General features: G+C 43.3%; 3 protein-coding genes and 1 non-coding gene across 4 annotated transcripts; 2 read left to right on the forward strand and 2 right to left on the reverse strand.

Annotated features, from left to right (window-relative positions):
- Window positions 1-11,654: 11,654 nt before the first annotated feature.
- LOC132834794 (dual oxidase maturation factor 2-like) lies at window positions 11,655-25,502 on the reverse strand. Its single transcript, XM_060853831.1, has 9 exons — window positions 25,477-25,502; window positions 23,890-24,066; window positions 23,196-23,253; window positions 20,451-20,585; window positions 19,301-19,514; window positions 16,506-16,720; window positions 14,530-14,702; window positions 12,841-12,914; window positions 11,655-11,790 (listed from the first exon to the last, which is right to left on the reverse strand). The coding sequence occupies exons 2-8, from the start codon at window positions 24,034-24,036 to the stop codon at window positions 12,867-12,869; spliced, it is 990 nt and encodes a 329-aa protein (XP_060709814.1). The 5' UTR covers window positions 24,037-24,066; window positions 25,477-25,502; the 3' UTR covers window positions 11,655-11,790; window positions 12,841-12,866.
- An 11,435-nt stretch (window positions 25,503-36,937) lies between these two features.
- On the forward strand, window positions 36,938-118,939 carry duox (dual oxidase). The gene is made up of 34 exons (XM_060853674.1): window positions 36,938-36,967; window positions 37,752-37,875; window positions 39,294-39,377; window positions 42,214-42,378; window positions 44,005-44,192; window positions 46,208-46,409; window positions 48,869-49,035; window positions 49,468-49,528; window positions 49,645-49,741; window positions 51,686-51,776; window positions 54,623-54,725; window positions 59,561-59,726; window positions 61,076-61,255; window positions 65,892-66,010; window positions 71,506-71,643; window positions 75,874-75,993; window positions 77,875-78,068; window positions 80,577-80,762; window positions 81,681-81,906; window positions 83,518-83,611; window positions 87,257-87,432; window positions 90,322-90,388; window positions 91,597-91,659; window positions 93,848-94,026; window positions 96,919-97,149; window positions 99,590-99,689; window positions 101,339-101,388; window positions 103,011-103,138; window positions 104,768-104,921; window positions 108,677-108,909; window positions 111,670-111,828; window positions 115,253-115,408; window positions 116,611-116,739; window positions 118,817-118,939. The coding sequence occupies exons 1-34, from the start codon at window positions 36,938-36,940 to the stop codon at window positions 118,937-118,939; spliced, it is 4,683 nt and encodes a 1,560-aa protein (XP_060709657.1).
- An 11,253-nt stretch (window positions 118,940-130,192) lies between these two features.
- On the reverse strand, window positions 130,193-171,308 carry LOC132834764 (sorbitol dehydrogenase-like). The gene is made up of 9 exons (XM_060853752.1): window positions 171,245-171,308; window positions 160,853-160,886; window positions 158,125-158,289; window positions 157,278-157,437; window positions 153,812-153,930; window positions 153,575-153,640; window positions 148,433-148,608; window positions 146,582-146,703; window positions 130,193-130,457 (listed from the first exon to the last, which is right to left on the reverse strand). Exons 1-9 carry the CDS (start codon window positions 171,299-171,301, stop codon window positions 130,310-130,312), a joined length of 1,047 nt encoding a protein of 348 aa, XP_060709735.1. The 5' UTR covers window positions 171,302-171,308; the 3' UTR covers window positions 130,193-130,309.
- Window positions 171,309-183,716: 12,408 nt separating this feature from the next.
- Window positions 183,717-183,789, forward strand: trnac-aca (transfer RNA cysteine (anticodon ACA)). The gene has a single exon. It is a non-coding gene; the product is annotated as a tRNA-Cys (tRNA).
- The last annotated feature ends 21,445 nt before the right edge of the window (window positions 183,790-205,234 follow it).

The raw sequence follows: 205,234 nt of genomic DNA on the forward strand, positions 1-205,234 counted from the left end.
GTGAATAACTCAACTTCCAAAGCCTGTCCATCTACAAGGTACAAGTCCAGAGTGTGATGGAATACTCCGCACCTGCCTGGATGGGTGCAGCTCCACAACACTCGTGATGCTTGACACCATCCAAATAACAACTGCTTGATCAACACCCCATCAATTACCTTAAATATTCTCTTCCATCAGTAACCAGCGACAGCAGTTTGTACCATCTATAATATAGAACATAGAACATAGAAAAATACAGCGCAGTACAGGCCCTTCGGCCCTCAATGTTGCGCCGACCGAATCCTACCTAACCTACACTAGCCCAATAACTTCCAAATGCCTATCCAATGCCCGCTTAAATGACCATAAAGAAGGAGAATTCACCACTGCTACTGGCAGGGCATTCCATGAACTCACAACCTGCTGTGTAAAGAATCTACCCCTAACATCTGTCCTATACCTTCCACCCCTTAATTTAAAGCTGTGTCCCCTTGTAACAGCTGACTCCATTAGCAATAAAAGGTTCTCAGTGTCTACCCTATCTAAACCCCTAATCATCTTGTACACCTCTATCAAATCTCCCCTAAACCTTCTTTTCTCCAATGAGAACAGCCCCAAGTGCCTCAGTGTTTCCTCATACGATTTTCCTACCATACCAGGCAACATTCTGGTAAACCTCCTCTGCACTCGTTCCAATGCCTCCACATCCTTCCTATAGTATGGCGACCAAAACTGCACACAATACTCCAGATGAGGCCGCACCAGAGTCTTATACAACTGCAACATGACCTCAGGACTCCGGAACTCAATTCCTCTGCCAATAAAGCCCAGTACACCATATGCCTTCCTCACAGCACTATTTACCTGGGTGGCAACTTTCAGAGATCTGTGTACATGGACACCAAGATCCCTCTGCTCATCCACACTACCAAGTAGCCTACCATTAGCCCAGTAATCCATCTTCTTGTTACTCCTACCAAAGTGAATGACTTCACACTTAGCTACATTGAATTCCATTTGCCACCTTTCTGCCCAGCTTTGCAACTTGTCTATATCCCGCTGTAACCTGCCACATCCTTCCTCACTATCCACAACTCCACTGACTTTTGTGTCATCCGCAAACTTACTCACCCAGCTTTCAAGCCCCTCCTCTAGATCATTTATAAAGATAACAAAAAGCAATGGTCCCAAAACAGATCCTTGAGGTACACCGCTAGTAACTGCACTCCAAGATGAACCTATACCATCAACTACTACCCTCTGTCTCCTTCCAGCCAGCCAATTTCTAATCCAAACCTCTAATGCACCCTCAATGCCATACCTCCGTAGTTTTTGCATTAGCCTACCATGGGGTACCTTATCGAACGCCTTACTAAAATCCATATACACAACATCTACTGCTTTACCCTCATCCACCTCCTTAGTCACCTGCTCAAAGAACTCAATAAGGTTTGTGAGGCACGACCTGCCCTTCACAAAACCATGCTGACTATCCTTGATCACGTTATTCCTATCCAGATGTTCATAAATCTTATCCCTTACAATTCTCTCTAAGACTTTGCCCACCACAGAAGTCAGACTCACTGGCCTATAGTTACTCGGGCTATCCCTGCTCCCCTTCTTGAACAAGGGGACCACATTCGCCATCCTCCAGTCTTCTGGTACTATTCCCGTTGACAATGACAACATAAAAATCCAGGCCAATGGCTCTGCTATCTCCTCCCTAGCTTCCCAGAGGATCCTAGGATAAATGCCATCAGGCCCAGGAGACTTATCTATTTTCATCCTTTCCAGTATTCCCAAAACCTCTTCCCTACATACTTTAATGCCATCCATTCTAATCACTTGTGACTCAATATTCACACCAGCAACAGTGTCCTGTTCCTGAGTGAATACTGACGAAAAGTATTGATTTAGTGTCTCTCCAATCTCCTCCGCCTCCACGCACAACTTCCCACTACTATCCTTGACTGGACCGATACCTACCCTAGTCATCCTTTTATTCCTGACATACCTATAGAAAGCCTTTGGATTTTCCCTAATCCTACCAGCTAAGGACTTTTCATGTCCCCTTCTCGCTGCTCTTAGCTCTCTCTTTAGATCCCTCCTGGCTACCTTATAACTCTCAATCGCCCCAACTGAACCTTCACGCCTCATCTTTACATAGGCCGCCCTCTTCCCTTTACAAGGGATTCCAATTCCTTATTAAACCACGGCTCCCTCACAAGACCCTTTACTCCCTGCCTGACTGGTACATACTTATCAAGGACACCCAGTAGCTGCTCCTTGAACAATCTCCACTTATCATTTGTGTCCTTCCCTTGAAGCCTATTTTTCCAATCCACGCATCCTAAGTCATGCCTCACCGCATCATAATTTCCCTGCCCCCAGCTATAACTCCTGCCCTGCAGTGCATACTTATCCCTCTCCATCACTAGAGTAAAAGTCACCGAGTTGTGGTCACTGTCCCCGAAGTGCTCACCTACCTCCAAGTCTAACACCTGGCCTGGTTCATTACCTAGAACCAAATCCAGTATAGCCTCACCTCTTGTTGGCCTGTCTACATATTGTGTCAGGAAACCCTCCTGCACACATTGGACAAACACCGACCCATCTAACGAACTCGAGCTATAGCTTTCCCAGTCAATATCTGGGAAGTTAAAGTCCCCCATAACAACCACCCTGCTACTTCCACTCTTCTCCTGAATCATCCTTGCAATACTTTCCTCTACTTCTCTCGGACTATTAGGAGGCCTGTAGAAAACTCCTAACAGGGTGACCTCACCTTTCCTATTTCTAACCTCAGCCCAAACTACCTCAGATGGCAAGTCTTCCTCCATCGTCCTTTCCACCGCTGTAATACTATCCTTGACAAGTAATGCCACACCTCCCCCTCTTTTACCCCCATGTCTGACCCTACTAAAACATTTAAACCCTGGAACCTGCAACAGCCATTCTTGCCCCTGTTCTACCCACGTCTCTGTAATGGCTACAGCATCGAAGTCCCAGGTACCAACCCACGCTGCAAGTTCACCTACCTTATTTCTTATACTTCTGGCATTGAAGTATACACACTTCAAGCCACCTTTCTGTTTACAGGCACCGTCCTTCGAGATTGCTGCCTTGTTCATAACCTCCCTACACTCAAGGTCCTGTACCCTAAAGCTACAGTCCAGGTTCCCATGCCCCGGCGGAGTTAGTTTGAACCCTCCCAAAGAGCACGAGCAAACCTCCCCCCAAAGATACTGGTGCCCCTCAGGTTCAGGTGTAGACCATCCTTTTTATAGAGGTCCCACCTTCCCCAGAAAGAACCCCAGCTGTCCAGAAACCGGAATCCCTCCCTCCTGCACCATCCCTGTAGCCACGCGTTTAACTGCTCTCTCTCCCTGTTCCTCGACTCTCTATCACGTGGCACAGGTAACAAACCAGAGACAACAACTCTGTTTGTTCTAACTCTGAGCTTCCAACCTAGCTCCCTGAAAGCCTGCCTAACATCCTCACCCCTCTTCCTACCTATATCGTTGGTGCCAACATGGACCACGATCTGGGGCTGCTCCCCCTCCCCCTTAAGGACCCGGAAAACACGATCAGAGACATCACGTACCCTTGCACCTGGGAGGCAACATACCAATCATGAGTCTCTGTCGCCCCCACAAAACCGCCTATCTGTACCCCTCACTATTGAGTCCCCAAGAACTATCGCTCTACCTTTCTCCACCCTTCCCTTCTGAGCAACGAGGCCAGGCTCCGTGCCAGAGGCCTGAACCTCGTTGCTTGCCCCTGGTAAGTCATCCCCCCCACAAGTATCCAATATGTACTGCAACAACTCACTAATGCTCCTTTGGTAGCACCTTCCAAACCAAGATGTCCACCACCAAGAAGAGTAGGTGATGTAAGGCGACCCCACCACCTCCAAGTTCCCCTCTAAGTTACACAATATTCTGATTTGGAGATATATCACCATTCCTTCACTGGTACTGGTTCAATGTTCTGAATAATAGCAATGTGGATGCCCCTACACAACATGGATTGCAGTGGTTCTAGAAGACTGCACGCTATCACCTTCTCATGGACAACTAGGGATGATCTGCTAGCACTGAAATTTGTGCACATGCCCAAGGAGAGACTTTCGGTATTGCCGCGCGCTCTTTCTCTTCCTGTTTTGAACCATCTCCACTTGGTGCTGGTGGTCTTTAAAACAATCTTTTAAAGGAGATTTGTCACAGGAAATGGAAAATAAACTGTTCACACAAGATTGTGACAGTGCAGCCAAGCCTTTGAGCAATTTGCTTAGATTATCCGCTAACGATGAGGAAATATGAGGTGGAACAGAGGAGGGAGTTCCTCTGTCCTGGAAGTAGATATGGTGTGTCACTCTGGGAGTTGGCACAATACTTGGCAGGAGGTTCCAAGTCGTGTCAGTGTTGACAGCGTCACTTCATGAAACTGGCAACAGGAGCTGAGAGAAGATTCATCATCTCACCAGGGTGTGTCCAGGTTGGAAACATTGCCCAACAGATTACTTAATATTCATGTAACATTCAGACAGGCGTAGCCTCTCACTCAAACACGATAGCCTTTAAGTATTTCAACTACTTTAAGTATGTGCCATGTTAGCAACCGAGAATCAACTTTTGGCCTTGCATCTATTTTGCACTAACACATCCTTTCCTGACATATTGAAATAGGATTTTAATCTAAAACCTGCCTGTCAGAATGCAGCATGGAGGTAAAATGCTGAATTTACATGTCAGCGATTTTAGTGAAGTCTTTGGAGAGAAATATTGCCATAAGAATGGTTAAGGTAGCAGGAATTAGGCCATTCAGCCCCTCACGCCTCCATCACCATTCAGTGCAATTGTGTCTAATCTCATCTGACCTCAACGCCACTTTCCTGCCCATTCTTATGATGAGATAGCAAGTTTCTCCATTATAGTTCAAGAAACTTGCTGTCTCAGTCTTGAATACTTCCAGTAGCTCAGTCTCACTGGGGTAGAGACTTACAAAGATTAATGACCATTCAACAGTAGAAGTTCTTCATTATCCCCATCTTCAGTGTGAGATTCCACATTCTGACACTGTACTCCCCAGTTCTAGATTGCCTCAACGCAAGGAAATGTTATAGAACATAGAACATAGAAAAATATAGCGCAGTACAGGCCCTTTGGCCCTCGATGTTGCGCCAATCCAAGCCCACCTAATCTACACTAGCCCACTATCCTCCATATGCCTATCGAATGCCCATTTAAATGCCCATAAAGAGGGAGAGTCCACCACTGCTACTGGCAGGGCATTCCATGAACTCACGACTCGCTGAGTAAAGAATCTACCCCTAACATCTGTCCTATACCTACCACCCCTTAATTTAAATCTATGTTCTCCCAGAATCTATCAAATCCCCTTTAAATCTTACTTTTCAATAAGATCACCTCCCTTTCATCCAAATTCCAATACATTAAGTACCAATCAGCTAATCTTTCACCAAACGATGAACCTTTTCTGTCAAGAATAAAGATAATGAGTTTTCTCCAACTCCCCTCCATTGCAAGAGCACCCCTCTGTTATAAAGAAAACCAAATCTGGATGCAGTATTTGAGGTACCCAGGAGATTATTGAGTCATAGAGATGTACAGCACGGAAACAGATACTTCGATCCAACTTGTCCATGCCAACCAGATATCCTAACCTAATCTAGTCCTGTTTGTCAGCAACCATATCCCACTAAACCTTTCCTATTCAAATATCCATCCAGATGCCTTTTAAATGCTGCAATTGTAGCAGCCTTCACCACTTCCTTTGGTAACTCATTTCATCCATGCCCCACTCACTGGGTGAAACATTTGCCCCTTAAGTCCCTTTTATATCTTTGCCCTCTCATCATAAACCTCTAGTTCAGACTCCCCCACCCCGTAGAAAATACTTTGCACATTTACCCTATCCATGTCCCTCATGATTTCATAATAGTCTAAAAGGTCACCCCTCAGCCTCTGATGCTCCAGGGAAAACAGCCCCAACCTATTCAGCCTCTCCCTATAGTTCTAAAGCTCCAACCCTGGTAACACCCTTGTAAATCTTTTCTGAACCTGTTAATGTTTCACAGCATCCTTCCCAAAGCAGGGAGATCGGAATTGAACACAGTATTCCAATAGTGGTCTAACTAAAGTCCTGGACAGCTGCAACATGACCTCCCAACTCCTATACTCGATGCACTGACCAATAAAGACAAACACCTTCTTCACAAACCTATCTACCTGCGACTCCACTTCCGAGGAACAATGAACCTGCACTCCAAGGTCTCTTTGTTCAGTAACTCTCCCCAGGAACTTACCTGATTTGCCTTTCCAAAATGCAGCAACTCACATTTATTTAAAGTAACCTCCATCTGTCACTTCTCGGCCCATCGGCCTATCTGTTCACATATTTGCTAATTTGCTTTTTCCTATCTTTTGCTCATTGTCCACCTTTAAGCATTGAAAAGCAATTTAAAACAGGTTGCTATTATCCTGTGATTATTTACCTGCAAACACTCACATTAATTTTGCTTTTGAAAATATACTCAGCACCATTTGCTTAATTAGGTCTGTCAACTGTGTCTCACTGCTTTTCATTATGTATCCTGGTTTCCTCGTAGATTCCTGATCTCAAATTACTGAGTGGAAAAGCCTCATTTTACATAGAGCCTTTTATGTCTTAAAGATCTCTGACCTTCTTCAAACACTGCTGCATTTCTTAACCTTTCCAAGCAGCTAAGTACTAAGCTTCATCAGTCAGGAGTATTGAAATCTTGAGTGTGTTATGGTCTATGAACCAAATGTAAATATTTGTTCAGTGTCATTGTGGCTTGGAATATGCTATTTGTATTAGGGTAATTTGAGCTGAGATGAATTGATTTAAATACCTTTATTTTTAAAGGTTTTTTTAGTGTATACACTTCTTCAACTTCTTTTTAACACTTCCCAATTCAGTATTCTTCAGCCTCATTCAAACCTGTGAGACGTTAATTACTCAGAGAAGCCACTACATTGGTTCACAGTCCCATGAATAGGTAAAGGGAAAGCCTACCAGATGCTGATTTCAGTTCCATTGTTTTGACAGTGTAAAGGAGCTTTGTTCCTGGGCTCACATCAAGAGTACTGCTCAGTTGCAGTGTCTGCGCAGTGAAAAATGATCCATTATTTAAGACAACCGTCTCCAGTTCAACGGCCCCATGTGGTGCAATGTTCTAAAGCTGATAACTTTTGTGTTAAACCATATCCTCTACTTTCTCATTGCATTACTTTTTGAAATAATTGCGTAGAGACCAAGATCTCATTACCAAGTCACCCTTTATTTACTTGGACATGGGCTCTGACCAGCCAACTTATAGCCAGTCCCTAGAACCAGGAGATGCTCTGAATCTACTGTTTTTAATATTTTTTCTTTAACCTATTTTTCTAATCAACCTGTTCAGCGATGTTAGTACACACCTCTGGTGCAGGTGGGACTTGCACGCAACCTCCTGTTCCAGAGGCCGGGGCACTACCACTGTGCCACAGAGCCCCAATCTCCTGTTTATATCTGTCAGCTGGGGCTCCCTGATTGACCCAGGCTAAGAACCCCCAATCAGGGATCTCATAGCCAATGCGATCCACCTGATTCTCATTCCAATCACCACACTCATAATAATTAAATCTGTAATATGTTGAATTAGCCAATACGTGGAAATAAGCTTTCATTATTTATCCCTTTGATCATTTTTTTAATTATAAAAACCATTAAATTTTCCTTAATTCTTTATCCTACAGTAAACAAACCACAATCTTTTTAGCTTTACTTTGTCTCGATGATCTTTAATTCCATATTACAATTCTGATGAATGTTCAAAGTGACCTTCCCAGAGCTCTTAATTCTTCCTGTGTTCAATATTCCAATGCAGCCTAACTAATATATTGTTCATTTTTAAAAAATGTTTACATTCAGTATTCCCACGTATGAAACTCCACAGTCCTATTTGCATTTTTATAACGTTTTGTAAAGGCATTGCCAGACTCATCTGGTTTAACACTTTTGAGAATCTGAGTTTTTTTTAAAGGCCAACTTCCTTTTATAATTTTTCTTACCAGAATGGATTGCTTCACAATGCTCTGGGTTATATTTCTTTATTCTCGATTTAAGATACTTTACTGGCCTGGCTATTTCTTCCTATAATTTTCTTAAATTCGTGTTCAGTTTGCCATGCGCCCATCTGGACTTTAATTCCTCATGACTACGTCCACGTTATTTGGATGCCGCCGGTATTATCACTGGGCTTTTAATCCAGAAACGCAACCAACGTTCTAGGGAGCTGGATTTGAATCCTGTCACAGCAAATGATGGAATTTGAACTCAACAACAAAAGAAAAATCTGGAATTACACATCTAATGATGACCATTTTTGGAAGGACCTGGTTCACTAATGTCCTTCAGGGAAGGAAACTGCCACCCTTACCTGGTGTGGCCTACATGTGACTCCAGACTCACAGCAATGTGGTTGACTCTTAACTGCCCTCTGGCCAATTAGGGATGGACAATAAATGCTGGCCCAGCCAACAATGCCCTCAACCTGTAAATAAATACAGGGAAAAGTAATTTATTGATATAGGTGCAAAACGGGGTCTCAGTGAAAACCTTTTAGTTCACCCTTTAGCACAATTAATGCACTTCAACAGGTCATTATCAAACCAACTTTAACACATAGTCACACAAGGAAATACGAGGCAGGTGACTATAAGCTTAATCAAGGATGTAAGTAATAAAGAGGGGCTTTAAAGTAGCAAAGATGGAAAAGTTTGAAAAGGGAACACTGGAGATTAGAGATTGAATAGTTGAAAACATGCTTGCTATTGGTGGAGTGAGTCGAAAAGAGTGGCTCTGGAAAAGCACAACAGGTCAGGCAGCATCTGACAATTCGGGTCGAGCCCTTCATCAGGAATGTGGAGGGTGAAGGGGAATGACAGGTGGGGATGAGGTTGTATGGGGGGGATGGAAGATAGGTGGGAAGGCGACAGACAGATGTAGATGGGGGTTAATTGTGATAAGTCGGTGGGAAGGATGGGGTGGTTAGTTGAGAAGGAAGATGAACTGGTAGGACAGGTCAAGAGAGTGGAGTGAGGCTAATTGGAGGCAAATTGGTGTAACACACAGAACTGAAGACTGCAAGGAGGCTTGAGAGGTAGTGAATAGGGGGCTTTGTAAAAAAGGATGACAAAATTAACATCGAGGTACTGGAATACAGAGAGAGCCAATCAATGATGGGATCAGTAGCTATCACATCTCCACATAGATTTTGTCTAAGTTTTCAGCATCTAATCCCTGTTACAATATTCTCTTAAAAAATATTTTTAACATATCTTTGCATGGTCTTTTGTTAAATATTTCCTCAAAAATCAAATACACAACGCCTCTTGCCTTCCTTCTAAACACATTGAAACCAATTTGCCTTTCACAAACAATCCTGATAACCTGAACCATTTAAAATCCACCTTGATAACAAAAACTTTGAGCACCTGTCTTACTTTCTGGCTCATGTCAATCTTTATTTGAGTATTGCAAACAATTTTTGTCCCTTTATTTGAGGAAGGATGGAGTTGAATCAGAGAGAATTCAAATGAGGTTCATTGGATTGAATCCAGAACTGATGGATTTGTTTTAGGAACAGAGTTCAAGCAGTTCACGCCCATACTCTCTAGAGTTTAGAAGAATGAGAGGGGGTTTCATTGAAGTCAATAAGATGCTAAGGAAGTTGACAAAATAGGCGTAGAAAGGGTGTTTCCCCTTGTGTAGCAATTTAGAATGAGAGGTCATAGTTTTATGAGAAGATGGGGCAGATTTAAAATAAAGATGAGGAGAAATTAATTCTCTCAAATGGTCATGAACCTGTGGAATTCACCTCCCCAAAGTGCAGTTGGTGCTGAAACATTGAGCAAATTTAGGGAGGAGATGGCTCGACTTTTAATTAGTGATGGGTTGAAGAGTTATGGGGAGCGGGCAAGAAAGTGGACTTGAGTCTGAGATGGATTCAGCCATGATAGTACTAAATAAAAGAGCAATGTTAACGGGCTGAAAAATCTACTCCTGCTCCTAGTTCTTACACTCCTGTGAATTTTAAATTAAAAGGCTTTTTTAAATTGAAGATGCACTATAAACGGAATCTGTTGTCTGCATCGATTTTCTTTATTTAATCACGTACAGACATTGGAAGAAAAAGACGAACCACTCTATTGCATCTCATTCAATTTTATTTAATAAATAAGAAATTAAGAATAATTTAAAACCAAGATAAAAGAAAACTTGTTCGTCAGTAACAAATCATTTGGTACCATATTTGTAATTAGGCAGACACCTCCTTGCTCCCTATCTGCACTGATAAATACATACATTCCCATGTTTAGGATTGTGGTTGGACTATTTGCAAAAGAGGTGTCTGTACCCGTGTGTACAAATCCACAACTCATAATGAGCAGCAGTACACATTTGACTCCTTAAAATGACTGCTTTCACATATTAAACACAGTCTTGTTCTTCCAGTTTTAGCTTTATCACACAGTAATCAGGTTACATTTCATTTGGCCAACAAACGCTTGAGTTGATTTCGCAATGAGATCAGAAAGTGACACCAGATTCTTGAGTTTTTTTGTGCCATAGAGAGAAAAATAAAAAGCTGTGTGCCTTTGATTTCGAGACCACCATTTCCCGTATGTCTACATCCTTGTGAAGCCCAGTAACCAGTATTCATCTCAAAACTATGTTGACAAGGAGGTAAAATCATCTGCCAAATCACTGACAGCATTTGCAGGTTGTTATATAAAAAGGAGCAGACCTTTCTGCCATTCAATTCAATCATGTTTGAACTTAGGCTTTAACATCATTTTCATGCCCAAGTCCTATATCCCTGAGAGATCAAAAAACTTGTGTATCCCAGCCTTAACTGTATTCAATGATAGAATATCCTCAACTCACTTGGATAGAGAATTCAAAGAATCACAAATGCCTCATCTCAGTCCTAAAACATCGATCCTTTGTCCAGAGATGGTGCCCTGCATTTCAGATTCCAGACAAACAGGAATAATCTCTCACAATCTACTTGATCAGTCTTATCAGAAGTTGGCATGTTTCAATGGGATGTTGACAGGGTTGATCATTTAAATACAGAAAACATATCCACATGTGTAATTATCGCTCAATTCCCAAATCAAATCCAAAACAACTTGAACCATATTTGCTCTTGATTTGAAAATTCTCACTACAAAGTAGACAAAGCTACAGGCCAAGTGCCAGAGACTGGGATTAGAATAGGTAGGTGGCTGTTTTCATTGAGTGATTCATTTCTGTGCTGTACATCTCTATGACTGTAAAGTGTTCACTAAGATAGCTAACTCTAATCTATTAAAGTGCAGATTTCTTGTATCCTTCTGCTCATTGTGGCTTTTTGCCAGATTTCACATGTTTAAACATTGGCATTTTTTTTAGCTTCAGAACAAAAAAGGTTAAGTGTGATTATGAATAATTTGTCCCTCTTTGCATTGTTGCAGTTAATCCAAGTCTTGCTTCTCCAAATACTCCAAAAGAAGGTATAGGTACAAAACGGCTGCGCTATCAAATTATCCACACGATTGTGCTCACTTTCAATGGTACAGAGTTGGCTCAAGGCTCTATCTGCCATTTCACAAAATAATCTAATGAAAACAGTCATTTAAAAAAATCATGTACGCAGTGGAATTTTGACGTCCTTCAGGAGTTGCCCAGTGAAGCTGTCACACTGTTGCGTGAGCCAGGTGTTGCATGGTAATCCTGCAAAATGAACAGAGAGGAGCATTCATTCAAAAGCAAAGGAATACTGCTGCCAATTGGACTGTACACACCCATCTGCTAAGCATGACAGAACACTTCACAATATTTAACCATCATAGTTTGGTTTTATTTGCCTTCCCTCGTGAGTCAGCCCAGAACATACTGAGTTATAAAATTAACTTATTGTTGTGGTCTCGTGAATGCATTTATGAGAATTCCCAAAGGAATGTAAGAACTGATGTGCAAAGACTGACGAGAGAAACAGACAAATGCTTAAGAGCTTGTCACCGATGGCAACAAAGGATTTGTTTTTATGAAACCTCACCTATATATAGCAACTGTAGATGTGTGGACCCAGTGCCCCTCTCTCTCCCTCCAGTCCCCTCCCCTTTTCCTTCTAGTCCCCTCTTGCTATCCTTGGCTCACCAGAGAGCCCTGTCACCTCTAATATTAGAAATTAAGGGGCCAAGGACCTGCCCTAGGACTACAGACCACACACAATCCAGCGCTGAGGGAGTGCTGCTCTGTCAGAGGCGCATCTCAAGCAGGACATTCCATGACACCATTTCTAGGAAGAGTGGCCGTGTCCTGGTCATTATTTATCCCTCAAATGACACCACCTATCTCATTATTATTTGTGAGAGATTGCTGAAGACATTCTTCATGCTAAGTGGAGAGGAGAATGATGATCATCAAATGAGCATTGGATTAATTAGCAATAACTTCACTGATGATCGTGGAGGTGCTGTATATTTAAACGGTAAGTTTAAACTATAGCTCACATTTCTATCAATATTCTCTTTCTGTCTTTTAAGTACCACATTTTGGACTTATTGGTTGTATTAGAACAGTAAGCAATTGATTGCTTGTAAAGTACTTTAGCATCTGCTGAAATAGTGAAAGGTGCTATACAAATGCACACCTTTCTTTCATCTCCTCAACCCTGACTGAGATGGCAAACCTTTATTTTCCAATATTAATACAGTAACACAGTGCCATGTTACTTTGGTAATTAATAAAATTGATTTGAGATATTTAAATATAAGTTACCTTTTCAATTCCAGGCATCTTCAGTCTTAGGTATAAACAACAAAGTCCTTGTCTTTGAAGCCATCTTTAATTTTCTAGCATAAAAAGATTTGGAAACAATTAATAAACATCCAAAACAGCTTCACTTTATTATCTGTGACTTAACCTAAAGAGACACCAAAACTGTTTTACAATCCCATGGAGTGATATTTCACAATACTTGCTGAAAGCCAGGAATAATGTAGGCCACTTACATTTTTCAAGTTCCCCTTAAATATAGAGAAACCCCCAGAGTGGCTTACACAGCCATGAGACTGAAGAAGGTTTCATTTCCAAAAGTAGCAAAAGAAAATTGGGCAAAGTCTTGGGTTTTCATGGATGCTTTAGAGCAGCAGTTTCCAAATGTTTTGGGCCTGTGTTACTCCTTATTCATTTTACCAAGTTGATACATACCCCTTAGAGACATGTTCTTTATCAACCACATTTTGTAAATCCTACCCCTGTCCAGAATCACACACTCAGCATCCCCTCCCTTAGTCCTCCTGTCAGTTATTTGCCTCGCCTTCTAACCCCCACCACCCCAGTTGACTCATTCACTCAACAATCCCTCCTCCTAAACCTTTTCTTCCCTATTCACTCTGTTGTGCCTTTGAGAGACAGCTCCAGTAGCAGCCAACTTTGATCAGAGAGCCATCTCTCTCCACTTCCATTCATGGACTATTTCTGTAATGGAGTACCATCTGATGTACAGTCATTCACTCTCCCACTGCTTCTCCACTGTTTCACACTAAGGATGGCGTGTGTATGGAATGAGCTGCCAGAGGAAGTGATGGAGACTAGTACAAGGACAGCATTTAAAAGGCATCTGGATGGGTACATGAATAGGAAGGGTTTAGAGGGATATGTACCAAATGTTGGCAAATAGGATGAGATTAATTTAGGATATCTGATCAGCAGGGACAACTTGGACCTGTTTCTAAGCTGTACAACTCTGACTCAATGCCCTTGTCTGAGCACCCCCAGCCTGTGGAGTAGAGAATTCCAAGGAATCCTAACTCTTTATTCCAAAGATTCATCACTTTGCTCTTTCAGCCTAGCCCACAGTCTATGCATCCAACACAATGCTGGTTGATGTCTTCATATCAATCCTCTTCTCTTTTTGGATTTGGTGATTGGTAAACAGCTGCAGTTAAAATGCGCTTTCTGCCATCAACTCTCTGGATTTACCTGGACTGGGAATTGGTGCCAATATATGGAGTCTTGCCCGCACCAGTAACTAGGTTCTTCTGTAGCCAGCGAGGCCTGGTGAGAGACTTGAACCCAAGTCTTTCAGGATCAGGGGCAGGACAATACCACCAACCCAGCCACTCCAGTACCCACTTGAGGAAATTACAAATTAGTGGGGATTTTTTTTGGCATTTCCAATGCGAGGAGTTTATAAACCTCCTAAGTTGTAGGAAATATCATCCTCTGCTGTTTTTAAATCATACTGAGCAGTGATCTATTCCAGGTACCTTAGAAACTCTGTGGAACAATAATCCCTCTATAGTAACACTTTATCTATTCTGAATATCCTGACTTTAAATAGAACACACGTCACAGCATTACTTAAGGAGTCGTTAAGCAGCAGTGAGTGATTTCCCAAAATGTGGTACTTATAAAGACAGAAAGAGAATATTGATAGGATTGTGAGCTATAGTTTAAACTTACCTTTAAATGTACAGCATCTCCACGATCATCAGTAAAGTTATTGCTAATTAATCCAATGCTCATTTGATGATCATCATCCTCCTCTCCACTTAGCATGAAGAATGTCTTCAGTTTCTCTGGGATGCAGTGATCCATAATGATTACAATTACTCCAAGAATGAAGCACAGCAACGCTAGATTAGAAAGGAAAGGGGTCTGTTATTTGTTGCGTGTTCCAAACCAGCTGTTTGTGGGAATTGGGAATTTTGATGACCCAATTTTATCAACCGCTCTATGGTGCACGCGAGGGATAAAAGTTGAAATTCGAACTCTGAGATCTAATTCATCATGTTCCCATCCAATTAACCCATTTCCAGTATCGGCATGGGCACCCTAAGTGATGTCTCCGCCTGCCTGCCAGCCAATCCATCCAGCTGGCTGATGGTCAGAGTGGAAAGTGGGCCAGGGCTTCACACTCTTAGTCTTGCCTCCTTCTTGTCCTATTACTGGCCTCCTTTTGTCCCTTCTGTCAATATTAAAGTTCATGTTCAAAAGGTCCCAAGGCTCAATGTACAGCAGGTTTAGAGAACCACAGTTGCCCAACTCTTGTCAATGCAATAACCCAAGTTCTCAACCTTTAGCCACTTAGTATAGAAAGTACCAGGGCTCATCCGTTCCCAAAATTGAGCGAAATTGATTGGCATGCCACTTCTTCCTGGGAGTCAGTTTCAGATGCCACATAGAGGCAGTAGATCAGTCTTCCTTCACGGCCAGGGAACACATGTGTAGACAGATCTCAAGGGGCTGTCAGACAAATAAGGGCAACTTGCCTAAGCATTTTCTTTTCCTCTGCACAGTGGGTTGCTGCAATCTGGAAGGCACTGACCAAAATGGATGGTGAAAGCAATATCAGTCATAACGTTCAAAAATGAGTTGGATAAATGCTTGAAAAATGAAACACTGGAAGGACAAAAAGCAGGGAGGGGAAACTTTGTCAAAGAGTTGATTAAGCATGAGGAGCCAGGTGGGCATGTTGTCATTTTTCTGTGATGGGAGGTTGGAATACAAATTACCCAAAAGTATGGAATAAAATTGTCTTGGGGTGATGATACTTCCAACTGTCGTCCATCTGACTCTGCCCTTTTTGTAAATGTTGGTTGGACTTTTCAACCATTTGGAAGAAAATTCAACATTTCAATCAATAGCGTGGCAATGTCCCAATATTTCAGCAAAGTGAAAACCAAACATATGCTGCCAAGATGAAAGAACTGAATGGGTTTTTGCAATCCAAAGCATTGTGCGTTAACCACATTGTGCGAAATTTGAAGCTAGTTTACATCCAAACCATGAAAAGGTGGTTGATTCTGATCTTTGAAGAACATCAATGGACCTCTCAGCTTTTTGCAAGGAAAGAAAATTGGTTACGTTCATCCTTTTTTCTTTCTCGTGGCAGGTTACAAATTAATGAATTTGATAATTTTATGAATCTTCTGAGCAGGGAGCTGAGATGTCAACTTGAGGCTATGCTCAAAATAACTCTGGACACCAGTTTTAGGGAGTCAGAGTGGATGACAGATAGATTTCAACAGTTGTACTACCTGTCCTCAACCTTAAATATTTCCTGCATTTGTTCCATTAAATATAACTATTAAATATAACTTAACTCTTAACTATACTTAGCTTAAATTTAACAATTCCTGTATTTGGTGCACTAAGCATCAAGGCATTGCAAAAATGTTTCTATGTTCATTGATTTCTTGCTGTGCCCTCGTGTCAATCAGAAAATTGTAAGGGAAGAGCCCTAGATTTTCCATCCAATGATTTCAGAAGATATTGGGGACATTACTTATGGTGCTTCCTGGACTCACAACATCAACAGGGCAGCCTTCACACTAGAAAATTGACAGAAGAAAATCTATCCAGATACTAATGCAAATCTCCGTTTCGTTAGATCAGTACGTCTTCTGTATTCTAAAACACAGACTCACTGTGCTTACCAGTTGCTAATGTCAGCCAGAAGGAGACACTGAAATTAGTCTTCAGTGCTGTTGGGCCAAACTGAATGATGCATGGCGATACATTCTGTATAGTGGCGAATGAGATGACTCCAAAGATCATGAATGCAGATGTGACCAATGCCATGTAGCCTCCGTACACAATAGTTGGCATGGAGAAGAGAATGTTAGTGATGATCCAGGCACAAAATGCTACCCTAATCAAAAAGATGAAAGACACAATGCTTGGTCAAAAATGTGGCACTTCTAAACATTCATCCGATAAATATTACTTCTGTTTGTTCAATATGATAGGAATGTAGTCAACTAGCAATCAGCTGCACTACCATCTAGGATCTCCCTTCTGACCTTATCCATATCTCATCTTAAAACTAGTCTTTCCATTGCTCAGCTATTTCTTTTAGGTGCTTCAACTGAGTGAGTTGTCCACTCTGCACAGGTAAATGATTTTCCACAATGACACATTGTCCTGCTTACATAGATTAGATTACTTAAATTACTTACAGTGTGGAAACAGGCCCTTCGGCCCAACAAGTCCACACTGACCCGCCGAAGCGCAACCCAAATTGTGTGCACCAAATTTCAACATCAATGTTGAAATCCCAATACCTTGTCACACAAGTATCACAATTTCGGACAAATTAGACATGCATTTCTTTGAGTGAACTGGAATAATAACAGGCCACTTGGTTCAACACAACTGGAGGGTAGGAGGTTGAGAGACGACTTGATAGCAGTTTATAAAATAACGAGGGCTATAGCTAGAGTTAATGATAATTGTCTTTTCCCTCAGATGAGGGATTTCAAGACTAGAGTGAGGGAGAATGATTTAAAAAAACACACGAGGGCAAATGTTTTACGCAGAGGGTAATTCACATGCAAAATGATTTTCCTGAGGCAGTGGTGGATGTAGACAAAATTACAACATTTAAAAGACATTTCGGTGAGTACAAAAACAGGACAGGTTTAGAGGAATATGGGCTATGAGCAGGCAGCTGGGACTTGTTTAGTTTGAGATTATGTTTGGCACGGGCTGGTTCGACTGAAAGATCTGTTCTGTGCTGTATGACTCTCTAAGTAGTTAAAGGATAAAGCTGTATTTTCTTAAAGTTTAGATCCCCATTTGGTCCATGCTGGCAGTGCTGGTTCCAGCTTCAGAGACTATTTGATCCTTTTTTTTCCCCTTGTACTGATTAGTTATATTCAACAATTTAAACAACTCTCACATAAATGCTGCAATTGATTCAGCTTCATTGTCTCTTTGCATTTGTGCATTCCATAGTCTAATAACCCTTTGTGTGGAGAAGACACCTTTAAACCTGTCCTTTATGTTTAAGTTCATGCCCTCCATTGGCCAGTGGTAATAACCTCTTGCTATTCAGTGTTTTCAAAGGTTCAGTCTTGAGGGCCCTTAACCTTGTTTGCTCCAATATGTTCAGCTCTAGAGTTCTGGTTGAATTACCAATGTACAGCCCTGTTCTCATTTTTGTTCATCTTGAATAACAGCCAAATGCCTTCATACATCCTCTATAATTATGTCCTTTCTTCTTTCTAAAAATGATGTCACAAACTGCTCACACTATTGTTTAGTGCCAATAAACTTTCATTCATAGCTTTGCTTCAGAGTTTAATGTTCATGTTCCCTTCCTCTGGATTTTCTTTTACACTGCCCTGTATCATCTTACAGGGCTGCGGTTGCAGCTAACAGTCTCACTGCCTGTGTAGAAATTGTAACCTCTATTTTAAACTGATGGTTTGACAATGCTTCAGTTTGTGATTTTTTTTATGGTGAGTTTTGAGGTGATTCCTAGGCTGTGGCCATTGCTAGTATCTTGTGCCCATTTTCAAGTTTAATAGGTCCTGAATATTACATCTCCCTCCCCTCAATCTGGCTGTCAGTGCGTGCATGTCACCTTCAAATTTGACTTGCGGCAGGATAGATTTTAGACAGTCGGCTTACTCTTACTGAATTGAACCCTTCAAGTGGCCAATTAAGGGGCTCCCAATGCTGTTGGTCTTTTATAAGGCAAGGTATACCCTGCAAAGTGGCTCCATGTATAAGCTGCTGGACAAAGCAGTCATTGTGTCCCTCTATGCCAAGTCGAGTCCTACTGTATATAATATAGCCTTCCTTTATGTGTCGTGTGGTGCAAAAGTCGTGTTCCTACCTCTGAACCAGAATGTCCAAGTTCAAGTCCCACCTGATCCAGTGTGCGGCAACATGTCTCTACAGGATGATTAAAAATAGTTCCCCTGTGAGCCAGTCTGTGTGCCCTGCTGGGAGGGTGGATTTTGCCTTTTGCTTGGACACTGGCACCCCACAAAGGTCCTCCTTGGAAAATGAAATCCAGTCCTCCACTGCCCCCCAGTAACTGAATGAATTGCCAGAACCATGCATTGCACATTTACTGACTCTCCCTTGCTCAGCTGAGGGCACTTTGCAGCTGAGAACAGGTAGCAATATATTTTGGGATAGACTGGAGAGAGGTGATGGTTTCGCTTGGCATTGGTGAGCGTTCACTGATGCTAATCCACAAATTGCTCAATGTACAGATTCACTTTCACTTTTTGTTCGGGTTGAATTTGAACTCAGACCTTGGTGAGGAATTTAGCCCCATTGTCAATGCAGAACTGTTCCATTTGTTTTGCTTTGCAATTGCCACTGACCCTTGATTTTGAGTCTAAAGTCTGCCTGCTTGATCTTGGATGAAAATAACCCCCTCATCTTCAAATACATCAGAAATGCAATTCAAAATGCATGAATGTGTTTTGCTTACCACATCATGGCTGTTGCATAATGTCCAGAGAACCTGTACTGGTCATGAATAAGACAGGGGCTTTTGCTCTGAAACTTCTCAGCAATGTACAAAATTGGATGTGGAAGCCCTCGATTAAGCCCATTGTTATATTGCTCATCGTAATTCATTGTAAATCTCCATAGAAAGCTCTCGTTGTAGTCTATGGTTTCATTCAGCTGGTTCTCAGGGATTCCTGCAAGGACATAGCATGGAACACCCTCATATGTTAATTCAGTTTACAGTTGGCAAAAACAATAATTCAATATCCAAAATAACACTTTCCAATTGATGAAAATCCAAACGCTTTAAGCTGTGGCCAACCACTTGCAAGCGCATCTGTGCTGAATCACCCATTCCTGATGGTGTCCACTTCAGTGGAGCAGACTGAGTTAACAACATTGTAAATATATTAAAGACAAGCTCCTGTGTATGACAGTGAAATTATACGTACATTATTCTATTTGCCCCTACAGATCCTAGCAAATGAGATGAGGCATTAAGATTGGTAACAAAAAAAATTTTCATAAATGCAGCAGTGTTAGCCCATACCTTTGACAAGGGACGATGAATAATGGAATCCTAAATCAAAGTATTACTTTCTCATCACATTTATTTTTCTTTTGTTTAACAGTGTGACCCCATCATATATTATATCAGACTGTGTATTTATTTATATCTACTGGTTTAGAGCGAGAACGTACAGTTTGTATAATCCACAAGGGCAGATAAGTTAAAATTGCTTTGGCAGAGGTCTGACACAGATTTTTGGGTTGAATGTGCACTTGGTTCGCAAGTAAGTTCCTTGTTCACTGTTCATGCCAAACCATTGGCACATTTAGCTAAGCACTGACCTATTTCCAAAGAGATCTGTTCCTGCTCTTTTCTGATGCAACACCTAACACCAATTACCAATCTCTACCTATTGAACCATTGAGTTGTTGCCAATTTATAATAAAAGTCAATTATTGGTTTGTGTGATTAAAGAGGTAGTGTCCCTACCTTGAGCCAGGAGGCTTGGGCTCAAAGTCCCACCTGCTCCAGAGGTGTATAATTACATGTCTGAAAGAGGTTGGTCAGGGAAATGGATTACATATTTTTTTTTAAAAATGGCCACAAGGAAATGACTTACCTCTCAGAGTCACATTAATTCCTGCCAGTCCAATGTTGAGTCCCACTTCTGCAGTGATTGCCTCATTACTGAAAGCCTTGTAAATTGTGCTCACCCTGGCAAATCCAGCTGCCCAGTCACCAGTAAAGTTCACCACTACAGAATGAATTATAATTCAGTTAATGATTCTGATATTATCATGGCCAAGTGTCTGGTTTCCTCAATTAGTTATCAAAAAATCATTTTGTGCTTTAGACGCCACTCTGAGGTAAAGTCAGACTTTAGTAAATAATATCCACAATTCATCCGTATAATTAAGAAGTTTGTACTTTGCACTAAGAATTAGCACAGCTCTGAAGTTTAATAACTGAGAAACTAATGTGAGTAACATGAGACTTTAAAATGAGAAGTTGCACCTTTCCAATATGGCATGAGCAAATATGATTGGCGAATGCCTTTGTGTGGGGCTGACTTGATTCTTCATCACTGACAAAGTTATACTTTCTATAATAAGAAATGCAAACTGAAAATGTTGGAAATACTCAGAGGGTCAGGAAGCAACTGCAGTGAGTGAAACAAACAAGCTAATGCAATAGGAGGAAGTGAGGACTGCAGATGCTGGAGATCAGAGTCAAAAAGTGTGGTGCTGGAAAAGCACAGCATGTTAGGCAGCATCCGAGAAGCAGGAGACTTGATGTTTCAAGCATTAGCCCTTCATCATTCCTGAAGATCTGACACAGATTGTTGGATTGAGTGTGCATCTGGCGTTCTTATGAAAACATATTGACTCCCTGTGTCTGCAGAAACCTTCCCATTCTCAAAGTGATCTACCCAGATTGCTATGTGATATTGATTATTGAGAGGGACATTTTTACAATCCTGCATATTCCAAACTTTAGCAATGTCGATTGTGGACAGAAATCTTCTCTGGACAAGTAAAAAGATATTAAAACCCAGCTCAAACAGTTACACACTATATTATTTGCATTCCATGTGCTTTGAGCCTGAAAGCCATTGGATCAGAGAACTTCCAAAACCCAGGCTGGCCCAAATATGTTATCTGTGCATTTCACCAATTATAGAATGATTACAGCACCGAAGGAGGCTATTTAGCCCATCAGGATTGTGCCAGCTCCTTTCATGGTAAATAGATGTGGGTACAATTACAACATTTAAAAGACATTGAGAAACGTATATGACTAGGAAGGGTTTGGAGGGATATGGGCCAGGAGTAGGCAGGTGGGAATAGTTTAGTTTGGGATTATGGTCGGCACGGACTGGTTGGACCGAAGGGTACGTTTCTGTGCTGATTAACTCTATAACACCTGAGATGTTTGAAATGAGATGTCCTTTTCTTTTCCCTTCATTCAATGCCTGTAGTTTTTCCCTGGCTCAACGTGACCCTGAACCGAGTGGCTTACTAAACTGAATGTAATTATCCAAATCAACACGTTGGAAAATATTGGGTTTTGTGATGCAGGTGCAATGCTGTAAAACAGCATTTAAAACTATAAACATAAATTTCCCAACTTCTTTCAGTTCCAGGAAAGAATCAGAGTGGACTCCAAACAATGACTCGTTTTCTCTCTTTCCACTGAGCCTGCTCAAATTCTCCAGCACTGTCTCTTTTTATTTCAGTTTTGTCAAACAGAACAAGGGAGAACCAATTAAACTTAGAAAGGGAAGCAGAATGTATAGTCAGTGTCTGCAAGACAATGGGCAAAGCTCAAGAGACCTGAAATGAAGGAGCTTAGTGATCGTGAAAATTTGTTGACTAGATTATAGAGAGTGGTGGCAGGTGGAGTAGAGTGGGAAAGGGAAGGTGTTGGGTCAAAGGGAGAGCTATGTACTGCAGGAGGAGAAAGGGTATTACAAAGTGCTCAAAGATCACTGCAGTCTTTGGGCACTCATCAGGAATTGGGTGCTTCCAGGTTTTTCAGAATACAATCGGTGGATTTTGGAAATCATTGAAACAGAGTTCTGACTAAGGGACACTGATTTCTCTCCACAGATGCTGTCCTTCTTGCTGAGCTTTTCCAGCAACTTGTTGTTTCTGATTTCCAGCATCCACTGTCCTTTCGGGTTTTATTTAAACAGGGTTAAATGTTGGCTTTCAGGTTAGGTCGGGCAGGCGCCAAAGACAGTGCTTGCTGGGTGCCTCAGCCTTACACAGCCAGACTTTTCAAAGTCCGGGAAGTTCATAGCTTCAAGAGAGCCACAGGAAGAAATTGGAGATACTTGAGCCACTCCCGGGCTCATTCCTGGGCTGTGGGGAAGCAGTGGAGCTCTTTCCCCTTAGGGCAGGGTACAGGTTAAATTTACTAAGTCGTTCTGTTTTAACACGCGTTTTGTCACTTTAAGAGCTGTTTCTAAAGCGCGACTCTCCAATAACGCTGGGCTGCACAAGAACTTTATATGGTTTACGATCAACAATGCTCTGTCTGCCTAACCCTTTCATTTCTCTCTCTCCCTCTCTGGGCTCTTTCTCCACCGATCTCTCGTCTCTCCTCCTCCATACCCTACAAATACCACTTTATCCTAACTGGATCAGCTCTGATGAAGACTAACCAAAATCTAAACGTTAACACTGCTTTCTCTGCCCACAGATATTACCAGATCTGCTGAGTTTCACCAGTAATTTCTACGCTTTTTCAGATTAAGTTACATCTTAGCATACTCATTAGAAAACATAACATTGCGTCTCTGTTGTGAAATTTACAACACAATATCATTTAATATACTTTTTTAAAAGTAAATTGCACATACCTACAATAACAGCTCCAACAAAAAGGCTTACAATAATTCTGCAGAAGGAGTAAATTCTCTGAAAATATAAATAAAACATGCAACGTTTTAGACCAACCAAAAAACATATTGTTCACTAAGACCTGGAGATGCCGGTGTTGGACTGGGGTGGACAAAGTTAAAAATCACACAACACCAGGTTTTAGTGCAGCAGGTTTATTGGGAAGCATTAGCTTTCGAAGCGCTGCCCCTTTTAAGTGGTTATACCCCACAACCAGCTGATGAAGGAGCGACACTCCGAAAGGCAACGCTTCCAAATAAACCTGTTGGACCATAACCTGGTGTTGTGTGATTTTTAACTTTATTCATTCGATTCATCTGGCGTGTTTCGTTCGACTCAATGTTAAAAACCGCCTCCAAATTTCGTGAATTTGTCAACGTTGACAGACAGGAACGAATTGACTAGAAATCAACTCCCTGCAGTGAAAATGGGAACCACGACTTTGAAGCGGAAAATTCGGCGTAAACAATTTCAGCGCACAACCCCCAGTTCCCACACCCCTGCACCCTCTTTCCTTTCTGTTCTGGGGGTCGAAAGAAGGGCGTCTGGCGTTTGGAATGTCACTATAAGATCGAAAGCGATAAACTTTGGATAATGAGACCAATTCTGGGTCAGCAGAGACGGCGGGGGAAAAAACCAAGGGGAATGGCTTACCCCTTTCCCTCTGATTCCCGGGAGGATAATGAGCAGCGTTAGGGTAAACACCAGGAATACCAGGATAACCACGAGTAAGGTGATGGCAAAAATGAAGGCTGTTCTGTCGTGGGGATAGAATGGCCGAATTCCATTGAAGAGAGTCATAATTGGCGATTGCACACGATCCTTGGCCAACTGCAGAGAGACGGAGAGACAACATCGTTACGAGGTAATCGGCTAAGAGGAAATTATAAAGCCTTCATGGTCATTTTTCGCACAAAAAAATAAATTGCACATACATCCGAATTCAGATCCCAAACCTTTTCCGTTAAAAAAATAATGGGAATTTCGGATAAGTATAGTTCCACAGCGCATTTGACCCATCGCGCACCGTACTAGCCCAGGTCAATCCGCTCCATTCTGAGTCTACATTAGAGTGATGCTGGAAAAGCACTGCATCCGAAGAGCAGGAGAACCGAGGTTTCGGGCAAAAGCGCTTCATTTACCCACTCCATTCCAGAATCCTTGCCCCTTCCCCACCCCGTCCTTGCAGCCCCCGTGAATGACCCCCCACACAATTGTTGATCCACAACCACCTGTTAAAGGAGCGGCACTCCGAAAGCTAGTGCTTCCAAGTCAATCTGTCCTGGTGTTGTGTGATTTTTAACTTCAGACGCAATGTATTCGCCTGTCCCCGTTCGTCTGAGGAATTTCCCGAGGCTTGGCTTTGCGTTTTTTTCTCCCCAAGGAACGCGCTTCAGAAATTACAACCTCAGCTCCTGAAGTGAACACTATCTTTCTCCTTCGACGCTGCCAGACCTTGCAGCACTTCTGTCTGTGTCTGTCTGTGTGTCTGTGTGTGTGTGTGTCTGTGTGTGTGTGTGTCTGTGTCTGTGTCTGTCTGTGTGTCTGTGTGTGTCTGTGTGTCTGTGTGTGTGTGTTTGTCTATATGTCTGTGTGTGTCTGTGTGTCTATGTGTGTTTGTCTATGTGTCTGTATCTGTCTATGTTTGTGTGTGTCTGTGTGTTTGTCTATGTGTCTGTGTCTATGTGTGTGTGTCTGTGTCTGTGTGTATCTGTGTGTGTCTATGTGTCTGTGTCTGTGTGTGTTTGTCTATGTGTCTGTGTGTATCTGTGTGTGTCTATGTGTGTGTGCCTGTGTGTCTGTGTGTGTTTGTCTATGTGTCTATGTCTGTGTCTGTCTGTGTGTGTTTGTCTATGTGTCTGTGTCTATGTGTGTGTATGTCTATGTGTGGATGTATGTCTGTGTGTGTGTTTGCCTATGTGTCTGTGTTTGTCCGTGAGTGTCTATGTGTGTGTGTGTGTCTGTGTGTGTTTGTCTATGTGTCTGTGTCTGTGTTTGTCTATGTGTCTGTGTCTGTGTGTCTGTGCCTCCTGTTTCTGCTAAGTTCAGCATCTGCAAACACCTTGCTTCTGAATTAGATTCTAAAGTTTAACTGGTATCAGTGGTCCCTTAGAACTAACCAAATTCCTATTTTCAGATTGACACGAGTCAAAATTCTCTACATTGTGTAAAATAAACGTTCTAACGGTTTCAACAGACTTCGGAGAGATTGGAAACGAGCAGAGACGGTCTCTTTCTTACCCAGAGAGAAAAATCTCGAACCAATTGTCCCCTCTCACGGAATATTACGAGTGGTTCTTGTGTCTGTCCTCAGTCCCATCCTATTTATACACACCGTTTTTTAAAAATCTAATTTTGGGCTTTGTTCCAGCTTTGCGTCAGGTGTAACAAAAAGGGATGGGGAATTTTTCATTTCCCCGGCCCCTGAACATCTCTTCCTTCCTGGTATCAATGCAAATTGCTGTCCCTCCCCACCCTCGACGTAACGCTGAGACCTCCCTAACCTGGACTGCAACAGTCCCCAGGGCTGCCTTCTCTCTCTCCACCCCCAAACCCCTCCAAATTTCGGGTGAACGGGCTACGGCAGAGAACTGCGTGAACTAGGAGCGCCGCGGACCGTCCACGCTCTGTAGGTGAGTCTCATTGTTAGCTCCAGTTCCCGGGCAATTGTGGTTAGATTCAGGGAGGCTGGGAGCTGAGATCTCCCTCCCCCCTCCTCCCCCTCCCCATCCCTCTTGGTCAAAACCTTCTTTGTCTCCAAGATTTACTTTGTGAATTAATTGTTTTTTTTTGCGGATGATGAGACTGGGCAGATCTCAGCTCAGCAACGAGGCAAAACCTATAACATTTGAATAGCTCTCCCTCTTTCATTCGGCTTTCTTAGCCAGCCCATTTCTACACTTTAAGTCTCTCTCTCTCTTGCCATTCATTCTTAGTCAACTAATTTCTACACTTCAAACCTCTCTCTCTGGTCTTAGTTCATAGAGACAGAGATGTGCAGCATGGAAATAGACGCTTCGGTCCAACCCGTCCACGCCGACCAGATATCCCAAACTAATCTAGTCCCACCTGCCAGCACCCAGCCCATATCCCTCCAAACCCTTCCTATTCATATACCCATCCAAATGCCTCTTAAATGTTGCAATTGTACCAGCCTCCACCACATCCTCTACACTCCAAACCTCTCTCTTTCTCTCTGGTCTTAGCTCATCTCTACACTTCAACTCTCTCTCTCTCTTGCACACACATAATTGTTAGGATTAGTCAGTTTATTTCAGCGCTCCAGATCTCTGTCTCTTGTTTTTCTGAGTTAGTCAGTTCACTTCTGCTTCTCAAATCTCTCTCCATCCCTCGGAGACAGCGGCACCTTGTCTTTTTGTCACGGGGAGGTAGGTGACCCACCGACGGGCGGGAGGAGGCATCACATTCGGAAAGACTCGCTCATCCAGTTGTGTATCGGCTGTTTGCTCACCTCTCATCGCATCGCTGCTAGCCCCGGCGGGTTGAACGGAATCCCAGAGTCGTTAGGGTGCAGGGAGAGGCCATTCGGCCCTGAGGACATCCGTTCTGTCACTGTGAGAGCAGCCAATGATGTTAATGTTGGTTAGTAAAGTGCATGTTACAGACATAGTGGAGTCAGAGGGACAATGGTCATAAGGTGAAGATGCTCATAGTCCAAACCACGATAAGCCGCTAGGGAGCGCTCTTGTGGCGGTATCCTACCTGCTCGATCCCTGTGTTTTAGTATCTCTCAATTAACTGGGAAAGGCTACAGTCTTCAACAGACCCGAGTTCAATCCCCGCTGCCAGTGTTTATATTTAAATTAAATGGTCATTCTGAAATGCAAAAAGCTAAGAATCACACAACACCAGGTTATGGTCCAACAGGTTTATTTGGAAACACTAGCTTTCGGAGCGTCCCTCATCAGGTGGTTGTGGAGAAATGTCTTATTCGCCACAGTCTGAGAGCATTGGGACAGCGTTAAAAAATCACACAACACCAGGTTATAATCAACGAGGTAAAAACAATGACTGCAGATGCTGGAAACCAGATTCTGGATCAGTGGTGCTGGAAGAGCACAGCAGTTCAGGCAGCATCCAAAGAACAGCGAAATCGACGTTTCGGGCAAAAGCCCTTCATCAGGAATCCTGGCTTTTGCCCGAAACGTCGACTTCACTGCTCGTTGGATGCTGCCTGAACTGCTGTGCTCTTCCAGCACCACTGATCCAGAACACCAGGTTATAGTCCAACAGATTTAATTGGAAGCACACTAGTTTTCGGAGCGACGCTCCTTCATCAGGTGATAGTGGAGGGCTCGATCGTAACACAGAATTTATAGCAAAAATTTGCAGTGTAATGGAACTGAAATTATACATTGGAAAATTGATTGTCTGTTAAGCCTTTCATCTGTTAGAATACAGTGATAGTTTCACTTCTTTCATGTGTAAATCACAAAACCTTTTGTTAAAGTTGCATTCTCAGGTTAGCTGTTAACAATGGTGATAGCTAGACAATATGTTGAAGGTGTTAGCCCCCTGTGTTCTCTGTCTATGCCATGATGTTTAGATTGATTCTAATCTAAAAAGTGAGATAACAGAGTTTTACATAAATTCATGCAGTTTTTGAGCTCAGAGTTCTACATGAATGTATGCAGTTTTTGAGCAAAGTACAATGTAACTCTGCAAGTACAAATTCACCCCACAAAATATATGTGTGCATGTGGGTCTTTTTCTGTGTGTGTGTGTCTGTCTGGGGTGGGGGTTGTGAGTGTGAGAAAGTGTGTGTGTGTGTGTGTGTGTGTAGTGAGTGCAGAGTGTCTAAAGTCTGTGAGGGGGTGCATGTGTGAGTGTGGGAGTGTGTGTGTCTATAAGGGTGTGTGTGGGTGTCTGTGTGCGCATCTGTGTGTACCTGTGTCCATGTGTATGTGAGAGTGTGTATGTGTAGGAATATCTGTGTTTGTGTAGTGCAATGGTGGTCACCTGTAATGTGACATGAACCCAGGGTCCGGTTGAGGCTCTCCCTATGGGCACCGAACTTAGCTATCAGCCTCTGCTCGGCCACATTCCTCTGCTGTCTGTCCCGAAGTCCACCTTGGAGGATGATTACACGAAGGTCCGAGGCTGAATGTCCTGGACCACTGAAGTGTTCCCCAACTGGGAGGGAACCCTCCTGTCTGTTGATTGTTGTGCAGTGCCCATTCATCCGTTGTCGTAGCCTTTGCTCGGTTTTCCCAATGTACCATGCATCTGGGCATCCTTGCCTGCAACATATAAGATAGACAACATTGGCTGAGTCACATGAGTACCTGCCATGTACAAGGTGGGAGGTGTTCCCATGTGTAATGGTGGTATCTATGTCCACAATCTGACACGTCTTGCAGCGTCCACCATGACAGGGTTGTATGGAGTTGTCCCGAGAGCCAGGCAGTTTGCTACGAACAATGATATGCTTGAGGTTTGGCGGTTGTTTAAAGGCAAGTAGTGGAGGTGTGGGGAAGGTCTTGGTGAGGTGCTCATCCTCATTGATAATGTGATGCAGGTCACGAAGAACATGGCATAATTTTTCAGCCCCTGGGAAGTACTGAACAACGAAGGGTACCCTGTCAGTTGTAGCACGTGTCTGTCTCCTGAGGAGGTCATTACAGTTTCTTGCTGTGGCACATCGGAACTGGCAGTCAATGAGTTGATAACTCTGTTATCTCACTTTTTAGATTAGAATCAATCTAAACATCAGGTCATAAACAGAGAACACAGGGGGCTAACACCTTCAACATATTATCTAGCAATCACCATTGTTAACAGCTAACCTGAGAATGCAACTTTTAAAAAAAGGTTTTGTGATTTACACATGAAAGAAATGAAACTATCACTGTATTCTAACAGATGAAAGGCTTAACAGACAATCAATTTTTCAATGTATAATTTCAGTTCCATCACACTGCAAATTTTTGCTATAAATTCTGTGTTACGATCGAGCCCTCCACTATCACCTGATGAAGGAGCGTCGCTCCGAAAGCTAGTGTGCTTCCAATTAAACCTGTTGGACTATAACCTGGTGATGTGTGATTTTTAACTTTGTACACCCCAGTCCAACACTGGCATCCCCAAATCATGTCTCGTGAATGTTATTTAAAAGAAGTTCTGGGATTTACATCTCAAAGGCGGCACGGTGGCACAGTGGTTAGCACTGCTGCCTCACAGCGCCAGAGACCTGGGTTCAATTCCCACCTCAGGCGACTGACTGTGTGGAGTTTGCACATTCTCCCCATGTCTGCGTGGGTTTCCTCCGGGTGCTCCGGTTTCCTCCCACAAAGATGTGCGAGTCAGGTGAATTGGCCATGCTAAATTGCCCGTAGTATGGGTGGGTTGCGCTTCGGCGGGTCGGTGTGGACTTGTTGGGCCGAAGGGCCTGTTTCCACACTGTAAGTAATCTAATCCAAAAAAAAACAGAAACCAGCATATCCCATTGTAAAAGATGAAAGTTTTAATCTAAGATGGTTTACTGTATCACATCTCCATGACATTGGACTCCTCTGGCTATAAATTCTGTGAGCATGATGTTAACCTCCACAATGACCTGATGAAGCGCTCTAAAAGCTAGTGCATCCAAATAAACCTGTTGGACTATAACCTGGTGTTGTGTGATTTTTAACTGTGTCCACCCCAATCCAACACCGGCACTTCCAAGTCACGGGGACTGGTTGAGTTTGAGAAACTTGGAGTCGGTATGCACAAGTTGGCCGAAGGGTCTGTTGTTGCGTTGTATGACTGTATGTTTCTATATAAATGCATGGTGTCGACTAGGTTAGTTGACAGGCCCAGTCAAAGGGTGCTATTCCAGGGCAATGGTTAGGAGGATGGAGGTTTGGGAGGGAGAAGGGAAAATCCTTGTTTTCGCTGCTGAGCACACAGTACTGTCCAAACATTCGTTCGCTCTCAATCACATGGAGAAATCAGACAGTCTACCTTGGAATGGGTGGGGGCTGGATGTACAGAAATAGCTGGTAAAGAATTTCAGCAGCTCTGGTAGCATCCCTGGAGAGAATGCAGAGTTAATATTTTTAGTAGACCCCAGAAAGGGTTTGGGATTCAGAAATTCCTGTTGGGAATCAGTACCAGTTAAACTCAGTGCACCGTAATCCGTATAGTTTTTTCCTCCTTTTTTTTAACACCCAGACCAACCAACCCAACCACCCCGTGGCTCAACACTTCAACTCCCCCTCCCACTCCACCAAGGACATGCAGGTCCTTGGCTTCCTCCATCGCCAGACCATAACAACACGACGGCTGGAGGAAGAGCGCTTCATTTTCCGATAGGAACCCTCCAACCACAAGGGATGAACTCAGATTTCTCCAGTTTCCTCATTTCCCCCCCACCCCCACCTTGTCTCAGTCCCAACCCTCAAACTCAGCACCATCTTCCTAACTTGCAATCTTCATCCTGACCTCTCTGCTCCCACCCCCCTCTCCGGCCTATCACCCTCACCTTGACCTCCTTCCACCTATCGTATTCCCAACGCCCGTCCCCCAAGTCCCTCCTCCCTACCTTTTATCTTGGCACACCCTCCTCATTCCTGAAGAATGGTTTATGCCCGAAATGTTGATTCTCCTGCTCCTTGGATGCCGCCTGACCTGCTGCGCTTTTCCAGCAACACATTTTCAGCACCATAATCCTGACAATCCAATTGATGCAAACACAGTGCAGCCTAGTCAACATGGCAAGGAGAAATATTTAACATTGACTGGAATTCCTGCATTTAAAACATTAAAGAGGTAAATTTTCAAAGATGGGGCATTTGAGAAGATGCAATCAGCAGTTAGTGAACATGTAGAGGGAGAGAAAAATCCCAGGATCCCTGCTGGACTAACTCCGCACCATCTCCAGGGAAATGAACTGAATAAGTTTATCCTTAAGCTGATTAAGATCCTCTCCAAGTGAAGTTTGTCAAATTGAAATCTGCGAAACAAAATAAAAACGTAGCTGGAGAGAGGACTTGCGGAATCTGCGGAGAGAGAAACAGGGTGGGCATTGCAGGTCAAGAACTCAATTTGCAGAAACAAGACGGAAATGGCTGGAAAAGCTCCGAGTTAATTTCTCTTCACAGATGCTGCCAGACCTGTACAGCTTTTCCAACAATTTCTGTATCGTTTCTGATTTCCAGCATCTGCAGTCCTGTTGGTTTTTATTCAGCACTCTGACCCCGCTCCAGCATCCTGGATTAGGACTGATCAAGGCTTCCTTTATTTTGAGGACAGGTACACGAATTTGTTACAATTCTGACAACTCCATGTTAAGAGCTCAACCGATTATGTCGAATCTGTGGAGAGAAATCAGATTTAACATTTCTGGTCCAGTGCCCCCTTCCTCAGAACTCCATTAATATTTGACTCAATTATCATGAAGTTAATTTATTTTCCTCTGCATCTCTCAATTAGGTCTGTTTGGTTTTTTAAAGAAAAGCTCCTTCTCATTTTGTACTGGAGTTACGGCTTGAGAAATCTAAACCATATCCCCGCCCCAAACAGACACCCATGTGTTATGTCCAGGTCGAGACCCCTACCCGTTCCCTGCCTGACCGCCGGGGGCGCTCCGGCTGCTCCTGAGTCGCTCCTTTGTAGGGTTGCACGGTAGATTAGAACTTGAACTATTTTCGGAGCCCCCACCACAGCACAAGAGGGGAGTTAACACAAATAAAACAAGCAAAGATTTTTGTCAGAGAGAGGATAAACCCGATGGGATGAAGAGAGGAATGTTTAACCTGGAATCAAGCAAGCGAAGTTGTTTAATATGCGGACATAAAATATTCATTCTACCTCTTCTTCTATAACCATATATAGTTTAAACAATGGACGAAATTGTTGAATATAAAATCACATAATATACTTACATAATACATAATCCATTGGCTGTTTAAGTTAAATAGTTTATTTGCGCACAACATTTTTCTTAGGACTCTCCTCTCTCCACAAGAGATTTTCCTGCCCCTCAGATGCTGCCTGACCTGCTGTGCTTTTCCAGCACCACACTAACCTAGACTCTGATTTCCAGCACCTGCAGTCCTCACTTTTGCCTAATTAATAAATATTGTCCAGTTGCTGGAAAAGCTCAGCAGGTCTACCAGCATCTGTGAAAAGAATGTGCTCTGAGGAAGGGTCACTTGGTCCGAAAGTTAACTTTGCTTTCTCTCCACAGATGCTGCCAGACCCGTTGAGTTTTTCCAGCAATTTCTGCTTTGTTTCTCAGTTCTAACATCTGCAGTTTTTTTGGTTTTAAATATTGTGTATTAGTAAATATTAACAATACATTATGCAATTCCTGTATAATGTTGAAGCAAATGACAAAATAGTTGATTATATAGAATCCCTACAGTGCAGAAAGAGGCCATTTGGCCCATCAAGTCTGTACTGAAGAGCATCCCAACCTATCCCTGTATTTCCCATGGCTTACCCACCTAGGACACTCTTAAATATGATGAGTAATTTAGCATGCCCAGTCTACCCTAACCCACATGGACTGTAGGAGGAAACTTGAGCACCCAGAGGAAACCCACACAGACACGGGGAGAATGTACAAACTCCACACAGTCACCCAAGGGTGGAATCAAACCCGGGTCCCTGGCGCTGTGAGGCAGCACTGCTAACCACTGAGCCACCGTTCTGCCCAAGTATATGTGTACGTTAGTCATAATATTATCTAATGTATTCTATAACATAATAATGATATAAATGGTGAAAAAATAAAGCAGTGAAAGAGTTAAACATATGGCACGTTAACTGTACTATATAAAATATTTTTTTTTCTCTATACATGAACCAAAGGATCTTGGTTGTCACAGACTAACAATTGTAAAATCTGAGAGTCTAATGTAGTGAATAGGACATTTTCCTGAATCATCCAGGTAATTATCCAACCAGAATTTGTTTCTAAATGCCTTTTAGAAGAGACTGGTTGTTGTTCTGGTTCTGTTCGCCGAGCTGGGAATTTGTGTTGCAGACATTTCGTCCCCTGTCTAGGTAACAACCTCAGTGCTTGGGAGCCTCCTGTGAAGCGCTTCTGTGATGTTTCCTCCGCCCTTTGTAGTGGTTTGTCTCTGCCGCTTCCGGTTGTCTGTTCCAGCTGTCCGCTGCAGTGGCCGGTATATTGGGTCTAGGTCGATGTGTTTATTGGCACTCATCCACAGATTCAATCAATAAACACATTGACCTGGACCCAATATACCGGCCACTGCAGCAGACAGCTGGAACTGACAACCGGAAGTGGCAGATTCAAACGCTACAAATGCCAGAGGAAACATCACAGAAGCGCTTCACAGGAGGCTCCCAAGCACTGAGGATGTCACCTAGTCAGGGGACGAAACGTCTGCAACACAAATTCCCAGCTCGGCGAACAGAACCACAACAACGAGCACCCAAGCTACAAATCTTCTCCCAAACTTTGAAGACTGCTTGTGCAGAGCCAAGCCCTTCACTTTGTGCGAGATATTTTGTTGCTTTGGCATCCGTTGGCTTGTTCCAATCTGTGTGTAATCTTCATTGATGACAGGGACTGATGACATTAGATTTGCTGATGCCATTCACTGGAAATGTTTCCAGAGCCACAGAGGCAGACCACTTGGCCCATTGAGTCTATGCCAGCTCGCTGTATGGCAATCCAGTCTCTGGCCTTTGCTGAATAATCCTCAGAGCTTCCTACTGTCTGGACTCTGTGGTCCCATGAGAATTCTATTCCCCCGATCCATGTAAACACCTTCCATTGGAGCACTCCTGCTGATCACTCCTGCAAAATATCCTGCAAAGAGCAGTTGGACCACAACTCAATTGAAAGCAAAATATAGTGGACACTGGAAATCTGAAACAACCGCAGAATACTGGGAAAACTTAACAGGAAGAGACATACTAACCTCTAAATCTTAACTCTATCTCTCTCTCTCTCTTTCTCTGTCCACAGATGCCGCCAGACCGGCTGAGTTTCTCCAGCATTCTGTGCTAATGTTTCAGTCAGACCTCAGTACTCACCCACAACATGTGAAAACCCAACAGTTGACGGACACAAAGATGATCAAATGATGGTCATGGCCACCTATCGCTAGCCTGATAGTGGAACTTACATTTATATAACGCCTTTCATCCATGGACAGACAGCAAGCTAGTGTTTCGAGTCCAGATAGTAGAACTTACATTTACATAGCGCTTTTCATGATTTCATGGGCATCCCAAGGCAAATTACCCCCACTGACCTAATTAAAGGATAGCCACTGTTGTGATATGGGAAGCTCAAATTGTGTACAGCAGGCTCCCATGCACAACAATGAGACTAGGGGCCATATTATTAAGGTGAGAGGAGAAAGAAATATGGGCAATTTTTTTACAAAGAGGGTCATTCATGTGTGGAATGAACTTCCTGAGGAAGTGGTGGATGTGGGTACACTAACAACATTTAAAAGACATTTGGATAAGTAGATGAATAGGAAAAGTTTGGAGGGATATAGGCCAGGAGTGGGTAGATGGGTCTAGTTTAGTTTGGGATTATATTTAGCATGGACTAGTTGGAATGAAGGGTCTGTTTCCATGCTGTGATTCTATGTCTGTGAATATAGTGTGTTGTTGGAAAAGTACAGCTGGTCAGGCAGCATCCGAGGAGCAAGAGAATCGACATTCCGGGTATAAGCTCTTCATCAGGAATGAGGCTTGTGGGCCAGGGGCTGAGAGATAAATGGGAGGGGGGTGGGGTTGGGGGAAGGTAGCTGAGAAAGCAATAGGTGGATGAAGGTGAGGGAGAAGATGTAAGGTTAGGGAGGCTGGAGGAGATGGATGGGAAATGTGATGGACAGGTCCAAAGGGTGGTGCTGAGTTGGAGGCTTGGGACTCAGATAATGTGGGGGAGGGGAAATGAGGAAGCTGTTGAAATCCACATTTATCCCATGTGGCTGAAGAGTCCCAAGGCAGAATAAGAGGCGTTCTTCCTCCAGATGTTGGGTGGTAACTGTTTGACGATGGAAGAGGCCCAGGAACTGCATGTCCTTTCTGGAGTGGGAGGGGGGAGTTGAAGTGTTCAGCCACAGGGCAGTGGGGTTGGTGGGTGCGGGTGTCCCAGAGGTGTTCTCTGAATCAATCCTCAAGAAGGCGTCTTGTCTCCCTGATGTATGGGAGACCACTCTGGGTGAAACAGATACAGTAGGTGACATTGGTAGAGGTGCAGGTAAATTTCAGATGAACGTGGAAGGATCCTTTGGGCCCAGCAACACACTCTCGATACTGATCTCCAGCATCTGCAGTCCTTACTTTCTCCTATGCGTATAACTATGACCAGATCAGCAGATTTCTTTCTTAAATGATGTTGGTAGGATTCCAATTATCTTCAAAAAAAAGTTGCCATCAGGTCTTTAGCATCAGCTGTTGCCATTTACTAAATTAAGGAATGTCGGGATAGCCCAGGAAAAAAAAGTGACTTTCAAATAGATTAGCCGTGATTTCTTTGAATGGTGGAGTAGGTTCAAGGGACCAAATGGCTTCCTCCTGCTGCTATTTGCAATGTACCGAATGGGAGTATAGTGTGGCTCAGAAAAGGATTGAAAACTCAAGCCATTTCGCACAGTGGCGTTCTCTGTCAGATCCTGGTGACTTTTCATCTTCATTGCAATGCCTTTAATGGGCCAGCACTTCACAACAATCTCATGTTTCCATGTTTTATTATCTAACTGGCGATAAATGGGCAGAACGGTGGCACAGTGGTTAGCACTGCTGCCTCACAGCACCTGGTTCAATTCCCGCCTCGGGCAACTGTCTGTGTGGAGTTTGCACATTCTCTTCAGGTGCTCTGGTTTCCTCCCATAGTCCAAAAAAAATGTGCAGGTTAGGTGACTTGGCCATGCTAAATTGCCCGTAGTGTTAGGTGAAGGGGTAAATGTAGGGGAGTGGGTTTAGGTGGGTTGCTCTTCGGAGGGTCGGTGTGGACTTGTTGGGCCGAAGGGCTTGTTTCCACACTGTAAGTAATCTAATTGAGGAAGAACGTGGTGCAGCAAGGCCTGGGTATCCTCACTCACCAGTCACTAAAAGTAAGCATTGCAGGAGCAGCAGACTGTGAAGAAGGCAAATGGTATGTTGCCTTCATGGTGAGAGGATTCGAGTACAGCAACAGGGATGTCTTGCTGCAGTTATACGGAACCTTGGTGAGACCACAGCTCGAGTTGTGCGCACTGCTATGGTCTCCTTATCTGAGGAAGGATGTTCTGTTGATGGAGGAAACTCAAGAGAAGATTTATCAGACTGTTTCCAGGGATGACAGGACTGACATACGGGGAGACACTGGATCAGTCAGGACTGTATTCATATAGGAGCAAATTATTGCAGATGCTGGAATCTATACTGGACAAATAAATACTGGAAATCACAGTAGGTCAGGCAGCATCCATGGACAGAGAGCAAGCTAAATCTTTCGAGTCCTGATGCAGGGTCACCTCGCCTCAAAATGTTAGCTTGTTTTGTCTCCACGGATGCTGCCTGACCCACTGTGATCTCCAGCATTTTTTGTTCAGGACGATATTCATTAGAAGAATGAGAGTGATGGGGCAGAATGTCATGGAAACCCCTAAATTTCTGACAGGATTAAGCAGGCTAGATGCAGAAAGGATGTTCTTGTGACTGGGAGGCCGGAACCAGGGGTCACAGTCTAAGGATAAGGGGTAAGCCTGCTGGGACCGAGATGAAGAGAAAGTCTGTCATCCTGAAAGTGGTGAGCCTGTAGAATTCTCTGCCACAGGAAACTGTTGAGGCCAGAAATATTGAAGACTTTCAAGACAGATGTCAATATAGTTCTTAGGGCTAAAGGGAGCAAAGGGTATGGGGAGAAAGTGGAAACGGGGTGCTCAGTTGGATGATCAGCCATGCTCATAGTGAATGGTGGAGTAAGCTCAAAGGGCTGAATGGCCTCATACTCCTGTTTTCTGTCTTTCTACACTGATACAGGTACAATGCATTCAATAAGAGTGACTTTCAATCCCAGTTTAAGAGAGTGACTTCATTGTTGCTCCCCATCCCAATCTGTAGCAATTATCAGCATCTATTTTCCAATTTAAAAAAAATGCATTTCCTATCTTTCTTCTGATTTTCATTTAAGAATAGAAAAGTGCAACTTCAGCTTAATTTGTTGATCCTCTCCCATTAAACGTTCAATTTTGTCACAACGAATTATATAATTTGCACTCAGGATGCAGTCTTTTCATTCCTGACGAATCTGTGATAGAGCCATAGAGTCGTAGGTTCACACAGCACAGAAGCAGGTTCTTCGGTCCATCTCATGGGAGAACAATACCGATACTGACGAGAGATGACCCTGGTCCAATTCAAATTGGAAACTGACCTTTAAGCAGCAATCCATACCTGAGAGATTGTTCAGTATCTAATACTGGGTGGAGCTGATTAGATAGGCTGGGGTTCTGGGTATATGGGTGGGTATAGAAATTCCTATATGTTTGTTCATGCATTTGCTAATTAGATGACTTTTTTTCTTGTTGCAGCTGAACGACTTGGAGAAACATCTGGGGTATCAGTGCCCCATCAACATGAAGAAAATGACACCAATGCACCTCTGGATAGTGCTGGTCACTGCCTGGATTCACCTCTCCCACATTCCAATCACATGTAAGTCAACTTGCCCATTTTCAATGTTGAGTATAGAGTGTAAAAGGGGGGGTTGGTGGTGGGAATCTGGAATTCACCACCTGAAAAAATGGTAGAGGCAGAAATTCTCATAATATTTAAGATTTATGTTGCTGGGGTTGAAGGATTTGAACTGTAGGGAGAGGCTATATTGTTCTGGAGCATCGGTAGCTGAGAGTTGACCTTACAGAGGTTAATAAAATCATGAGGGGCATGGATAGGGTGAATAGCCAATTTTTTTTCCCAGGGAAGGGGTGTCCAAAACTAGGAGCCATAGGCTTAAGGTGGAAAGGGAAAGATTTAAAAGACCTAAGGGCCAACTTTGTCGTGCAGAGGGTGGTACGTGTATAGAATGAGCTACCAGAGGAAATGGTACAATTACAACATTTAAAAGGCATCTAGATGGGTTATATGAATAGGAAGGGTTTAGAGGGATATGGGCCAAGTGCTGACAAATGGGAATAGGTTAATTTAGGACAATTGGTCGGCATGGACGAGTTGGACTGAAGGGTCTGTTTCGGTACTGTGCAATTCTATGACTTTATGATTCCAAGTATCCAGGTGAACACAAGAAATGTGAAGCTATGAGCCAAGTGCTGGAAAATGGGATTAAAATAGTTAGGTGGTTGGCTTTGCAGACTCAATGGACTGAAGAACCTTTTTATGTGCTGCAGATCTCTATGACTCTATAAGTACCACTGTTGGCTCTTAAATATTTTTAATCAACCATGCTTTAATCAGACATGTAGCACACCTCTAGAGCAGGTTGAACTTTCTGACTCAGAGGTAGGAACTACACCGCCCTCCCTCCTCTAGCTCTTGTACTTACTCTCTCTTGATTGGAATATGGATGCCCTTGGCCATGCCAGGGATTTATTGTCCATCGTTAATCTTTCCTGGGGTTGTCTCTGTCTTGACATTGCAGACCAACACCCATATTCCAACAACAATTTATTTTATGTTATAAAAGCGATCTGATAACAAATCAGTTGATTGTTTATTGATGAACCTACTTTGGCTTTTAAGGACTCAAGTCACGAGGTGGGACTTAAAGCCAGGACCTTGTGCTTCAAGGGCCAGAGTGTTCTCCACAGCTTAACTCTTACTGCTTAGTCCCCACCTTCCCCATCACTCTCACTGCTCTCTCCTCATATCTCTGCAATTGACTCCATGTACTTATTGAAATGTTCAAAATGTTAAAGTGCAGTCATGCTCTCAATCACATTGAGTTGTTCTTTAATGAATTATAAACCATTTTCTCATGTGCATAGATTTCTTCTGTTATTAATCAGAACTTCCTTCAAAGTAGTTCCTTTCACTTGTCAATATTTATTTAACAAGATGTGAGTGATTAATCTAAGCACTTTCATGTTGGTCACTTAATGTCTTGTCTTTCTAAGCTGCTCAGCAGAATATCAACTGGGAGACACAGAGATATGATGGATGGTATAACAACCTTGCCTTTCATAGCCGAGGAGCAGCTGGTAAGAAGCTATCTCTTTTTCACGCTCTGTCATTTTAAATTCACAAGCAAATATCTAACTCATTTTCAGCTTGAAATAGTTTGAAATATTTAGGTTGGATGTTAATATCAGTGATATACAGTATGGAATCAGTGGAGCTTGAATTAAGAACTTGAATGGGGTTTGTTATCAATGCAAGTCACCTAATATGGGGCAAACGCTGTATCCGCGGTTTCAGTTACCCCAGTTTCAGTTACCCGCGGTTTACTGTGGCCCAAATACATTACAGGGAATGTTCCAGAATCAGGGACCATGGGGCTGCCAGGAAGGTGAATATCCCAATTAAATGATTGGGTTCCTTCCTATCTACAGTTTTGGGTTTCCACGGTAGTTCTTAGAACACATCCCCCACAGGTAGGGGGGTGGGGGAGGGGGGCCTACTGTACTCCCCAGTGTGCGTGGTTTTCCCATGACCTGCAATCTGAAAGTTTACTTCCTGAAGGCAAAGTCACCACCGTCCCTGGATGGAAAAAGAGAGACATATGGCGAGTTTAACCTGAGGGTCATCACGTCTCCGGCATAGTTGAGAAAGCAGAGCCTTCAATGCAACCTTGGCTACTACAGGAATTGAACACACAGTGTTGGCATTACTCTCTATCACAAACCAGCCATCCAACAAACTGAGCCATCAGTTACTATTGAATCACTCATTTGTAGGGAACCTAAACATTGTTAGGAGGAAACAAGAAGTCAAAGATTTTTGTCTTGAATTCATTGGAACCAGGAAGCAAGAAACAAACTAGAGAAAAGGGAGTTTGAAGGTTATTTAAGGGACCCCTTTTGTACAACATGAGAAGAGGGTATAGATGGGTTGGGCCATTATTAGCATGGGGATATGGCAAGAACAGTTAACTGTCACTCTCAGTTCTCAGGCCAGGCAGGTAGATTCTGATTGGTCAGGATAATACAATCTGACCAATCAAGTCTACTTGCCTGGTTTGAGAACTAAGATTGACAGCTGTATATCCATGCTCAAACTCTCCTCATGCTGTCCATTCTTTCTAGTCTTCTTTTGTGTGTGTCCTATTCCCTGTGGAGTGCAAGGCAAAGAGTTTCAACTTCTCTCCCCAATATTACAGAATTTTAAAATCTGCAGCACAGAAGGAGCCTATTGGAGCCATTATATCTGTGCTGGCTGAAAAGGAGTTATCTAGTCAAAAGCCACTTTCTGTCACTTGGACAGTAGTCCTGCAGATACAGCACCAGAGCTGTATTTCCAAGATTTGTTTCTTTGAATGCAATGAGTTTTTCAGTTGCAACTCCTTTTTTTTCAGGCAATGAGTTTCAGGCCTCCACCACCTTCTGGGTGATAAATAAAAGTTTTCTGAATTCCCCTTCTGCCTTTAATTTTATCTATCCTTGTTATTGATCCCAGTGTTAACAAAAATAAGTCCTTCCTTTCACCTATGTTCCTCAAGTTTATACACCTCATTGGAACCCTACCTTAGTGCCAAATCAAATACACTCAACTAGTCCAAATTCTCCCCATAGCTAAATTTCTCCAAAACTGACAGAATTCTTGTAAATCTCAAGACTAGTGCAGTCAGTCCTTCCTGTAATGTTGGAACTGGAACTGTATGCAGTACTGTAGCTGTGATCTAACCAGTGTTATATACAAGGCTGCTTAGTACTACCACAATGTGGGTACAGCTCCTTGTGTAGATATTTTCAATTCAGGCACATCTCTGGAGTAGGTGGAACCTCTTATTCATTGCATCGCTGTTAAGGGCATCCTTTACTGCTCACCCCTAATTGCCCTTGAGAATTAAGAGTTAACCAAGTTGCCTTGGATTGGATGGATACTTCCTTCGCTGAAGGGCTCGAGTGAACCAGATGGATTTGTGCAATCTCTGATGATAATTTCATGCTTATTATGCTTAGCTTGCAAATCCAGATTTACCATTCAAGTTCCACGATGGTCACTATAGGGGTTTGAATGAATCCAGCTACAGCACTAGCTTAGAGCACAGTGTTACTGGCCCAACGATGTGACCACTATACTACCATTTTCCCCTGTTTGTCTGGGTAAGACCTGCTTCCCTTAAAGCAGCTACACATTTACCGTTGAATTAATAGTCTTAACAATGTGAAGTCTGAATTGCTGCTTTGCTATTAGTATCTAGCATTTCCAGCTATGCTTTACAGAAGCAAGAGGTGCAAAGCAATCGCACTTCAGGGATGCAACAGAAGGTCAGCACGGTGGCTCAGTGGTTAGCACTGCTGCCTCACAGCACCAGGGGGCATGGGTTTGATTCCAGCCTTGGGTGACTGTGTGGAGTTTGAACGTTCTCCCTGTGCCTGCACCTGCAGGTGCTTTGGTTTCCTCCCACAGTTCAAAGAAATGTAGGTTAGCTGGATTGGCTATGCTAAATTGCCCGTTGTGTCTGGGGATGTGCAGGCTAAGTGGATTAATTATGGGGAAATGTGGGGTTACAGGGATTGGGTGAGATGCTCCTTGGTGGATCGGTATGGGGCCATTCAGTATCGGGATTCTATGATTTAAGAAGTGTGATCGCAGTGGGATTATTAGCAGGCAATCAGTTGGGATGAAATTATCTGGGATGAAACCCCCCTGATGTTTGTAGCCAATCCACACTCTCTACAGCTGAAGGTCCCTATTGTAATGGGAATTGTTTGTTTTTGGCGAAGGACTGCTTGCTGAACCATGCACTACTGTACCTGATAATTTCTCAGGAAACAGGTTGTGCACAGGTGTAATTATTGCAATGCATGGTTGGTCAGTCAAAGTAATCTCCTGCCTCCCCTGTGATAAGACAATGCGTGTTTCTTTCTGCAGAATCACCGTTTATGCGCCGGTTGCCAGCTCGGTATGCAGATGGGGTGTACCAGGCTTTGAGTGAGCCCAAAGTACCGAACGCACGAATCCTCAGTAACATCATATCAAATGGATCAGCAGGACTTACATCCATCACGAATAGCACGGTGCTGAGTGTTTTCTTTGGTAAGGATTCAGTTTAGGAGGATGCGCACAACTCCAGTGTGACAGGAACATGGGGAGGAGGTTGCCTATGACTGCTCTCTGTGCTACTTGTGCTTACAACCCAACCACCAGGCCTTCATAAGCACCATTACTGCCCACAGTGCCCAGAGAGAAGCTTCCCCTCGTATCATCAATTCACTTTTTGTAAATTTGCTCACGGAATGTGGGTATCTCTGTCCATCCCTAATTGCCCAGAGGGGCAGTCAGGAGTCAATTGCATTGCTGTGGGTCTGGAGTCATGTGTGGGCCAGACAAGGTAAGGATGACAGATTTCCCACTCTAAAGGGCATTATCTAACCAGATGGGATTTTCCCCTTGACAATTCACAGAATCCCTACAGTGTGGGAACAGACCATCCAACCCCAACAAGTCCACACCGACTCACCGAAGAGTAACCCACCCAGACCCATTCCCCTACCCCCCATTACTCTACATTTCTCCTGAATAATGCACCTAACCAACACATGCCTGAACACTACGGGCAATTTAGCATGGCCAATTCACCTGACCTGCACGTCTTTGGACTGTGGGAGGAAACTGGAGCACCCGGAGGAAGCCCACACAGCTATGGGGAGAATATGCAAACTCCCACAGACAGTTGCCCGAGACTGGAATCAATCCTGGTTCCCTGGCGCTGTGAGGTAGCAGTGCTAACCACTGAGCCATCGTGCCACCCCTGACATTGGTTTCCTGGTCATTGTTAAACCCTTAATTCCAGATTTTTTTTCTATTGAATTCAAATTTTAATGCGTCCGCCATGGCAGGATTTGAACCCAGATGTGCCGAACATTAGCTGAGTTTCTGGATTAGCGATAATGCCACTAAGCTATTGCCTCCCCCTTCCATCTTATCGATTTGCCAGAACCTTTAGTTACTCTGTTGCATGGTGTGATAGGAATGTGAAGTAGAATCAAGGTGGTTGTTGGATAGTTTGGAAAGTTTTAGGAATTCCTCTTATCTAAGACCTACTTGAGAAAAGGAATGTCCTGGTTTCTAAATACAGTGACATTGTAAATGTATGTCTCCGTAATGGAACTGCTGGTAAAATGCAAAGTTTATCTTCATAGCTATTTTTTCGATCTGTCTATCCATTCTTGTGATTTTTGTCAGTTTAGTTCATGCAGTTCGATTACAAAGTTTACTAGAATTATTGTAAAGTAGATCTTTCCCCACAACAAAAAGAACTCTTGAGCCGGGAAAATTCATTTTGAAATGGAGCATGTGCACCTTGAATGTAGATCAGGCAATAAATTAACAGAGATGTGCTACAAATGGTCAGAGGTAGGGCCCATGCAGAGAAGAGAAACATTTGGAAAAAGGATGAATGATTTAGATCCAGCATCATGTGCAAACTGACAAGGTGTTTGTTTATTAGTATAATAGAATTGGAAAAGTGATTGTTTTCTGCTAGTGAGCAAGTTATTCATCTGGGATAAATACCAAGGTGAATGTTTCACTGCATCAAGAAATCTTGAGACTTAGTCCCTAGTTTGAGAGGAGTCTCTTTAATAGATTTACTGGTTTTGTTTTGAATGAGAAATTACATGATAAATAACCATTATATTTTGCTGTTCCAAATTTCAACAGGATACCATGTAATGTTTGAGATTTTAGACACAAGGCATCCTGCCTGTCCTCCTGAGTTTCTGGATGTTGTGATTCCGCACGGCGACACGGTATTCGATCCCAATGGGACAGAGAGTGTGAGGCTGCTGTTTCAACGCAGCGGGTGGGATCACCAATCAGGGCATAGCCCCAACAACCCGAGGAACCAGGTAAGAGGGTTATGTGGGGAAGAAAGTTCGGGAACACATCAGAACCTTTAACCAATCAAAGTAATGCCCTCTAGCTCCCCCCACCAAACGTGTGTACAGAAGGGACAGGTGGCACCAGCTGGATGGGCATGCAGAAGGCTGGAACAACACAGCGAGCTCACACACATCAGGAGGTGGAGAAGTCAACATTTCGGGTGTAACCCTCATTCAGGCTATGCCACCTCTTGATGCTACTGGGCCTGCTGTGTTCTTCCAGCCTCCTGCCTGTCTACTTTGGATTCCAGCACCTGCAGACTTTTTGTTCCTAACCAGCTGGATGGGAGAAGGCTTCAGAATCTGCCCCCCATCTTCACCTTTCTGTGTGGACCTTTGAGGTCCATACGCAGCAGCACTTTCTGAAACCACATGACAACACGACGCTTAGAGGGAATGACAGGAAGGAAACAGCACTGCTGAGATCAGCACGTTCCCCGCGCTGTGACATCAGCACCAGTGCATGCACAGAGGACCCGCTGGTACATCGTGTTTAAAAATGACAGACAGTCCCTTGTGCTCCCTCAGCCACTCCCTAACGAGCTCCCTGGTGGCTTCTCTTTCCCAACTCTGAGAGTTGGTGCTTGGAGCGATGTTTGAAAGCACTTTGATACACAAGGTGTTTGGAATTCTCTTCCAAAGGTGAATGCTGGATCTGTTGTTAATTTTATATCTGAGATAGATGGCGTTTTGTGAAGCAAAGGTATGAAAGGATAAGGGTCAACGGCAGATATATGGAGTTCAGCCACACAGAAACATAGAAACATTGAAGATAGGAACAGGAGGAAGCCACTCGGCCCTTCGAACCTGCCCTGCCATTCATCACAATCATGGCTGATTGTCCAACTCAATAATCTAATCCTGCTTTCTCCCCATAACCTTCGATCCCATTTACTCCAAGTGCTATATCTAGCTGACTCTTGAATATACTTAATGTTTTGGCATCAACTACTTCCTGTGGTAATGAATTCCACAGGCTCACCACCCTCTGGGTTAAGAAATGTCTCTTTGTCTCTGTTCTAAATGGTCCACTCCAAATCCTCAGAGTGTGATGCCTGGTTCTGAGGCATCAGGAACATCCTCCCTGCACCTATCCAATGTGGCCCTGTTAGAATTTATAAGTTCCTGTGAGACCACTCCACCCCTCCCCTCACTCTTCTGAACTCCAGCCAAAACAATCCTAACTCAGTCAACCTCTCCTCATACATCAGTCCCATCATCCCTGGAATCAGCCTGGATAAACCTTCACTACACTCCCCTCGGGAGCAGGAGCATCCTTCCTCAAAAAAGAAGAGTGGAAATGCACCCAATATCTGAACCTTGTTGCGATTACATTATTAGTCGAATGCTTATTTTACTTTGCACTACCCATTAAGGTATCGTCCATATTTATTTATGCAGGTGTTGACCTGATTTTGTTTGTGTAGAGGTGGAAAGATTGAGAATATGACACATTCATGTTAGGTTTATAGAATGTTGGTATCTCAGTTAGTGTCCATATCTCAACAATATTGCCAATTGGAGGCCATAAGGGACGAGAAAAGTAAATTATTATGTTCATACCTTGCCTTTAAAAGAGTCCACCAGTAACGAATCTACATGCTGTGTGTAGACGCTGTTGTGACTCTGCCTGACAGTATGTTTGCAAGCTGCGCACACAGAAAGGAATTGATTTGGTGTAAAGTCTGCTTCATAACTTATAATTTGTTTTACCATTTTAATTGAGCTAGCCCACAGGTCAATCAGCCCTTGAAAAGCTATTGATTATTAGACCCTCGTTGTCTTAGCAATGATTGCAAACATGGCTTGTAAGTGGAAGATTAAAGAGGGAAAGCAGCAGGCTACACCAGGAGTAAGCAGATCAGCGAAGCAATGAATCAGTCAGAGAGAGAAAATTAAATAAGAAGGACTTTATAACATTTTCTTTCTCTTTGACTAGTCCTTAATGAATCATTTTAATCCACTCCATTGGTTTCCAACAGGTCAATGAAGTTACCGCATGGATAGATGGAAGCTCCATTTATGGATCATCCCATTCTTGGTGTGACGAGTTACGGAGTTTCTCTGGTGGCCGACTTGCTTCGGGCTCAGACCCACTGCTTCCGAAACCAAGCACTGGAAAGTTGCCTATGTGGAATCACCCTGATCCAGCCACTGGCCAGACTGGTCTCCAAGGATTTTACGGTGAATAGACAATATTTTGAACTTGTGACAAGTGGATAATGGCAATTGGTGATGATAACTTGTTCTAAGTACTGCTGCGCTCAGTATCATGCCAATGTGAAGCAGGTAGACGCAGTAGCATTGAATAGCTGCCAACATTGCATTGTTCAATTTCATTAAGGGCAAAATCTAGGAAACCACCACTCATGGATCAATGTTTGCTTGTGTTAGGCACGTTTTATCTATTAAATGCTTATCAACCTTAAAATGTTTCACATAATTAGAGTTCTGAGTACACATAATCTGTATAAATAATTGAAGTCAACTTTGTGAATTAGTTTTCTGAGGACACAACAAGAAAGATTAATGAGTGCAGGGTTTTAGACATTGTCTACATGGACTTTAGTCAAGCCTTTATAAGGTTCTGCATGGTAGACCGATTAGTGAAGTTAGATCACATGGGATTCAGGGAGAGGTTGCCAATTGGAGTTAAAGTTGGCTTAATGATAGAGGGTTGTTTTTCAGACTGGAGGCCTGTGACCAACAGTGTTCCACAGGGATCAGTGCTGGGTCTACTTATGTTTGTAATTTACATAAACAATTTGCGATGAGAAGCTAGTATGTATGGTTAGTAAGTTTGTGGATGATACCAAACTTGGAGGTATAGTTGACAATGAAGAAGATTATCTGAGACCTTGATTAATTGAGCCAATGGGCTGAGGAGTGGCAGATGGAGTTGGATTTGGACAAATGTGAGACATTGTATTTTGGTAAAACAAATGAGGGCAGGACATATACAGTTAATGGTAGGGCCCTGGGTAGTGTTGTAAAATAGAGACCTTGGGGTTTAGGTACACAGTTCTTTGAAAGTTGCTTCACGGGTAGACAGGGTAGTTAAGAAAGCGTTGAGCATGCTTGCCTTCATTGCTCAGACCACTGAGTGTAGGATTGGGAAGTCGTGCTAAGGCTGTATAGGGATTGGTGAGATCACTTCTGGGCTACTGTGTCCAGTTCTGGTCCCCTGCTATAGGAAGGATATTATAAAACTGGAGAGGGTTCAGAAAAGACTGACCAGAATGTTGCTGGGACTGGAAGAGTTGACTTATAAGGATAGGCTGGGAGTTTTTTCACTGGAGTGTAGGAGGTTGAAAGGTGACCTTACAAAGGTTTATAGAATTACGAGGGGCACAGATAAGGTGACTAGCAAATGTCTTTTCCTGAGGGTGGGTGAGTTCAAAAGTAGGGGGGCATATTTGAAGGTAGAGAAGAAAGATTTAAAGGGACTTGAGGGGCAACTTTGTCACGTGGTGGGTGGTTCATGTGTTGAATCAACTGCCAGAGGAAGTGGTAGATGCAGGTACAGTTACAACATTTAAAAAACATTTGGACATGTACATGAATAAGAAAGGTTTAGAGGGCCAAATGGAGGCAATTGGGACTGGTTTAGTTTGGGAAACTGGTCGGCATGGATGAACTGGACGAAAGGGTCTGTTTCCATGTTGTATGACTCTATGACTAACCTCTCACAAGGTAACTAAACTGGTTAGAGTGTTATTGAGAAACCTAACATCTTAAGCATATGGGAAAATGATTATTAAATGGTAAAACCATCATGGAATAAGACATGGGTGCCATTTTCCTCACTGAGCTTTTGAACTCAGCTCATCATTGTTCGACAAGGCGAAATTTGGAAACCAAGTGTTCTACTGCATGGAAAGGTAAAACTAGCAGGAGAGGCACTTCCATTGTGTCTCTGTCTATTCCCATGAAATAACCTTATAGGAGGCTTGGAGGAAAAAAAAATGCATTCACTTCCTATCTCACCCACAGTTATTTGATATCTGTGGGAGATGAAGACCAGGAGAAGAATATGACTTTCTGCACCCCCAGATCTGATTGCATATTGGTGCCAATGATATCCCTGACACCTGAGGCTTCCTTGGGCTGTCCAACTATCCATGTCACATGACCAAACACAGGCTTTGCCAAGTTCTAATGGTATCAAAATCCAGAGCCAGTAGTGAAGAGATCTAGAAAATCCAACAGTACTGTCCATTTTCTGTAGCATCTTCAGATTTGTGACTTATCAACTTTGCCAATCTACAGTACACAAGGCGGGGGGTGGGTGCGGAATACAACTTCTCAACAGCCCTCTTTGGGCTGTTTGGGGGACAAAGAGGGGAAGGAAGACAAGACATGAACTTTGTTAGCTTTATTTGATCAACTACATAGAAAGAGGTTTCTTAATGAGGATATAATTGTAGATACGTTCTCACCAACCTGTTCAGAGATGTTATTGTACACCTCTGGAGTAGATATGACCTTGATACAGGTTACCTAGTCCAGAGGTAGGGACACAACCACTGCATCACATGTGTATAATTGTAATCTGGTGCAAATTCTCTGCAAGGAAATAGAATAAATAAAAACTCCAGTGAGCCTCTGTCAGTTGTTGAATGAAAGTACCAAATCTGTTCTAGATTTTGGAAATGCAGCAGCCAATGAAAGCCCATTCATCATGGCAGAGAGCGTCATTTGGTTCCGCTATCACAATTACCTGGCTTCTCAGTTTGAAGCTCAGAACTCCTCATGGTCGGATGAAGATATATTCCAGCACGCCAGAAAGTGGGTGATTGCCTCGTTCCAGGTAATTTGGTGAAAACACAAATTTACAATCAATGCTATATATAAACCACACTGTTAACATCAGCCTTCATTTAAAATCTCATCATCACCTTGCTCTGTAGCCGCCACCCACTCAACAATTTCCCCCCATCCACTCTACATCCTCCCACTCTGGCCCCTTATCCACCCCGATTTTAGTTATTCCAGTATTGGCAAACATACCCTCACCCACCAAGATGCCAGGATCCTTTTACAAACCTCTTGTCCCCTTCTGAAAATCAACCACTTCAACTGACGTCATCATTCCCCAATATCTCTACATGTACCAAACGTCGCTGATTCCAGTCTTGAGTTGTTTTAAAGACATTATTTATTCAGATGCCAAGCTGGTGTTCCATGCCAAGTATAAACCCGACCTGTACTTCTCCTCTAACCATTAACTTTATCTTTGCAGAACATTGTACTTTATGAATGGTTACCGAAATACCTGGGAACAAACATACCTGACTATACTGGTAAGATGCCTGGAATGTGATTATCTCAGATGTAAAAAGTTAAAAGGAAAACTTTCTGTGCTGGTTCAGTTCAGTTTCTCTCATCAAGACTGTAAATCCTTTCCTGGGTTTCACAGGGTACAAGACGTTTGTTGATCCTGGCATCTCGCCCGAGTTTCAAGCTGCTGCCATCAGATTTAGTGCCAGTCTGGTACCTCCAGGGATTTACATGAGGTAACAAGGAGTTGATACGCCGTTGTTGTTTATTTTAACATCATTTGTTTCCTTTATTTTCCAATATGGTATTTATTGGCTCTGATTTCTTAAATTTCCACTTGGATTGTTATCCCTTTCGGAAAGATGTCACACCTGAACAAGTGGTTGACTCTCTTGCTTATGAAAGATTGAGGGATTTGAGCTTGTCTTTTACTGACTCGAGTGCAGTGCCAAAGGAGTGTTGTACTGTTAACAGTTCATCTAATGGGTGACTCATTGAACTGTTTATCTAACTCTTGGTTTAGAAAAATGTAAAACATCAGCACATGGAGAATTCCCTAGCACACTGCTGACATTAACCTCTCAACAAAAACAATGAAAATAGATGATTTGATCATTTATCCCATTATTATATTATTTGTGGGATCTTACAATGGGCTCCCATGTTTCTTACCTCATAGCAGTAACAACGCTCCAAAAGTCTTCATTTTGTCTTTAAAGTCCCTGTCTTAAAATAAATGTTTCTTCCATGGGATGTGGGTGTCGCTGGCAAGGCCAACATTATTGCCCACCTCTAATTACCCTGCAGGGGGTGCTGGTGAGCTGCCTCCTTGAACTGCTCGGTCCATGCAGTGTAGAGAGACCCACAATGCTTTTGGGGAGAGAGTTCCAGGATTTCGATCCAGTGTCAGTGAAGGAATGGCGATATAGTTTTGAGCTTGGGCTGACAAGTTGGCAAGTATCATTCGAGTCGCTCAAGTACCAGGCAATGACCAACAAGAGAGAATCTAACCATCACTCCTTGACATTCATTGACATCACCATCACTAAATTCCCCATGACCAATAATCTGAGGGTTATTATTGACCAGAAACTGAACTGGATTAGCTGTAGAAATACCAAAGCTACAGGAGCAGGTCAGAGGCTAGGAATCCTGCAGCGTGTAACTCACCTTCTGACTCCCAAAAGCCTGTATACCATCCACATAACACAAGCAAGTGAGGGGATAGAATATTCCCCATTGAGCTGGATGGGTGCAGCTCAAACAGCATTCAAGAGGCATGACACCATCCAGCCCACCTCATTGGTGTATGACCATTCACTCCTTGCAGCACCGATGCTCAGGAGCAGCAAAGATCCTGAGAAAGCAGCTTCCAAATCTCTGACGATCCGAGTAGAAGGACAAGGGCAGTAGATATGCCTACATGATTCCCTCCATTCATCATCATACTTGGAAATATATCGCTGTTCCTTCATTGTCACTGGGTCAAAATCCTGGAATTCCCTCCCCAAAGGCACTGTGAGTCTACCTACAACATATGGATAGCAGAGGTCCAAGAAGGGGCAGCTCACTACCACCTTCTCAAGGGCAACTAGGGACGGGTAATCTCTGCTGGTACAGCCAGTGATACCCACATTCTGTGAATGAATTTTTAGACAAAGCCACTGTGGTGTGTGATCTGGAGGGAACTCGCAGGGCGTACTGTTCCATCCTCCAGTTGAACAGGGAAGTGCATTTAGGTATGTTCTGCCCTCACTGAGGTTCCTTTTGGCATCTGATTGGGTCATCTTCCCACTCCCAGGGTCTGGTTAACATGATCTGATTTGAATTTGGTTTGCTTTATTGTTGTCACACGCACCCAAGTACAGTGAAAAGCTTTGTTTTGCAAGCAGTACACGCAGATCATAGCAGACAAGGATGTGCAGGTAATAGGGTGCCTAGACAGAGGGAAGCAGACAGGTTTCACTGGACAGGAGGGGTGCAAAACAAAATCAACATTATTTGAAGTTAGAGAGTTCATTCAGCAGTCTGATCAAAGCAAGGAAGAAGCTGTACTTGAACCTGTTAGTGCATGTGTTCAGGTTTTTGTACCTTCTTCTCTACAAGCTTTTAGATCATAGTTTCAGCAAGTCATCTTATTACTGATGTCTGGAAGTTTTTAAAATTTCGGTTCATTACAGAAACAGGACATGTGCATTCCGTAATGTCACCACCATCGACAACAGGGAGTCTCCTGCACTTCGAGTGTGCAACAACTTCTGGAGCAGACAGGTACAGAATTCAAATGGTCAAACTCCTAAGCTCATATGCAGTAATGGACTAGGAATGGTGGAGGCAATTGTAATTCTCCACAGCTTTTCTATGCCTCTACTCTTTGATAGCAAAATATGATGCAAGGACACTATGGCAGACTTTTATAAACCACCAGTTTGAACTCAACTAGAGTATGGTGTCCATTTCTGGGCACTGGATATTCGAGAAAGAGAGAGAGAGAGCAGACGTGGTTTTAGTGTGAGTAATTCCAAGGATCAGGGAGTAAGCTTATGAGGATAATAGAGGCTGCCTCCCTTTTGAGAAGATTGAGAAGATATGTGATACAAAACATGGAAGCATTGTAAACTGTGAGGGGGATGGTGTAGAACTCCAAAAGGATATAGACAAGTTGGTGGAGTAGGCAAGTTAGTGTCATGTTGGTAGGGAGAGCATAGACAGAGAGTCCAAATAGGGGGCAATATGAACAGTATGTTCATTCCTAAGTATTTCTGGAATTTGTTAATCCTCAGCTGGGGAGTTGAGAGGTCATAGCCTAGTTGTATTATCACTTGACTATTCATCCAGAGACCCTGGTAATGTCCTGGGGGAGAAGAATCCTGAAAGAACTGTGGATGACAGAATCCAGATACAAAACAGGAGTTGCTGGAAAAGCCTGAGCAGGTCTGGCAGCATCTGTGGAAACAAAGCAGAGTGAACATTTCAGGTTCAGTGACCCTTCCAATGTTCAAGGATCTCTGACTCAAATCTGCCATGGCAGATGGTGGAATTTGAATTCAATTAAAAAAACATATCTGGGGCTAAGGATCTAATGACGACCATGAAGCCATTGCTGATTGTCAGAAAACCGCATGTGTTCACTAATACCCTTCAGGGAAGGAAATCTGCCATCCTTACTTGGTCTGGCCTCCATGTGACTCCAGCCCAGAGCAATTTGGTTGACTCTCACCTGCCCCTCTGGGAAGTTAGGGTGGGTAATAAATACTGCCCTGGCCAGCAACATCCACTCCCTGCAAATGAATTTGTAAAAATCTAAAGTAATATGCAGTTGTGGGCTCCCCACTCCAGCACTGAAGTGATTGCATTGGAGGGAGTGCAGGATAGATTTTGCAAAATTAGGTCCTGGGATAAGTAACTTCTGTTGTGAAGACAGATTGAAGGATTTGAAACTGTTCTCCTTCAGGAGGAACAGGTTAACAGGAGATTTGAAAGAAGTTTTCAAAATCATGGGGTTTCTGGATAGAATGGATGGGGAGAGATTGTTCCTGCTCATGAATGAGAAGGCAAATCTTTAAAGTGTTTCACAAATGCAGCAAATATGTTGTGACTAAAATCTTTTTTTAACTCAGCGAGTAATTCGGGTCTGGATCCTCTGCCTGAACGTGTGGTGGAGGCAGATTTAGTTGAGGCATTCAAGAGGTCTTCGATTGATTATTTAATTAGAGACCTTGCCCAAGAGTCCAGGGAAAAGGCAGGAGAATGGCAGTTCATCACTCTGCCCATTGGTTTGCTGGTGTAGATGCATTTGGCCAATGGCCTCATTTTGTGCTGTGATTGATAGAGCTCTTCAAATCAAGAGAAGTCTGGGCAGAGTGTACATTGAAAGATTGTTGCTGGTGGCGGAAAGGTCCGGAACTCAAGGGCACTGGTTTTAAAGTGATTGACAACAGAACCAGAGATGACATGAGGAGGAAACTGTTTTACATGGCAAGTGGAGAGAATCTGGAATGTTCTGTCTGAGACTGCGGTAGAGGTTGACTTAGTTTTAAAGGAAATTGAATAATTATCTATAAGGAGAAAATTGGCGAGGCCACGGGGATAAAGATAGGGGAGTGAGATTCACCAAATCATTTTTGCAGAGAGCTGGCATGGATGGGATGGGTTAAATGGCCTTCTTCTGAGTTAGAGGAGAAAGTGAGGTCTGTAGATGCTGGAGATCAGAGCTGAAAATGTGTTGCTGGAAAAGTGCAGCAAGTCAGGCAGCATCCAAAGAGCAGGAGATTCGACGTTTCAGGCATAAGCCCTTCTTTAGGAATGGCTTCCATTCCTGAAGAAGGGCTTATGCCCGAAACGTCGAATCTCCTGCTCCTTGGATGCTGCCTGACCTGCTGCGCTTTTCCAGCAACACATTTTCAGCTTCTTCTGAGTTAGGTCTATTCTGTGGGTGAACAGCGCTCCTGTCACTTACCTTGCTGGTCCTGATGCACTTCACCAAGTGATTGTGTCGCTGGTACATAGGTCATTGTTAAATGTGGCTATCTGCATTTGGCAGGTCTTTATAGCCTTTATAGCCTGTTTTCGTATTTTGGGGAGCAAGATTTTCAAATTGAAACTTAATGAAGACTTACGAGCTGTTGCCAGTGATATGATCTGTGTTGGACACAGCCCAATCCCCAAACAGAAGAAGTGTGTCTTTGGTCTTTTATAAAGAATATCAGAAACATCCTCTCCGACAGTTGAACGAGGACAAGTAGGGGATGGGCAATAAATGCTGGCTTTGCCAGGGACGCCCACATCCTGTGAATAGATACTTTAAAAATTACAAGGTATTGCTCAACCATGAACATTACGTTAGTCAGGCACAAAAACCATTCAATGACATAATTGAGGGACAGGTGCCAATTGTTGACAAATGGGACTAGGTTAGTTTAGGATATCTGGTTGGCATGGACGAGTTGGACTGAAGGGTCTGCTTCGGTGCTGTCCAGCTCTATGACGCTATGACTCTAAATAAATGATATAAATTTTAATCCTTAGAAGATGCTCTCTGCCTTTTCAACAGGTTTTTTTTTTGAAGTTGTAAAGAGTGCAGAAGGTTGGAGGGTTAATTGAGTTTTTTCTTTCAGAGGGCAAATCTTCAGACCGGAGCTGATGTGGAGGAGCTGATTTTTGGGATGGCGTCTCAAATCGCTGAGAAAGCAGACAATATTATTGTGGAAGATCTCAGAGGTGATCTGTTTATTGAGTGTTTTTTGTTTACCAAAACCGGTGATAGTCAGTGAGAGATTCTGGGTCAGCCACTGTAGTGAAAAGGAACTGAAATTGTACCATCAGTATTCAAACTTCTGGACTGCAACATATGTGTAAAAGTGTATGTTGCCATAACGACTTGAATTTCTGATTGGATTACAACACACCTCATCAACATTGCATCAGTGTCATAAATCAAATGGCAATTATTAAGAACTAATTATAAAAAGAATTAGGACATTGTTTTTCTTTCAACAGAACTCATTATATGTGGTTAGAGTTAAAAAATCACACAACACCAGGTTATATTCCAACAGGTTTAATTGGAAGCACACTAGCTTTCGGAGCGACGCTTCGTCATCAGGTGGTAGTGGAGGACTCAATCATAATACGCAGAATTTATAGCAAAAATTTACAGTGTGATGGAACTGAAATTATACATTGAAAAATTGATTGTCTGTTAAGCCTTTCATCTGTTAGAATGCCATGATTGTTTCAGTTCTTTCATGTGTAAATCACAAAACCTTTTTTCTAAAAGGTTGCATTCTCGGGTTAGCTGTTAACAATGGTGATAGCTAGACAATAAGTTGAAGGTGTTGGCCCCCTGTGTTCTCTGTCCATGCCATGATGTTTAGATTGATTCTAATCTAAAAAGTGAGATAACGGAGTTTTCCATAAATTCATGCAGTTTTTGAGCTCAGAGTTTTACATGAATGCATGCAGTGTTTGAGCAAAGTACAATGTAACTCTGCAAGTACAAATTCACCCCACAAAATATATGGGTGCATGTGGGTCTTTGTCTGTCTGTGTGTGTCTGTCTGTCTGTCTGGGTTGGAGGTTGTGAGTGTGAGAAAGTGTATGTGTGTGTGTAGTGAGTGTAGAGTGTCTTAAGTCTGGTGCATGTGTGAGTGTGTGTGACTGTAAGGGGGTGTGTGGGTGTCTGTGTGCGCGTCTGTGTGTACCTGTGTCCGTGTGTATGTGAAAGAGTGTGTGTGTGTGTGTGTGTGTGTAGTGCAATGGTAATCACCTGTAATGTGACATGAATCCAAGGTCCCGGTTGAGGCCCTCCCTATGGTTACTGAACTTAGCTATCAGCCTCTGCTCGGCCACTTTCCTCTGCTGCCTGTCCCGAAGTCCACCTTGGAGGATGGTCACCTGAAGGTCTGAGGCTGAATGTCCTGGACCACTGAAGTGTTCCCCAACTGGGAGGGAACCCTCCTGTCTGTTGATTGTTGTGCGGTGCCCATTCATCCGTTGTCGTAGCCTTTGCTCAGTTTCCCCAATGTACCATGCCTATGGGCATCCTTATCTGCAACGTATAAGATAGACAACGTTGGCTGAGTCACATGAGTACCTGCCATGTACAAGGTGGGAGGTGTCCCCACGCGTAATAGTGGTGTCTATGTCCACAATCTGACACGTCTTGCAGCGCCTACCCTGACAGGGTTGTATGGAGTTGTCCTGAGAGCCAGGCAGTTTGCTATGAACAATGATCTGTTTGAGGTTTGGCGGTTGTTTAAAGGCAAGTAGTGGAGGTATGGGGAAGGTCTTGGTGAGGTGCTCATCCTCATTGATAATGTGTTGCAGGTCACGAAGAACATGGCATAGTTTTTCAGCTCCTGGGAAATACTGAACAACGAAATCATTATATATGTTGATCTTTCCACACTCTATACTATGGAGATCACAGAGGATGGTGTAAGAAAAGAATTAGCCTACTGCCTTTATTGGTTAGGGAACTGAGTTCAAGAGTCAGGATGTCATGTTGCAGCTTTATAAGATTTTGGTTAGATTAGATTCCCTACAGTGCGGAAACAGGCCCTTCAGCCCAACCAGTACAAACCGACCCTCCGAAGAGTAACCCACCCAGACCCATTTCCCTCTGACCAATGCATCTAGCACTATGAGCAATTTAGCATGGCCAATTCACCTGACCTGTACATCTTTTGACTGTGGGAGGAAACTGGAGCAAACTCCACACAGACACTCGCCACATTTGCTGGAATTGAACCTGGGACCCTGATGCTGTGAGGCAGCAGTGCTAACCACTGAGCCACCATGCCACCCCTTAGAGTACACTTACATTACTGGGAGGATGAGGAGGAGGGTACAGAAAAGGTGTACCAGGATGCTGCCTGGATTAGAGCTATAAGGAGAGGCTAGAAAAACTCAGTTTATTTTCTCTGGAGCGACCAAGGGGAGACTTGATAGAAGTCTATAAAATGATGAGATGCATAGATAGTCAGAATCTTTTTCCCATGTTGAAATGTCTAAATCTAAGGGACATGCATTAAGGTGAGAGGGGGAAAATACAAAGGAGATGAGAGGGACAAGTTTTTTACACAGAGAGTGGTAGGAGTCTGCAATATGCTGCCAGGGGTGGTGGAGGAGGCAGGTACGATAGGTTTGTTTAAGGGACATGGAGGGATATGGACCAAGGACAGGAAGGGGGAATAATCTAATTTGGTATCAGTTTAGGCACAACATCGTGGACGGATGGAACCTTTCCTGTGCTGTACTGTTTATAATATTGTTTACTATTATTGCTCCTTTGTTCTAATCCTTTGTTCCTTTTTCATCAATTATATAAAAGATTTGGATGGGAACATAGGAGCTATAGTTAGTAACTTTGCAGATGACACCAAAGTTGGAGGTGTAGTGAACAGTGAAGAGGGTTACCTCAGATTACAATGGGGATCTTGATCAGATGGGCCAATGGGCTGAGGAGTGGCAGATGGAGTTTAATTCAGATAAATGTGAGGTGCTGCATTTTGGAAAAGCAAATCAGGGCAGGACTTATACACTTAATGGTAAGGTCCTGGGGAGTGTTGCTGAACAAAGAGACCTTTGGATGCAAGTTCATAATTCCTTGAAAGTAGAGTTGCAGGTAGACAGGATTGTGAAGAAAGTGTTTGGTATGCTTGCCTTTATTAGTCATTTAATTGAGTATAGGAGTTAGGAGATCATGTTGAGGCTTTGCAGGACATTGGTTAGACCACTTTTGGAATACTACGTGCAGTTCTGGTCTCCTTGCTGTAGAAAGGATGTTGTGAAACTTGAAACGGTTCAAAAAAGATTTACAGGAATGTTGCTAGGTTTGGAGGGTTTGTGCTATAAGGAGAGGCTGAATAGACTGAGGCTATTTTCTCTGGAGCATTGGAGACTGAGGGGTGACCTTGTAGAGGTTTATAAGACCTTGAGGGGTATGGATGGGGTAAATAAACAAGGTCTTTTCCCTGGGGTGGGAGAATCCAAAATTCGAGAGCAGAGAATTAAGGTGAGAGGTGAAAGATTTAAGAGGGACATAAGGGGCAATTTTTTCATGCAGAGGGTAGTGCTGGATGGAATGAGCTGCCAGAGGAAGTGATGGAGGCTGGTACAATTGCAACATTTAAAATGTATCTGGATGGGTATATGAATAGGAAGGGTTTGGAGAGATATGGGCCAAATGCTGGCAAATGGAATTAGATTAATTTAGGATATCTGTTTGACATGGACAAGTCAGATCGAAGGGTCTGTTTCCATGCTGTACAACTGTATGACTCCAATCACTGTATGTCTGTAATCTCGGTGACTTTGGACTTACCTTTTACTCTCTTTGTAAAATTAGTAAAATTTGTAAAATTACCCTTTGTAATATTAGTTAATCATGTGGGAATTCAGAACTTAAGTATTACTGAAAAAGGCCACATTTTGTCACAGCTTCTTGTCTTGCACTCATCAGGATACTTTCTAAGAATACCAGTTCAAGGAGCAACAATATTTTGTCCATAAGAGAGTGCAGCTTTTACTTCACATGCAGCATTGATGTCATTTCCACTCGACACTGGCTTGCTTTTTTGCAAATTGTTCTGGATGCAAGCCGAAAAGCTTTAACAAAACTTACATTCATTGAATAAAATGAGACGAATGAAGATAAAGTGAGATGGAGAGGAGCATTGGGTACCGTACTACACTGTAGAGGGAATGCTGTCAACCTTTGTGAAGAGAATAAGAGTTGTTTTCATTCTAATGCTGCCATATAGCTCAGTGGTCAGTGCTATGGAGACCAAGTCAACAGTTCCTGAGTTCAGTCTGCAATCCAGCAACTTGTGGACAAAGTTAGATTGATAGTAACTGCAGCTAACCATATGATGTAGAAGCAGAAGATGTCCATTCAACCCATCGAGGCTGCTCCACCATTTAATGCGATCATGGCTAACCTGAGAATCCTCAACTTCACTTTCCTACCTTTTTCCCATATTGTTGATTCTCTTACTGATTAAAAAAATCTATCTATCTCAGACTTGAAAGTGAAGCTGGGGTGAAATATTGGGAGATTTAATACATGCTAAATATTCAGGTGGTCAGGAAATCTTGATGCTGATAGGGTGGTGTGATGGCTCAGTGGTTAGCACTGCTCCACACAGCACCAGGGACCTGGATTCAATTCTACCCTCAGGCGACTGTCTGTGTGGGGTTTGTACATTCTCCCTGTGTCTGTGTGGGTTTCCCCCGGGTGCTCTGGTTTCCTCCCACAGTCTGAAGATGTGCAGGTTAGGATGGATTGGCCATGCTTAATTGCCCATGGTGTCTAGGGATGTGTGGGTTAGGTGGCTGGGCCATGGGAAATACAGGGAAATAGCATTTGGAGAGTGGGTCTGGGTGGGGTGCTCTTCGGAGGGTTGGTGTGGACTCAATGGGCCGAATGGCCTGGTTCCATACTATAAGACTCTGAACAGAAAGAGGGTTATCTAAAACTCACAATCAACAATATAATGTTGAGTAATTTTCAGAAACAATGGTTTATTAACAAATTGTGTAACTGTGTTCAGACTACATGTACGGGCCGCTGAAATTCTCTCGGTCTGATCTGATGGCTCTCACCATCCATCGTTCCCGGGATAATGGTCTCCCGACGTTTAACACTGTGAGACGCGCCTTTCAACTTGCTCCGATTAACGACTGGACTGACTTTCAGCCCACAGCCGAGAAACAGGAGGTTAGTTCATTTCACAGTGATGCCCCCACTAAACTCATGGTACCACTTTGACAACGTCGCTTTGTGGGTGCTGAGAAACCTGAAACAGAAGCGAAACAGTCTGGCCGTTCCTATTCAGGTCGGGGAGCCTCTGTTCAGAGACAAATGGGGTTATCTTTGCACGTCTGTACACTCCCGTCAGAAGAAGAGGGCTCTTGCTTCACGTAACCTGTCCTTTAAAGTAAACCTGAAAGAACTGCAGATGCTGTAAATCAGAAACCAAAACAGGAGTTGCAGGAAAAGCTCAGGAGGTTTCGTAGCATCTGTGAAGAGAAATAGTGTGAATGTTTTGGGTCAGCAGAGTTCTGATGAAGGGCTACCACACCTGAAATGTTAACTCTGATTTCTCTTCATAGATGCTGCCAGACCCCTGCTGAGCTTTTCCAACAACTCCTATTTTTTGTTTATAAGACCATAAGACATAGGAGTGGAAGTAAGGCCATTCGGCCCATCGAGTCCACTCCGCCATTCAATCATGGCTGATGGGCATTTCAACTCCAATTACCCGCATTCTCCCCGTAGCCCTTAATTCCTTGTGACATTAAGATGTCCTATAAAGAACCCCTTAAGGGTAAGGGCCAAGTGCTGTTCAGTTGGCTGAGCCATTGGTTTGCAATGCAGTCTTGCACAAGAAGTGTGGGTTCAATTCCTCCATTGGTATGAAGGTCCCACTTTCTCAACCTCTCCCCTCACCTGAGGTGTGGTGACTCCAAGATTAAAGCACCACCAGTCGCCTTCCTCTTTCTCTCCTTAATGCGAGAACACCCCTGTGGTCCGGTAAGACTATGGTGACTTTACCTTTGACTGGTGTAGGCTTAGTGTAAATTTGGTGATACAGACTCAGTGTGGGCCGAAGAGCCTTTTCTGAGCTGTATATTTCTATGCGGCTTGTTGTGAGATTATTTTTGATAACATCTTTGTACTTTGGGATAATTCTACTCTGTTAAAGGTGCTATGTAAATACAAGTTGCTCTGTGCAGAGTCAAAAAGTGTGGTGCTGGAAAAGCACAGCCAGTCAGGCAGCATCCGAGTAGCAGGGCAGTCAACGTTTTGGACATAAATTAGGTCTCGCACATCGACTCTCCTGCTCCTCAGATGCTGCCTGACCGGCTGTGCTTTTCCAACACCACACGGTTTGACTCTGATCTCCAGCATCTGCAGTCCTCATTTTCTCCTGCTCTGTGCAGACTTTCTATTCGCACACTGGTGAGAAATTAGGAAAGAATTGGAATTGATGATGTGCAATTTTTTTTCTCTCTCATTCCAAATTGCTGAAACGCCTGGGTTTGGCTCATTTCATTTTCACTGTGCCACAGCTCTTCAGGAAATTGGCCCAGGAATATGGCGACGTCTCTGAGCTTGAATTGTGGCCAGGTGGACTGCTGGAGAGTGATGGGGCGCCAGGAGAACTCTTTACTCAAATCATCATCGAGCAGTTCCAACGTATACGAGACGGAGACAGATACTGGTTCGAAAATCAGCAGAATGGGTATGAGCTCTCTCCTGCCAACACTTGCACTGTCGTGTATAGCTGCAACAAAAGCACAGAGTCATAGAGATGTACAGCATGGAAACACTTCCTTCGGTCCAACCCATCCATGCTGACCAGATATCCCAACCCAATCTAGTCCCATCTGCCAGCACCCGGCCCAGGAATTCTGTAGCACGGCGTTGTTTAGCGTATATGTAGGGGAAAAGAAAATCCCTGCTGTTTGAAATGACCGAACTCTGTTTGCTTTCGGAGCCAGTCTCTGGAAGTGGAGGGCGAGATCTGCTCCAAAAGTTGCCACAAGGATTAGATTAGATTAGATTAGATTACATACAGTGTGGAAACAGGCCCTTCGGCCCAACAAGTCCACACTGACCCGCCGAAGCGCAACCCACCCATACCCCTACATTTACCCCTTACCTAACACTACGGGCAATTTAGCATGGCCAATTCACCTGACCTGCACATCTTTGGACTGTGGGAGGAAACCGGAGCACCCGGAGGAAACCCACGCAGACACGGGGAGAATGTGCAAACTCCACACAGTCAGTCGCCTGAGGCGGGAATTGAACCCGGGTCTCGGGCTCCCTAACGCAGGCTGTGGAAGGCAAGGCAAACGAAATGAGGAGGCTAGATAGCTATCGCTGCACAGCGACCATTGAAAGTACGTTAGAGACCAGACTGAATACTTTAAAATGTTTTTTGGCAATTTGACAGGCATTGTAAGGATTACTTGATGGAGGCGAGAGGGGAGGATCTGGAGCGGGTCCAGTTAACTGATGAAGGGAGGATTATCGTCAACTCCCTGCAAGAACTCAGTCAACCACAGCTGACTCGAGTGATTGTTTTGTTCTTTTTAACCTGTCCCGGACTGATAGCTTCCTCCATTGCTCCATTTCCAATTCACTCATTCATTGCCTGTCATCAGAAACAGGAGCAGGAGTAGGCCGTCTGGCCCCCCCTCCAGCCTACTCCGCCATTCAATCAGATCGTGGCTGATCTTTTCATGAACTCAGCTCCACTTACCATAACCTTTAGTTCCTTTACTGTTCAAAAATCTATCTTTGTCTGAAAAATTAAACGGGCTAGCCCCAACAGGGCAGCGAATTCCACAGATTCACAACCCTTTGGGTGAAGAAGTTCCTCCTTAACTCAGTCCTAAATCAGCGCTCCCTTATTTTGAGGCTATGCCCCCTAGTTCTAGTTTCACCCGTCAGTGTTTCAACCTCCCTGCCTCTACCTTATCGATTCCTTTCATAATTTTAAGTTTCTATAAATTCGTCCCCACCCCCCCCCCATCCCGCATTCTTCTAAATTCCAATGGGTATAATCCCAGTCTACTCAGTCTCTCCTCATAAGCCAACCCTCTCAATTCCAGAATCAACCTCGTGAACCTCCTCTGCAACCCCAGTGCATCCTTTCCCAAAAAAGCCCACAACTGCACGCAGTACTCCAGGTGTGGCCTCACCAGCTGCAACATAACCTCCTTAAACTCCATCCCTCTAGCAATGAAAGACAATATTCCATTTGCCTTCTTAATTACAGCCTGTGTTCTCATTTAGCCTTTGTCTGTCGCCTTGGAGTGTTTTGGCTGGTGTGTGGGTGAAACTGAAAATGAGCCGAGGCTAATAATGAGCAGAATCACAATGGTCCCCAAATGCACATGATACGCAGTTTCATTAACAACTGTACATGAATGCTGAATGTGACAGTCATTGACAGGGGCGGCACAGTGGTTAGCACTGCTGTCTCACAGTACCAGGGACCTAGGTTCGATTCTGGCCTCTGTCTGTGTAGTGTTTGCACATTCTCCCCATGTTTGCGTGGGTTTCCTCCCACAGTCCAAAGATATGCAGGTCAGGTGAATTGGCCATTCTGAACTGCCCATAGTGTTAGGTACATTAGTCAGAGAGAAATAGGTCTTGGTGGGTTACTCTTCAGACGATCAGTGTGGACTTGTTGGGCCGAAGGGCCTGTTTCCACACTGTAGGGAATCTAATCAAAACATGAATGCCTCTCCTTTGTGTCACTGTCCAATTTCACCCCCACAAACTCTCCCATTGCTCACTGGAATGAGTGATCCACTGGACTGACTGTGAATCTATCCAGTTTGAGACAGGTAATCTTAACACATATAGACCAGTTAACACATTTCACCCAATTAATATATATAGACCAGATAACACATACAGACCAGTTAATAAATATAGATCAGTTAACACATTTCTACCAGTTAATATATAGCTAGACCAGGTAACACATATAGACCAGTTAATATATATAGACTAGGTAACACATATGTATACAGTTAATATATATAGACCAGGTATCACAGCTGGAAAGCTGTGTTTTGTTTAGGGCAAAAGGCACTACATAAATGCAAGTCTTCAATTTTCTTTCCTCCTGCATTATCTTAGATGTTTCTTCTACTGTTTCAGTGTTTTGGACCTTAACAACACAAATGAAATAGCACAGATAATATTGCACATTTCGAAAGCTGGGGGCCAGTATTGTGCTGGGGAGGTGACGGTCATTGTACAAAGCTTCATTAACCTTTCCAGCCAATGCTGAATGCAGTGTCACTATTTTGTTACCAGCAAAGCTATTCTCTTGATCTCACTACATTAGCAGCAGCAAAAGCCAATGAACTTGTCATCCCATGTTCCTTGTCCATGTTCATTCATGGGATATGGGCACCATTGGCTGGGCCAGCATTTGTTGCCTGTTACTAACAGCTCTGGAGAAGGGGAGAGGAACTTGCAGATGGTGGTGTCTCTCATCTGCTGCCCTTCTTCCAGACATAATGTTTATTGAAGGTGCTGTCAAAGGAGCCTTGGTGACTTGCTGCAGTAGGTGGTACACACTGAGGCCAAATTGCGTCAGTGGGAAATGGAGTGGATTTAGTCCAAACAAGGGAGCTGCTTTGTCCCAAATGGTAACAAGCTCCTTCAATATTATTGGAACAACACTCATTCAGGCAAAAGGAGAGTATTCCGTCACATTCCTGACTCATGGACAGACACTGGGAAGGCAGGAAGTGACTGCAGAATTCCTAACCTCTGACCTGTTGTTGTAGCCACAATAGGTATATATCTAAGGGCATAGCCTGAGAGTAAAGGGAAGATCTTTTAGAATGGAGAAACTTCTTCAGCCAGAGAGTGGTGAATCTATGGAATTCACTGCCACAGAAGGCTGTGGAGGCCAGGTCATTGAGTATATTTGAAACAGAGATAGATAGGCTCTTTAGTATTAAAGGGATCAAGGTTTTCAGGGAGAAAATGGGAGAATGGAGTTGAGAAACATATCAGCCATGATTGAATGGAGGAGTAGATATGATGAGCTGAATGGCCTAATTTCTGCTCTTATGTCTTATGGTCTTATATGGCTGACTCAGTTCAGTTTCTGGTCAATTGTAAACTGCAGGATGTTGATAGTGAGGGATACAGTGATGAAAATTACATTGGAACATCATGGGGTAATAGTTAGATTCCCTCTTGTTGGAGATGGTCATTGCCTGGCCATTGCATGGTATGAATGCTACTTGCCATTAGTTAGACCGCACCTGGACCTTGTTTGGACATGGATTGCTTCATTATCAAAGGAGTAGCTGAACATTGTGCAGTCATCAGTGAACATCCTCACTTCTGACCTTATGACTGATGGAAGGCTGTGGCAATTATTTTGCATACAAAGTCAAATTCAAGCTTATTTTAGTCCCACTCCAGACAGTGGTGCAAAATGTCCAGGCTGGCCCTCCAGTGAACAGTAATCCTGGGCAGTCAGTCCAGTCAGATAAGATGCTCAAGCACATCTCTTTTCTTTTCATGTGTGTGGCTTCACTAGATCTACTCAAAACTTTTGCTTAAATAAAACATCATATTTGGAACATAGGTATCACTGGCGGAGCTGAAATGTATTGCCTTTGAGAAAGAGATGTGAGTTATCACTTGGAGGCCTCCAGCTACATCACTGTGGGCTGGAGACACATGTAGGCTAAGTCAGGTAAGGATAGCAGAGTTCCTTCCCTAAAGGACATTAGTGAACTAGATGTTCTATTTTTAAAAACAACAATCTTACAGTTAATAGAATCCCTACAGTGTGGAAACAGGCCATTCAAGTCCATGCCAGCCCCTCTGAAGAGAATCCTAGCCAGACCCACCCCCCTACTCTCAAAGTCTGCATTTCTCATGGCCATTGCACACATCCCTGGACAATTTAGCATGACTAATCCACTTAGCCTGCACATCTTTAGACTGTGGGAGGAAACCATAGCAGCTGGAGAAAACCCACACGGACACAGGGAGAATGAGTAAACTCCACACAGACAGTCACCTGAGGATGGGATTGAACCCAGGTCCCTGGTGCTGTGAGGCAACAGTGCAAACCACTGAGCCACCGTAGTGCCCCAATAGTTAAATAGCTCCCAATACTAGCACCTGCCTTTTTAATTCCAGATTTATTTACTTGAATACACTTGAACACTGGAATTTGACTTCATGCCAAATGGATTATTAGGTCATGTTTACTAATCCTAAAACCTGGCCATTTTGTCAACATGTCTGTGTAATTCGAAAAGATTTTGAGCTGTGATAATGGTAAGTTCACTGCATTTCTTTTTGTGTGTGTTTCAATTTAGATTATTTACAGCTGAGGAAGTCGATAGCATTCGAAATATTACCTTCTTTGATGTCCTGGTGAAAGCCTTAAACACAGCAGAGAATGAAATTCAGAAGGATGTGTTTGTATGGAAAGCTGGTGAGTTAAATTGTCACAATCGAAGTTAGGGCTGTTTGGTGACACATTCTGTGCTTTAGTATGGCTTGGAGTTTAACAATTTTAAACACCAGTCGACAGCAGTTTTTTTCAAAACGTACGCATTTCTTAATCATGTTACACCAATAAAACCAGCAGGTGATATGTACGACAGGATTAAATTACTGCTGATGCTGGAATGTGTACTGAAAACGAAAGATGCTGGAGATCACAGCAGGTCAGACAGCAAGCTAACATTTTGAGTCTAGGTGATGAAGAGTGGGATATATCAGTCCAATTCAATTTGTGTACTTCAAATTGGAGCTTTGATATGACCAGTACATTTATTTCCCAGTATTACTGGTTAATTTTACTGGCTTTTGCCTTTGGGTTATCTCATTATTGTTTGTAGGAACGTACTGGGCACAAATTGGCTGGTACATTCCTGACAATTCAGTGAATGCATTTCAAAAAATACTTGGAGGTAGTGAGGACTGCAGATGCTGGAAATCAGAGGCAATAAAATATAGAGCTGGTCCTGATGAAGGGTACTCACTCGACTCTTCTGATGCTGCCTGACCTGCTGTGTTTTTCCAGCTCCTCGTTTTATCAACTCAAGGAGTACATCAGTGTCCTGCTGCAAAGCATTTTTGATTTTAATTGGCAAAAAAAATGGAATTTAGGAAAGTGAGCAAGGGGTAAGGTACTTCTGTGATTTTTCTGGTCTCTCAGAGCCTGAAACTGATGTTAGGAAAGTGAGCAAGGTGTACGATACTTCAGTGATTTCTGATCTCTGAGTGGCTGTGTGATGCCGATGTGAGAAAAGTCAGCAAGGTGTGATTTTCTGATTTCTTAGTGCCTGTGGGATGCTGACTTTGGCTCAGTTGGCTGGACAGCTGGTTTGCAATGCAGTGTAATACCAACAAGACTCTCCTTCACAATCTCTCTCCTGGCCTGGGGTGTAGTGACTCTCAGGTTAAACCGCCATCAGCTATCTCTCTCGAATGGGAGAACAGCCCTAAGGCTATGTAGGACTGCAGCAAATTTACCTTTTACCTTGCTACTTTTGGCTTGAACTTAATCCCAGGCCCAGTGCACCATCCATAACCTTAGAGTCATAGAGACATAGAGATGTACAGCATGGAAACAGACCCTTCGGTCCAACCCGTCCATGCCGACCAGATATCCCAACCCAATCTAGTCTCACCTGCCAGCACCCGGCCCATATCCCTCCAAACCCTTCCTATTCATATACCCATCCAAATGCCTCTTAAATGTTGCAATTGTACCAGCCTCCACCACATCCTCTGGCAGCTCGTTCCAGACACGTACCACCCTCTGTTTTATATCTTTCCCCTCTCACCCTAAACCTATGCCCTCTAGTTCTGGACTCCTGACCCCAGGGAAAACACTTTGTCTATTTATCCTATCCATGCCCCTCATAATTTTGTAAACCTCTATAAGGTCACCTCTCAGCCTCCGACGCTCCAGGGAAAACAGCACCAGCCTGTTCAGTCTCTCCCTGTAGTTCAAATCCTCCAACCCTGGCAATATCCTTGTAAATCTTTTCTGAACCCTTTCAAGTTTCACAACATCTTTCCAATAGGAAGGAGACCAGAATTGCACACAATATTCCAGCAGTGGCCTAACCAATATCCTGTACATCTGCAACATGACCTCTCAACTCCTGTACTCAATACTCTGACCAATATAGGAAAGCATACCAAACGCCTTCTTCACTACTCTATCGACCTGCGACTCCACTTTCAAGGAGCTATGAACCTGTACTCCAAGGTCTCTTTGTTCAGCAACACTCCTTAGGACCTTACCGTTATGTGTATAAGTCCTGCTAAGATTTGCTTTCCCAAAATGCAGCACCTCGCATTTATCTGAATTAAACTCCATCTGCCACTTCTCAGCCCATTGGCCCATCTGGTCCAGATCCTGTGGTAATCTGAGATAATCCTCTTTGCTGTCCACTATACCTCCAATTTTGGTGTCATCTGCAAACTTACTAATTGCACCTCTTATGCTCGCATCCAAATCATTTATGTAAATGACAAAAAGTAGAGGGCCCAGCACTCTTGTGGCACTCCACTGGTCACAGGCCTCCAGTCTGAAAAACAACCCTCCACCACCACCTTCTGTCTCCTACCTTTGAGCGAGTTCTGTATCCAAATGGCTAGTTCTCCCTGTATTCCATGAGATCTAACCTTGCTAATCAGTCTCCCATGGGGAACCTTGTCGAACGTCTTACTGAAGTCCATATAGATCTCATCTACTACTCTGCCCTCATCAATCTTCTTTGTTACTTCTTCAAAAAACTCAGTCAAGTTTGTGAGACATGATTTCCCACACACAAAGCAATGTTGATTATCCCGAATCAGTCCTTGCCTTTCCAAATACTGTCCCTCAGGATTCCCTCCAACAACTTGCCCACCACCGAGGTCAGGCTCACTGGTCTATAGTTCCCTGGCTTGTCCTTACCATCCTTCTTAAACAGTGGCACCACGTTTGCCAAACTCCAGTCTTCCGCCACCTCACCTGTGACTATTGATGATACAAATATCTCAGCAAGAGGCCTAGCAGTCACATCTCTAGTTTCCCACAGAGTTCTCAGGTACATCTGATCAGGTCCTGGGGATTTATCCACCTTTAACCATTTCAAAACATCCAGCACTTTCTCCTCTGTAAACTGGATATTTTGCAAGATGTCACCATCTATTTTCCTACAGTCTATATCTTGCATATCCTTTTTCACAGTAAATACTGATGCAAAATATTCATTTACTATCTCCCTCATTTTCTGTGACTTCACACAAAGGCCGCCTTGCTGATCTTTGAGGGGCCCTATTCTCTCCCTAGTTACCCTTTTGTCCTTAATATATTTGTAAAACCTCTTTGGATTCTCCTTAATTCTATTTGCCAAAGCTAGCTCATGTCCCCGTTTTGCCCTCCTGATTTCCCTCTTAAGTATACTCCTACTTTATTTATACTCTTCTAAGGATTCACTCGATCTATCCTGTCTATACCTGACATATGCTTCCTTCTTTTTCTTAACCAAACCCTCAATTGTTTTAGTCATCCAGTATTCCCTATATCTACCTGCCTTCCCTTTCACTCTGACAAGAATGTACATTCTCTGGATTCTCGTTATCTCATTTCTGAAGGCTCCCCATTTTCCAGCCGTCCCTTTACCTGCGAACATCTGCCCCCAATCAGCTTTTGAAAGTTCTTGCCTAATAGCGTCAAAGTTGGCCTTTCTCCAATTTAGAACTTCAACTTTTAGATCTGGTCTATCCTTTTCCATCACTATTTTAAAATGAATAGAATTTTGGGCACTGGCCCCAAAGTGCCCCATTGACACCTGCCCTGCCTTATTTCCCAAGAGTAGGTCAAGTTTTGCACCTTCTTTAGTAGGTACATCCACATACTGAATCAGAAAATTGTCTTGTACACACTTAAGAAATTCCTCTCCGTCTAAACCTTTAACTCTATGGCAGTCCCAGTTGATGTTTGGAAAGTTAAAATCCCATACCATAACCACCCTATTATTCTTACAGATAGCTGAGATCTCCTTACAAGTTTGTTTCTCAATTTCCCTCTGACTATTGGGGGGTCTATAATACAATCCCAATAAGGGTTTCTTATTTCTCAGTTCCACCCAAATAACTTCCCTGGATGTATTTCCGGGAATATCCTCCCTTAGCACAGCTATAATGCTATCCCTTTTCAAAAATGCCACTCCCCCTCCTCTTTTGCCTCCCTTTCTATCCTTCCTGTAGCATTTGTATCCTGGAACATTAAGCTGCCAGTCCTGCCCATCCCTGAGCCATGTTTCTGTAATTGCTATAATATCCCAGTCCCATGTTCCTGACCAGGCCCTGAGTTCATCTGCCTTCCCCGTTAGGTCCCTTGCATTGAAATAAATGCAGTTTAATTTATTAGTCCTACCTTGTCCCTACCTGCCCTGACTGTTTGACTCATTTCTGTTCTCAGCTGTACCCACCTCAGATTGATCTCTTTCCTCACTGTCTCCCTGGGTCCCATCCCCCCACCTTACTAGTTTAAATCCTCCCAAGCAGTTCTAGCAAATTTCCCTGCCAGTATATTAGTCTCCTTCCAATTTAGGTGCAATCCGTCCTTCTTGTACAGGTCACTTCTACCCCAAAAGGGATTCCAATGGTCCAAAAATGTGAATCCTTCTCCCATACACCAGCTCCTCAGCCATGCATTCATCTGTTCTATCCTGCTATTCCTGCCCTCGCTAGCTCATAGCACTGGGAGTAATCCAGATATTACTACCCTTGAGGACCTCCTTTTTAAATTTCTACCTAACTCTCTGTAATCTCCCTTCAGAGTCTCAACCTTTTCCCTTCCAATGTCATTGGTTCCAATGTGGATAATGACCTCCTGCTGGCCCCTCTCCCCTGTGAGAACATTCTGCACCCTCTGTGAGACATCCTTGATCCTGGCACCAGGGAAACATCACACCATTCTGGCTTTTCTCTGCTAGCCATAGAAACGTCTGTCTGTACCTTGGACTACAGAATCCCCTAACACAATTGATCTCTTGGAAGCTGACGTACCCCTCGTTGCATTACAGCCAGTCTCAATACCAGAAATTTGGTTGTTCGTGCTACATTTCCCTGAGAATCCATCACCCCCTACATTTTCCAAAACAGCATACCTGTTTGAAATGGATATATCTACAAAAGACTCCTGCTCTAGCTGCCTACCTCTCTTACCCTTCCTGGAGTTAACCCATCTATGTGACTGTATCTGAGACTTTCCCCCCTTCCTATAACTGCCATCCATCACATACTGTTGCTGTTGCAAATTCCTCATTGCTTCTATCTGTCTCTCCAACCAATCCACTCGATCTGATAAGATTCGCGTTCAACAACATTTATGACAGATATAATCCACAGTAACCCTTGAACTCTCTTTAAACTCCCACATCTGACAAGAAGTACATATCACTGCAAAGGCAATTTTTACTCCTTCACAATCTGCAGACCCAGAAAATAACACCATCTTATTCCTCTACAAACACTGACCCAGGTTAAATTAATAGCTATGGCTTATATTTTAAGTTTAATCCAGAGACTTATCTCCAAAAACATATAATCAAGAAAGAACCCACTGTATCCACTACTGCAGCCTTTCTCTTGGACAGACTTAAAACAACAATTAACTTAGCTGATTCTGTGCTGTGAACTTCACCCAACAGTTCCTCCAAGATTAGTTGTGAATTTCACTGTTTGTTAATTTTCCCAGCTGCACTCCAATGTCCAGCAATACACGAATCCAAACAGCAAAGGCGGTAACTGTGCAGGTTTTCTCTCTCTCTCTCTCTCTCTCTCTCTCTCTCCTGCACTGTCCTCACCATGTGCTTCCTTTGTCTGCTCTTCTCCATTTTCAACTGTTGTGATTTAGAACAATCTTACCTCTCTCTGGTGTTAATCCTTTTTGGCTTTTTCTGTATTCTGTCACAGGTGATCCCTGTCCCCAGCCAAAGCAGTTGACCGTCGATGACCTGGAGCCTTGTGTTGGAGCGACGCGTTTAGATTATTTTGAGGGAAGTGGAGCTGGCTTCGGGATTATCATCGTCATACTCTGCTGTCTCCCGCTAAGTAGGTGAAAATCAATCCGTTCCACTGAAAGCAAGTTTTGCAATTCACTGCTAATTCATAGATTGCTGCTCCATAGAACGGCTGCATCCCAGAAGGAGGCTATTTGGTCCTTCAATCTCCTGCCTGCTCTCTGCACGAACAATTTAGCTCCTCCATTCCTTAATACACCTTCCCCACAGCCCTGCAGGTTTTCCCTTCAGAAAGCCGAGACTGAGTCAGTCTCCACCACCATCCCAGGCAATACAATCCAGATTCTAACAAGTCACTGCATGAAACATGTGTTCTTTCCCTTTATGCTGCTTTTTGTTTTGCTTTTCAACAGTGTGCTCATTGTCATACAAGAGGGAAACAGACCAACCAATCCATGCCGAAGATCATTCCAAACTAGTTCCATCTGCCTGTTTCTGACCCATATCCCTCCAACCCTCTCTACTCACGTATTTATCCAAATACCTTTTAAATGTGGTGACTGTGCCTGCACCCATCACTTCCTCTGGAAGTTCATTCCACACGTGCAAAATATTTGCCTCTCACATCCTTTTTAAAATCTCTCTCCTCCCACCTTGAGAGTTTTGGAAACATTTAGGAAATGTTTCTCCATATCTATTCTCCTTGTAGAACATTCAGGACTTTGAAAACCTGGGAATCATTCCTAAAAACTGAATTGTCCAGCAAGTGCTGTTTAAACTGCAGATCTAACAGTAAGTGCGCTAGTTATACTAAATACCAACTAAACAGCATCAGTGGAGCTCTTAACATGGCTCATTTACTCTTGTCAGAATTGTCATACATTCACGTGCCTGTTCTCAAAACAAAGGAAGCCGTTCATCGGTCTTAATCTAGAATGCTAGAGCAGTCTCTAAGAGCCAAATAAAAATCAAAAGAACAATGAATGCTGGAAAGCAGAAACAAAACAGAAATTGCTGGCAAAGCTCAGCAGGTTTGGCAGCATATATGGAGAAAAATCAGAGTTTTACCCCAAACTATTAATTCTGATTTCTCTCCACAGAAACTGCTAGACCTGCAGAGCTTTTCCAGCAATTTGTGTTTTTGTTTTGACGAGCTGAATGTTAAACTCCTGCCATTGTGTTTCTTGGACAATTTGTGAATTGCTCAAGAACTGGGGAACCTCTAGTTTCCCCAATGCTTCCTCCATGGCAATGCGTCGGCCAATCAGATATGACTAGCTGACCAACCAGCATCTTTTTCTCCTGTCATAGAAAGTGTGGTGCTCATTTGAAATTTGGCATTCTTGCATTTGTTCAGGTGAGTGCAAGATGAAAAACATCATTAGCATGTCTCCCTTTTCAGTAAGATTCAAATTCTGCGCTACCAAGCAATCTCAAAGTAAACTAATTTTGTTAATTCTGTACACAAAAAAAAACGCAAAACCATCAAAGGATAATTGGATGGGAATTTCAGGCGTTGAATTCTGTTGGGATGTAAAAAACGAAGAGACTGGATGAGGAGCTCTGAGATTGTGAGTTCAGGGCAGGTTGTGATATTGGAAGCTTTTGCAAACGTGCACCTCTAGGAATCAATCAGATTTTCACAAGGGCACAGCTTCTGTCACGCACACACAGTCCAGCCTACGTGGAACTCCAGTCCCGCATTTTGTGCTTGCCTATTAGAATCAGACAGTCATAGAGGTTGCAGCATGGAAACAGACCCTCTGGCCCAATTTGCCTGTGCTGCCCAGTTTTCACAGTTACACTAGTCCTAATTGCCAGCATTTGGTCCACATCCCTCCGTACCTACCCATCCATATACTTGTCTCTAAATGTTTCTTAAATTAGAAAATTGTACTTGCTTCCACCACAACCTCTGGAAGTCCATTCCAGACACTCACCACCCTCTGTGTGAAAACAATTGCCCCTCTGGACCCTCTTGTATCTGTTGTCTTAAAACTATGCCTTATTGCTTTAGACTCCCCTACCCTGGGGAAAAGCTGTCGGCTATCCACCTTATTTATGCCTATCATGATTTTATAAGGCCACCCCTCAGTAACCTGTGCTCCAGGGAAAAAAGTCCCAGCCTATCCAACCTCTCCTTATAACTCAAATCCTCTAGTCCAGGTAGCATCCTAGTAAACCTTTTCTGCACTTTTTCTAGTTTAATAATATTCCTTTTATAGTAGGGTGACCAGAATTGTCAACTGAAAAATGTGGGTTTATCATCAAGCAGATTTTCTGTACTGATGTAGTAAAATAATAGATGCATTTGTGGAGTACATTTCACCACAGCACTGGTGTTCTCTCAGAATCCAATTTAATTAAAAGCAGAGCTTGGCTTACTTAGTCAGCATATATCAATGATCCCATGTAACAGGTGCCTCTCTCATAGGCACCAAAGCAAGAAGGTGTATCATGTACAACGTTTGTTTTTAATATTGGGTGGGTCAATTCTTAACGCTCATAAGTGACATACTTTCAGAGATTTAAGTAAGTTAATCTTTTGTCTTTTGGTGATCAAAGGGCTTCCTGAACTAGTGCTGGTAATTTTGTTTACTGGTGAACAATGCAGTATTATTAGTGTCTAGTATAGAATGCATCATCATGTCACTTAGAGAGCTCTCTTCATTGTAGCTATAACGCATAGTACTCCTCCCCCATCTCAGCTTGCAAAGTGCCTTTAACATGTTAAACAGAGGGCCCCAAGTGCCTAAGGCATTTGACTTGCCAGAACAAAGTTACCAGGATGGATAAATACAAAACTACCTTAACTTTTTTGTGATGAGGGGTGATAGATTTAAGACAGATGTCAGAGGCAGGTTCTTTACTCAGAGAGTGGTAAGGGCGTGGAATGCCCTGCCTGCCAATGTACTTAACTCAGACACATTAGGGAGATTTAAACAATCCTTGGATAAGCACATGGATGATGATGGGATAGTGTAGGGGGCCGAGCTGAGAATATTCACAAGTCAGCGCAACATAGAGGGCCAAGGGCCTGTTCTGTGCTGTATTGTTCTATGTTCTATGACAACACTGATCAATCATGTGCATTTACTTACATAATGAGGGGAAACAACCAAATTACAACGATGCCTTGAGTGCAAAGATACTTGGTGTGGAGGTGCCAGTGGTGGACTGGGGTGAACGAGGTCAGAAGTCACACAACACCAGGGTTATAGTTCAACAGGTTTATTTGGAATCACAAGCTTTCGGAGTGCTGCACCTTCATCAGGCATGAAAGCTTGTGATTTCAAATAAACCTGTTGAACTATAACCCTGGTGTTGTGTGACTTCTGATCAAGATACGTGTTGCAGAGCATATTGAAAAGCTGCTGTGCAAACTGCTGTCGTGTCTTCAAACGTGTTGTCAAACAGGGAGCTGATTTGTCTGCCCTGAAAAGTTGTTTGGGGAATTCTCCTGGTGTTGGCAAACATTTCTCTGTTACCCAGCACCACCAAGATGAGTAATTTAGCTGGTGGTACTTTGGGGCTGTTGTTGTGTTGGAGCAGTTGTCATGTTAGCCCACATTGCAGTCATGGCTTGACTTCAAATAGATTTCAACTGAGCTGTAAAACACGATACCAGAGGTTACATCAGGCGCCACACCAATGCAGAGATCTCTCTTGTCCTAGCTAATGCCTCGACATAGTTAACAATTGTGAAACGTGTAAGGTTTCAGAAAAGATCTACAAGGATGTTGCCAAGGTTGGAGGATTGAGCTATAGGGAGAGGCTGAACAGGCTGGGGCTGTTCTCCCTGGAGTGTCAGAGGCTGAGGGGTGACCTTACAGAGGTTTACAAAATTATGAGGGGCATGGATAGGATAAATAGACAAAGTCTTTTCCTCAGGGTGGGGGAGTCCAGAACTAGAGGGCATAGGTTTAGGGTGAGAGGGGAAAGATATAAAAGAGACCTAAGGGGCAACCTTTTCACACAGAGGATGGTACGTGTATGGAATGAGCTGCCAGAGGATGTGGTGGAGGCTGATACAATTGCAACATTTAAGAGGCATTTGGATGGGTATATGAATAGGAAGGGTTTGGAGGGATATGGTCTGAGTGCAGGCAGGTGGGACTAGATTAGGTTGGGATATCTGGTCGGCATGGACGGGTTGGACTGGAGCGTCTGTTTCCATGCTGTACACCTCTATGTCTCTATGACTCTATAATTGATCACTGTGGATTCCTGCTAAGTGAAAGGAATTCTGAGTCAGACTATTTAGTTACCAGAGAAGAATTAACTGACCTATGAAGATACAAAAATTCTTTTCTTTCCCCAGTCTCCCTGATCCCTGCGTATGCTGTAGCTTATTACCGTAAGACACAGTTTAAGAAACTTCAACGAAGGAACAGGCACGAGTCCATAACAAAGAAGACTGAACATGGAGCAGGAATAAAAGGTAATTAGATCTCTGGCTTTCACCTAGAAAAGAATAGTCAATCTGCTTCAATTTTTGAGCACCTAAAACATGGAAGCTGCATCTTCTTTTTGTCAAATTAAAGGTCACAAAGTCAGCTGAAGATCAGTTGGTTCTGTGACCTCTGAACTCAGTTGAAAGCAGAAGTTTTCACAAAGTGCAAATCCCGAAGATTTTTAAGTCTCTGACAAACAAATAAACTGCAGGGCACATTGAAATGACTGCAAACCCTCCATTTGGTCGATTGTTTGTTTAACCACATTACTGATTTCATTATGCAAATGCTTGGATACAGGGAGACGCAGGAGCTAATTGAGGGCACAGAAAGTATTGCAAAGTTATGGATCTTTCAATTCAGTTCGAAAGTAAGGCAGTTGGTGACTGTTGAACAATGTGTGTGTTATTCCTTTTCTTGTCTCCTGAGGCAATGGGAAACATCTCTATAATATTTAAAATTACTGAGACAGTTGGTTCCAACAGAAGTCTACACGTGAAAACCTATTTAGTTTAGGGATGTGAAGTGTGAACCGTGTCCAAACTGGGCTACCTTCAAGAGTAGGTATTGGAAGTACAGAGTCAGTGGGATGACCCTATGATTCTTGTACCAATGGATAAGGTGCAGCTTTTGTCTCCGTACATAGAGAAGGCCTAGGGGATATCTAGCAATAGTTCAGCAGACTGGCTTCTAAGAGAGGAGAGATAAAAAAGGCCAAGCCTATATTGGCTGGAGTTCAAAAGAATGGGAGGTGACTTCAGTGAAATATAATATTGTTAAAGAGCTTGACAGGGGAAGTGCTGAAAATGTGTTCCCCGCCCAGACAAGGAATCGAGAACACAGGGTCACTGTCATCAAATAAGGGGTCACAATTTAGGACTGAGATAAGGAGAGACTTCTTCAATCAAGGCATTGCCAGCCCCAGGAATTCTCCATCTCAGAGGGTCACGGATGATCAGTTTTTTGAATATATTCCAGACACAAATCAATAGATCTTCGGGCTTGAATGGATCCAGGTATATTCAGGAAGGCAGAGTACATGTAGATGACCAGCCATCGTTGTCTTGAATGGCAAAAACAAGCTCAGGCAGTCTACTGTTGCTCCAGGTCTCTCACAATCCAATCCAATCTAGTCTGGACAGGTTAGCATGCTTTCCCCTTATTCAGCATAGATTTTGCGGCTTTCATTCTGCTGATACACACGTCAATTGAGTACAAAGTGAACTGATGTTATCATTAAGTTTCCAGTGCTATCTCTTATAATGCACTGGAGTCACTTGGAAGGGTTCAGAAAAGATTTACAAGGATGTTGCCAGGGTTGGAGGATTTGAGCTATAGGGAGAGGCTGAATAGGTTGGGGCTGTTTTCCCTGGAGAGTCAGAGGTTGAGGGGTGACCTTATAGAGGTTTATAAGATCATGAGGGGCATGGTTAGGATAAAAAGAAAAAGTCTTTCCCCTGGGGTGGGGGAGTCCATAACTAGAGGACATAGGTTTAGGGTGAGAGGGGAAAGATGTAAAAGAGACCTAGGGAGCAACATTTTCACGCAGAGGATGGTGTGTGTGTGTAGAATGAGCCACCAGAGAAAGTGGTGGAGGCTGGTACATTTGCAAAATTTAAGAGGCATCTAGATGGGTAGATGAATAGGAAGGGTTTGGAGGGATATGGACAGGTGCTGGCAGGTGGGACTAGATTAGGTTGGGATATCTGGTCGGCATGGACGGGTTGGACCAAAGGGTCTGTATCTAAGCTGTACATCTCTATGACTCTATGAGTCTAGGGGACACATTGTTTCAAGGATAACTTTCTTAGAGTTAAGTTCTACACCCTGCTGCTGGCACTTACCATTTCTTCCATTTCTGACACCAGCCTGTGAGTGGCAGGGACCCAATGAAGTGCTCCGACCTGTGGATATATACTTCGATGTCAAAAGCTGCATCAAGGTCCTGGATAGTAAGCGGTCTCCCATCCGCATCATTCATCTCACCAAGGACATTGAGATTATCAAATCAAACAATGACCAAAGGATCCTGATGATTAAGGTTCCCAAAGAGTATGATTTGGTAAGTAGCCACCACGCGCTGCATCCCAGTGTGTTAGCCAAGGGTTCTTTATGTGGAACCGACAGCACAGAGACAGGCCACTCAGTCCATTTAGTCCCAGGGTTTGCAGTGCACAGGACTCACTTCCCATCTTATTTCATCTGAGCCTACTGCTCCTTGCTCCCTGACACCCTGGTTCTCCCTTAAAGGTGCCAATGCTTTCACTTCAATGTCTCAGCAAGTTAGAGTCTTGGTCAGTTTATCAAAGAGAGACAGGAATATGGAATCATCAGATCAGGCATGGTCCTATTGAATGGGGGAGCAGGTTCAAGGGGCCGAATGGCCTCTTCCTATCCTAATTCAAATGCTCAATTCTCTGGGTAAAGATCTTCTTTCTAAATTTACCTCCTTGCTGATTATTTTATAGTCATAGCCTCTGGTTTTAGATTCCATGCATACGGGAATTTCAGTTTCACCCATGTATGTTTGCTCTTTATCTATACTGTCAAACACCTTCATGATTTCAAAACCTCGATTAGATCAGCCCTCTTCCTTCTCTCTTCCATGCTGCAGATGGTTCATTCACTGTTTCTACAGATGTTTTGAGTTTGTCTCCTGTTCACTTGCATTATAAATTGTCTTCATAGAAAATGCAGTGGGACACCTTTAGTCCCAAAGTGTTCATGCCAGTACTATCTGTTCAGTCAGCATGCTCTGTTTCAATTCCACTTGCCTTCGCTTTCTCTACTTCCTTTTATATTCTTCCTGTTATCCCAACGTTATCCAAAACACTGCTACCCCTTTCCTTACTCACATCACCCCGGTGCTCCCTGACCTGTCTGGCAATATTTTAGTTTTACTATTCTCATCCTTGCTCTCAACCTCCTTCCATGGACTCGCCCCTTGTCTATCTCTGAGATCTTCTGTGGCCCCACATTAATCTAGCTACCGATGTCCCCAATTCTGGCCTCTTTGGCCACCCTGATGTCAGAAACCATCGTCTGGCTTTGGAATCATTCTCCCTACATCTCTCTACCTTCCAAACTCTTTTTTTCTCCTCGAAGACTTTACCTCTTTGACCAGGCTTTTGGTTACCTGCCCTCAATGAGCTGGGACTCCAATCTTACTGCACTTTGGCATGTTTCATTGCTTTAAGGTGCTGTATGATTCAAGTTGGTATCCTGATCTGATTCCTGCCATTAAGCCACAACATTGTATCTGCCTCAACAGATTTCTGTGACAAACACAGTTGTCTTCATTGCTCAGACCTTTGAGAATTAGAGTTGGGACATCATGGCAAGGTTGTACAGGACGTTTGTGAGTTCTCTTCTGGGGTACTCTGTGCAGTTCTGGGAGCCCTGTTAGAGGAAGGATATTATTAAACTGGAGAGAGTTCAGAAAAGGTTTTCCAAGATGTTGCCCGGAATGGAAGCTGTGATAGGTTGGGACATTTTTCACTGAAGCACAGGAAGTTGAGGGGTGACCTTACAGAGGTTTATAAAATCATGAGGGACATAGATAAGGTGATTAGCAAGGGGCTTTTTTCCCTAAGATGGAGGAATTCAAGACTACAGAGCATATTATTAAGGTGAGAGGAGAAAGATTTTAAAAAGACATGAGGGGCAGCCTTTTTACACAGAGAGTGGTTTGTGTGTGGAATGAACTTCCAGAGGAAATGGTGGATGCGGGTGCAGTTGCAACATTTCACAGAATCACAGAATCCCTACAGCGTTGAAACAGGCCCTTTGACCCTGCAACCAGACGTTGATCCTCCGAAGATCATCTCTCCCAGACCTGTTCCCTTATTACTCGACATTTTCCCTTGACTAATGTGAAAGTGAGGACTGCAGATGCTGGAGATTAGAGTCGAGAGTGTGGTGCTGGGAAAGCAAAGCCCTGACAAAGGGCTTTTGCCCGAAACATTGACTCTCCTGCTTTCTGACGCTGCCTGACCTGCTGTGCTTTTCCAGCACCACACTCTCAACCCTGACTAATGCGCCTAACCTACACACCCCTGAACACTATGGACAATTTCACATAGCCAATCCACCTGACCTGCACATCTTTGGATTGTGGGAGGAAACCCATGCAAACACGGGGAGAATGTGCAAACTCCACACAGACAGTGGTCCAAGGATGGTATGAAACCAAGGTCCCTGGCTCTGTGAGGCAGCAATACCAACCACCAAGCCACCATGCCACCCCATAATAGTCAGTCAACACAAGTGGCAGTGGTGCGATTGGAACCCACACCTCCTTTCAGACTGTATCCTAAATCTAGTGCCCTATACCACTTGGCCACATGACCAGACACCTTGGATAAGTAAATGAATAAGAAAGGTTTCAATGGAAGTTTTGGCAGGTGAGACTAGTTTTGTTTGGGATTATGGTTGGCATGGACTAGTGGGACCAAAGGATCTGTTTCCGTGCTGTATGACTCTATGACACAGGCTGTTAACAGAAGGCCATCAATGACCAGCACCATACTGTCAATAATAGCTCTATGATTTATATTTTGCCTTCTATTAGGTTTTGTTCTTTGATGCAGAAGAGGATCGTTATGATTTTATTGAACAGCTGAGAGTTCATCTACAGGCCAATAATACACAGCTGAATCTGAAGGAAATGAGTCAGAAAGCCATCTTGAAGGAAGCAGTTACTAAACAGCAACGAAGCAAGATCTTGGATACATTTTTCCGACGAGTGTTTGCGCAGGTACAAAGGAAATGAAAGAATGTGAAGTGCCCCTTATTATTTAAAATTCCTTCCCATTGTGGAGACACCATTCACACTATAGCAGGTGTCAGCAGAGCCTTCTACTTCCCAAGATCGAAAGTCCACCTTGAGACGAGACCGTTTGGACTAGTAATTGCGGGGCTGTACAGACCATTATATGTTGCTGTAGACAGACATGAGGTTAAAGGTTTCTCTCCTGCACTTGTCAGGACTGTCATGCAAGAAAACCAACTTATTTCCTTTATAAAGTTGGTGTTTCTTGCATTCTAGTGCAAGAGAAAGGAATTTGACCTCATGCCTCCTTTTGGCAATGTTAAAAAGTTGCTGAGCAAGTTGATTATGAAGGCTTTGTGAGTGAGTTTCAGCCGATCCTTACAATATTCCAAGGCATGAACTTCAAAGGATAGTGTCAGTGGATTCTGCCCAGCAGTGAGATTCCGACTGATTTCCTAACCGCCATCAGCCCCACCCACTCTGCACTTTGGAGATCAAAGTGGACCATCTTCTCTTTTTGTAAGAATTCAGTCTGCAGTTCTGGTTAGCACCTCCATTTCAGCGCACAGAGAATGTTACATCGTTGGAGGGCTCTGCTTTCAGGTGAGCTATGAAACCAAGACTCTGCATGCCCTCTGAAACAGCAGATGCAAATAATTCCTTAGCAGCCTTCTGATCTAATATTTATTTCCTTAACCAACATCAGTGAAACAGATTTATCAGGTCATTTTCACAATGCAGTTTGAGGGATCTTGATGTTCACAAATTTCACAGCATTCCAACAGCGTTTACACTTCAGAAAAGCCCTGAGTGGACCACAAAGCATTTTGGGATGTTGCAGAGTCATGAAATGTGCTGTCTAAATGCAAGTCTTTTTTTGTTTGTTGTTAAATCTGCTTCTAGGTTCTGGAAATCGACAGGTCAGATGCTGGGGATTTCACTACAGAAATCTCACGCAAGACAAAAGAGTCCCTGAACTGTGAGCTGACCCGGGTGGAGTTTGCTGATGCATTGGGATTGAAGGACGATTCCATGTTTGTGGAGCAGATGTTTTCACTGGCAGACAAAGATGGGAATGGTTACCTGTCCTTCCGAGAGTTCGTTGATATTCTCATCATATTCATGAAAGGTGAACGGGGCTTCTCACCTTGTGTTTCATTTCTTGTATCTCCTGGAGATTTGTGACAATATGATTGACAAACCATTTTCCTGGTGTCTGTGTATTTTTTGCATATTCTAAAATTAATTTTCATGAATTATTTTACGTGGATCGCTGAGTAATGCTATCACACCATGTGTTGCATCAATTGTAGGAAAGATTGCTAGATTAAGCAATTCACTTAAAGTTGGTTGGCAGCATTAACAAAGTGTTAATTCAATACCTGGTAGTGAAAAGGATTCTAGATTTATTGATAATTTTGATTCAAATGAAGTTTATAAGGGAGCACTAATATCTTGGGTTGGACAGAGTCCATGATTAGGCATTGTGCAAATTTACACATGATTGACTTAACGCTGTGTTCTTGATCTAAGTTTTCAATTACTACAATTAGGTTGGCAGGTAAAATTTCAGACTGTATATGAGTTGGGTAAAATCCTGGCTCAATGTATTTCATTCTGTCAATGGCTTGGTTCCTTTCAGTGGTCAAACAAACACATCATGTTGAAAGCTGGTTAAATATCTCAGGGTTCAAAATCATTAACAGAAATCTTCTAAATGACATCATTCAGCCTTAACCCCTTGCAATAACAATATACAAACCGTTGGGATTCGATGATACAGAGGCACGGTGGCTCAGTAGCTAGCACTGCTGCCTCGCAGTGCCAGGGACCTGGGTTCAATCCTGACCTCAGGCAACTGTCTGTGTTGAGTTTGCTCATTCTCCCCGTGTCTGTGCAGGCTGCCTGTGGGTGCTCTGGTTTCCTCTCACAATCCAAAGATGTGCAGGTCAGGTGAATTGGCCAGGCTAAATTGCCCATAGTGTTCAAGGATGTGTAGGTTAGGTGCATTAGTCAGGGGGAAATATAAGATAGTAGAGGGATGGGTTACTCTTCACAGGGTCAATGTGGACTTGTTGGGCCAAAAGGCCTGTTTCCACACTGTATAGATTCTGAATTCAAAACTGAAGAGGAGATTAAACTATTGTTGTGGTATAAGTTCATACAATAATTCCTTGATGTTAAAATTTACAATTATGCTTCCTAATGCAATATCCTTTGCTTCACTGAACTAAGGATTAATTTGTGAGCACCTATGTGTGTGGAATAAAGAGTTCAAGACCAGGGGCATACCTTTAAGATGAGAGGAGAAAAGCTTTGATAAGGCCATGAGGGACACAGAGAGTGGTTTATGTGTGAAGTGAACTCCAGAGGGAGTGGTGGATGTGGGTACAGTCACAGCGTTTAAGAAATATTTAGATAAGTTCATAAATAAAAAATGTTTGGGGGGATATGGGCCAAGCACAGCAGGTGGGACTAGTTTAGTTTGGGATTATGGTCGGCATGGACTGGTTGGATCAAAGGGTCTGTCTCCATGCCGTATGGCTTGATGACTCTATGTTTGATGATGATTTGGACCATTTATATTTTTCCCAACCATTGTGTTTTTCTTAGTTCTAAAATTCCTTTGATAGCTTTCCTGTGATGATTTACCGTGTTGAAGTGCTGCAGAAAACCAAATTGCTGCTGCTCCTCACTAGTATTTTGTGAAAGAAAATAATTCAAATTATGCTGTTTGCAGGATCACCTGAAGAGAAGTCAAAGCTCATGTTCCGGATGTATGACGTGGATGGAAACGGGTTCCTGTCGAAAAGTGAATTCTCTGTATTGTTAAGGTAAACGGTAACCCGATGATTATCTTACTTAAAATATAACGTGGAGGTGCTGGTGTTGGACTGGGGTGGACAAACTTAAAAATCACACAACAGCAGGTAACAGTCCAACAGGTTTATTTGGAAATACCAGCTTTCGGACCATTGCTCCTTCAACAGGTAGCTAGTGGAGCAGGATCATAGGACAGAGAATTTATAGCAAAAGATCACAGTTGATGCAATATATTGAGAGATTTGTTCCAAATACACCTGTTGGATTATAATCTGCTGGTGTGTGAGTTTTAACTTTGGGAAAGTAGATCGTTCTCCATCTCACACAAGCAAATAGAGAATATCACTGCTTAGTGGGCGGCACAGTGGCACAGTGGTTAGCACTACTGCCTCACAGCGCCAGAGACCCGGGTTCAATTCCCGCCTCAGGCGACTGACTGTTTCCTCCAGGTGCTACGGTTTCCTCCCACAATCCAAAAGATGTGCGGGGTCAGGTGAATTGGCCATGCTAAATTGCCCGTAGTGTTAGGTAAGGGGTAAATGTAGGGGTATGGGTGGGTTGCGCTTCGGCGGGTCGGTGTGGACTTGTTGGGCCGAAGGACCTGTTTCCGCACTGTAAGTAATCTAATCTAATCTAGACATAGGCTCAAGAAAAGTCATCAAAACTGAGCAAGTGTTGCCTTATCTTTCCATCCAGATAACGTGGCAGCCAATAGTTCCTGTTGGGGGTACTTTTCACTTGTCTTTCTCCCAAATACATTTAATCGCCATCCATTGGTGTTTTCTTGTGAAACCTGAGCAGAGGGCCAATATCCAAGAGGACAATACCTTTCGCCCTAAATGCCTCTCATTCCCTTGTGGCTATTCCTTGTCAGAATTCCAGCATAAAACAAAACTAATTCACTGATGACTTTGGAGTTAGGAATTGTCGAAGGCCAAAATTTCAGAACATTCTAATGTCAGCATGAAATGCAGATGTGAATTGATACATCATGTTAAATGATTTCAGATTTTCCTCTTAAAAGCTGGTGGGTCTAGGAAGATGGGAAATCGAAGGATTGAGGAGATCCATGTTTGGGAAAAGAGTTACACACAGCAGAAGCTAACATAATGAAAGTTGATACTAACAAAGGAAAAACTGAATAACATACTTGTAAAATAAAACTAAGGTAGGGCTCTGGGTAGTGTTGTAGAACAGAGAGACCTAGGAGTTCAGATACATAATTCTTTGAAATTTGCATCACATGCAGACAGGGTGGTTAAGAAGGCATTTAACACATTTGCCTTTATTGCTCAGACCTTTTAGTATAGCAGTTGGGACAATGTGTTGAGGTTATACAGGACATTGGTGAGGTCTCTTCTGGAGTACTGTGTCCAGTTCAGGTCACTTTACTAGAGGAAGGATATTATTAAACTGGAGAGGATTCAGAAAAGATTTACCAGGATGTTGCCGGAAACAGAAGGTTTGAGATATAAAAATAGTCTGGAAAGACTGGGACACTTTTCGCTGGAGCATAGGAGATTGAGAGGTGACCTTATAGAGGTTTATAAAATCACGAGAAGCATAGATAAGGTGAATGACAAAGGTCTTTCTCCAAGGTTGGGAGAGTTCAAAATGAGAGGGTATATTTTTAATGTGAGAGGAGGAGGATTTAAAAAGGAAATCAGGGGCGGGACTTTTACACAGAGAGTGGTTAATGTATGGAATGAGATGCCAGGGGAAGTGGTGGATCCAGGTACAGTTCATGGATAGGAAAGATTTGGAAGGATATGGACCAAGTGCAGGCAGGTGAGACTAGTTTAGTTTGGGACTATGGTCAGCATGGACGAGTTGGACCGAAGGATCTGTTTCCATGCTGTATGACTCTATGACTCTTAACTTATTAGACACTTGCAAGGGTCACAGGACATGTATTGCAATAAGCAACATGAATTTGGCTTTACACTTTTCTTTGCGGATAGCACTACATTTGGAGGAATGGCTACTGAAGGTGTCTGTGACCAGAACTTTGCTTTGATGTACATGCCTAACTGCCTTTGAACTGAGGGACTTACTGGGACAGTTCAGAATCCAACATATCAATATGGGTCTGCCAGTCACTTGTAGGTCAGACCAGATAAAAATGGCAGATTTTCTTCCCTTAAGGTCACGAGTGAACCCAATGAATTTTCAAGGCAATCGCAAAATATTTTCCTGTTCATCTTTACTGAGACTAGCTTTTAATTCCAGATTTAAAGTAATTGAATTTAAATTCACCGTCTGCAATGTGATTTGAATCTGAGACCCCAGATACCGCCAACAGGAATGGGGGGAGGAAATGGGATGTTTGGAAGCAAGGAAGTGGCTTTCAGCAGCAACTCACCACACCCCCCTGCCAACTTAAGCCCCCCATCCCGACGTGTAAGGGAGGGGATTTACTCTGTTTTTGGACTATAAATTGAAATCGAACTTGGGCGGCTAACATAGCGGTGAAATAGAGGAGCGTGTGTAACTTTGAAAATCAAGTCCTGTGTATTTTGAGCTGTGCAACGTTGCTTATTGAAGAGTTGAGAGTGAGCAACACCCAGAGTCTTTTGCATGAAGGGAATTCTGCCTGATGACAGCCCTCTGTTTGGATGAACTATAGGTCGGTCAAAGCTGTAAATGCCAGAGGAGCAGAGAAAAATATTCAGAGGCTGCAAGCTGAAAGCCTCCACCTCTCTCGTTCTCTTTCTCTCCCCCATCTCTCCCTGTATGTGGGAGAAAAACAGAAAATCAAGAAAGCTTAAATGAAACAATTGTAACGAGAAAATACCTCGGCTCATCAGATTAACTGTCAAATTGTTCAAATGAGCATCACCTACAAATGATAGTCATCAGGACTAAAAATCATATTTTTAATGTATGTGAGACTACTTTGTGAACCTTATCTGTATCCTTTAACCACCTCTAGTATCATAGTGCCTGTGTCAGCCATTGTGTGTGTGTGAGTGTGTTGTTTTGAAAGGACATAGTTTAAGTTGCATACTAATAGATTAGGATTCCTTTCTTATCATTAAAGTTAACTATGTTACAATAAATTGAGTTATTTTCCTGTCACTAACAAAAACCCAGTGAATTGCATTTGTCCTGAGTATTAGTCAGTCAGGAAAGCTGTTCATTTTGATAGCGCACTTGGGGCTTTACCTAATTTGGGACAGTTTGTGAAACAGTGGGTTATGATTTTTGATGCATTTTTCTCAGTTACATTGTAACAAATCCCTCGATTAGCATGGCGAGGCTGAAGCCTGGCAATGAGGGACCTTGATGGGTTGTGCCAGGATCCTTTTGAGGGTCTACCATGTTTCTTCCCTTTAATCCCTGAGCCGTCTGATCCCTGTAGTAGGGTCAGGGACAATGGGACTCAATCCTGAGCCTAGGCTTTAAATGCTTCTCAAGCTTACAATTGCAGAAAGTTACACTATTTTATGTCTCCAACCAAGAAAACTACAGTTCCAATCTGCACTCCACACGTTAATACAGGTGAGTCTCCAATTAATCAACCCCAATTAATAGACCACTAACAAGAATTTTCTGTGAACGGTCATCCCCAAGTGTTTTCAGTTTTTTGTATTTCATTTTTGATCATGTTTGCCTTTATAGGAACTCTACTTGACCCTCGCATTTTGTTCCTCTAGGTCCTTTATTGAGATCTCCAATAACTGCTTATCAAAAGCCCAGGCGGAAGAGGTTATGGATTCACTCTTCAAGGAGGCAGGATTCCAGGGCAAGGATGACTTAACCTGGGAGGATTTTCATTACTTGTTCCGGGATCACAGCGATGAGCTGGAGCTTGCTAAGCTCAATGTGAAAGGTCAGTACTGTGGTAGGAGAGGTCTATACAATCTAGCTGGCCTGCAGGGACATTAAAGGTCCTGATTTCAATCCTGCTGCACAGGAAGATGCCAAAGCATGTGCCTGGTGCCTTGTTGGAAGAGGGTTGAGTGCTTGTTTGCTGGACGCCTCTGAAACAAATTATCCATCTGTCTCCTGAATACTTGGAGATGTATGAGCAAGAGCAGTAATTAGGACATCATTCTGGCCTCTTATGCAAACCCCTCTTATGCCTGCTGTCTAAGTCCTAAACTCTGAGATTCTCTCCATGAGCCCCTCCACTTTTCTCTCCCCATTTAATTCACCCTCAACCTGACCACTTCAACGAAGCATTTACTTCTCCTGTGGCGCAGCGTCACATTGTGTCAGATATTGGCCCAATAAAGGGCTTTGGAAGGCTTTGCTGTGTTAAACGTGCTCAGATACATCATTGTTATGACATTATCATAAAAGGAAAAGTCACCATACTCTTACCAGTCCATGTCGCAGCTTAGTATTACAGAAACTGAATGTCACTGAAAAAAAGACAGATTGCCAAAGCGTTCCTTTTTTCACTCACCAGGTCAAATGCAAGGATATCAAAAGATCTTTTGAGATTTGACATGCTTGCCTTTGCCCTGATGAGTGCAAGATGAAAAATTGTAAGTGTCATTTCCATATTTCCAGCAGAGTTTGCTAACAAATCCCAATGGGAATTTAGGGAAAACTTCTTTGAAGAGGAGTGACAATGTGAAACTTGCTCTCTCCTGGTTGAGGTGAATAGCAGTTAAATCAATATTGGGTAAATCCATGACTGAGAAGAGAACAGAAAAATATGATGACACTGTTAGATGAAAGAGGTGGGAGGGAGAACTCACGGTGTTGGTTCATTGGGCTGAATTGCCTGCTTCAATGCTGTGCTTTCAATGTAATTTACTCAGCTCTCTCGTTAGACCGGTGGTGGTTTAACCTGAGGGTCGCCACACTTCAGGTGAGGGGACAAGTTGAGAACTGTCCTTCAGCCGGTGTGGGAATTGAACCCATGCCGTTGACATCACTCGGCATTGCAGGCCAAGCAGTCAGCATCACCAACTCCCAAATGAAAGGGGGGGGGGGGTTGCGGCTGTTAACCAATGGTCGCTTAGAGCCGTGTGGTCATGCACAGATCATCTCCTCTAAGGTATTGGAAGCACATTACCACACAAACCGAAAACATCAGCGCTGTTGCATTAGATGAGTTCGCTTTGCATTTCCAAAACTTGCAATGGCCACAATTCTTGCTGAGTAAATTACTTGGCGTGCATAGCTTTGAAGCAAGCAATTCAACCCAACTGAGCAATGCCAGTGTCTGTACTCCACATGAAGTCTCCCTCCCACCTCTCCCGTCTAACACTGTCATCATATTTTTCGACACTCTTTCATGGATTTGCCCAATTTGGTTTTTTAGGTTAGATTAGATTCCCTACAGTGTGGAAACAGGCCTTTCAGCCCAACAAGTCCACACTGACCTTCCAAAGAGTAACCCACCCAGACCCAGACCCATTCCCCTACCCTGTTAGATTAGATTAGATTACTTACAGTGTGGAAACAGGCCCTTCAGCCCAACAAGTCCTCACCGACCCGCTGAAGCGCAACTCACTCAGACCCATTCCCCTACATCTACCCCTTCACCTAACACTATGGGCAATATAGCATGACCAATTCACCTAACCTGCACATCTTTGGACTGTAGGAGGAAACCCACGCAGACACGGGGAGAATGTGCAAACTCCACACAGACAGTTGCCTGAGGCAGGGATTGAACTGGGTCCCTGGCACTGTGAGGCAGCAGTGCCAACCACTGAGCCACCGTGCTGCCCTATATTTAAATGCTATTCACCTTGAACAGGAGTTTCATATTGTCACCCCTCTTCCAGGAGGTTTTTCCTAAATTCCCATTAGGGTTTGCTAGTGAACTGTGCTGAAAATAGAGACATGATGCTTACATTTTTCACCTTGCAGTCATCAGGACAAAGGCAAGAATGTCTAATTTCAATTGATCATTTGCTACCCTTGCCTTTGTCCTGGTGAGTGTGAAAAGAAACGCTTTGGCAATGTGTCTTTTCAGTGACATACAGATTCTGTAATACTAAGCTGCTGTTGTGGCTTCCTGTATGACTGTCCGTTGGTCATTCGTCATGTAAAGAATTGTACGATATAACTTTCCTCTTTCTAGTCTGTTATCCATGCCCTTGTATTCGTGGGCAGCACGGTGGCACAGTGGTTAGCACTGCTGCCTCACAGCGCCTGAGACCTGGGTTCAATTCCCGACTCAGGCGACTGACTGGGTGGAGTTTGCACGTTCTCCCCGTGTCTGCGTGGGTTTCCTCCGGGTGCTCCAAAGATGTGTGGGTCAGGTGAATTGGCCATGCTAAATTGCCCGTAGTGTTAGGTAAGGGGTAAATATAGGGGTATGGGTGGGCTGCGCTTCGGCGGGTCGGTGTGGACTTGGTGGGCCGAAGGGCCTGTTTCCACACTGTAAGTAATCTAATCTAACTAAATTGAGGTATGATGTGGAGGTACTGGGGTGGACAAAGTTAAAAATCATGCAACACCAGGTTATATTCCAACAGGTTTATTTGGAACCACCAGCTTTCGGAGCTAGCTACCTGATGAAGGAGCAGCGCTCTGAAAGCTTGTAGCTCCAAATAAATCTGTTGTGTGATTTTTAAATTGAGGTAGTGTTTTAGATTTAGCGTGTCTACACTGTTTACCATTTCATTTACTTCTTATGCAATTTCTATATTATTGCCTACTTTGAAGTTTTATGGCCACTTAAACCTCTATCATTTCCCTGTAATTTTGTTGTTGGACACAAAGCATTCTTTGATGTTGCCTTCTGGTTTTTCAGGTATGGATATTCGAGAGAAACCAAACAAGTATCACAGAGTCTCCTTCCTCAAAGCAAACCCATACAAGTGAGTAAATACTTTGAGATTCCTTTATTGTCAATTTGTTCCCACAGACTTAGGAGTGGCAGAAATATCACAGAAACCCATGGTTTACACTGGGCAAGAAAAATACACTGAAGGATGCACCTCCAATCACTTCAAGAAACCATGTAATAGATCATTAGTCATATTTTTGAGACCTACATGAGGGTCAATGCTGGGGTTGGGATTATGGACCATCTTCTCTGTCCATCAACCCCCCCACCCCACCAAGAGCTGCTGAAGTAAGGCTCTTGTGCAGTGGTAGTGTTCCTACTTCTGGGATAGGAGACCTAGGTTTAAATCTGACCTGCTCCAGAAGTATGCCATAACATCTCTGAATAGGTCCAACCAGATCATAATCCCGAGCTAAACTAATCCCTCCCATAGTATATAACCCTCCAAACTTTTCCTCATCATGCACTTCTCTAGATGTCTTTCCAATGTTGTAACTGTACCTGCATCTACCACACACAAACCACACTGTGTAAAAAATGTTCTTTCTAAATCTTCCTCCTCTTTCCTTATACCCTCCAGTCTTGAAATCCTCCATACAAGAGACAAGACACCTTAGCTGTATCCTTCATGATTTTATAAATCTCTATAAGGTCACTCCTCAAACTCCTACGCTCCAGTGAAAACATTCTTAATTTGATCATCCAACTCAGTACCACGATCATGTTCTCTCCCCATACCCTTTAGCACAAAGACCTATAGATGCACCTGAGGGGCAGCAAAAAAAAAACACAAGGGTGTTCTTTTCAGGTTTGCCATGTCTGTGACTCCCTGCCTGTTGTTGGGTGAATACCAGCACTGATGGGATATTGGGATTAATAGCCCACTCATCCGCCTCAACTGCTGGCAGGGTGGGAAAGCCATCCCTGACCCTTAACTGGGGCAGGGGTAGGAAGATGGTGAGGCCCAGAACCACCAGCCTCCCACCAGATTAAACACCGCCCCCTCCTCCTTGGGCAATTGCCAATTAATGAACCGAAAATTAGGAGCTTCTCATTAGGAGGCCCTCAATACTCACACAGATCAGAGTAATCTGTCAATGGCTCATAGGCCACCTCATTTCCAAACTACATTTCCCATGTGTAACTCCCTCACTGGATGATAATAGAGGCTGGTAATTCACTTGTGAATGGGCCAGATTCCATGGAGCCTAATCTCCTCATTCTGTACATCCCCAACAGAAACATGCAGGAGTCTGCTGTGGAAAATATTGGACAAGAGTTCCGAAACCGAGTCAACAAGAAGTAAGACCTTTTATTCTGTGCTGTTATATTGTGTGTGTGTGTGTGTGTGTGTGTGTGTGTGTGTGTGTGTGTGTGTGTGTCTGTCTGTCTGCTGTCTATCTGTATGTCTGTGTGTGTGTGTGTGTGTGTGTGTCTCTGTCTGCTGTCTATCTGAATGTCTGTCTCTGTGTGTGTCTGTCTGTGTGTGTGTGAGTGTGTGTTTGTGTCTGTCTGTGTGTGTGTCCGTCTGTCTGTGTGTATGTCTGTCTCTGTTTGTGTGTGTGTGTGTGCCTGTCTGTCTCTGTGTGTGTGTGTCTGTGTCTGTGTGTGTCTGTCCGTCTGTGTGTGTGTGTGTGTCTGTCTGTCTGTCTCTTTGTCTGTGTTTGCCTCTGTGTGTGTGTGTGTGTCTGTCTGTTCCTGTGTGTGTCTGTCTGTTTTGTGTGTGTGTCTGTGTATGTGTCTGTCTGTCCGTGTGTGTGTGTGTGTGTGTACCATCTGAATAAAGAAGTGAAATAACAGACTGACAGCACTGCCTTAGGCCCAAGAGGTGTATTTCACAGTGAAAGTTTAGACATAAATATAGATGCATGGTCCAGAAATGTACAGATAATAGACAAACTGACCTTGTGGTTAATAGTGAGGAGGAGAGCTTTAGATGGCAGCAAAGTATTAATGGACCTGTCAGAGGGGCAAACAAGTGACAAATGGAATTCAACTCAGGGAAGTGCAAGGTGACGTATTTGGGAAGATCCGAGAAGGTAATGGAATGTGTAATGAATGAGGGAATACTGAGCACTGTGCAGGAAGTGAGAGTCTACAGCACTGGGTTGTTTCCCTGACTCTGAAGTTCCAAGTTTAAGTCCCACCCAAGACAGGATGGTCAAGGACAGGGTGTCCAGAATGTGGCTAAGCAGGCTCAGACCAACCTGGGAGTCCTTCTAACAAACACCAATCTCATGATTCCTGGTAAGCCAAATACTCGGCAGAAGATGGAGCCCATACCATCACCATCCATGTCTAGGTCTCTCAGTTTTCTCCCATTTATTGTGTGTTCCTTTTTCAAGTTTTTTTTAAACCCAGAGGGTGGCAGATGTCTATCAGTCACTGCCAGAAAGGGTGGTGAACCCAAATCCATAACCTGCAGGACTATGGACCAGACATGAGTCAGAGGAATTAAGCTCGGGGGTTGGGGTTTTTGACTAGGATGTTCCCAATGGACCAAATGGCTGTTTTTCTGTGCCAGGAGCTTCCCAGATTGTTGGTTATGGTCACTTGATGAATCATTGAATCCCTACAGTGCGTACAGAGGTCATTCAGCCCATCACATCTGCACTGACTCTATGAAGAGCATCCCAACCAGTCACACTTCCCTACACTATCCCTGTAACCTCTCATTTCCCATTGGCTAACCCACTCAGCCTACATGTCCATGGACATTATGGGCAATTTCCCTTGGCCAATCCACCCTTAACCTCCATATCTTTGGACTGTGGGAGGAAACCAGAACACCTGGAGGAAACCCATGCATACCCAGGGAGAATGTGCAAACTCCACACAGACAGTTGCCTGAGGGGAGGATCAAACCCAGGTCCCTGGCGCTGTGAGGCAGCAGTGCTAACCACTGAGCCACCGTGAGTGTCAATTACTTCTTAAACTTGGACAATTGAGACTGAGTTGTTGTAGGGTTGGCAGAGGCTCCAATTTCTCTGTAACGTGGTCAGGAGTCTCTCCCTGTCTCACTGCCTGTCATTTGGTTCTCAGTCTGTTTAGCCACATTACGAACACACCTTCCTTGACCATCTTGTCCTGTGATGCGACTTGAGCTTGGAACTGCAGGGACCTCAATTACGCTGAGGGAATGTCAGTCAGGCTTCCTGCTCCTCATTGCTGGTCTGCAATATCCATGAGCATGCTCCTCATGGCTAGTCTGAAAGAAATGCAGGGGCAGTGAAATTCAAATGAGTAAAGACTCAGAGGCAGTTGTGAACTCTTCAAGTGCCCTCTAGAGTTGAATAGCACACTGTCATTGATGACCTGGGCTTGGTCTGGAATGTCCATCTGGTGAAGGACAGCCACCAGATGCAGAACTTTTAACCGTCTCTGGCCTTGAGGAGGGGAGGGGCAAAAATAAAATGGGGCAGCAAGGAAGGAAACAAACCAGGCAGATCAACAGCATGTACAATAATAACAACCTGCAACCTTCTTGTAGATCTCCTCACCATCGCCCCCGGCCCTACACTGAAGCAAAGAGGGAGAAGTACAATCGGAGCAAAGTGCACCAGAAAGTTCAACAGTTTAAACGTTTCATTGAGAACTATCGGCGTCACATAGTTTGTGTTCTGATCTTCTACGGTATAGCAGCTGGCGTGTTTGTGGAACGAGCCTATCGTAAGTGCCACCTTCCAGTGTCTCCTCAGATTGACTCAGGATACCCGCGTCCGGTGAAACGGGCAGCAAAGATGCATTGAAGGCTAAGTGAGATAATGAAGCAAGGGTCGGTTGACCAGGTTTGATAGGTAACATTCGAGGAAGCAACAGCTCACTAAGACTCCTTCCTCCATACCCATGACCCAATACCAGCTCAAAGGACAAAGGCAGCAGATAGATGGTGACACTACCATCTGCAAGTTCCCCTCCAAGCCACCTGACTTGGAAATATATTGTCGTTCCTTCAGTGTCGCTGGGTCAAAATCCAGGAATTCCCTCTCTGACAGCACACTGGGTGTACGTATAGCTCATGTATTGTGGTGGCTCGTCAGCTCCTGTTCAAGGGACACGGACAGTAAATGCTGGCGGGTGGTTAGGGTTTGGCGATGGAGGAGGCTCAGGATCTGCCTGTCCTTGGTGGAGTGGGAGGGGGAGTAAATGTGTTCAGCCACGGAGGGCGGTGGGATTGGTTAGAGTGGGTGTCACAGAGATGTTCTCTGAAATGATCCGCAAGTTGGCCTCCTGTCTGCCCAATGCAGAGGAGAGCACATCTGGTGCAAAGGATGCAGTCGATGACATGTGTCGAAGTACAGGTAAATGTTGACAGCCTTGGCAGTGACAGCCACATCCTGTGACTGAATAAAACAAATCTGGTGAGGACAGGGTGGGCTGTTTCTGTTCTATTAAATTCTATGTATTAGGTTTAGTTAGCCACTCTCCTTATAGTGTTGTTTATGGATGGTCTAGAAGGCTGTAGCACAGTTGTAATGTTCAGAAACTACATTTGTTTACCATGGCCTGACTCTTTCAGCCACAATTAAATGCAAAGGAAAGAACATAGAACATAGAACAATACAGCACAGAACAGGCCCTTCGGCCCTCAATGTTGTGCCGATGTGTGAACTAATCTCAGCTTGTCTGCCTACACTATCCCAAAATCATCCATGTGCTTATCTAAGGATTGTTTAAATCTCCCTAATGTGGCTGAGTTAACCACATTAGCAGGTGGTGCATTCCACACCCTTACCACTCTCTGGATAAAGAACCTGCCTCTGACATCTGTCTTAAATCTATCACCCCTCAAGTTGTAGTTATGCCCCCTCGTACACACTGACGTCATCATCCTAGGAAAAAGACTTTCACTGTCTACACTATCTAATCCTCTGATCATCTTGTAAAAGGCTGTCTAAGTACATATGTCCTGAGATTACTGTGACTTCCTGCTGAAATCATTTAATTTGGGTCTCTACATTCTAGGGGCTAGCAAACATACATTTCTTAAATACCACACCATACACTGTTCATTGCTGATAAAGCTGCCCATGACACTATGGCAATGTGAATTCCCTGCGCCTTGTACCCAGGTAGAAATACTGGCTGGTCATCTTTGACACCCAACTCTCTTTTATCTTGTAAGTAAATGGATGGTTTAAAGTACAATGTTTACAAGGCAAAATTGCTGACACTTCTGTGGAACTTCAGAGACACAGTCTGTCGGCTGTTCACAATGTTGGCCTGTGTTACTTACCATGGATAGACTGAGGATTTCTCCCATATAAACACTTTGCAGCTTCTTCCCCGTAAGACAGTCTGGACACGCCTTAATCTCTATCAATCAAACTGTCCAAGCTTGCTGTAATACAGCCTGCAGGACTTCATCTTCCCTTTATTTCACTGTAAAATAAACAAAATCCCAAAACACTGCAATCTAATAAATCTCAAAATTGTAATCAGTCTGTCATCAGAGTGTGACAGGTGTGCTGTGAACAGTGTTAATGATTCACTTAAGGCACTGTCATATTAACTGTGTAGTATGTGGGAACAAAGACATTATTTCTCCATTGTAATATCAGGGTCTACTTCCTCAAGACTGAGGGTTAGTACCTTTCTTAACATGGTTTTTACACTCTGGAGTGATGCATAGTCACTGTAGAGTTTCCGATGTTTTTCCATGCTATAATATCTAATTTATGCTAAATCAATGAAGACTGAAATTGCAGAAAGCATGGATCTGATTTTTCTTCTGTTCTTGAGGTTTGCTGTAATTAACTCACAGTCGATATTGTTGCTTGACTTTTGTTCATAAATTATCATAGAAATTGGAATCAGGCACCGTGTAATGTCTGACAGTTGACACATGGGAAGTAGGTAATTATAGAATCATAGAGATGTACAGCACAGAAGTAGACCCCTCAGTCTAACTTGTCCATGCCAACCAGATATCCTAAACTAATCTAAACCCATTTTCTCGCACTTGACCCATATCCTTCCAAACCCTTCCTATTCATGTACCCATCCAGATGCTTTTCAAATGTTGTAACTGTACCAGCCTCCACCACTTCCTTTGGCAGCTCATTCCATACACACACCACCCTCTGCATGAAAAGGTTGCCCCTTAGGTCCCTTTTATATTTTTCCCCTCTCACCCTAAACCTATGCCCTCTAGTTTTGGATTCCCCTACCCTGGGGAAAAGACCTTAGCTATTCACCCTATCCATGCCCCTCATGATTTTCAAACCTCTATAAGGTCACCCCTCAGCCTCTGACCCTTCAGGGAAAATAGCCCATGCCTCTTCATCCTCTCCCAATAGCTAAAACCTTCCAACCCTGGCAAAATCCTTGCAAATCATTTCTGAACCCTTTCAAGTATCACAACATCTTTCCTGTTGCAGGAAGCAATTCATTGTTTTTGAATGTCTCTTTGTAAGATGAGTAAACGTACCTCCTGGTCTCTTAGAACTGGGAAATAGTGAAGCCTTATCCTCTCAAGTCCACTTATTTGAAGTTATAATCCATGCAAATTTAATTTGTACTCAGTCAATTTTCTAAGGTTCATTTTTCTCTTTTGTCCAGACTATGCAATTGGTGCAGAGACAACTGGGATCCCACAAACTACATACGTTGGCATTATCATTTCACGTGGCTCAGCAGCCAGTGTCTCCTTCATGTACTCCTACATTCTCCTTACGATGTGTCGTAACCTCATCACCTTCCTGCGTGAAACCTTCCTCAACTATTACATTCCCTTCGATGCTGCTGTGGACTTCCATCGTTGGGTTGCAATGTCGGCTGTTGTACTTGCAAGTTAGTTTGCTTTCTTTGTGATATCGCTAGCATTTTCCTTGGTTCATATCTAGAGCCCATTAAGGTGCACAAGAACATTACACTCCTGTGACTCATGAACCAAAAGGCAGTTGTGATAGTCAATTGTACTTGAGGTGAAAGTCCATAAGAGAGTAAGAAAGAGAGACATACTGTCAGTGTTCTGCCTAGCACACCGTTGAACAGTGTTATGTGCTATTGTGATGCTTTTATGTAAGTCATCTTACATACGGGTGGTATGGGGCTCAGTGGTTATCACTGCGGCCTCACGGCACCAGGGTCCCAGGTTCGATTCCAGCCTCAAGCAACTTTCTGTGTGGACTTTGTACATTCTCCCCGTGTCTGCATGGGTTTCCTCCAGGTGCTTCAGTTTCCTCCCACAATCCAAACATGTGCAGGTCAGGTGGATTGGCCATGTTGAATTGCCCTTAGTGTTCAGAGATGTGTAGGTTAGGTGCATTACTCAAGGGTAAATGTGGAATAATAGGGTTGGGGAATGAGTCTGGGTGGGTTACTCTTCGGAGGGTCAGCATGGGCTTCTTGGGCCAAAGGGCCTACTTCCACACTGTCGGGATTCTAATTCTAAAAAAAAAATCTGCTGCAGTAATTAGCTGATTAAATTAAACAGCGTGCACCTTCAGTTTGTTATTGGCAGAGAACAGAATGTATTCAGCCAGCCCATGTTTCCAAAACCCAAATCAAAATATCTGCTGCTCAATGTGATTCCATGACATTTGCTGAACAAACTCGCATACGCCGATAGCCATACTAACAAGTTAGCATAGTCAGTCAAGTTCGTAATGATACTTATTTGTACTTGCTAGAACTGATGTACATAATAACACATTCTCCCTAAACATTAGATGTTCAAACTCTCCTTTTGTATTAGACTAGCCAAGAGTTTGGATAGCCTGTAGGTAGCTGTTGTTTAGCAATGCCACTGTGTTGGCTTCTCAGTCAGGCAGCTCCTGTTTCTCCCATTGTGATTGTTTGAAATTTGGTATTCTTGTGTTGGTCCTGATGATTGCAAGACAAAACATTTTTGCTTAAAACGTTTCCCTTTTCCAGTAAAGTTCGATTTCTGTACAGGCAAGTGAAAGAGAAATGATTGGAAGAACATAGAGAGATTAGATTACTTACAGTGTGGAAACAGGCCCTTCGGTCCAACAAGTCCACACCGACCCGCTGAAGCGCAACCCACCCATACCCCTACATTTACCCCTTACCTAACACTTTGGGCAATTTAGCATGGCCAATTCACCTAACCTGCACATCTTTGGACTGTGGGAGGAAACCGGAGCACCCGGAGGAAACCCACGCAGACACGGGGAGAATGTGCAAACTCCACACAGTCTGTCACCTGAGTCGGAAATTGAACCCGGGTCTCAGGCGCTGTGAGGCAGCAGTGCTAACCACTGTGCCACCATGCCGCCCACGGTGAGGAGAGGTGTTTAACTCAGATCAATTGGGCCAAATGGCCTCTTGCTGCGTTATACATCCTGTGTAATTGTTCTGCTCCATGATGCCTATGATGTTTAAGTGTTGTAGAACCCTGTAGACAATTACAGACCACTTGTTGGTACCGAGGGAAGCTTCAAGGTCAGTAAAAGCTGTTTAACCCAAAGCACAGCTCCAGAAGAAAGCAAGAAATTTCCCGTAGCTAGACTCTAAGGCTCACTGGGGCATGGCTGATAATTCTTGGCACCAGGGGAGATTTCCACATCAGACTTTTATTAGTTAGAAGCAATGGGGAGGGTTCAGAATGATTCACTGTAAAGAGAGGCTTAGAGAAGACATCAACAATGGTGTGATTGGTGTCCAGGGCTGAGTTAGATAGATTCTTAATTGACAAGGGAGTCAAAGGCTGTCAGCAGCAGAGAGGAGAGTAGAGTTGAGGCCATAATCGAATCAGTCTCGATCTTATAAAATAGTGGAGGAGATTTGAAGGGCTGAATGGCCTCTATTTGTACCTAGTTCATGGTTGTATCTAGAATCTATCTTCCACACAACTTCACCTAATCTACTTGATGTATTCTGTCAAACTGTTTGGTTCTTGGCTAATACTTATAGTAGAGACATAGAGAGTATTACAACATATCGCAGGGATATGACACTGCAGTGCATATTATTTATTGCATTCTGTGTAGCATAGGGGGTCAGTTAGCTTGGATGGTTAAATTGCAATACAGAGTGACACTGACAGTTCAGTTCCCCGAACCAGCTGAGGTTACCATGAAGAACTCTCCTACTCCACCTGTCCCCTCACCCTGAGGCGTAGGGACCTTCAGGTTAAACCACCACCAGGAGTCTCTCACTAAGGATAGAGAACACTTCTGGGACAAAGGTAACTTTATTATATTGTATGCAAGTTGTAAATGAAACGGTTTGCTTACTATTGTAACATTTCTCTTGATTCCCCTAGTTTTACACAGTGCTGGACATGGTGTGAATGTCTACTCTTTCTGTGTCAGTTCCCTCAGCAGCCTTGCCTGCCTGTTCCCCAGTGTGTTCTTCGATGATGGGTAAGTTCCAGATCGCATCTCCCCAGACACCCTTGACCCTTGGAAAGGCTTCCAATCAGCTGACTTGGGTTTCAGTGAATGGCCGAGTGTTTATAACTGGCCAAGCAAGTGAGGGAAGCCAGCAGGGAAAAAAGGGAGGCAGAACAAACACAGGATGGGGCGGCTTCAGTGTGTGGACACAGAGGACAAAGCTACTATTGTAGAATACTGAATTAGAGATCAAAAGAAGCCTTATAGTCCAGAGCTTCTTATTGACTGGGCCCCTATTGGCAGTGGAAGCCACCAATTCCGTAATATTGATCGATGCACATCACTGGGGCACTCTCAATCCAGGGGCTTGTAATTAACAATTAAATTATTCTTGGGTTTCTTTTTCACAGACATTAAAATTCTTGATCTGCATGAGCTGCACATGACAATTCAGTGTCTCAATGTTAAAATTCCAATTGCAGTAGAGCGAGTCAGACTGGATTACACTTCATATCAGTCAGTGACACCCTCTAAATTCCACACAGCAAACAGTACCAGTGCTAACACTCTTCTGACAGTACTACCATCTCCGCACCTTAACGTGTCTCAGCACATTCTGGCTGAGGTATGTGGCTTTCTCCCCAACCTCTGCCTTCGTGAGGTAACCTGAATTGGATTGAGTCTGGGTCAAGTGTGGAGTCATCCTCTGGTCGATGTAGCTAGATTTGGAAGTGGTACCTAAAACAGCAACAGCTCCAGTGAAAAGTTGCCAAGCTACAGACACAATCCGGGAGGCTTTGTTCAAGCAGTGGACAGTCCCCCAGCCTCTGGGCGAGGAGCTCCACATTTGAGTCCCATTCCAGGACCTGATGGACAAAGAAAATGCATTCATCACGTGGCTACACAGGCAGAGGATCAACCTACAAATCCTTCCAACACAGGCCCATAGTGAGAGATTCCTGGTCAGCCATGTGATGAAAAGAACATCATTCTCCTGAGCTCCTGACTTCTCTGGTGCTGAATGGCCATTGTGCATCAGATTGGTGCCAGTGACATGGGGTTTAATCCCCATTCTTATTAGGGGGTGGAATCGGACCTGCCTCCTTGTTACATACATGCTGAGGGGTAGTGGCACTGTGAGTCACCTTCCTTTCAAAAAACACACTGAGAAAGAAGCTACAAATGGTTTGACTTCCAAAATAAATGGAACACTACAAAGTGGGTTTCAAACCTTTAATCTCTCTGGTGAAAAAGGCACAGCTTTGTTTCGAAACAATTCGTTCTGAAAGGATGATTTTTGATCATTTGTCAACATTGGCAGTGCTAGTCCAATTTATGCATCAATTTTCCTTCCACTTATGATTGAACAGAAGTACAGAAACTGGAAGGTAAATGGCATTGAGACCATGAGACACATAAAAGAATTCCCCGTGATTTTCGGGCTCATTTCAGTCCTGCACTGAAACTCTTGCAGCTGAAAGGAAAGGTTAAAGTCTTGTCTGCCTTCTTGTAAAATAAAATCTGGTCTCATTAGTTCAAACATTCTGCAGATTTGTGCGAAACAGATAATAATGTGACCACACATTTAACAAGAGACACATTGCTAGTGACTGGTGTCTGAAATGTGATGCAGAGGATCTAAATTTGAATTTACATTTCGTTTTATTTTTGCCTTGCAGATCAGAGCTCCCACAGAAATATTACTGGTGGTTCTTTGAGACGATTCCAGGTAACTGTTACCGTTGTTCCTGAGTGACTAGAATATCAACATAAAGAGGGATTATTTGATCAATGACCTTGTGACCATCCAGTGCGTTTCTTTCATACATTTAAAAGGAACACGATATACAATACATAGATGTGTTAGAACATTTTGAACCGTGCATTAACTTCAGAATTTACTCCTGTTCTAATCTCAGCTGATGTTACAACTAGTCAAATCAAATCTCAGAATATCCAACAGAGCCTATAATCTGCCAAGTCAGAAATCTAGCTTGATAAGTCATAGGTTCTGGTAGTTATTCATCAAAACATTGTCACATGAGCTGTGGAGTTTCTTGAACAACAGAAGAAATAAATAAAAACAAAATTCTCTCGATATAAACCATAGTTAGAAAGATCTTAAAATACAGTGAAACAAAGTTCCAACCTGTTTCCTGACTCTATCCATTACATAAACTCAAATCCAGAGAAATTATATTCCTATCGCAACCCTTTAGGGTTTAACTTCACCAACTCCCAACATTGCATTGGCTTTGGAAAATGGAGACAATTCAATGAACCTTTTCCCAACTTGCCAACATCAACTCTTCAACAAATCGGAGAGCCTAACATTTCTTAGTTCTAATAACCAAACTCTAACCAATTTCTAAGCAATGATTTCTAACCAAACTCTCCTGGTTTGGGAAGCTGCATAAATTAACATCTGCTAGGGTGACTGATGCCCTGAACTGCCCTGAAAGTCTCCTTTCTAAGAGGGAAGTTATACTTGCTGCTGGCAACCACTCTACTGTTTCCTGAACTCAACTGTAAAAGAACTTGATTCTGAGCTGAATACAAAGCTAATGGCCTTAGTTGTCACTAATTTCTGAGGCACAAGTTTCTCATTCCTGATGTAGGGGTCCTGCCCGAAACGTGACTTTCCTGCTTCTCAGACGCTGCCTGACCTGCTGTGCTTTTCCAGCACCACTCTAATCTTGACTCTAAACTTCAGCATCTGCAGTACCCACTTTTGCCTTACCCGTCACAAACCCCACAGTATAAACAACTTATTCCATTAACACTTGAGGATGTCACCCAAGCCCTTGATTGCAGTCACCTGCTCTCTGACACGTACCCGATTAGGTCACTGTTCCCGAAAGACTTGCTGACCTTGCTTCATTTCAAATGAAGCCCTTCAAATAAATAATCAATACCCATATGCCACTAGAATAAAATCCAAACTCCAAAAGTAACATTGTCATATAAATAAATTACACATGTTTCTTTACAAATATCACATAAGCATTCCATTATTCATGAGCATTAAAGGTGACTTAAACCTTTAGAAACCCAAACTTTAAACTCTAGAATTCCCTCTCTAAAACTCTGTCTCTTTACCCACTTCAAGATCATCCTTAAAAATCTCTATTTGAACTTGTTTTTGCATACCCACTATAATATCTTCTTATCTGGCTCAGTGTAAAATGTGTTTTACAACGCTCCCGTATCAATGTGTGCACGACATTTAGGAAAGTTGGTCTAGAGATCGCAGGCAGTTTTGATAATGGAACTAATGAATGTGGGGCATTGCTTAGGGATTGAGGGAGTACAGGGAGAGAATGTAATATTGTTAAATGTTTTCAATTTTAGGAATGACCGGTGTTCTACTTCTTGTTGTCATGGCGATTATGTACGTCTTCGCTTCACGCCAGCTCCGTCGGATGAGCTTCCGAGCTTTCTGGGTGACTCACCACCTCTACGTTATTCTGTACATTCTGGTAATTAATCTTATACACGAACCACCATTTGGTTGCAAATGTGACTTTGCTGCTTTGATCACATTTTTTTTAAGTCAGCCTTATGTTTTGGCTATCACTTATTGTCACTCATAAACAATATGTACTGCTTATCAGTTTAGCTTGAGAAGCTAATGATTGGGTCACCTTCTTGAACATCTACAGCTGGTATGCCCTTAACATAATCCTGGCCCTTTACCTTAATGTCAAATCTTTGCATCTTTTCATTGTTATACAGATTTCATCTATTTACACTTCCCGCTGCTTCAGGAAGGCAGCCAACATCATCAATGACCCCTCCCACCCTGGTTACAATCTCTTCCGTCGGGCAGAAGATATAAAAGTTTAAAGATATATGCCTAACAGATTCAAGAACAGCTTCTTCCCCGTTGTTATTAGACATCTGAGTGGACCTCTCAAATTTTAAACCTAATGTTGATCTCACTCTCTGTACACCTTCTCTACAGCTGTAACATTGTATTCCTCGCTGTGTTCTTTAACCCTAATGCATTTTGTATGGGGTGGCAGTGTTTCAGTGGTTAGCAATGCAGCCTCACAGTGCCAGGAATCCCCTGGTTCAGTTCCAGCCTTGGGAGTTTGCACATCCCGGTTGCCTCCAGATGCTTCGGTTTCCTCCCACAGTCCAAAGATGTGCAGATTAGGTGGATTGGCCATGCTAAATTGCCCATTATGTCCAGGGATGTGCAGGTTAGGTGGATTGGCCATGAGAAATGCAGGGTTGCAGGGATAGGGATGAGTCTGGGGGGTTGGGGGAAGGCATGCTTTTTGGAGAGTCAGTGTGGGTTTGTTGTTCCCAGATTTTATGATTCGATGATTTGCCTGTACTGCTGCAAAACAAAACTCTTCACTGTAGCTAGGTACATGTGACAACAATAAATCAAATCAAATCAAATTCAAGGTTGCTCGAGACAGAATTTTGCTCTACAAGGGAGTCTAGGATTATAGAAATGGGCAAGAAAGTGTAGTTATAATGACAATCACATCAGCCTTGATCTGACTGAATGACAGAGCAGGCATAAGGACCTGAACAGTCTGTATAGGCTCTGATTTCTTATGTTGAACTGGAATGGTGAGAAGACCAACTCACAGAGTATTCACTGCCCAAAAGAGTAAGGGTGTATACTATCCTGATTTACAGACGTATTCTGCTGGCCTTTGACCTGGAAGCAATGCAGTGATGCCAGATAGTCTTTGTTATATCAGCTACTCCATGTATAATTTATTGATCGTGCAGCCCACAATTTTCCTGTCAATTCACATTAAACTTGTAGGAATTTGTTTTAAGATAAAAGCTACACGCAGCATGAACATATCAGTAAGTTTTGCGGGGGAGTGGTTACTTTGGTTGAACGATCCCCCATGGAGGTTGTAACCCAATCAACCATACCTTTAATATCGCCGTGTAAAATTCCCTCCCTAACAGCCTCACAGGGTTTACCTTCATCTTATGTTGTTCCAGGAGGCAGCTCCTTCTCAAGGGCAACTGGGGATAGATATAGCATGGACCTTTGCTCCCCCCTAAAATTGTGTAGACCCAGATTTTTAAGATTCATTCCCAACCACTCCATTTCATTTGTTTGTCTCTCACAGATTCTCATTCACGGGAGTTCGAATCTGATCCAACAACAGAGTTTCTACTTGTACTTCATTGCGCCTGGACTTATCTACTTGTGTGACAAACTCATCAGCCTCAGCAGGAAGAAGAAGGAAGTCACTGTAGTCAAAGCTGAATTGCTGCCCTCAGGTACCATAGTGCCAAGTGTTAATCCTCACCTTGCCCGCTGTTGGACTAAGTTCTTGAGGATAGAATGGAATGGTTTAGCCTTGTACCTACTTTGAGTATTGATGGTTAAGGATTGACTTGTCTGAAGTGTTCAAAGGATTTGCTAAGTTATAGAGAAGCAATATCCTTTCATTGGGGAATGTAGATCAAGGGGGAAAAGACCTTAAAACAAGAGCTCAGCCATGTAATGGGTGACATAACAAAATTACTTCACTTGAAATGTAATCCACAGAAATCCAAAACTCTCCCCCCGCTCCAAAAAGCTGGGTTCTCAGGAAGGCTCGCTGGACCCCGAAACAATAACTCTGATTTCTGTCCACAGATGCTTCCAGACCTGCAGAGGCTGCTTGGAAAACTTCAAACTGATATTTTTGTTTTGGTAAAGGATTTGGCGAAATTACAGGTGGATAGAGATGCGCCCATAAGCAATTGGAACAGCCCCTCGAATCAATAGATTCTTGGTTGATCCAGTTTTCCTCACGTCCACTTCTTTGTGTTTCCCCATAAGCCTTCACTCCCCGATTGATCGAGAATCCATCTCTCTCAGCCTTAAATATGCACAAGGACTCTGCCCCTCTCTATGGCAAGGAGTTCCAAAGACCCACAGCCTTCTGAGAGAAGAAATTCCTCCTCATCTCAGTCTGAAATTGGTGCCCCTTTATTCTGAGACTCTGCTCTCTGGTCCTAGATGAGTGGAAGCATATTCCTAGTACTGACCCCGTTAATTTTTTTGTTTCAAAGCGATCATCTCTCGTTCATGATCTGATAGAATGGCAAACCAAGCTTGACGGGCTGAATGGCCTCCTCCTGTTCATACTTGTGCATTCAGTGAAAGCCTCAAAGGACCTATTTGTTTTGTGCAATACCTTGATCTAAAAACATTGTCCCTGTGCAGGATCTAAATGCCTTACCTCATTGTGACTTTTACGCTGTACACTTCACTTCCTCTGGGCTCCATAGCAGCCTATTCTGCCTCGGACCTCATGATCTTAAAACTCACGCCCCCTACTGAGAATCACAACCCATATTTGTAATGCACTGAGCTATCACCATTGACTCCTCACACAAAGGTCCTGTACAAATGGTAGCAGTGAATAAAACACTCAGAGGCAATCTTTGAGTTCTGAAGACAATTTCAAATGTCATATCTGAAACCATTATCCCAATCTGGTGATAGACTCACACAACAAGCAACTAATATGCTTGATCAGATTTGTTGAGACATATTTTTATCCAATATAACTTCACCTCAGATAAACCTAGTTTTCCTCTGTTCTCAAATCTTGATGTTCATTGTTCCATCAAACTCCCCGGTTGCCTACAGTCGGAGATATGAGGCCACAGAGATCATCTTGACCCTCGTTTCAAACTCCTCCCCAACGTCAATAACAAATTAGACTGAGAGGGAAATGAATTGGCAGGGTTCTAGGGATAGAGCAGGGGAGTGGGACTGACCACAGAAACCAAACATGTGCTCACTGTGCCACATGCTATAATGTTGCTGATGGTCTCTGATCAGTCATGATGATCTCATCTGCTTAACATTACCCACACTCATCTCTTCCCCTCTCTGCTTCCAGAATCTGTTCCACTTTGCTATCCACACAGACACCAAAAGACCAACGATTTCCTTGCCACCTTTAGACTTTTATACTTCGAGCTTTCAAGAACATAGTTGGTCATGTGTGTATTGGAATTGTTGAGGGGTGATGTTGTAGAGATTTATAAAATCATAAGGAGCATAGATATGGTTAATGGTAGGTATCTTTTCCCTAGGTTGGGGGATTTTGTGACTAAGGGGCATATTTTTAAAAAAAGACATGAGGGGAAAACATTTTATACAGAGCGTAGTTCGCTTGTGGAATGAACTTCCTGAGGAAGTGGTGGATGCAGGAACAGTTACAACATTTAGAAACTTAGATAAGTGCATGAATAGGACAGGTTTGGAGGGATATGGGCCTGGAGCAAGCAGGTAGAACTAATTTAGTTTGGGGTTATGTGGACCGAAATGTTTGTTTTCGTGCTGCATGACTCTATGACTATATTCAAAATGCTGTCATAACTTTCAGACCCTTATCAGTTGTCCAGGGGAATCAACTTGTTTGAAATTCTGGTGAATTGAGCTATGAGCTCGGTTGGACTGTGCTTCTCTGGAATTATAATAAAACCATATCAATCACTAACATGTTCAGTGGAACTTGTTGTTGAGTAATTAATAGTGAGCATATTGTTATACTTTGTTTAGTAATGATATTAACCTGAATGGTATTGATGTGTTACATGTCATCACAGACCAAACAAACATGGGATGATTTATTTAAATGCCAATCTCCCTTAACTAGTCAGCACCAATAAAACTAAGTTGTGAGATAAAATGTAATATCTGTAACTTTGTAATTTACTGTAGATAAATAATGATTACTCATAACATGATATGGCAGATATGGGATTGGGTAATGTATGTGTTTTGGTCTGGTATATTTATTTAATCTTGTTTTGTTTTTAATGGGAGGTAGTCACGACTGGCAAGGACTGCATGTATTGCTCAATCCTAAATACTCTAGAACTGAGGGGTTTGCTAGGCCAATTCAGAAGGCAGATAAGAGTCAACCACATTGTGGTGGGTCAGGAGTCAGCTGAACATCAGACTGGGTAAGGAGGGCAAGTTCCTTCACTAAAGAACATTAGAGAACCAGATGGGCTTCTTTAACAATTGATGTAAGTCTCACAGTAACCATGATTGAGACTGGCCTTTGAGCCCATATTTATTATAGAAGACGGTGTAAGATTCATATGGAGCTAGCGGTGGATTCACTTGGACGGCTGGTTTGTAATGCAGGGTGACACCAGCAGCATGGATTATAGAACCCCTGTGTTGTAGGAGCAGGCCATTCACCTGTCAAGTCCACACTAACCCTCCAAACAGCATCCTCCCCACCCTATCCCTGTAACCCTGCATTTCCCATGGCTAGCCCACCTAACCTGCACATCCCTGGACACCATGGGGCAATTTCCCATGGCCAACCCACCCTGACCCGCACATCTTTGTTTTGTGAGAGGAAACCAGAGCAACTGGAGGAAACCGATGCAGACACAGGGAGGACATGTTGCCCGAGGCTGGAATCAAACCTCGCTCACTGGCACTGTGAGACAGCAGTGCTAACCACTGAGTCGTCATGCTGCCGTGGGTTCCATTCCTAAACTGGCTGAGGTTATCATTGAGGACTCTGCATCTCAATTTCTCCCTTCATCTGGGGCGTAGTGACCCTTAGGTTCAACCACCACCATTCATGTCTCTCTCTCTCTCTAATGAGAGAACAGACTATGGTCTGATGAGACTCTGGTGACGTTACCTTTACATATAGAATTACATGATATATGGGTAAACCTATAGTATCTGTAGTGTTGTGTGGCAGGAACCGTTATTTTTAAGATTTTATTTTATCCATTACTTATCGAGAGATATCTAACCTAATTACCAATATTAAAGCTCAAATTTAGGGTGTTTGCAAAATATGATGCAAAGGCACCAATGCCCAGAAAGGAAGAATAGCTTGCAATATAAGGTCACATACATCCTGATCACAGGACATCAGGCTGGGATTGTAGCCAGGGGAGTGATGTTTGAACTCTGGCCACAGTTGGAAGATACGCTGAGGTCCTCACCTTCAGGCACCGACACCGGCTACTTAGCTGTTTTTTGTTCTTGGTTGCAGGTGTAACGTACCTTGAATTTAAACGGCCCCAGGACTTTGAGTACAAGTCTGGGCAGTGGGTGCGTATCGCATGTTTATCCCTGGGTGCTGATGAGTATCATCCCTTCACACTGACCTCAGCCCCAAATGAGGACACCCTCAGCCTCCATATTAGGGCAGTGGGGCCTTGGACGACAAAGTTACGAGAAACCTACTCACCGGAGAATGTCGGAAAACTCGGAGGCAACCCAAAGGTAATACACAAGTGAAGGTGAATGTAATGAATTCTCAGCTTAAAGTTATTCACCAATGTCCTTTACTGCAAAGGGATAAGTTTGGAAAATATATTTCAATTATCAATTTGCACACAGCTAGTTCCACAAGGAGCTATAGTGATTAGGAAAGACTCCCCTCCTTCATCTGAACATTTCCATTTTGAGTCTGACATCTTTTAAGAATGGGAAAAGGTGTCATTCAGGAACTGTCACACAATTCCATTACATGGTTTCCTAAGATCATACCTGCTGGTTATTAATGTGCGTCAAACCTTATAAGCAGACTGTGTGCCACATCCTGAAGTCAGGTGTGGTCAAGTTAAAGGGAAAGCAGTTACAGATGAAAATGTGCAGCACCTGTAAATGAGAAAGATAAGAACGCTATTATGATAGCTCAAATCACGAGAGCAACTTGATGGTTTTAGATTTTTCAAAATTAATTCATGTGATCTGGGCATCACTGGCAAGCATTTTATTGCCCACAAAATGCCTTTATGAACTATAGCGATAGGGAAACTCTCCACCTTACCCTGCCTGGCCCTATATATGATCTCCAGACTCACCAAAACTGCGTGGATATTTTATTATCCCCTGAAATGGCCCAACAAGACATGTAGTTATATTCAAAGGTCAGTGATAAACCAGCACATCTCAACAGCAATTGGGAACGGGCACTGTTAGTGCCAGCACTGACAGTGAGGTCCATAATGTTGTAAAAATTATTCTAAACTGACTTTAGATTAGATTACTTACAGTGTGGAAACAGGCCCTTCGGCCCAACAAGTCCACACCGACCTGCCGAAGCGCAACACACACACAGAGCGAGGGATGGGGGACACACACACAGAGCGAGGGATGGGGGACACACACACACAGAGCGAGGGGACACACACACACAGAGCGAGGGATGGGGGACACACACACACAGAGCGAGGGATGGGGGGACACACACAGTGAGGGAGGGGACACACAGCGAGGGGACACACACACATACACAGCGAGGGATGGGGGACACACACACACAGCGAGGGATGGGGGACACACACACACACCCCTTACCTAACACTACGGGCAATTTAGCATGGCCAATTCACCTGACCCGCACATCTTTGTGACTGTGGGAGGAAACCGGAGCACCCGCAGGAAACCCACGCAGGCACGGGGAGAATGTGCAAACTCCACACAGTCTGTAGCCTGAGTCGGGAATTGAACCCGGGTCTCAGGCGCTGTGAGGCAGTAGTGCTAACCACTGTGCCACCGTGCCGCCCACTTCTATACTTAATCTATGACTTGCCACTGATGGAATTTTAATGTGCTCAGTTTACGTTGAAATTCATTAATTGTCTTGAGAATGATAAGCATATTCTGATGCCATGGCCTACACACCCAATATTGAAGGCATTGTTTATCACAACAACAGTCAAGTTAGCAAAATGAAATGATTGAGAGGCTCTTAAATAAGATTCTGGTGGAATAGTGACAAGGCAACTCCCAGCTGATGGAGAAATACAGCATGGGAGGAAGCTATTCAGCCTACCCTGTCAGTGTTGATCCTCTGGTCGAGCTACACATTTAATCTGATTCCCAGCTTTCCCCCCCAAAACTCTAATTGTGGTTCAGCATTGACCAACTGCTTTTAAAAGGTGCTGGATTCAGGGGTGGCTCCGTGGTTAGCACTGCAGCTTACCAGCTTCAGAGACCCAGGGTATGATTCCAGCCTTGAGCGACTGTCTGTATGGGTTTCCTCCGGGTGCTCTGGTTTCCTCCCACAGTCCAAAGATGTGCAGATTAAGGTGAATTGGCCATGGGACATTGCCCCATAGTGTGGGTCAGCCATGGGAAAGTTCGGACTGGGTAGTTTGACCGCAAAACATTCACTCTGATTTCTCTGCACAGAAGCTGCCAGATCTGCTGAGCTTTTCCAGCAACTGCTGTTTTTGTTTCAATAAGCTGAATGTTAAACTCCTACTATGTTTCTTGTACCTTTTGTGAATTGCTGTAGAACTGGGGAATCTACAGTTTCCCTGATGCTGTCTCCATGGAAATGCATAGGCCAATCAGATGTGACGAGTTGCCCAACCAGCATCCCTTCTCCAGTGACCCTTCTCAGAACTGAGTTAACTCTGATTTCTCTCCACAGATGCTGCCAGACCTGCTGAGGTTTTCCAGCATTTTCTGTTTTCGTTTCTAGTGTTCTGAGAACATGGGGTTCAAATCTCAGCACGGCAACTGGTGGGAATTTAAAATTAGTTAATAAATTTGGAATAAGCTGGTTTTGGCAACAGTGACGCAACCATCATTGATTGCTGTTAGGTCACTCATGTCCTTCAGACAAGGAAATCTGCTGTCCTTATCTGGTCTGACCTTTAAATGAGTCCAAGCCTACAGCAAGGTGTTTGATTCTTAACTCCCCTCTGAAATAGCCCTTGCAATCTATTCAGTGCAAGGGTAAGTAAGGATGAGCACCAAATACTAACTTGAGCAGCTTATGCTCGAAACGTCGAATTCTCTATTCCTGAGATGCTGCCTGGCCTGCTGTGCTTTGACCAGCAACACATTTGCAGCTGTGATCTCCAGCATCTGCAGACCTCATTTTTTACAGCAATGCCTACATCCCTTGGAAAGTGAGAACTTCTAAAAAATGATCTTGGTCTTGACCAAGAATTACATTTTCAAATCGCAAAGTGACTGCATACTAAATGCCTTCTGACTGACCCGAAACTTTCCTGTGTCCTGCAGATATATCTGGACGGGCCTTTTGGTGAGGGTCATCAAGAATGGAACCAGTTTGAGGTGTCCGTTCTGGTTGGGGGAGGCATCGGTGTGACACCATTTTCATCAATTCTCAAAGACCTCGTCTTCAAGTCATCGATGTTCAGCAAGATCGCCTGCAAAAAGGTAAGTAATGAAATCTGCTAGAGCAGGCTCTTTTACAAATGTGTTCCACCCTTACTGAGGTGGGGGATAGTACATCACTCGCTCCAACAAACACTGTTCAAGGTTAAGATCGCAGATGGTGGTAAGACTGAATGAGTCAGATTCCAAAGTGAAACCTGGCTTGATAGTTTATTTTGCAGTTTGTTTACCATAGTGATCAGTCACAGAACGTATTATCGAGAGGCTGCCAGTGTACTTTGACTTATTATATCAAAGAGAAATCAAAGATCTGTGTAACTATTTGGTAAGATCTTATCATGAACACCAAAAAGGAAGATTCAACCTTTCTCCCAGCAACATCATGTACAGATACTCAACCCCAGTGGAGTAGCATTCCCATCTTTACTCCTTAAATTCTTACTCAATCGATGAGGTTGCAAGTGTTTCCTTTCAGAAATGTTCTGCACATTCTCCAGATGTGATTATCAGCACTTCTTCCCAAGACACAATGGCTAACTCATTAATTTTTAAGGAAGGCGAAAGGTTTTTTTTCCCAACCTTGTTACCTTGTACTGCTGAAACAGGTTAAGACTTCTGCCCATTTCTATGGGCCTGGAAGTTGCCAAAAATAGGCCCTCCCTTCTGCCCATGTTATGGACTAGGCCAGCCCACTCAAAATATTCTTGAGCAGGCACCCAGACCATAACGTTGCAATTTGTTTCAGTAAATGTGCAATGAGAATTACCCAGAGTAAGTTAGTTAGGTTAACTACTAGGTTTTAAAACAGACAGAAATGTATTCACAAAATTACACAATGAAACACAAAGAACAAAATAAAGAACATCTACAGAACTCAGTCTATCCAAACTAAACTTAACTGTGCTGTTCCAAATATATACAATGGTCCTAATAAGCAAACCCCCTTAAAGCAGTGAGTTGAGGGGTGCGTAGGTTATTATTATATTTTGCATTAGGATTAAGTCTTGGCACAATATTGTGGGCCTAAGGGCCTGTTCTGTGCTGTATGTTTCTATGTTCAATGTTTTAAAACACAGTTAAAAAACGGAACAGATGCTTACAGGTTGAAGTTAGAATGGCAGAGAGAGAGAGAGAGAGAGAGAGTTTCCACACAATGACTGTTGAACTCCCAACTAGCTCTGGACTGAACTGCTCAGTTAGAGAGCTGACCACTCCCTTTTGATTATACAGGTCATTTGTAAAACATGGAGAAAGTGAGGACTGCAGATGCTGGGGATCAGAGCTTAAAAATGTGTTGCTGAAAAAGCGCAGCAGGTCAGGCAGCATCCAAGGAACAGGAGAATCAATGTTTCGGGCATAAGCCTTTCTTCAGGAATGAGGAGGGTGTGCCAAGCAGGCTAAGATAAAAAGTAGGGAGGAGGGACTTGGGGGAGGGGCGTTGGGAATGCGATAGGTGGAAGGAGGTTAAGGTGAGGGTGATAGGCCGGAGAGGGGGTGGGGGTGGAGAGGTCGGGAAGAAGATTGCAGGTTAGGAAGGCGGTGCTGAGTCTGAGGGTTGGGACTGAGAAATGGTGAGGGGAGGGGAAATGAGGAAGCTGGAGAAATCTGTATTCATCCCTTGTGGTTGGAGAGTTCTTAGGCGGAAGATGAGTCGCTCTTCCTCCAACCGCTGTGTTGCCATGGTCTGGCGATGGAAGAGTCCCTCCTCCCTACCTTTTATCTTAGCCTGCTTGGCACACCCTCCTCATTCCTGAAGAAGGGCTTATGTCCGAAACATTGATTCGCTTGCTCCTTTGATGCTGCCTGATCTGCTGCGCTTTTCCAGCAACACATTTTTAAGCATTTGTAAAACATGACCACTTTGACCTGAGGTCTCATCTGTTCACATATAAACAAAAAGGCCTCTCAATACCCTTTAGTCTCTGTACTAAACTAGTCATCTCAGAAATGGGAGCGGTCTATGACCCTTCTGAAAGAAATCAAGGATACAGTATCTTTGAGAAAAGGAAGAGATTTTAGTAAAAGAGACCAGCTTTGTGACATTGGTAAGAATCTTCTGAATTCAACTTACTCCTGGCCTCTCATCTCCCTCTCCCTTGTCAGAAAAACAAGACAATAATAAGTACCAATTATCTCATCAAGTTGCTTATTGAGTTGTTTAGGTTGAATCAAATGATGTCTTAGAAAGACTGTCTTTAGTTCACTGTTCCAGGTGACTTTCGGACCCATGTCTTTAAAAAAATCAGACCTTCACAGCACTGGAAGACAAACTCCTCTCAAATTTCAAGCTAATGTTGATCTTGCTCTTTGTACACCTTCTTTGCAGTTATAACATTGTATTCCATATTCTGTTCAATCACCCTATGATCTTTATATGTTTGTATGCTATGACCTGCCTGTACTACACGCTAAACAACACTTTTGACTGTTCTTAGGTACATGTGACAATACTAAAGCAAATCAAAATTTACCTTTATATTAGAATCCAACTTCCCAAAACTGATAATGTTATTAACTTGCAGTGCAATTTTAATCAAAAATATATCTCATATCTTCTGAACTTGAAAGATTTACCAAGATGTTGCCAATGTTGGAGGGTTTGAGCTACAGGGAGAGGGTGAATAGGCTGGGGCTATTTTCCCTGGAGTGTCGGAGGCTGAGGGGTAACCTTATAGAAGTTTATAAAATCATGAGGCGCACGGATAAGGTAAATGGACAAGGTATTTTCCCCAGGATAGGTGAGTCCAATATTAGAGGCCAAAGACTTAAGGAGAGAGGGGAAAGATTTAAAAGGGACATAAGGGGCAACTTTTTCATGCAAAGGGTGGTGCGATATGGAATGAGCTGCCAGAAGAAATGGTGGAGTCTGGGACAATTACAGTATTTAAAAGGCATCTGGATGGTGCATTAATAGTCAGGGTTTAGTGGGATAAGGGCCAAGTGCTGGTAAATGGGACAAGATTAATTTAGGATATCTGGTTGGCATGAACGTGTAGGACCAAAGGGTCTGTGTCCGTACTGGACATTTCTACGACTCTGAGTCTAAGCAGAAATGATGTGAGAATTCCCCTTTCCAAGCAGCAAAGGATCAGGATGAAGGGTGTGCTGCCAGAGAGTGTGCTGGAGCATGCATTTATTAAGGCTTTCAAAGGGAACTGCATTGTTATCTGGAAGAAAGGAACTGCAATGTCAAATAGAGAAGCTGGGGATGGGCGGCTCTCCATGAATTTCTCCTTCTAAGAGCCAGCATAGATATGATGGGCCAAGTGGCCTCCTTCTGTGCTGTAACCATTCTATGATTCTTAATTATTTATCGAAATGCCTAATTGTTCACTCCTGTTATATCTCTCTGGCTTTCTTTGCTCTAAGGTGAACAACCCATCAAATTTTCCCAGTCTCTAAAATCTCTAATTATTGGCACCAAATCTTCCACATGCTCAGGTGTCCTCACCCTTTTCTCCGCTAGGTCTATTTTATCTGGGTGACTCGGACCCAGCGACAGTTCGAATGGATGGCGGATATAATTCGTGAAGTTGAGGAGAATGATAAAAATGATCTGGTTTCTGTCCATATCTACATTACCCAACTCGCTGAAAAATTTGATCTCAGAACTACGATGTTGGTAAGTAATTGTGGTTTCCCCTCCTGGTGAGAATTGTCAACTGACAACACAACAATTTCCATCACCTGAGATGCTAGAAAATCTTTTACCTGTTTGCACGACATTCCTTTAGCCGCCAAGGGATTTGATTTAGCTCAGTCCGCTGGATGGTGGGCATGCAGTACAGCGAAAGGTGGGTTCCATTCCCACACTGGCTGAGATTACAGTGAAGGGCTCTGCTTCTCAACATCTTCCCTCACCTGAGGCGTGGAAATTCACTGGTTGAAGCACTATCAATCATTGCTCTGTAATCGGAGAGCAGCCTAATGGTCTGATAAGTTGATGATGAAATTCCCTTTGTCTCCAAAGGTCAGACAACAGAGATTAGCATATGCCCTATATTCAATATAAGCCAAACACAATTTACTTCTAGATACTGATGCTATGGGTGTACACACTGATTTTGGAACAGTCCACAGCATACCAATATACCAATTGCCAGTTTATGTACCACTCTTGGATATCTCTGCCACATCAGTCAACGTTGAGGTAGCAAATCCATGAAGGGAGGATTAAATCTTGGTGAAGGTTGGTTGAGAATCAGTCTGTTCAAAGATGCTATGATACCCCTCTGGTGTAAGTAGGATTTGAACTTGGGCCTTCCAGGTCAGAGGTAGGGACATCACCACTGTGCTGCAAGAAGCCTCTAAATGTTGATGAGGATTAATTGATCACTAGTGACCAGTTTCAATTCTCTATTATTTAAAGTCAAGTATTAACCAGCTATTGCAAGGCTCAAAATATTCAGGTCAACCAGATGTTCACAGTACCTTACATGGGGTAGTTAACTCGATGAATCAGAAGTGTGGTGCTACAAAAGCACAGCTGGTCAGGCAGCATCCGAGGAGCAGAAGAATCGATGTTTCGGCCATAAGCCCTTCCTGATGAAGGGCCTGTGCCTGAAAGGCTGACTCTCCTGTTCCTCGGGTTCTCCCTGACCTGCTGTGCTTTTCCAGCTCCACGCTTCTGACTCTGAATTTCCAGCATCTGCAGACCTCACTTTCGCATAATTAACTCGATGGTTAACAGTGACTCATTTTGTTCACTAATCATCACCATAATTAAAAAGGCTACTGTCCACGCTTTTAATCCTTTTAAACCATTTTATTGGTTTTCAGGTGTTAATGTCATTATTACTTTTCTGATATTTCTGTCTCCTCTAGTATATCTGTGAGCGTCACTTTCAGAAAGTGTCAAACCGCAGCCTATTCACAGGACTTCGTTCTATCACTCACTTTGGGAGACCCCAGTTTATACCATTCTTCAACTCACTACAGGATGTTCACCCAGAGGTGAGTTCAGTATCTGCTTTCATGCTAAGACAGTAACCCCTTATCCAAAGGGCAGTACATTAGCTCAGTGGTTAGCACTGTTGTCTTACAGCACCAGGGACCTGGGTTTGATTCTATCCTCGGGCGGACTGTCTGTGTGGAGTTTGCTCGTTCTCCCCGTGGGTTTCCTCCCACAGTCCAAAGATGTGCAGGTTAGGTGCATTGGCCATGCTAAGTTGCCCATAGTGTCCAGGGATCCACAGGCTAGGTGGATTAGCCATGGGAAATGCAGAGTTACTGGAATTGGGTGGGATGCTTTTCAGAAGATTGGTGTGGACTCAATGGGTCTAATGGCCTGCTTCTACACTGTCAGGATTCTGTGTCTGCTATCGATGAGATCAAGGTCCTGACCTTGTGTCTTCTTTTTGTCTCATTCGGGCTAGAGAACTGAGTTTTAAACTCCTTCATTAGCCCCTTTCAACAGGGCTTTCATACTTACAATAAATAAGTGGGTGAGGACATGGACTGAATAGAATTTTTAAAAGTCCAGCACAAAATGGTCCAGTTCTGGGCTGGACCCTTATGATGGGAAATCCAATTCATCCCACTCCTCTGCTCTTTCTCTACAACTCGGTAATTTTCATCCTTTAGGTAGTGTATTTAACCAAACCTCCTTTGAAGGCCGCATTCGCATAGAAACTGATACATCTCCTACCGTATCAGTTGATGTATTCCAGGTCATATAAGCACTCATTGAGTAAACCTGTTTTGCCTCATGTTAACTTTGGCTCTTCTGTCAAATGACTTCAATTTCTGGCCAGCAACTGTTCAGCTATTGGAAACAGTTTCTCTTTATTTACCCTGTTTGGAGCCTTTGCAAGTTACAGCTGCATATCATGAAGGGAAGATAATTCATTCCTGTCAGTTACCATCAATTCACTTTTTATATAAAATGCCAGGTTTGAAGATTCACAATAGAGGTTAGCTGTTCGACACCAACAATAATATTTAGTTCAAAGCTCTACAGTAACACTGTTTGACGTTGAGACTGATGCTTCTATTACTGACTGAAGATCATCTTTAATGATCTCAATCATCCTGGAGATCAACTCTGCACAATCCTCTGAGGTAGACATGTGTCCATCAGCAACCAGAATGAGATTGTCCAAAATTCAGTATTGGCCAGGACACTGAAGAGAGCTTACTGTTTTTTCTTGAACAGTTCATTATGACCTTTTCTGTCCACATTGTGGAACCTAGCTTAAGATTTCAACTGCAACTCCAACAGTGTGGCACTCCCTCAGTACTGACCCTCGGCAGTGTGGCACTCCCTCAGCACTAACTCTGTGACAGTGCGGCACTCCTTCAGCACTGACCCTGCGACAGTGTGGCACTTCCTCAGTACTGACCCTAGGCAGTGTGGCACTCCCTCAGCACTGACCCTGCGATAATGCGGCATTCCTTCAGTCCTGACCTTGCGGCATTGCAACACTCTCTCAGGACTGATTCTCCAATAATGCGGTACACCCTTAGCACTGACCCTCCAACAGTGCGGCACTCCCTCAGTACTGACCCTCTGGCAGTTCCTTGCTACTGCACTGAGCACCAGCTGAATTTTATGCTCAAGTCCTGGGACATGAACCCATAAATTTCTGACTCAACAGCGATATGCTCCCAACTGAACTCTCAATGAGGCTTAGGTATTTGTAAATGGAACATGTTGGAGTCAGGTGGAAATCTTCACAAATTATAGATTGCTTCCCTCCTCAACCCCTACCCCACTGCCATCTCCATATATGTACCCTTCAACCACCATCACCTTCCATCTTGTTGCATGTGCTCAATTATTCTGCAATGAATTAAGCTGTCTGGTAAGGGATCACTGTTCACCATGCTTGATTGGCCAAGCATAGATGTTGTCTGAGTGATAAATAAGGGGAGCTGGAGAAAGTTACTGAAGATAGAAGCTGAATTTTGTGACTGCAGAGATTTGAAATCTTTCGTATTCTTAAAAACAAGTGAGCCAATGGGGTGGAAGGGTGGTATGCTGTTGGGTTGGACTAGATCAAAGCTAAATTTGTTTAAAATTTATCAAAAGGTGGGAAAAATTGGAGTTTTCAGCTGTGGACCACCAGGACTGACCAAAAACGTGGAAAAAGCTTGTCAGCAAATCAACAAGAGAGACCAGGCTCACTTCATGCATCACTATGAGAACTTCTGAACTTCTGATCAACGGAAAAGATATGCTGGAAGATCATAATTTATCCTCGCAAAATATAATCACAGGACATTTAATTACTCTTCTCTGTTTTTTGTATCGAATTTGTCACATTCTTATCGCTCAATCATACATTTCCTCTTCATCTGATTTCAACACAATTCAAAATCGAAGCCTCCAAATTGTATTGAGGACATTGAATGTGATCATATGCTGTCAACCACTAGGTGGTGCCATTGTTGATATTTATTCTTGGTGGGATTGGAGGACCAACAGAACACTAAATTCAAGTAAAGGTTACATTCTCTTCAGTTGAGCGGTTATTTTACAAATGATGTTCTGTAGGTTTCAAATGTTTTGCTCGATTTACCTTTGAAGAGCTCAGTTAGGTCGTGTTGGGCCAATGAGCTTATGTGTTGTACGTGGTTCTTCGGAAGCAAAGGGGCTAATGGAACAAGTAAGATTTTCCTCAATAATTCTCATCTTCATTTGCTATTCAGACTCTGAGAAATTGCATGGGTACTAATGTCTTAATAAATCTTTGTAGGGTCAGACAGCCATATTCTACCAAGTGAAGAATGTTGAGGGATTTGGATAGCACCAAAGGTAGATGTATTCTTCTGTGATTAAGACAGAATACTATAAAGTGATGGGAGTGGGGAAGCAATGGCCTAATGGTATTATCCTGCTATGCCACAACGTGGCGTTTGAATTAAAACAAAGTCTCGAATTAAGAGTCTAATAATGCCCATGAAGCCATTGATGATGTCTAGTTCACGTTGGGGAAGGAAACTGCCATCTTTACCTGTTCTGGCCTATATGTGACTCTAGACCCACAGCAATGTGAGTCTTAACTGTGTTTGAGGCAACTAGGGATGGGTAATAACTATTGGTCTAGCCAGTGAGGACCATGTCTTGTGAATTAATTTTTTAAAAAGTGGTGGCGTTGAATGTTGAAGGGGCTTTGGCTCGGAAACTCAGTTCCATGCGTACAATTTTCAGGCATTGAAATGGCCTGCTATGCTGCCATTATGGCAGGATTGAACATTCTCTGCCTGCCATTATTGCATTGTAGACAAGCAGGAAGGTGGGAGACACAGCAAGTCAGGAAGCATCAGGAGGTGCAGGAGTCAATGTTTCGTCTATAACCCTTCGTCAGGACCCCTTGGATTCCAGCATCTGCATTTTTTTTTAATCCCTTGCCATATTGCAATGGGCCTCTTTGTGGAGGGAGAGAGACATTCTGAACTGTGGGAAGAGTCTGAGTAAACTAGGAGCTGAACCATGTCACTGGGATAACTGATACACAGTGTGTAAGATGAAATGGTGCAAGCGAGAGCTGCCCAGGGCAAGGAGGAGGAAACAACATAGTGAAGGATGTGATGCAGTGATTGTAGGAGAGGGATTTAAAGTGGGGGAGGGGTATGGAGGCTGGAAATGGTGATGACGTGGACAAACACGAGGAGCAGATGTCCTTACCTTGATGATCCTGATGAAATCATGGAGCATTTTTGTTGCTTGGGGTATTGCCATTGGTGCAGGCGTGGCAGTGTGTAGTGGTGCCAGTCCTAAGCTTGGATAAACCTAGAGGGTTAGCAGCTGAAGGGCATTTGACCGTAAAACTACCCAACAATTTCAAATAATGGTGGGTGTGAATGGATATGGCCCCTATGCCAGGGTGTTCTATGTAGGCAATGTTCAGGCTCCCCATCTGTGGATTGAACAAGGGTGACCATGCAGTGGATGAGGATGACCAGTGATGGAGAAGGGTTAAATTCAACCAGCATTGAGACCCTCAAGTCAAAGGGAGGATTCTCAGAGAAGTGGTCATGCCTGGAGCTGAGGCTGTTGAATGTGCGCCCTTTCCCCATCAGCAGTGGACCTGGTACATGGAGGGCTTTCTGTCTTCAAGGGGGAAGAGGAAGGTGGTCCCAAAGCAGCATCAGAGAAACGTGATGCACTCCCAGGCTTCCAGGAGCCACGTTTCCTTTTCCCAGACTGTATATCCCTTTAAAGGATCAGCCCAATATCTAACACCCCTCAAAAAAAGCCAATGATTAAAGGTTGGCCTGATGAAGGGTTACACCCGAAACATTGACCTCTGCACCCCCTGATTCTGCCTGGCTTGCTGTGGTCATCCAGCCTCCTGCCTGACTACTTTGCATTCCAGCATCTGCAGATTTTTTGTCTCTAACCAATGAATACTATGGGCTGGCCTGATCACGTGTTTATTGCAGAGTAATGAACTACCTGGGGTAATGCTGATGGGCACCCAGTGCCCAATGCACCTCTTACACATCCAAACCCCACCCTGTCCTTGTATATGCCTGCTTTCACGTGCTGCCCAGGTCCTATGCCACACTCTCCTTTGAGAAGCTTTTGCTAACATTTCTGAGCAGGGACAGGGCAGACCCTGGAATCGTTTTTAATGTGCCAGGATCACTTTCCCAGCAAAGGTTTCCAATAGTGATTTATATTGACCTAGTATAGGAGGGGCTTTTAAAACTGAAATCACTCAATTACCTTTCCATAAACCCCACAGCTAATGGAAGTACTTTGACTTGTTCATTAGATTGAATAGACGTTGATTATTTATTAATACTATCAATAGAAATTGGGCATTCTAGGGAAACATTTGCTGTGTGTAACTGTGCATTTTTTGACAATGAAATGTAAATAATATAAAATAATGTAAACTGTGAATTACTGTATGATGGTTGCCTCCACTGAATAATAAAAAAATTAGACAATATGTGGAAGTTGGGTTATTGCATATCACACTTGTTGTTGAGAGGATAGAGTCCTACATCACAGAAACAGACCTTTCAGTTCAACTTGCCCATGCCAACCAAGTTTCCCAAATTAATCTAGTCCTATTTGCCTGCATTTGTCCCATATCTCTCTAAACCTTTTCTATTCATTTAGCTGTCCAAATGGTCTTTTAAATGTTGTCACTATACCTGCATCTCCCACTTCCTGTAGCAGTTCATTCCGCAGGCAAATCACCCTCTGTGTGAAAAAGTTAGAATGTAGAACATAGAACATAGAACGATACAGCGTAGAACAGGCCCTTCAGCCCTCGATGTTGCGCCGACCTGTGAACTATTCTCAGCTCATTCCCCCTACACTATCCCATCATCTTCCATGTTCTTATCCAAGGATTGTTTAAATCTCCCTAATGTGGCTGAGTTGACTGCATTGGCAGGTAGGGCATTCCACACCCTTACCACTCTCTGCATAAAGAACCTGATTCTGACATCTATCTTAAATCAATCATTCCTCAATTTGTAGTTATGCCCCTTTGTACAAGCTGACATCATCATCCTAGGAAAAAGACTCTCACTGTCTACACTATCTAATCCTCTGAACGTCTTGTATGTCTCTATCAAATCCCCTCTTAGCCTTCTTCTTTCCAATGAGAACAGACTCAAGTTCCTCAGCCTTTCCTCATAAGACCTTCCCACCAGACCAGACAACATCCTGGTAAATCTCCTCTGCATGTTTTCCAATTCTTCCACATCCTTCCTGAAATATGACGACCAGAACTGTACACAATATTCAAATGCAGCCGCACCAGCATTTTGTTTAGTTGCAACACGATATCACAGCTCCGGAACTCAATCCCTCTACCAATGAAACCTAACACACCGTCTGCCTTCATAACAGTACTATCAACCGGGGTGGCAACTTTCAGCAATCTATGTCATGGACTTCAAGATCCCTCTGCACATCCAAACCACGAACAATCTTTCCATTGGCCCAGTACTCTGCCTTCCTGTTATTTTTCCCAAAGTGAATCACCTCACATTTATCTGCATTGAACTCCATTTGCCACCTCAGCCCAATTCTGCAGTTTATCCAAGTCCCCCTGCAACTTGCAACATTCCTCCACACTGTTCACTACTTCACCGACTTTAGTGTCATCTGCAAATTTACTAACCCATCCACCTATGCCTGTGCCTAAGTCATTTATAAAAATGACAAACAGCTGTGGTCCCAAAACAGATCCTTATGGCACACAACTAGTAACTGGACTCCAGACTGAATATTTTCCATCAACCACCACTCGCTCCCTTCTTTCAGAAAGCCAGTTTCTAATCCAAACTGCTAAATTACCCTCCATCCCATGCCTCTGCATTTTCTTCAACAGTCTACCATGTAGAACCTTATCAAAGGCTTTACTGAAGTCCATGTATACCATGTCAACTATCCTACCCCCATCTACATGCTTGGTCACCTTCTCAAAAAACTCAATGATGTTTGTGAGAAACGACCTCCTCTTGACAAAACCATGTTGACTATCTGAAACCAAATTGTTGCTTGCTAGATGATTATAAATCTTATCCCTTATAATCCTTTCTAAAATCTTTCCTACAACAGATGAAAGGCTCACTGGTCTATAATTACCTGGTCTATAATCATCTCTACTGCCATTCTTGAACAAGGGTACAACGTTTGCAATCCTCCAACTCTCTGGTACCAAACCTGTGGACAATGACGACTCAAATATCAAAGCCAAAGGCTCTGCTATCTCCTCCCTATCTTCCCAGAGAATCCTTGGATAAATCCCATCCAGCTCAGGGGATTTATCTCCTTTCACTCCTTCTAGAATTGATAACATCTCTTCGTAACTAACCTTCCTTTCTAGTCTAATATTTCGTATCTCATTCTTCTCCTCTACAATATTCTCCTTTTCCTGAGTGAACACGGATGAGAAATGTTTGTTTGGCACCTCTCCGATTTCTACAGGATCCACACTCAACTTCCCACTTCTGTCTTTGACTGGCCCTATTCCTATCCTAGTTATCCTTTTATTCCTCACATACTTATAGAAAGCTTTATGGTTCTCCTTTATTCTAATTGCTAAAGACTGCTCGTGTCCTCTCTTTGCTCTTCTTAACTCTTTCTTTAAATCCTTCCGAGCTGATCTGTAACTCTCCATTGGCTCATCTGAACCATCTTGTCTCATCAACACACAAGCCTCCTTCTTCAGCTTAACAAGTTGCACCTCAAGTCCCTTTTAGATCTTTCTCCTCTCACCCTAAACCTATGCCCTCTAATTTTGAATTCCCCTACCCAGGGGAAAAGACCTTGCTATTCACCTTGACTATGTCCCCCATGATTTTATAAAAGGTCAATTCTATAAAGCTCGCTGTAGTCAAGAAATTACTTTGTGAATGCTTAACACACCAATTTATCTTTGTCTGGTACTCCAGTGGCAGAACTAAATAGTTCAAAACTAAAGATCTCGATAAGTACATTTAAAAAATGGACAGCTGATTCATTTGACAAATTAGTTGCAGTGTCCATAAAACAAGTTTAAGAAATAATTCTCAAATGAAAACATTCCAAAGTAGATTTCATACGTTGCAACATCTGTTTTAAGAAAAACTAGAACCAACACAAGCAAAACAAGAATTAATAGGTGAATGATTCTTCACATAAAAAGGTACATTTCATTTTAACAATTGCATGCAACACAGATATCTGTTATGCAATTACAACCACCCAAATCACTTCCTGTAGACATATGACACCCAAATCACTTCTAACATTGATAAATCCATTTTGCAATATGCAGGATCTCTCATTTCCTCAATTAGTATGGACCTTGTGTTGTCTTCACTGGCAATTATATTCCATCCAAGGTCCCTTGGTAATCGCCTTGGTCTCAGCGCCCAAAAGCTACTGGAATCTTATTTTCTTTTCATTGTGAAACAGCAAACTGACCTTTTCATAGAGAACTTTACTAGCTTTTCCTCATGTGAATTCTGTGCTCCTGTTATGTCTCTGGCTGCTGCCTCTACATTAGTGTGCCGATCATCCTCTCTCTCCAGCTCTCTTGGTTGTGACTCTGCTTTGTGTCTCACTACACGGATTCTGTGTTGACTTCATTCAAGATGGACCATCTCCAGGTTGAGGGTCACCAGGGCACTTGACTCAGTATTTCTTATTATTCAAGGAAATTGCAATTGATCCCAATAGAAACTCTTCAAAGTACTTTTCAAAAAATGTAGACAATTGCAGATTCCCTAGACATTTGAAAGTCGAGATTTTCTTTCTGATGGACTGTTTCAAGGTCTCTCGTCTGGAATTGGAAAGGTTCATCCATTTCGTGGCCAATTTCCACCTTGCCCTCACTTTCACCTGGGAGCCTTCCACATCCATCAAAGATTTACCTGCACATCCACTAATATCATTTATTGTATCCGTTGCTCCCGATGCGGTCTCCTCTACATTGGGGAGACTGGGCGCCTCCTAGCAGAGCGCTTTAGGGAACATCTCCGAGATACCCACACCAATCAACCACACCGCCCCGTGGCCCAACATTTCAACTCCCCCTCCCACTCTGCCGAGGACATGGAGGTCCTGGGCCTCCTTCACCGCCGCTCCGTCACCACCAGACGCCTGGAGGAAGAACGCCACATCTTCCGCCTCGGAACACTTCAACTCCAGGGCATAAATGTGGACTTCAACAGTTTCCTCATTTCCCCTTCCCCCACCTCATCCTAGTTTCAAACTTCCAGCTCAGCACTGTCCCCATGACTTGTCCGGACTTGTCCAACCGGCTTATCTTCTTTTCCACCTATCCACTCCACCCTCTCCTCCCTGACCCATCACCTTCATCTCCTCCCCCACTCACCCATTGTACTCTATGCTACTCTATCCCCACCCCCACCCTCCTCTAGCTTATCTCTCCACGCTTCCAGCTCACTGCCTTTATTCCTGATGAAGGGCTTTTGCCCGAAATGTCGATTTCGCTGCTTGTTAGATGCTGCCTGAACTGCTGTGATCTTCCAGCACCACTGATCCAGAATCTCACTTTCACCTGGTCTACCTCTGACTCCTCCCTTCCCTTCCCCAACATCTGTTTCCATTTCTGAGTAAATCTGGCCGCTAACATCCACTATAAACCCACCGACTCCCACAGCTACCTGGACTATACATCCTCGCACACTGCTTTTTGTAAAGACTGCATTCCATTCTCCCAGTTCCTCTGACTCTGTCACGTATGTTCCGATGAGGCCAACTTCGACAAGGGAACCCCCAAAACGTTATTAAATATATTTTCAGCTCTTCAATATTGACCAAGTTCATAGTGGTTCCATCTCTTATAAATTGCTTAATTGTGTTTAATGGCAGTTATGTCCCATTTGCAACATGCCATCACGGATCTTTAACCTTCTTGTGCAATTGCTTAGCTCCATGTTCAGTGTACTGTCCTGCCTCAGCACTTCAGCCTCACTGTCCTGTTGTATGGGTTACGTAACTCGACAAATCGGAATTTTAATGCACTGGGTCATTAAATGCTGCTTTGTTACACTTCAGAATCACCTAAGGATCAATGTGACTGCCTATTCCAGAAAGTGGTCCTCCAAAATAGAATGTTTTTTCCCATTTTTACATGAAAGTACAATCAGGCCCAGGCAGTCGGCATTTTCTTTGACATAAGAGCTCTTGTGATGTAGTGATAGTGTCCCTACCTCTGAACCAGTAGGCCTGGCTTCAAGTACCCCACTCCAGAAACATGACTGAACAGTTCATTTAGAAAATATCTGCAATCTTTGGCGTTGTATTTTAAATTAAAGTATGTATTTCATCTTTTCCCAGTTGAAAGATGTGCTCTAACGGATTGGACACTTGGGCTATTAATAGCGGAAGACTACCAAACATATATTGTTCATTTTAGCCTCTCAATCAAGATCAACAAAAGACATTTGGTACATCTGCACATTGTGTGTGGATTTTGTAGATAAAAGGGATGCCATTGTTTATAAAACACGAACATAATGCCAAACCAACTGGTGCTTGCTGATGGTTCTACTCATAGAGACATAAAGCATGGAAACAGACCCCTTGGTCCAACGAGTCCATGCCGAATGTAGTCCCAAACTAAAGTAGTCCCACCTACCTGCTCCTGGCCCATATCCTTCTAAACCTTTCCTATTCTTGTACTTATCCAAATGTCTTTAAAACATTGTAATTGTACACACATTCACCACTTCCTCGGGAAGTTCATTCCACACACGAGCCCCCCTCTGTGTAAAACATTTGCTCTTCCCACCTTTAAAATGTACTCCCAGTCTTAAAATCCCTCATCCTTAAGAAAATTTTACAATGCTTCTTTATTTCATTCTATCAACATAACCTGTATTAACTTTGCCCTCATATTTTCAATCTATCTTCCCCTTAAAGATATCGATGCCCTCCAGCCTCAGCTACTCCAAGTGGTAGAATGTTCTCATTTCCAATCACTTTTCGGCCTTGACTGAATTTCCCCATTGGATTTATCAGTGAATCTATACACAGTGCATAACACTACTCTCCACCACCATAGTTCATAATAACAAAAGACAGCTATTTGCTGTAGATTAGTCAGGTTGTTATCATTTTAAGAAACTGCTTCAGGGCACAATCGTGTTTGCTTCCTGTTGATTGTAATCTATTTCAAATATATGTGCAAGCTTCTAATAATGTAAACATTTCACTGATTGATTGCTACACCATATTGATTCAGGTGAGGACAGCTTGTGTTCCTGCTCCCAGTGACTTCAGTTCTCGTGAATGTTTCCTTTGCAAGTACACTGGGATCAAATGAATCAGAATTATTGCAAAATAACCAAGACAACGAGGTACTCGGGAAGAGTGAACTCATTCGGACTGTCGTGCCCGCCCCATCATTTAACATGACAATGGCTGATTGAGTACTTCAATGCCTTTTACTCAACCCTCTACACAATTGACAATCAAAAATCTACAGTGGAAATACAGGAGCAGGAGTATACAGGAACAGCCCTGCTCTACCATGCAGTATGGTCACAGCTGATCATGCAAATCAGTACCTCTTGTTGTTCACTGGATATGGGCAGCATTGGCAAGGCCAGCATTTATTGCTCATTCCTCACTGCCCAGACAGTAATTAAGAATTAATCTGTGGGTTTGGAGTCACATGCAGGCCAGACCAGGTAAGGACAACCATTTCCTTCCCACAAAGACATTAGGTTCTTCCTGACAATGAAGAACTGTTTCATAGTCGTTATTTGACTCTTAATTCCAGTTTTTTCCATCGTTTACCAGGCAGAATTTGATCCTGAGTCCCAGAACTTGACCTGATCCTCTGGATTAATAGTCTAGCAGTAATACCACTAGGTCATCACCTCCTCCGTGCTTATCCTCCACTCCCTCCCTGTAAACTTGATCCCTTTAGCCCTAAGGAACTATATCCAACGCCTTGGAGTCATGTTCATTGAGTCATGCAGCACAGAGGAGGCCTTTTGACCCATCAAGTCTGCACTGATGTCTCTACATGAATCCCACTTTCCAGCACTTGCCCTAGAGAATGGTCCATTCCATGTGCTCATCCATATATTTTGAAAGGCTGTGAGGATTCCCGCCACAACCACCCTCCCAGGCAGCGCATTCTAAATCCCCATAGTGTTTAGGTAAAGTACATTTTCCTCCAATTGTTTCTAAGTCTCCTGCTCTTATCAATCTCTTCCTTATACATACTCAAAGACTGAGCCCCCATAGCCATCAGTGGTAGAGAATTCCAAAGGTTCATAACCCTCTAAGTAAAAACAAATTCTCCTCAACTTGGACCTAAGTGGGATTCCCCTTATATTTAAATTTTCCTCTCTGGTTCTAGAAAGGGAAATATCTAACCTAATTTAAAGTGTTGTGCAAGGTTCAATGAGATCATCTGTCATTCTTCAAAATACTAGAGAATACACACCCAATTTGCCTAATCTCTCTCCATAGTTCCACTATCCCATGAACATTTGTTACACCCTCTTTCTCTGGCAATAACATGTTTTCTGAGACAAAAACAAATTGCTGGAAAAGGTCAACAGGTCGGGCAGGATCTGTGGAGAGAAGTCAGAGTTAATGTTTCGGGTCCAATGACCTTTCCTCAGAACTGATGGTCAAGGTTAGAGATCACACAACACCAGGTTATAGTCCAACTAGCTTTCGGAACGCTGCTCCTTCATCCTGGTTTTGTGTAGTTTCTAACTTTGTCCACCCCAGTCCAACACCGGCTCCTCCACATCAGAACTGATGGTAGTTAGGAAAAGGTTGTCTTTTATGCAGAAGATAGGGTGAAGGGAGGGGATAAGGAGTAAACAGCAGATGAGATAGAGCCCAAAGAGAGACAATAATGATCAATCTTGGAGAATGAATAGCTGCTAATGGGCACAATTGTGGCTAACAATTGGTTGTATGTAATAGCAGGCCATTGATAACAAGGTCTAGTGTGTAGGGGTTGGGGTAAGAATATGGGAGAAGGTGCTTCAAGCCCTAAAATTGTTTAACTCGATTATTTCTGAAATAAGGAGGCCCAAAATTACACGCACCATCCAGGTATGGTCTAAAAAGGAGAAAGTGAGGACTGCAGATGCTGGTGATCAGAGCTGAAAATGTGTTGCTGGAAAAGCGCAGCCAGTCAGGCAGCATCCAAGGAGCAGGAGAATCAACATTTTGGGCATGAGTCCTTCTTCAGGAAGGGCATTCCTGAAGAAGGGCTCATGCCCGAAACGTTGATTGTCCTGCTCCTTGGATGCTGCCTGTCCCACATGGTCTAACTAAGGGCCCAAGTAATGGAAGCAAAATGACCAAGCTCTGGAGGTGCAGTTAAGAGAGTTGTGGTATTTTAATACACAAAATGTAAAGCAACAGGTCAACAGGCCATTTGGCCCAACTGGTCCATGCTGGTATGTATGCTCTGTGTCCTTCTGTTTACTTTATTGCACTGTCGCCTTTGTCTTTATTCTTTGAGAATCATCTCAGGATGGTTCAGCTGCACTTGAATGCAGGTCTTGGAGGTGCTGGGGATGCAGGGGAGGGCGAGGGGGGAAAGGGAGAGACAGAGGGATGCTTACGAATGACTTACTCTGCCAATCCATAAGGAGCGTTGACATTCTCTGTTTCAATCACGTTATTTGCACTGCAATTAGGTCACACACAATGAAGACGGGAAAGCGATAGGCAAATGGCAGACGATTAATTAGCTTCACAGCTAATTTGAGCTATCCTGAGGTCACAGAAGTCATTGTACAAATACAAGTTTCTTCCTTGGAACTGATTCTGTTTATTTAATAATTGATCGTATCAAAATGTTCACTGGACCCCAAAAACAAGACTCAAGGGGAGACTGAAGTTAAACTTGGAGTCCAGGTTGAAACAGGAAGAAAGTGGAGAATACAGCTTTAATCAAAGGAAACATTTTAAAAGCGCCAATTTAATTACAAAGCCTCCATGATTATCAACAAAACCCCCTTTCAATTGTTAACACACTGCCCCAGAGTTTGCTGCAGGCCATGAGAGTTAATGAGCCCAGGCTCACACGCTGAGGAACCTGCAAAAGGAGTCTCGCCCTTAGTCACATTTCAGCATCACTTTAATTCCTAGCCGTTTCCTTGTGGTCTCAAATGCCTCAATGGCCTGGTCCAGTGAGAAACGATGTGTGATCAGAGGTTTCACATCCACCTTCTTTGAAGCCAACATAGCAATCGCCATGGGATACCTGATATGGAGAACACAGAGGGGACACAACAAATTAAAAGCAGGCCTGTTCTGACAATGAATAAGAACATGGTTGGTCTAATTGTGGCCTCAATTATGTTTTCAGGTTTGATGCCTCAAAAACTCTTCAAAAGTCTGTTCGATTGAAAATGTACTTGATACAGCCTTGGATAGCCTCACAGTGGCCTGGTGGCCCAGTGATTAGCACTGCTGCCTCACAGCACCAGGGACCCGGGTTCAATTCCACCCTCGAGTTTGCACATTCTCCCTGTACCTACATGGGTTTCCTCCAGGTGCTCCAGTTTCCTCCCACAATCCAAAGATGTGCAGGTTAAGGTGGATTGGCCACATTGCATTGCCTATGGTGTCCAGTGTTGGGCAGGCTGTGTGGACTAGCCATAGGGAATGCAGGGGTAGGGTGAGATGTTCTTCAAAGGGTTGGTGTGGACTCAATGGCCTGCTCCCACCCTGTAGTGCTTTTCTGAATATGTTCAGTGACAGCCTCCACAGCTCTCTGAGGAAGAGAATGCCAGAAACTAATGATCCTCAGAGATATGCTTTCTCCTTATCTCTGACTTAAATGAGACAGCATTAATTTTTAAACCATGCCCGCAGTTCTGACACATCCACAAGGGAAACACCCTGTCAGCCACCATTCCGTCACGTTCCCTCAGGAGCTTACTCATTTCAATATGATTGCCTCTCATTCTTCGAAATGCCAATGGACATGGGCCCAACCTGTCTGACATTTCCTCATAAGATAACCACTTTATCCTCAGAATCAGACAAATGGACCTTCTTTGAACAGCTACTATATTCTTTCGGAAGGAAGGAGACCAAAACTGTGCAATGCTTAACCATACTTCATATTTCGTGTACCTAGCTGAATAACATTTGAAAAAAATAACTTGCATGCACATTAAAGCTGATAATACAAACACAGCTTTGTACCTAATAGGACACTATCGAACAAAATTTGGCACCAAGCCACATTAAAGTCAAAGAGATCAGGTTTTGAGGATTAGATTAGATTACCTTCAGTGTGGAAACAGGCCCTTCAGCCCAACAAGTCCACACTAACTCGCCGAAGCACAATCCACCCACACCATTCCCCTATATTTACTCCTTCACCTAACACTACGGGCAATTTAGCATGGCCAATTCACCTAACCTGCACATTTTTTTTTGGACTGTGGGAGGAAACCGGAGCACCTGGAGGAAACCCACGCAGACATGGGGAGAATGTGCAAACTCCACACAGTCAGTCGCCTGAGGTGGGAATTGAACCCAGGTCTCTGGCGCTGTGAGGAAGCAGTGCTAACCACTGTGCCGCCCACGGAGGGGAGAGAGAGAGATGAGGTGGGCAGAAATATGAGGGAGAGGGAGATGAGAGAGAGATGGGGTGGGCAGAGATATGGGGGGAGAGGGAGATGTGAGAGAGAGATGGAGTGGGCAGAAATATGTGGGGGTGAGGGAGACGAGTGAGAGAGAGATGGGGTGGGCAGAGATATGAGGGGGGAGAGGGAGATGAGAGAGAGAGTTGGGATGGGCTGCGATATGGGAGGCTGTGATATGGGAGATGAGAAAGAGAGATAGAGGGAGAAAGATGATGCTTGAGACAGAGAGTTGGAGAGACATAGAGAAAAAGAGGTGGAGGGAAGAGAAAGACAGGAAAGAGAGCAAATGTGAAAGAGTTTAAGGAAGAGAGAGTTATAGTCATAGAGTCATACAAGCACAGCAACTGACAATTCATTCCAGACAGCCTATGCCGAACATAATCCCAAATTAAACTAGTCCCACCTGCCTGCTCCTGGCCCATATCTCTCCAAGCATTTCTTATTCATGTACCTATCCAAATGTCTTTTAAAGTTTGTGACTGTACCCACATCCATCACTTCCACTGAAAGTTCATTCCATACACGAACTGGTCTCTGTGTAAAAAAAATTGCTCCAATGCCTTTTTAAAATATTTCTCCTCTCAATTTAAGAATATGTCCCCTAATGCTGAAATCCCTCACCCCAAGGAAACGATGCCCAAATTTCAGACTAGCTATACCCTTCGGGATTTTATAAACTTCTAGAAGTTCATCTCTCAACCTCCTAGTGAAAACCACCCCAGTGAAAAATGTCCCAGCCTGTTCAGAGATGGAGGGAGAGAGAAGCAGATGGAGACAGAGAGGGACACAGTTGGAGGGACAGCTATGGAGAGAGAGAGACATGGGGGAACAGAGATTGAGAGAAAGATGGAGAGGTTTAGGGATGGAGCTCCCTACCAAGGGTCTGGGGAGTGCAACACGAAGCTCCCTAATGGTAGAGTGAAGCATTTCAGAGGTTAGAATTGGAGAACAGATATGCTGGTATGTCTTGGGGCTGTAGGAGGTTACCAGGACAGAAAGGGATTAAGGCTTAGAGGAATGTGAACCACAATTTTAAAAGAGTTAAAATTTTGTAGGATGTGGGCCAACGTAGGACAGAGCTCAGAAGGAAACTGATTCGTGAGACATAGTTGCAATGAAATCACAATTATTTAGAAATCTGTTCTAAAACAAGCAATAAAATATGATCTAAGTTAAGTGAGAGGATTAAATATGAAGTAATTGGGAACACTTGATTACTCCTTTAAGCAAATACAAACGAACGAAAGCTCGGATTGTACAAGGAAGTAAGACTGAAGGAACTTACAAAAGAGAAAGCTGATAAACCCACACAGGATGATGTCACGCTCAATGTTCCCTGTAAACTGTGCAGCTCAGAAGCCACACACCCATCCCATCGTTTTCCACTTCCTGACCTCCAAACACTGAGTACAGACATCAGCACAGGAACATTTCAAATTAAAGAAAAATACTTCCTCCTTCAGTTGCTTTATTAAAAACACTCACTGTATTTCTAATTCAAGCTATTTATAAATCTAAATAAATTGCAATAATTCTGCAGAATGAATTAAATCTGTATCTAAAAGCTGTGAGTCTGTTACTAGGGCAGTGTCTGCCGATCACACAGATTGAGAACTTCCTGAGCTGTCCCTCCTTCCACACCAGGAATACATGTCTGCAGTTTCTGTCACATTTGTACAGGAGTTACATCAGTGGAGCTTTGAGCAAGTTCCTGGCCATTAATCATTTCATTGTTTTTTTCTCAATGAATTCCTATCACAAAAATGTTTGTTTAATTGTTTAAGACACTGCCACCTCCTGTCACTTTGTAGCACTTCAACAAGTTCACCTTTTGCAGCACCAGGCATCCAATATCTGATCTAACGACTTACAGATATGATTTTATCATGGAGGCAACATGCGCTCTACGGTGGTGAGGTTAATACTAGCAGCACAGAAACAGCTACCACTTTTACAAAGGAATCACAGACCTGTTACGGTGTATCAGTGTATCCTCACTGGCACTCTGAGCACGTGGACCATGACATGCCAATCTCCTGCCTTTTCCCCATACGCCTACACATTGCTCCCATTTAAATAATTCACCAACATCACCTTGAATGCCTCAATTCAATCATTTCCAGGCATTGCAACTCAGACCATTCACTTCTCCTCAAGGCTCACCAGGCTGGAAGTTTGCTCTAGCATCACCTCGAGACCGGAAGTCCATGCTGAGGTCATGCCAGGCTGGGAGATTGCTATGTACCACCAGAAGGCCATCATGCCAGACCAGGAAGCCACTACAGCAGGCTGAGGGGACACCTTGCCAGTTCTGTTTCCTGACTGGGAGTAAGGGGAATTTAGCATTGACAATCCACACTAACCTGCACACCCTTGCACAGTGGGAGGAAACCAGAGGACCCGGAGGAAACCCACGCAGACACGGGGAGAATGTGCAAACTCCACACAGACAGCTGACCGGGGATGGGTTCAAACCTGGGTCCCTGGTGCTGTGAGGCAGCAGTGCTAACCACTGAGCCACCATGCCACCCAAGATATGGCTGCAATAACGTATCCACTGCTCCAGTGTTAAGCACTGGGCTGTCACATCACGTGAGTAGCACGACACCCAATTTTGAACTCCTGTTGTAATTTTCGCAGCCGCAGTAATCCTGGGGTGGATGAGGTTCTGGATTTGGACGAAACAAGCAGAAACAGTGCAGCCACAAGAACAGGAACTCCTCCGATCCATGCAAAGCAAACCCTGACATTCCTGAAGCCAGTAATTTTAACACAGTAAACAAGCAGGAGGCAGGAAAAACATGAGGTAAAAACAATGACTGCAGATGCTGGAAACCAGATTCTGGATTAGTGGTGCTGGAAGAGCACAGCAGTTCAGGCAGCATCCAAGGAGCAGTGAAATTGACGTTTCGGGCAAAAGCCCTTCATCAGGAATCACGGCAAGCCAGGCAGCATCAGGAGGTGGAGAAGTTAGTGTTTCAGGTGTAACCCTTCTTCAGGACTGTGGGTGGGTGTGGGGGGAACTGCAGGTAAAGGGTTGGGTGAATGGAGGAGAGGGAGAATGAGGTGGTGAGGTATGGATAGGTGAACACAGGATTAACACAGCGTCCTGCTCACATGCGCACCTGTCTGCCCTCAGCATGCTGAAATGCTCCAGCAAGTCACAGTGAGAACTGGAGGAGCACTGTTTCATCTTCAGACCAGGCATGTTACAACCTTCTGGACTCAATACTGAGTCCAACACCTTCAGATTGTGGAACCGTTTCTTCCCTTTCTTTTAGCTTTCTTTGTTACATTCTCTGTCACTGTGCCCCCTCTCCCCTCCCCTCACTCCAGTCTGTTCTTTCCAGTCTGGCAGGTAGACAAACCATCGTTCTATCATTCTCACATTCCGATCACTTAATCTGAATAATCAATACACTTTCTACCTCAGCACTCCATTCCCCCTCACCATTGCATAACTACTGCCCCTCCACACTTCACAACAACCCTGATGAAGAGTCATTTCGACTCGAAATGTTGGCTTGCTCTCTCTCCACAGCTGCTGCCTGACTCACTGTTATTTCTAGCAGTTTGTGTTTTCAGTACAGGAGTTATCCTGTTCAGTTTTATTCTTTCTGACTTTTTTCAAGAACGCAGAGATCAATTACTGATATTTACAAGGAAAGGTTTTTTTTTAAAAGAAACTTCCATGAAGCACTTAGTGCATTTCTGAAAGTACCATTCATATATATAATCTTTAAATTTTATGAGTTGACTCAATACTTTAACTGTCAATTGATTTATAACAAAGAATAATAGTCATGTCATCAAAAGATATCAAATCATAGAATCCCAACAGTGTGGAAAGAGGCCATTTGGCCCAATGGGTCTGCACTGACCTTCTGAAGAGCACCCCCACCCATCCCTGCATTTCCTGTGGCTAACCCACCCAGCCCACACATCCCCAAACACTATGGGCAATCCACGTAACCTGCACGTCTTTGTAGATTAGATTAGATTCCACCTGATGACGGAGCACTATCACCTGATGAAGGAGCAACGCTCCGAAAGCTAGTGTGCTTCCAATTAAACCTGTTGGACTTTATCCTGGTGTTGCATGATTTTTAACTTTGTACAACCCAGGCCAACATCTCCAAATCATGACTAAACACCGTGGTATTTACAAACAGGAACAAATTATTGCAGATCCTGGAATCTGTACTGATAACAAAAAATGTTGGAAATCACAGCAGGTCCATGGAGAGGGAACAAGCCAATATTTCGAGTCTGGATGACTCTTCATCAGAGCTCTAATAAACAGTCATCTAGACTTGAAACATTAAGCATGTTATTTAGAAAGTATTGACCAACACATTGCAAGAACGTTTGATTTGGTTTATTACTGTCACATGTACGGAGGTACAGTGAAACGTGGTCTCTTAAGTGCTTTAGAGGCAGATCGTACGATACAAGTGCATCTGGGTGACAGCACAGAGTGCAGGATACAATGCGTTCCTCATATCCTTTGAAATCCAACACCAGTCCTTCAGCTTATGTGCTGGCTTCTTCATTGTTCTCTCCAACTCGTACGCTTTGGTTTTTAATCGTCCATGGGATGGGGGGAGGTGAAGTGAGGGTTGGGTGTGATCTCATTGCTGGGGCTGTGTGGGGAAAGCGGCAGGGTGGGTTATCAATGACAATAGGTTGGACATGCTTGGTGTATTCCCACTGGAGATTAGAAGGATGAGAAGTGATCTAATTGAAATTTATAAGATCCTGAGGAGACTTGACAGGATATCTACCCTTGTTGGAGTGACTAGAATTAGGGGATGTTGTTTAAAAATGAGCAATCTTCCAGTTAAGACTGAGGTAAGAATCAGGACCAATCAGAATGTTCTTGGCCTGTGGAACTCTCTTTCTGAGATAGTGAATGTTATTTGGTCTGACAGAGACATGTCATTGACTAACAAGGGAGTCAAAGGACTAGAGTCATAGAGTCATACAGTACGGAAACAGACCCTTCATGCCAAGCATAATCCAAACTAATCTAGTTCCACCTGCCTGCTCCTGGCCGATATCCCTCCAAACCTTTCCTATTCATGTACTTATCCAAGTGTCTTTTAAACGTTGTAACTGTGCCCATATCCACCACTTCCTCAGGAAGTTCATTACTCATTTGCACAACCCTGTGATGATGCTGCTCCTTTAACAGGATGATGTTATCCTTGGCATTTTTTTCAGAGAGGGTCGTAAAAGACACAGACTCTAAAACACCTACATTTGAAGGGATTTAGGGCCAGTTTGATACTGCTAACAGATACTGCCTCAGGCAACAGGCTTCCAAGTTTAAAAAAAAGCTTGTACAATGAAAAGGAAGCGGCCATGTTTCCCAGCTCAGCTTTTCTCTGGTTTAGTCTGGCTATTAATTGAAAGCAGTCAGGCAGCTTTGAAGCTGCTGGACCCATAAAAGCAGGTCCAAGCTGATCTCCTCTCTCTCTGACATCTCTCCTGTAAGACCCTGGGTTTGATTTTACCTTTTGTGCCAAGAGGTGTTTATGGGGATTGTTGCAAGAATTGGGAAGAGCATCATTAAGTTGGTATAATCTGTTGGGTTTTTGGACAGATTAAGTTATTCAGTATTCTATTCTCTTTTGTTTCTCCTGGTGACTTTGTGATCTTATTACCACATAGTCCAGAAAAATCCCAGTGTATGCATCCTGCAATAGTTCAGTTGCCTGAGTTTCCACTGGCTTTTCAACCACTTTAGGCAGCACTCCTACCTGTGAACCAGTTATATCATTAGCAAGGACAAATTATATTCCTGGAGCTAAGAGTTTGCCCAATGCTCCTACCATGACTTCTCTACTCTTCACTGGACACTCTAACCTTACTTTGTATCTTTAAGCGGTTCTTCTCTCACTGTGAATTCCCATTACTAGTACCTTTTCTGACAATGGTCCTTCAGAGATACATATCTCCGCATCTTTCAACATCACAGGTTGAGAGGATCCTGTATCTCTTAAAATTGTAGCCTCTTTATCTGTTGTTACCTACTTGCTCCTTAACTAACCTCCGACCAGCTTGTACATTCTGGTGCACCTTTCCAGCTTCCACTGTGCTTTCCGTTTCCTACACCTGGATTTCCAATCATTTTCCTAACCCACCAACACTGTGATTTCATGTGAGTAAAAAATGAGGTCTGCAGATGCTGGAGATCACAGCTGCAAATGTGTTGCTGGTCAAAGCACAGCAGGCCAGGCAGCATCTCAGGAATAGAGAATTCGACGTTTCGAGCATAAGCCCTTCATCAGGGCTTATGCTCGAAACGTCGAATTCTCTATTCCTGAGATGCTGCCTGGCCTGCTGTGCTTTGACCAGCAACACATTTGCAGCTGTGATTTCATGTGGCCTACTTTACTGCAGTGAAAACACCACAGCTTTTTAACTACTCTTTCCCCTTTGTTTCCTTTTCACCCTGTGATGTTATTCTGCTGAGCTTCACCCAAGCTCTACCTTTCCCTTTCCACATGAGAATTTCTATTTTCTCCAATTTCTTCCAAATTGATTTTGGAAGCTAAACTTTGATTAATGGATCAACTCACAGTCATCAGCCATTTCAGCTGCTAATCTTGCCATTTTAACTCTCTGCTCTTCCACATGAGTTCTCACTACTTCAGGAAGTGAACTTTTGAACTCCTCTAAAATAATTGTCTCTCCAACAGTGTTGTAGGTTTGCTCTATTTGTAAAACTCTCATCCATCTATCAAAATTACTCTGTTTGAACCTTTCAAACTCAATATAGGCTTGGCCAGGGTTCCCCCCTTAGATTCCTGAAATGTTGTCTGTAGGCTTCTAGCACAAGTTCATATGCACTTTCTTCACCTCCTTATACTCCCTATATCCCTCCTCTGATAGTGAGGCAAATACCTCACTAGCTCTACTTACAAGTTTTATTTGGATCAGCAAACCACATGATCACTGGCTATCGCATTTGTTTAGCCACCTTTTCAAATGAGACTAAAATGACTTCCATATCCTTCATTTCAACCATCTGTAGTTTGGTAATATCCTTCTTATAATAGGGAGGAGGACAAGCAGGTAAGTCAGGTTAGTGCTTCCATCAGATCAGCCATCAAATGATGGAGCAGATTCGAGTGGCCTAATGGTCTATGCCTGATCCTAATTCGTGTGCGGACACCATTGGAAACAAGCTTCGAATTGACCTGTTAGTCTTAGGACACCTCTGAAATGTGAGGCTATTTTCAGAGTGAAATTGAGTGGAGGGGCAGGGATTATAAAATAGCTCAACTCAAATTAATGGCCCATTAAATTCCTGGTGGAGCTGGTTAATGAGCCATTTGGGAAAACCAAACCATCTGATGCACATTAACAGTTCACTGTCAGGGCCAGCACAGGGAGTCATTCAGTGATATGGCTTATGCACAAAATAAGGTGATTCAGCATATCTTATAATTGACTGTCCAGCAACTTATATACACTATGACTCTTGGGCACTTGTAGTGCAGTAGTAGTGACTATACCTCTGAACCAGGAGGCCTGGGTTCAAGTCCCATCTTCTCCAGAGGTGTGTAATGACATCTCTGAACATGCTATATAGAAAATATCAATGCAGTGACACTGCTGACCTTCCAATCTCCAATCTGCTCTACTCCACAACTTCTTTTAGAAGCCCTGTCACCATTGGAACCTGTCTTTGAGCACTGCAACCTGGAGATGGTTCCCATCTCGATCCAGTGACTGGCGCCAACGAGTGGATGTTAAGCTTGGTGCCTGACCGAACAATAACTTTCCACTTCACCTCATGTCAAAGGCGAGGAATCTGAGATGATCTAGGAATTAATATTCCTGTCTCAGGCCTGAATCAGCAGTTATCACTGTGATTTCCTCCTTTTGTACTCCTTTCCCTTGCCTGCAGCGTATAAGATAGACAATGTTAGCCGAGTCACATGAGTACCTGCTGCGTACATGATGGACAGTGTGATGTGGTATCCATGTCAACACTCTGGCACATCTTGCAGTGTCTGCCATGACAGGGTTGTATGGTGTTGTCCTGAAAGGCTGGCAGCTTGCTACAAACAATGATCTGTTTAATGTTTGGTGGTTGCTTAAAGGCTAGAAGTGCAGGTGTGGGGAAGGTCTTGGTGAGGTGCTCATCCTCATTGAGAATGTGTTGCAGGCTGTGAAGAACATGGTGTAGTTTTTCAGTTCCTGGGAAGTACTGAACAACAAAAGGTACCCTGTCGGTTGCAGCTTGTGTGTGTCTCATGCTGAGGCCATTACAGTTTCTTGCTGTGAGGTGAAGTGCTGAGGTCCACATCCTTGATGGAGATGCATGTGTCCCAAGAATGAGACAGATACTAAAGAGTATCCCATGGTGAGTTTGATGTGGGATGGAACTCATTGGTATCACTGTGAGGTCGTTTCAGTGACTCCTTGCCATGGGTCCAGAGGAAGAAAATGTTGTCAATATACCTGGTGTATAACACTGATTGGAGGTTCTGCATAGAGAAGAAATCTTGTTCGAACCTGTGCATGAAATGTTGGCATATTGAGGTGCAGATATGGTCCCCATGGTTGTTCTGTGTGTCTGGATGAAGAACTGGTTGTCAAAAGTGAAAACGTTGTGATCAAGAATAAAGTGGATGGGTTGTAGGATGGTGCTTGAAGATTGGCAGTTCTTGGTGTTGAGTAGTGAGGCTGTTGCCACAATGCTGTCATCACGGGGGTTGCTGGCGTAGAGTGATGAAATGTCCATTGTGATGAGGAATGTTCCTAATTCGACTGGTCTGTGGGTGCTGAGTTTCTGAAAGAAATCTGTAGTGTTGCAACAGAAGTTGGGGTTTCCCTGTACAATAGGTTTCAAGATGCCTTCGACATAGCCAGAGAGCTTTTCACACAGGGTCTGATTGCCTGATACAATAGGACGTCCTGGTGTGTTGGCTTTGTGTATCTTCAGAAGGCAGTAGAAGTTATCTACGCGAGAAATACATGTGATGAGGGTGCATCGGGAACTCTGAAGGACTGAATCCAAAGTCCAGATCAATGTGTTTAATTCACGGGTGTGCTCTTTGGTTGGATCAGCTGGTAGTTGCCTGTAGTGTTCCTGGTTGTTCAGTTGTCAGTACACTTCCTTGCAGTAGTCTGTTCTATTCTGAATGACGATAGTTCCGACTTTATCTGCTGGTTTGATGACAATGTTGTGACTGGTTTTGAGAGTATGGATGGCATTGCGTTGTGATCGGGTGATGTTTTGCTCTACCTTCTGGGTACGACTGATGAATCTGGCATTTATACATTTCCTGACGGTTTAAGCATACATGTCAAGCCGAGGGCAGCAGCCCTCCGGTGGGGTCCAAGTTGACTCCTTCTTTGGTCGCTCCTCTGAGGATCGTTGTGATGACTGCTCCAGTTCCTCAGTGGGCCTATTGGGATAACTGCTGGCAACTTGAAATAATTCCCAGAGTCTCATTTGTCTGATTAATTCCTCCATGTTTGCTGCAAGACCCAAGGGGTCCATTTTGGAGGTGGGGCAGAAATTGAGACCCCTGCTAAGAACTTCAATCTCTTCCGGATGAAGGGTGTGGTCCAATAAATTGACGATCGACTTCCCCATGGTGATAAAATTTTCCACTGTGGTGCCAGGGTGGGGCTTGGCTACTGCTGGTGGTGATGCCAAGTTTCTCCAGGTTCTTGTTCTTGGTGTGCATGTACGTGGTGTAGTTTTGTCACCTTGCCTGTTTGGCAATGTCCCGTAACTGTACTGTTGTATGCTGAATGCAGACTGGGAGTGTGGACTTCATCTGAATTTCAAGGTTGTGGCGCCTGCCGTGGAGTTGGTACATGAGATGATTGAGGGGTTTGCGAGAGGTGCGATGACAAAGTCTCTCCATGTAATATGTGTTGTAGGTTGACTTGAGTGGGTCTGTGATCCGTAATCCTTTTGGATCTTTCCTGCTTTCCTGCATTTCTGCAGAAACTTGATGTCCATGTCAGTATGTGCGTTCTTCCTGAATCTCCCAATCAGAGAACACTTCAGCGGTCAGGAACATTCAACTTTGGACCTTCGGGTGACCCTCCTCCAAGGTGGACTTCGGGACAGGCAACAAAGCAAAGTGGCCGAGCAGAGGCTGATAGCCAAGGTCGGTATCCATGGGGATGGCCTCAACTGGGATCTTGGGTTCATGTCACACTGCAGGTGACCCCACTGCACTACAAACACACACACCACATATAAGTTTATGGGGTGAATTTATATTTTGTTTTGCTCAAAAACTGCATGAATCCATGTAAGATTCTGTAAATCCCATTTTTAGAAATAGAATCAGTTTGGACATTGGGGCACAGACAGCCTCACACAGGGCACCTCACACCTTCAATGCATTATCGGAGACGACATGGACCTACTGTTCAAGTTCACTTGAGACTGTAACTTTTTAAAAAAAGTTCTGGATTTTACAAATGAAAGAACTGAAACAACATCGTCATTCTAAAAGATGAGAGACTTAACGAACACTCCAGATCTTTTTCAATATATCATTTCAGTTGCATCACACTGTAAACTTTTGCGACAAGTTCTGTGACTTACAATCTTAGACTCCACAACCACCTGATGAAGGAGCAGAGCTCCGAAAGCTAGTGCTTTCAAATAAACCTATTGGAATATAACCTGGTGCTGTGTGATTTTTAACTAAAATAACTATGTTGATTTTGAGTGAAAATGCCCTCCCATTAGCAGTAAAGACCAGACCACCCCTCTGGTTGTTCAAAGTACTTCCACAGAGTCTTTCACACCAGTCTGACACGGCTAATAATGTCTGAGCTTAAGATTGAAAGAAATTAATCTGAAATTTATCTTTCAATACTGCAACCACTCCCTTGACACTACACTTGTGTATTACAGTAAATTTTGAGGAATTAGAACCTTAACCTTTGGACTGTGAAATAAAGGAGGTACCGAACTAAGCCATGCCTGACTCTTATCAAGGGAACCTGAATGGTACAGTTAGAAGCCAGAATGCAAATGACTGAATATAGGGGAACTTGTGAGTCTCCACAATGTCTATTGTCAGACAACAAAGTTCTGCAGGAGCAAAGGACCAATTCAAAGAGAAAGCTTCGAGAATAGTCCATCCTTCATACATGCTCCCTCACAAGTTCCTCCTTGTGTGCAAAGTAAAACCATTTTTGGCTTTCCTACTCATTGATATCTCAATGCCAGATTACTCAACAATAATATTTTAAAATCATTCCTGTGAAGTCAGCCCTTTGCAAATTTAGGTGGAGCTTTTCCAAAAAATAAATTCTTGAAGTAATGTTATGAAATCATGACTCTAGAAGAATGTCAGAGATTTATTGCAACACTAGGACATATGGAATTTATTTTTAATATGCAAATAAATGATATAAGGCCCATCCCTTAAATAATCACCTCTTCTTATTTGTCTCATATGGCAGGGTGTATTGTAGAATCACAGGATTGTTACAGAAAGCAGGAAAATACAGACCAGTTAGCACAAAGTCTCTCACAGACAAGATGTTAGCCTTTATTACTGAAGACAAAACAGGAAGGAATTGATAGGTTCAAGCCAATCAGGAAGAGTCATCAAGGTTTTGAGAAAGGGAAATGCTGTTTAACCAACCTATACCTTTGAAGAATTGATTTTTGGCCCAAAAAATGTCATCAATGTGTCTCTTTTTTTCAACAGATTAATTGATGATGATCATTCTGCTGTTGGTGGGAAATTACTATGTGTAAATTAGCTGCCAAATATCTGACATTGTCAAGAAAGACAAGTGAACAAGTGATCGCTCTTCACAAAGCACTTAGTGCATTGGGCCATTCCGAGATGGTAATAGGCACTATATAAATGCAACTTCTTTCTTTGCTAATCAAGAAAGATCCAGGAGCTTCCATGGAACTGAATGGCCAGTACCTATTGAATTTCTAGTGGGCTTACAGTAATGGCTGCTCTGACGTGATGATCAGTGAGCACAACCAGGAAAGCTGATTACAGACCCATATTTCTTTCAGAGAGCCAGCTCATTTTGAGGAACTTCCATCAGTGAAACCTGGATAGAAATTAGAACATGGGAGCAGGTGACAGTACTAACAGTACTAACACTTTGTCTTTAGGGCAGCAAAGTCTGAGTAGAATCGGAGTGGTTGTTAATGTGGATTTTGAAGTTTGAGAAGGCCTCATTAGTTTGGGGAGCAATAGATGGTAATCTCTGCAATCAGTTGTTTTCAAGGATTGCTTTTGAAAAACTAGCATGCATTTTGGAGAATGGAAATACTACGTACCAAATTGCTATCTTTAATCTCTTGAAAGACATAATTATTTAAAAAATGAAGCCAACCAGACTTAAGTTGAATGTAGATGCAAAAGTCATTTGTTTCAACTTCATTCACCTCTGTGTTAACACATTTCCCTTTCCCCCAAACTCTGACTTGCTTGTCAAACCTATTTCATGTCATCAAAACCTCCAGGATTGTGCTGGAGATGTTAAAGATGAATCTTCAGGACAATGCTGTAGGAGCCTTCAAGTAAAATCAATGATGTCTTGAAAAATAACATTTTTAAAAATTATTTGAACAGGTTTGTTTGCTGGTTGTGAAAAAAATACTGCAAGGGATATGAGTCTCCTTACGTTCCCACTGACTGTGAGAGTGTGTGTGTGTGTGTGTGTGTGTGTGTGTGTGTGTGTGTGTGTGTGTGTGTGTGTGTGTGTAAAGCAACTCATGTGTTTCTTATTGAGGCTTGTCCTGAGCAGCTCCTTTCGCAGGACTCTAACTCCACAGTGTGTTCCCCAGGACGCACACCAAGACAAACATTAGCACGTCTAGAGGACCAACAAAGATGCTTTTTGGTCTGCCTGAAACTTGTTGGTCTTCCAGAGCAAGGAGTTGACCTCAACTGAGTGTTCCAGAGGCACGTTCCAAGGTCCAGGACTACATGCTGAGGGAGGCATTAAAGCTTGGAGCAGCTGCAGCCAAGGCGCAGTGGGGAAAGACCACTGTCTGAGGTTGTTTTGCCAAAGTTACATGGGGGTCCATTCAGTTATTAGACCCTCCCGGTGCCTCAAATAAATGTAAATATGGTCTTGTGCAAGTTACAAGTTTGTTGTTGGATAGAGTCAAACTCCAATGGTTGTTTGTTTCTTCATACCCTATTGTACAGAACTCAACCACTTTAGTGACAATGCATGGACAATAGCAATATTTTTATGAATAAAGCATATTTTTGAAATTTAAAAGAAGTGTGAGGAACCCTGCAGGACTCTGTCCACTGAAGTTGGTGAATCTGGATCTGTGTCACTCTCACCGTTATTTTACACTGAATTTCACAGCATCTCCCAGTGTCTGCAGGCTACCATACATTCACTTTTGCATCAGTGAGAGACAGTTGCAAATACAGAGCAGCAGTAAAAAAAAGGTGAACAACTAATCATCACACCAAAGCTAAGTGGTGTGCGATATGAATATTAAGCAGAATATTCGCAGCCTCCCAGAAGTGGGTTTGAAGGTTGGTGGGGTGGAATTTAATCCAGTGGAATATTGCCATTTGGGAACACCATCACCTTCCAGCCTGACCCTTATTAAGCCCCTGGCTGGAGGATTTGTGGTTGCCCTCCCTGTCCTGTCACTTGAGACACTTAAGTGGGCAATGATCTCTGTACTAGGAGTGTCAACCCAGATTATATACGCCAAGGTCTGTAGCCTCCTGATTCTGAGATAAGGAAGATACATGGACAACACAAGCTCCTTCAATCATGTTAAGCATCAAGAATAGTAGGATAAAGAAAATATTTAACTGAAATGAACTTAAACTGAAACTTAACATTCCATTGTGGCAAAACATTCTGAGTGACCTTTTAACATTATATACCTGTGTCTCAGAGAGAGTCATAGAATGGTTACAGAGTAGAAAGAGACCATTCGGTCCATCATGTCAATGTCAGCTCTCTCCAAGGGCAACTCATGGAGTCCCACTCCGTTCCTCTCTCTCCCAATAGACCTGCAAATATTTTTCTTTTTGGTCAGTTGTCCAATCACCTTTTGAGAGTCACAATTGAAGCTGCCTCTGCCACAGGATAAAACAATGGACTGCAGATGCTGAAACCAGATTTTGGATTAGCGGTGCTGGAAAAGCACAGCAGTTCAGGCAGCATCCGAGGAGCAGTAAAATAGACGTTTCAGGCAAAAGCCCTTCATCAGTAATACAGGCAGAGTGCTTGAAGGGTAGAGAGATAAGTGAGAGGAGGGTAGGGGTGGGTAGAGCTGCCTTTACCACACTCTCAGAGAGTGTATTCCAGATACTAAACACTCAGTGCCTAAAACAGGAAACCCTCATGACACCGTAGCTTCGTTTTGCCAATCACCTTAAACCAATCACCTCTGGTTCTCAATCATTCTGTCAGTGCAAATGTTTTTCCCTATCTGCTCTGTCAAGTGTCCAGTGATTTTGAAGGTGTTCACTTCATTTGAAAATGGATGCAGATAACTGAGAAAACAGGAGCAGGAGTAGGCCATTTGACCCTTCAAACTTGCTCCTCCATTTGGTACATTCATGGCCAATTGTCCAACTCAGTCCCCTGACCCTGCTTTCTCCCCATATGCTTTGATCACTTCAGCCCTAGTTTTCAAATCTTCACCTTTAATTCAGATTAAAAGCCAGGGTAAAGCAAGTTATTTTGTTTCTGGAGCCAGGAATGTGCTAGTACTTACGTGTTGCAGTATCGGAACATCCCGCGGATATCGACCTCTCGAATGGCTGCATTCAGCAGGGGGACAGTGACCAAAGCTTCACCATGACCAACGAGGAGGAGAGTCCCACCAGAGCGAGTGGACTAAGGGAAATATCACACACATGAGCGAACAGGAAGGGAAAAGCCATGCTGCTCAGTTTTAAATTAATTTTCACAAAGACATGGAATGACAGATCGATAAAGCACCTCAAAAAAATGGCCAAAATAGCCAGAAAACATAAGTCACATTTTTAATACTTTACCAAACTTTAGACGTAATGGCCTAATGGCATTATCACCAGACTATTAACCCAGAGACCTAAGTTATGAACTGGGGACTCAAGCTGAAATCCCAATATAGCAGATAGTGGAATTTCAATTCAATAAAAGTCTGGAATTAAGATGCTATTAATGATTCTAAGATTCAAACCATTGTCAACTATCGGAAAACTCATCTGGTTCATTAATGGAAAAGGAAACTGTCATCCTATCCTGGTCTGCCTGACATGTGCCTGTAGACATACAGCAATGCACACTGTCGTCTCTTAACTGCCCTGTGGGCAATTAGAGATGGGTGATAAATGCTGACTCCAGCCTGTGATATCCTCATCCTGTGAAAGAATAAAAAGAATTCACAGCTGGTGATCAAGGATCCCATTCCGTCAGGCAATCAAGGGGCAAAAATTCAAGATGGTCATGAATAAATCCAACTGGGGAATAAATGGAAATGTATTTATTCAGCGAGTAGTTGGAATTTGGAACTCACTACCACAGACAGGAGTTGGTGCAAACAGTCAACGAGCCTTCCAAAGAAAATTAGATGAGTATTCGAACAGGAAGATAACCTGACAAGCAGATGGAATGGGCGGATGTTTGTGAGCAGCACAGCATAATGGGACAAATGGCCTGTTTCTGTCTTGTACTTTATACTCTATGTAATAAATCACCTATTGGTTGATAGGTAATTTATCACATAGAGTACAAAATACAAGACAGAAACAGGCCATGCGTTCCATTAGATAGGAAATCATAGAAGAGTGAAAACAGTTAGATTTGAAAATGTAAACTGTTTCTCTCTCCACAAACGCTGCCAGACCTGCTGAGACTTTCCAGCACTTGCTGTTTCATTTCATTTATTTCTTTGGTATTTGGCTCCTTCTTCAGACGGTTAGCCTGGTCCTCACGCGGTGTTAGGGTCCTATGCTGATAGGGTGGTTAAGAAGGTGTTTAGCTTGTGTAACCTTCATTGCTCAGACCTTTGAGTATAAGAGTTGGGATATCATGTTGAGGTTGTACAGGACACTGGTGACGCCCTTCAGTAGTACTGTGTCCAGTTCTGGTCGCTCAATTATAGGAAGGATATTGTTAAGGTGGAGAGGATTCAGAAGAGATTTACCAGGATGTTGCTGGGCATGGAACGTTTGAGTTACAAAGAAAGGCTGGGACTTTTCCACTGAAGTGTTGGAGGTTGAGAGGTGACCTGACAGAAGTTTATAAAATCATGAGGGGTATAGATAAGGTTAATGGTAGGTGTCTTTTCCCTAGGATGGAGGATTTCAAGAATATGGGGTATATTTTTAAGTGAGAGGAGAGTGATTTAAAACAGACTCGAGATGCAATTTTTTTCTGCAGAGGGTGGTTTGCTTGAGTACATGAATAAGAAGGTTTGGAGGGATATGGGCCAGGAGCAGGCAGGTGGGACTTGTTTAGTTTGGGATTATGTTTGGCGTGGACAGGTTGGACCAAAGGGTCTGTTTCCATGCTGTCTGAGTCCATGGCTCAGTAACTTGATGGTGATAACACAAGGATATTGGTTTAATGCAGTACTTACATAGACACCAGCATGGACACAGAACTCAGCACCGGTGCATTCGATTGTTGTATCTGGCATACATCCAAGAGCTTCCTCCACTTTCTGGGCCAGATCCTTGGGTGTCTCCTTTGCCACCACTATGGTAAAATCAGCACCCACCTCCTTCGCCTTCTCCAGACGTGTACTTGATAAATCTAAGGAAACAAACTCATCTCTAGTGCGCCAGCACAAGAACACCTTCAGATGCCCCGGGTCAACAGTGAATAAAAATAGCTATGCTTCATCACTGATATGTATCGAAATTGGGAAAGGTTATTATATCAGAAAGATGGAACTAGACTCTCTCACTGGTTTCTCCATACGCAATGGCTTTTGCTGCTATCAATGGTGCCCTCCATTCACTCTACACTTTCACTCACTCTCCCCATTCTCATCGACTCTCTTCAGTTTCACTGACTGCTCTGTCTCACCTGACACAAAATGTGGAAAACAGTGTGATCTTTGTGCTGCGAAGCAGTTTGATATTTTCTTACCAACAGCTGGGGAAAAGAAACAAACTATACAAAATGGAAACCGATTGAAAATAAAAATAAAAGAGCTCTGCAGGAAAGGTGAGAGCAATAAGCTGAGCAAGATGCTAAAGTGGTCTAATACAAATTGCAAAGGAATAGGAAGGAAGTTTTGTTTTCTATTTTGGGGAAGCGAACATCGAAATTTGGAATTTGGGTGTAGCCAACATGTTAGAGCTGAAAATTCACTCTTTCTGCCAATGTTAAGTTACATTCAGATTCCCTGTGGATCTCAGTAGCATCATCCAACTGCCAAATGGGAACAAGTGAGAGTAAAATAATCTGGATCCAGAAGAAGCATTGAACTCACATTGACAAAAAAATTAGTTTCAACAAATTCAGTCATCAGTCACACACATCAGGGGCTCCCTATCCAGGAATACCCAGGCTCAGACCTAGCCATGGAAAAGAGCGTGGCAGTTGGATCAAACAACCTGCGCCATAAACTCTGGTTTATGGCTACTTCGGTCAGGCCCATCAGGGCCTACAAATAAGGCCACTCAATTGTCCTGACTCCACCTCCCCCTAACCCAATGAGCAAAAGCACAGATAAACCAGTAAGAAGGAGTTCCTTCAAAAGTATACTCAGCATTTATATGGAACATGACTAAATTCTCTTTATAACTATTTGAATTGAGCTGTTTAAGACAGTTTATTACACAGCAGATAGGACTTTAACTCAGAAGTAAGGACACTACCACTGTGCCCTTCTTTATAGATATTTACCCATCCACCTGCTCAGAGATGTTATGGCACAGGTAGGACTTGGACCCAGCCTCCTGGCTCAGAGGCAGGGACACTATCACTGCACCTTAAGAGCCCAGCTCTTTATCATTTTAATCAACTTGTCAGATGTGGCTGGATATTAATCCCTTCTGGCTCAAAGGTAAAGTACCCAACACTTCAAAAAAATATTTTCCCACAATCAACCTGCTCAGAAATGTTACTATGCAGCTTTGGAGAAGATCAGATTACTTACAGTGTGTAAACAGGCCCTTCAGCCCAACAAGTCCACACCGACCCTCCGAAGAGCAACCCACCCAGACCCATTCCCCTACATTTACCCCTTCACCTAACACTACGGGCAATTTAGCATGGCCAATTCACCTAACTGCACATTTTTGGATTGTGGGAGGAAACCAGAACACCCAGAGGAAACCCACGCAGACATGGGGAGAATGTGCAAACTCAACACAGACAGTCGCCTGAGGGGGGAATTGAACCCAGGTCTCTGCCGCTGTGAGGCGGCGGTGCTAACCACTGTGCCACTGTGCTGCCCAACTGTGCCACCGTGCCACCCAAGCCTCCTGTCTCAGAGGTAGGGACACAACCATTGTGCTACAAAGCCTTTTGAACTCTCTTTACATTCTTTTGAGCAATCACAACAAATTAACTGAAGAACAAAGAACAATACAGTACAGGAACAGGCCGTTTGGCCCTCCAAGTCTGTGCCGACATATTTTGCCCTTCCATACTAAAACTGCCTTCACTTACAGGATCCGTATCCTTCTATTCCCTTCCTGTTCATGTATTCGTCCAAGTGTTTCTTGAATGCTGCTGTTGTGTCTGCTTTCACCACCATCTCTGGCAGCGAGTTTCAGACACAATTACAATAAGTGATATTTAGCAACATCTTAAAGGGACACTGTAAATATAAAGCAATTATAAAAGAACATCTTAAAGGGACGCTGTAAATATAAAGCAATTATAAAAGGAAATCTAAAATTAAAATAAAATTTTCACTGGGATGATGTCATGTTTTCTTCTAATACCATGTACTTGGATATTCTTCACCTTAAGTTAAATATAGAATATGAGGGAGGCAAATTTCAGGAAACTTTGTGACTTGCAGGCTGTGTCAGTATTGTTGGAGATAGAGGGCGAGAGATGTATTCAGTCAAAACAATGATTAATAAACCTGTAAAAGATCATGGAGGTTTGTGAGTATTGTACGATAGGTGCACCTCACTGACAGTCATAATCTTTTAGTCCCTGCAATGGATTTGTGTCTCAGTTACATGCATTGCTCGGGGTATACATGCAGAAAGTTCAAGGCCACACCGTAAAAGGGAAGTGGGTAATTGTTGCTATGAAGAACTATTCTGATGCCACAGTATGAGTTCATGATTTTTGAGTCAAAATTTGGAAATGGGGTTGACTGACAGACCCATTCATGCAGATTTTCTTGGTCTAACAGAGATGCATTGTTTTTGGCAGAAAGATGTTCTTTTCCTTCTATTGTCTGCTTGAAATCAGCCCTGACATTCAGTGCCATGATCTCCACCACGGGTTGAGGTAAGGAGGCACGTCCTGAATGTACCCTCAGCTGGGATGGAAACTGAACCCCGTGCAGTTGTGACCAATCTGATCCACACTGGCTGTCTAGGCAACTGCGCCAACCACATGGATGCTGCCTGACCTGCTGCGCTTTTCCAGCAACACATTTTCAGCTCTGATCTCCAGCATCTGCAGTCCTCACTTTCTCCCCAACCACCCATCCACCAACCCCATCAGGATGCTGAACTGCTATAGTGACAGACACTTTAACAAGTATGCTGTAGTCTGGAGCAGATCCAACATTTTTCCATGACACTGCTAGCCAGGACAGTCTCCTGCTCTTACTACCTGCAGTATGTGTTGGATCATTTACAGATTAACACTTAACCTGTTTGGCTGCGTAACAATCACACCTTCCAGGAAGGCTTTGGAAAAAATAATTTACAAGGGCATGATGGAAAGCAGAAGACTTGCACTGGAGAATGGCGCTCATTTGAAATGCCAGTGCAGATATGATGGGCCAAATGGGCTTCCCCAGCACCCATCACATCTCTGTGATTCATGGGCTGTAAGTTCCACAGTAGGGCTTGAACCCAGTGCTTCTGGCTCAGAGGTAGGGGCACTACCCATTGTGCCCCTTTATAAACACGTTAACACTTTTTAAAAAAAATCTTTAATGGCATGTGGATATCACTAGCTAGGTCACCATTTATTGCCCATCCCTAATTGTCCGGACAGAATTAAGAGACAACCACATTACAGGTTCATCAAGGTGCTACAGATTAATGACCAAATGTAATTCCATGAGGCTGCTGTTGGATTCAGACTGAAGAAAGCAGAGGGATATGGAAACCTTCCCCTGAAAAAATTCGATCTGAGTCCAAGTTGTGACAGAAATAGACTCAAAACAAGGCCTCACATCTAATATGCATTGTCTGACCTGAGATGTTACCTATACTCTGATAAAATCTGAAGTTATCTTGGGGCAGTGACTTCAAAGAAGTTCTGGGATTTACATATTAATCAATCAAAACCTGTATCTCCATTCTTACTGCTAAAAGTATTAATAGCCATCTAGGTTTCTTCAATATATTCGCAGAAGTTGTATGACCCTGATTCATGCCATAAGCACACTCTTGGTTAGTACTACTACCTACTGGGGTGTGGTGCCTCGAAAGATATTGAGTGATTATGCGAGGGCTGGGAGCAAGAGTTGGGAGTGTAGATCCCCTCAGAGACATGGGAGGACATTTCGGAGAACGCGAGAAAGATCTCAATCTGTAAAAAAGCACACACCACACAGTTGAAAGTTCTTCATAGGGTTCATTTGGCCCCAGATCACCTTGTGAAATTTAAAAAGGGAGCATCTCCAATGTGCCCCAAATGTAAAATAAGCATAGGTACCTTCACTCAATGTTTATGGACATGCCACAAGCTTTGTAGGTACTGGTGTGCTGTGGCAGGAGTAATAGAGAGGGTCCTGGGGACCGAAGTTAAGGTAGTCCCGGTCTCTCTTGGGCTTGCCGAATTTATCTTCCTTAAATGCACATGGGAAAAAGCTATTTAACATTCTCACTTAATGTGCAAGGAAGAACATTCTGATGAGCTGGGTGACTGAGAACTCTCCAGGTCTGTTAGGGTGGCATGATTTAATTATGGAGCACATCCCTTTAGATTTCCTCACAAACATGGTGCACCATAAAATGGAACTTTTTTATAAGACATGGCAGCCCTTTTTGAATTACCTGGAAGCGGATTTGTCTGTCATTTTAAATAGGGCTTTTAGTTAGCCATGATGATTAGATTTAGTGAGCCTTGTGCCCTGAGAGGAAGAATCGTAAATATATACAGGTATAATAATTAATGGTCCCAAAGATTGGGAGCTTCGGTGTGGTTGCGCTGAGTGGCATTATTTATTTACTTATTTATCGATTTGTAGTTTTGATTTGTTTTGGAGAGTAGGGTAGTAGTTTGTTCATTGTAATGGTCGTTATAATTTCAGATTGTTACATTTTTGTAATTTGATAATTTTGTAAAGAGAAACTTTCTCAACATAAGTATTTTTTTAAAAATCTGTATGACCCTTTGATCTTCTACTTATAAATTCTGTGTCCAATGTATTCTGTCTCTCTGGCTGCCCGAGGAAGGAGTGAGGCTCAGAAAGCTTGTGGTTTCAAATAAATCTGTTGGACTATAACCTGGTGTTGTGTGATTTTTGACTTTTTCCACCCCAGTCCGACACCAGCACCTCCATATTATGAAAAATATTGGCAGTAAAGTCAAGTGAGATGAGAAAGATGAAACTGAGTCTTACCGCAGACCACCACCTGAGCCGCACCCATCGCTTTGGCAACCAGCAGATTGAGAAGTCCGATGGGCCCTGAATAATTAAGCAGGGATGCAGGTCAGAATGACATGGCGACTGTTTTCATGCTGCCTTGAGTGACAACGCTTGGCCGCACGATAACTGCTTACCACCAAAGCTACCTAATCACAGATGACTCAACCCTTTTTCACTACCACAAATGACATTCAAGCAATTGATGCTTACCTGCTCCACAGATCAGGATCTTGCTGCCTAGTTTCACTCGGCCTCGATGACAGGCATGAATTGCCACTGAGAGGGGTTCGATGAAAGCACCTTCTTCAGAACTCACACACTCAGGAAGCCTGAAACAGAGAAACAACTTGGATCACATGCATTACACCCTTCTTTCGATAAACTGAGTCTATGCCTTTAACTGCTTGCATTTACCATGTGGATCTAGAACTAGAGATGCCTCGAGTTACAGGGTAAGGGGCCAGTCACTTTGGACTGAGGTGGGGAGAAATGCCTTCACTCAGCTGTTTGGAATTCCTTATTCCAGAGAGTTGGGATACTCAGTCATTGAGGATATTCCAGACTCTTGGATTTCAAAGAGAATCAAGGGACTTAAGGATAGAGGAGGAAGTTGAGGTACAAGATCAGCAATGATTATACTGAATGGCAGGATTGTTGAACCTGTCAGCATAAGTGCAAAACCTTAAACTCAACCAACTATGAAGTAGGTAATCTTGAATATGGCAACTGTTGTATTGTCACATTGTCATGATGATGGTGCACACATCTGGATCACAAAGAGAATTATTTAATCTGTTTTTGAGATTAATTCAATGATTGCATGGAAGGTCTGTGGGGACTTCCCCAGCCTTGAAGGAGGTCATGGAATGTCATACCCAAAGGGTATCAAGGAAACTTCCAAGAGAAGGACTTAAGAGGAGAAATATACTCCAAACTGAACTGTAATCTTCTGTGAGTTATCTCAGACTGTCAACATGATGGAAGTAATTACAGCAGTCTGGTCAAGAGCATGCTTGTGTTTGCATCTTTCAGGAACACATAAGATTGGGGTTAAAAGCCATTTTGAACTCTGATCTGTGTGTGCCTGTGTTTGAAGGTATGTGATGTGATCGCCATAGCTGAGAAAACCCCCTAGTCATCCCTGCATTGTAGGTAAAAAAGAAGTTTCTCTATCTCTTTGATGGAAGCCAGAAAATAAATCAAAACAAATTTGAAATAAAACAGGACTGCTTATCTTTCAGCTGATCTGCAAAATCAAACATCTTGAAATCAGTTCTCAACTATCAACCTTAGTGCTAGCAGTATCACCAAACAGAATGGCCACAACACCTCTACATCTGTTCTTCAAGGAACTCAGAGACTGATCCATATATCTTTTCTAACTTTCATCTTGTTTTCGACTCATCTGTTATTTTGAATCTGAGTGTACATGGAATGAAGTATCATTGCTTCTTGTGTTCAGTACCTCATTTGTTTCACGCATTCATAAAACCCTGGTCAAATTGGCTCCTTTTGAAACATAAATTCATTTGTCTGAAAGGCATCCATGAGGGAAGAGATTCTTTCAAAATTAACTTTGTTTCAACCAACTGAGGGGCAGGCACTTGGGAACTTGACAACTTGGGGTATCCCAGCAGCTCTGTAATAAACTGGAGAACGTCGCCCAGAGACTGGCTGTAAAGAATATAAAGGATTAAGTCCGACTGTGTGATACATTAATGATACATCACCATAGGAAATGAGATAGCGTCACATGGATTTTCTCCCATTTGCAGCCTTTTGACAAGATGAAGGCACAATAAGATATTTCTTACATAAACAGTCTCCTTACCTTAGTAGAATCTGTAAATATTCTTTAGTAGCACAATAAGACCTGGAATATTACAACAATGTGGAACATATTGCTAGAGAAAGGCAAGTAGTTTAAATGCAGTTAATGGGAAGCTAAATGAATGCAGAGGGGTGTGACGATGATGTGCTTTTGTGAAGTTATTTTGTCCTTTTCCTTAAGAGAGGTTGTAAGGCCGAGGTACAGAACAGTTTGGGGCAATGTAAACGACTTGGGGAGCCTTAGGTTTATTTTTTTGCGGCCTGAATGGATGTGGCCAGCTCTCTAAAATTAGGATTCTGGATTTTGGTTTGCTCAGTAACATCAGAAGCCTTTGAGGTCTCATCAGAGTTGGAAACTTCAGTGAATGTCTCCTGGCTGCTACTCTGTCTGAATTTTCTCTAGATGCTTTTTTCTTCCTGGATGTAAGAACTACATATGAGAACCTGTGCCTGAATTTTCCTTTTTGCCAAGGGGTGTGTTTATGGCAATGTTACTGTATTCGAGCAGTTCATTAGGCATAGTTAATGCACCGATAATTCTGTTAGGTTTCCCAATAGAGTTAATTCTAAATTCTTCTTCCTTTGGTTGTATTTTAACTTGAGTATTTAAATAGATTGTGTTTTATTATAATTTGTGCTTAACATTGAGTTGCTTGAGTCACGTTGCATTTGGAACAGTCACGTTACATTTTTCTTTGAAATAAGAAAATGTTAGGGTCTTGGCTGCCTTCTTCGAATATATTGAGGGGTTCTGGTCTGGTCCATAACATGGGAGAATGAAATACTCTGATGGAGTGAAATGAAGTAGAGTAGGAGGGGGTCCATCAGAAATACAAACACCACCACTGGCCTATAAAAAATCAAACACTATGTTTGCTGATTCCTGTTATTAATAGCAGCTCACAAATATAGTTGCAAATATCAATTAATAATAATATTTTAATGGAGCTGTGTATAGGGTCACAGACTAAACCTAAGGAAACTCAAACATATAAATAGAAAGTGAGCTACACCAATCAATGTTACATCCGGAGGCTCACTGAAGATATTACCCAGTATGGTGACGCAACGTCTGAAATCGAACCTTCCAGCTCAGTGAGCAAACCTACATCCAGAACCTCAACCTCAATCTTCTCAAAACTCACTAAGACATAAAAGTGTAAAGAAAAGGAGAACGGTTATTTTCCAAAACCCAGCTTAATACTGTCGGAGATAACTGGCAATGCTTTTTGGTTAAAATAATAAATTAATGTCTGCCAATAAATCAGCGTAGTGTGAAAATATTTTTATATAAGTTCATGTAAATAAAGTGTAAAACAAAGTAAAACTTTACTCAATATTCAAAAACCATCTCTTATTAATGCAGTGTATTGGAGTCAACAAACAGATCCAAAAAAAAATTGTGGAAATCTGAAATAAAAGCAGAGAATTCTGGAGAAACTCAGCAAGTCTTACAGCATTTGTGGAGAAAGAAACAGAGTTAGCACTTCAAGTCGTAGCTTTTGAAAAGATATATCAGCTTAAAACGCAGCAAGTCTGGCAGCATTTGTTGAGAGAAATCAAAGTTAATGCTTCGGGTTCAGTGACCCTTTAGAACCAGCAATTTCTTTCCTTGTACCTCTGTTCCTCTCTCTGCAAATGCTGCCTGACCTGCTGAGTTTCTCCAGCATTCTTTGTTTTTATTTCAGGTTTCCATCGTCTGCATTATTTTGATTTATTCAAGAGAGGATTACAGGTTGTTTGCTGCACTCAACTGAGCTTTTCCTTAAAGACATCCAGATGAGGAAACCATCCAACTGGTGACAATGACCAGGCATTATCAAATCCCATGTCACACAGTACTTACTTGAAGCAGTAGTTGGCATTGTGGGCATAGTATTGGGACAAGTGCCCATCGTAGGGTGGAGTAGCACAGCAGAACATTTTCGGAGACAGATTGTAGCGTCCTGATTTACAGAAGTCATCATTTAATAATGGATAAGCAGGTTCAATGGCAACTCTGTCACCTGAAAGAAAGGAGGTAGTGGACAGTTCTTGACTGAAGTCTTTAGTGTCTGGGCAAGTATTAGAGGGTAATGGCTTCCTTGAATCCTTTCCTCAATAAAAGCTGCCCATCTCTGTCTTAAATTCCCAATCACCATTCAGATAACATAACAAAACTCCAGATTTCTGCTGCCCTCTACGTGACAAAGAGCTTTCAGAATGAGCTTCTGAATGGAACGGGCTTGTGATAATTTTGTATTTCTGCCTCTTTTTTCTGAATCTCCCCCCCACCAGAGATTTTCCATCAACTCGAAAAAGTCTTCCAGCAACCTGAATGGCATTTTAGTCACCAGCAAATTCTTTTGATGTCCATGATCAGCATGGATGAGGATTACGACCATTTATACCTCAAGCTACAGTTTAATAGAAGTTGAACTTCTTTAAAGTTTACCTGCGGTGATTAGAACCAGGTGGATCTCATTGACAATAAGATCCTTGATTGGGTTGTTAACCTGGGCCAATCAGGGAGCCCTGACCGACAGAGATAAACAAGGGATTCAGAGAGTCTCCTCATGTTAAGGTATGGCTCTGAACTGGCTGATCAGAGCCCACTACAAACTACATGTAAATAAAAGGTGACTTGGTGATAGTATACCTGCCTCTGTGCAGTTATTTCATTAACTTTCTCCGAGTTTTAGATAGACACTGACCTGTTTTGAGATGTTGTACGCCTGATCCCACCTTAACCACAGTCCCTGAGCCTTCATGTCCCAGGACCATGGGCTTTTTTATGACGGCATCTCCTAGTTTTCCTTGTTGCCAGTAATGGACGTCTGTGGCACAGATGCCAACTGCATTCATCTTCAGGAGCACCTCTGAACATACAGCATTGAAGGTTGATGAGGGACTGGCAAATGTACTCTTTGGTAAAAATACAGCTTTGATATTTTGATAAATGTTAGCATCCTTTAATGTTCGATTGAACTAGTGTTATTTCTGTCTTCACAAATCAGATTACTAGCTCACATGAAACCCAACAGAAATATGGAACAGATGAAGTTATGAGAACTAACAATTTGTCTCAAGATATCTTACACCACATCAAGTCATCTACTTGGATTACCCATTTAATTGACTTTCCAATGAGATTATAACTCTGGTCTCCCTACTATAGGAAGGATGCTGTGAAACTTGAAAGGGTTCAGAAAAGATCTACAAGGATGCTGCCAGGTTTGGAGTTCTAGGGTGAGGTTGAATAGGCTAGGGCTTTTTTCCCTGGGGTGTTGGAGGGTGAAGGGTGATCTTATAAAGGTTTATAAAATCATGAATACAGTGAATAGCCAAGGTCTTTTCCCCAGTGTAGGGGAGTCTAAAACTAGAGGGCATAAGTTTAAGGTGAGCGGGGAAAGATTTAAAAGGGAACTACAGACCAACTTTTTCATGGAGGGTGGTGCATGTACAGAATGAGCTGTCAGAGGAAGTGGTGGAGACTGGTTCAATTACAACATTTAAAAGACATCTGGATAGGTATATAAATAGGAAGGGTTTAGAGGGATATGGGCCAAATGCTGGGAAATTGGGCTAGCTTAATTTAGAATATCTGTTTGGCATGGGTGTGTTGGACCCAAGGATCTGTTTTCATGCTATACATCTCTATGCCTCTAAATTTATTCCAAAAACAATCACTGGCACATGTAAAGGGCCTCTACTGCAGTAAATCATCTCAAGGCCCATTATGGGCATGTCATGGGCAGTATTGCCCTTCTCAAGGGATTACAGGCAGGCAATAAATGCTTGAAACAAGCTCCACTTTTGGACATATGTGCAAAAATCAAGGTCGATCCTCTACTGCAGTACTGAGGGCAGGCAGCATTGATCTTCTTGTTGTTTGTGGGAGCTTGCTGTGCATTTACTGCATTTTCGATATTACAACAATGGCCTCATTTCAGAAGTACTCCCATTGGCTACAAAGCGCTTTCAGGCTGCCTGGGGTGGTAAAAAACGCTATTGCAATGAAAAACATCAAACCTTGATGAACAGAGCACAAATTTGTGTGGGACAAGGCTGTAGATGTCAGTGAAGATTAAAGTGGTGCTGGAAAAGCACAGCAGGTCAGGCAGCATGAGCATTCCTGATGAAGGGCTCCTGCTCAAAACGTCGATTCTCCTGCTCCTCAGATGCTGCCTGAGCAGCTGTGCTTCTCCAGCACCTCTCTCATCTTGACTCTATCTCCAGCATCTGCAATCCTCACTTTCACCTTGCAGATGTCAGTGAGTTCACAACTGTTTGTCAAGAGAATGACAACATTTTTGAATGCAATCTGCAATGAATATTAATACCCCACAAGGTAATCCAACACCAGCTCAGGATTGCTCATATCTCCTGAGAGATTAATGGGCGGCACGGTGGCACAGTGGTTAGCACTGCTGCCTCACAGCGCCTGTAGACCCGGGTTCAATTCCCGACTCAGGCGACTGACTGTGTGGAGTTTGCACGTTCTCCCCATGTCTGCGTGGGTTTCCTCCGGGTGCTCCGGTTTCCTCCCACAGTCCAAAGATGTGCGGGTCAGGTGAATTGGCTAAGCTAAATTGCCCGTAGTGTTAGGTAAGGGGTAAATGTGGGGGTATGGGTGGGTTGCGCTTCGGCGGGTCGGTGTGGACTTGTTGGGCCGAAGGGCCTGTTTCCACACTGTAAGTCTAATCTGTTGAGGAGATAAAGTTGCTTTCATCATTCATCAACTTCCATGAGCACTGGTTTAATTGAGGAAGGATTTTTAATACCAGTGTGTACTTTTATAAATTGAAGTTTCCACAATCTTCCCATACAATTTCACCCACACAATGTCCCATGTCTCTAACTCTAGCTTCAGGAAATATTACCCATTTTTGTGTCACAATAACAGGAGTGTTATGGAACTATACTCTATTCTTCCAAGTATTGGCAAAGAATATTACAAGGTGTTGGTAGCAGCTAAAAGACAAAGAATTAAGGGCAATTAGTAAAAGGGCAGTAGGGAAGATAAGGTGAACTATTATTCCACTGTTACAGTCTGCATTGCAGTGCCAGAGATGATTTTGGAATCTGATTCAATAATTATCTTCCATTAGCAAATACTTGAAAGGGGGAAGGGTTTGTAAGTAAAAAGCAAGACAGTGAAACCAATAGGACTGCTATTTTAAAGAGTTAGCATTAGCTCAATGGGCCAAATGGCTTCAGTATGCAGCAAATCATTCTCTGATGTTATGAAATGACCTATTATGAATCCCATTTATCAATTTTGTTTATGATATTTGTGCATGCATGTTATGAATGTGACATCCTTTAAACCCTGAATTATTTCGCCACTTACAAAACGATGGTAGTTTTGCTAAAATGTAGAAAGCAACAGAAACTAAAGACTGAGGCCAACTGCAGACATACAATGGTCAGAAAACTCACCATTAAAATCTGGCTCTGGGATTGGACGTTTCTCCTGTAGAGAGAGAATAGAAAATGTATTTGAGAAAGGTCTAATCCTTCCCAATTGTGAGAGAATCACCACGCTGAGATTTCATAGGAACAGAAGCAGGCCATTCATCCCCTCAAGTCTGTCCCACCATTCAATGAGATCATGTCGGATCTGTGGCCTAACTCCATATCTCTTAATATCTTTGTTTAACAAAGATTTACCTCAGATTTAAAATTAACAACTGATCTAGCAAACATTGCTGTTGGTGGCAGATCTAAAGATCTCCTATCCATTGGCGTAGAAGTGCTTCCTAATAATTCTCCTGAATGGTCTGGCCCTAATTCTCAGTCTATGTCCCTAGTTCTAGAATCCCCAACCAGTGGAAATAATTTCTTTATACCTACTCTGTCTTTTCCTGTTAATATTTTGAAAACTTCGATCAGATCACCCTTTAACCTTCTAAATTCTAGAGACGAAAGGTTTAATTGTGTACAGCCATTTCTTATATAACCCTATAGTTTCGCTCTCATACGATCTCGCATTATAAGAAAAGCGCGCAAGAGCCACACCATTTAAACTAGCAGGGCCGGAATCGCATTATAGCCAATACCAGTAAGGAAAGTTCGCGCTCTACAAATAATGGTCTAAATTCTTCAATCGTGTTAAAGCTAACTCACATTGAAGAAAGGCGCGTTATAGTAGAACCGACTGTATTCTCTCCTCATAGCTTAAACCCTGAAGTCCAGGTATCATTTTACCAGCATTTAATTCCCTCCAAGGCCAACTTAAGCCTTCATGAAGTGTGCTGCTAGATCTGTGTACAGCACTCCAAGTGTGGTCTAACCTCAGTTTTGAATAACTGAAGTAAAACTTCTACATCCTTACATTCCAAACATTGAGTCATAATGTCCAGCAATCCATCATCCTTCTTGACAATTTTCTGCACCTGCTCATAATATTTTAAAGATCCATGCACCTCGAACCCACAAATCTCTTTGGATGACCATGATTACAAAACATCTCAAAACTTGGTTCAGTTGGTAACAATCTTGATTCTACGGCAGAGGGTCATATGTTCAAGCCTCACTCCAGACACTTTGCCTAGGTTGACACTCCCCATGCTGGATCTGAGGAAGTGTCAGAGGTTCCACCTCAGGCAAATGTAAAGGATCCGACACACTACTTCCATGAACAGCATGAGATGTATTTATCCTTCAACCAATATATTGTTATCTAGCCATTAAAACATAGCTGTGTACAAATAGTGTGCAATATTTTCCCACATTAAGATAATGAGTACGATGTAAAATACTTGGCTACATCCTAAGATTGTAGGAAATGTTAGTCTTATCTTCTGTCTCACAATGAAAGAAGAATGCTTTATTATTGCAAAATGGAATGTATTTTTCAATTTCAGCGCCGAAAGCAAATTCAGACTTCGCCCATACCCCAAACTATTTCTAATACGCAAAAAATAACTGAAGGAGAAATAGCAGCCTTTCATTCGCTACAGTCACTCATCATTCCAGCTTTGGCAGAGCCCCATGTAATGCCTCATGTGTCATGTGCTCCACAAACATTTACATGCTCTAAGCTGGTGCTATTGGTCGAGACTATATGAATTTGGTACACAGTATGGGTACCAAACTGAGAATGTATTTCTGGCATCCAAATATCTGTTTAAACCTGTCTCTCATGTTCTCTTGGCTCCTTGCATTCTAGCCTTGATAAACAGACATCTTTACAAACTCAGCTGTCCATGTCAGACTGCGCCCACACCTCCCCCTCACTTCCTTCCAAGGCCCCAAGGGATCCTTCCATATCCGCCACAAATTCACCTGCACCTCCACACACACATCATTTACCGCATCCGCTGCACCTGATGTGGCCTCCTATACATTGGGGAGACAGGCTGCCTACTTGCGGAATGTTTCAGAGAACACCTCTGGGACACCAGCACCAACCAACCCAACCGCCCCGTGGCTGAATACTTTAACTCCCCCTCCCACTCCGCCAAGGACATGCAGGTCCTTGGCCTCCTCCATCGCCAGACCATGGCAACACGACGCCTGGAGGAAGAGTGCTTCATCTTCTGCCTAGGAACCCTCCAACCACAAGGGATGAATACAGATTTCTCCAGCTTCCTCATTTCCACTCCCCCCCACTATTTCTCAGGCCCAACCCTTGGACTCAGCACCACCTTCTTGACCTGCAATCTTCTTCCCAACCTCTCCGCCCCCACCCCCCTCTCTGGCCTATCACCCTCACCTTAACCTCCTTCCACCTATTGCATTCCCAACCCCCCTCCCCCAATTCCCTCCTTCCTACCTTTTATCTTAGCCTGCTTGGCACACCCTCCTCATTCCTGAAGAAGGGCTTATGCCCGAAACTTCGATTCTCCTGCTCCTTTGATGCTGCCTGACCTGCTGCGCTTTTCCAGCAACATATTTTTCAGCTCTAAACGGTTTCATAACCTACCAGCCCATATGTGATGCAAACTTCAAATAATTATGTACCCCTAGGTCTCGCTATTCGAGAACACTAACCAGGACCCTACCATTAACAGTATAAGTTCGCCCTTGTTTTTTTTTAAGAAAATGCAATACCTCACATTTATCCAAATTGAACTCCATCTGCCACTCTTTGCCCCAATTGAACAAGATCTCTTTGTAATCTTAGATAGCCTTCTTCACTGTCCACTATACCACCAATTTTGGTGTTATCAGCAAATTTACTAAACATGCTTTCTATATTCTCAGCGAAATCATTTATACAAATGACAAACAAAAGTGGATGCAACACCGATCCCTGTGGAACACTGCTGGTCCTAGGTCTTCAGTCCATAAATCAATCCTCCACCATTAGTCTCTGTCTCTTGCCATTAAGCCAATTTTGTATCTAATTGGCAATCTCTAATCTCTCTGCAATCCCCACACCAACCTGTAAACCAGCAACATTAGCACAATACATGCCACCATGAGGGTTCAGACACCACTGATTTACCAAAATGTCTTCAGAGAGAAACAGCTGAAAGAATTGCTTATTATAAAGCTTAACCAGCCCCTGTATGCAATGTAATTCACCAATATGTGATGGAAAAACTGTTTATTCTTAGACAAATTGGCTGCATTATTAAAGAAAAACAAAAACTGTGGATACTTGATATCTGAAAAATAAACAGAAATTCTGAAGAAGGGTCACTAGACTTGAAACATTAGCTCTGCGTTGACTCCACAGATGCTGCCAGATCTGCTGAGTTTTTCCAGCAATCTCCGTTTCTGTTGTTGTTGAATTATTAGTTATTCAGGGAGAGTCGGAGCCAAATTATGCAACATAGTTAAACTCTGACACCATGACTGACAATGGTCTGCACCAGATTTCCTGTCACATTTTACATTGAAGTATTTGTGCATTGTGCAAGCCAGATAGCCATTAGGCGGCATTACAGAAGTACCATTGCAAGGACATGGTTGGACTGGAGAGGGTGCAGAGGAGATTCACCAGGATGTTGCATGTTCTCAGTTACAAGGAGGGATTGGATAGACTGGATTTGCTTTCCTTAGTGCACAGGAGCCTGGGGGGGGGGGGGGGAGATCTGATTGAGGTATACAAATTATGGGAGATATAGACAGGGTAGATCATGAGAGTCTTTTCCCCATGGCAAGCGTGTCTCAGACTACAGGGTATAAGATTAAGGAGAACAGCAAATGGCTTAGAGGCGAACTGAGAAAGAACTCTTTCACCTAGAGGGTGGAAGAAATATGGAATGTGCTGCCTGAGGGTGGTGGGGTATACGTAGGGTTAATGGTAGTTGTCTTTTCCCTAGGATGGGAGAGTTCATGACGAGAGGGCACATTGCTAAGTGAGTAGAGAGAGATTTAAAAACAACATGAAGGCCAGATATTTTACACAGACAGTGGTTTGCATGTGGAATGGCACAGTTGGGTAGCACGGTGGCACAGTGGTTAGCACTGCTGCCTCACAGCGCCAGAGACCTGGTTTCAATTCCCGCCTCAGGCAACTGTCTGTGTGGAGTTTGCACATTCTCCCTGTATCTGCATGGGTTTCCTCCAGGTGCTCTGGTTTCCTCCCACAGTCCAAAAATGTGCAGGTTAGGTGAATTGTCCATTGTGTCAGGTGAAGGGGTAAATGTAGGGGAATGGGTCTGGGTGGGTTGCTCCTCAGAGGGTCGGTGTGGGCTTGTTGGGCCGAAGGGCCTGTTTCCATACTGTAAGTAATCTAATCTAATCTAATTCTGCAAGTATAGATTCACCCCACAATCTTATTTGTGTTTGTGTGGGTGGGAGGGATGTTTATGGGTGTCTGTGATAGGGTGCATGTGTGAGTGTGGGTATAAAGGTGTGTAAGCCTGGGAGAGGGTGCATGTGTGGGTGTGGGAGTGTATGTATGAGTGTGAGTGTGTGTGTAAGAATGTGTGGTGTGTGCGTAGGAGACACACTCACGCAGACCCTCTTTCATACGCTCACACATACCCTCCCACACTCACACACGCACCCTCTCACAGACACCCCATAAATATCCCTCCCACCCACGCAAACACACGTGCACACATACACAAATAAGATTGTGGGGTGAATCTGTACTTGCAGAATTACATTTGATTTTGCTCAAAAACTGCATGAGTTCATGTAAGATTCTGTAAATTCAATTTTTTAGAAATAGAATCAGTCTGACCAGTGTGGCACAGTCTCACACAGGGAAGCTCACACCTTCAGTACATTATTTGGGCCAACATGACACCTATTGTTAAAGTTCACTTGAGAATGTAACTTTTAAAAAAGTTTTGTAATTTACATATGAAAGAACTGAAACCAACATGGTCATTCTAACAGATGAGAGACTTAACAAACAATCCAGATCTTTTTCAATATATAATTTGAGTTACATCACACTGTAAACTTTTGCTAAAAATTCTGTGTCTTTCCTCCGGGTGCTCCGGTTTCCTCCCACGGTCCAAAAACCATGCAGGTTAGGTGAATTGGCCATGCTCAATTGCCCATAGTGTTAGGTGAAGGGGTAAATGTAGGTGAATGGGACTGGGTGGGTTGCCCTTCAGAGGGTCGGTGTGGGCTTGTTGGGCCGAAGGGCTTGTTTCCATACTGTAAGTAACCTAATCTAATACTTGCATCCTATTCACTTCAAATGCCTCAGGCTCAGGTTACACATCATGACACCATTCTGTTATATTTGAACACTGTTTGCAGAATATCTCGTCAGCAAAGATTTTAAAAACACACCCTGGATTCAAACTAATGGTACACCATGTCTCCGGGATTTTTTAAATGTGGATTTGCTGTGGATGAGAGCCACAGTTGACACTGAGAGGTCAGGATTTGGAGATGCCGGTGTTGGACTTGGGTGTACAAAGTAAAAAATCACACAACACCAGGTTATAGTCCAACAGGTTTAATTGGAAGCACTAGCTTTTGGAGTGTTACTACTTCATTAGGTGGTTGTTTAACAGTTGAGAGACTTTACAAACAATCCAGATCTTTTTCAATATATAATTTCAGTTACATCATACTGTAAACTTTTGCTATAAATTCTGTGTCTTACAATCTTATACTCCACAACGACCTGATGAAGGAGCGGCGCTCTGAAAGCTAGTGCTTCCAATTAAACCTGTCAGACTATAACCTGGTGTTGTGTGATTTTTAACTGAGAGGTCAGAACTGTTGTCTGGGCAAGTGCGAGACAGTGTCCCGTTACAGACAATGTGACACAGATTTACACAGATGTGACCACATGACCTATCCCCAGTTCTCTGCCAATTCTTGTCAGCAAGAGGCTTGGACTATATTCCAGCAGCTGGCGGTGACATCTGCTCATTGGTCACTCTGACGCAGTGGTGTTTGTTGAAGTAAGTCCAGCCATACTCTGTAACAATGGAAACCTTAAAGAAATGGCTGTAATTGTCAGTCACGCCATTCACACATTTCCCTTATGTTCACCAACACGCTCTGACTCCCAATCCAGACGCATTTCAATTTGAATATTCCCATTCTAGCCACTCATGCAGTGTAGAGTCATAGAGCTGCACAGCACGGAACAGACCCTTTGGTCCAACTCGTCCATGCCGACCAAATATCCTAAGCTAATCTAGACCCATTTGCCAGCACTTGGCTCATATCCCTCTAACTCCTCCCTATTCATATACACATCCAGGTACCTTTGACCTTGATTTCCCTTAGTCTGTAATCTCTCCAGCCTTATAACACCATCCAAAATCTCTGCATTCTTCCAGTCGCTGATTGGCATATCCAATTTGAGTTGCTGCCAGCACTGGCAGTCATGCTTTTAATCAGCTAGACCCTAAACTCTAAACTCTCTCCCTAAACCTCTCTAACTCTGTCTCCTCTTTGAGACAGTGTTTGACCAAGCTTATGGATCATGTATCTTCATATCTCCCCATGTGACTAACTGCCAAATTCTGTTGATAACTCAAAGTAAAGAAGCTTGAGCATAGGACATAGAGCAATACTTCACAGAACAGGCCCTGTGGCCCTTGATGTTGATCCAATCTGAGAACTAATCTAAGCCTATCCCCCTACACTATCCCATCGTCATCTATATGTTTATCCAAGGACTGTTAAATGCCCCTAATGTGCCTGAGTTAAGTACATTGGCAAGCAGGGCATTCCACGCCCTTACCACTCTCTGAGTAAAGAACCTGCCTCTGACATCTGTCGTAAATCCATCACCCCTCAGTTTGCAGTATTGCCCCCTCATACAAGCCAACATAATCACCCAAGGAAAAGACTCTGACTATCCACCCTATCTAATCCCCTGATCATTTTGTATGTCTCCAGTAAATCCCGTCTTAGCCTTCATCTCTCCAATGAGAACAGACCCAAGTCCCTCAGCCTTTCCTCATAAGACCTTCCCTCCAGACCAGGCAACATCCTGGTAAATCCCCTCTGCACTTTTTCCAATGCTTCCACATCCTTCCTCTAATGGGGCGACCAGAACTGCACACAATATTCCAAGTGAGGCCACACTAGCATTTTGTACATGACATCACAGCTCCTGACCTCAATCCCTCTACCAATAAAACGTAAAATATCATATGTCTTCTTAACAGCACTATCAACCTAAGTAGCAACTTTTAGGGATCTATGTACATGGACACCAAGATCCCTCTGCACATCCACACTACCAACAATCTTTCCATTGACCCAGTACTCTGCCTTCCTGTTATTCTTCCCAAAGTGAATCACCTCACATTTGTCTCACACCTCACACCTCACACATGCATTGAACTCCATTTGTCACTTCTCAGCCCAATTCTGCAGTTTATCCAAGTCCCCCTGCAACTTGCAACATTCTTCCACACTGTTCACTACTTCACCGACTTTAGTGTCATCTGCAAACTTACTAACTTATCTACCTATGCCTACGTCCAAGTAATTGATAAAAATGACAAATAGCATTGGTCCCAAAACAGATCTTTGTGGCACACCACTAGTAACCGGACTGCAGGCTGAATATTTACCAACAACCACCACTCGCTGTCTTCTTACAAAAAGCCAATTTCTAATCCAAACTGCTAAATCACCCTCAATCCCATGTTTCTGCATTTTCCCCAAAAGCCTACCATGTGAAATCTTATCAACAGCTTTACTGAAGTCCATGTACACCATGGCCGTACAGGACATTGGTTAGGCCACTGTTGGAATATTGCATGCAATTCTAGTCTCCTTCCAATCGGAAAGATGTTGTGAACCTTGAAAGGGTTCAGAAAAGATTTATAAGGATGCTGCCAGGGTTGGAGGATTGGAGCTACAGGGAAAGACTGAACAGGCTGGGGCTGTTTTCCCTGGAGCGTCGGAGGCTGAGAGGTGACCTTATAGAGATTTATAAAATTATAAGGAGCATGGATAGGATAAATAGACAAAGTCTTTTCCCTGGGGTCAGGGAGTCCAGAACTAGAGGGCATAGGTTTAGGGCGAGAGGGGAAAGATATAAAAGAGACCTAAGGGGCAACTTTTTCACGCAGAGGGTGGTACGTGTATGGAGTGAGCTGCCAGAGGATGTGGTGGAGGCTGGTATAATTGCAACATTTAAGAGGAACTTGGATGGGCATATGAATAGGAAGAGTTTGGAGGGATATGGGCCGGGTGCTAGCAGGTGGGACTAGATTGGGTTGGGATATCTAGTCGGCGTGGATGGGTTGGACCGAAGAGTCTGTTTCCATGCTGTACATCTCTATGACTCTATGACCATGTCAACTGCCCTACCCTCATCTACATGCTCGGTTACCGCCTCAAGAACCTCAATGAGGTTTGTGAGACACAACCTGCCCTTGACGAAACCATATTGACTATCTCCATCAAATTGTTGCTTGCTCAATGCTTATAAATCCTATCTCTTATAATCCTTTCCAAAACTTTTCCTAAAACAGACATAAGGCTCACTAATCTATAATTATCTGGGTCATCTCTACTGCCGTTCTTGGAAAAGGGCACGACATTTGCAATCCTGCAGTCCTCTGGTGCTGAACCTGTAGACAATGATGACATTGAGAATGATTTACCATGTTAAAGATGTTAACAAAATGCAGGTTAGATTAGATTCCCTACAGTGTGGAAACAGGCCCTTCGGCCCAACCAGTCCATACCCTTTCTCCGAAGAGTAACCCACCCAGAGCTATTTTCTTCTGACTAACGCACTTAACACTATGGGGAATTTAGCATGGCCAATTCACCTGACCTGCACATCTTTGCTGAGTGGGAGGAAACCGGAGCAAATCTGCACAGACACGGGGAGAACGTGCAGCCTCCACACAGACAGTCAACTGAAGTTGGAATTGAACCTGGGACGCTGGTACTATGAGGCAGCAGTGCTAACCACTGAGCCACTCTGCCACCCCATGGTAGTCTTCTGCAAAGCTATGACAGTCAATTGGTGACTTTTTTTTATTCACAGTGTTTATTGCCCATCCCTAATTACCCAGAGGGCAATTGAGAGTCAACCACATTGCTGTGGGTCTGGAGTCACATGTAAGCCAGACCAGGTAAGGAAGGCTGTTTCCTTCCCTAATGGACATCAGTGCATCAGATGGGTTTTTCCGACAATTGACAATGAATTCATGGTCAAAATTTGAGTCGTAATTTCACATTTATTTTGAATTGAATTCAGACCCGAGTCCACAGAACATTATCTAATTCAGCAGTAATCTATCACCACGTGTTGTGGGAATCAACTTTTGAACTGGCTGCCATTCAAATTTATGGCTGTTGGGAAATGCAAATTCCCTGAAGCAATAACTTGCAATGCAATCTTCCCCGAATCTTAACTCTTAATCTGAAATAATTTCTTCCTTCACTGCGATGTTTTTTGTATGATATTCAGGTGCATTGAAACCAGCCCGAGGGGGAAATATCATTGCAACAAACCTCTGGAATACCTGCATGCAGCCAAGTGGGTCAACTCAACTCAAAACACTTTAGCTTGTGTTATTTGCCTGCACTTGCTGTGGTCTGACCTCAAATTGACATGTTGGAAGTAAACCAAAGCAGTGAATTATATCTCATGGAGGTAGAATCTGTTATCATACCTCTAATCACACTTGTTGAATGTAGCAAACATGTTTACTGCTAAAACTGTTCCTGTTAAATAAACGAGTCACTCGAAGAGATTTTAAAGATGTTTACTTCAAGTAACTGGAAATGGAGGAACGGAACCATTCCTGTTAATGGTGGTCCTGTCTTCCCTGAGCCCCTTAGTTTGTAATCCTCTCCAGCCCTATAAAACCATACAAAATCTCTGCATTCTTCCAGTCGCTGATTTGCATATCCAATTTGAGTTGCTGCCAGCAACTCAAGGCAGGATATCCTGTATAAAGGGTCCCCCTGAATCATTTTAGCACAGTACCACATGACACGTATGTAAAACATATTTTGCACCTCTCACTTTCCCGTAGCTCTCACATTTAATGTTGTTATGGTCTTCACATTGAAGCATATTAGAAGGTTTGACAGACTTTGGCCTCTACTTGCGATGTCCTCAATCGACACTCAACAGCATTCTGCACCAGTCAGCCAGACTCCTGTCAAACGTGTGCAGTTGATGAATACCTCAGGCTGCACCAGTTAGACAGCTAGACAACACTAACAGGTGTAGACAGTGTGCGTCTAGCTCCCCTACTATCCCCACCTGCCCGCATGTCCATTATCTGGGCACAACTGAATTTCTGATGCCTTGTGTAAATGCTTTTTCTTTCTTTTACTAAACAGTCAAAGTAACTATGTCAATACGATCTGTGCATACTTTATCACACTGCATCTCAACCAGTACATAATCTGGCCACCCAAGGGGAGAGCCCAGATACATAGAGTGAAAGCAAAGAAACTACTGATTACCAGCCGCAGATCTCCAGGAGAGTGGGCCACAACCGACAGGTTCTCCTGCTTCGCCATCCCCAATCTCTCAGCCTAAAACACAGGCTGTCTTTTAAAAGTTGTTAAGCTCAATAACAGTTAAAGTATCTTTCCATCTCTCTGTTGTCCTTGAAGTAAAGCTGACACAAATTCACCTGCTGCGCCACCCCCCCCCTCCACCACTTTGCAAATCAAAGTCTACCATTGGGCAATTGTAGGTTATTTTACATAATCCATTCTTTGAAGTTGTGAGAGTTTGTAAAACTTTTCCCAAGGTTTTGCTGATTATTGATTAACAATTGCATAATGTAGAAGGCCATTTATAAATAGTTCAAGATGATGCAATGTGTGATTGAGGGGAAGTGAGTCTGGCATAGAGTTGTAGAGTCAGACAGCATGGAAACAGACCCTTCTGTCCAACTGGTCCATGATGAACATAATTCCAAACAAAACTGGTCCCACCTGCCCATATCCCTCCAAACCATTCCTATTCATGTCCTTTTCCAAGTGCCTTTTAAAGGTCGTAATGGTGTCCACATCCACCACTTAGAGTCATAGAGCTGTACAGCACAGAAACAGACCCGTCAGTCCAACTCGTCCATGCCGACCAGATATCCCAACCCAATCTAGTCCCACCTGCCAGCACCCAACCCATATCCCTCCAAACCCTTCCTATTCATATACTCATCCAAATGCCTTTTAAATGTTGCAATTGTACCAGCCTCCACCACTTCCTCTGGCAGCTCATTCCACACACATACCACCCTCTGCGTGAAAATGTTGCCCCTTAGGTCCCTTTTATATCTTTCCCCTCTCACCCTAAACCTATGCCCTCTAGTTCTGGACTCCCGCAACCCAGGGAAACAACTTTCTCTATTTATCCTATCCATGCCCCTCATGATTTTATAAATCCCTACAAGGTCACCCCTCAGCCTCCGACACTCTAGAAAAAACAGTCCCAGCCTACTCAACCTCTCCCTAAAGCTCAAATCCTCCAACTCTGGCAACCTTCTTGTAAATCTTCTCTGAACCCTTTCATGTCTTACAACATCCATCCAATAAAAAGACCAGAATTGCAAGCAATATTCCAGCAATGGCCTAACCAATGTTCTGTACAGCTGCAACATGACCTCCCCACTCCTGTACTCAATAGTCTGACCAATAAAGGAAAGCATACCAAATGCCTTCTTCACTATCCTATCTACCTGTGACTCTACTTTCAAGGAGCTATGAACCTGCACCCCAAGGTCTCCTAGTTCAGCAACTCTCCCTAGGATCTTACCATTAAGTGTATAAGTTCTGCTAAGATTTGCTTTCCCCAAATGCAGCATTTATCTAAATTAAACTCCATCTGTCACTCCTCATCCCATTGGCCCATCTGATCAAGATCCCATTGGAATCTGAGTTAACCTTCTTCGTTGTCCACTACACCTCCAATTTTGGTGTCATCTGCAAACTTACTTAATATACCTCTTATTTTGCTCACACGCAAATCATTTATATAAATGACGAAAAGTAGTGGACCCAACACTGATCTTTGTGGCACTCCACTGGTCACAGGCCACCAGTCTGAAAAACAACCCTCCACCACCAGCCTCTGTCTTCTACCTTCAAGCCAATTCTGTATCCAAATGGCTAGTTCTCCCTGTATTCCATAAGATCTAACCTTGCTCACCAGTCTCCCATGGGGAACCTTGCTGAATGCCTTACTGAAGTCCCTATAGATCACGTCCACCGCTCTGCCCTCATCAATCCTCTTTGTTACTTCTTCAAAAAACTCAATCAAGTTTGTGAGACATGATTTCCCACGCATAAAGCCATGTTGACTATCTCTAATCAGTCCTTTCCTTTCCAAATACATGTTAATTCTGTCCCTCAGGATTCCCTCCAACAACTTGCCCACCACTGACGTCAGGCTCACCGGTCTATAGTTCCCTGACTTGTCCTTACCACATTTCTTAAATAGTGGCACCACGTTAGCCAACCTCCAGTCTTCTGGCACCTCACCTGTGACTATTGATGATGCAGATATCTCAGCAAGGGGGTCAGCAATCACTTCCCCAGCTTGCTACAGAGTTCTGTCCTTGATGCTCTCTATCTAGTGAGTATCACACTTAGTCATAAAGAAAAGAAAATTTGCTACACTCAGTTTTTATGTTCTAACCCAAAGTGCTTTGTTGCCAATTAATCAGTAGTTTAACGTGTAGTCATTACACTTCGAAACTGTGGTCATTAATTTGCACTCAGCTAGGTCCCAGAAACAGAAATAATCTAAATGGTCTGATCTTCAGTTTTTTAGGAATAGTGATTAAGGAAAATATATTGACCAAGACCTGCCAGTCTTCTTTGAATGGTCGCATGGGATTATCTTTGATCTTGTTGGACCACTAAAGAATATTTACAGAGCCTTCTTAGATCAAGAAAATATTAACTGTCTCTAAGTACCATCTTAAAGTGGCTTTGTCTTGCCATGAAATTGCATTGCATCCTGTGATGGTGTACACCACACAGGCAGACATAACACATTACTTAAATACTGCAAGGTTCAACTGATAGGGCAGGTGAAGTCTCAGTTTAAGATATCCTCCAAATGACAATAACTCCAAATGTGTGGCACTCTCTCAGTACTGCACAGAAAGTGACAATCCAGACTTTGTTCATCAAGTGGGGATGTGCTCACTTGTTTCCCCTGATAATACCCTGTTTCCAAAAAGCAAAACAGATAAGCAATGACTCACTGCCAAGTCAATGCGCTATATCAGCCATGTCAGAGTGAACTTTAACTGACTGAGACAGTTGGAACTTGTGAAGTGTATGGAGTCTTTAAAACTTCCTGACAAATGGACAGGTTTAATTCCTGGTTCTGTTTCTGCTTGTATGCGAATATAAGTAAGTGCCTTTTAGTGGAGGGTGAGACTCATTTTGGACTTGGTCTGCTGGGGATATGCAACTCAGTTTTGACTTTTACTTTATAGTTTACACCCTGTGGGGTGGATGGGAGCAAGGAGAAGATTAAGAACATGGAAGTTACACTGCAAGAGAAAAATTCTATGTTTACACAAACTCCTATCAGTGCATTGGCAAATGGTCTTCCTTTGCATTTTATGCATTAAATAATGATACACAGGCTGGGTAGATAGAGAAGGTTGGGAAATCAGGATTGACATTGCAGTCTTGGTGAATATTTGGAAAACTGGGCTGGCTCAAAAAGCAGCTTTTCTATCTTTGCATCCCTGTGGTTGAGAGACCAGCAATTGCAGTCCTATTTCTTAGTGCAAGTCCCAGAATGGATAGTGGCACTTGGGTGGCAAGATAACTAAAATAATTTTAAAGGCTTCTTAGAAAATAAGAACGCAGTTACTCCCCTGTCTTCTACTTCCTTAGGTCCCTGAAACGTCTGAAGGGACCTGCGCTGGGAAGTTCTAAATGTTGCAACTTCTATTAAGTTTTCCTCTGCTAGCTTAGCTCGATGGGTAGTCATTAACCCAAAAGGCCAAATATGTCTGAAAAAGAAATGTACATTGCTGAAGTTTTTTGTCAGACACACAGCAGGACAGCAGCAAGAATTTTAAATTACTAAAATTACACCACTTGAGAAACTAGGTGCCAATTGGTGGGCAACTGGATTCTGATTTGTTACATTGTTGTCATGGAGAATGAACCAAAAGGAGCAGGTCAATTCTGCCACAGGGAACACTGCAAGGAACAAGTTCTTGCTCAAATCAAAGAAGTCAATGCCTGGTCAAAGACACCCAGTTCCTGGAATTTTGTCTCCAAACCTGTCTCTTCCTGCTTCTCCTTTAAACTGCTCCTTAAAATCCACTTCCCTGACCAAGGTTTTAGCCATTTTTCTGACCATCTTTGGGTAGTTTGATGTCAATTCTTTTGTCTAATAACTCTCAAGTACAGTGTCTTCAGATGCCTTTTACTGAATTGTATAGATGCATGTTAATTTTACTCAACGATTATTGTCTGTAGATTAGATCCATAAAGAGGTTGTTGCTTGCATTATTGTATGTTGGGCTCAAAAACTGTATCTTCAAACCAGACTATTAAGGGCTATTCATTAAGGGTTAATTGCTTACAGCAATGAGCAATTGAAGCAAAGTGGTGAAATACAATAAAACTGACCAGGTGTAAAAAGAAATGACTGTTTTGGCTGGGAGGTAACGTACATCCATAATTGTCTGTGGGAACCATTTTTCTGTATAGTTAACATAGAGCCGACTGGAGATGTTTTCAACTTATTTTCTCTGCAATGGAACACCTGGAAAAGTACTGTATGCATTCCGGAATAGAGACTCAACGCATAATTTAGATTCAGAATATTATTAATATCAGGAACCTTGCCCCATTAATTAGATTTTTCACCATGGGGCTCGGGTACACAAGACCAATAGTATGGAATCTGAGTCAGAACTCCAAGTGCCACTGTTGGCAAAGTTGCCAACAGATAGAAGGGACATCCACTTGTTTGTAAATGTAGGTATATTATGTAGTTTAAGTGAATAGAATCATTCATGGATGTGTGTATGTCTCTCAATGATATTAAGTTGATTAAGCCAATAAATTTGCTTCATATTAAATTGCATGTGTCTTCTTGTACTCATTTTGATCTGACCTTAATGAATCCATTAAGTACTTTCAGCCGAACAATACACAGATAATAGTACTTAAATAGGGCTCAAGCCCTCAATTTTAGAGAGAGCATTATTTCAGTCAGCCACACTCCAAAGAGGTTACACCCACTGTTTAGCAGTTCCTGATATTTATACAATCAATCAACCTTGAACTAATATATCTATCACTTGTTCCCTCATTGCATTATATCTCACACAAGGGCTAATGCAGCACAGTTATAGTAAGCCCACCCCTGGATCAAGAGCCCTTGTTCAAGCCCACTTACTGCTATCACCATCAAAGAAGTTGCTCAGAAAATACTCAGCATTCCTTCAGACCACTATGAGAAGATAACAGCCTGAAGGACATACTGGCACTGGAACGTGTCCAGCGGAGATTCACACGGATGATCCCTGGAATGGTTGGTCTAACATACGAGGAACGGCTGAGGATCCTGGGATTGTAGTCATTGGAGTTTAGAAGATTAAGGGGAGACTTAATAGAAACTTACAAGATAATACATGACTTGGAAAGGGTGGACGCTAAGAAATTTTTTCCGTTAGGCGAGAAGACTAGGACCCATGGACACAACCTTAAAATTAGCGGGGGTCAATTCAGAACAGAAATGCAGAGACATTTCTTCAGCCAGAGAGTGGTGGGCCTGTGGAATTCATTGCCGCAGAGTGCAGTGGAGGCAGGGATGCTAAATGTCTTCAAGGCAGAGATTGATAGATTCTTGATGTCATGAGGAATTAAGGGCTACAAGGAGAATGCGGGTAAGTGGAGTTGAAATGCCCATCAGCCATGATTGAATGGCGGAGTGGACTCAATGGGCCGAATGGCCTTACTTCCACTCCTATGTCTTATGGTCTTATGGTCTTATGAAAGGCAATAGTTTCAAGTTGTCCAACAATGCAGCAGAGAATTGAAGTAAAGGTGAAATTGAATTGAATCATTTTTTATCATGTGTATTCAACATAAAATACAATGAAAAGTGAGTACCGTCACTGTGCATTGGCACCATTCTCATTAGTTTAAATTAAAATAAAAAATAAAGAAAAGTAAATAGAGTCCAAAGTTCCCTACTCTGCTGCTACAGTCCCAGTCCAGTCTACACCAGCCTATACTATGCCATTGCCAGGGCCCCACTCCAGGATTCACCAGCCTACTCCATATCCAAGTGAGAGTCCCGCTCCAGGTTTCAGGTCAGCTTACTCCGTAGCCATGCCACTTTTGAAGATACCACCGCCGCTACAGATCCCAACAAAACCACCTTCCTACTAAAGAGCTCTCTTCATCAGGGAAATTTGAGTGAAAATTCAATAAAACCTAGAAAAGAAGGGCTAAAGGAAAAATGAAATGAAAAGGAAAAGTGGACGGAGAGGACAAGCACGGGTCCAGCAGCCTGGGTGCTGCCTACTCTGCCACTGTCATCTGACAAACAATCCTGAGTGTGCTCATAACTACACTAACAGCCAGCGGAAGATAATCAGTTGAGTCCATAACTTGGATCATTTACTCTTGTTAGAAGTCACACACAACTACTCAAACAAAAGAAATTTGTTTAAGTCTCTGGTATTCTTGCACTTCCTGGGAGCTGGAGGAGCCTATAATTTCCTCTGTGCTTGCTCCACAGCAATGTACAGGCCAATCAAATTTGACTTGCCAACCAATCAGCGCCTATCACTCCAATAGTATCAAGTGCTGCGACTGTTTGAAATTTGGCATTCTTGCAATTGTCCTGATGAATGTAAGGTGGTAGCCTTCGGTGACATGTCTCTCTTTTCAGTTTGATTCAAGTTCTATACCATCAAGGGCCTGAAAGATTAAAGTACGTGTAAAGATTAAAGCAGTTTGAAACATTTTTCAGATTTTCTTTCCTATTATATTGTTGGAAAATGGTGTATAAATGCAAATATTTCTTTGGGTCTAGCTGAATATTGAACAAAGTTCATTCAGCCATCAAACCCATCTTGCATTGGTGCTCTTCAAGAATATTATTCTACCTATCTTGTCTCATCTAATTGATATATCATCCTGTTCCTTTCTTGCTGATATGTTTATCCAGTTTCCCACTGTCAGTGCGATTCACTTCAGCTATTCGACGTATAACAGGTTCATCTTCCTAACATTTCTCCTCAATTCCCTACTAGACTACAGCTGCTTTTCCACACTCTCAGTGCAGCTGAAGTGGTTTGGCCTGCATATCTGCTGGACAGGTAACAGCCGCAAAGACTTGTCTGACAAAGCCAAGTGGTATGAAAACTATTCCAGAGGCCTAAGATTCAAGCATTTGCAATGAGACATCCAACCTGACAGTCAAACAGCCAGGACAATCTGATGAATTGATGGGGAGCTTATGAAAATGTAAAGAACGTACCTTCCTACACAGCCTCACTGAAGATTAAAAGTCTTTACCCTGAGAAAAATAAATGGACATGAGTTTTCACTGTGTCCAGGTCAACTCTAAGACAAGGAAACATTGTAAGCAAAGACTTAATAGTATAGGTCTTTTCATGGGTTTATTATTGCTGATGATTAACAAACAGGCTTCATGAACCTAGATAATAGGAATGGAAGGCTAGGGGTTGTTCAAAGACTGATTGTTTTTCAGCATTGCCTAATTTTTGCTGGCTTGTGTTGGTCAATGTTTACACAAGTTTTCAAATTGCACACAGTTTCAAAGCACTTTGCTGAGTTTGGATTGTCTACCAAGTAACGAGGGAAATGACACAAAGGTGAGTGGAAGAGATGTAAAGTGAAGCACCACACAGCTATTACAATCAACTTGTTTGGATACTTCTGCACCAAGTAGGATTAAAATCCTGGCTTTCTGGATCAGAGATAGGAATACTACCATGGAGTTGAAAGTCACATAACACCAGGTTATAGTCCAACAGGTTTAATTGGAAGCACACTAGCGTTTGGAGCGATACTCCTTCATTGGATGGTAGTGGAGGGCTCAATCCTAACACACAGAATTTATAGCAAAAATTTACATTGTGATGTAACTGAAATTGTACACTGAAAAATTGATTGTCTGTTAAGCCTTTCAACTCTAGAATACACTGTATTCTAACAGCTGAAAGGCTTAACAGACAATCAATTTTTCAGTGTACAATTTCAGTTACATCACACTGTAAATTTTTGCTATAAATTCTGTGTGTTAGGATTGATCCCTCCACTACCATCTGATGAAGGAGTGTCGCTCCGAAAGCTAGTGTGCTTCCAATTAAACCTGTTGGACTATAACCTGGTGTTGTGTGATTTTTAAGTTTGTACACCCCAGTCCAACACCGGCATCTCCAAACTATTGAGTTGTACAGCATGGAAACAGACCCTTCAGTCCAATTCATCCATGTTGACCAGACAGTCTCTACTAATCTACAGAACAACCTCAGTTATCCGAACATCAATGATCAGAATTTCAGGATTATCCGAACAAGATCTCAAGGTCCCGTAAATATTATATTCAATTTAAATAAAAGCACAGCCAGAGCAGGCAACCTGGGCTGAGGGCAGGAGCAGGAACAGGGTCGCCATAGGAACCCTGTTCCTGCTATTGCCATTACCACGGGAAGCCTGCACCTGCTATTACTGTCACCACAGGAACCCTGTTCCTGCCATTGCCGTCACCACGGGAACCCTATACCTGCTATTGCCATTGCCACAGAAACCCTGTTCCTCCTATTGCAGTCACCACGAGAACCCTAATCAGTTATCCAAACAAAGTACTTCCTATCCGACTCGTTTGGATAATCAAGTTAGTTCTATAAGTCTCATTTGCCAGCATTTGGCCTATATCCTCCCTATTCAGCTCCCCATTCAGATATCTTTTAAACATTGTCATTGTACCACAAGCGCCCCAGGCATCATATTTATTTGCATAAAAATCAAGATTCTGAGATGATCAGACATCAGCTAAATGTCATTTTTGTTGAGTTATATGGAGGCTTTCTCTTCACGAGGCCCGAGTTTGTTTTTTTCATGTTACAATCCCAAACCCACTCATTAACTATGCAGTGTGTCCTTATGGTCTCATGTTTGTCCTATTCTCTTCCTCACTGTAGCTGGGTGTATCTGCCACTGACAGTGCATCCTAGGATTCTTGGCATCGGTGCCATCTTTATAATACCCAGTCAAGAGCTGGCCATCCAGGGTTCCCCTATATGATTTGATTAACTTGCCTGAACATGCCCGATAAGGGAAGATTGGCACTGCACCTTGTGGCCAGGGACCGAGAGCTCCTAGAGGATGGGATGTGGTGTAGAGGAAAGTTGTCCTCTTCCTCCAGGATCCACAGAAAAGGCCATAATACCAAAGTTGTCACCCATGCCAGTGGGGTTTAGAGAAACCCTCAGTAATGCAGGAATAAGCTCAACAGCTTTCTTCATTCCACCAGGATAAGTGCCACCATCTTCTCAATGACACTGTCATACTCTATCTTTCCTACTTCTCTCACCTCCCATCAAGGCTGTCTTTACTCTCACTGTCGCATGCAACATTCTTCCTCACTTGGTCCCACCTAACCTGACACTCCAAGCATACTAACCCTGTCTGCCCTCTGTGCTGCCCACTCAGTCACTGAGGACACCTCACCATCTTTCTCCCACCCACACCAGCACTTAATAGCCATAGCAGCCACTTTCATCTTATTCAGTCCCTCCCTATCTCTTATTCCAGGCAAAAATGGCTCATAATGTCTCTACTTCCTCTGGAGGCTAAGGCAATTCAGTATGTCCATAAAGACGCTTACCAATTTTTATAGATGCACAATAGAAAGCACTCCATCCAGATGCATCACAGCTTGATATGGCAGCTGCTCAACCCAGGACCACAAGAAGCTACAGAGAGTTGTGAACACAACTTGGTCCATCACACAAACCAGCCTTCCATCCATTGACTCCATCTATACTTCCCGCTGCCCCAGGAAGGCCCCTCCCACCCTGGTTATAATCCCTTCCAACCTCTTCCATCAGGCAGAAGATACTTAAGCTTAAATGCGAGGACCAACAGATTCAAGAACAGCTTCTTACCTGCTGTTATTACACTGCTGAATGGCCCTCTCAAATTTCAAATTTAATTTTGATCTCGCTCTTTGTGCATCTTCTCTGTAGCTATAATATTGTATTCCTCGCTTTGTTTTATTATCCTAATTCACTTTGTATGGTATGGTTCACCTGTACTGCACGCAAAACAAACCTTTTCACTGTACCTAGGTACATACAGTCATAGAGTCATAAAGATGTACAGCATGGAAACAGACCCTTCGGTCCAACTTGTCTATGCTGACTGGATATCCGAACATTATCTATCCCACCTGCCAGCACCTGGCCCATATTCTTCTGAACCCTTCCTATTCATATACCCATCCAAATGCCTTTTAAATGTTGCAATTTTACCAGCTTCCACCACTTCCTCTGGCAGCTCATTCCATATATGTACTACCCTCTGCGTGAAAATGTTGCCCTGTAGGTCTCTTTTATATCTTTCCTCTCTCATCCTAAATCTATGCCCTCTAGTTCTGGACTCTCCCACCCTAGGGAGAAGTCCTTATCTATCTATCCTAGCCATGCCTCTCATGATTTTACAAGCCTCTATAAAGTCACCCCATAGCCTCTGACACTCCAGGGGAAACAGTCCTAGCCTTTTCAACCTCTCCCTATAGTGCAAACCCTCCACCCTGGCAACATCCTTGTAAATCTTTTCTGAACCCTTTCAAGTTTCACAACATCCTTCCTATAGGAAGGAGACCAGAACTGCACGCAATATTCCAACAGTGGCCTGACCTCCCAACTCCTGTACTCAATACTCTGACCAATAAAGGAAAGCATACCAAACGCTTTCTTCACTATTTAATCTACCTGCCACTCTACTTTCAAGGAGCTATGAACCTGCACTCCAAGGTCTCTTTGTTCAGCAATACTCGCTAGGACCTTACCATTAAGTATAAGTCCTGCTAAGATTTGCTTTCCCAAAATGTGACAATAATAAATCAAATCAAATCAATAGAGGGGAGATGGGTGCTAGGATGCTCAATTTTCAGCCTCTAACCCACTAGACAGAGAAGATGTTGACCGCCTGAAAGATGAAGACCAGCTCTGCTCCCAATGGAATGCCAAATCTTCCATGTCCCTACATCTGAGAAAGCAGCATTGCCTAAGAATGTGCTTCTCTCCCTTTACCACCAGCGAGAATATATTTGTAATCTATCTGCACTTCCACCCCTTGGTCACAATGCATTCTCTTGCTTGTCTCCTGCAGGTACAGTGGAATCAGTGGCTGATGCCAGCTTGGGAATTGTTCTGCACTTCCGGCTCTGAGGAAGAGGACACAGATGCTGAGAGGATCCACAGCAAAGCTGCCTCCTGCATCCTTCACCAGCTCACATACCAACACCTCAGAGGGTACATTTGCTAAATTAGAATCATTTACTGCTAAAAACGTCACTGCCTGATTTCCAAAGCCTGTCGAGAGACAAACGTTTCATGTCGCTGAAACTGAGAGGACTCTCAGAGATCAGGTCACTGCTCAGCCTGAGGCACCATTTCCTATTGCTATCACACTGTAATTGACAGTGTTTAATTAGTGTTATTGGCAGGAACACAACACACATCAGTGAGGGAGAATCATAGAATTCCTACAATGTGGAAGAAGGCCATTCGGCCCGTTGAGTCCACACCGATCCTGTGAAGAGGAACATCCCACCCAGACCTATCCCATCTCTGTAACCCTGCACTTCCCACAGTTAGGAGATGGTAAGGACTGCAGATGCAGGAAGTCAGAGTCAATAGATGTGAAGCTGGAAAAGTACAGCAGGTCAAACAGCATCTGAGGAGCAGAAAAGTCAATGTTTTCAGCCAAAGCCTTTGTCAGGGCCATTGCCCATAGCTAAACCACCTCACCTACACACCCCTGGACATTTTAGTACAGCCAATCCATCCTAACCTGCATATCTTTGGAAGGAAACCGGAGCACCTAGAGGAAACAGATGCAGACCTGGGAAGAAAGTGCAAACTCCACGCAGACAGTCACCTGAGGCAGGAATTGAACCTGGGTCCCTGGTGCTGTGCAGTGCAAGGGCTAACCGCTGAGCCAACGTGCTACACCATGATTAGCTAGAGAAGGAAAGCAAGAGTGGTTAATAGATTGATAAATGAAGACATTGAAAAAGTGAACAAAAACCAAATAAACATGGAGAATCGTTGCAGGCGAGCTTTGTTCGGAAATTGCTGTATTGATCCTTTAGATGTTAATGAGGGATGGTCAGGATGGTGTGTGAAATTCAAGGGCATCTTTGATTCCAAAGTTCAAAAGATATTCACTTTTCTGATAACTATGATAAAGAGGCTGACACATATCAAGAATAGCTAAACATGTAGGCCTATATTCATTCATGTTTAGAAGAATGACAGGTGATCTTATTGAAACACACAAGATTTTGAGGGGGCTTGATAGGGTAGATGTTGAAAAGGTTTTGTCTCATATCATCTTGCTTCTTTTGCAAACCACTTTAAATCTATCTCTTTCATATTTGTTATTTTTATATGCAGGAACAGTTTCTCCCTATCTATGCTGTCCAAACTGCTCACAATTTTCAAAATCTCTATCAGATCTCCTCTCAGCCTTCTTCTCTCCACGGAGAATAGTCCCAACTTCTTCAACCTCGCTTCATAACTCAAGTTTCTCATCTCTGGTACCAGTCTTGTAAATCGCTTCTGCTTCATAAGGACAACCTACATTTCTCTGAACCTTTGTAGCTGATTAGTTTATGCCAGCATTATTATCTGGTGTCTGTCACCTAAATGATCAGTTATCTACCTCAATTGAGTGTGGGCTAGTGGCACAATGGATAACGCGTCTGACTACAGATCAGAAGATTGTAGGTTCGACTCCTACCTAGCTCGGTTGCTTTGGGCAGCATGGTGGCACAGTGGTTAGCACTGCTGCCTCACAGCACCAGAGACCCGGGTTCAATTCCCGACTCAGGCGACTGACTGTGTGGAGTTTGCACATTCTCCCCGTGTCTGCGTCGGTTTCCTCCCACAGTCCAAAGATGTGCAGGTCAGGTGAATTGACCATGCTAAATTGCCCATAGTGTTAGGTAAAGGGGTAAATGTAGGGGTATGGGTGGGTTGCGCTTCGGCGGGTCGGTGTGGACTTGTTGGGCCGAAGGGCCTGTTTCCACACTGTAAGTAATCTAATCTTAAAAAAAAATCCATCAGCACATTCTTTCTGTCTTTTCTAATCTACATTTCTCTTTCAATTTTTGTGCTTTCATTCATTCCTGGAAGTTTCAGGGTCCCTCTATTGCCCATGTACCAAGCCAGGTGTATCAAGATGTTTGCAGATCAGATATGCTAAGACCAAACTGACAACAGTGCGGTTTTAGAGTCATAGAGTCATGGTGACCTACAGCACGAAGGCAGGCCCTTTGGCCCAAACTGGTCCATGCCGACCAAAATGTCCATCAACATGAGCCGCATTTCCCTGCACTTGCCCCATATCCTTCTAATCCTTTCCTATCTATGTATTTGTCCAAATGCCTTTTAAAAGTTGTTAACATATCTGCCTCAACCACTTCCGCTGGCAGCTCATTCCATGTGCGGACCATCCTCTGTGTAAATATAGTACCCCTCAGGTTCCCTTTTATTCTTTTCCCTCTAACTTTAAACTGATGCCCTCTAGTTCTCCAGTCCCCAATCCTGGGAAAAAGTGCATTCATCCTATCTTGATCTTATACACCTCTACAAGGTTCCCCTTCAGTCTCCTACTCTCCAAAGAAAATAGTCCAAGTTTGCCCAATCTCTCCCTATAACTCAGACCATTGAGTCTAGGCAACATCTTTATAAATTTCTTCTGCACTCTCTCCAATTTAATAACATCCTTCCTATAACAAGGTGACCAAAAATGAAAACAATACTCCATGTGTGGCCTCACCAATGTCCTGTATAACTGCAATATAACTTCCCAACTTCTATACTCAATGCCCTGACTGGTGAAGGCCAGTGTGCCAAAAGCCTTCTTCGCTGCCCTGTCTACCTGGGACTCCACTTTCAGAGAACCATGCACCTGAACTCCAAGGTCCCTTCGTTTCACTGCACTCCTTAAGGCCCTACCAATCTCAGGCGACTCGGCAATTCCCGACTCAGGCGACTGACTGTGTGGAGTTTGCACGTTCTCCCCGTGTCTGCGTGGGTTTCCTCCGGGTGCTCCGGTTTCCTCCCACAGTCCAAAGATGTGCGGGTTAGGTGAATTAGCCATGCTAAATTGCCCGTAGTGTTAGGTAAGGGGTAAATGTAGGGGTATGGGTGGGTTGCGCTTCAGCGGGTCGGTGTGGACTTGTTGGGCCGAAGGGCCTGTTTCCACACTGTCAGTAATCTAATCTAATCTAATCTGCAACATTAAAGTGAGAATCATCTATTCTCTAAGGTAAACACAAAGGATCGCACAGCACTGTTCAAAGCTGAGGAAAGTTCACTTCTAGTGAAACATTTATTCGTTACTCAACAAACAAAGTTGTTTGGATTTTTTTGCAAATTTTGCAATGTGTTAAGTGAATAGTATATCACATTCCTTAGGACATAGAACACATTTTCTTTGTTATTTGCCAGGCCATATTGAATTACATGGTATGATGAAGTGGTAATCTGGTTAGGAGCTTCACCTGATTCTCAGTTGTGTAAATGATGACAGAACAAAGGAGCTCCCTAATGCACTCCTCCGCACTTGAATTTCCTGTATTCAGTGAAACCAATATACCCAGGTGCAAGTCCAGGAAAATCTTGCTACACTTTTCAGGAATGTTTGAAATATTTTTACTTGATGGCTCGTGACATAAATTGCCTCGATCCTTTTATTGTTTATCAGTTCAAAACAAGTCTCATTTAGACACATTTTAGCTACAGCGAGATTGGAACATCTATGGGGTGGCACAGTGGCTCAGCGGTTAGCACAGCTACCCCACAATGCCAGGGACCTGGGTTCAACTCCACCCTTGGGTGACTGTTTGTGTGGAGTTTACATATTTGTCCTGTATCTGTATGGGTTTCCTCTGGGTGTTCTGGTTTCCTCCCACAGTCCAAAGATGTGCAGTTTAGATAGATTGGCCATGCTAAGTTGCTCCATAGTGTCCAGGGATGTGCAGGCTAGCTGGACTAGACACAGGAAATACAGCGTTACAGAGAGGGTAGGGGGTGTGGGTTTGGGTAGGATACTTTTCAGACCAATGTGGGCTGAATGGCCAGCTCCCATACTGTTATCACCTAGGATTATCACCTTTCTGTTTGTGGGAGCTTACTGTTTGCACATTAGCTGCTGGGTTTCTGATATTACAATAGTGAATGTATTTCAAAACCACTTCACTGTCTGTGCAGTGCTTTTGGAGGACCTGAGTATAAGGAAGGCACAATTTAAATACAAGTTTTACATTATTTTTTGCAGCAAAGTTATGTATTGTTTAGGTTAGACCTGAACCTCTGAGCACTGATGACAAGAACACTGTAGATTTATGGATAAGTCGGTCACATTCTTGTCTCTCATCTCTGCGTCAGACAATTGTGGGTTCACATCCACTCATACATACAGAGTCATACTCCAGAGATGTCAGCTCAGAAGTCCAGTCAATACTGAGGGAGCACTGCACTGTTAAAGGGTCAGTACTGAGGGAGTGCTGCACTATCAGAGGGTCGGTACTGAGGGAGCGCTGCACTGTCAGAGGGTCGGTACTGAGTGAGCGCTGCACTGTCAGAGGGTCGGTACTGAGTGAGCGCTGCACTGTCAAAGGGCAAGTACTGAAGGAGCAATGCACTGTCAGAGGGCCAGTAATGGGGGAGCACTGCACTGTCAGAGGTCAGTACTGACGGAGAGCTGCACTGTCAGTGGGTCAGTGCTGAGGGGGTACCGCACTGTCAAAGGGTTAGTACTGAGGGAGTTCCACACTGTCAGCGGGTCAGTATTGAGGGAGTGCTGCACTGTCAGAGGGTCAGTGCTGAGGGAGTGCTGTGCTGTTGGAGGATCAGTACTGAGGAAGTGCTTCACTGATGGACAATCAATGCTGAGGGACCGCCGCACTGTCAGAGGATCAGTATTGAGGGAGTGCCACACTGTCAGAGTTATCCTTGATGTACATGGCCCTCAGCCAGTTCAGGTATACTGATAATTTCTCTGAATTAATAATCCAGAAATGTTCGCTAATGTTCCATGCACAAGGACTTCAATAAACCGAAATTTAAAAATAGTCTAATCGCGACCATGTAGTCGATGTTGATTCTCATAACATCCTATCAGGTTCACCAATGTCCTTTGAAGATGTGCAACTGTTGCAATTAGCTATCCTGACTGCATGTGACTCCAGCTCACTGAAACATGGGTGACTCTCAAGTGTCCTTTGTTATAAACCTAGCAAACCACTCAGTTCAAGAACACTTAGGGATGGGCAACAAATGCTAGCCTTGCCAGTGGTGCCCCACATTCCTTTAATGATTCTTTAAAAATATAAAGATATAAAAACAGAAAAGGCTTTAAAATACTCAACAGGTGTTTCAGAATTGAGAGATTAGGGCAGCAATCTGGCTCCGTGGTTTGCACTGCTGCCTCATAGCACCAGGGAACCAGGTTCGATTCCAACCTTGGGTGACTGCTTGTGGAGTTTGCAGGTTCTCCCTGTGTCTATGCAGAGTTGCTCTGATTTCCTCCCACAGTCCAAAGATGAGCAGGTTAGGTCAATTGGCCATGCTAAATTGCCCATAGTGTTCAGAGATGCCTAGGTTAGGTGTATTAGTTGGGGTAAATGTAGGGTAGGGGAACGGGTCTATGTGGGTTACTCTTCAGAGGGTCAGTGTGGACTTGTTGGGCTGAAGGGCCTGTTTCCAAACTGTAGGGATTCTATATAAATAAGAAAGAGTGATGCACATAAAATCAACATTTGGTGGATGATAGTTCTGCACATGCAGAATAATTAAATTTTACCACACTTTGACAAACTTTCTGCTCATTAGCGCATTATGGGATCTTACACATTGCCATCAGGATGAACTCCTCCTACAGTTGTCTTTTAGTGAATTCTCTATGGCGGTGACAAGCCTAAACTGCTTCCCAAACTTTCAAGGTTCATACAGGCAACTGGGAAAGCTTTGCTGTGGGTTCAAAATAACATTACTCTCAGTTGCCAACAGTGTGACCTGTTCCTGACAGGCGGCTTGTCACATCTGTTACAGATCCAATGGCAGCCATGAAATGAACACTTCTCTCTTCATGAACCCATTTTACACTTGTGTGCCAAGCAGGAGACAAGATCTGGAGCACTTTAAGCTCACTGCTTAATTGTCAGGTTGTCAGCTGAAATGTAATCAATGTTAGGAAACTCCAGGGTGAAAGGGAATTTTTCTTATATATGTCCTATATGGAAAGCACTGCCTTGTTTCACCAGTGGGCATCATCAGCCCTCTGATCTCTCCCAAACTCTGGTCTCCGTTTGGAGTTTAAGGCATGGAGACACTGGTAATCTGAGTACCTCTTTAAGAAGGGAATGTTGGTGTCAGGCTGAGTGGGATCTCCACCTGCAAATATCCAGCTGCAGTCCCTGATTTGGGATGGGATATTGTTTGGATGATCATGAAAGGTCCACCTGCCTTGATAACTAATATTGGGATTTATTCCTGGATATTACAGCAGAGTGCCTCCCAGTTTTCTCACTCAACATGTCAATCCCTTGCACACTGGGAAATAAACAGAGTCTGTCACCTGACTGGATTACTTGTCAAAGAATTTCCTTCCCTACCACATGTTTTCTCAGATTCTCTTGAGTGAATAAATGGAAACCTTCAAAGAAAGTGACAAAAAGAGTCACCATTTTATTTAATGCCACTTTAATGCTTCTGCTGGATTTTTCCTGTGGGAGAATATTGGTAATTAGATACTGGCAATTATTCTTCCATGGCCAGAGACTCCAAGTTAATGCCATAAGGTTGGTATCTGTACCGGCCCACACCATTAGTGAATCAGAGCAGGAACCAGGCAATCCAAGGAAGATAGCCTGAAGCCTGGAGGAAGGTGAAGACTGGATTTGGATGAATCTTTCTTCATTCACCTCAGACTCACTACTCCCGAGCTCACCCAATTTTCAGGAATTCGGCCAACTTTGTCTCTCAACTACTCTGGGGCCTGATGCAAAGCCCATCTACAAATCCAATCCCATTCTCCAATGCCTAACTGGGCAAGGAGGCCATGCAAATATCTAACAGTAGGCCGGATACACTCTCTGGTCTTGACCCCTCCTCCTAGTCCCCACTCCGCAAACCCAGGCACATACTGAGGGAGCAGCAAAACGTGAACATTGGAAGTACAGGCAGACCATTCAGCTGCCCTCCCTCAGCCCCAGGTTATCTTTGGCTATTTGCAATGACATTTAAAAGGCATCTGGATGGGCACACTAACAGGAAAGGATTAGGGGGATATGGGCCAAATACTGGCAAATAGTACTAGATCATTTTCAGATATCTGGTAGGCATGGGCGAGTTGGATCGAAGGGTCCATTTCTGTGCTGCTTGACTCGATGACTCTAAGCAGAAATATACTGAATCTGTGTCCAACCTCAACTATATCACCAACACAAAACAAAGAACTGAGAGCGCTGGAGCGCTGAAACAAACATAAACAAAAATTACTGGAGAAACCCAGCACGTCTTGCAGCACCTATGGAGAGAAAGCAGAATAAATGGTTTGATTCCAGTGACCCATGGATATTCAAGATATTAACAGGAAATGATAGGGTGGATACAAATAAACTATTTCCACAGGTTGGGGATTCCAAAACTAGGAGGCACAGTCTCAGAATTAGGCTCAGATTGTTCAGAAGTGATATTAAGAAGTACTTCTAAACACAGAGGGCGATAGATTAGATTACTTACAGTGTGGAAACAGGCCCTTCGGCCCAACAAGTCCATACCGACCCGCCGAAGTGCAACCCACCCATACCCATACATTTACCCCCTACCTAACACTACGGGCAATTTAGCATGGCCAATTCACCTGAACCGCACATCTTTGTGACTGTGGGAGGAAACCGGAGCACCCGGAGGAAACCCACGCAGACACGGGGAGAATGTGCAAACTCCACACAGACAGTCGCCCGAGGCGGGAATTGAACCCGGGTCCCTGGTGCTGTGAGGCAGCAGTGCTAACCACTGTGCCACCGTGCCGCCCCTAATTTAGAACTCCCCTCCACAAAATGGCAGTGGATCCGTTGTTAATTTTAAATTTGAAACAGTCACATTTTTAGGTATCAAAGGGTATGGGCCAAAGGTAGGTATTTGAATTAGGCCACAGGTCAGGCATGATCTTATTGAATGGCAGAATAGACTCGAAAGGCTGAATGGCCTATTCCTCGACCTATAGATACTGCCAGACCTGCTGAGTTCCTCCAGCAATTTCTGCTTTTGTCTCAACTACACCATCTTCCTCTTCCACCAGGATTTACCCTCCTCAGTCCCTACAGTGAATCAGGGAGTTAGCCAATATCAGGCCTAAGGCGATTTATATTTTGCAGTCAATGATGACTGTTCTTGATCAGTCTTCCTTCCTATCCTTCTGAAACCTGGCTATACCTTTGTTACAGACCTTGACCGCTCACTGGGATTTTACAACTTGAAAGATGTTAACACCAGTTCAGCCTATCATCAGATAAGGGACACGCTACCATTGAGCAACATAAATCAACAATTAACATACACACAAAACCTCACTTACCTAACTTACGTGTTCCATGGATAAATGCTTTTCCCCAAGTTATGTCAGGAATCTTCTTGTGTACTTCATTCAATACAATTGATCAAATTGGCTTTGCTCAGAAGGGATTCTGGATCATTGGTGCTGGAAGAGCACAGCAGTTCAGGCAGCATCCAACGAGAACCAAAACGACGTTTCGGGCAAAGGCCCTTCATCAGGAATTTTACCTTTGCTCAGAAGGGAGCACAGAGTTGGTGTAACCTCTGCCTAAAGATACAATACTCTTGCCAACTTCTCTCCGATCCCAACAATATAATGTTCCAAATTGTATAGAATTTACAGCGCCAGACATAACTAGCAAATTCAGTGATTTGGAAATAGTTCAAATAGAAACAATAAGTGTGACAAACAAAATGATGTACAGAAAAGGTACAACGAGCAGTTCCAGAATAATAACCACAATGAGAAGTTCCTTTATCCTCTTGTTCCAATTCGAAACAGGTCGAAAGAGAGGGGAAAGTGGTGCATCTCCATTGAATATTACTCACTGTTGATTTAACTTTTTTTACGCCAAAATTGGAGCAATTAGTCAGGGGCTTGCATACAAAATTGGCACTTACACTTCAGTTTCATTTCTGGTTAGTGTTGGATTGGCAAAACAGAATAACACAAGTTGAGGGAGGGTCACTCTGATTTCTCTCCACCAGATGCTACAAGACCTGCTCAGCTTTTTGAGCAATTTCTGTTTTGGTTTAATACAAGATGATCTATTCTAAGGGCTAAGTCCACAGTCAATGATAGTGACACATAGACACATGATGGCTAAGTTGGACTTCTCAAGAAATTGAACAGCACATTGAATAATTGAACTTTGAAAGGGAGTGGAGAATCAATGATTATTTCATTGCAAATCCAATAGAGATTACAGGATATAGGCAGATTCTTCTATCAGTGTTTTGTTTGTTGCTTACATCAATTAATGTTCAGGTATGGGTTATAACTCTCTAAATACTTGGATCTCTTCCAATACAAGTAAACCATCTTCCACAGCGCTGCTCAAACCTACAACCTATACTTCCACCAAGGGCAACTACAGTGGGTGAATGGGGATATGCCATGCCCAAATTTGTCTCCAGTCACTCAGCGTCATAATATGAAGCATATTTGGGCTTAATTTTATCATGACTAGCTCAAATTTTGGGAACCTCCCTCTGTGCAGTGTGTTCATGGTTACAAGAGCAAGTCAAAGGCTGGGAATTCTGCAACACAGGTGAAGCAACTGCCTCCTTTTTTCAATTCCCACACAACTTGGAATTTGGCCATCCCTAGTTACCTTTGAACTGATTGGCTTGCTACATCATTTTAAAGGGTAGCAAAGAGTCAATCATGTGACTGTAAGTCTGGAGTCACATGTAGGCCAGACTAGGTAAGGATGACAGATTTCCATCCCCTAAGGACAGTTATGAGCCAGATGGATTTTTACAACAATCAACAATATTTCATTATTGAGACCACCTTTTAATTCACGATTTATTTGTTGAATTCAAATTCCATTAACTGTTGTTGAGGTTTTTGATCCTGTGCCCCCATGGCTCTGGGATTCAGAATTACTAGTCTAGTCAAATTACTGCTCCCAAAGCCTGTGCACTATCTAGAAGTCAAGAGTGTGATAGAATACTTCCCTCTTGCCTTTGACCTCCAACGACACTCAAGAAGCTCAACTACAGAAAGGGCAAAGTAGCCAACTGATCGGCTCACCTTCCACCCACCTTAATAATGTTGAACTTTTAAGTACAACACATGTTTTATATTCACATATATATATATATATATATATAAGACCTACAAGCCGTAAGATAGTTGAGGATGTAAATTTAATGGCTGTCAGAAATATTTGAGTAGTTACCAAGAATTCTAAGAGGAATCATGGAACGTTGAGAATCTCAAGGGAATTTCAGATAGCAACACGCCAATGGGAGAGATGCCATTCAAAAACGTGAATTGTGACCTCCTGCGCGATATGTTGCAGACTGCAGACATGAAAAGAGTTGAAAGAAAGGTGGTTCCGGTGAATAACATGTTTGCATTTACCCTTGCAAGAATAAACAAAAAAGATGGATAAAATCCAACTGCAACCACAATTCTCTGTGCGAGAGAGCTGCCACGCTAGTGTGGCAGCTTGTGGTTCAAGTTCCACTGTGCTAAAGTGTGCTGTGAAAAGACATGATTGCAAACTTCCACAAGATACCTCTGAGAGTTCTCATTGCTGGAAACAAGTCAGCAGACCCACTGTTGAGGGAAAAATGGATATTCTCCTTTCAGCTAATAGATGAACCAAGAATTCCCAGGTAACTACTTAACTGCCTAAGTTAGCACGACCAGATCAACCAACTCAATAGTCACAAACAAAAACAGAAACTGCTGGAACAGCTCTGCAGTCTGATAGCACCTGTGGAGAGAAATCAAAGTTGATGTTTCGGGTCCGGTGACCCTTCTTCACAACATCACTCGATCTGAAACATTAACTCTGATTTCTCTCCACAGATGCTGCCAGACCTGCTGACCTTTCCCAGCAACTTCTGTGGGTTTTGTTTCTGATTTACAACATCTGCCGTTCGTACAGAGATTTTTTTTCATAGTCACATTGTTTCATTACTTAATCATTATGGGCTAACCAAAGGTTGATTCGTACATCTTTTCTTTACTTTTCTTTGGACTTTCCTCTGAATTTTAATCTGCCTGCTTGTGATCATATCGTATTATCTTTTTCTCATACATAATAACTAATAGACCCACTCATCTTTCAACTAAAGAAGCCTGGTTGAATTGGTTCCTTTGAAAACATAAATATATTTTGACTGGGAAAAAGGATCTTTTTTAAAATTAGCTTTGTTGGAATCAACTGAGGGAGTGGTTGAAGAAAGAAGGGGAGCCAATTTATCCCAATGCATGGCAGTGTTACCAATTGAAGTTTGCCAAGTGGAATCATAGCAAATTGGGGACCATTGCCTAAGGACCAGCTATAACACCCTCCACCAGTGATGCACAGTGGAGTTGTATGTACTGTGCACAAGATGCACTGAAGTGACTCACTCCATCATTAGCCCCTTCCAAACATGCAACATACCAAACAAACCTAATGGATACTCCACTGTTATGACTACAGATATCTTAAAATTGGATAGAATGGGGCTGTTTTCCTTGGAGCAGAGAGAGAGACAGAGAGGAGACATGTCTGAGATGTATAAAGCTGAAAAATGTGTTGCTGGAAAAGTGCAGCAGATCAGGCAGCATCCAAGGAGCAGGAGAATCAATGTTTCGGGCATAAGCCCTTCTTCAGGAACGAGGAAGGTTTGCCAAGTAGGCGAAGATAAAAGGTAGGGAGGAGGGACTTGGGGGAGGGGCATTGGGAATGCAATGGGTGGAAGAAGGTTAAGGTGAGGGTGACAGGCCGGAGTGGGGTAGGGGCGGAGAGGTCGGGAAGAAGATTGCAGGTGCTGAGTCCGAGGGTTGGGACAGAGATAAGGTGGGGGGAGGGGAAATGAGGAAGCAGGAGAAATCTGCATTCATCCCTTGTGGTTGGAGGGTTCCTAGGCAGAAGATGAGGCGCTCTTCCTCCAGGCATCATGTTGCCATGGTCTGGTGATGGAGGAGGCCAAGGACCTGCATGTCCTTGGTGGAGTGGGAGGGGGAGTTAAAGTGTTCAGGCACAGGGCGGTTGGGTTGGTTGGTTTGGGTGCCCAGAGGTGTTCTCTCAAATGTTCCGCAAGTAGGTAGCCTGTTTCCCCAATGTAGAGGAGGCCTCATCGTGTCCGGAGACGAAGGAATTGTGAATATGGGATGGCGTTTTTACAGGGGGCAGGGTGGGAGGAGGTGTAATCTAGGTAGCTGTGGGAGTTGGTCGGTTTATAGTCAATGTCAGTGTTGAGTCGCCTGAGATAGAAATGGAGAGGTCTAGGAAGGGGAGGGAGGAGTCTGAGACGGTCCAGGTAAATTTGAGGTCGGGTGGAAGGTGTTAATAAAGTGGATGGACTGTTCACTTCCTTGTGGGAGCATGAGGTAGCGCCGATACAGTCATCGATGTAACGGAGGAAAAGGTGGGGGGCAGTGCCAGTGTAGCTGCGGAAGATGGACTGTTCCACATATCCGAAAAAGAGGCAGGCATAGCTGGGGCCCATGTGGGTGCCCATAGCTACTCCTTTGGTTTGGAGTAAGTGGGAGGATTGGAAAGACAAGTTGTTCAGAGTGAGGATCAGTTCAGTCAGTCGAAGGAGGGTGTCAGTGGAAGGGAACTGGTTAGGTCGGCGGGAAAGGAAGAAGCGGGGGGCTTTGAGGGCGACAGGAGCTCTGAGACACCGCCTGTTTCTACCTCCTGCCCAAAATCCACAAACCTGACTGCACTGGCCAACCCATTGTCTCAGCCTGCTCCTGTCCCACCGAACTCAACTCTGCATACCTCGACACGATCCTGTCCCCCTTAGTCCAAGAACTCCCAACCTACGTTCAGGACACGACCCACGCTCCCCACTTCCTCCATGGTTTTCACTTCCCCAGCCCACAACGCCTTATCTTCACCATGGACATCCAGTCCCTAAACACCTCCATCCCCCATTTCAAAGGCTCAAAGCCCTCCGCTTCTTCGTCTCCCGCCGACCCAACCAGTACCCTTCCACTGACACCCTCCTTTGACTGACTGAACTGGTCCTCACTCTAAACAACCTCTCTTTTCAATCCTCCCACTTCCTTCAAACCAAATGAGTAGCCATGGGCACCCACATGGGCCCCAGCTATGCCTGCTTCTTGGTCAGATATGTGGAACAATCCATCTTCCGCAGCTACACTGGCACTGCCCCCCACCTTTTCCTCCACTACATCGATGACTGTATCAGCGTTACCTCGTGCTCCCACAAGGAGGTTGAACAGTTCATCTACTTTACTAACACCTTCCACCCCAACCTCAAATTTACCTGGACCATTTCAAACTCCTCCCTCCCCTTCCTAGACCTCTCCATTTCTATCTCGGGCGACCGACTCAACACGGACATTTACTATAAACCGACCAACTCCCACAGCTACCTAGATTACACCTCCTTCCACCCTGCCCCCTGTAAAAAAGCCATCCCATATTCACAATTCCTTCGTCTCCGGCGTATTTGCTCCCAGGAGAACCAATTCCAATACTGAACAACCCAGATGGCCTCCTTCTTCAAAGACCACAATTTCCCCTCAGATGTGGTTGACAATGCTCTCCACCGCATCTCCTCCACTTCCCACTCCTCCGCCCTTGAACCCCGCCCCTCCAATCGCCACCAGGACAGAACCCCACTGGTCCTCACCTTCCACCCCACCAACCTCCAGGTACATCGTATCATCCTCTGTCATTTCCGCCACCTCCAAACAGACCACACCACCAAGGATATATTTCCCTCCCCTCCCCTATCAGCGTTCCGGAAAGACGACTCCCTCCACAACTCCCTCGTCAGATCCACAGCCCCGACCAACTCAACCTCCACTCCCGGCACCTTCCCCTGTAACTGCAATAAATGCAAAACTTGCGCCCACATCTCCCCCCTCGCTTCCCTCCAAGGTCCCAAGGGATCCTTCCATATCCATCACAAATACACCTGCACCTCCACACACATCATTTACTGCATTCGCTGCACCCAATGTGGCCTCCTCTACATTGGGGAGACAGGCCGCCTACTTGCGGAACATTTCAGAGAACATCTCTGGGACACCCGCACCAACCAACCCAACCACCCCGTGGCTGAACACTTTAACTCCCCCTCCCACTCCGCGAAGGACATGCAGGTCCTTGGCCTCCTCCATTGCCAGACCATGGCAACACGACGCCTGGAGAAAGAGTGCCTCATCTTCCACCTAGGAACCCTCCAACCACAAGGGATGAATGCAGATTTCTCCAGCTTCCTCATTTCCCCTCTCCCCACCTTATCTCAGTCCCAACCTTCAGACTCAGCACCGCCTTCTTGACCTGCAATCTTCTTCCCGACCTCTCCGCCCCCACCCCCTCTGCGGCCTATCACCCTCACCTTAACCTTCTTCCACCTATTGCATTCCCAACGCCCCTCTCCCAAGTCCCTCTTCCCTACCTTTTATCTTCGCCTGCTTGACACACCTTCCTCTTTCCTGAAGAAGGGCTTATGCCCGAAAAGTCAATTCTCCTGCTCCTTGGATGCTGCCTGACCTGCTGCGCTTTTCCAGCAACACACTTTTAGCTCTGATCTCCGGCATCTGCAGTCCTCACTTTCTCCTGAGATGTATAATGGTATGAGGGGCACAGACAGGGTGGAAGGGATAAAACCTTTCCCTTTGGTGACGGGATCAATGACCATGGACAGAGATTTAAGGTCAGGGCAGGAGATTTAGAGGAAAGGTGAGCAGGTAATTCTATCGCTCAGAGAGTTTTGGGTATCGGGATCAATGGGAAAAAGCAAACTCTCTGATGCAACTTAATTTGTCCCTGCCTTCCTTCTACTCTGAAAGACAAAGAATCAGATGATGGAAAATCCCAAATGCACTTCACACCCACTGAAGCTACAACATAAGCAAAATAATAAATCTAACAAGCTATTAAGTCCCACTCCAGGGGCTTAAGGACATAATCCATATGCTCTCTACCATAACTGGTTCAGTACTGGAAGATTGAGTATAGGAGTTGGGAAGACATGTTCAAGGTTCCTCGAAAGTGGAGTCACAGGTCGGTAAGATGATGAAGAAGGTTTTTGGTATGTTTATTAGTCACAGCATTGAGTGTTGGACTTGGGAGGACATGTTGTAGCTGTGCAGTACATTGATTAGGCCACGATTGGAATACTGTGTTCAATTCTGGTGTCCTTGCTGTAGGAAGGATGCTGCTTAACTTGAAAAGGTACAGAAAAGATTTACAAAAATGTTGCCAGGATTTGAGCTACTGGGAGAAGCTGAGTAGGTTGGGCTATTCTCCCTCGAGAGTCAGAGGCTGAGGGGTGACCTTACAGAGGCTTATAAAATAATGAGTGGCATGGATAGGGTGAACAGCCAAGTTCTTTTTCCCTGAGGTGAGGGAGTTCTGAACTAGAGGGCATGGGTTTAAGGTGAGAGGGGAAAGATGTAAAAGGGATCTAAAGGGCAACTTTTTCATGCAGAGGGTGGTGCTTGTATGGAATGAGCTGCCAGAGGAAGTTGTGGAGGCTGGTACAATTGCAACATTTAAAAGACATCTGGATGGGTATATGAATATGAAGGGTTTAGAGGGATATGGGCCAAATGCTGGCAAATGGGATGATATTAATTTAGGATATCTGGTCAGCATTGATGAGTTAGACCGAAGGGTTTGTTTCTGTGCTGTACAACTCTCTTGAGTGTTACACAGTTTGAGATTGTAATGGTCAGAAGAGATGGCAAACCACGGGCCTTCAAAACCCCTTTTGATAAGGAACCTTACAGCATGTTTTATTGTACAATTCTGTAGAACACCACTCAACCTGCTCCTCGTCCATCATATATTGTAAAGTGAAATGAAAACTAAGTTAAACACTACTGAACAAATGAATGAAAATGTGCAAATCCTTAATGATTATTTTTCAATAGATGGACATACAAAGAACATGAGTAGGCCATTCGCCCCTCCCTCAAATCTTCTATCCCATTCAATAAGATTGTGACTGATCTAATCACTCCATATTCCGGTCTTGCCCTGATAACATTTCCAAATATATCACAAGATCAGTGGATCTTGAAAAACTTAGTACAGCTTCTAAAAATTGCACAGATACCTGAGGCATGCTCAAGGAACCTATATCTTTCCGGGATAGGAAAGCATAGCATTAAATACAAGGTCCTATCTCTCAGAGCGTACTACACTAGGCTGCAAAGCATGGAGGGATATCTTGAGACTGGTGACACGTAAAAGAAAGATGTGTGTACTGCCTTGTCACATCGGGAGGAGTGTACAATGCACATTCCACAGGAAACATCAGGGAACTGTGCAGAAACTCATTTAACCTCGATTATGAACAATTTCACCCTACACACTTGCTTCAAACACTGGCTGTAAATCAATCTCCAGCATTTGTTTTGTTGACATGCATCAGGGAACCTGAGAGGACTACGAGATAAAGGAACTTTCTTTAGAATGGAAACTCCGGGATTAGAGGACTCTGAGTCTCCTATTGAAGGAATGTGGTTTCCTTTTCCAGTAAAGCTCTGCTTTAATGACCTCATCACTCTTAACGGCCCCATCTTTCAAAATTAAATTCCTTTTCAGCGTGAGTCATTGAAAGCTATGGGTGAGAACAAGGCAAGGTTTGAGACCCTAAGGTGGGGGTGAATTGTTGCAGTGTAAAGAAGGAGGAAGTTAAAGGCTTGTGTTATTTTCCCTAAACAATGGACCGTTCTTGACTCCCCTCCCTGACAAGTCATTGGGTCATTGGGTCGACCTACAGCACATGGATTGCAGTGATTCAAGAAAGCAGCTCACTCCCACAGTCTCAAGGGCAGCTAGGGACAGACAATAAATGCTAGCTCAGCCAACAATACCCACACCCCGAGTGAGAACACCACCAAAGTGATCCATTACGAATCCCTAAACAAAAACCGATGAACTGCGGATGGTGTAAATTTGAAGCAAACACTGACAATGTTGGAAAAGCTCAGCAGATCTGGCAGCATCTGCTGAGAGAAATCAGAGTTAACGTTTTGGGTCCGGTGACCCTTCCTCATTAAGAATTCCTGCCTCTGCTCTTAATCTCACCTTGGTATCTTTTTACCCAGAACCCAACCAAACCTGTGAACATCTCCAGTAATATCATTCTCTGGACCACTTAATACCAGCCCACTTGTCCTCTTCCTGCACTCCATGAGCTATTACCAATTCTGTGCTTTATATCTTAGAAGATATGTGGAGTTAATACATCATTTTCTATTAGCAGAGGAGCTTAGTTTTGAATGGCTTAAAATCTCTACTCTCATATGTCTTGCTGATTGTCTGCAATATTACTTATCTGTTTTTCTAGGACCCATACCCAAGATTAACTACAATAAACCACAGACCTGTGGGTGCTTGAAATTTAAAACAAAAACAGAAATTGCTGCAAAAACACAGCAGGTTTGGCAGCACCTCTGGAGAGAAAGCAGAATTAAGGTTCTGAAGATGTAGTATACTTGGAAACATTATCAGGGCGAGTAAAAAAAGTGGAGTAACTTGATCAGCCACAATCCCATTGAATAAAATAGAAGGCTTAAGGGGCACAGTGGTCTTCCCATGCTGCTAATTTGTATGCTTTTTGTATATTCATTGAATGAAAAATAACCATTAAGAATTTGCGGATTTTCATTCATTTGGTCAGTATTGTTTAACTTGGTTTTCATTCAACAGCAGGTTATAGTCCAACAGGTTTAACTAGTAGCACAGTAGCTTTCGGAGCGCCGCTCCTTCATCAGGTAGTTGTGGAGGACACAATTGTAAGGCACAGAATTTATACCAAAAATTTACAGTGTGATGTAGCTGAAATTATACATTGAAAAATACCTTGTCTGTTGAGTCTTTCATCTGTTTGAATACCATGATAGTTTCACGTCTTTCATGTGTAAATCATAAAACTTTTTTTTAAAAGTTGCATTCTCAGATTAACTGCAGCAATTGGTGTTAGCTAGACAATATGTTGAAGTTGTTAGCCCCCTGTGTTCTCTGTCTATGCCATGATGTTTAGATTGATTCTAATCTAAAAAGTGAGATAACAGAGTTTTACATGAATTCATGCAGTTTTTGAGCAAAGTACAATGTAACTCTGCAAGTGCAAATTCACCCCACAAAAGTATATGTGTGCATGTGGTTCTTTTTTGTGTGTGTGTGTGTCCGTCCGTCCGTCTGTCCGGATTGGAGGGTTGTGAGTGTGAGAGTGTATATTTGTGTGTATGTGAGTGTAGATTCTGTGAGAGGGTGCATGTGTGAGTGTTGGAGTGTCTGTGTGTTTCTAGGGTGAGGGATTGTGAGTGTCTGTGAGAGAGAGTGTATATGTGTGTGCGTGGGTGTAGAGTGATCTAAATCTCTGAGAGGATGCATGTGTGAGGGTGGGAGTGTGTGTGTCTGTAGGAGTGTGTGCGACTGTCTGTGTATTTGTGTGTCTGTGTGTATAGTGCAATGGTGGTCACCTGTAGTGTGACATGAACCCAAGGTCCCGGTTGAGGCCTTCCCTATGGGTATGGAACTTAGCTATCAGCCTCTGCTCGACCTCTTTTCGCTGCTGCCTGTCCCGAAGTCCACCTTGGAGGATGGTCACCCAAAGGTCCGAGGTCGAATGACCTGGACCACTAAAGTGTTCCCCAACTGGGAGGGAACCCTCCTGTCTGTTGATTGTTGTGCAGTGCCCATTCACCCGTTGTCGTAGCCTTTGCTCGGTTTCCCCAATGTACCATGCCTCCGGGCATCCATGCCTGCAACATATGATAGACAACATTGGCTGAGTCACATGAGTACCTGCCACGTACATGGTGGGAAGTGTCCCCATGTGTAATGGTGGTATCCATGTCCACACTCTGACACATCTTGCAGTGTCTACCATGACAGGGTTGTATGGAGCTTACAACTCCCCACTCCAGACACACACACACACTCCCAAATTCACACATGCACCCCCTCACAGACTTAAGACACTCTACACTCACATACACACAAATATACACTCTCTCACACTCACAACCCCCCAGCCCAGACACACACACACACACACACACACACACACACACACAAAGACCCACATGCACACATATATTTTGTGGGGTGAATTTGTACTTGCAGAGTTACATTGTACTTTGCTCAAAAACTGCATGAATTCATGCAAAACTCTGTTATCTAACTTTTTAGATTAGAATCAATCTAAACATCATGGCATAGACAGAGAACACAGGGGGCTAACACCGTCAATATATTATCTAGCTAATACCAATTGTTACAGTTAACCTAATAATGCAACTTTTAAAAAAAGGTTTTGTGATTTACACATGAAAGAAGTGAAACTATCATGGTATTGGATCAGATAAAAGACTCAACAGACAATCAAGGTATTTTTCAATGTATAATTTCAGTTACATCACACTACAGTTTGCTATAGTGCAAACTTTTGCTATAAATTCTGTGCCTTACAATTGTGTCCTCCACAACTACCTGATGAAGGAGCGGCGCTCCGAAAGCTACTGTACTTCCAATTAAACCTGTTGGACTATAACCTGCTGTTGTATGATTTTGAACTTTGTACACCCCAGTCCAACACCCGGCATCTCCAAATCTTGGTTTTCATTCTCCAGATTCAAAATGTTAATTTTGTTTCTCTCTCCACAGACCTGCTGAATTTCTCCAGCAAATTTTGTTTTCACCGAAGGTTGATTAACGCAGAGAATGGGTATCAGACGCACAAAATCAAACAAAATTTAACTCTCTGAACTCTCACATCAGGATCTCTGCTTTGTCACCTGTCTTAACAGCTCACAATCCCCTGTCCTCAAACGGAACTGCTGTTGACCCTATTATGTACCAGACAATGAGTGCTGACAGTATATGGATGTCAGATAAGGACAAGACAGGCCTCAACTGTGCAGGATCCTCTACACTACCAGTCCAGTGACATGGGATACTTGCTCTTATTAGTTATTGCATTGAATACAAGAGGCAGGAGGTTATGATGGAGCTGTTTATAATGTTATTTAGACTACAGCTGAAGTACTGTGTGTAGAATGTGCACTGAAGGGGATGGAGGTTAGATTCACCAAGATGTTGCCTGGTTTGAAGCCGTTTAGCTATGAAGGGAGAATAGCTAGACTGGGGCTGTTTTCCTCAGAGTAAAGATGGCTGAGGAGTAATCCAATTGAGGTGTACAACATTTTGTGGGGCATAGACAGGGTGGATAGTTGAAACTTTTCCCATTAGTGGAGAGACCAGTAACTGATGGGCACAGCTTTAGAATAAAAAGTAGGAAAATGACAGGTGATTTGAGGAAAAGTAATGTTCATTCAGAGTCATAGTCATACAGCACAGAAACAGACCCTTTTGTCCAACCAGTCCATGCTGATCATAATCCCAAACTAAATTATTCCCACCTGCCTGCTCCTGGCCCATATCCCTCCAAACGTTTCCTATCCATGTACTTATCCAAATGTCTTGTAAATGTTGCAAGTGTACTCATATCCACCATTTCCTCAGGATGTTCATTTCACATGCTATTCATTCAAGATTTGCTGCTATCTGGAACTCACTGCCTGAAAGAGTGATAGAGGCAGGAATCCACAAGACATTAAAAAGCTATTTAGATGAACACAGCTTACAAGGCTACGAATTAAGAGCTGGCAATTTGGATTAGAATAGATGAATATTTGATAATTGACATGATGGGCCAAAGAGCCTCCTTCCTTGCTGTAAAGATTCTAAGACATTACCAAAACACCTCCTTTGACCACTCAGACCTCGAAATAACCTAAGGGTTGTCAATGAGATCAGATGACACTGAAGTGGGATGATGCAGTGAAGCGCAGCATGTGACTTAGTACTTTACTCAATATTACTCAAAGCAACAGGCCCACAAACAAACAATATTCCAGTGAAATAATCTGAAACAGGACAATATTAATCAAGGACTACTTGTACAGGCACAATTGCTCAAACAGTTTGTTTCTGTGCTATTTGATAACATTGTGTGGTGAAGTGCTTATTCTTCAGAGTGATGTATCGTCTGTGAACCTTGCCTCTTTATTTTGATAACAACTCTATTCCTCCAGATTCAGAAGCACTGTCAATGTGTAGCTATGAAATTTATAATTACCACGATATAAAGCACATTGCTCCACTAAGTCAACAGGGTTGCAGCATATACCTTGTATCTGTCAAAGGTTGTCAACGTGTTTCAGCGATCATTCATTCTATGTGACACAAAGTGTACCTATAATCAGTGCATGTAATGAAGATTAGTTCCAACACTTTAAATAAAACTTCCCACTCAGTCCCTAGAAACCTACAGCATTCAATGGAGCTGAATAATTGGGATTTTGAAGGTTTCACAGACAGATTTTCAGTCCAACTCAACCATGCCGACCAGATATCCCAACCCAATCTAGTCCTACCTGCCAGCACATGTCCCATATCCCATCAAACCCTTCCTAATCTTATACCCATCCAGATGCCTTTTAAACGTTGCAATTATGCCAGCCTCCACCACTTCCTTTGGCAGCTCATTCCATACACACACCATCCTCTGTGTGAAAACGTTGCCCCTTAGATTTCTGTTATATTTTTCCCTTTTCACCCGAAACCTATACTTTCTAGTTCTAGACTCCCCCACCCCACGGAAAAGACCTTGGCTATTCACCTTATCCATGCCCTTCATGATTTATAAACCTCGATAAGGTCACCACTCAGCCTCCGACAGTCCAGGGAAAACAGTCCCTTTAGTTCAAATCCTCCAACCCTGGCAACGTCCTTGTAAATCTTTTCTGAACTCTTTCAGGTTTCACAACATCCTTCAGACAGAAAGGAAACCAGAATTGCATGCAATATTCCAAAAGAATGTATTTCTTGCTCATGATATGCAAAATATAGTTGCATCAATGAACATCACTGGCAAAGATTACACTTGCTGCCCATCCCTAACCACCCTTGACAGTGTCAATTGTTTCTCACGCTGATTTTAATATCAAAGGAAGTTTATTTTTCAAAAACAAAACATTGATATCCATGTAACTCAGCTAATGTGGCTGTTCCACTTTCACAAAAAATCATCATTGATAAGAACTAAGGGTGGAAGTGCCACGTTCCAAGTACCCTAAAGATTTTCCAAAAATAGACCTGCCGTATAATGCTTCAGAGGAAAATGATTAGTTCCATAAATGGTGAGATCATATCTCCCACCTCAACACCAAATAGAAACTGGCAACTAACACATGAAGCTAATCGTGAACATCAGCCTCTAATTTAACTGATATGACAGTCACGTAAACCCAATTACACTTGGCTAAAATCACTATACGTGGCTGTGGTTCACAAAGGGGACTAATGGGAAGGCTCATGGTACACTTAACTCAAATTACAAAGGTTACCACACTAAGGGGGAAGGGGTGATGGTGGAGTTAAGATATAGATTAGTGTGAGGTACGTTGTGTGATTTCCCTTCGGGTCGTAGAGTCATAAAGGTGTACAGCACAGAAACAGACCCTTGGTCCAACTCGTCCATGCTGACCACATATCCTAACCTAATATTGTCCCATTTGTCAGCACTTGGCCCATATCCCTCTAAACCCTTCCTATTCATATACCTATCCAGGTGCCTTTTATGTGCTGTAATTGGACCAGCCTCCATCACTTCCTCTGGCAGCTCATTCCACAAACACACACACACACACACACACACCTTAGGTCCCTTTTATATCTTTCCCCTCTCACCCTAAACCTATACCCTCTAGTTCTGAACTCCTCCACCCCAGAGAAAAGACCTTGTCTATTTATCCTATCCATATCCTTCATGATCTTATAAACCATTATAACGTCACCCCTCTGCCTCCAACACTCCAGGGAAAACAGCCCCAGCCTATTCAGCCTCTCCCTATAGCTCAAATCCTTCAACCTTGGCAACATCTTTGTAA

The sequence above is a fragment of the Hemiscyllium ocellatum genome, chromosome 42 (assembly GCF_020745735.1).
Source record: "Hemiscyllium ocellatum isolate sHemOce1 chromosome 42, sHemOce1.pat.X.cur, whole genome shotgun sequence".
In the NCBI taxonomy this organism is placed as follows: Eukaryota; Metazoa; Chordata; class Chondrichthyes; order Orectolobiformes; family Hemiscylliidae; genus Hemiscyllium; species Hemiscyllium ocellatum.

What these genes read in the sequence shown, in the direction of transcription:
- LOC132834764 (XM_060853752.1), bottom strand. Translation starts at nt 171,301, where the DNA reads ATGGCGAAGCAGGAGAACCTGTCGGTTGTGGCCCACTCTCCTGGAGAT. An exon ending in CTCCTGGAGATCTGCGGCTG is followed by an intron (nt 160,887 to 171,244) that starts GTAATCAGTAGT and finishes CTCTCTCTACAG; the next exon opens with GAGAAACGTCCAATCCCAGA. An exon ending in AATGCCAACTACTGCTTCAA is followed by an intron (nt 153,931 to 157,277) that starts GTAAGTACTGTG and finishes TCTCTGTTTCAG; the next exon opens with GCTTCCTGAGTGTGTGAGTT.
- duox (XM_060853674.1), top strand. Translation starts at nt 36,938, where the DNA reads ATGAAGAGAAAGTCTGTCATCCTGAAAGTG. An exon ending in TTCGAAAATCAGCAGAATGG is followed by an intron (nt 61,256 to 65,891) that starts GTATGAGCTCTC and finishes GTTTCAATTTAG; the next exon opens with ATTATTTACAGCTGAGGAAG. An exon ending in GTTCTTTGAGACGATTCCAG is followed by an intron (nt 101,389 to 103,010) that starts GTAACTGTTACC and finishes TTTCAATTTTAG; the next exon opens with GAATGACCGGTGTTCTACTT.
- LOC132834794 (XM_060853831.1), bottom strand. Translation starts at nt 24,036, where the DNA reads ATGACTCTCTTCAATGGAATTCGGCCATTCTATCCCCACGACAGAACA. An exon ending in TATGCAACAGCCATGATGTG is followed by an intron (nt 16,721 to 19,300) that starts GTAAGCAAAACA and finishes CTTTTTGATTAG; the next exon opens with GGTAGCATTTTGTGCCTGGA. An exon ending in GAGATGCTGTACATTTAAAG is followed by an intron (nt 12,915 to 14,529) that starts GTAAGTTTAAAC and finishes TTTTTATGCTAG; the next exon opens with AAAATTAAAGATGGCTTCAA.